Raw genomic sequence first — 268,526 nt, 5'->3', positions numbered from 1 at the left:
TTTTCGAGTATTTTAGGTGTGGAGAATATGTCAAAATCAGTTAACTGACTTTTATTCCTTTCAAAAATTACGATTTCAGTGTTATTTTAAGATTTTTTTTAGTTTTTTGACCATTTAGAGACTATAACTTCGAAAATTGAGTTTTCATGAAAAAATGTTGTAGAGAAAAGTTGTTTGTATTTTCCTAATCTAAAATAATATAAAGTTAAAAATTCTGAATTTTAAAAAATTGAGTTTTTAAAATTTTGAAACTACCGTAGGTTTTGTAGTTTTCAACGAAAATGGCTCGTTAACGAACTTAACCTTCATTTTTACACCAACTTTAAGTGTGTTAATTTAAAAACGATCAGATAAGATTTTTAAAAGTTATTGTGTCAACAACATTTTGGTCTACAGACGGACATACATACATACAGACAGACAGACAGACAGACACACAGACAGACGGACTCGCCGGACCATGTTTTTCGGGTTCAGGGGACCTCAAAACGTAAAGATTTCATAAAATTATCAAAAGTCAATTTTCGACCAAAACTAATACTTTCTCATGTGATGAGAATGTAATAAAAATTAGTTTTTTGGAAATAACTCGAAAAGTTTAGGGTTTAGCAAAAAGTTGTCAACAGCAAAGTTGTAGATGATGCAAAACCGAGAAAAAAAGTCTCTGGTAGCAAAATCGCATATGCAATAATGTCGGAGATAATGGAGTCGGAATATTGAATTTTTTTCAAAAAAGCGCACAAAAAATATAAATAGAGAGTGGTTTTTTCCGAAAATTACGACTTTTTTGTGTACAATTATGTTTTTCGAGTATTTTAGGGTGAGAATATGTCAAAATCAGTTAACTGACTTTTATTCCTTTCAAAAAAATTCGATTTTCAGTGTTATTTTAAGATTTTTTTAGTTTTTTTGACCATTTAAGAGACTATAACTTCGAAAATTGAGTTTTCATGAAAAAATGTTGTAGAGAAAAGTTGTTTGTATTTTCCTAATCTAAAATAATATAAAGTTAAAAATTCTGAAATTTGAAAAAATTGAGTTTTCAAAATTTTGAAACTACCGTAGTTTTTGTAGTTTTCAACGAAAATGGCTCGTTAACGAACTTAACCTTCATTTTTACACCAACTTTAAGTGTGTTAAATTTAAAAACGATCAGATAAGATTTTTAAAAGTTATTGTGTCAACAACATTTTGGTCTACAGACGGACATACATACATACAGACAGACAGACAGACAGACACACAGACAGACACACAGACAGACGGACTCGCCGGACCATGTTTTTCGGGTTCAGGGGACCTCAAAACGTAAAGATTTCATAAAATTAGTCAAAAGTCAATTTTCGACCAAAACTAATACTTTCTCATGTGATGAGAATGTAATAAAAATTAGTTTTTTGGAAATAACTCGAAAAGTTTAGGGTTTAGCAAAAAGTTGTCAACAGCAAAGTTGTAGATGATGCAAAACCGAGAAAAAAAGTCTCTGGTAGCAAAATCGCATATGCAATAATGTCGGAGATAATGGAGTCGGAATATTGAATTTTTTTCAAAAAAGCGCACAAAAAATATAAATAGAGAGTGGTTTTTCCGAAAACTTACGACTTTTTTGTGTACAATTATGTTTTTCGAGTATTTTAGGGTGAGAATATGTCAAAATCAGTTAACTGACTTTTATTCCTTTCAAAAAATTCGATTTTCAGTGTTATTTTAAGATTTTTTTAGTTTTTTTGACCATTTAAGAGACTATAACTTCGAAAATTGAGTTTTCATGAAAAAATGTTGTAGAGAAAAGTTGTTTGTATTTTCCTAATCTAAAATAATATAAAGTTAAAAATTCTGAAATTTGAAAAAATTGAGTTTTCAAAATTTTGAAACTACCGTAGTTTTTGTAGTTTTCAACGAAAATGGCTCGTTAACGAACTTAACCTTCATTTTTACACCAACTTTAAGTGTGTTAAATTTAAAAACGATCAGATAAGATTTTTAAAAGTTATTGTGTCAACAACATTTTGGTCTACAGACGGACATACATACATACAGACAGACAGACGACAGACACACAGACGACAGACTCGCCGGACCATGTTTTTCGGGTTCAGGGGACCTCAAAACGTAAAGATTTCATAAAATTATCAAAAGTCAATTTTCGACCAAAACTAATACTTTCTCATGTGATGAGAATGTAATAAAAATTAGTTTTTTGGAAATAACTCGAAAAGTTTAGGGTTTAGCAAAAAGTTGTCAACAGCAAAGTTGTAGATGATGCAAAACCGAGAAAAAAAGTCGCTGGTAGCAAAATCGCATATGCAATAATGTCGGAGATAATGGAGTCGGAATATTGAATTTTTTTCAAAAAAGCGTACAAAAAATATAAATAGAGAGTGGTTTTTCCGAAAACTACGACTTTTTTGTGTACAATTATGTTTTTCGAGTATTTTAGGGTGAGAATATGTCAAAATCAGTTAACTGACTTTTATTCCTTTCAAAAAATTCGATTTTCAGTGTTATTTTAAGATTTTTTTAGTTTTTTTGACCATTTAAGAGACTATAACTTCGAAAATTGAGTTTTCATGAAAAAATGTTGTAGAGAAAAGTTGTTTGTATTTTCCTAATCTAAAATAATATAAAGTTAAAAATTCTGAAATTTGAAAAAATTGAGTTTTCAAAATTTTGAAACTACCGTAGTTTTTGTAGTTTTCAACGAAAATGGCTCGTTAACGAACTTAACCTTCATTTTTACACCAACTTTAAGTGTGTTAAATTTAAAAACGATCAGATAAGATTTTTAAAAGTTATTGTGTCAACAACATTTTGGTCTACAGACGGACATACATACATACAGACAGACAGACAGACAGACACACAGACAGACGGACTCGCCGGACCATGTTTTTCGGGTTCAGGGGACCTCAAAACGTAAAGATTTCATAAAATTATCAAAAGTCAATTTTCGACCAAAACTAATACTTTCTCATGTGATGAGAATGTAATAAAAATTAGTTTTTTGGAAATAACTCGAAAAGTTTAGGGTTTAGCAAAAAGTTGTCAACAGCAAAGTTGTAGATGATGCAAAACCGAGAAAAAAAGTCTCTAGTAGCAAAATCGCATATGCAATAATGTCGGAGATAATGGAGTCGGAATATTGAATTTTTTTCAAAAAAGCGCACAAAAAATATAAATAGAGAGTGGTTTTTCCGAAAACTACGACTTTTTTGTGTGCAATTATGTTTTTCGAGTATTTTAGGGTGAGAATATGTCAAAATCAGTTAACTGACTTTTATTCCTTTCAAAAAATTCGATTTTCAGTGTTATTTTAAGATTTTTTTAGTTTTTTTGACCATTTAAGAGACTATAACTTCGAAAATTGAGTTTTCATGAAAAAATGTTGTAGAGAAAAGTTGTTTGTATTTTCCTAATCTAAAATAATATAAAGTTAAAAATTCTGAAATTTGAAAAAATTGAGTTTTCAAAATTTTGAAACTACCGTAGTTTTTGTAGTTTTCAACGAAAATGGCTCGTTAACGAACTTAACCTTCATTTTTACACCAACTTTAAGTGTGTTAAATTTAAAAACGATCAGATAAGATTTTTAAAAGTTATTGTGTCAACAACATTTTGGTCTACAGACGGACATACATACATACATACAGACAGACAGACAGACAGACAGACAGACAGACAGACAGACACACAGACAGACGGACTCGCCGGACCATGTTTTTCGGGTTCAGGGGACCTCAAAACGTAAAGATTTCATAAAATTGTCAAAAGTCAATTTTCGACCAAAACTAATACTTTCTCATGTGATGAGAATGTAATAAAAATTAGTTTTTTGGAAATAACTCGAAAAGTTTAGGGTTTAGCAAAAAGTTGTCAACAGCAAAGTTGTAGATGATGCAAAACCGAGAAAAAAAGTCTCTGGTAGCAAAATCGCATATGCAATAATGTCGGAGATAATGGAGTCGGAATATTGAATTTTTTTCAAAAAAGCGCACAAAAAATATAAATAGAGAGTGGTTTTTCCGAAAACTACGACTTTTTTGTGTACAATTATGTTTTTCGAGTATTTTAGGGTGAGAATATGTCAAAATCAGTTAACTGACTTTTATTCCTTTCAAAAAATTCGATTTTCAGTGTTATTTTAAGATTTTTTTAGTTTTTTTTGACCATTTAAGAGACTATAACTTCGAAAATTGAGTTTTCATGAAAAAATGTTGTAGAGAAAAGTTGTTTGTATTTTCCTAATCTAAAATAATATAAAGTTAAAAATTCTGAAATTTGAAAAAATTGAGTTTTCAAAATTTTGAAACTACCGTAGTTTTTGTAGTTTTCAACGAAAATGGCTCGTTAACGAACTTAACCTTCATTTTTACACCAACTTTAAGTGTGTTAAATTTAAAAACGATCAGATAAGATTTTTAAAAGTTATTGTGTCAACAACATTTTGGTCTACAGACGGAACATACATACATACAGACAGACAGACTGACAGACACACAGACATGACGGACTCGCCGGACCATGTTTTTCGGGTTCAGGGGACCTCAAAACGTAAAGATTTCATAAAATTATCAAAAGTCAATTTTCGACCAAAACTAATACTTTCTCATGTGATGAGAATGTAATAAAAATTAGTTTTTTGGAAATAACTTGAAAAGTTTAGGGTTTAGCAAAAAGTTGTCAACAGCAAAGTTGTAGATGATGCAAAACCGAGAAAAAAAGTCGCTGGTAGCAAAATCGCATATGCAATAATGTCGGAGATAATGGAGTCGGAATATTGAATTTTTTTCAAAAAAGCGTACAAAAAATATAAATAGAGAGTGGTTTTTCCGAAAACTACGACTTTTTTGTGTGCAATTATGTTTTTCGAGTATTTTAGGGTGAGAATATGTCAAAATCAGTTAACTGACTTTTATTCCTTTCAAAAAATTCGATTTTCAGTGTTATTTTAAGATTTTTTTAGTTTTTTTGACCATTTAAGAGACTATAACTTCGAAAATTGAGTTTTCATGAAAAAATGTTGTAGAGAAAAGTTGTTTGTATTTTCCTAATCTAAAATAATATAAAGTTAAAAATTCTGAAATTTGAAAAAATTGAGTTTTCAAAATTTTGAAACTACCGTAGTTTTTGTAGTTTTCAACGAAAATGGCTCGTTAACGAACTTAACCTTCATTTTTACACCAACTTTAAGTGTGTTAAATTTAAAAACGATCAGATAAGATTTTTAAAAGTTATTGTGTCAACAACATTTTGGTCTACAGACGGACATACATACATACAGACAGACAGACAGACAGACAGACACACAGACAGACGGACTCGCGGGACCATGTTTTTCGGGTTCAGGGGACCTCAAAACGTAAAGATTTCATAAAATTATCAAAAGTCAATTTTCGACCAAAACTAATACTTTCTCATGTGATGAGAATGTAATAAAAATTAGTTTTTTGGAAATAACTCGAAAAGTTTAGGGTTTAGCAAAAAGTTGTCAACAGCAAAGTTGTAGATGATGCAAAACCGAGAAAAAAAGTCTCTAGGTAGCAAAATCGCATATGCAATAATGTCGGAGATAATGGAGTCGGAATATTGAATTTTTTTCAAAAAAGCGCACAAAAAATATAAATAGAGAGTGGTTTTTCCGAAAACTTACGACTTTTTTGTGTAGCAATTATGTTTTTCGAGTATTTTAGGGTGAGAATATGTCAAAATCAGTTAACTGACTTTTATTCCTTTCAAAAAATTCGATTTTCAGTGTTATTTTAAGATTTTTTTAGTTTTTTTGACCATTTAAGAGACTATAACTTCGAAAATTGAGTTTTCATGAAAAAATGTTGTAGAGAAAAGTTGTTTGTATTTTCCTAATCTAAAATAATATAAAGTTAAAAATTCTGAAATTTGAAAAAATTGAGTTTTCAAAATTTTGAAACTACCGTAGTTTTTGTAGTTTTCAACGAAAATGGCTCGTTAACGAACTTAACCTTCATTTTTACACCAACTTTAAGTGTGTTAAATTTAAAAACGATCAGATAAGATTTTTAAAAGTTATTGTGTCAACAACATTTTGGTCTACAGACGGACATACATACATACAGACAGACAGACAGACAGACAGACAGACGGACTCGCCGGACCATGTTTTTCGGGTTCAGGGGACCTCAAAACGTAAAGATTTCATAAAATTGTCAAAAGTCAATTTTCGACCAAAACTAATACTTTCTCATGTGATGAGAATGTAATAAAAATTAGTTTTTTGGAAATAACTCGAAAAGTTTAGGGTTTAGCAAAAAGTTGTCAACAGCAAAGTTGTAGATGATGCAAAACCGAGAAAAAAAGTTGCTGGTAGCAAAATCGCATATGCAATAATGTCGGAGATAATGGAGTCGGAATATTGAATTTTTTTCAAAAAAGCGTACAAAAAATATAAATAGAGAGTGGTTTTTCCGAAAACTACGACTTTTTTGTGTACAATTATGTTTTTCGAGTATTTTAGGGTGAGAATATGTCAAAATCAGTTAACTGACTTTTATTCCTTTCAAAAAATTCGATTTTCAGTGTTATTTTAAGATTTTTTTAGTTTTTTTGACCATTTAAGAGACTATAACTTCGAAAATTGAGTTTTCATGAAAAAATGTTGTAGAGAAAAGTTGTTTGTATTTTCCTAATCTAAAATAATATAAAGTTAAAAATTCTGAAATTTGAAAAAATTGAGTTTTCAAAATTTTGAAACTACCGTAGTTTTTGTAGTTTTCAACGAAAATGGCTCGTTTACGAACTTAACCTTCATTTTTACACCAACTTTAAGTGTGTTAAATTTAAAAACGATCAGATAAGATTTTTAAAAGTTATTGTGTCAACAACATTTTGGTCTACAGACGGACATACATACATACAGACAGACAGACAGACAGACAGACAGACGGACTCGCCGGACCATGTTTTTCGGGTTCAGGGGACCTCAAAATGTAAAGATTTCATAAAATTATCAAAAGTCAATTTTCGACCAAAACTAATACTTTCTCATGTGATGAGAATGTAATAAAAATTAGTTTTTTGGAAATAACTCGAAAAGTTTAGGGTTTAGCAAAAAGTTGTCAACAGCAAAGTTGTAGATGATGCAAAACCGAGAAAAAAAGTCTCTGGTAGCAAAATCGCATATGCAATAATGTCGGAGATAATGGAGTCGGAATATTGAATTTTTTTCAAAAAAGCGCACAAAAAATATAAATAGAGAGTGGTTTTTCCGAAAACTACGACTTTTTTGTGTGCAATTATGTTTTTCGAGTATTTTAGGGTGAGAATATGTCAAAATCAGTTAACTGACTTTTATTCCTTTCAAAAAATTCGATTTTCAGTGTTATTTTAAGATTTTTTTAGTTTTTTTGACCATTTAAGAGACTATAACTTCGAAAATTGAGTTTTCATGAAAAAATGTTGTAGAGAAAAGTTGTTTGTATTTTCCTAATCTAAAATAATATAAAGTTAAAAATTCTGAAATTTGAAAAAATTGAGTTTTCAAAATTTTGAAACTACCTGTAGTTTTTGTAGTTTTCAACGAAAATGGCTCGTTAACGAACTTAACCTTCATTTTTACACCAACTTTAAGTGTGTTAAATTTAAAAACGATCAGATAAGATTTTTAAAAGTTATTGTGTCAACAACATTTTGGTCTACAGACGGACATACATACATACAGACAGACAGACAGACAGACAGACACACAGACAGACGGACTCGCCGGACCATGTTTTTCGGGTTCAGGGGACCTCAAAACGTAAAGATTTCATAAAATTGTCAAAAGTCAATTTTCGACCAAAACTAATACTTTCTCATGTGATGAGAATGTAATAAAAATTAGTTTTTTGGAAATAACTCGAAAAGTTTAGGGTTTAGCAAAAAGTTGTCAACAGCAAAGTTGTAGATGATGCAAAACCGAGAAAAAAAGTCTCTGGTAGCAAAATCGCATATGCAATAATGTCGGAGATAATGGAGTCGGAATATTGAATTTTTTTCAAAAAAGCGCACAAAAAATATAAATAGAGAGTGGTTTTTCTGAAAACTACGACTTTTTTGTGTGCAATTATGTTTTTCGAGTATTTTAGGGTGAGAATATGTCAAAATCAGTTAACTGACTTTTATTCCTTTCAAAAAATTCGATTTTCAGTGTTATTTTAAGATTTTTTTAGTTTTTTTGACCATTTAAGAGACTATAACTTCGAAAATTGAGTTTTCATGAAAAAATGTTGTAGAGAAAAGTTGTTTGTATTTTCCTAATCTAAAATAATATAAAGTTAAAAATTCTGAAATTTGAAAAAATTGAGTTTTCAAAATTTTGAAACTACCGTAGTTTTTGTAGTTTTCAACGAAAATGGCTCGTTAACGAACTTAACCTTCATTTTTACACCAACTTTAAGTGTGTTAAATTTAAAAACGATCAGATAAGATTTTTAAAAGTTATTGTGTCAACAACATTTTGGTCTACAGACGGACATACATACATACAGACAGACAGACAGACAGACAGACAGACAGACAGACACACAGACAGACGGACTCGCCGGACCATGTTTTTCGGGTTCAGGGGACCTTAAAACGTAAAGATTTCATAAAATTGTCAAAAGTCAATTTTCGACCAAAACTATTACTTTCTCATGTGATGAGAATGTAATAAAAATTAGTTTTTTGGAAATAACTTGAAAAGTTTAGGGTTTAGCAAAAAGTTGTCAACAGCAAAGTTGTAGATGATGCAAAACCGAGAAAAAAAGTCTCTGGTAGCAAAATCGCATATGCAATAATGTCGGAGATAATGGAGTCGGAATATTGAATTTTTTTCAAAAAAGCGCACAAAAAATATAAATAGAGAGTGGTTTTTCCAAAAACTACGACTTTTTTGTGTGCAATTATGTTTTTTGAGTATTTTAGGGTGAGAATATGTCAAAATCAGTTAACTGACTTTTATTCCTTTCAAAAAATTCGATTTTCAGTGTTATTTTAAGATTTTTTTAGTTTTTTTGACCATTTAAGAGACTATAACTTCGAAAATTGAGTTTTCATGAAAAAATGTTGTAGAGAAAAGTTGTTTGTATTTTCCTAATCTAAAATAATATAAAATTAAAAATTCTGAAATTTGAAAAAATTGAGTTTTCAAAATTTTGAAACTACCGTAGTTTTTGTAGTTTTCAACGAAAATGGCTCGTTAACGAACTTAACCTTCATTTTTACACCAACTTTAAGTGTGTTAAATTTAAAAACGATCAGATAAGATTTTTAAAAGTTATTGTGTCAAAAACATTTTGGTCTACAGACGGACATACATACATACAGACAGACAGACAGACAGACAGACACACAGACAGACGGACTCGCCGGACCATGTTTTTCGGGTTCAGGGGACCTCAAAACGTAAAGATTTCATAAAATTGTCAAAAGTCAATTTTCGACCAAAACTAATACTTTCTCATGTGATGAGAATGTAATAAAAATTAGTTTTTTGGAAATAACTCGAAATGTTTAGGGTTTAGCAAAAAGTTGTCAACAGCAAAGTTGTAGATGATGCAAAACCGAGAAAAAAAGTCTTTGGTAGCAAAATCGCATATGCAATAATGTCGGAGATAATGGAGTCGGAATATTGAATTTTTTTCAAAAAAGCGCACAAAAAATATAAATAGAGAGTGGTTTTTCCGAAAACTACGACTTTTTTGTGTGCAATTATGTTTTTCGAGTATTTTAGGGTGAGAATATGTCAAAATCAGTTAACTGACTTTTATTCCTTTCAAAAAATTCGATTTTCAGTGTTATTTTAAGATTTTTTTAGTTTTTTTGACCATTTAAGAGACTATAACTTCGAAAATTGAGTTTTCATGAAAAAATGTTGTCGAGAAAAGTTGTTTGTATTTTCCTAATCTAAAATAATATAAAGTTAAAAATTCTAAAATTTGAAAAAATTGAGTTTTCAAAATTTTGAAACTACCGTAGTTTTTGTAGTTTTTAACGAAAATGGCTCGTTAACGAACTTAACCTTCATTTTTACACCAACTTTAAGTGTGTTAAATTTAAAAACGATCAGATAAGATTTTTAAAAGTTATTGTGTCAACAACATTTTGGTCTACAGACGGACATACATACATACAGACAGACAGACAGACAGACGGACTCGCCGGACCATGTTTTTCGGGTTCAGGGGACCTCAAAACGTAAAGATTTCATAAAATTGTCAAAAGTCAATTTTCGACCAAAACTAATACTTTCTCATGTGATGAGAATGTAATAAAAATTAGTTTTTTGGAAATAACTCGAAAAGTTTAGGGTTTAGCAAAAAGTTGTCAACAGCAAAGTTGTAGATGATGCAAAACCGAGAAAAAAAGTCTCTGGTAGCAAAATCGCATATGCAATAATGTCGGAGATAATGGAGTCGGAATATTGAATTTTTTTCAAGAAAGCGCACAAAAAATATAAATAGAGAGTGGTTTTTCCGAAAACTACGACTTTTTTGTGTGCAATTATGTTTTTCGAGTATTTTAGGGTGAGAATATGTCAAAATCAGTTAACTGACTTTTATTCCATTCAAAAAATTCGATTTTCAGTGTTATTTTAAGATTTTTTTAGTTTTTTTGACCATTTAAGAGACTATAACTTCGAAAATTGAGTTTTCATGAAAAAATGTTGTAGAGAAAAGTTGTTTGTATTTTCCTAATCTAAAATAATATAAAGTTAAAAATTCTGAAATTTGAAAAAATTGAGTTTTCAAAATTTTGAAACTACCGTAGTTTTTGTAGTTTTTAACGAAAATGGCTCGTTAACGAACTTAACCTTCATTTTTACACCAACTTTAAGTGTGTTAAATTTAAAAACGATCAGATAAGATTTTTAAAAGTTATTGTGTCAACAACATTTTGGTCTACAGACGGACATACATACATACAGACAGACAGACAGACAGACAAACAGACAGACGGACTCGCCGGACCATGTTTTTCGGGTTCAGGGGACCTCAAAACGTAAAGATTTCATAAAATTGTCAAAAGTCAATTTTCGACCAAAACTAATACTTTCTCATGTGATGAGAATGTAAAAATACATAAACTAATTTATTTTTCACTATTTTATAGGATGTGAAATTTCTTCTCTTTCAAATTTTTTCGACGAATTTAATTAAAATTATATTTTGTATACCTATTATTGTTAGAAATAGAAAGAATTTAAAATTAAATTTAATATTTTCTTTTTTTAAGTCTGTTAGGTTCTTATAATTATTAGTTTTTTAAATAAAGGTAAATTATACTTTTTATTTATTAGTAGGTTGGCGAGTTGACCGAGAAAAGTCCTGATTTTAAATATATCATCCGTAAAATCAGTAAATATTGGTCATTAAACTGTAAATTTTTTCACTATTCTAAAAATTCGATAATTCATTCAAAGAATAAATTTTATAGCATTTAATTTTATCTTTGTAAGATTAAAAGATTTTGACAATAGATTTAAAATTAATCAGATAGATATAGTAAATTTTTCAGAGGAAAGTAAATAAAAAGAGTAATAAAATTTCTCCGTAATTAAAAAAAACTGTTAAAATTTAATAAAAATGTAATTGGGAAATATACAAAACATTAACCAGGAGTTAGCAATTATAATAAATATCGTTACCGTTCTTTAGAAAATTAAACTCATCTTAAATTATTTCACAAATTATATAAATTTAAATTTTTTGCAATAATAATAATTTATTAAAAAAAGAATTTACGAATTTATCGTTGAAACTGAGAGATAAACAAATAATTTGAAAATTTGTTAGGTTAGACTGGGATTAAATCACAGAAACAGCGGAACATAAAACAAGCAAAGATTGTGTTGGCCCCTGGTGTTGGCAATCGACGTTCTGACGTCACATCAGCGCGCTTACATTAACGCGCTGAAAGTATAGTTTAAGCTATTGTGGACCTTCCATTATTTTAATATTTCAGCAATCGTCCTTCTCTTATTGTTTGTTTTCCTCCTTTGTATTCGTTGAGATGAAAATAATCTCAATTTAATATTTATTTTCTTTTGCACAATAATTAGGGACTACGCCCTTTGATTCACAAATAAATAACAAAAATATCAAGTCTATACGACTAAAAAAATATATCGTTTAGGTAATTTTGCTTTTTTTCTTTTTATTGATTGACAATTAGGTGGGGAAATCCTCAATGCAGTTTATTCTGGCAGCTTGCAGAATTTGGTACTTGCAAAATTAATAAAATTGAACCACAATGGACTTTTCGCAGGTTTACTCGTATTTTGGTCGGTGAAATATTTTGTCTTGACTAAATTTTGAGTTGACTTTTTTCCATTTCATATCCATGCTGATATTCTTCTCATATCATTTTTATTTTATTTACATACTGCTGCTGAGGTTTTGTGAAATTCCGGAAACTGAGTTGACTTCCTCTTTTCTTCGTTAATCATCGGAGAGTTTTCTGTTGTCGAAATCTTCTTATGATTTTATCCGTCCTTTAACTTGTATTTCCGTAGCGAAATTGTGTTTCTGAGAAATCCATACGGATACTTCGTTTTTCGGTCTTGTTCACTAGTCTTCATTTTGCAGTAATATCTTGCTGGTAGTCATACAGGTCCACACTCCGTTTTAACTTCGATTTTCTGTATTTCTTCTTGACTGTTGATTTTGGTCCAAGTTCAGAAGTCTTCATTCTACTGTGCTTTACCATGAAGTGTGTATAGGAATTTTCAAATGTGACTGCGCTTAGTAATTCCTTTCTAGTCTTCGATGGTATTCTCTTGTGCAATTTTAATAACTGAGTGGAGTGAATGTGGAGAACTGAGGATAATGAAATGAAATGTTTATTTTTCTTGGTTTACGGAAATGGAAATTAAATTAAAAGTGATAAGTGCGAGAAAGATGGAAATTTCGTTCAGGAAGGTTAATTCAGATTATTCTTGTTGCAACAATCTCTAGTTAAATTATTCGGTTTACCACACCTTGAACAGAATAAAAGTGGTCTGCTTCTGCAATTTCTCCGTACATGACCTGGTTTGCCACAGCGCCAACAGTGTTTGGAACTGTCATAGGTTTTTTCTTCTGTGATGCTCACGACGTCGGATTTTTTAGCTGTCTTCAACGGTGAAGTTATAGGGTAGCTTGTCTTGAAGAACATCTCCTTCAACTGTGACTGGGCTCCTAAATCTAGCTGACTAAAAGTGTCCTTCATCTCCTCAAAAGGTGTCCCAAGGATTAAATCAAGAAAAATGCGCTTTAGTTGCAGTTCCGAGATCTGATGCTTCTGCTGTAGTTCTTTTACTTTCACCAAAATGTCGAATAGTTGAATCGTTGGAAACCATTGTTCTGATCCCACCATCAAATAATAAACTTCGTTGTTGGTAAGTTGTCATTCCCTCTTCTTCTTTCTTGCTTAACAATGATCCGTGTTGCACGAGTGGTAATGAATGAATAAAAAAAAATTCGCGGAGAGATTAGATTAGAACAGCAGAGCGTTTTATCCCTACTCTACTCTATTGTCATGTGATACTTCGCGGCGATCGAGTGAACTAATAATCTCTAATCGAAATCACAGCATAATTATTATTAATAACAAAATAATAAACGAGAGAGAGAAAGGAAAAAAAATAATTGTTTTTATAATTCCTTTTTTTTAACTACGGGAAAAAAATTTACTTTGTTCTGTACTTTTCTAGGGGGAAAAAATATTTTCCATTTTTTTTGTAGTACTTTACTAAGAAAAAAATGTAGTCCCTGTTCGGGCGCCATGTAATGATATGATTTTTATTTCCTACGAAATTCGCTCGCCGGATGGAGTCTGGGTACCTATCGTAGTTTCTTTAATTAATAATTACTAAATATTGGGTTGAGCATTACGTAATTATTATTTCTGCTGTGAATTCGAGGAGAGGTGTAGTCAGTAACGAGTCTCAATTAAAACCTTCGAAAGTGAATATATTGTAAATCAAAAGAAAATATTTAACAAACAATAAAAATAAGAAATATAAGAAAACAATAAATATAAATATAAAGATAGTGAAACATACAATAGTATGAAAAGTAACTTAACATTTGTTTCTTGTCGAAAGAAATACTTTAGTTAACATTAGAAATTCATTTAAACAAATAATACTAATTCTTATAATTATCGGTTCTCGCGGAGTTAAGTCAATACTTTGATCGCATTAGATTTTAGTTACAAGTAATACGCGCTTCAGTTTGCATTTCCGATGCAGGTATTTAATTCATATTCGCGAGACAGTTCTAGAATAGGTTTCCATGTTACGCGAGTCCGACGATACCTATGGCGCGCGCACTTCTAAGAATTAACCAAGCAGCACCTAAGGGTTAATTCAAATTCCGGATGCTGCCGAAATCCTTGCCGTATGCGGTAACGAGTGAATATGAATTACGAGGAACGGAAATTAATTAAACTAGGCGTACTTGTCAACTTTCCACGAGAGCACCCCTGGTAAGTTGCATAGTACCTGGTAAAAGAAAGTTCGTTCGACCTAAGAGCACCTGGGTAGAACGAACATTTCCTTTGACGGCATTTTACTCACCAGAAGAGCACCTCTGTCTGAGTCTAATGCCCAAAGTGAGTTCGTACCTGTTAGGCAAGAAGAGCACTTTGAGCCAAGTCGGTAGACGAACTGACGATCTGGGATCGTGCAGCGAGGTATATCGGTTCGCTCTGCCGCGACGGGAAGAGAGCGAGTGGTGGGGGGAGCGGAGGCAGGCGACGCAAGTTTCGTGCGCGGTCGCTACTCTCTCGTAGCTCTCACGCTGAACGCGACTACGATGGCTGTGTGTGTGACGTATTCTATTTCTCTATATAATAATACATAGCCCATCGTTACACATGTAACATCAAAAGATAATTTTTTCTCTAAAAGGTCAATATTGCACCTAAAAGCGCTAATCTTCTCCTTAATATCCATTTTGAAAATTTAAAAAATCTTCCTTTGTGTCTCAGTAATCGTTCATTGAATATTCTGAGTTTGTCGAATTCTTCGAAAACTGAGTAGAAACAGACAAAACTTTGATAATAAAGAAGAATATAACTACAGACATCTAAATTTTAAATAGTTCTGAGGATTTTCGACATAACTGAATACGAATTCGATGTCAGATATACAAAATTCAAAATTATTAAAATTGCACTTTATATTCGTAATCAGCGACCCCAAAACCCCCAGAGTAAGTAATTCTATGCGATTTTGTCGATTTTCAAAAATTTTTATCTGCCATATTAGATCCGCCATTTTGAATTTTTAAAATTGCACTTCACATTAGTAAGGGACCATCCATAAACCACGTAGCCTGCTTTGGGGGAGAGGGGGTTCGGTAATGTGCTACGTTAGACCACTTGGAGGGAGGGAAGGTTTTGAGTCTGAGCAACGTAGCTTTGTATTTTTATTTGACATACATTTTTTTGAAATTACGCGGGCAGCTCGAAAGTCAATTTGAAAGATATATGTGGGCGTCCAAATGAAAAGGGCCCTTTTTGGCACTATTGCACGGAAAAAATTCCGGGACATTAGAAGCGCCGAGGACAGTGTCAACAGCAGTACATTTCATTTTGCACGTCTGAGGTGCCATTTCGAGATATCAGACGTACATAATGCACGTCAGATACGCTAAACTGGCACAGATGGCGTGCAAAATAAATGTAGAAGAAAATTTGACACAACCTGTACATCTAACGTGCCGATACTTTTTCCGTGTGGAGTTATCTATATGGACGTATTCCTGGCAAAATTTGGAAAATTTTGAGTGGTCTTAGAACTTTTTTGGTTAAAAATTCGCTGAGTTACGGAATTTAAAAGTTTAGAACGCCAAAAACCTCATTTCGAAAAGAACGGTTACCTTGAAGATAAAAAACCAACAGGTTTTAAATTTTTAAAACCATCCCCCCTCTTAATTTTGAAAATACGAAAAACTTTTTTTTCTAAAAAGGATAGTTTTTCTATTAAAGAACCATTTTAATACAAGATTAATGATTAGGTACAATTTTATTGTTTCATTTGAAGATAAAGAATAGATATTAAACTTATTTAAAAATTTTTGACAGTTTCTATTATAAAAAAATTAACGTAATATCCAAATTTTCATTTCGACAATTACGAAAAAAAGACTCTAACATCAATATCTCTGGTTCTTCTGGAAAGTTATTCAGATAAGAATTGTTTACAGTCCAGGACACCTTAAAGATGAAAAATCAAGAAGTTTAAAATTTTTTGCACACCTCCATTTTTAAAATACGGATTACTTTTGCAAATGACCGCCAAAATGGGACCTTTTCATTTTTCTAAAGAACCAATGAAATCAAACAGTTAAATTATCGATAAATTAATGAAAACCGCATGATTCGACTTATTAAAACATGTAGATTGATAATAAAATTTTTTTTAAAATTAAGATTTTGCTCCAAAATTACTAAATTGCGATTATCTCGAAAACTAGAACCGACAATATAGGCCCTTTTCATGTGGACGTCCAAATATATTGATAAAAATATATAGTTATGAAAAAATATATATCTATATTAATAAAATCAGACTTCTGTCTGTACAATGCTCCAAGCTTGAAAATTTTTATATATTTTTTTGTTTTGAGACATGAGAATTCGAAAAATGTAAAAAAAAAATTTCTGTCTGTCTGTCTGTCCTTCTGTCTGTCTGTCTGTCTGTATGCAAAACTTTGTTCGCGCATCACTTCAAAACGGTTTAACCGATTAAAGTGAAACTTGGCAGTCTATTAGGCATTAACGTAACTTAAAATCATAGCCTTATCCGATTAAAAAATATTAACTTGAACGAAAGTTACGACATTTTTTCAAAAAATTCGAAAAATCAAAAAAATGAAAAATTTTTATTTTTTATAAAATGGATGCAAAACTATCCTTAGCTAACTTTTTTAGATAAATGCAACCCATTTCTATACTAAAATTTCAAAAAAAGACGTATTTTGAAATTTTTTTCGTTTTTTCTGATCAAATTTTTTCTACCAAAATGGTGATTCTTGATTTTTAAACAAGCTTTTTATGGAAAGTTATTAAACTTTTTTTATTTAAAGACCAGTATTTAAAGCAAAAAATTTGCCTCATTGGACCAAAAAAATTGTTTCAATATTCAGTTTTTAAAATCAAGAAAGTTATGCAGAAGTTAACAAAAAAATGTTCATATGAATTAAATGATATTTTAAATTAAATTAAAATTAAATTAAAATTAAATTAAAATTAAATTAAAATTAAATTAAAATTAAATTAAAATTAAATTAAAATTAAATTAAAATTAAATTGATATTTTCTAATTAATTAATTAATTTGTTTTCTTGGTAATTTTAATTTCAATTTTATCATAAAAATAGAAAAAATAGGAATTTTAAATCTAAAATTTAAAAGTTTAAATATTTTTACCCATAAAAATTGAAAATATTAATATCTAATTTTTTTGATTTTACCTACTTATTACTTTTAAATAAGATGTTTTTTGTTTTTACAAATTATGATCCAAGATAATTTAGTAACACTGGAATGAAAATGTTTTATATCTTTTATCAAATTTAATTAACAAGAATTTTTTTAGTTTTACTAAGCTCCTGGAAAATAATCCCGAGTAAAAATTTTGACAGGGGCCTGGCCGGGTCCAGACCTGGGTGAAACAAGGAACCCGGCCGGCGCCATGGCGCAAAGCCTGATTTGACGAGCTGCCAGGTCGGGTCCTGGTTTCATGCGGGGTCAGGGCCCTCACTGCAAAAACAAGTGTCTCATTTTGAGACGTTTTGTCCCATATTTGAAACACATAAGATATCTTAGTCCACATATTTGAAACAGATATGTGTCTCATTTTAAGACGTTTCAAAGTGTCTTACACATTTAGCAATGCATTTTGAGACACGAAATGTGTTTCGAGTATCCGTCTCACACTAAGAAGACGTTTTACGTGTCTTATACGCATTGAGTTACCTTTAATGTCTTAAAATGAGACACGAGATGAAATTAAATGTCTCAATATAAAACAGATTTTGTATCTCAATGGTTTAAACACTTAAAGCAACTCATTTTAAGACACGAGTGAGATACCAGTTTTTGCAGTGCTGTTAGGGCAATTTCTGCACGGGATTTAAAAACTTGCCAAAAACAATACTAATAGTGGTTACCTCCACGTGGTGCTTCTCGGAAAAAAAGCTAATAAATGGTTTTTTATAAGCTCCAAGTGTGAAATTCCAAGACTGCAAAACGGGCCCGTCAACACTGAAAAAATTACATTCTAATTTTAAGAAAAACTTCTTAAATATGCGCCAAGAATATTCCCCACTTAAATTAAGTGGGAAACATTCTTACAATACTAATTTTCTTCTTATTGTAAGAATATTTCCCACATAATCTAAGTGGGGGAATATTCTTGGCGCATATTTAAGAAGATTTTCTTAAAATTAGAATGTAATTTTTTCAGTGAATGTCTGCAGAAAACTGGCAAAAATTACTTGGGCCTATATACTAGCATACAAAACGTCTCATTGCTGGTAACGGGACTTAGCACGGACCAATAGTGGTACATTATTGTCAGATTATTAGGATAAACTTTTCTATCTATGATGGCAAGTTGTAATTGAAAGTATTGGATAAAACTGAATTCTGGGATTTTTGGGAAATCCGTGACAAAAAAATAAAAATCACTACTTTCCTCGCCTTGAATCCTTTTGCAATTTTTTTAAATGACTTCTGATTATTAAGAGAAAAAAATGCTTGCGAGGCGAGGAAACAATAATTTAGTTGAATTTCCAGGAATTTCGGGAAATCCGTGATCCTTTCGTAATTTTTTTAAAGGGCTGTTAATATTAAAATAAGCAATTAGCTAAAGTAAAAATTTTCGTAGAATAAACGTTGGTAATTTCAGTTTCAGAATATTGGGACGTTGCTCGGCTCAGTAATGGCACATTAATAGCAAAAATTTTGTATCTGCTATGATGGCAAAATACAATTGCCAATATTGGGACGTACCTCGCCATAATAATATCACAATATCGATAAATAGTGTAGCTTATAAAACCATTAAGCTTTCTTGACTTCACGTCAGAGTAGCAAAGTGAAATAAAAGACGTATAAATATGATAAATTAATTAGTTAATTAATAAAAAATGTAATAATTTATATTAGTTTTTGTATTTTGCCAATTCTGGGTAAGTAATGGCAGTCAATATTGGGCCATTAACGTCTGCCGACGTCCAACCGTAATTAACACCACAAGAGTCGTCCCAATAATATCGCCCAAGACTAGGTGACAACTTTGCCAGTACTGGGCCGTTATTAAGCCATGATGTTTTTCACACTTAAAGCGATTTTAAAAATTCTAAACATTATCTTTTTACTTTCCTTAAAATTTCGTTTTCTTCTTCATTAATTAATATTAATAATCATCAAGAAAATTAGTTTAAATGTAGTTGGTTAAATACTAATCAATACTCAATATGGAAAACTTTAAAAATACTAAGAAACACGTCGAAAACGGGTATCGTAGCTATTAATATATAGGTAGGAATAACAATAACTAATAACCCGTCGAAGACGGGTATCGCAGCTAGTATATATATATGGTCAAAATCGCGGACTGTTACGTTACACTTTTAAGCACTTTTTAATGGAAATTTTCCTAAAAGCGCATGAAATTGACCTTAATTAATATTTATTATTCATGCATCTAAAATTTGGCATTCGTAGTGACATTTTTTATTAATATAAATTTTTCTGTACATACTTTTATTTAAGAGTTATGAACGTCTTAAATGGACTGTTACGTTACATAATTTTGGAAGTAGGTTTGCCAGTTGATCGATACTTTCGAAAAAGTCTGCTCTTCTGATTGACTATTTTTATTGAGTAGCGCATAATTTTGTAGCTTTGTGTTGGAAGTAATAAAGAAAACTTGAGTTATGTCAAAAAAAATATTCTTTACTTTTCTGGAAGCAAAATTGTTCGGACTGTTACGTTACATGAAAAGACTGTTACGTTACATGTGCGATCTTCGATTGCGAAAAAACTAAAGTTGGTTATGAAAAATGTCCTGAATTGTTTAATTATGCATTAAGTAATATAAATTCGGTTTTCTTATAATTAGATACATAAAATTCTTTAATTAGTACACGAATTAACACGAAAATAAAAAATACAACAATATTTAAAATATTTCTAAATACTAATTAAACTTTCTGACAAATAAAACACAAAGTGTAAAACAATTAAAGTTACAAAATGTATCCTTGTTTAGATGTGTTGAAACTGGTAATCACTCCATTAATTACTTGAATTTCGTGAGCTGACGCTATGTCACGGACACTTTTTGCTATATTAAACAGAGCAGATGTATTCATAATCTCATTTGTGTCCAAAAAATCACAATCTGTAACCTCTTCGATGGTGATTTTTGATTCTGTACAATTAAATGCAGAAACAAAATCTGAAGCACACTTTACAATGCATTTACGAGATAAAATTTGCTTTCTAACAATCATTTTAGTAGTAGCGCCAATTCCATCGATACAACCTTTCCCATGGGAAGTCGCAAAATAGTTCCAGTAGATTTTTATTTCGAATTCACTTTCGAAAAAAGGAATAATTGCAGCAATAAGCTTATTTTTAAATTGTGATGAAGGCCCGTCGCTCCAAATTTTTAATATTTTTACCGAGTTTGGCAATCCTGTTAGCAGTATGTACAAGTAGGTAACAATTGTCTCTTTTGTGTGTGTTAAGTTGTTAGAAACGAAAACCTTCGATTGAACTTCTTCATTGTGATAAAAGGGAGTAGTGAACAAAGTTAGCTGTTTTTGATTCCAATGAGCACTTTGCACTTCGTCTTGTCCCACACAGACAAAATTTTCAGCGAAATCAATTTGCAACATTGCCTCTTCAACAAATTCATTGCTTGATGCTCTTGGCCGATCGTATTTGTTAAAGATGTCCGACTGTTCGCGTTTAATGTAGCTATGGCGCAAAAATTGAGACGATAACTTCGATATGTGTAAAAGCAAGTCCTCCAGTGTGCCAGATTCCTCATATTTCTCTATACGTTTTGAAGAATCATTTTTTCGCCAAAACATCCATTTTACGGGAGTGATTAGTATGCCACTCCATTAACAGATTCCTTCAGTAGCTCAATCGATATTCCCTTACAGTTTTTGCAATTCGAAAACCAACAATCTATGTCGTTATCTTTGCACAAAAATTGCTGAACAAATCCATCATCATATGTAGGCACTGACGGAGCGAATTTCGTCGGCTTGGCGGAAAACTGTACCATTTCAAGAATGCGTTATAAACTATACCATTTCAAAAGTTTGCTATAAAACATACCATTTCGATGAAGATCTATAAAAGCGTTGCACTAAAGAATTTCTAATGATTAACAAGCAATTAATTTAAATTATTAGAAATTTTTAATTAATACATTGAAAAGATGAACAAGAGTATATTTAAGATACCGCTTTTTAAAAATGCATAACCTTATTTTATGTCCAGCAGCAGTGTTGACAAACTTGGAAAAAAAGCAAAAAACTTTTTTTCTCGAAATGGTATGTTTTAAAAACATTTACCGAAATGGTACAGTTTATAACGAATTCCTGAAATGGTACAGTTTTCCACCAAGCCGACGATTTATTAAGAGCAGTAACACTCTCAATAAAGTTAGCATGATAAGAACACATGCACATGTCATGAGGTAGATCCTTATTTAATTTAACGTGATTTGGTCTATGTTCTCCAAAGAAGGTGAGGCCACAACCATCTATCAGAAATAATAAAATAAGTTATTAAAACAACTTAAAAAAAATAAAAAGTCTAAAATATTGTTAAATTAAAATTTTTAAAAAATAAATAATTATATTATATATTAAACAATATAATATTATATTTATATTTTATTAAATATTAAAATATTTTGTTATTTATTATATTGTTTATTAAATCATAAATAAATTTAAATACATTTCCCTTTGGTTTTTGCTTCGTCGTTAAAAATTAAGAAGGCTTCTTTAATTGATAAAAGCATATGTCTAGTTGATAGAAGGTTTCTTTCTCCAGTTTCCACATTATGGTACTGCTTAACATCTTTCATTTTCGGCGAAACTCTAGAAATATCATCACGTTCATAAAATACCTTAATTTCTTCGATAAGCTCAGAATTTATAAAAGCGTTTTTTCCAGACGAAGGTACAATATTGTTTATTAACTCGTTTTTCTCGGTTTCTTTCATATTCATAATGATTTTGGCCAAAACTACTGTTTTCCGTTCATCAGCAACAGGCAGTGCTCTCATGGTTTTTTTCACTGCTTTACCAAGCGATTGTGTGGATCTATAAGGATTATTTTTTTCACCTATATTGCTTATATTTGCAGAAGCATTTTCCTTAGCATTTTTTTGGATCGAATTCAATTTCAAATTTTTTCTATATTTTTTTACTCTTTGACAATTCTCTATACCACGTCTTTTGCGGAGTTTATTTAATTGCGAAATCGGCATATTATTTTCCACCTCTTTCATCTTCTTGCGCCGCTCCCTCTGATCAGCTGCTCGTTTCTTTTTAAAATCTTCAAATTTTTCTGAGATTTTTAATTTCTCAATAAAATTTTTGTTTTTTTGAGCCTTGCTCAACTTTACCTATACATAAAAAGGTTTTTGAGGTTAGAAAATCAACATAATAATATAATATTTAATTATCAATAAAAAAAGACTGTTACATTACAAATAATTTTAGTCTTAAAACTAAGGCATAGATTAATATATTTCTAATTTTATGTTTTATTTCAAAAGTAGGATAAAATTGATCGAAGAAAAGTTAATACTACTTTTTGTTAATGCTATAGATTTCACGTAAAAAAACTTGTAATAATTTCGGACTGTTACATTACATTAAAAATTGCAGTCGAATTCTTTTTATTTACAAAGGCAATCAACACTTTTTTTTGAAAATATCTTACTCAGTTCACTTCAGTATAACCTAATTCTACTCGACAATATTAATAATTAAATAAAAATGACTTGATTACTTTTGCAAATGACCGCCAAAATGGGCCCTTTTCGTTTTTCTAAAGAACCAATGAAATCAAACAGTTAAATTATCGATAAATTAATAAAAACCGCATGATTCGACTTATCAAAACATGTAGATTGATAATAAAAAATTTTTTTAAATTAAGATTTTGCTCCAAAATTACTAAATTGCGATTATCTCGAAAACTAGAACCGACAATATAGGCCCTTTTCATGTGGACGTCCAAATATATTGATAAAAATATATAGTGATGAAATATATATATATATATAATATATAATATATATAATATATATATATATAAATATATATATATATATATAATATATATATATATATATATATATATATATATATATATATATATATATATATATATATATATATATATATATATATATATATATGACCTGGACAGTGAAAAAGGACCTTACGTGCGAAAACAAGTTTTCGAGAAAACAGCAGTTAATGTTTAACTCAGAAAAACCCTTGTAACTTTTTTAAATATTAATATTTTTTAATCAATTTAGGCTTATTTTCTTCACCGTGGATCACAGTATCAAAATAAAAAACATACAAGTAGTAAACAATTTTTTTAAATAATTGTTTATATAAATTAATAACAAACTCTCCAAACATAGAAAAAATAATCTAAGTTTTCTAACTAGCAACAATAAGTATAAATAAGTGACACATGTTTGTAAGGGTTTTCGAGGCCGCTAATTACGAATATGATGTTAAATTGACAATTTGACAGTTGACAGCTGTCAACTTCTCTAAAAAGTAATCGTTTTTTGTAAAAAGACAGTAATAACGTTTTTGAGGTCGCTGATTACGAATATAATATCAAATTTGAATTTCAACTGTTGACAGTTGTCAAGGAAACTGTCAACTTTTCTAAATAATAAAAAATTATCGTGTTTGTTATTTTAATTTGTATAATAACAATAAATCAGTTTTTTCGTACTTTTACTCTTGTTTCTTTTGACTTTAAAATTTTTTTTTAAAACTGCTAATCAACCTATGACTTTTTGGTTTTCACCATCTTAAAGAGTGTTTCAAACCCTATCCGAATCAACAAAAAAGTAAATACATGATTTTTTGACACGTAAGGTCTCTTTTCATAGACCAGGTCACATATATTGATTAAAATTAAAAATTAATCTTGTATCAAACTCTTACTTGTAAAAAAAAATAAACTGTGATTTAAAAACATTTAATATTGTTCACTATGTTTCAATATGATTTTATTGATTATTTTTAGAAAAGAGATTTTAATATTCAAAAAAAGAAAAAAGTTACGTTCCATTAGGTAGGGGGGAGGGGGTTCGGTAATATGCTACGTTAAGCTACGTGGGGGAGGGGAAGGGTCGAAAAGTTCAAAAATCGGAGCTACGTGGTTTATGTATGGTCCCTAATCAGCGACCCCAAAAACCCCCGAGTTAGTAATTCCATGCAATTTTATTGATTTTCAAATATTTTCATCTGCCATATTGGATCCGCTATTTTGAATTAAAATTAAACTTCATATTCGTAATCTGCAACCCCTAAAACCGCCAAAAAGTTATTTTCAGGTGATTTAAATCAAGTTTTAAATATTGATGATGCATTTGCTATTTATCAAGTATTTTTCTTTGATTTTTCTGCCATTTTGGATCCGCTATCTTGAATTTTTAAGTTGTCAAGTACGCAGTTCGAAAGTACAACTATTTTATCCACCTATAGCATACATGAGACCCGCCAAAAAAATTCTTATTGATGTGAAAAGCGTGTTTAAAAAAAAAGATCCTACGATTATTTCGGTATTTTTTCTATTTTGGGCGCCATATTGGTTTCCCTGATTGTCGAAATGCTTTTTTGACCCCGGATTCTGAAAGAGCGGACTTCAATACCCCCTAATACTGAAAGGTTTATAAAAATCTGATCATTTAGGATAAAAATTCTTACCTTGAACTTCAGTCAAAAATTTTGGACATTTGGGCGTTAATGGGTTAAAGTGAAATTTTTGAATAATTGAGGAGCCGGATGAAACATCTGCCGCTACGGCCCGTCGTAAAGGACAATACCAGTCAGTGAGCAGTGAGCGCCTCTGGGCGCTCACGCTAATATATATATACATATATATATATATATATATATATATATATATATTATTATAATATTATAATTATTATTATATATATTATTATTATTATTCCGTGCTTGGTTGGAACTTTTGTTCTAATTGGAACTTTTGTTCTACCTGGGGCGCATTAGAGCTGTTCTTTTGCGCGGGGTTGCTGGTCCTCTATCGGACGCGTGCCAGGTGGCGGATAGGTTAGCTTCCTAGAAATAGGTGGTATCGAGGAAATCAAATACTCGACGCGGACCAAAACCAGCAAACAAGAAACATCCATCATGAGCGATTGTAAAAACGAGGAAGAGTACCTGCGGGGTAATGCTACGGCTAAATCCCTCACTGGTTCCGATCGTCAAGCGCTTTCGAGCGTGAGGGCGGTGGCCAGTGGCCCAAGGATGCAGGAGGGCAACAACGCGTTGGTAGTGCCACAGATCATTGTGGACAGGTCGGAGAGACGAGGGAGTACGAGCAGCGTGACGAGTCAAGCCAGCTGCATTTCTGTCTTCAGTAATGCCTCGGCAAAGGACATTGCAAGCTGCAACCAAGATCGAGATGAATGCATTAAGCTGCGGGAGGAAGAGGCAACATGCATTCTAGCAATGGAGGAAGAGGTTAACAAGATGATGAAGTCCTGCGAGGTCCAGAAGAATGTCAATATGACAATCAAGGACGGACTCAAAAGCATGAAATCGCTCATACAGGAGACCAAGGAGAAGCACGTAGCAGCTACGAAAAAGGATGAGAGTCTCTACCAGGGATTGACTTGGTCGGAAGAGGCCAGACAGGATCGTAGAGTTAGACAAGATCGCTGTAACGCGATCGTGTTGAGAAACGTCGTCTTGGATGCTCAGAAGCGAAAGAGAAGTGATCCTGAGCTTGCGAAGGATCCAAAAAGGAAAAGGGAGGAGGGACCTCCTAAAAGATCCAAAGGCAAGGAGATGAAAACGGCACCAAAGACAACTTTAGATAAGAAGGGAAGAGCCACAATGGTCGTCAAAGTGGCTGAAGGAACTACCTTTGCCGAGGTGCTGGCGAAGGTTCGAAAAGAGGCTGACTTGGAGGCCAGCCAGACAAGGGTTGTGGGAGCTGTACCCACTAAAAAGGGAGACCTCCTTATTAAAATTGGGGGGTCTTCGAACAGGAAGTTGTTTACCGAGGAGGTGACAAAGGTGATCGGCGATCTAGGTAAGGTGCAGATGGCGGATCGGCAGACTGTGCTGGAGATCCGCGACATGGACACCCTTACCGAACAGGAGGATGTCAAAGAAGCCCTGGACAAACTATCTACGGTGCCAGCAGGAAGCAGATGGTCCTTGGACCAAATAAGCGAGGTATGAAACTCGCTGTCGTGGTCACCACCCAGAAGGATGCTACCAGACTGGAGAAGATAGGGCACATTAAAATCGGTTTTGTGTCCTGCAGAATAAGTAGAAGAGTTATGGTCACAAGGTGCCACAGGTGCTTTGGTTATGGCCATATAGGTCGAGACTGCCAAGCAGTAGATAGGTCAGCTGCGTGCTTCAAGTGCGGAGAAGCCGGCCATAAGGTAGCAGATTGTAAGAAGAGCCCATGCTGCTTCTTATGCAAGGCGAAGTTCGGCGAAAAGGAGAACATCCAACACGTCGCTGGATCAGGTCGGTGCAAGGTCTTCAGGACTGCCTTAGAGGAAGCTAAGAAGACCCTGTCAAGAACAAGGAGAAAATAATGGCAAGAAGAATAGCGGCACGGAAGAGTCGCGCTAGCGACTAAATGGGACCATCCATCTGCAAAGTCTGAAGCCGAAAGGTAGTTCCGTAGGTGGATAGAAGGTTCGAAACCCAGGGGAATCAAGAAGAGGTTTTAGTCGGTATTGTGACTGCCGTAAAAGCAGGCATGTGAGGTTTCTTTTTTTTCCTTGCATTTTGTGCGAGTCCGACATACCCCAGGTAAGTGGGATCTTCCTGGGCATGCGTTAATGCATTTTCTCTTCTCCCCCGTGAAAAAAAATTATTATCATTATTATTATTATTAATATTTATTATTATTATTATTATTATTATTATTATTATTATTTTTTTTTTTGCTTAGGGAATTTTGGGAAATCTGCCTACAGATACCTTGGACTCCGCACTCCAAGGTTATGTGGGGTTGGTGTGATAAAACAAAAGGAAATAAAAAAAATTGAAAAATAAATATATCAAATAGTAAATTTAATAAACTGGCGACCTACTGCCAGCCCGACCCACTAAAACCCGTAACCCTTCTTCTGGAGCCCTTTACCCTCCCTCGGAACTGTCGTAAGACTTTAGCCTTCGAGGGTGGCGCTCCAACTCTGTCGCTAATGCGACCTTCTGCTTTTTTCTGCGGTTATCCTGCGTTAATAGTTAAAAATTTAAAACTATTTCAATATAAAGCGGAATTAACAGCACAACAATAATTAAAAATAACAAATGTGTAATTAAGTGTAAAAAGTCAGAAGATAAAATTATAAACGGATATATAAAAAAAAGAAAAAAATAAACGCGTATAAAAAATTGAAAACATAAAACTGTACAAAGATGAATAAAAAAAAACACAAACAATTAAAAAATGTATAAAGACAAATAAATCACAAAATAAATTAATAAAAAACAAACGAACAAAATTAAAAGCTGTTTAAATTACGCTTTTTGGCGGCCGTCGAGATCCTTCCTCGACATAACCGAGATTATGAAGTTCTCGACTTGCCGCCAATTCTCTTCCGACTGGGTCATCAGCGATACCATGTTCTCCGGTGTAACTTGACTGTTTACACCTTCGAACATGGCCCGCCTCTCCAAGTCCCAATTCTTGCATGAGAAGAGGGTGTGCTCCGCGTTGTCCTCAGGGAACTGGCAAAATGCACACACCTCGCTCTCGCGTAATTTAAAGCGACACAGGTACGAGTTAAAACACCCGTGACCTGTGAGCGCCTGAGTCATATAATAGGAAACCTGACCGTGTTTCCTATTTATCCAGGTGGCGAGTGCCGGGATAAGGCGATAAGTCCATCGACCTTTTTCCTCACTATCCCATCTTTCTTGCCATCTTTCTATGAGCCTGTGCCTCGCTTCTTTGCGGATCAGGCCCTTGCTTGGTCTTATTTCCTCATCCAAGGAACTTCTTTCTTTAGAAAAGAGAAACATTTCTTCCCTTTCCCTCGCCAAAAGATCTGCTAAGGGACACTTGCAAGGACCTGCACAGCACTCGTAGATACCGTCTTATATGCAGAGATGATACGCGTTGTTATCGATCTCTGCGCCGACAGTATCTTTTCACAGATGGTCACACATCTTTTGCACCTCAGGGATGGGGCCCACGCTGGTGCTGCATAGAGCATTTTAGCGTGGGCGACACTTGCCACCAGTCTCCGTTTGTGTTCACGGGGTCCGCCTACATTTGGCATTAACCGTGAAAGATTAGCCGCACACTCGATTGCCTTATTTGACGCCGTAGCCATGTAGTGGTGGAAGTTTAACCTTCCATTCAACTCCACACCAATATATTTAATTTGCTTACTCCACTGGACCTCGAATCCGTCTATCATGATTCGTGGGAGCTCATAACCACGTCTGTCTGTGACCAGCAGTGCCTCGGTCTTTTCCAGGGCCATTTCAAAACCTCTGGTATCCAGCCAGCTTTTTGCTAGTCGCAGACATTCGTTCACCAATGTCCCAAGAGCCTCCTCACTCTCAGCAGTGCACACGAACAACGCGTCGTCCGCAAAGCCGATGATCATCGCACCTTCGGGCAGATCCATTCGCAGAAAATCATCGTAAGATACATTCCATACAAATGGACCCACCCTCGAGCCTTGAGGATCCCCACGCTGCATCTCTTCCCTGAGAATGCAGGTGTCTCCCTCATATATAACCCACCTGTCGCTAAGATAATTATCCATTATCCGCAACAAGTAGGGCGGCATGTTTTTCTTTTTCATCGACTCGATGAGATCTTTCCATCTTGCGGAATTAAACGCGTTGCGTATGTCAATTGCTACCAACGCGCAGAAGCTCTTCTTTTTTCCGGGTCCCAACTTGTTTTTTCCTGCTTTGGCTATGTCCACAACTGCCTGGATGGCATCAACTGTGGACTTGCCTTTACGGAAACCAAATTGGTGATCCGATAGACTATTCTCTCAGGTCAAGTGGCTTTGCATTCTCTGCAGAACCATATCCTCTAGAAGTTTACCCATCGTATCTAGCAGGCATATAGGCCTGTATGATGAGACTTTATCTAGAGGTTTTTCACCTTTCCTCAGGAGGACTAACCTCTGTCGCTTCCAGTCGCGGAAGATCTCTCCTCTTTCAAGGCAAAGATTGAAGCATCGAAGCAGAATCTGGGGTGAAGTGTCGATTACCAACTTTAGGATCTCGTTACTTATCCCATCGATTCCAGGCGCCTTGCCTGTTTTCAATTTTTTGCCTGCTTTTTGCAGTTTACTAAGTGTGAAGAGTTCTTCCTCTTCGACTTTGCAAAAACTCCAGTCCCTTCTAAGGTATGGTTCTGCAGGAGGAAACAAAGAACTTATTATCTTTCTGACCCAATCGGGATTGTCCAGGCCGGGGGTCTTTTGCCTCGTCACTATTTTCTTAGTCACGATTTTAAAAGCCAGACCCCATGGGTCCTTATCGACTTCCTCGATTAGGTCCTTCCAGGTACGGCTTCGCGACTTGCGGATCTCTTTCTTGAGGTCCTTTTTCGCCTCCTTGAAAGCCTCTTTCAGCAAGGGATCTCCCTTAGATCGGGTATATGTCCTTCTTGCTTTGAGGCATTCCTTTCTCAAGGAGGCTAGCTCCTCTGACCACCAGTGCAAGGATTTTCTTACGGGAGTGGCGCCTTTGCGTGGCATTGACGCATTGCAAGCGGTGACTATCATGTTCCTCACCGCTCGCACCTCCCCATCCAGACTGCTCGACCTCTTCACCCAGCCCAAGTCCTCAATTAAAAGGGCTTCTCTTAGGGACCGGCCGAACTTTTCCTTGTCGAGTCTCTTCATATTCCACGAGGAGGTTTTGCGACTAGGAGCATCCTGTCTTTTTCCTCCTCGTTTGTCTCCCATCGAGACTGAGAACTCAATGTACTGGTGGTCACTTGCGGTATATTCCTCAGAGACCCGCCAGTCGGTTATGCGGCTAAATAGTTTAGACGATGCGATTGTTAGATCTATAATTGATCCGATCGCACCTCGTCTAAAAGTCCATGTATTGCCTCGGTTTACTGCCAATAAGTCGTTTCTGGAGATAATTTCTCCAATACGAATTCCTCTCTTGTCGAGTCTCGTCTCACCCCACTCTGGCGACTTTGCGTTAAAATCACCAGTGATGATGACATCCAGCCTGGATTCTGTGAGGCTCGCTTCTAGGTCTTCGATATTGGCTTCGAAGTTTGTCAGTGGGTCGTTGGGTGAGAAGTAGCAGCTATACATACGTATATTAGCCACCTCTATCCACACGAACCCACTGCTCGTCTCCAGAAACTTGTCAACCCGCAATTTTGGGTTGCACAGCTTTATGGCAGCTCTCTTCGCCTTATCCTGATACCAAGGGGCGAAGTCGCTTCCTTGATACTGCTCACTGCAGAACAGGATATTGACCTCATTTTCCCTTGCTGTTTGCATTATGAGCAACTGTGCATCCTTACTTGTATGCAGGTTGACCTGCAAAAATTTTAAGGATTTGCCCTTTTAATCTTTTGCAGTTCTTCTCTGTAAACCGGGCAGGCTTTCTTTCCGGAATCGTGATCCGTCTCTGGCTTCCCCAGGTCCAAGCACGTAAGGCATTTCGGCTTAACTTTACAGCTCTTCGCGAGGTGTCCCTCTCCGCCGCATCTCCGACGGTTTTTACTTCTGTCGGGGCCTTTGCAGGTTCGGGTTGAGTGTCCGTATGCTAGGCACTTTTGGCACCTAGCTACTTCAACATGCTCGCGAATTGGAGCATTTATCCAGCCGATTTTTGTTTTACCAAGCTTTAGCAGAGTGTTACTTTCTGCCTCTGTCAGACGTACCAGAGCAACCTTAATTCCTCTGTAGCGCGGCAAAAGTCGACACTCCATCTTCAGGTCGGGTTTACCCAGCTTTTCTCTTAGTGCTGCAGTTACCTCATCCTCTGAGGTGGCTTCGTCCAAATCCTTAATCTCTAGAGACCTTTTGTTTACTAGAGGTGTGACCTCAGCTTTACCATGCAGGGCCGAAGACAGTGCATCTGCAAATTTTAAGGTCTCTCCGCCCTTTTTCACTATCACGAGAACCTCCTGTTTAAAATCCGTCAACTAGAACTCGAGAAAAAAATTTGTTAATTTAGCAGTACTAAAATATTCAATTGTTAATAACTTTTACAAAAAATTTTTTTTTTGGTTAATATTTTTAGGGGTTCTTCTTAACAATATTAAGAGTAAAAAAACTATTTTGGTTCAAAAAGAAAATTTTTTAGTTTTAGGTGATCCGTTTGAGAAATTCTGACCCGTATACTTTAACTCACATATGCTCCTTCTTGCCCATTTTGATTTTAACAAGAAAAAAAAGTAAAAAAAATTTGTCGTAAATATTTTGTATGACTAAACAATTTTATTTTTTTTAAAGACATAATCTTAAACATACTCTACCGTCCACGAGTATTAGGACGATTACAAAGGAGATACAAAAAAAACTTAAATACGGTTAGAAAGCTGATTTAATTCTCCGTAAAAAAGCCTTCTTTAAAGTCCTTTCGTTAATTATTTTTTAAGTTGCAGAGTGAGAAAGAAATAAAAAAAATTATCAAATTTTCTCATTTTTGTCTCTTGACTTCAACTTTTTCAAAAATCTAGAAAAATTTAGATAAAATTTTTCAAAAAACACAGAAATCTTCGTTAGAATTTTAGCTTTAAAATAAGCCTTTAAAAATTAAAAAAGGTTAATCCATCTTCGATATATCATTAAAAATGTGAAGCCGTGTTTCGACCGATTGGTGCATTGAAATTCAACTGTGACGACTCGATTCTGGCTTCGCGCGGCAGCGAATGAGAGAAAACAGGGCGAATTTATGCTGGAGAATAATAAATAATGATGTTTCACGAGTAATATAATGAAACTCAAAAGTTCATCGTCCTTGTCTTCTCTCTCATTCGCTGCCGCGCGAAGCCAGAATCGAGTCGTCACAGTTGAATTTCAATGCACCAATCGGTCGAAACACGGCTTCACATTTTTAATGATATATCGAAGACGGATTAACCTTTTTTAATTTCCGAAGGCTTATTTTAACATAGAGATATTATAAATAGAGTGGGGAAGGTATAGGCGGCAGCGTGTGGGGGAAGTGTCCTGCCATAAACAGAATGGGTTGGAGGGAGAAAGAAGATTTAACACCAGTATCTGTCCTTCAAAGAGCTCCAGCGCAAGAGAGACACCTACTGGTGTTAAGTCTTCTTTGTCTTTCTATCAAGCGGACGCATACATGCAAACCATCCCCACTCTATTTATACTATCTCTATGTATTTTAAAGCTGAAATTCTAACTAAGATTTCTGTGTTTTTAGAAAAATTTTATCTAAATTTTTCTAGATTTTTGAAAAAGTTGAAGTCAAGAGACAAAAATGAGATAATTTTTTTTATTTCTTTCTCACTCTACAATTTAAAAAATAATTAACGAAATGACTTCACACAGAAAAAAACCCGACTCACTTTTGTTGCAACGCAGGAAAGTCGGTCAGGTCAGGAAGTCAGGAAGTCGGTCTCGAAATGAGTAATCGGCAACTTCAAGTGACTCAAAATAGAAAAAATGTCAGGTTCTAGTTTTTGTGTGTGTGTTATGTTGGCAACAACTATAGAAAATGTCTGCTGCGCGTTGCGCCGTTAAGGCCTAAGCACAATAGGTTCGCGAAAGTCGTTCGCGAACGCAAAGCATGGGATAGACAAGGACACAAATATATCTCTCATTTTCAGAATGAGTCGAAGGGGTATCATTTTTGTTGCACTTCAAAATGAGTATCATAATTATGATACTCATTTTGAGTAAAGTTTTTTTCTTTGCAAAGACGGCTTATTTTACGCAGAATTTAATCAGCTTTCTAACCGTATTTAAGTTTTTTTGTATCTCCTTTAATTTCCGAGATATGATTGAAAAAGTGATGGCATGTTTTTTCATAGAGTCAAATGTAATCGCCCTGATATCTTGGACGGTATTATTGTAAATGCAATTTTTCAAGATTGATTTTTGTTTAAAATAGCTTAGATTAAGCTTGTTTACTGTGTTTTTTTTATTTTATTAAATATAAATGAGATGTTTTAAAGAGGTAGATTTAGAGGGCTCGAAAGTTTTACCTGCAACGCGTTAAACTCGTTTTACGCTTTTTGTTGTGAAAACTATATTAATCGAATTTAAGTATAGAAATTCCTTTTCAGACGCGAACCAACTTGTTACTCAGGGGTTTTCGGGGTCGCTGATTACTAATGCTATATCAGATTTAAAAAATTCAAAATGGCGGATCCAATATGGCGAGCGCCATTTTAAAAAATTTACCAGATTTATTTCAAACTTGTTACTTGGGGTTTATTGATGTCATAGATTAAAAATGTAATATCGGTTCTAAAAATGGCGGATCTAATATAAGAACTAGTCATTTTTTGATGTCATTATTGATGTTGTAGATTAAAAATGTAATATCGGTTTTGAAAATGGCGAATCCAATATAAGAACAAACAAAAAAAATATAAAAAAACAAAAAAAATAAAGGAGTGTAAAATCCGACCGCATTCCTCCCCGTGGTACACTCTGGGGCCGTATGTAAGGTAACTGCAGGGGGAAAATGTGGTATTTTTTATCGTTTAAAAAGTTTTTCGTAATCAGCGAAAACCCGCTATTTTGAATTTTCAAAATCTGATATCGGATTCGTAATCAGCGACCCCGAAAACCCCCGAGTAAATAGTTTCAAGTGAATCCGATGAATTTTTGAAAATGTCCGCCATATTGGATCCGCCATTTTGAATTTATAAGATCTGATATCAAATTCGTAATCAGCGACCCCGAAAACCTCCGAGTAAAAAGTTTCAAATGAATCCGATGAATTTTTAAAAATGTCGTCCGACATATTGGATCCGCCATTTTGAATTTTCAAAATCTGATATCGGATTCGTAATCAGCAGGTTCAAATACAATAGTATGCTCGTTTGCGCAAATTTTAGTTTTTTAAAAAGTTGTCGCCATTTTGAGCCTACTTATGAGATTTTGGCCTTGAGCCTGAGGGTCAAGTCCCATGGCCAGGAAGGAAGAGTAAGGCCGCAGTCCCATGGCAGCGTTTTGCGTTGCGTTGTAATGAGAGAGAATGCAGCAAACGTATATTTGCGTCTTTTTCTCTCCCATTACGACGCAACGCAAAACGCTGTCATGGGACTCCACCCTAAGAGGAGACCGAACTCATCTGTGCAGATAGCGCTTTGAAAATGTCTGAGAAATATGCACGAAAAGTGCCAGGTTCGATGCGTTCTAGTCGACCACCAAATAAGTTGATCATGCGCATAAGCTGTGTTGTGTCTCTGTTTCTCGTAAAAATTGTGCGAGTGAGATGTAATATCTAATGTTTACATTTAGCCGGTCTTAGTGAGATACATATATATAATACATTTCGTTTTAAAAATTATTTATTTATTTTATTTAAAAAAATGTCGTGATCACTTTCCAGTAATTACTAACCTTGGAGTCCGCATTCCTATTTCCCATTTCTTTTTTCATAAATACAATCTTCGTAAAATAGACTGGTCTATATTTTCCTCTAGTCTAAAAGAATCTCTCATTTCAAAAGCAAATGATCTTTCTTCTCATATTCAAGACCCCCTCTTTCGATATAACACTTTTATTCAATGCATATATAATGCAGTTTATCTGCGTCTCCACCTACTTATCATTGTAACAACAACTCATCAAAATCTAATCATTCAAAGAAAACCAAACCATTTGTCCCAACTCCCTGGTGGAATAATGTCTGTGAAGAAGTCTGGAGAGTAGTTAAGGCCTTCAAAAATAGATACACTCAACCTGCATTAGCTTCCTGTTCAGCTGACTCAGTCACCATATAGAAATTACTTGACCTAACCGATGAAATGTGCCCACCAACTGTTTTTCATGACTATTTTCCGGATAATTTTAGTTCTAATTCACAACTTGAGTCTCCTTTTAATAGCACAGAATTAAACATAGCTATCTCTTCTCTAAAACTAAAAACCTCTCCCGGATTAGATAAAATCAACAACAGTATAATTCATAATTTCCCCACAGAAGCGAGAACAATACTATTAGGTATTTTTAATCACATCTTCTCTTCTTGTGTTTTTCCCACTTCTTGGAACGAATTTTTAATATTTTACTTACCAAAATCAACACCAGGCAAATTTCGTCCTATTGCCCGCATCTTGTATGCTCAAATTGTTGGAAAAACTTATTTTCAATAGACTTCAGCTGGCATCTTGAATATAATTTCATTTTATCTCCTACCCAATATTGTTTTAATTCTGTAAAAATAAATCTTGTTCAGACAATTAAGCTCTTATTGCAACCGAAATTTTTACAGGCTTCGCTGAAGGAGAAGTTACTACAGGTCTATTCCTTCGCCTGAAAGGTGCATTTTTAATTTTTAAATAAAAAAATTTAAAAAATCTTTTTTTTTAATTTTTTGTTTATTTACTCCTCTTTGAGAAAAAATGTTTTTTGGAGTGGAGAAAACCTATTAAGATTCCTTATAAATTCACCTTTAATTTCTTAAAAAATAATTTATGGAGACTCAACTGGGTCCGGAGATATTGAAGTTTTTGTAAAAAAAGCGTCGCCGCGCCATAGCAGCATACTGCACAAGTCGCGTAGTACGTTACTGTAGTCTTGCATTGCTACTTCAACTATGCCTATTATTTACAAACACTTCAATATCTCCGGACCCAGTTGAGTCTCCATCAATTTTTTTATGAATTTAAAGGTGAATTCATAAGGAATCCAACTATGTTAATAACATTTTTCTCAGAAAGGAATAAATAAACAAACAATTTAAAAAAAAAAATTTTATTTAAAAATTATTTTTTGTTGACTTAATGCAAATTAACAATTAATACATTTGATTAATACATTTGAATATTCGAGTCATCCAGATAAAGGGAAGTGCGATTTGGCGCCACCTATAATTTGTTATCGATTTCCGTTTTTTTTCACACACTTTTAAGTTCGATAGCGTCACGCGTCTGGTACGCATCATTATCTCTCTCATTATCTAAACGCATCTTGTATTACTTATTTGCTCATTAAATTATAAAGTGAAATATAAATTCGTTGGAAATTTATTTAAACCCTCTGGTCGCCAGTTATTCGTGTTAACATTTTTTTTATTAACTTTATTTGCATTTTAAAGTACATACTTTTACCCGAAAAATGTGTAAATTTCATAAAAATCCATAAACAATATTCCGAGATATTCAAAATTTTATCAGATCAATATTAAAATTCAAAATGTTGTATCTTCAACAATTGAGGTTCCCAATTCAAGAACCGGTCGGACGCTCGGAAGACACGCGCTAGTACCAGTCGGGTAGCAGTGAGTGGCCCAGAGGCGCTCACTGCTCACTGACTGGCAGTTGCGCGTGTCGTCCGAGCGTCCGACTGGTTCTTGAATTGGGAGCCTCAATTTTGAATTTTTTTTGAAAAAATTTGGGGGAAAGAAGAACTATAATTACATAGAACTATAATCCCACGAAGTTTTTGCGAAAATTGGCATACCCTTTGCAAATCGTGATATTTCTGACGAGAAATATATGCCTCAATTATTAAGGGAGAGTGGTCCTAAGTTGGCCGCCTATCAAATTGGTCGAAAATAGTAACAAAATGAAATTTAATCACTTCGGCAAGTATATATTAGTGTTCAGAGATCGTTTTGCTATAATTTTGTGGTATTCAGAATAATATGGAATGGCTTTTGTAGTCTTAATACAATAAATAGTAAAAAGTTGCATTTTGGACATATCAGAAATAGCGGTTCTAAGTTGGCCACCACTTTTTTCCGCTTGAGTATAAGGGAGAAATGTATATTCTTTTCAATTACGCAGAAATTTTACAAATTTGATATATTTAGGAGAATAAAAACGCATTATTTAACTATTTTTGATTAGAAAATGAAGCATTGTTTTATTTTATTTATTTGCAGTGGTGGATGGTTGCGGAGACTGGCGTATTTGTAGTATGTCTTTTCTATTGTTTTGTGTCTTTGTTTAATTCCTACGTTACACTTTCACGGTCTCTCTCGTGATAAAAAATACAAAAAGAAGCAAAACATAAATAAAAACAAGCAAGAATAATAGGTGGCGAACTTAGAACCATTGTCGATTTTTACAAGTTTCAAACTATTACTCTAATAAAAAAAATTTAATTAAAAAATTAACAGAACCTCTTATTACAACATTAAATAAAGGAACTAGCGCACATACTGATTTAGAAAATTTTAATTATTTATCTCTTGTAGCTGCTCTCAAAAAAACGAGAAAAATTAAATTTTTTTTGTCGTAAACAATATTATTGTCCTCACAATGCGTAGAAGAATCTTAGATTATAATTAGGTCCATAAATTATATCATGGTTTATCAATATACACTACCGGTCAAAATTGAGAGACCACCCATTTTCAGGTGATTGAAAAACATTTTAAAACATAAAATGTATGGAAACTAAAATACTTTTCTTTTCCTTTTTTCAAAGATGATAAAATTTTGAAAAGAACAAGATCTTTTAGAAGTCATTTGGTCAATATTTTATTTAGAAATTTTTAAAAAATCGTCATTTTCAATGTTTTACAAAAATTTGAATAACTTCTAAAATGAACGCTTTTTAATAATAATAATAATAATAATTAATAAATTACTTACAGGCATTAACGTGTAATTTTCTTCTTAGAAAATGCAGGCCGTCAAACTTGAACTAAAAAAATATAAAAAATTTGGAACAATTTTTCTGTACTAAAAACTATTTTAGAAAATATATAAAACATTATATGGTGTAGATTTTTCAATGAAATTTAATTAAAAAAATACGTTTGAATTTTAAAAATTATTTTTCTGTTAATAAGAATGTTTCAAATTTTTTATATTTTTTTAATTAAAGTTTAACGGCCTGCATTTTTTAAGAAAAAAATTACACGTTAATGCCTATAAGTAATTCTTATAGCGTAGCAAATGACCTTTAAAATAAGCCTAAGATCATTAAAAAGCGTTCATTATTTTAGAAGTTATTCAAATTTTTTGTAAAACATTGAAAATGCCGATTTTTTAAAAATATCTAAATAAATGATTGGCCAAACGACTTCTGAAATATCTTGTTCTGTTCAAAATTTTATCATCTCTAAAAAAATGAACAGAAAAAATGTTAATTTTAATAAATTTTATGTTTTAAAACGATTTTCATTCGCCTGAAAATGGGTGGTCTCTCAATTTTGACCGGTAGTGTATCACACCACGAAATTATAGATTCGTCAAGTAAACCATCTCTGAGAAACGCAGGGTAGCCAACTTAGGACCATTCTCCCCTACATATTATTTATTTGCTTACAACTTATTTCAATTGTTTTATTTTTGTTTTGTTTAATGTAATTTATTCGGTTCACTTTTCCTTTCCCTTTCATCAATCTTATTTTCCCCAATTATCACTTCAGACCTAATTTCCATTTCTGTAACACTCCCATCTTTTTGCATGTCAGACAATTTCTGGATAAGAATTTCAACACCTTCGCTCAAAAGGTGAGACTCTATTTCTTCTTCCTTGGAGTTATAGTACAGTCAATCTAGCTTGAAAAAGCCATTTTTTTGGAAAAAATACCTTACTCGAGATTATTTCATAAATCGTTAGTGACACATGTGACTATCTTAAAACCAAAAAGTTGGGACACCCCCCCTTGGGGAGAGGGGAGAAACTCAAAATTTATTTGGATTTGATTTTGTACGAAAACCGTAAGTCGTACAGAAAAATTTCTTGAATAAAAGTTGTAGAGAACAAATTTCTCTACATTTTATCTCATTAGGCTTCTACTGTACAACTTAATGTGCGAAAGCTAGAGGGCGCCAAAATTGCAAAGAATCAGTTTCTCTTTTTCGTATCAAAAAACCATTTTCGCGTTTTGGTCTAAAAAGAAAAGTTGTAGAGCTTAAAAAAACCTACAAAATTCATATACATAATCTTTTTCTACGTTGCACTCTTTCAGAGGTACAGTCTACTTATTAATTGTTACGTCTAGGTAATCCATATAACACAGGACCACAACATTTTTTAAAGGAAATATTGACTGGACCATGTTTTTTATATGGTTTTTGAGTCGCTGAATTCGAATCCGAACTCAGTCGAATTTTTTAAAAATTTATCAGATTTACTTGAAACTTGTTACTCGGAGGTTTTTGGGGTCGCTGAATACGTATTTCGCCTTAGTTTTTTAAAATTCAAAATGGCGGATCCAATATGGCTAACGAATTTTTTAAAATTTTATCAGATTTTGAATTTTTGAAAACTAAAGTGAAATTCCTATTTAGCAACCCCAAAAATCCCCAAGTAACAAGTTTCAGGCAAATTGATTTTTTGATTGTTTAACATTATATAATCTTTTTCAAGTGCGTTAAAGTTGTTTTTTAATAGATTCTTCTGCTTAGTTTTATTTTGCTGCCTCTTAAAGGAAGCCTTATAGTAATGTCGATTTCCGAATTTTTTATAATCAATTACTTTTACAAATTTTCAAGTGTAGTATATAATTCGTCGAGAGGAACAAATGTCCGGATGTATGTGTGTGTATGTCACCGAATATTGTGGACAAATTTTCTCTTACACGTTTTGACGGATTTTGATAAAATTTGGTAGGTATATTACGGTCATGAATACAAAAAATCAGACAGAAGTATTTTCAAAAATATCTAAAAGCAAAATTTTTTAGCAATTTTTAAATTTTTGTAAAAAATTTATTTTTGTATTTTTTAAAATAACTTTTTTCTTTAATAAAATTTTCATTAATTCTTGTCAAAATTGCATTCCTGACATGAGAACGAATTGATTCATGTATATAAAGTATATATTTTATTAATATTTATAGAATTAATCAATATTTTTATTTTTGACAAAAAATTGAAATTTTGTATTTTTTGAAATTTTATATTAACACTTTAAAATAATTTTTCTAAAATAAAAAATTAAACAATTGGTAGGGTAGTTGCACCAGTGAAAGAACTGACAGCAGTAAAAGAACAAATTGATTATTTATTACGATATTTCACAAATTATAACTTTTAGCACTATAAAAAATATATTTTTTAGTTCCTTATTTCTTCAAAATATAGTTTATGATAAAAAAATAGATTCAATGTGCAAGTTATTTCTGAAAATAATTTTTTAATGTTTTGGTGGGTTATGAATATGACAAATGAATGAAGCATAAACAGAAAAAAGGTTACAAGTTTCAGGTACAATTAAATAATATTTCTGGTTGCGTAATTAGGAAAATATTAATAATAGTAAGTTGTAAAATTGTTTCAGAATATTTGTAGCGTTTTTCATATAATTTTTGTTATTTTTAATAGACACTGTATTAATATAAATTTGATTTGATCTTTCACTGGAAAATACAACTGTTCTTTTACTGGTCAACATTCTTTCACTGGTAAAATGGCCATTTTTCAATATTTGATTAAAATTTGATATTTTATATTATATTTACAAAATTTGTATCATAAGCTTCAAATTCTTTAGAAATATTGATATTCATTGCATATGTTTAAAAGGAAATACAAGAATATCAATTAAAAATTAAAAATATCGAAAAGTATACATTTCCTTAAATGTTCTTTCACTGGTGCCACTACCCTATATATTAAATTGAAGAAGCTAAATGATCATGAAATTAACAACTTGTATATCTTTTGTTTACAGTCAGTTTTTTGCAAATTTAATCAGTTTGTGAGGAAACTTGACGTGATGGCGGAAAACTAAGTTCGGATTCGAATTCAGCGACCCAAAAAACATAAAAAAACATGGTCCAGTCAATATTTCCTTTAAAAAAATTTTGTGGTCCTATGTTATATGGATTACCTATAATTAAAAAATTGTATTGACTACCAAAAATAAAATATATAAAATTGACAGTAAAAATATAAATTTTTATAACTGCATTTTATTACATCTAATAATAAGTTTAGTTGCATTCATAATAAACGAATTATAATTTTTATGACGCAATTAAGTAACGATAAAAAAAGGCTCTATTCTCAAATTTAAAAAAAATATATTTAAGTATATTTAAATTATTTATAAATTACTTTTATATTACATGTTTGGTAGTTTCTTATAAAATTTTATTATTTTTGTTCATTTTCTTATTTCAAAAAAGATTTACTGTCAATCATTATCAGACATGAGTAATTATTTTTTATTACATATGTTATGTCATGTTCTCTTTATATTTTATGCTTTCAAAAATAGTTAAACAATTTATATATAAGCTCAACAAATTTAGTATTCGTTTCTACAGGATATGGTTTAGAGTAAACTGGACACTCATAGGAGTTTTTATCATCAAAATGCTTCGATTCGGAATAATATTGTAAATTTTCATTTTTTAATTTATCTAATTTTCAAAACAAATTTTGTATTTTATCCTTAATTTTAATAAACTAAATGCTCGTTTTATTATAAATAAATTAATTTGAATTATTATAAATTTTTTGAATTTAAAATATTTAACTTGCTTCTCAAATTAATTTTTTAAAAAGGAGAAAATTTTAATTAATTCTAACAGAATTTAATTTATTTCCATAGACTTAATATTTTTGTTATTGTAAGTGCGGAAGACGTTAAAAATAATATAATTGATTTGAATAAGGAAGGAAATGAGTCAATAAATTTTATAAATAATTCCGATGTGTGTCATTCTGCAGAATGTTACCAAATTGGTGAGTAGAAAAATTATTTTATTTACATACTAAGTATATTCCGTTTAATGTTATTATTTATTCATTTATTTTTTTATTTCATTTTTGTTTCAAATTTTTTCCTTTTTTTAATTCTGTGACTTCATACTTTTATGAATTCATTTTATAATTTAAAAAGTGATGTTAGAATATTTATAGACAATAAGTATTAAATTAACAAATTGTTATTTTTTAGTTTAAATTTAAATTACGTTACACAATATATTTATATAATTAAAATTATATAATAATAATTATTAAATTAATTATTAAATAATTATTAATTATTATTATTAATAATTAAAAAAATTAATATTTGTTTGTTAAACGGTTTTTTATATTTATAGGTAAATCGATAAATAATATTAAATAACGGTGAACTTTTTTTATTTTTACATTCTCATCAAAAATAAGGTCTCGGATTTGTGCGATTTTGAGCAATGTCTAATTTTTGTAAATCTTCACGTTTCATGACCCCCTAATTCCAAAAAGTGGTTTTTAGAGAAGTCTGTCTGTAGCAAAATTTGTCGCCACGATAACTCGAGTAAATTTTTATGAATCGACTTGAAATTTGGTAAACATTTTTAGTCCATAAAAATGAAGCCTGAGTTTATTGGACAGCCCATTTTGTTAAAAAACAACAAAAATACAAAGTGTTGTATTTTTGACAATTTTCAAAAAATATTTTTTTCTAATTTTTTTCTTAAATTTTGTGCAAAAACAAACAACTTTTCCTTTAGACACTTTTCCGTACAACAAAAAACAAAAAAGTTATGGACTTTTTAACTTTTTTCAGAATTTACTTTGCAATGCTTTTTTTAACATTTTGTCAGCTATGTATCAAGTAGAAAAATTATCTTAGGGGGGCCGTATTAATGAAAATCAGTCCATAGTAATACACCTCTGTTAATATTAAAATCGACAATTAAGTTAGGTAGAAATACAAAATTTAGAACAAAAAAGAATTCGAAATTTCCGAAAATTTTGCCTTTTTTCAAAATTTTCATTTAACTGACAAGTTTTTTCTAAGTCTATCTCGATTGTCAGTGACATTTCGCTTTTTTCGGGTTTATGGAATAGTCATACTTATATATTAGCTACCGTAAAACCCTTAAGGAGGTTGTTTACAGGTATGCAGACCTTTAGAAATAATATTGAATTGACATCAAAGAATTTTTTAATATTATTGTTATTTGTATCTTCTGGAAGAACAAATATCAATTTTCAAGAAAAAAATTTTTAACTTACAAAAATTGTTTATTTTGACATTTTGCATATGATCAAAATTTTCTTCATATCAAAAGGTTAAACTTTTTCAAAACTAATTCGATTTAAGTCAATGATGGCTTATTTTCTTCAGAAAATGATTCTCTATAACTTGACCGCTCAGATTTATAAACAAATACACCGTTTGGAAAATATGCTTATTTGTTTAAATTGTATATGTTTTTGTCCGACATATTTGATCCGCTATTTTGAATTTTGGAAAACTAATATCAGATTAGTAATCAGCGAGCCCGAAAACCCCTGAGTAAATAGTTTCAAGTGAATCCGACAGTTTTTTTAAAATGTCTGCCATATTGGATCCGCCATTTTGAATTTTGAAAAACTAATATCAGATTAGTAAACAGTGACCCCGAAAACCCCCGAGTAAGGATTTCCAAGAGAATCCGACTGATTTTTGAAAATATTGTTCACCATATTGGATACGCCATTTTGAATTTTGGAAAACTAATATCAGATTCATAATCAGCGACCCCGATAACCCCCGAGTAAATAGTTTCAGGTCAGATTTCTGCAAGAAATTGCACATCGAACAATAAATTTAAAATTTTCTTAAATTTTGTAGGTTTTAGGCGCCATTTTGAAAAACCGAAAGTTTATATTCAAAAGGTAGACATATATTTTGAAAGTGTAACAATCGAGTGCACGATTTTTGGAAATATTAGCTGTTAGAAAAATTGTTTTGACCTTTAAATTTAAGAATTTTTAATAAAAACACAGAAATCTTCGTTAGAATTTCAGCTTTAAAATAAGCCTTCAAAAATTAAAAAAAGTTAATCCGTCTTCGATATATCATTAAAAATGTGAAGCCGTGTTTCGACCGATTGGTGCATTGAAATTCAACTTTGACGATTTTTTAGCATTTCAATGTCAAAACATATTTACAAAATTAATAAAAATTTAATTTTCAATTATTTATAATTGTATTTCATTGCAGCTAATGATATTTGGCAGAGTGTAAATCATTCTGTCAACCCTTGTGATAATTTTCACGAGTATGCTTGCGGAAGATTTGCGTCTTCAAATCCAATTCCAAAAGAAGAATCAGCATGGAGTACCATTCAAAAATTAAGAAGAACTGTCAAACTACGAATGTTAGGTAAAAATTTCATAATTATTAAAAAATGTGTGCAGTAAAGTTTAATAGAAAAGAATTTTTTAATTAATTCATTAAAAATGAAAACCGTATGAGAGGCTAGTCGATTAAAGAAATTTTTGAAATTTTTTTTAATTTCAAAAACTTCTTGAGTTTTAATTATTTCTAAAAATTACAATTGTAATTCTTCCAAAATTAAATTAATTTTTAGAACTTTTAGGTAAACTTCCTCTCAAAATTAAATATTTTTAATAACCTTCCAAAAGTTCTTCGTTCGAAAGTTAGACAATGTTTGGTTTTGGTAAGACCTCACTAGTTTACCCTATTAAAAGAAGTGCTCCAACTAGAGAAACTAGTGCACGGAGAATAAAGTTATAGCTGATGCAGCTAATTCTCAGCTAATCCATCAAATTTTAATTAATGAAAAAATTCCTAGAATTATTCTAGTACTACCCAGATAACACGTAAGCTAATGCAATCTTGCTAAGCTTACAGCTCAATATTACCGCAAGCTTTTCTGAGATAACAAAATAACCACTGCATAGCAAGCTTTCCATGAAATGTTGTTGTAATTGCATTGCTACAAGATTGTAAGGAATGATTGATGCAACCTTACTACTCAAGGTTTCTGCAAGCTTGCCATGAAACATTTCTACAAACATGTAAGAAATGTTTCTGCAAGTGTGTTGCAAGGTCGTTAGAAGCTTTCAGCAAGCTTGCTGCAATTTTTATAAAACTGAGTTTCAAATTAATAAAAAAAAATTTAGTTTTTTATTTTTTCAATTTCAAGTTTATTTTGACGTCCACTTAACTTAAATTTTGCCTTTAACCTGTAAATCAATTTATAGGCTTCAGGTTAAAGGCAAGATTTTTTTGTTTGATAGTTGGTTATTTAAACCGACAGATTAGCTCGGTCGGATAGATGCCTCGCCTGGCGGACGTTTTATAGAACCAAGGGTAGGGTAGTATAGTCGAGGTTGGACCACTGTCTAGGACCTACCTTGACTGTAAGGGCCAAGCTGGACTACAAAATTTTTTTTTTAAATCTTTATAACTTTTTCAATTTAAAACCAATCAATTTACTTTGTACAGAAATAATGTTCTTATTAAACAGGACATTCCAACAGTATACTGCAATTGTCCAAATTCATTTTAAAAAAAAGGTATAAACAAAAGTCAAAAGGTGGGCCGACCTCGACTACATTCCCCTACTTTGTTCGTGCCGATTTGGCCTAGGATTTTTCCGGCACGTGAGATAATCTGAGCGGGAGGTATAATGACGTGCACTGACGATTATTGTCCAGTACACACCATTAGAACTCGGCTGTCGATAAACCGGTTGTACTCGGAGAGGTCTTCTACAGTTTCCCTCTCCACTGTCGAGAAAACCCATTAAACGGGTGGTCCAGGCAAATGCGAGTACTCCTAATTTTCAAGTCGCTCTGTAGGGGCAAACATTTAGTATTAAGTAATAAGAATGTTTGTAAGAAAAATTTCTATGATTGTAAAAATACTTGTATAGCCAAGATTCTAGGCTGAAGACGGGTGTATAGACAAATAAATAAATAAAAAAAATAGTTTGTTGTTTAGCTTACACAGTGCAACACATAAAATGTGCACTAAGTTTCGACTTCAGTTTCTGAAAGTACTTATCGAAACTAGCAAAAAACTATTTCAGTTTTGCTAGATTAGCTCGGATTTAAATTTTATCGACATTTAAATTTTTTTTTGAATTTTCACATTTTTCAGTTTTCTGATACGGGCGGGTAGGAACACTGGCTATTAAAAGTTTATTAAAAAAATTCTTAATGGTTAAAATTTGAAAAGCAATAATCCCTTTTTAATTACAGAGAAAGAAAAAAACATTTGGTCGAAAATTGTTCCAGTTATGAATTTTTTTTTGACTTTTTTACATTTTTCGGTTTTCCGAAACGGGCGGGTGAGAAAGCTGGCTATTAAAAGATTGTAAAAAAAATTCACAGTGGTCACCATTTGAAGAGCAATAATTCCTCTTTAATTTCTGACATTGAAAAAAAATTTGGTCAAAAATTGTTCGAGTTATGAATTTCTTTCGTACTTTTTCAAATTTTTCTGGTTTTTGATCCGGGCCACAGTGGTTTATAATCGAAAAACGGGGTTCAAAATAGCGTAGAGAACGTAAATCTTAACAGATTTTTATTCTTTTTTTCCAAACACTCGTCATTAAATTCCTAAGAGATCGCTCGAGGCAGATTTTTTGAAAAAAGCTTCAATTTTTTTTTATTTATTTATAAACATTGAAGAAAAACACTTTTTTCATAAAAATAGTGCTCGTTTGTGATATAATATGTGCATTCATCGCTTATAGAAATAAATTAATATAAAATCATCAAAGAAATATTATCCAATTGAGCAAATAGAAAAAAATTTTTTTTGTATTTGTTATATAAACAATTTAGAGACTAAAAACTTGATTTTTTGAAATTTACTATATTTTATAGTTTAAAAGTTATATTTATGAGACAAAAGAGTATTTTATGATACCTGTAATTAAGATATTGAAAAAAAATTATTTGTTAATTAATTTAATTATTAATTAAACATTTTTAATGAACAAATAAATAACAGAAATGTTTCTTATAGCAAATTTTTTATTTTTCATGCAGTTGACTAGTAAAACCTTTCATTCTTTCAACATATTCCATTATAATGTTTAAACAATGAAATAATACCGTAGAATTATTTAAACAATTTTAATTAACAAATACCTAATATTGTTAAATTTTACAAAGAAGTAATCTTTTTTTACACAAAATCATTTTAATATTATCAACTTACATTTAAAAGTAGTAGAATAAAAATATAACAATTCAATCATCGATTATTTAAACAATCTTAATTAACAAATTCTAAAAAAATGTTAATTGCAATATTTCAACTTTTTAAGAAAAGTACGTTTTTTATGATTGTAAGAAAATGAAACGGCCTTATAATTTAATGTCATATCTATTTTATTTAAACTTATGCATTAGTTAATTGTTTACATCTTTATTTTTTTATTCATTTGATAAAACTTTAATTAACAAATGTGTCATTTTGTTAATTTCTTCTATACAGATCTCTTTCTCTAAAACTTATAATAGTAATATTAAAACTAATAACTAATAATAATTAAACATACGTAATTACATTTCTGTTATTTATTTGTTTATTAAAAATGTTTAATTAATTAATAAATTAATTAACAAATAATTTTTTTTCAATATCTTAATTACAGGTATCATAAAATATTCTTTTGTTTCACAAACCCGGGTAGCAAAATCCAAGTCGCTACCAAAGTACAGATCTGATGCAGACGTGTTATTCTAGATCTGTAACGGATCTGGAATTTTACATGGTCCAAAGCAGAAGCAGACTTGGTAACCAATTAAACAGCTCTATCTATATGCAGGTACCAAAAGTACTAAACCAATTGCACAAATAATGAAAAGTCGGTAAGGTGAAACCGATTGAGCCCTTGAACAGGTAGGAAAACAAGGATAGCGACGTACAGAAGTATATTAAGAGAAACCCGAAATTTTAACTTTGTATTGCTATAAATTTCTCTTTACTATTTTAATGATCACTAGAACCAAAAGGACGCGCGTTGCGCGCCCACTTCTGGTCCTTTCCCACAACAAAAACCTTAATATAACCTTAAATTAAATCTTAATTAAATAAAAACATATGTTTATATTTTAAAAATTATTTCTCTGTTAATAAGATTGTTTAAAAGTTTTTTAATTTTTTAAATGTAAGTTTGACAAATTGAATTTTCTAAAAAAAATTACACGTTAATGCCTATAAAAAATTCTCATTCTGGAGAAAATCACCTTTAAAATAAGCATAACATCATTAAAAAGCATTCAGTATTTTAGAAGTTATTAAAATTTTTGTAAAACATTGAAAATTATCATTTTTTAAAAATGTCTAAATAAAATATTAATCAAATGACTTCTAAAAGATCTTGATCAATTCAAAATTTAAACATCTTTTAAAACTTAAAAGATACAAAAATTTTAGTTTCCGTACATGATACATTTTAAAATGTTTTTCATTCTCCTGAAAATGGGTATGGTCTCTAAATTTTAACTGGTAGTGTATATTATATTTTTATTAGAGTTTTTCTTATATTTAATATTGAAATAATATTTATATATATATATATATATATACTACAAAACTAATTGTGTTCGTAATATGGAAATTACAAAGTAAAAACGCTACAGATATTTTCCATCAGTTTATTATATTTTTACTTATATTATGGCCAAAATAAATGAAACCGGACACTTGAAAAATTATGGCAAAACTCCAAGGATTCATTTAAAGAAAGAAAAATCAGTAACCTTCTATATTATAGAAATTGTGTAGATTTTTCTGCCAAAATACAGGCGAAAATTTTTTTATCACGTCAAGTTTTTGAAAAAAATGGGGTTGAAACCCCTAAAAACAGCGTTTTTGGCACTTTTTGAAAAATTGTGGGGCAAAATCCTGACGTGATAAAAATTTCGCTATTATCAGAAATTAAAGCTTAATTCATGCCCTTTCAAATGAGCCCTCAGCCGATTAATATCCTTCAACCCTTAAAGCAGGGGGTGTGTTTTTGTCCAGGGGTGCAAAAACTTTAAAATACATATGCAAAAAAAATTATTTAAGGGATTTTTTAGGGGTTGTGAATTGAGAAAAATTTTGAAGCTATAGGTTTAAGTACACGGCTACCCCTAAAAAACCCTTAAATAATTTTCTTTGTATATGTATTTTAAAGTTTTTGCACCCCTGGACAAAAACACACCCCCTGCTTTAAGGGTTGAAGGATATTAATCGGCTGAGGGCTCATTTGAAAGGGCATGAATTAAGCTTTAATTTCTGATAATAGCGAAATTTTTATCACGTCAGGTTTTTCTTCCACAATTTTTCAAAAAGTGCCAAAAACGCTGTTTTAGGGGTTTCAACCCCATTTTTTTTCAAAAACTTGACGTGATGGAGCATTTTGGACTTTATATTCGTGTCCAGGGCAAAATTTGCCTTCGGAAACACTTTGTCGCTTTCATTATCCCGAAATGATGCAGGCCTGTGTACTTAGAGTTTTGCACATCAATACATGGTAATTTAATTTTCCCAAAATATTCAGAACATTCTTGAATTTGCAATTGTTTATAAGAATTGTTAATAACAATTTTAGATTTTAATTTTTTAACAATCTTTTTATTTTATCATTAAAGTAGGTATAGACATTAAGCTTTATTTAAAAGAAATTACTTTATTATCATTATTTGTTTCAAAGTAATAATAACATGAAAATAAAATGATCCAGAACTTCAACACCAAATTACTTTATTAATAAATTTTTTTTTTAAATTGTTTCACTTATTTTGATCTCTGATAAATGATTTATTACCATTTATTAAATCAATTTTAATTAATTGTACACTATCTGCGAAAATTGTGTAAATACTACATGTTAGTGCTACACAGGAAATGAAAAGTGCTGTTTTAACCTGAATTTGTGTTAAAATAACACGCAACAAATTTTACCCTCGTAGGGTAAAAATGTAGGGGAAACTGGGGCGAAAAGTTAAATTTTGCATAAATGATTTTTTTTAGACAATATAATCCGCTTAGATGCAAATATTTATATATCAATATTGTAGGGCAACTTGTCCCCTACAACTTTCAATAAAAAAGTTTCTGATATTTTCTCATACAATACATGTTTTGTCCTTTCTTGAAAATTTTGTTTTTTTTACTTTTCGCCCCATGCTGGGGCGAAATGTTGAATTCTATTTCTAGCCTACTAAAACTATTTTCTGATAGGTGTTAAGTAGTAGATAAGTTAAAGTATTCATAAACAAGTTATTTAGTTAATAAAAGATCTGTGTTTATTGCACAAAAGCTTTAGAACAGTTATAAAGTTAAAAAAAAATTTAAAAAAAAAAAAAATTTTGGTTTATTTTACGTGAACGGTCTTGTTTTTTGACAGAGTACTTCCCTAATGTCAAATAAGTCATTTTTAAACAAATAAGCCCAAAAAATCAAAAACAAAAGAAATTTAACAACATGTAAAAATACATTTACCTTTTCGCCCCACCATCTAATTTTGAACTGAAATCAAAAATTTTCTTTTTCTGTTTAAGCAACATAAACTTTTGTATAATAAAAAACTGGGTACTTGTTTAAGATTTATTAAAAAAATATTAAACCATGTAAAGTATTCCTGAAATTATATTAATTTTTTAATAAAACAAGGCAAACTCAAGGACGAGATCAAGCATTTTTTAAATGATTCTAGAAACTTATTTAAATTTCTTTACAAGAAAAAGAATAGTTATTTTCGTATCAAGGGCGCAAAATAGGTGATTGCGACGATGGCGAAAGGAAGGGACCGAGGGGACACAATTTCGCGCCCGAGGCGAAGCCGAGGGAACGAAAGTGTCCCCGAGGTCCCGAAATTTCGCCATCGTCGTAATCACCTTTGCGCCCATGATGCTAACATAATTTTTTGTCCTAACTGCACGGAAAGTATGTCATTGAGGGCACGAACGATTAAACGCTTATATTAGTTAAAAATTAAACTCTCTATAAATGTTAACTCTTTGAAGTCTATAATGATACAAGTTTTAATATAGAAATAAGAAAACAATGTATTCTGGAAATATAGTAATTGCCAATTTTTATAACCTAAATGTGAACAAAACCAAATGTGTCTTAATTTTTTTTAGAGAAAATCGAAAAAAAATTGCACATTTTTCTAGAAAAAATAAAACAAGTTGAAAATGTTTGCATTTTTATAGTCAACATAAAAAGAAACTCGAAAATATCACATTTTAATGCCCGCTTCCCCTACCCCTGGGTTGTAATGAGTCACTTTGCGCCCGCTCTAAGTGCTCGAAATGACATACTTTCCGTGCAGGTAGGACAAAAAAATTATTTTATATCATTAAAAAGTAGTATTTTACACAATTTTTAAAAACTTACCTCCTTATCCTTATTTTTAATCACAAAAATTTTTTTCGTCTTATTTTTTTTAATTTTGAAAAGAAAAAAAAACATGTTCTTCACTTTGGACTTTTATTTTTCTGTATTATATACTGCAAAAATGTGTTAATAAACTGTAACTACACTGTAAAAAAAGGGAGTTAAATTTTAACTCCCCAGGGGATTCTATAAAAGTCGCACCCATTGGGGAGTTAATGCCAGGGGAGTTAAATAAAGAGAGTTAAAACTTTACACCCAAATGCTAACTCCCCAAGGAAAAAATAACTCGCGCGGGTTTTGAATGAAGGGAGTTAGAAATTAACTTTCTTTTGGAGTTGATTTTTAACTCGAAAAATTTCACTCCCAACTCCCGAGTCCGTTAACTCCCTTAATTTTTTACAGTGTATATATATACTTACTTCAAGTATAAAATAGAGTACCAATGATAAAAAATAAAAAACTGGTAGTCTAAAATAGACTACCAGTAACGCTCCTGTATATAATTTGCTTGAATCTCACTCGCACTCATGCTTACTACTAATTCATAGTTTCTCTCTCTCTCTCTCTCTGCTCACTGGTCACTTAATAGACTGCCTACTGGTTGAAAGAAACCCTTCAAACAATAGACCAGGTACTCGAGCAGACCTTTCGTTTCTCTTTAAATTATATATATATATATATATATATATATATATATATATATATATATATATATATATATATATATATATATATATATATTTCAAATATCTTACTGTCTCCTTCTTTCTAGATACTAAATACCATTATCGGTCTCTGTTTATAACGCAGAAAATCTAACGCTATTGCTTTCTTCCTCTTTCGAAAGTAAATAACATTAGAATGTCTCTCTTTACCTAATTTGCATATCTACTGATTTCATATAAGGATTCTCTATATTTGAATTAGTTAAAAATAACTAATTTTCAGAGAAGCATATCTGATTGTCAGTTAAAAATAACTGATATTTTAGAACACTTATTTAACTGATTCAATTATAATTAAATGAGATTTATTAATTAAGCTTAATGAGATTAATTAGTGAGTAGCTCATAATATTAATTTTTTAATTATGTTCTATAATATACCGAATATTTATTCATAATAATAATAATTTGTAATACACTGAAAGATTGATGAAATTTGACCAATTTTTCACAGGAAAAAAAAAGTCTGACTCCGTTTACACCTTAAATTCAGCCCATGTATTTCACATAAGTCTGTCCTTGTTTAACGGGGGTGACTCCGTTTACATCTTAAATTCAGCCTCAAAAATAGGCTGAAAGTAAAACTTTTTTTTAGTGTGTTTAGTTGTTTTTTACTGATAACCATTAATTTTGTCATTGACAATAAGTTAATTTTAACTGATTGCAGAAGTAAAATGTCTGTCATTTATTGTTAGTTAACCCAGTGATTTTTAACTGATTCAAATTTAGAGAGCACATTTAAAATATAATTGTTCTTGTCGCTTCACGAATATTTATATTTTATATTTTGTGACCCTTATAATGCAAAGCATTTCCTTCTGCATGCTTTTTAAAATTATTTTATTAAACAGTTGGTTATTTAATGTATCTATTGGACTGAATTCAGATTTATAATTATTTAACCTAATATTAGAAAATATTTACTCGGAAACAAATCCCTGTATTTACAATGAATTCTATAATTATTATTCTACACAAGTAATTTATGCTTACAAATTAAAAACCGAGAAATCTGAAAATGTACTATATAAACAACTTTTGGGAATTACCCAAACGTAGCATGAGCGCGTAAAGTAACCCTGAACCGCAGGGGTTCTAACTATCTTCTCTTTCGGGTTTCAGTAAGTGAAAGAGAGAGAAAGAGAGTCTATTTGCTCTGCTTTTTGAATGCAATTTTTCTCTAAGCCCAGATTCTCAGACCTCCGAGATGGTCGAGCGGTTAAAGTGTTTTATCTTGTGTCCCCTACGTCATCAAAACCTGCGTTGCGATATATAGTTAGGTGCTCGAATCCCAGCGTTTAGGAATTTTCTTAATATAATTATAAGCTACGACTTTAATAAAAAAAAATGAAATACTGTTTTTAGGAGTGTGTATTTAAGTAGTTCTTCCAGCTTAAAATGAAAAAAAATTGAAAAAAATATAAAATAAACAAGTTAAAACATTTAAATTTAACTTAAATTTTGCTTTTTGTAATTTATTTTAAAACAATCTTATTCATTTGAAAAATGCCTATTTTATTAATTGCAAAAGATAAAAATATTATTATTGTATTTAAGTTAAATATATTTTAAACTAAAAACACAAATTTTACAAAAAGCAAAGCTGTTATAATAAACAGCAAAGCAATGACCAGAAAAAAGCAAGAACCCACGCTAGGTACTGTCGAACGCCTTGTTAGCATACGAACAACAGAGAAAATCAAATCTGGTTATATACACGTTTCAGACATGTTCCGCGTACCAAACCTGCTTTGGCACAGACTTGGTTACCAGATCTGGCCTAGATCTAACCAGATCAGTTCCAAACCTGATCCAGATTTCAATTGTTACCCGGGAATATAACTTTTAAACTATAAATTATAGTAAATTTCAAAAAATCAAGTTTTTAGTTTCTAAATTGTTTATAACAAATACAAATTTTTTTTTTTTTATTCGCTCAATTGGATAATGTTTCTTTGATGATTTTATATTAATTTATTTCTATAAGCGATGAATGCACATATTATATCACAAACGAGCATTAGTTTTATGAAAAAAGTGTTTTTCTTTCAATGTTTATAAATAAATAAAAAAAAATTTAAGCTTTTTTTAAAAAATCTGCCTCAAGCGATCTCTTAGGAATTTAATGACGAGTGTTTAGAAAAAAAAGAATAAAAATCGGTTAAGATTTACGTGCACTACGCTATTTTGAACCCCGTTTTTCGATTATAAACCACTGTGCGGGTGTGTGAGAACGCTGGTTATTAAATTTTTCTTTTTTAAAATCGCAATGGTCACATTTTGCAGAGCAATAATTCCTCTTTGATTTCTGTCAAAAGAAAAAAAAATTGGTCAAAATTGTTCCAATTATCGATTTTTTTTATTTTTTTCTAAACCAAATACACTAACCGAGTCGAAATTTAAGCCCTACTTTCACCCTGAATTTTCAGGGTCTATTAGGTGTTAGGTGTAGTAAAGTAGGGTCTAATTCTAATACAATTAGACCCTACTTTGACTCCCAAAACAGGCGGAAATTTGCCAATCTTCCATTTGGAGAATCAAAGGAGGGTCTACTTCTAAGAAATCTATACCGTACTTTTAAACCTCGTAGACCCTATTTTCATACTCCTAGACCTTACAATTAGAAAAAGAAAAATTTGAAGATTTGCTCAGATTCAAATGAAGCACTTGGGATGAGTAAAAGTGGAATTTTATGTGTTTTATAGCGTCTATATACACGAAGTGAGTAGATAAGCAGGGCCGGTTCTATATACAGATTCCTGCACCGACATGTTACCGACACTTTTAGCCCAGATTCAAACCACTTAGCCAAGACTCAAACCCTTGGGTGGGGGGTAAGATCTTGATGATTAGGCGGAAATGACGTCATACACATTCCTGCACCGACATGTTACCGACACTTTTAGCCCAGACTCAAACCATTTGGGGGAGGGTGTGATTCAGACCATGATGCTGAGATGCATATGACGTCACACTTCCTAGAATTTTTGCTTGTGTAATTTGATATCTTGTTGATTAGATTCTTATCTAAGGAATTTTTACCATTTACTTGTTGTTTATAATGTCTTTGATTTATTGCTTCCGGTTTGGGATTTATCTAAGGAATTTTCCCCACGTGTAATTTGATACCTATTTATTTCTTGGAATTATAGTTTTTATTTAAGCTATTGTTTTACATGTAATTTGATATCTTGTTTATTAGATTCTTATCTAAGGAATTCTTCCCATGTACTTGTTGTTTATGATATCTTTGATTTATTGCTTCCGGTCAACATTTTCGGTACTTTTCATAAGAATGCTTTTGATCTTACCGCAATTCTAAGAAAACTATAATTAACTTCAAGGTTAAATAGGTCATATCTTGTGTATATAAAGAGAGCAATTTTTCTAAACGAAATCATTCCTGCAGTTTAAGTTGGCTGATGAACATATCATTAGCAAAGCATAGTGAAATTCAAGTGCGAATTAAACAAATTAATACAAAAAATTGATAAAGTTAAAAGTTGAATTGAAGAAAGGTCACAGTTAAATATTTTAGTGAAAAAATTTGAAAATTTAAATTTAAGTGATAAAAATGAATTTCGATAAATTAAACAAGGCAAGCAAAGTCTTTGTCACCAAGACAACAAAGGAATTAACCATCGATGCATTCTATAAAGTAACAGACATTCGAAAAATTGATACGAAATTTGGTCCGAAAATTGTTGCTGAAATAAGTAATGAATTTAACATTTTCCTACCACCAAGAATGCTAAAAATATTTGAAGAGGATGCAAATCTTTTCAACAGTCTGAAAGCAGAAGCTGTAAGAGGTGGTGTATATTTGAGAAATCGTGGAGGACCTTACAATCAAATAGAGTTTGTTCCTGAGGGAGTTGACCAGTAGAAGACAAAAAAATGTCATATTTACCATGTGGAGAAATGTTATTATCTAAAATTTACAACTTAAATCCATCATTTACTAAGCAAGTTGTCGTTGGAGCAGAACTGGACACAAATGGGAAAATAATACCAAAAATTCAACTAAGAAGCAGCCATCCACGAGTATCATTGTCTTTGAAGCTTCAAGAATGGCGTCTATTGTGTGATGCAGTAAAACATATCATACGATTTTTCAACGGATATTGTGATGCAACAGTGCTGGATTGTGAAACGTTTACAATACGTTTTAGTGTTACATATCGTTTAATATCAATTGAGCGTTCAGATCAATCATTTACATTTAGTGAAACTTCATTTGCAATATTTAATGAACTTATTCCTTGTGTTGAACAAAAATATGTAGAACTATCAAAATTCAATTTGCAGTATAGTAAAGATATAATTGTAAAGTTTATTGCAGAATTAATCTTTAAAAATAATGTAAAGTCTAAAAAACATGCCACAGAGTTTATTAAAAAACATTACAGTAGAATACTTAAAAAAATGATGGGAAGAACTAATGTTTTAAATTTAGAGACATTATTGCTGAAACTTGTCACATTTCACTGTAAACAAATATCAAATGAAGCTATTCAACAAATGTCAAATATTCAATGTATAAATGGTAAATTATTGTAAAGAGAGGATAAATAAATACAAGAATGCATACAATTCAATTTATTTTTATTTTAACCTTCCTTAAATACATTATAATTCAGATTCGTTTATCCAACTGTTATGAGAGTTATCAAAACCTAACCATTTTACAAATACATTAGATCCTCGTTTTTTTAATACTTTTTCAACTAAATATACATCTGGATATTTAACTTTAGAAAGTTCTTGCTCGTAAAAACATCCACTTATTAGATTTTCCTGATAATCCTTCAAGATATATGTTATTGGATTAGTATTTTTTACATCGCTTATAGTAAATATTTCCGTAGTCCAATTTGGCGTATAACCTTTTTCAAAAACATGCTTAACTTTACTTATACGTACTCTATCTCCAACTTTAAATTTCTTATTATATTTCCTGTTTACTGCAACTTTTTTAAATACATCAAACAACAAATTATTTTCATTTTGAGCATTTACATCTTTCGGTTTCATTCTTATTGTCCGATGTTTACTATTATTATACGCATTTACTAAATCACTTAGTATGTCTATCCATTTGTAATTACCGCGTAAACTAAATTGCATCCACATTTTATTCTTCAAAGTACGATTAAATCGCTCACAAATTGACGCTTTCAAATTACTATGAGTAGAATACAAGTTAATGTTATAACTTTTAATAAGATTTTCAAAATGTGAATTATAAAACTCTTTTCCTTTATCTACTTGCAAATTTTTTGGTATACGTTTTTTAAATAAAATAGATTTCATTGCCGCAGTCACATCTTCACCTTTTTTGGACTTTACTGGAACAGCCCAAGCAAACTTTGAAAATGTATCAATGACGGTTAACAGGTACTTGTAACCTTTATTTTCTCTAGCATAAGGTTGCATTTCAACAAGATCAGCTTGCCAAGTCTCGTCAATACCTCGAATGTTAACATTTCTTCGCTTATAATTTTTTCTCGCTGGTTTATGTAACTCTTTCACCAACTGTAGTTTTTGATCCTCCATTGTTAATTACCTTCAAGTGTGCGCAGTCTGCTGTCTAATTGTAAAATAATCTCTTTGCTGGTAGACATCATCTCTATATTTCTTTCAATACTGATTCTTAGATTTTCAAAATATTTTTTTATCAAATCTTCTATCTCTGCAATCTTTACAACATTGTCATTTATATCATTTCTCACAGAACCGATTACATCATAGATCGCGTTCGTTTTAGATTCAATAACTTTGTTTACAGTATTCAAGTTTACTGCATCACTGTTGCTCTCAGCATCAGCTACGTTACAAAGTTTCTTATTTTCAATATTAAAATCTCCTTCACCAGTCAACTTAAAACCAAGTCCTGGTGGACCTCAATTTGAAGTTTCTGTGCTTTTAAACTGACGTCCGAATATGTCGATACTCATCATGAAAATGATAAAAATTTCTACAACTGTTAATTAATAAACAATTCCAGCTTCTCTCAACTCTTCAATAATTGATATAATCTCATTATTATGACTGGGATTTCCAGCTGCTTGAGATGCCAAGAGCAATCTTAAACGATCAACCAATCCATTAGGATCATCCCAATAAACATAATCAATTTTTTCATCTTCTTGTTGAGTCATATATTCTGGAATTAAACCTTCACCAGAATGTACTGCTATATAGTTGAGATATTTTTAACTCTTTTTATCACTAACAGCGCCATCTGCTTTGTAATATTTTTTATGAGCATTAGTTGATATTACAATATTTTTATAATTTTCCCGATCAACTACACTTAAAACAGCTTCTTCTGGAACTTTTTTGAATAAAAGCTCAAGTAAACCTTTCGTTGCAGGATATGTTTTATTACCTACACTAATATTATTTTGTTCAAAATTTATTCCTGAATTACCAATCATTAATTGCCCTTTAGATAATTTACGAACTCCATATGAAGGATCTAAATCTTTTCCCTTTTCATCCAACATTTGAAGATATAAAATAGCACCATCTTTCTCTGATTTATCTCCATCTCCATTATCATCTCCATCATCATCATAATCATCATCATCATCATAATCATCACCGTTATCGTCATCATCAGCAGCTGTTGCAAATGATAAGTCATCTCTTAAAAATTAATCATTCTCTCTCTTAACTTCTTGATCTTCTTCAAACTCTAAAGGAAGGTCTCCCTCTCTTTCAATTTTTACTGGTCGAATTTGTTTGACAATTTCAATGTCGTCAACTAATTTCTGAATTGGTGTCACTATAGGTTTAAAGGTATTATTTAAAGTCTGTTCAATTTCTTCCTTGCCCAATTTCATCAGTCTATGCTTTCGTCGAATAGCATCACTGGCTTTTGCAATTTGACCAAGAATATCTTTTTGCTTTCGCAAATGTTTCAAGTGTGTAGAAGACATGTTGATAGACCAATGTCTTGAATGAAACTGTTTACAAAGAATATCATTTCTCTAATTTTATAAAACAATCAAAACATTTTCTATATCTACCTTCATTAATATCACGATCTTTATCAATCACTATAAAATCATGCTTATTTTTCCAACAAGAGTTGCAAAGTTTTTTAAATTCCATAAATGTCATATCAGTATTTACATGATCATCATAAATATGTCTAAGATTCATTTCATCTTGTTTGAGGGTCAAAATAAGTGAAACCGGCCACTTGAAAAATTTTTATCTCTAATTTTCAAGTTATCTATGATTTTTAGTAGATATATGAGTACACTTTTTCCCCCTAAAATATTTTTCAAAAAAAAAATTTATTTTTGAAGTAATTAGGTATTGAAGTTTTAGGTCATTTTATTTTCATTTTATTATTACTTTGAAACAAATAAAGATAATTAAGTAATTTTTTTCTTAAATTAAAGCTTAAAGTCTATACTTTAAAGATGAAATAAAGCGATTGCTAAAAAATGAAAATTTATAATTGTTATTAACAATTCTTTTAAACAATTACAAATTGAAGAATGTTCTCAATGTTTTTGAAAGATTAAATTACGATATATTGATGCGCAAAACTATAAGGATTCATTTAAAAAAAGGAAAAATGAGTAACCTCCAATATTATAGAAATTGTGTAGATTTTGCTGACAAAATGCAAGCAAAAATTGACTCAAGTTCCTGGAAAAAGATAAAATTGGAAACGAATAAATAAGATCTTCTTTTGTTTTGTTAGAAACTTCACGCTTTCAAGCGGATTTTTAAGATTAAAAATCGATTTTGGCCTGCATTTTGGCAGAGAAATCTACACAATTTCTATAATACTGGAGGTTACTCATTTTTCTTTTTTTTAAATGAATCCTTATAGTTTTGCGCATCAATATATCGTAATTTAATCTTTCAAAAACATTGAGAGCATTCTTCAATTTGCAATTGTTTAAAAGAATTGTTAATAACAATTATAAATTTTCATTTTTTAGCAATCGCTTTATTTCATCTTTAAAGTATAGACTTTAAGCTTTAATTTAAAAAAAAATTACTTAATTATCTTTATTTGTTTCAAAGTAATAATAAAATGAAAAATAAAATGACCTAAAACTTCAATACCTAATTACTTCAAAAATAAATTTTTTTTTTGAAAAATATTTTAGGGGGAAAAAGTGTACTCATATATCTACTAAAAATCATAGATAACTTGAAAATTGGAGATAAAAATTTTTCAAGTGGCCGGTTTCACTTATTTTGACCCTTGAATAAAACTAGTAAATTAACATTGTCACGTATTAAATGTTTTGGAATGCGCGCATATGTTTGACATAAATAAAAGCAATCCACAGCTTTGTGTCTTCCCATAGCAAAAAAGGCCTTAATATTATCTTGTTTTTCACATGCTACGTCATCAAATATAAATATTGAGTTTGGTAACGCATTGTTTGGTTCTACAACATTCACATGTTCATTAAATGGAAAGTAGCCAACACCCTCTACTGGTTGCAAAATGTTTTCTAAAAATTTGTATTTTGGTTGATATAACGATTTTGAGTACACATAAACATTTTCAAATCGTAATCTATTGGGATGTATTAGAAGAGCAAGTAAAGCATTTGTCTTTCCACAATTTGACGGTCCACAAAATATTGCTCGCACACTATTTGGCAATAAATTACCATGACGATTATCTGTTTTTTTATTACAATCTTGAACAAGAGTGTCAAAATTGTAAACTGGTAATTTAATCGATTGTGCTTCGAACTCCATTCTTACGATAACTGAGGTTAAAACTATAAATACAAGGTTTTTAATAGTTTCAATGTCAGTTTACTGTAGTCGCTTGTAACGTTTGCATGCAAGTCCAATAATAAGGTCCATGCTACTTTACAGCATCTGATTGCTAGGTCTAGTTTTTTAGGAGAGGTTTGCGATTTGGTGTCGATCGTCAACTCTTTCATGCTTTGGGCAAGGTCCACGTTTCCTACTGTCGGAGGCAATTGGGATAATTGACTATTACTGTCATAATTTTTTTGTTAGATCATTAAAGGTTGACTGTTTGTAGTCAAATGACAAAAAACTATAAATACATTGGTTATATAGATTTCCCCTTTAGTCTTGAAAAAGTTTTGTTCCCGAAAAGAATATAAATATGGGTGTAAATAAAAAACAAATTAGTTTAAAGAAAACTTCGAAAAGAGTAAGACGAGGTAGAGGTATTTTAAATAAAATTATCAATAAATTACCTTTTGAACTTCATATACCTGGCTATCAATACTGTGGTCCAGGAACAAAATTGGCGAAAAGATTAGCGCAAGGTGATCCAGGAATCAACCCTCTCGACGCTGCTTGTAAACAGCACGATATTTCTTATTCAAAAAATAGGAAAAGTGTAGAAGCGAGAAACGCAGCTGATAGAGTACTTGCCGACAAAGCTTGGCATCGTGTTTGCTCCTGACGCAAATTATAGTGAAAGAGCTGCAGCTTACGCAATAACAAATGCAATGAAGGTCAAATCAAAATTGGGCATGGGAATCAAGTCAAAAGAAAATATGAAGAAAAAGAGGGAAAATAAAAAATCAACGTTGAGAAAGATTGTAACCGGAGCGAAAAAATCTATGAAATTAGATACAAATGCACAGTCTACTATTAAATCAGCACTTGAGGGTGCACGTTTGGCAGTTAAAATTGCTGGTGGCAGGCGAAAAATTAATAAACCTCGAGTTTTACCGATACCTGCTAAAGTGGGAGGAATTTTACCTTTTCTTATTCCTTTGTTTGCGGGTTTAAGTGCAACAGGGGCTCTAGCAGGGGGAGCAGCTGGCATAGCAAAAGCTGTAAATGATGCAAATTCTGCAAAACGTCAACTAGAGGAAAGCAAGCGACATAATCAAACAATGGAATCTATTGCCTTAGGAAAAGGTCTCTTTCTAAAACCATATAAAGCAGGACTAGGCCTTCATCTAAAACCATACAAAGTAGGACAAGGATGCAAGTCAAAAAACTTGAAGTAAAGCTACCTCACCGTGCGCTAACAGATTTAGATTTACTAAAATTTGCAAAGAGTTTAAAAATTCCATATTTTCGAGGAGTTTTTATGCGAAATGAACTACCTATGCGTGGTCCTAAAGAAAATGAATTTGCAATTATTAATCTAGATGATAAAAATTGTCCTGGTACACATTGGTGTGCATATAAAAAGAATAAAGATAAAATCATATATTTTAATAGCTTTGGTAATCTTCGACCACCTGCGGATCTTGTTAAATATTTTGGTGTTGGTAGCATAAAATATAATCATAAACGATATCAAAACTATAATACATATGTATGCTGACATTTATGTCTTAAATTTTTATGTAATCAATTGAATATTCTTGATTTGTATACTTTGCATATAAATAAATGATATTCTTGGTTTAAATGTCAGTTATTAATTTGACCTCATCATGGACGATTCACTTATTTTAACGTTGTCTGGAAATTCATCCATCTTAGAATCTCAATTTTTTCCACCAATAGAGTTGTCTAATTTAAAAAATTATGCTCTTGGTCTTGTTGAATTTTTAACTTTTAATTCTATTCCTAATATAGATGCTGGGAAAAATAAATTTTACGTAGGAAATGAAGAAATTATTATACCCACAGGAAGTTATGAAGTTAGTGATATTGATCAAGTTTTGCATTTAATTTTAAAAAATAAAGGAATTAATTTTAGAATCAAACCAAACAATAATACATTGAAATGTACAGTTTATTGTGATGAAGAAATTAATTTTAAACCAAATGATTCTATAGGTAGTTTGTTAGGATTTTCTCCTTGCAAATTAAAAGCTCAAGAATACCATGAGTCTGATCAACCAGTATCAATCATTAAAATAAATTCCTTAAGAGTAGAATGTAATATAACAACGGGAGCATACATTAATGGTGAAAAAGTGCATACAATTCATGAATTTTTTCCTATTGTTCCACCAGGATATAAAATAGTGGAAGTACCAAATCACGTCATTTACTTGCCAGTCGCTGTCAAGACAATAGACTATATTCAGTTGCGAATTGTAGACCAAGACGGAAATTACCAATTACTCCTAAGCATATTTGGAGTGTAAAAACTTCAAGTCAATTAGAGAAACCTAGATTTATTGTATTAGGGTTTCAGAGAAACAGAAAAAATAATACAGTTCAAAACTCTAGTTGTTTCGATCACTGTGATTTATCTGATGTAAAATTATTTTGTGCAACACCTGTAAGGAAAGTAATACTTTGCATGCCTGTAAAGTAGGCGCAAAACAGTACTTTGCTGCACTAGTGCGGCAAAGAGCTTACTTTGCTGCACTAGTGCGGCAAAGTGCTTATTTTGCTGCACTAGTGCGGCAAAGTGCTTACTTTGCTGCACTTGTGCGGCAAAGTTCTTAAACTTTTGGGTTTTTTGGTGATATACATAGGTATTTGTTTTCTATTTGTAGAATACCTGTTTATTACAGTAATATACGCGTAGAAAACCACGTATATTACGTGCGGTAACATACGTTCCAAACCCTGCTAAACAGTACGTATGTTGGCGTCAACTAGCGTTTCCAAACAGCTTTTTTTATCAAAACCAAAAGGTGTTGCACAAAGTACTGTGTGCAACACGTACGAAAGAAGATTTTCCGAGTTCGTGCAAATTGCCGCCCTCGCTTCGCTCGGGATAGCAAACTTTGCACTCGTCGGAAAACAGCTTCTTTCTGTACTTGTTGCACAATATACTATTTAAATTCACAATGTTATCCTTATGGTAACATGAATCTCAATATTGGTAGAAATCAGTACTCTACTTTATACGAAATGTTTACAAATTTTCAAGCATCTTATTATAGTAAAGAGTCTCAACCAATTTTATCAAAAAAAGAATTTTTACAATATGCTCCTTTAGTTGTAGTAGATTGTTCAAAACAAAATGAGTCTTTAAAAAGTGGACCAGTTGATATCCGCTTAGAATTTGAATCAAAAGAAAATTTTCCCGCCAATACTTCAGCTTATTGCTTAGTTTTACATGACCGCATCGTTGAATATAAACCAATCAGTGGAATTGTCAAAAAAATTGTTTAACTTTAAGCTTATATATATTTAACTCTTTACGCGTAATGAGATTAGTTGATTTAAAAATGCAGTACTTGATGGATGTGCAAGGATTCAAATTGCCAATTAATGAATTTGTTTTAAAAGAATTAGCTATAGTTTCTGTAAATAATGATTCAATACCAATAAATATGGTTTTCCAACCTCCTTGTCAATGGAATTGCGTCACAAACAAATATAAATGTATCAATCATTGGTTAGAAAATAATTTCCATGGTATTCGTTGGAATGCTGGTGATGTACCGTACGTTTATTTAAAAGAAATTTTAGAAAATGTGTTTAAAGAAGCAAAGACAATTTATGTTAAAGGTTTAGAGAAGAAAAAGTGGTTAAAAATCTTAATCGATGAAAAATATTGTATTGAAATTATCGACATGAATGATTTAAATTGTCCTTCATTAAAAAAGTTAAACATTGAAACATGTATTGGAACTTGTTCAAAACATTTAATCAACAATAAAACTTTTACTTGTGCTCTTCAGAATGTTATAAACTTAAAAACATGGTTCTGCAGAAACTGTAATATTTAAGTATTTTAGTTTAAAATGAGTATTCAATTTTTTTCCTCAATAAAATTACAAAATACACAGGTCAACAAAAAAAGACTTACTTTTTTTTATGAGATAGCGGAATGGTTTCCTATGTATTTTTGGACGCTGAACACGATCCCGACTTCCAAATTTGCCCATCACGTCAGGATTTTGAGAAAAGTGGGGGTAAAGACCCCAAAAACGCTTTTTTGAGGATTTTCAACATTTCTTTTCTCTTTAACCTGACGTGCTAGAGACTTCCACAAGGTCTTAAATTAAAGCTTGTAATGTGCACTACAAGACCAATATCCATAAAATAAAAAAAAATTGAAATTTTTTTCAAAAAATGGGGTTGAAGACACCAAAAATTTGTGTTTTTGGATTGCTTTAATAGACTTCTTGCAATCGCTTGGATTCGCTTGAAAATGGGTACTTGGGGTTTTTGGGGTCGCTGATTACGAATCCAATATTTGTTTGCAAAAATTTAAAACTGCGAAACCAAGATGGCAGATGTAAGAATTAAGAATTGCTTGGATTCGCTTGAAAATTGTTATTTCAGGGTTTTTGGGGTCGCTGATTACGAATCCGCCATTTTTAATTTTTGCAAACTAATATCGGATTCGTAATCAGCGACCCCAAAAACCCCAAGTAACCATTTTCATGCGAATCCAAGCAATTGCAAAAAGTCTATTAAAGCAATCCAAAAACACAAATTTTTGGTGTCTTCAATCCCATTTTTTGAAAAAAATTTTAATTTTTTTTTATTTTATGGATATTGGTCTTTTAGTGCACATTACAAGCTTTAATTTAAGACCTTGTGGAAGTCTCTAGCACGTCAGGTTAAAGAGAAAATAAATGTTGAAATTCCTCAAAAAAGCGTTTTTGGGGTCTTTACCCCCACTTTTCTCAAAATCCTGACGTGATGGGCAATTTTGGAAGTCGGGATCGTTTTCAGCGTCCAAAAATACATAGGAAACTATTCCGCTATCTCATAAAAAAAAGTAAGTCTTTTTTTGTTGACCTGTGATATCAATTGGACTGTAATTATTATTCCTAACCTAACCCTATTATTTTCAGGTATAAGAAACAACAACATTTATTTTGATTACATTTGTTTATTATAATAAATTACAATATTTTTAAGTATAATTTATTGTAAAAATTGTACAAAGTAAACAATAGAGAACTAATACAAACTAACATTTTATACATCAATTTCATCTATTTCCATTGGCTCTTGATGTTGGTAACCCCAAGGAAGGGTGTCAGTTTTTCCTGGTATCAAAATTCTTTTATCATCCTGCCAACTTAAAGCAATTTTATTTTGTTTTAAAGTAAATACATCATGTTTTTTGCTGCGTATAAAGTGCTGAGATCGGATCAGGTTTTCATTTTCATTGAGAGTATGCTCAAAATCATCGAATCTTATTCTTTTTAAAGTTGAATATTTTATTCCTTTTGCTTTCTTTTTAGCTTCCTCATCACCCCATAACTTGAATGCATATAGTTTTAATCTTAAACCTATAAATTCGTCTACAATTTTACCGTTATTTTCGTCTTTCATAAGACCCAGGATTTGTTTTATTCATCTCAATAATAACCATATCTTTATCGAATATGGTGCAACTATGAAAGTTTGGTTGAGCAATCAAATTTTTCGCGCAATACCTTCCCTCCCACTTTGTTATTAATCTAACATCTTTGTGTTTTCTAACATTTTCCATTGTCTTGTCAAATACGGAATTGTTCATTAGCTTGTAAAAATTCTTCTCAAATTCATTACTCGATTTTTTTCTAAGCTCGGTATTTAAATCAATGTAGGGTTTTAACCACTGCTTTTGCTTAAATTTTAAAACTCTATGTATTTTAGTTAATTTCATTCCCAAAGATTAATATAGCTTTAAATTTCTATAGTGAATTGTATAGTTCTTCTTTGGTAATAAATTTGGAATTAATTTAGGAATTGTACATTTTCGGAGAGGAGGTATGAAATGTTCAGGGCATAACGGCAAGTCTTTATGTGAATCATGAAGTTGAGTTGGATAATCTAAATCTACTTCAAGAATATATCCTTCAGGAGAATCATCTGGAATATTTAGGAAAAAGTCATTACTATAATTTTCTAACCATTGAAAATCTGTATATGGCAAGCTCTCGCTCATAGAAGCACCATACTGATTATTTATATCGAAATACATAATGTAAGATTCTGGTATTAGGGGATTAAAATCTTTTTCCATAAATCTATTATTAGCTTTCGCGTATCTGTTGGAGCATTGTGAAACACCACCTCTTATTCCCTTTTCAATAAAAAGCAACATTTCCACATCTGTCAACAATTCAAGTTTTATGTCTGTGTACTTGAGCATAGCGTCAAATGCCAGTCCTGGGGCAGTATAGTAATGTAACGCGTCCAAGTTATAAGTTGTAAAACAAGTTTTTCTAAAATTTTCAAAAATGTCGGCAAGTAGTAGAACGTCAGTCTGTAAATACAAGTCAGAGTATTCTCCTATTGTTTTTAAAGTAAACGTTTTCCATACGTTACAAGCATGTTCATAGTCTTCGTCTGAAATATGAGCGTCATTTAATTTAGAGTAGAAAGAGTCTTTTACTGGCAATTGACCTTCTTCCAATTTTTCCCAGCTACTAACATATTCGTAAGGAAATATTCCTTTTCTTGTTAATAAATTAAACTCGTCCATATTTTTACTATACTTTTTAGTAATTTTTTTCTCATCATTTTCAAGATAGGAGGATAATTTGTCTAAACTACTTGGCATAAATCTAAATGAATCAAGAAATCTTAATACTACTTTTGTACCTTTGACATACTTTGAAAATGAAATGTACTTTTCCTTGTTTATTGGTAACAGTTTTATTTCACCCTCAAAAGACGTTGCTAAAGCTTTAATAATGAAATGTGCATCATATCCTGACAAGTTGTGAAAAATTATGGGAACAACATGTGAATCTTTATAATTTACATTGCAACCTTGATGTGCCGGACCACGATATTTTCCCGTGAAATGACAATGATCGCGGTGTTTCATGTCATCTTTTTTAAAAGGTTTTTCACAAATATGACAAACTGTTGCAGTATTAAATTGAATTTGTTGTAAAATAGTTAAATTTTCCATTGAAATAATATTTGTAAAATAAGTATTTGCTTTTTCAGCTAATTGTTTTAATTCTGTCATGAACCAATCAACACAATCTGGACCTCGATATGATTTAAATTCTGAAAGAGATTCATCAAAATTGCAATGTACATAGAAAGCAAAACTTGTTGGGATATGTTTTTGGTATGTTGATGTGTTTGTGTGTGTACTTGCTATAGGTTCTAAGAGACTTTCAGTGTCAGCATACACGACAAAGGGAACACTTTCTTTATTTCTATAGTTTTTAAATTTTAAAATTTTATCCTCTTCTTTAGGCAAAATTACTCGACACTTGTTTATTTTATCACAATCCAATTTATGATTATTAAATGATTTTTCATATTTAAAATGGCATAAACACCTATCACAAAGTAACGTTCTATGACTGTTTTTTGAGATCTGTGAATTCACTAATCGAGATAAATTATTGATTAATGCAAAATGATAAACTTTGTTATTTTGAAAATCATCATCATCTAAATCAATTTCAGTATTTTCAATCATTAACAAGTGATAAGTAGGTTCATTTGATTTGTTTTTACTTAAATAAAGTGGAACGATCTCATTCTTTTTATTACTTTTATCAATTCCATAAACATTAATACTCAGGTTGTTTAATTTTTCAAATTTTGGTATATCGTTCAGAGAAATGGGGAATTCAAAATCATCAAACTTTAAATCAGTATCTTTAAAGTGAGGATATGAACTTGTAAGATTCTGGTTCGTTTCAGCTGGATATCGTTGTGCAATGATAGACCATAAAAAACAGTATTCATCAAAATTTTTAACATTAATCACAGCTCTTTTATCAATTATAAACTTTGGCATTCTTATAAAAGTTGAGTACCCAGCCGCAAGAGGGACATATTTATTTATATTAACACTTAAATTTATAATTTCATTTAAAGACCAACCTGACTTTTTTTGTTGAAAATCATCAATCTGAACTAGAAGCTTTTCACGAATTTTATGATCAAACCATTCGTTAAAATTTGTTGACTCTAAAATTTTTGAATTCTTTGTATTGAAATACTTAATATCTTCAATTTCCCTACCCTCATCTAGAGCACTAAAATTTGCCGCAAGAATAACATTAACTTTCATGTTTCCCTTCTTTTTAAACGCATTTTTTAATCGAGAAATAATCATTTTTTTGCATCACTAAGAAAACTGTCTATATTTTTATGTTTTAAATTAATAACTACACCTGTTCTAATTCGATTCTCAAAAGCATTCTCTAATTCTTCCCACCTGATCCATCTTTCATCCTTTTTAAATAAACCAGTTCCTGTTCTTCTTAGTTTCTTAAAATTTCTGCTATTTGCTTTCAATAGTCCAATAGTTGACAAAATCTTTCTTTTCTCTCCACATGACACGGATCTATTTCTTAACAATTTATTCAGCAATCTAATGTTTTTTACACTATTATTTATCCAAAAATTTAATTCCTCCGTTGTAGTTTTTTTACGTAATGTTTTAAAAGCATCGTTCATAATTTTCACAAACTTTTTACAATAACTACAGCTTTTATCAGTTCCCATAACTTTAATTGCTGTGTTTAATTTATCGAAATTCATTTTTATCACTTAAATTTAAATTTTTTTGCTAAAATGATTAACTCCGATCAGACTATAATTAAACTTTTAACTTTATCAATTTTTTGTATTAATTTGTTTAATTCGCACTTGAATTTCACTATGCTTTGCTAATGATATGTTCATCAGCCAACTTAAACTGCAGGAATGATTTCGTTTAGAAAAATTGCTCTCTTTATATACACAAGATATGACCTATTTAACCTTGAAGTTAATTATAGTTTTCTTAGAATTGCGGTAAGATCAAAAGCATTCTTATGAAAAGTACCGAAAATGTTGACCGGAAGCAATAAATCAAAGATATCATAAACAACAAGTACATGGGAAGAATTCCTTAGATAAGAATCTAATAAACAAGATATCAAATTACATGTAAAACAATAGCTTAAATAAAAACTATAATTCCAAGAAATAAATAGGTATCAAATTACACGTGGGGAAAATTCCTTAGATAAATCCCAAACCGGAAGCAATAAATCAAAGACATTATAAACAACAAGTAAATGGTAAAAATTCCTTAGATAAGAATCTAATCAACAAGATATCAAATTACACAAGCAAAAATTCTAGGAAGTGTGACGTCATATGCATCTCAGCATCATGGTCTGAATCACACCCTCCCCCGTAATGTCATATCCGCCTCAGAATCATGGTCTGAATCACACCCTCCCCCAAATGGGTTGAGTCTGGGCTAAAAGTGTCGGTAACATGTCGGTGCAGGAATGTGTATGACGTCATTTCCGCCTAATCATCAAGATCTTACCCCCCACCCAAGGGTTTGAGTCTTGGCTAAGTTGTTTGAATCTGGGCTAAAAGTGTCGGTAACATGTCGGTGCAGGAATCTGTATATAGAACCGGCCCTGCTTATCTACTGAAGTGTATATAGACGCTATAGAACACATCAGTATTTATCAATTTGGAGTACTTTTTGAATTTGCAGTGTTTCAAGTAATGCATTAAAAAATAATTTTAAATTTTCTTTTAGAATGTAGGGTCTAGGAGTATGAAAGTAGAGTCTACGAGGTTTAAAAGTACCCCGAGTCGAAATTTAGACCCTACTTAGCCTCTGAAAATGTAGCGGTCATTTAGGTTTAGCAGTCGTAAAGTAGGGTCTGATTTCAATACAATTTTTTAAAATTAGACCCTCCTTTGACTCCCAAAACAGGCTGAAATTTGCCAATCTTCCATTTGGAGAAGTAAAGGAGGGTCTAATTCCAAGAAACCTATACCTTACTTTTAAACCTCGTAGACCCTACTTTCATACTCCTAGACCCTAGAACTAGAAAAAGAAAATTTTGAATAGTTGCTCAGATTCAATTAAAGCACTTGGGATGAGTATTGAGTATTGAGTATTATTACTTGGTATCAGTATTTATCAATTTGGAGTACTTTTTGCATTTGCAGTGTTTCAAGTAATGCATTAAAAAATAATTCAAAATTTTCTTTTAGAATGTAGGGTCTAGGAGTATGAAAGTAGGGTCTACGAGGTTTAAAAGTAAGGTATAGGTTTCTTCGAATTAGACCCTCCTTTACTTCTCCAAATGGAAGATTGGCAAATTTCCGCCTGTTTTGGGAGTCAAAGTAGGGTCTAATTGTATTAGAATTAGACCCTACTTTACTACACCTAACACTTAATAGACCCTGAAAATTTAGGGTGAAAGTTGGGCTTAAATTTCTACTCGGGACGGTATAGGTTTCTTAGAAGTAAACCCTCCTTTGCTGCTCCAAATGGAAGATTGTCAAATTTCCGCCTGTTTTGGGAGTCAAAGTAGGGTCTAATTGTATTAGAATTAGACCCTACTTTACTACTCCTAACACTCAATAGACCCTGAAAATTCAGGGTGAAAGTAGGGCTTAAATTTCGACTCGGGGATACAAAAAACTTAAATACAGTTAGAAAGTTGATTAAATTTTGCGTAAAATAAGCCGAATTGAAGTCATTTCGTTAACTATTTTTTGAGTTGTAGAGTGAGAAAGAAATAAAAAAAATTACCAAATTTTTTCATTTTTGTATCTTGACTTAAACTTTTTCAAAAATCTAAAAAAATGTTGATAAAAGTTTTTTAAAAACACAGAAATCTTCGTTAGAATTTCAGCTTTAAAATAAGCCTTCGAAAATTAAAAAAGATTAATCCGTTTTCGATATATCATTAAAATTGTGAAGCCGTGTTTCGACCGATTGGTGCATTGAAATTCAACTCTGACAACTCGATTCTGGCTTCGCGCGGCTGCGAATGAGAGAGAAAGCAGAGACGAATTTATGCGGGGGAACGATAAACTTTCGAGTTTCTTTATATCACTTGTAAAACATCATTATTTATTATTTCCCCGCATAAATCCGTGCCTGTTTTCTCTCCCATTCGCAGCCACACGAAGCTAGAATCGAGTCGTCATAGTTGAATTTCAATGCAGCAATCGGTCGAAACTCTGCTTCACATATTTAATGATATATCGAAGACGGATGAACCTTTTTTAATTTTCGAAGACTTACTTTAAAGCTGAAATTCTAACGAAGATTTCTGTGTTTTTAGAAAAATTTTATCTAAATTTTTCTAGATTTTTGAAAAAGTTGAAGTCAAGAGACAAAAATGAGAAAATTTGATAATTTTTTTTATTTCTTTCTCACTCTACAACTCAAAAAATAATTAACGAAATGACTTCAAAGGCAAAGGCGGCTTATTTTACGCAGAATTTAATCAGCTTTCTAACCGTATTTAAGTTTTTTTGTACCTCCTTTTATTTTCGAGATATGATTGAAAAAGTGATAACATGTTTTTTCATAGAGTCGAATGTAATCGTCCTGATACTTTTGGACGGTAGTGTATTTCGAATCAAATTTATTTCTTGGGTATAAATTAAATAAGGTTTATTGCTCTTTAAAATGTGCCCATTACAAATTCTTTTTATAAATTTTTAATAGTTAGTATTCCCACTTCCGTTCTCAGAAAACCGAAAATTCAAAAAAAGTAAAATATTCATAACTTGAACAATTTTTGACCAAATTTATTTTCTTGGGCAGAAATTAATGATAGATTAATGCTCTTAAAATGGTGATCATTCGAAATTTTTTTTTAAATTTTAATAGCCAGCGTTCCCACTCGCCCGTATCAAAAGCCGAAAAATGTGAAAAAGTAAGAAAAAAATCCATAATTGGAACAATTTTAGACCAATTTTTTTTTCTTTTGACAGAAATAAAAGAGGAATTATTGCTCTGCAAAATGTGACCATTGTGATTTTAAAAAAGAAAAATTTAATAACCAGCGTTCTCACCCGCCCGGATCAAAAACAAGAAAAATTTGAAAAAGTACGAAAGAAATTCATAACTCGAACAATTTTCGACCAAACTTTTTTTTTCAATGTCAGAAATTAGAGAGGAGTTACTGCTCTTCAAATGGTAACCATTGCGAATTTTTTATAAACTTGTAATAGCCAGCGTTTCTACCCGCTTTATCAAAAAACCGAAAAATGTGAAAAAGTAAAAAAAAAAATCATAACTAATTCATAACAATTTTTGACAAAATTTTTTTTTCTTCATCAGAAATTAAAGAGGGATTATTGCTTTTCAAATTATGACTATTGCGAATTTTGTGTAATAAACTTTTAATAGCCAGTGTTCCCACCAACTCGTTTTAGAAAAACCGAAAAATTTGAAAAATTACAAAAAAATTTATAACTCGGAACAATTTTCAACCAAAATATTTTCCAATGTCAGAAATTAAAGAGGAATTATTGCTCTTCAAATGGTAACTTCAAATGGTAGTGTTCCTACCCGCCCGTATCAGAAAACTGAGAAATGTGAAAATTCAAAAAAAAAATTCAAATGTCGATAAAATTCAAATCCGAGCTAATCTAGCAAAACTAAAATAGGTTTTTGCTAGTTTCGATAAGTACTTTCAGGAACAGAAGTCAAAACTTAGTGCACATTCGATGACCTCAAAAATGTTGCACTGTGTTATCGGTTAGGGTCTTTGGTTAGCGTCCGTCGAATTCGGGTTCAATTCCCAACACCTTTGAATTTATTTCGAAAAATTTCTCATCAATGTTAAGTTCCAAAATGAAACAAGGAAGGCATAACAATAAAAATGGACGTCAAAAAGATCTTTTAATTAAAAAAATAAAAGTAATATTTTTAAATTTGAAACTCACTTTTAAAAAATTACGGCAAGCTTGCTGCAAGCTTGTAACAACCTGGCAACACACTTGCAGCAACATTCCTAATAAGCATAAGCTATCTTTTATGACAAGCTTGCAGAAACCTTGCGTAGTAAGCTTGTAGCAATCTTTCCTTTCAATCTTGTAGCAATATTTCATGGAAAGATTGTAGAAACCTTTCACACACCGAAAAAAATCTCGATGGTATTATTAACTATGACCCTATAGTTAATCTTAACCTAGTAAAAGTAATAAGGATTCCTAATCATTATGGTTAGGATCACTGAGTTGATTCAACAAATCCAAGCCTGGCAAAAACAACCCTGCAAATCCTGGTCAAATTGACTAGGATATTTTGTAATTTTGCCTATTTCCATAATGCGCATGCATCTGCTTCTGTTTTGATAGTGTTTACCTCTATCTTTCGCGTCATTTATCGTGATTTCGTAAAACAATTGTTTATCATTACTCGCGTCTATTTTTTGAACATAAAATTGAGTTTTTACATATATCAAAATTGCTGGTTTCTCGGAACCTCTGGAAATATAGATAGTCTATGTTTTAGAAATTAAACTATTCAATTATATTAGTCAATTCTTTCAGACATTTTTGGTTAGGTTTTAATATAAATCGTCGAAAGTTTTACGCACGTGGTGACAACATTTTTAGTATTTTAATCGCGCAGTGTGTTTGAAAATTCACATTTGCAATAATTTGTGTACTTAAATTTATTTTCATTTAAATGGCATAAATAATTAAAAATTAATAGTTTTTGCCAAGTGTATAAAATTGTGTATTTGAAATGTATAAAACATCATCTGATTAAATATTGTATTTTGACTCGAAAATCTAGTGTCTATTAAATAGTGACAATAATATTAAGTCGTGTTTAGTGTAGTGGTTAGCGTTCCGGGTTTCAAAGTGCGTATTCGTTAGGTTCAGGTGTTCGCGTCAAATATTTATTTCATAAATCCTCTATTATATTAAGTTGAAGAACAACCGACCGACCGACCGACCCTAGCCGTATATATATGTATATATCTTTTAAAAACAATATTAACACATGTATACATATTCACAAATCACGTATGCGCAGTAGTGTTCTATCAATGTCAGACATGCGCAGTAGTGTTGTGTCAATGTTACGCATGTGCAGTAGTGTTCTGTCAATGTTATGCATGCGCAGTAGTGTTCTATCAATGTCACGCATGCGCAGTAGTGTTCTGTCAATGTCACGCATGCGCAGTAGTGTTCTATCAATGTCAGGCATGCGCAGTAGTGTTCTATCAATGTAACGCATGCGCAGTAATGTTTTATCAATGTCAGGCATGCGCAGTAGTGTTCTATCAATGTCAGGCATGCGCAGTAGTGTTCTATCAATGTCAGGCATACACAGTAGTGTTCTGTCAATGTTACGCATGCGCAGTAGTGTTCTATCAATGTCAGGCATGCGCAGTAGTGTTCTGTCAATGTTACGCATGCGCAGTAGTGTTCTATCAATATTAGGCATGCGCAGTAGTGTTCTATCAATGTTACGCATGCGCAATTGTGTTCTATCAAATCACACATGCGCAGTAGTGTTCTGTCAGTTTTACGCATGCGCAGTAGTGTTCTATCAATCCATTCTTCCACTCTATGATATTCAGTTGAAGAACGACCGACCGACATTACACAAAGTTATTTATTTTAAGTTCTAGTAAGGATAGAAAGTTAGTTAAGATCTTATTTCAAAGCTAATATTTTCTACTTTCATAATATCAAAATAATAAATTTGAAAAAAACATATTCTTCATTATTGTTTAAATGCAATTACCAATAAACAATTTTTTTAAATGTATGATAATTTAAAAACATATTTTTCTCATGTTTGTACGTCATGTAAATCTCAGGGACCGATTCTAAAACGAAACTAAATTAAAAATTTACGTTTAATTTAGTTTCATGTCAACTAAAAATAAATTATAATTCTATTGAAGTCTCCTCATACTACTGTATATCTATTATTAAAGTTATAATTCTATTATTTCTTTAAATATTTTATTGTTAGCTGTGATTTTTTAATTAGAACTAGGTAATTAAGTTTCTCAGATATTTTTTTTGATCTGTACTAAAATAAATTCAAGTGTTTAAAAATCTAATTTATTTTTTTTTAGTTTAGTTTGCAGTCGACATGAAACTAAATCTAATTTGTTAATTTAGTTTCGGGTCGACACGAAACTAAACCAACAAACTGAATTTAGTTTCGATTCAACACGAAACTAAACTCAGTTTGTTAATTTAATAGTTTTGTGCCAACTCAGAAACTAATTAGGATAAAACACATTTATCCAGCATAATTTGTTAATAACAATTTTATAAACAAAATACGACCTGGAGAAGAAAATAACACATTTAAAACTTTCTTAATTTTCTACACAGAATCGATTTACGTTAAGAATTTTCGATAATTTTTAAATTTTTATTAATTGGTTTAAACAATTATTGTTAAATAATTGTAAATTAACAAAAACAGGTACATTTTTTTCAATTTTTTACTCAAAATGCATTTGTTTATGCTTGGGATAAAACATCCTATACTCAGCATAATTTGTTTATTTTTAATTTGTTTAAACAATTGGAAATTAAAAACAAAAAACAGGTCTAACTTTTTTTCAATTTTCTTATGAATCCAATTGTTACTTTTTAAATAAAACGTCTGGTTTCTTCATGGGACTTAATGGGTTTTAAATTAAATTTTATATTTGTTACAATTCTATATTAAAACTTTAGTTCTAAATTTTACTTGCTAAACTTTTATTTCACTAATTGTTTGGACATTTGCAAAAACTTTTACTTGGCGGATCTTTTTACATCAAAGATGTTTTTATTGGGATCAAAATACTTTTTGCATCATTAATAAAATTTTAGGGTATTTATGAAACTGTTTAGTACTTCAGGCTCTACGTTTGTCTAAATGTCAAAGAATCCAATTTTGTTTAGAAAAAATTCAAATATTTCAAAAAATACTTAATGTATTGGAATTTCCTGGAACATATATCGGGATTTTAACCCAATTTATTAAAATCTATAGAGTATTCAACAGCATGTGATTGTTAGGCTTCAATGGTAATTTTTCCAACCACTTTTCTCTTCAAATATTTATAAATTGAGCTGAAATTTTGTACAAAAGTCTAAAATACAATAAAGAAGGTCAGTGATGTGCAAAAGTATTACTATTTTTAAAATCAATTATTACAAATTACTTTAAAATTATCAGTTGTCACGGTCACTTCTAATCAATTTCTCGCCTTTACCGATTTCAAAGTGTTTTATTATAATTTATTTTTTAATTATTAAAACTTTTGCACATTACTGCCCTTCTTTATTATATTTTTGACTTTCTTACAAAATTTTCAGCTCAATTTATTAAATATTTAAAGAGAAATGTGGTCAAAAAAATTACCATTGAATGTCTAACAGTCACATGCTGTTAGCAAATCCGTTAAGGAGTTTAGTCTATACGTTTGCCTAACTGTCAAAAAATCCAATTATTTCAAAAAATATTTAATGTATTGACATTTCCTGAAATATATTATCGATATTTTAAACCAATTAATAATATTCCAAAATATTTTGCAAATCCGTTAAGAAATTTAGTTTTCTTTGCTTTAATTCTATAAGATTTTAACCCAATCCTTATTAATAAAATCAGACTTTTGTCTGTACATTGCATAGAATTCAAAATTTCTATTATATTCCTTCTTTTTACACTCTAAGGAATGCGAAAATACTATTAAGAAAATTATGTGTGTATGTGTATATGTGTGTATGTGTGTATGTGTGTATGTGTGTATGTATGTCCGCAAATTTTCGACCGCGTATCACGGAAAAACGGTTCGATCGTTTGAAGTGAAACTTGGCAGTCTTTTAGGCATTAGCCTAACTTAAAATCCTAGCGATAGTAGATTAAAAAATATTAATATGGACGAAAGTTATGCCATTTTTTCAAAAATTCGAAAATTCGAAATTTTTAGTTTTTTCATATACTTTAGTGAATTGTACTTAAACTTGGTACAGGGTTAATTTTAGTGTTTCTTATTAAGATTCAATCGTCAGAATAATAAAATTTTGAATAACAAATAAAAAGTGTTAGATTTAAATATTGAAAAATTAAAAATTAAAAGTTTAAAAATTGAAATTTTTTTGTAATTAATTCTTATACGGTTGTATTTCTTAGGTCAACAATAAAAATTTGTTGTTGAAATTATAAGTTTACTTTCTTAAAAGCATTCTATTAGGTCAGAATATTAACAATATCCATATAGTTAATATGAGACTTTTGTCAGTATATTGCACAGAATTCAAAATTGCTATTATATTATATTAATTAATGATCAAAAAATGAAAAACTCAAATTTCATTCTGATGACTAAATTGTAATAAAAAATACTAAAATTAACCCTGTATCAAATTTAAGTAAAATTGATGACAATAATTATTTAAAAAGATTAATTTTGAATTTTAAAAATTTTGAAAATATATAGCACTAGCTGTCGTACCCGTCTTCGACGGGTTTTAGTTTCTACCAATACATTTAACAATGTTTCTACCAATCTGGAAAATCAAAAATACCCGGGAATTTAATTTCACCAGAAAATTAATAATTAGTTACCATTAGCTATTTCGGTAGTATGATTATACTATTTGAATAGTCTCCACCCTTTAGCAAAAAATCAAAAATTATCAAAAATTCGAGAAACCGAATTTCTTAAAATTTAACATTTTTTTCTTCTCTTTTATATCATTAAGCTTCATTATTTTTGTACTCTTCAAAAATACTTTACTTATATTTAATAGTCTCCACCCTTTGGTAAAAAATCTAAAATTATGGAAAATTAGCAAAAATTCAAAAAACCGAATTTCTTAAAATTCAACATTTTTTCTTCTCTTTTATGGCTTTTGGCTTTATTATTTTTGGGCTCTTCAAAAATACTTTACCTAATTTGTTATCTCCACCCTTTGGTAAAAAATCTAAAATTATGGAAAAATAGCGAAAATGCAAAAAAATGAATTTCTTAAAATTCAACATTTTTCCTTCTTTTTATGGCATTTAGCTTTATTATTTTTGTGCTCTTAAAAAATACTTTACTTATTCAATAGTCTCCACCCTTCGGTAAAAAATCTAAAATTATGGAAAATTAGCAAAAATTCAAAAAACCGAATTTCTTAAAATTCAACATTTTTCCTTCTTTTTTATGGCATTTAGCTTAATTATTTTTGTTTAATGTAGCAAATTTCTTACTTTACATACTGATCTTTAAATAAAAAACTTTAATAATTTTTCCTGAAAAGCTTGCTTAAAGATTAAAAATCACTATTTTCTTAGAAAAAAGTTGATCTAAAAAAACGAAAAAAAATTTCAAAATACGTCTTTTTTAAAAATTTTATTGTAGAAATGGGTTGTATTTATCTAAAAAAGTTAGCTAAGGATAGTTTTGCATTCATTTTACAAAAGATAAAAAATTTGCATTTTTTTGATTTTTTGAATTTTTTGGAAAAATGTCATAACTTTCGTTCAAGTTAATATTTTTTAATCGGATAAGGCTATTATTGTAAGTTACGTTAATACCTAATAGACTGCCAAATTTCACTTTAATTGGTTGAACCGTATTCAATTGATGCGCGAACAAAGTTTTGAATACAGACAGAGACAGACAGACAGAAATTTTTTTTTACATTTTTAGAATTCTAATGTCTCAAAACGAAAAAATATATAAAAATTTTCAAGTTTGGAGCAATGTACAGATAGTAATCTGATTTTATTAATATAGATAATGTTCGTTCACATTAATAACTTTTAGTTTACTATAGCTACACTAAAAAAAGTTATATGATTCAAGTAATTATAATTATTTGAAAAATAATATCTTATTTAAAAAGTTTTTATTTCGATCTAATAAGAATTTATTTCGTTTAAATAATTTTATTTAGTTAAATCAAATAAATCTTAATTGGATTAATTAAATAAATACTTGACTCTAATAAATGAATTTATTTAACACAAATAATTTCTAAATTTTATATTTTTTCATGGATTGCTTCTAAACTTTCTATAGTTGAGTATTACATGTTATTTATTAACATTTTAGCATAATTTTGCAAAAAATAATACTTTATAACTAAAATGGAAATATAAAAATATGGATAGCTTTTAAACTTTATATAATTGAATATTACATGTTATTTAGTCACATTTTAGCATAATTTTTCAAAAATACTTTCTTATAACGAAGATGTAAGTATAAAAATGTTTTGAATATCAAAAAATTGAAAAAATTATAATTGATACCAATTGCTATGAAGCTTAATTCAGTAGTATTTGTGGGCTCTCTGATTTAACTTTTAGAGATATCTTGATCAATGTAAAGACAAAAGTTAAACACGGTGTTTATTTTGGTTTAAAACAATTTCCGGCTTTGTCCAAATTTTTCCTGGTTTATTCGACGGGTTTTTTTTTAATAATACATTTAACAGGGTGTCTACCAACCAGAAAAGACGTAAAATATCAGGGAATTTAATGTAACAGAGAAAAACTGGATCTACTTGCTATACAATTAGTTCGAATTAGACTGTACTATAACTCAAAAAACTGGAGGAAATTTTAGATTGATTTTAATACATTATATTGATTAAAGTACTACAAATTGAGAAATATTGTTTTCTTCATTTGAATTAGTTAAAAATAACTAATTTGATAATAAAAAGTCGGTCACTGTTTCAAATGGTATTATTTTCCTAATGAAATAGACAATAGTAACTAACTATTATTTTTTCCCTGTCAAATCAAATTCCCGGCTATTTTCCGGTTTTCTAGGTTGGTAGATACACTGTTAAGTGTATTATCAGAAACTACAACCCGTCGAAGACGGGTACGACAGCTAGTTAATAATAATATTCCAGACTATTTTACATATCCGTTTAGAAGTTTACACCGAAAAAAAATATTCTTGTTTTGAGAAGACAATTCCTCTTCTAAAATCCTCTTACAATTTATTCTTGAATTAAGAATATTACTCTTCATTGGAGACTATTCCTCTATAAGAAGAATTACTCTTAAGTGGAAAATAATCCTCTTAAAATAAGAGGACGTTTTTGAGCCATATACAAGAGGAAAATATTAATTGAAATAAGAGAAATCTTCTTAAGACAGAAATATTTTTTTGAGTGTAGGCTCTACATTTGTCAAAATTTTAAAAAAATCGAATTGTTTTCGGAAAAATCTAAATATTTCAAAAAATACGAAATGTTTTAAAATTGCCTGAAATATATATCGAGATTTTAAACCAATTAATAATATTCCAAAATATTTACAAATCCGTTTAGAAGTTTAGTTTTCTTTGCTTCAGTTCTATAAAAGTATCCAAAATATTGAATAAACTTATCATAATTCTTTCTTTTATCATTCTTTATCCAACAAAAAAATAGAGCAAAATCAGTGAAGATTTACTCGAGTTATTCGATTTTATCGATAAACAGTTGATATTTGGGTGATTCTACAAACGAAGGACGAAAATCAAGAAAATTTGGACACAACATTTTTTTCTCATTTAAGTTCTGAAAAGTATTTTAACTTCAAGTTAATGGTACTAATAAAGACATTCATAAGTGGCCAGACAAAATATTAAAAATTACAAAAGTTATGGTTATTTATAAACAATTTATCCAGAGAATTAAAATCGTGTCAAGAAAATTCACATTAACATAAAAATTAATGAATGGATTTTTATAAAATTGGTTACTCGGGGGTTTACGGGTTGCTGATTAAGAATCCAATGTCAGTTTTTCAAAATTCAAAATGGCGGATACAATATGGCGCACGACTTTTGAAAACACTTATCGTATTCGTCTAAAAATCGTTACCCGGGGGTTTTTGAGGTCGCTGATTAAGAATCTAATTACAGTCGAGCCTCCGAACTGTACGCTGTCGCCAAAGTGTACGCTGGCTTTAGTTTTTAAGTGCTCCACAGTGTAAGGTGGCGCTACTAAATTCAGTGCCGTATATTTGAAAATGTTGCCTTTTAAGGAAGAATCTGACGGACAGTCAAATCAAAAATTATTCCAATGTCATAATTTCGTAATTTAAAAAAACAAATTAAATTTTAAATTCGTCTTGTTGGAAAGGCGAAGAATTTAATTTTGAATATTTAAAACAATTAAAAGTTTCATTTGAATAAAAATTACAATTTTCTGTCAATAAGAAACATTTGTTAAATTTTAGGTTATGTTACTTAAATCATTCATTATTGACAAAAAATTATCATTTTTATTTAAATATATATGTAAAATGTTCAAAATTTAGAAAATTAAATTCCTTACGCTTTTACCAAAAGGAATTTAAAATTTAATTTGACTTTTTTTTAAAATACGAAATTATGACATTAGACTAACTTTTGTTCCGATTGTTTATCAAATTCTTCCTTAAAATTAAAAATTTTACTGATTTAATCAAATTATTTTCTTTTCCATAATTTAGATAAATCAGTGGACTTCTTTTAATTTCATGAGGCGATACATTTTGGTTAAAAAATGTTAATTTTTCTGACATTTATAATTTTAAGAATAATATATATTTTTATGATTTTAATTAATTTTAAATCTAATAGTATATTAAGCAACAAGAGGAGAAAGGCAGCCATTTCTTTACGGTGATTTTTGTGACACGAGTGGAGGTCGAGGGCGCCGTAGGCGCCCCGAGACCGGAACGAGTGTCACAAAAATCATTGTAAAGAAATTGGCTGCCTTTATTCTATCGTGTTACTTACGATATTTTTTATTCCTAATGCACAAAAGCGGCGATTTCAGATAGCAGACGACAGGGAGTAAAAGTCATTCACTTGTTCGATTTGTATGAAAATGGCGGCCGATTTATCCCTTGGGCAAGAAAAATGCATGTGAACAGCTAATTTTCTTGCCCTTGGGAGAACACGGCCGCCATTTTCATACGGTCGAAGAAATGAATGACTTTCCTCCCTGTCGGCTGCTATCAGAAAGCGCCGTTTTTGTGCATGTGGGATAAAAAATTATGTATATTATAGTCCCAGACGATAAATGAGGAGCAACAAGTTTTCAAAACTTGATAAATTCCTATTTTCTTATTATTTCGAGAAATCGAAATAAATGACTTTCCTGACATAACCACTCAGTTAATTTCAAAATAAAAAATTTGTAATATTTAATATTTGTAACAATGTTTTTATATTTAATACGTTCTGTTTTTAATCAAACTTTCACATAATTGAATGTTGGAATGTTGCTGCAAGTGTGTTGCCAGGTTGTTACAAGCTTGCAGCAAGCTTGCCGTAATTTTTTAAAAGTGAGTTTCAAATTTAAAAATATTACTTTTATTTTTTTAATTAAAAGATCTTTTTGACGTCCATTTTTATTGTTATGCCTTCCTTGTTTCATTTTGGAACTTAACATTGATGAGAAATTTTTCGAAATAAATTCAAAGGTGTTGGGAATTGAACCCGAATTCGACGGACGCTAACCAAAGACCCAAACCGATAACACAGTGCAACATTTTTGAGGTCATCGAATGTGCACTAAGTTTTGACTTCTGTTCCTGAAAGTACTTATCGAAACTAGCAAAAACCTATTTTAGTTTTGCTAGATTAGCTCGGATTTGAATTTTATCGACATTTGAATTTTCACATTTCTCAGTTTTCTGATACGGGCGGGTAGGAACACTGGCTATTAAAAGTTTATTAAAAAAATTCGCAATGGTTACAATTTGAAAAGCAATAATCCCTTTTTAATTACAGAGAAAGAAAAAAAATTTGGTTGAAAATTGTTTCACTTATGAATTTTTTTTTACTTTATTACATTTTTCGGTTTTCTGAAACGGGCGGGTGAGAAAGATGGCTATTAAAAGATTTAAAAAAAAATCCCCGGTGGTTACCATTTGAAGAGCAATTTTAATTAATTCCAAGGTATATAAATGTAAAATAAAATATAAATATGTTTAACAAAATAATTAATTACTAGCTACATATACCTCACTCGCTAACGCTCGTTCGGTTGTAATTAAACTTATTTGTTATTACTTATTTCTTTGTTTTTATTTATTTGTGCTAAGTAAATATTTACTGGATATAAATATTTTAATTTATAGTATCAAATATATAGGTATTTGTAGCAAATTCGAATTATTTGAGTCAAATAATTGGATCTAATAAATATTACTTTAAATCAGTTGTAGGAAAATTACTTGATTCAATAATGCATAGTTTGTAATTAAAATAAATATTTATTTGCATCAATAAAATATTGTTTTTAAAATAACTAAATACAGTCGGACCGCAGAACTGTACGGTACCCCAGAAATAACCCCTCCACTTGATTTCAAACTGTACGCTGACGAACTCATCCCCACTATTTAATTTTCAGGACTGTACACTTATATATTTAAGGAGCAAGTTTTCAAAAGTTGATAAATATAATTTTTTTAAAATCGAGATAAACATAAATTTAATAATTTAAATATCTCACAAATCGTCATGTCCCTGTTAAATTTAAAAAAAAATTTATTAACAGCGAATTTTCAATTTAAAAACTTTTTGACATAACCAAGTTGACTTTTAATTTTTATGTTTGTTATTAGAACTAATTACCAAAACCTTAAAGTTACTTTATTATGTAAAAGTTTGATTAAAAACAGAACGTATTAAATATAAAAACATTGTTACAAATATTAAATATTACAAATTTTTTATTTTGAAATTAACTGAGTGGTTATGTCAGGAAAGTCATTTATTTCGATTTCTCGAAATAATAAGAAAATAGGAATTTATCAAGTTTTGAAAACTTGTTGCTCCTCATTTATCGTCTGGGACTATAATATACATAATTTTTTATCCCACATGCACAAAAACGGCGCTTTCTGATAGCAGCCGACAGGGAGGAAAGTCATTCATTTCTTCGACCGTATGAAAATGGCGGCCGTGTTCTCCCAAGGGCAAGAAAATTAGCTGTTCACATGCATTTTTCTTGCCCAAGGGATAAATCGGCCGCCATTTTCATACAAATCGAACAAGTGAATGACTTTTACTCCCTGTCGTCTGCTATCTGAAATCGCCGCTTTTGTGCATTAGGAATAAAAAATATCGTAAGTAACACGATAGAATAAAGGCAGCCAATTTCTTTACAATGATTTTTGTGACACTCGTTCCGGTCTCGGGGCGCCTACGGCGCCCTCGACCTCCACTCGTGTCACAAAAATCACCGTAAAGAAATGGCTGCCTTTCTCCTCTTGTTGCTTAATATACTATTAGATTTAAAATTAATTAAAATCATAAAAATATATATTATTCTTAAAATTATAAATGTTAGAAAAATTAACATTTTTTAACCAAAATGTATCGCCTCATGAAATTAAAAGAAGTCCACTGATTTATCTAAATTATGGAAAAGAAAATAATTTGATTAAATCAGTAAAATTTTTAATTTTAAGGAAGAATTTGATAAACAATCGGAACAAAAGTTAGTCTAATGTCATAATTTCGTATTTTAAAAAAAAGTCAAATTAAATTTTAAATTCCTTTTGGTAAAAGCGTAAGGAATTTAATTTTCTAAATTTTGAACATTTTACATATATATTTAAATAAAAATGATAATTTTTTTGTCAATAATGAATGATTTAAGTAACATAACCTAAAATTTAACAAATGTTTCTTATTGACAGAAAATTGTAATTTTTATTCAAATGAAACTTTTAATTGTTTTAAATATTCAAAATTAAATTCTTCGCCTTTCCAACAAGACGAATTTAAAATTTAATTTGTTTTTTTAAATTACGAAATTATGACATTGGAATAATTTTTGATTTGACTGTCCGTCAGATTCTTCCTTAAAAGGCAACATTTTCAAATATACGGCACTGAATTTAGTAGCGCCACCTTACACTGTGGAGCACTTAAAAACTAAAGCCAGCGTACACTTTGGCGACAGCGTACAGTTCGGAGGCTCGACTGTAATTAGATTCTTAATCAGCGACCTCAAAAACCCCCGGGTAACGATTTTTAGACGAATACGATAAGTGTTTTCAAAAGTCGTGCGCCATATTGTATCCGCCATTTTGAATTTTGAAAAACTGACATTGGATTCTTAATCAGCAACCCGTTAACCCCCGAGTAACCAATTTTATAAAAATCCATTCATTAATTTTTATGTTAATGTGAATTTTCTTGACACGATTTTAATTCTCTGGATAAATTGTTTATAAATAACCATAACTTTTGTAATTTTTAATATTTTGTCTGGCCACTTATGAATGTCTTTATTAGTACCATTAACTTGAAGTTAAAATACTTTTCAGAACTTAAATGAGAAAAAAATGTTGTGTCCAAATTTTCTTGATTTTCGTCCTTCGTTTGTAGAATCACCCAAATATCAACTGTTTATCGATAAAATCGAATAACTCGAGTAAATCTTCACTGATTTTGCTCTATTTTTTTGTTGGATAAAGAATGATAAAAGAAAGAATTATGATAAGTTTATTCAATATTTTGGATACTTTTATAGAACTGAAGCAAAGAAAACTAAACTTCTAAACGGATTTGTAAATATTTTGGAATATTATTAATTGGTTTAAAATCTCGATATATATTTCAGGCAATTTTAAAACATTTCGTATTTTTTGAAATATTTAGATTTTTCCGAAAACAATTCGATTTTTTTAAAATTTTGACAAATGTAGAGCCTACACTCAAAAAAATATTTCTGTCTTAAGAAGATTTCTCTTATTTCAATTAATATTTTCCTCTTGTATATGGCTCAAAAACGTCCTCTTATTTTAAGAGGATTATTTTCCACTTAAGAGTAATTCTTCTTATAGAGGAATAGTCTCCAATGAAGAGTAATATTCTTAATTCAAGAATAAATTGTAAGAGGATTTTAGAAGAGGAATTGTCTTCTCAAAACAAGAATATTTTTTTTCGGTGTAAACTTCTAAACGGATATGTAAAATAGTCTGGAATATTATTATTAATTGGGTTAAAATCTTATAGAATTAAAGCAAAGAAAACTAAATTTCTTAACGGATTTGCAAAATATTTTGGAATATTATTAATTGGTTTAAAATATCGATAATATATTTCAGGAAATGTCAATACATTAAATATTTTTTGAAATAATTGGATTTTTTGACAGTTAGGCAAACGTATAGACTAAACTCCTTAACGGATTTGCTAACAGCATGTGACTGTTAGACATTCAATGGTAATTTTTTTGACCACATTTCTCTTTAAATATTTAATAAATTGAGCTGAAAATTTTGTAAGAAAGTCAAAAATATAATAAAGAAGGGCAGTAATGTGCAAAAGTTTTAATAATTAAAAAATAAATTATAATAAAACACTTTGAAATCGGTAAAGGCGAGAAATTGATTAGAAGTGACCGTGACAACTGATAATTTTAAAGTAATTTGTAATAATTGATTTTAAAAATAGTAATACTTTTGCACATCACTGACCTTCTTTATTGTATTTTAGACTTTTGTACAAAATTTCAGCTCAATTTATAAATATTTGAAGAGAAAAGTGGTTGGAAAAATTACCATTGAAGCCTAACAATCACATGCTGTTGAATACTCTATAGATTTTAATAAATTGGGTTAAAATCCCGATATATGTTCCAGGAAATTCCAATACATTAAGTATTTTTTGAAATATTTGAATTTTTTCTAAACAAAATTGGATTCTTTGACATTTAGACAAACGTAGAGCCTGAAGTACTAAACAGTTTCATAAATACCCTAAAATTTTATTAATGATGCAAAAAGTATTTTGATCCCAATAAAAACATCTTTGATGTAAAAAGATCCGCCAAGTAAAAGTTTTTGCAAATGTCCAAACAATTAGTGAAATAAAAGTTTAGCAAGTAAAATTTAGAACTAAAGTTTTAATATAGAATTGTAACAAATATAAAATTTAATTTAAAACCCATTAAGTCCCATGAAGAAACCAGACGTTTTATTTAAAAGTAACAATTGGATTCATAAGAAAATTGAAAAAAAGTTAGACCTGTTTTTTGTTTTTAATTTCCAATTGTTTAAACAAATTAAAAATAAACAAATTATGCTGAGTATAGGATGTTTTATCCCAAGCATAAACAAATGCATTTTGAGTAAAAAATTGAAAAAAATGTACCTGTTTTTGTTAATTTACAATTATTTAACAATAATTGTTTAAACCAATTAATAAAAATTTAAAAATTATCGAAAATTCTTAACGTAAATCGATTCTGTGTAGAAAATTAAGAAAGTTTTAAATGTGTTATTTTCTTCTCCAGGTCGTATTTTGTTTATAAAATTGTTATTAACAAATTATGCTGGATAAATGTGTTTTATCCTAATTAGTTTCTGAGTTGGCACAAAACTATTAAATTAACAAACTGAGTTTAGTTTCGTGTTGAATCGAAACTAAATTCAGTTTGTTGGTTTAGTTTCGTGTCGACCCGAAACTAAATTAACAAATTAGATTTAGTTTCATGTCGACTGCAAACTAAACTAAAAAAAAATAAATTAGATTTTTAAACACTTGAATTTATTTTAGTACAGATCAAAAAAAATATCTGAGAAACTTAATTACCTAGTTCTAATTAAAAAATCACAGCTAACAATAAAATATTTAAAGAAATAATAGAATTATAACTTTAATAATAGATATACAGTAGTATGAGGAGACTTCAATAGAATTATAATTTATTTTTAGTTGACATGAAACTAAATTAAACGTAAATTTTTAATTTAGTTTCGTTTTAGAATCGGTCCCTGAGATTTACATGACGTACAAACATGAGAAAAATATGTTTTTAAATTATCATACATTTAAAAAAATTGTTTATTGGTAATTGCATTTAAACAATAATGAAGAATATGTTTTTTTCAAATTTATTATTTTGATATTATGAAAGTAGAAAATATTAGCTTTGAAATAAGATCTTAACTAACTTTCTATCCTTACTAGAACTTAAAATAAATAACTTTGTGTAATGTCGGTCGGTCGTTCTTCAACTGAATATCATAGAGTGGAAGAATGGATTGATAGAACACTACTGCGCATGCGTAAAACTGACAGAACACTACTGCGCATGTGTGATTTGATAGAACACAATTGCGCATGCGTAACATTGATAGAACACTACTGCGCATGCCTAATATTGATAGAACACTACTGCGCATGCGTAACATTGACAGAACACTACTGCGCATGCCTGACATTGATAGAACATTACTGCGCATGCGTAACATTGACAGAACACTACTGTGTATGCCTGACATTGATAGAACACTACTGCGCATGCCTGACATTGGTCGGTCGTTCTTCAACTGAATATCATAGAGTGGAAGAATGGATTGATAGAACACTACTGCGCATGCGTAAAACTGACAGAACACTACTGCGCATGCGTGACATTGATAGAACACTACTGCGCATGCATAACATTGACAGAACACTACTGCACATGCGTAACATTGACACAACACTACTGCGCATGTCTGACATTGATAGAACACTACTGCGCATGCGTAACATTGACAGAACACTACTGCGCATGCGTAACATTGACACAACACTACTGCGCATGCCTGACATTGATAGAACACTACTGCGCATACGTGATTTGTGAATATGTATACATGTGTTAATATTGTTTTTAAAAGATATATACATATATATACGGCTAGGGTCGGTCGGTCGTTCTTCAACTTAATATAATAGAGGATTTTTTAAATTATATTTACTTTTTTTCTTTTACTGTAAAACCCGTGCAGAAAATGCCCCACTTTGCTCTATTTAAAACAGGGTTCTGGTTGGGGCCTGGACAGTTTTCCCTATTAATTTTTTTTTTAATAAAGTTTTTAGAATTCCTTTTTGTTGTAGAAGCTATTATCAATGAAAGGCAATCATTATTTTAGTTATTTAATAATTTTTTTATTTTAGGGGTTTGACTAGAATTCCTAGCCAGAACCCCAGGTAAGATGTTCATTAGATTTTAGATAGGGTACTGATCAGGGCCTTGACAGTTTTCCTTGTTTAAATAAAGTTTAAAAATATTAAATCTCTAAAATTACATCTAATAAAAAATAATGAACAATTGAAGAATACAATTAAAGAGAGTAATTATACTATCGTTTTAATAATTTTTTTATTTTGTGGGTTTGACCAGAATTTCTGGCCAAAACCCCAAGTGAGGTGTTCACTAGATATTAAATAGGGCTCTGATCAGGGCCTCGACAGTTTTCCTCGTTTGAATAAAGTGTAAATGAATTAAGTTTTTTAAATTAGTTCCCATAATAAAATTATAAACAATTGAAGAAATTAATTAAACGGAGTAATTATACTACATTTTTAAGAATTTTTTTATCTTATGGGTTTGACCAGAAATTCTGGCCAAAACCCTAAGTGGGGTGTTCACTAGATATTAAATATGGCTCTGATCAGGGCCTCGACAGTTTTCCTCGTTTTAAAAGCATGTAAATAAATTTAATTTTTTAAAATTAACTTTTTTAATACAGTTATTTAAGTTAAAAAAGCGTGTTCTTTTAAAACACTTTATAAAATAATTATGGTAATACCGTCAACCGGGGCTATTTTGTGCACCAAATAGCTTTTTTTTTATTCAAAGATTTATTTAAATTCAGAATTAAGAGAATAAAGAAAATCAACTTTTGATATATGTTGTGGACATCCTTTTGAAGGTTTCCTATAAATTTTGCAAAGAAAAAAATTTTTTTGTCTTAGTTATAGTCATTGAAAGTCGTGAACACAATAACTCCCGGGATGGGGCTATTTTGTGCATCGAACTTTGTTTTTCTATAATGTTGCGTAAACAATTTTTTTAATCGTTTCTGCTTCATGAAATCTTTTGTGTATATATTTGAGAGTAAATTAAAAAAAGAATGACCTAGTAAAATTTTTTTGTAGATATATTATACAAAAAATATAAAATAAAGCACTAAAATTTTGCTAAAATCTGGATTTACTAAAAATAACAATCTTTTTTTAAATTGTATATTACACAGATAGTAAATAAAATTTTTTTCTTTTTTAATATATATTTTATAATAATATACTAATATAATTATAAAATGATCGTTTAAACACTTATAAATAACTTTAAAACATCATTTTAATAGGAGCTTTTTTAATGGTTTTGAATGATATTTTTAAAAAACTTGAAATAAATATTTTTAAGGTTAAATAGATCACAATTTAATATCTAATATGATTTTCAAGTTATTTTAAGAGAAACGAGAAAATAGTTTTAAAACTAATTTGAAAAACTTATAAATATTAATTAATGTTCATTTTTTGAGGTTACGTTGTGCACCGGTAGAGCTTTTAATCGTTTTAATGATTTTAATTAACGTATTTACAGTTTTTTGACAGAAAAGTAAGACAAAAATGTATAAAAATGATAAACAGAATCTTCTTTACTTACTAAATAAAATATTTATGAAAAATATTTTATTTTTTTAAGTGCACAAAATAGCCCCATGGAATCCTAGTTTTTCAGTTTTTTCCACTTTTCTCTTAAAATAATGAATAAAAAGTTAGCGCATTACGTATGTATCATCACAACACAATTGAAAACAAATATCTAACACAGTTTATGAGACACACTAAAACTCTAGAAGATCTGGTATAATTTTTCCGAACTTTCAAAATTTTTTAAACAAATTTTCCGTTTTTAGGAATTTTTTTCTCTTAATTGCCAAAGAATTAAATAATAACATTTAGTGCTCTCTATTGTCATGTAATCAAACTTTCATTTTACAAAATAGCAGATTAAAATAATTCATTTTAATAATTTTTTCAATTAAAAAACTCGCGTGCACAAAATAGCCCCCGGATGCACAAAATAGCCCCAGTTGACGGTATATTTAGAAAACGAAAATACATATAATTTTTTTTTCTTTAAGTACAATATTATAATAAAGTTTATTTATTAATAATAACAACTAAATTATAAATAACGAATAATAATAGTTATTAAATAATTAATTATTATACATTTATTTACAAATAAAAATTATGAATTTAAAAAATAATAATTAATAAACAATTATTAACAAATTATACTTAATGAATTTTAATAATTATTAATTTATAGGATGAATTTATCATTTGGTTTGTATATATATTATATTATTTTAATAATAATAATTATTTTATATTATATTAGCTTAAAGTGAGAAAATGATTCAGAGAGATTGTTAAATTTAACACCTTCAATATTTAATAACTATTTTTTAAACATAATTAATAAATTTGAATAAAATATTTATTAAATAAATATTAATTATTACTTATACATTTGAAAACAAAAATTATAACCTTTATTAATATTATAAAATTAAGGAGGCAGAAAGGAGCGACAACCTCTAAAAGAAAAATGAATTAATCATAAAACCAAAAATTATATTTTTCAAAAATTTTTAAGTTTTTCTATTCTTGAAATTATATTATTTTTATCATTTTCACTTTTAAATTAGTCAAAATGACTATAATACCTCATTATGTTATGTATAAATATGTTGTGTTCATTATGTTTCTAATATAATAATATTTTTAATTACAGTAATTTTATTGTAATTTCTTTTGAATAAAATTAACCTTTCAAAATAGGGCAATTTTAAGAAAAACTGACGAGGCCCTGACCAGTTTTTCCCTAAGTAGGGCATTGGTCGGGAACACCGTCACACACTAATCGGGCACTGGTCAGTTTCTCTACCCAGAGCCACACCAGAGATCGGGAAAACTGTCCAGTACCCTATCAGGCCCACATTTTAATTTCTGCACGGGAATAAGCATTCGATTAAGAATTTCAAATAATTATAATACCCGGTCTAAATCTAATAATATTATCCTAGTCAATTTGACTATTTTTCCTGGTTCTAATCTAATCTAATCTAACACCGAGATCGAGCTGGATTTTCCTCAAGAGGGGAAAGTAAGCACCTAGGTTATAGAACCCATTGTACCAGACTCCAGTTCGCTCGTTTATAGCAACTTCTTAGAGTCCTGTTCTTCTCCAGAAGTACAGTATCTCTTCTATCGATAGGTTGCTCACCTACTTAGGGTCAATAATTGCTTGACCCCAGCTAGATAGCCTGATTCTAGCTAACGCTGGGCATTCAGATAATATGTGAGTCGAAGTTTCGTTACTTTCCCCACACAGTCTGCACATAGGTGAAACTTGTCTGCCTATTTTATGCTGATGGTAGTTCAATAGTCCATGACCCGTAAGTAGACGAACTACGGTTCTAACTCTGATCTTATCGAGTTTTAGGAGATCGCTCGCTCGCCTCTTGCTGAGTGCTAACCCCAACAGAGTTTTCGCTTGCCTTCCCACCCCAACGTTCGCCCAATACTTCTCATGTTCCTTTTCACCCCATCTTTCTATGGCTCCCTTAACCAAGCATGACATTATTGCCACTGCTGGTTCAGGACCTATAAATTTCGTCTCGGAACCGGTTTTCGCCAAGACGTCTACTCTTTCATTACCCTTGATTCCCGAGTGACCCGGTACCCAAATCAATGAAAGTCTATTTGCTGAACCCAACTCATCTAGTACGCTGCGGCATTCCCAGACGAGTTTTTATTCTATTGTGGGATTTTTCAGAGCCCCTAAGGCCGCTTGACTATTCACACAAATACTAATCCTCTTGCCCTTTGTTCCATTTCGAATGGATATTTGGGCGCAAGTTAAAATCGCACAGACCTCCGCCTGCCAGACCGTGGCATGTTGTCCTAATGACTCAGCCACTTTAATGCAGCCAGTGTTCCGATAAATTCCGAAGCCTGCACCGCAGTCCATCTTGGAGCCACCTGTATACCAGACTTCGTCCCCAAGTGGAAAACCTTTCTTCCAGTCCATTCTGGAAGGTGTAATGATCTTAAAGCGGGGTTTAAATTTCACCCTCTTGATCATTCTATCTTGCACCATACTTAATTCTGGTATTGATAGAATTGAGCGTGGAAGCTTGGTGTGTATACCACCAACCTTCCACCTTCCCTGCGCAGTTAACCTGCTCATAGTAAGAGCCGCCTTTTTCACCGCGGCAATATGCAGAGGTACCTCGGCGAGCATGAATCCCAACGCAGCTGTTGGCGTGGTCCTCATTGCCCCCGTAATACCCCTGAAAATCATTGCTTGCAGTTGGCCTAGTTTCTCTTTAACCGTTATCAGTTGAGTCCTAGACCACCAGACAACCACCGCGTGAAGAAACCTTGGTTTTAAGATCATCTGATAGAGCCAGTTGACCATATTAGGCCTTAGTCCCCATGATGACCCTATCGCCCTTCTACACGCCCAAAACGCGGTACAAAACCTGCTATACTGATATTCGAAATGTTCCCTCCAAACCAGCTTTTTATCCAGGATTACTCCCAGATACTTAGCCGATTCAGAAAAGGAAATCTCTTTTCCATAAAATATCGGTTTCTTCAAACTCGGTACCTTATATTTTCTTGTGAAAACTACTATATTCGTTTTCTCAGGGTTTACAGAAAGTCCAGTCAGATTGCACCAATCCTTGACAATCTTAAGCGCACGTTCCGTAAGTTCTAAGAGGGTCTCAATTGAGTGCCCTCTTATAATTATAAGGAAATCATCCGCATAACTTTGCGTATAATATCCCTGGCTATTGAGGTTTCTAATTAACTCATCTGCCACTAAGCACCACAATAAAGGAGAGAGAACTCCTCCTTGTGGGCACCCTTTTGAGACAAGGCCGGTTACCTTGGCCTCACCATACTCTGCCTCCAGGGCCCTTTCGCGAAGCATGCTGTCGATCCACTTAACTAGCGGCTCGGGCACGCCTCGCATCCTGGCTGCCCTGCAGATAGTTTTGCTAGAGGTGTTAGGGAAGGCACCTTCGATATCAAGAAAGGTACCAACCGCATAACCACCACTGCTAATTTGTCCCTCTATTCTACCTACTGCCGAATGGAGGGCTGTTTCTACTGAGAAGCCTGCTCTATATGCATGCTGTCCCTGATGTAGGGGAAAATCTCTAAGACATTCCTGTCTAATAAACTTATCCACCAGTTTCTCTAACGTCTTTAATATAAAGGAAGTTAGGCTGATTGGCCTGAAGTCCTTCGCCGCAGTATACCCTGACCGACCGGCCTTCGGAATAAACACAACCCTCGTCTTTTTCCAAGACTCCGGTGTATAACCAAGAGCTATACATGCTCTCATAATTTTACACAGAGGTACTCTAATACAATCCAATCCCTTTTGCAAAAGAACCGGATATATACCGTCCCCCCCTGAAGCCTTAAATGGTTTGAAAGTGCTTATTGCCCAATCAATCCCTTCCGGAGTTACAACCCTGGCTGCTAGTTTCCAGTGTTTCCGATATCCTCGGTTCCTACCTGGTCCTATGCCCTGGCTGTTCTCCAAACCTTCTCTAAAGTCCGGGAAGTTTACTTCCATCAGGTGCTTTAGACACTCCCTTTTATCCTGGGCATACTGCCCATTAGGAAGCTTAATAGTAGTTAATTTTGCCATTGGGTCTCGAGCTAGTACTTTATGAAGTCTTGAAGCTTCTGGTACCGTCTCGATTCCCTCGCAAAAACTTCTCCAGCTGACACCCCTTGCCCTATCTACTTCTTTCTTATAAGAATCGCGAGCGGTATGATATTCATCCCATGCTCGCTGATGCCTACGTTTCTTGGCTTTATTAAAAAGCTTTCTTACAGTTTTCCTATGTTCCTCCAAACGGGGGGTCCACCATTTACCGCCCCCATTGAAGCCCATTTTCTTAACTACACAGTTCCTTTCAAAGGAACAGATAATAGAATCTCGCAGATATTCCGCTGCAAGCTCTAACTCCTCCATCGTTCCATAGGAAGTGGGGAAGCATGCCATGGAGGCCTTGAGGTCTTCACTATATGAAGCCCAGTCGGTACTCCTAGGATTACGTCCCCACTCCTGTTCCCGATCCTTCGATTCCAATCTAAACGTAATAAGCCTGTGGTCCGAGAGGGAATCTTCATCAGACACCCTCCAGTCCCTCACGCCATCGCAAAAAGACTTGGAACAGATCGTAATATCCAACACCTCTTTTCTGTTAACAGTAACGAAAGTCGGCTCATTACCCTGATTTAAAATATCTAAATCTGTATCTAACAGAAAATCTAAAAGTCTTCTGCCTCTATCGTTAATGTCAGTGCTGCCCCATACGACATGGTGCGCATTGGCATCACAACCTATTATTAATGGGAGACCTTGCCGTTGACAGTAATCTACCAACTTCTCCACCTCTACAGGTGGTGCGGGGTCATCCCCCGATCCCGGAAAATATGCGGAAGCTACTACAACCTCCCTTTTATTTCCGTTCTTTTCTAGGTACTTAGCCTTAACAACAACTAAGTCCCTGGTAGTTAATTCCAATAGAGGGAAAGCATCTAGACCTTTATAGATCAGACAAGCCCTTGGAACTGGTTCCTGTGGTGAACTAACTAGCACCCCACCGCCACTTAGACCTCTAATCTTACCCTTGTAAACCCAAGGTTCTTGAACAAAGGCTATAGCTGCCTGCATCCTTGCAAAGTTCTTGGCTAGAATCGCCGAAGCGCCCTTACAATGATGCAAGTTAATCTGCATACAGTGGATCCCGGAAGCAGCCATATTTGAGACTGACTCACGGTCCCCTCTGTCGCGTCCACACCTTGATCGCCAGCATCGTGATCCTCCAAAAGGGCTCTTCGACGCTCACGTGTGTGGTTTTATTAATTTCTGTAGTATCCATTATGGTCCCACGAGAAAAGATGAAAGAAAGGTCGATCCTTAAAGAGCCTCTATTTAAGGACAAGGCTAAATTACGTCTGAAAGTTCGCCTGGTATCTCAGAGTCTCGTTCAAGATACCTCCATTCGAGCCCCACCCCGGGGACGGGTCGTCCAGAAGACGGGCCCTTCCTGTAACACAACCGTTCCCGAGCTTTACGGTTTACGGTTAATTGTGCCCAGCGATGGTCGTCCCCCGTCCAACCCCCTCCCCACGGAAGAACCCGACGGATTTGTTAACCCTAGTATCATTCATCCATGGACACGAGTTCATCACGGATTGGGTGGCAGAGACTCGCGCCTCAATCGCCATGGCACAGCCAACGTAACCATGGAAGGGTTTCTTCTTGGTCGGACTTCCACCAGTAGGAAGTCTTCGGAATGGACCCGCGGTTAAGCCTCTGTCCATCCCGTCTCTCTCGATATCCCTCTAAATCCCCGTGCCCTGAGACACTGCCCAGCGAAACACAGAAGATTCGGTTTCTGTAGCGGCCGACCCATTTTGAAGGGTTCGCCCCCTCAGTCCCCACGAGAGATGTCGAGAAGTAGCCTCCCACTGGGTAAAAGCCCCTCGTGCGCCTCCCACCAACGGCAAGGTCTTGAAACCCCTAGGGAGGGTTTTTCCTGGTTACATCGATTAATTTTCCTGGTCACTTTAACTATGCTTGAATTTTATTACACGGAAAGAAAAAGTCCGTCAACCATTAATGGATTAGTATATTACTTTGAGACGGGACTCTTTTTCCGTTGATGGTTACTTAACTTTACTTAACAATTGAAAAACGAGTCATGGATTGATTAGAATGCCAGTATGTGACCAATTGTTTTAGATTTAATGCTGAATTGTTATCAATGGATGTTTGAATGTTTACGAATCATTAGTAAAGTTTGTGAAACGTTAGTTGACTCGTATTCTAAATCGGTGCTCTTCACTAGCGCATTGTTGCGCAGTGTACCGATGCGCATTTTCTCCGGTTTCTCTATAGTCCATGTGTTTTTGCTGTCTGCTATACATATCCCAATATACTATTATGTGTAATGTGAATATTTAACTTAACTAATAATTTGCAGTTGAATTGCGTCTAGAAATTGACCTCGATGAAAATGTACTTTCTTTTATATTTCTCGCTAATTAAAAAGTAGTTATTAGTGCAAAATCATTTCTCACAAGTTGTGAAAAATTTTGTTATTTGCCCTGTAAAAAAAAAAGTATTGGGAGGTACGGGATTCCGCATTGCGAGTGCCAACCTGCCAATGCGGTATTCGCGAATTACCGCATTGGGTGTCGTGGTGAATACGGAAATCAAGGGGTCCCAATGCGGTGCCAGTTTTAAGCTTTAAAAAAACGAAAATACATGACAGGAGGAAATAATTAGTGTCAGTGGAGAAATATGCGAGTTAAAGGAATGAGAAAATAATAATAGTGAGTGTGAAAATGAAATTTTAAGAAAAAAAGGTAAGTTGAACTGTCAAATATGGGCCCAATGCGGCATAGGCTGATTTCAATGCGCCACAGCAAAAGCAACTTTGACTGGTTTGAATGGCGTGAAATAGGTAAACAAACATTTTCTAACACATTTGTCTCCGTACACAGACACTTTTCACTAAATCTGCCAACGTACAATTGGTAAGCATCTTCTAAATTACAATAATCGAAAATATTGTTTAGATTCATGCAGAAACGTGGTTATAAAATAAAAAATTGGAAAGTAATGTAGTGCAAATCATATGTCAGCTGGGCCACTGTGTTCGCTCGATTCGCTCTGCTTGCTTCTGCCCTCTACTGGCAACTTGCACTATGTACCGATTGTGTACCGCATTGAAAGCAGCCTACGCCGCATTGGACTCATATTTGACAGTTCAACTTACCTTTTTTTCTTAAAGTTTCATTTTTACACTCACTATTATTATTTTCTCATTCCTTTAACTCGCATATTTCTGCACTGACACTAATTATTTCCTCCTGTCACGTATTTTCGTTTTTTTTAAAGCTTAAAACTTGCACCGCATTGGGACCCCTTGATTTCCGTATTCACCAGGACACCTAATGCGGTAATTCGCGAATACCGCATTGGCAGGTTGGCACTTGCAATACGGAATCCCGTACATCCCAATACTTTTTTTTACAGGGTGGTATATAAGAACAGTTCGCTTCTAAACTTAAAGTGTTGTAAGTGTGCGTTTCTACGTGTAGTTATTATAAGTGCAAAAATGTGTTGGTCTAAAGCGTCTAAGAGTGTAAATAAAATATGGGAACTGTGCAACGAAAAAAATGTGTTCATTCTGTACCAAATAGTGTCTAAAATTAGGGATAATTCTGAAAGAAGTTGAATTTTTTGAATGCTTTTGATAGTCATAGGAAATTTAATAGACAGTTTTCTAAATTTTAGTGAACGAGTTTTATATATTGATGACAGTTTTCTAAATTTTAGCAAGCAACTCGTCATTGATTGTGACTCAAAGTATGTTATCCATTCAATGATTTTGTGTCCCGTCTCAAAGTAATATTCTAGTCTATTAATGATTGACGGACTTTTTCTTTCCGTGTACTTTGACTCGGATTCTATAGTGGGTTCCTCTTGTAACTAGGAAACCTAGTCAATTCCTGGTATACGGGTCCTAGGCATTTTTTTCAGTACAGCAAGATTACAACAACCTTTGACGGAAATCATGCTATACAGCGGACATTTTGTTATCTCAGACAAGCTTGCGGCAATCTTGAGCTGCAAGCTTAGGTAGATTGCATCTAAACCTTGCCGTAAAATTACATGTTATCTGTGTAGTATGCCCGAGTCGAAATTTAAGCCCTACTTTTACCCTAAATTTTCAGGGTCTGTTGAGTGTTAGGAGTAGTAAAGTAGGGTCTAATTCTAATACAATTAGACCCTACTTTGACTCCCAAAACAGGTGGAAATTTGCCAATCTTCCATTTGGAGAAGCAAAGGAGGGTCTACTTCTAAGAAACCTATAGCGTACTTTTAAACCTCGTAGACCCTATTTTCATATTCCTAGACCTTACAATTAGAAAAAGAAAAATTTGAAGATTTGCTCAGATTCAAATGAAGCACTTGGGATGAGTAAAAGTGGAATTTTATGTGTTTTATAGCGTCTATATACACGAAGTGTATATAGACGCTATAGAACACATCAGTATTTATCAATTTGGAGTACTTTTTGAATTTGCAGTGTTTCAAGTAATGCATTAAAAAATAATTTTAAATTTTCTTTTAGAATGTAGGGTCTAGGAGTATGAAAGTAGAGTCTACGAGGTTTAAAAGTACCCCGAGTCGAAATTTAGACCCTACTTAGCCTCTGAAAATGTAGGGGTTATTTAGGTTTAGCAGTCGTAAAGTAGGGTCTGATGTCAATACAATTTTTTAAAATTAGACCCTCCTTTGACTCCCAAAACAGGCTGAAATTTGCCAATCTTCCATTTGGAGAAGTAAAGGAGGGTCTAATTCCAAGAAACCTATACCTTACTTTTAAACTTCGTAGACCCTACTTTCATACTCCTAGACCCTAGAACTAGAAAAAGAAAATTTTGAATAGTTGCTAAGATTCAATTAAAGCACTTGGGATGAGTATTGAGTATTGAGTATTATTACTTGGTATCAGTATTTATCAATTTGGAGTACTTTTTGCATTTGCAGTGTTTCAAGTAATGCATTAAAAAATAATTCAAAATTTTCTTTTAGAATGTAGGGTCTAGGAGTATGAAAGTAGGGTCTACGAGGTTTAAAAGTAAGGTATAGGTTTCTTCGAATTAGACCCTCCTTTACTTCTCCAAATGGAAGATTGGCAAATTTCCGCCTGTTTTGGGAGTCAAAGTAGGGTCTAATTGTATTAGAATTAGACCCTACTTTACTACACCTAACACTTAATAGACCCTGAAAATTCAGGGTGAAAGTAGGGCTTAAATTTTGACTCGGGTGGCAACAGAGTCTTTTAAGTTTTAACCAAAAGTCACCTGCTTAGTTTTATAAAGTAGGTACGTGAAAAAACAATTTACTATGTTCTAGATCTGTGTATGAACATTGTTATGTAACTGTACTAAACTTCTGTTGAAGTTGAGTTTTGGAAGATAATTGTAATCATAATTAAGAAAATTTCTTTAACAATGTTACGTAACATTTTTATAATACCAAAGTCACAAATGATCTAGAACTATAGTTCCAACCTAGTTCTAGAAATGTACTAGAATCTTTAAGAATGTATTGAACTAAGAAAATCAAATAAACTTTAGCTACTTGCCTTATATAAATAATAAAACAGAGTTAATTAATTTAAAATGTTTGCAGTGTAAAGGTTGAGTCCCATGTTAGGTTAGCGCTGTGAGTTATACTTACAGCGCCCTTAGCGCGAACGTCGAAAGCTCCATAAATCATATTGTAATAGATCAACAGTACACAGTCGAGTCGATCAATAAACGTGAAATCGAAAGGTTCTAGAGGACAGGATTGGCATAATGCCCTCAATAAGGTTTTCACTCGAAAACGTATTGGCAGAAACTCACCGCCAATGCTATTTGCTCACTGCCAATTCTGCCTTTTTTACTGGGCAATGCAGTTTGACGAATTCAGGAAAATTGCAACGTGGCTCCAATTCGTATTCGCCTTTTTCTAGGAGCATATCTACAATGAAAGAAAATCTTTAGTTTTATTTGATATCCTCATATAAACATTTAAAATAAAATGTATTAATTTAGGAAAAATGTGTCAGTTTTTGAATTATTATTTCAGTACTTAAGAAAATATATTATGAATGTATCATTCTATAATATTTAAAGGAATAAAAATTAGTATATATTTATTTTAAATATTGAGCATTTGAATATGAAAGTACAGAATACAAAAAATTATCACAGTTATTTTCATTTTCTCTTGTAGAAATGACTAAGAGTAGTATTTTTCTTTGGAATATTTGATATATTTTATATGAAAAGTATGGCGCACTTCCCCGATCATTTCCGAGTAGAACCGAAGTTGCCTTGTATGACTTTCATGTTTCGTGCGGTCGGCAAAGGATTATATTGAGTCATGTCCATTTTTGAAAATTTTTGAATAATCACTGCTTTTGATTCAACAAGTGTCGTGGAATAAAAATCACTAATTGTTAAAAAATTGTCAAAAAATGGACATGACTTAGTATAATTCTCAGCCGACCATAAGTTTGGTGCACTTCGTCAAACTTTGTATTTTTTTAAAAATTTGACTTGCGACTACGTATTCCTATAGTTTTTAGTACGCCGAACGCGAAACTGATGCCAAAAATAACTTTTGACAGCTGGGTCAGAATTTCTCAAACGGATCACCTAAAACTAAAAAATTTTCTTTTTCAACCAAAATAGTTTTTTTTACTCTTAATATGGTTAAGAAGAATCCCTGAAAATATTAAGCCAAAAAAAAAATTTTTGTAAAAGTTATTAACAATTGAATTTTTTAGTACTGCTAAATTAACAAATTTTTTTCTCGAGTTCTAGTTGACGGATTTTAAAATTAAAATATGAGTTTTTTTCTTCTTGAATTGCACTATTTGAATATATTTTTTGTTTTTGAATTTTTTTATTTTTTATAATTTTTTATATAATTTGTTTATAAAATGTTAATAAACAAATATGTTCTTCACGTCCTAACAAAAAAATTAAAATTGTATTCTATTCCTTAAATGTCTCCGAGTGTAAAACCGTTTCGAAAAAAATGAGCGTCAATTAGAAAAAAAGTTATTAATTAAAAACTGCAGCTATGTAGGGCTTTATATGACGTTAAACTCGCCCCGCGCGCATTGGCATTTTTTTCAAAATTGTCTGTAACCTACAAATTTTATCGGATTTTCATGGGCTTGGTCTTAAATTAAAGGGGATAAAAATTCTAAGAGATCCCACTAAACCAATTTTTTAATTTTAAATTGTTTATATTTTTTTTGTTACTCAAAGTTAACAATTTACAATATTTTTAGAAAAAATCATGTTTACTTTTTTATTTTTTCATTGGAGATGATTGGAATCAATTTTAATTAGTCCAGCATGACCACCAGACAAATAATAATTTATAATACAATTTATTTAAATTGTTGCAAACAATGTTAATTAACAAATAGATAACTTTGGTTTTTTTATAAACAAAAATTTTTTTTTCAGATATATTTATATTTATTTAAGTAATCTATGTCGATTTTGATAAAAAATTATTTCAAATTTAATAATTACTATTGTTATTAACAATCATAAGGACAATAATCTAGTTATCCATAATCAAGTAGAGCTTTACATGACTTTAAACTCGTTAAAATACGAAAAATAATTTTTCTTTTTGCAGAAATAAGCAATTTATTTGTTTGAAAAATAAATAATTTGTTTACAACAAATGTAATTGTTTATGCTAAGAAATTTTTAAAGTTTTTGAAACAATATATATATTATATAGACATTTTATGTTTAAAAAATGCCTAAAATGTTTACAAATGTCAAAGAAACTAGATTATTGTTCATATGATTGTTAATAACAATAGTAATAATTGAATTCAAAATAAATTTTTACCAAAATCGACATAGATTACTAAAATAAATATAAATATATCTGAAAAAAAATTTTGTTTATAAAAAAACCAAAGTTATCTATTTGTTAATTAACATTGTTTGCAACAATTTAAATAAATTGTATTATACATTATTATTTGTCTGGTGGTCATGCTGGACTAATTAAAATTGATTCCAATCATCTCCAATGAAAAAATAAAAAAGTAAACATGATTTTTTCTAAAAATATTGTAAATTGTTAACTTTGAGTAACAAAAAAAATATAAACAATTTAAAATTAAAAAATTGGTTTAGTGGGATCTCTTAGAATTTTTATCCCCTTTAATTTAAGACCAAGCCCATGAAAATCCGATAAAATTTGTAGGTTACAGACAATTTTGAAAAAAATGCCAATGCGCGCGGGGCGAGTTTAACGTCATATAAAGCCCTACATAGCTGCAGTTTTTAATTAATAACTTTTTTTCTAATTGACGCTCATTTTTTTCGAAACGGTTTTACACTCGGAGACATTTAAGGAATAGAATACAATTTTAATTTTTTTGTTAGGACGTGAAGAACATATTTGTTTATTAACATTTTATAAACAAATTATATAAAAAATTATAAAAAATAAAAAAATTCAAAAACAAAAAATATATTCAAATAGTGCAATTCAAGAAGAAAAAAACTCATATTTTAATTTTAAAATCCGTCAACTAGAACTCGAGAAAAAAATTTGTTAATTTAGCAGTACTAAAAAATTCAATTGTTAATAACTTTTACAAAAATTTTTTTTTTGGCTTAATATTTTCAGGGATTTTTCTTAACCATATTAAGAGTAAAAAAAACTATTTTGGTTTAAAAAGAAAATTTTTTAGTTTTAAGTGATCCGTTTGAGAAATTCTGACCTAGCTACCGGTTGTCAAAATACTGTCAAATTTTGAAAATTAAGAATTTTAACGACTTTTACATTAACTTCTCAAGTATAAAGGTTTCTTGTAAAAATTTATGTTGATGTCTAGCAATTCAATACACTTTGACAGTTGACAGCTAACAAAAAGTATGTCAACTTTTATAAAATCAAGTTTTAACTGAGATTTAAATAATTTATCACAAAAAACGGTTGTGTGGGTAAATTTAGTTCATATAAGTATATCCACATAAATAATATTTATGTATATTATACTACAGTCATTTACTTATTTATGTAAAAGATTTTTATTTAATAAAGTTGTTTTAAAAGAATTTTTTATAAAAATATTATATAATATTGAAATTTTATTTAAAATTTTTAAAAAGGTTAAATAATAGGTATGCAGCATTTATTAAATATAATGCGTATAAGTTTTTTATATAATTAATCTGAATTATTTATCTAAAAAGATGCTTTATGTAGTATAATACTTGGGCTTCCTTTTCTAGTACCGTTTTGGTGTGCACGCGAGTATTTGAAAGGGGGATAGGAAAGAATGGAAAAATGATGACGTGTGAGGATTGCATGGATTTGTTAGAATTAGTATGGATGTTAACCCTTAAACCGCACACTGCCGAATCCATCCTTAAACCGCACACTGGGTGTGCGACACCCGGGGACTTTTAAGTTTGTTCTCCAAGCTGGAATAGGATATTATCTTTTGGAAAAATTATCTTATATAGCTCAGTACATCTATTTTGAAGGAAAATAGGTTTCATAATGATTTATTTAATTTTAATAATTGAAAAAGAGTTTTTTAAAACTACTGAAATTACCTTAAACCAAAAACTGGGTGTCAAACAAGCAAAAATTTTTCGCCGACAACTTCATAAAGCTATCAAATACACAAAGACACTTGGGAGACTAATGTCCCTAACGGAACATAAACTTAAGTACTAAATGTATCGTCCAATAACGACACATGCTAAATTTTTACGAATTTAACCGAAATATTAGAGTAAAAAGCTAGAATATGGGTGTCGCACACCCAGGGTGCGGTTTAAGGGTTAAAGGATGCGATGAATGAAGGAGCTAAGAGAGTGAAAGGAAATTTGATGAATATCTATGAGGATGGGGAACCAAAGGACAAACAGATAGTGGAAATTTAAGAGAGGTTGGAGAAATAGCAGGAAATATGGAATGAATGGGATGGTAAGTGGAAAAAGGAAAATAAAAGCATGTGGGAAAGAATGAATGGATTGGAAAAATGTATAAAGGAAGTGAATGAGGGGATAGAGAAAGTTGAGGGAAGTGAATATGAGAGGTTAAAGTGGAAAATGGGAGATTTGTCAAGGCGAGTGGATGTAGTAGAAAATGAAAAAAGGAAAAAGAATGTAGTGATCAGAGGTATGAATGTAGGTGTGTTGGAGTGAATGTCTCAGATAAATTGGTACAAGCGTTAGGAAAGGGTGAATATGGGGTATCAAAGTTATGGTTGGTGGAGTTGGGTAGTGAGGAAGAGAAAATGGATGTGATGAGGGTGAAAGGAAGACTGAAAGGAAGTGTAATAAGAATAGATGAGGATAGAAGTTAGAGAGAGAGAGGAGAATGATATGGCTATTGAGCGAAAGAGCATGGACGGAGAGAGTGAATGGGAAACAGGTAAGAATGGGTAAAGATTGTATTTGAGTGGATGGGGTAAAGTATGTTGTGAGGGAGGCTACGAGTGGAGTGATGGAAGCGTGTAAAGTGTGATAGATAGGGATAGGCTGAGAATGAGGTGAGAAGATTTTGCTTGGATGGATGGATGGGTAAAAGTGAATGACTGGAGGGTGTAAAAGAGAGGTGAGAAAGGAGTAGAAGGTTTTTGAAAAAGGGTGGGTGAATTGGGTCGAAGCCAGCATGGGCATAGAAGGAACTGGAAACGAAAGCCCGGCACTGAAGAAAGGTTAAGAGCGTAAGGTTGAGAGTGTGGAGAGAGTTGCGTTTAGGTTAAGTTGTATGTAGAGAATGTTTAGCTGTAAGGATTTTTGTAAATATAGGTTAAGATTACTATGTATGTACATGGGAGTCTCGAACCCTACCTATTGTAGGGAGAGTAAATAAACTATAATAATGTAGTATAATACTTGAACACTAGTTTGTCTAATTGAAAATCGATAAGGTCCTGGCCATTTTTGTCTAGTCTAAATTATCCTGACTAGAATTTGATAGGCTTCTACTGAGTTTTTTTAGTCTGAATTATACTACATTTTCCTTACAAATTAATATTATTTGAATCAAATACATTTTTTCAATGTAATAATTTTAAGGCAATTAAAATTTCACAGGACCACAAAGGGAAATTTAGGTGTACATGTTTTAAGTGAAGGTGACCTTTATGTTTTTAATGTCGCTGATTACGATGCCGGTGTTCGCATGAACCTATCACGTCAGCATCAAAATTAACTCAATGTCAAAAACCTTAATTCGAAATATTTAATTTTTCCAACACCGGACCAAGATGACCTTCAATTGACCTTTAAATGTTGATTCATAAAAACGGTCAAAACCTATTCGTATGCAAAATTTTCCGCTCTTTCTGAATCCGGTGTCAAAAAAAGGTATGTGACATCGAATTGACCTTGATGCTGACGTGTTGGGGTCATACTGACACCGGCATCGTAATCAGCGACCCCAAAAACATAAAGGTCACCTTCACTTAGAACATGTTCACCTTAATTTCTCTTTATGGTCCTGCACGGAGAGAAGGGCGTAGTAGATTTGACTGACATGGCAGTTAAATCTACTAAACAGAAATTTTAGTTTTGGACTGACGGTACAGACATTGCCATCTACTGCACTGTTCAGTAAGATAGTAAGATACACTAAGCAAACAGTAGATTCTACTAAACAGAGAGCTGTAGTAGTGTATTATACTAAACATTTAGTTGGCGCCACTATCGGCGTAGTGTGTTTTTAATAAAAAAATATAAATATCTGTTTAATTTATTGCTTATGAGATATGTAAATTAATATCTGAATTTATTTTTCTATACACAGAAATAGTAATGGATGGATATAATAATTCAACAGATATTTTGCCAGTAAAGCAAATGAAAAAATTTTACAAATCTTGTACTAGTTACTGTAAGTAGGAAAATATTTTGTTGAAATTAGCTTTTAATATAAAATTTTTTCTTTATTTGAAAAAATTATATTTCTTTTCCCTACAATTTTATAGGGAAGGTCGGTCGAAGGGGTTTGAAGCATATAAAAGCATTTTTGGCTCAAATTGGCGGATGGCCATTGATAATGGAAAGAGAAGAATGGTCCTCCATGAAAATATCATGGCAGGATATTAATCAATTTTATTCGCGATTATTATTTTTATCTTCATTTTATCGCATTAATGTTAAGAGCGAATCAAAAAATTCAAACGATTATACTGCAGATGTGGAAAATTCTTTTAAAATTATAAAGGTAAATTACAAAATATAAAATATTTTCTATATAACATTCTTTGCAATTAGAATGATTTTATTATTTCACAATCTTATTATTTTTATTTCATGTTTTTCTTAGATTCATCCTCCTACTGTACCTTTAAAATCAATGGCTCGTTATAGTGGAAAAATTTTTAACAAAAACTTTACTGATATGTACGACAATGGAAAATATGAAATTTATATTTTCAGAATTGCTAACATGTTAGCATTTAGTAGAAGTGCTCATATCAGTAGAAAACAGTTGCACGAAGATGTTAATAATATGATTGAATTGGAAAAAAAAATTTTAAATGTAAGAATTTCCAAATATCTATCCCTATTATATAAAAATATTTCGCCGCTGCGGCAGTGTCAGGATTTTCTAAGGGCCCCTCATGAGGGCCATAAACTAAGGGCCCCCCTAATAGTATATTTATTATAAAACCAATTCAAAATATAGATCAATTTGGACCTATTTTTTGACCTACAGGTAAAAGAAAGACTCATAAGGGCCCTCCAAAAAGTCATTACCTTAGGTCAAAATTTTGGTCAAATCTAACCTATTTTTTAACCTACACGTCAAAAAAAAGATCCCATTAGGGTTCTTCAAGGAGTTGTTCCCTTATACGTTAAGATTTAGGTGAAATTAGACAATTTTTTCTACCTGTAGGTTAAAAAATAAGTATGACCCAAATTTTGACTAAGGGTAATGACCCTTTGGATATATGAGGTCTCAAAAATTGCCACTTTTTCATGTATTAGAAAATATTAAAGGAGACACATAATTTACTATGAAAATGTAAAAAAATTATTGCAATTTATTAAGACTGATTTAATTTAATCGTTAGATACAATTAATGATAAGATATATTAAACGAAACTAAAAAGTTTAAATTTTATCAAATAATCTCTAAAAGTATTTGGGTTCAAAGGGAATTTTTTTCCAGTGTATCTATTTTTACTAATCAATTAGATATTGTCCAAGAATTGTAAATTTTTATTTTTCTCTAAGAAAGTTAGTTACATTTGAAAATCGTCAAAATAAACATAGTGCCAATTTTAATTGCTTGTTTTTTCAAACTGATAAAGAAAAATGGAAAAAAGTGCTAAGAAAAACTAATAGTTAATCACAGGTACTTTATATTTGGTTTGATTATATTCAGTTTAATGACTTATCCTTCTCTCATTTAGTGAATGAAATTTGCAAAATTAGGTTATTTGACAGGGGAACTTTAAAATAATTTTTCTTTTAATAATTGTTATCATTCATTGTTTCTATTACTTAAATTAAATCAATCTTAATAAACTCCAATAATTTTTTTACATTTTCATAGTAAATTTTGTGTTCTCTTTAATACTTTCAAAAAGATGATTAGTTTACAATAAATATTTAAAAATTCTTTTTGTTTAGTGATCCAAATACCTTTAAAATCATTTCTAAAAAATATTATAATTTTTTAAAATTAGTTGTCGACCACTTTAAACGAAATACACTATCGTCAGGACGATTACACACGACTCTATGGAAAAACATGCCATCACTTTTTCAATCATATCTCGGAAATAAAAGGAGATACAAAAACAACTTTAATACGGTTAGAAAGCTGATTAAATTTTGCGTAAAATAAGTCGTATATGAAGTCATTTCGTTAACTATTTTTTTAGTTGTAGAGTGAGAAAGAAATAAAAAAAATTATCAAATTTTCTCATTTTTGTCTCATGACTTCAACTTTTTAAAAAATCTATAAAAATTTAGATAAAATTTTTCTAAAGACACAGAAATCTTCGTTAGAATTTCATCTTTAAAATAAGCTTTCGAAAATTAAAAAAGGTTAATCCGTCTTCGATATATCATTAAAAATGTGAAGCCGTGTTTCGACCGATTGGTGGATTGAAATTCAACTGTGACAACTCGATTCTAGCTGCGAGCGGCAGCGAATGAGAGAAAAAGCAGGGACGAATTCATGTGGGGAACGATGAACTTTTGAGTTTCTTTATATTACTCGTGAAACATCATTATTTATTATTCTCCAGCATAAATTCGCCCTGTTTTCTCTCATTCGCAGCCGCGCGAAGCTAGAATCGAATCGTCACAGTTGAATTTCAATGCACTGATCGGTCGCAACACGGCTTCACACTTTTAATGATAAATCAAAGACGGATTAATCTTTTTTAATTTTCGATGGCTTATTTTAAAGATGAAATTCTAACAAAGATTTCTGTGTTTTTAAATAAAAAAAAAATAATAATAAAAAAAAATATAATAAAAAAAAAATTTTTAATATAAAATAATAATAATAAATAATAATAATAATAATATTTTTTTTTCTGTGTTTTTTTTTAGATTTTTGAAAAAGTTGAAGTCAAGAGACAAAAAAGAGAAAATTTGATAATTTTCATTTTTCTTTCTCACTCTACAACTTAAAAAATAGTTAACGAAATTACTTCATAGACGGCTTATTTTACGTTAAATTTAATGAGATTTCTAACCGTATTTAAGTTTTTTGTATCTCCTTTTATTTTCGAGATATGATTGAAAAAGTGATGGCATGTTTTTCCATCGAGTCGTGTGTAGTCGTCCTAATACTCGTGGAGGATAGTGTATATTGGATATTATATAAACATTTATTATAGCAAATTTTATCAAATTACAATAAACTGTATAGGGAACAATAATATGTAGATTAGGCCTATAGGGAATACACCATTTTTTTAAAAAAGCTCCAAAAACTGGGTGGTGCGGAATTGAGTAAAAATTTTTATAATTAACTGTAATTAACAAAAAAACAAGGATGCAAATAAAAATATATGCATTTAAAATTGCCATCCTGAATGTTTTAAGTCTTTCTTACATTAATATTTAGTAACTGTCAGACGCTACCACATTCGGCGCGTGGGAACGACCGTGCAATGCAAAATTCAAAAATTATTTTCTCGCGAATATCAAAAATCACATCTCTGAAATTTTCAGAGATTTCTAAGGACATTTTAAGCTTTTATTTCACATTTTTTCGAGAAAAATTTTTTGGGACGTTTGGTAAAAAAAAATTATTTAAAATTTATTGTTTAAATAAATTAATTAAAAAAATTAATTATTTATTTACCAATAAAATTTTAATATTCAATAGATTCCCTACAATTTTTATATTAAAAATTTTTTTGTTACTATAATAGATTTCGAAATAAAAATTGTTGAAAAAAGTGACGTAAAAGTTTAAATAACAATATCTTGCAAAATAATCGAAATTTTGCAAAACTATTTTCTCAACTTATGTATGTCCCCTAAGACAACAAAATGTCAAATTATGAAGAAAATCTGAGATTCAAAGTTTGCCCTGTGCATGGAACACCCCTTTAGTCTCTTGGGGACCTATGATTCTACTACTACCTGGGGATATACGAATCTTTGGGACCTCAAAGGATCTTTTGCTTGTGACAAGAAAAGTTTCTATCTTCTCTGTAACCATTTGTAGGACGTTGAGATCTAACCAGAGCTTTGCTCGCCTCAAGCTTTCGTTGATCCTTATTTCTAGAATCCGAGGAGTCCGCGCGCCACATACGACAATAACGTCTACCATTATCGTATCTTCAGGTAACTCCATTCTAAGAAAGTCATCGTGCATGACATTTCATATGAATGAACCTACCTTTGATCATTGGGGAGCTCCCGGAGCTCCGCATGTCATTTCATGTTTGAGATGACATGCATCGCTTTTGTATTCAACCCATCTGTCGCTGAGATAGTTGTCTATCATTCGTAATAGATAGGTTGCTACCACTCTACGACGCATCGCCTCTACGGAATTGTCCCACTTGGCGGAGTTAAATGCATTACGTATGTCGATGAAGACAAGCGCGCAGAGTCCCTTCTTCTTGTCCTTCTTTGACTTTCTTCTCCTGGTTAACAACAGTGAGTACTGCGTCAACTGTTGACCGGCCTTTACGAAAGCCAAATTGATTCTCGGATAGGCTGTTTTCGCCTATCAGAATTTCCTGAAATCTGGCTCTTTGCAGAGCCATTTCCTCTAGAAGTTTACCTATAGTAAACAATAATCAAATTGGTCTGAACGATGTGACTTTATCTCCTTTCCTGAGATGGACCGACTTCTCAAAGCCAGGAGTTTGATGCCTTGTGAGTAATTTTTTAGTGACAATCTTAAAGATCAAACTCCATGGATCTTCTTCATATACCCCGATCAAATTTCTCCAGCAATGGCGTTGGCTACTTTTCACGGCCTGCTTAAAAAGTACACCTGGCTTTATGACATGTTTCCCGCAACTCAAGGTTTTTCCCTTAGAATAAGTAAATTTCCTCCTAGCTGAGTGTCATTCTTTCTTAAGGCAGGCCAGTTCTTCACTCCACCAGTACACAGAGCCCTTGCCGTAAACTGGGGCTATTAGGAACAGATTTTAACTTTAAAGTCTTGCAACATTTTTGTGTATTGAAATATTGCCTTAATTTTTTGTTTCTTTTCTTGATCTTGGCGAGCACATTAAAGGGTTAAATAATTGTCTTGATCAAAGCTGGAATTTGAGCAAAAAAACGAAAAAGACGCATTTTTTTGAAATTACAAAATGGGGCTATTAGAAACAAGGCGTTAAAACCATTGGAAACCGTATTTAAACTTAAAGAAGTTATTTTTTATTGCTGGAAAGTACACACACAATTTACAACAAATGTAAAAACGCAACTAAAAGAGCGAATGTGTATTTTAGTTGCTGGTATCATCAGTTGAGGTCGATGATGGAATCACTGGTCGTTTTTTGCGACTTGGCGGTCTTAACACTCTTTTACAATTTCGAACCATCTTTGTACACTAAAAACAAAATTAGGTGCTAAAAAACAAAAGAAATTACGAAAAACGTACGTTTTGACAACACACTAACAATTCGGTAGAAATAATCGTGTTCCTTATATACCCGCCGTTTTTGAATTTTGGTTTTTGTTTCTAAAATATTACTGTAAATACAAAATAAACATATTTATTACTTAGTGAACTTAATAAAGTTTTCCATAAGAAATCCCATTAATAAAAAACAATCGCTTTGAGAAGTTAAAAATGAAACAACTTACCTCAGCAATAAAATGTTTTCCACGTTTGAAACCTTACTAAAACACATTAAGTCACTTACAAGCTACTACTGTTCACAAAATAATTAATAGTCACAATTATTGCATTGAAAAGTATTGCCAGTCACCGCAGCAACAATTTTTCAAAAGTAAGTAACACAATTTATCGATAAACGGCGCCGATAGCATCAACTCCACCCGAAAACATAATTTTGTTCCTAATAGCCCCAGTTTACGGTACCAGTTTTCTTTTTTGCTGGCGAGGCATAGATTGGTTGCAAGCTGGTACAATCACTTGCCTCGCCTCTTGCACTATACCCTTTAAAGAAGCTGGTTTCCTCACCCAGTTTGATTTGCGAATAAGTCGCGATTCTTCTAGGGATTCCGCCAACTTCTTCCTGTTCAGTCTCCTGAGGTTCGAAGAGGCGCCTTTGCTACCATTTTTTAACTCGACGCGTCCTTCAGGATTTTCCTCGGAGACCAAAAATTCTATGTACTGATTGTCATTTAATGTTTCCTCATATAGTATAGTATCCTCCATTCTCTTATTCTGCGGGCAAGATCCTCCTAAACGTGAACTCGTGGCCTCAGGTTAACACCACCAGCCCATTCGTGGTCATCAGGTCAGAAACCAAGATCCCTCTCCTGTCCAGACGGGTATCTCCCCATTCCAGCGTATTACTATTGAAATATCTCGCAATGAGGACATTTCAGTCCAAAGCTCTCAGGCTTTTTTAAAGAGAGCGGATCTTGGAATCGAACTTTCCAAGTGGATCGTTTGGGTAATTGCCTGAAGAAATCTTACCTCTTCTGCTTCAGTTTTTTTAGTTCCTCCCTATAGACAAGGAAGGACCCGCTTCCTAGAGAGTGATTTGTCTCCTTTATCCCTTTTTCCTCACAAGTTGTGCAATAAAATTTAAAATTTTTTCCTGCATCAACAAAGAGTCCGGCCTTTTTATCTGCCGGTCCTCTGGGGATGTTAGGGCGCCTTTCTTCGTGATCTTGGTAGAAGAGGGTGCCTTATGTTCTTTTTTTGTTTCGGAGTGGTCAATGGTGTTTTAGGACGTATCATTTGACATACATTTCGGTACATTGTAACGCGATATTAATTAAACGAATAATTTGCATCTATCGGTTATGAATTTCTCAATTACTGCTTTTTACACTTTATCTCTATGGGGGGGAAATGTTGAGATAACGGGTGATGCGACGACGTTGAGACGAAAACCATTCAGCCAAAAGGAAAGAACTTACCTCGCTGAAAGAACGGTTCCAATCCTGTAGAAATTCGGCCGCCAATAATACCTCTAGACAATACAATTCACACCAAAAATAATCAACTACACGATTTACCAAACTCTCGAATTTATTAGCACTTTTGTAAGGTAATATTTAAGTTATTCAACAATAATATATAATATGAATACTAATTTAAACACTTATTTCCATTCAACCCGTGAAATACACACTTTCGATACTCTGGATCTCGTTACACTGACAAAGACCTCTCAAAACGCCGGCCGGCAAGTTCCTGCTCCCTCTCCTCCTCCGTCGCCGTCTGGGACCGGAATCACCTGTACGGAAAACTCGGAAAAAACAATGAAACCGCCAATCGTTCGAAAATCATTCTCTCTGAATTATACTCTCAAATTATAACGATAGCAACGCTGGGGAAAATACCCGTTCAAATTAAACGTTAGTAACGAAACACTTCGTTACAACTTATTAGGTGGCTCCATTGAGTTTTGGAGCCTATCTGATGATGACCAGAGAGCGAGACCCGCACTACTGACTCCAGCAAAGATTCCCTTCGCTTCAGCCATGAATTGTCTTACAGGTGTATTTTTCCTGAATGAATTCTCTATAGCCAAAAGTGTTTTTTCAGAGCTTAATTTTGAAGTCTCTGTTCCGCTATGATACCAAGCATGATCTATCATACTTCGGCCCATATCTGAATTGAAGGACCACATTGTTTTACTCCATTTGTATCAGGAGCTGTAAATGTGCTTTTCCATTCTTCACTTGTGGAAGGAAACTGATGCACCTCTGCTTCAACCTTTATTTATTGAGGAGTCTCAACCGGAATAACAAAAGACTCTATCTCTCCTGTTTCCATTTCCTCAATTACGTTTTCGTCCTCTGATTCTCCATAAATTCGTTGCTACCAGTGCATCGTCTGTAGAGAAGCGGGTCGGTATAGTTGATAACAGATAGATGTACCCTCGAACGTATCCTGCCCCAGTTTCCTGAGGCCCAACCACTGTTTAGCCGGTCTCGGAATGCACGGACGGACCGGAATAACATGGAGCAATATGGATTCCGATCACCATATTCATCACAGACTACCTGATCAGGGTCCCAAAGGGGCTGGCTACTAATTCCTAACCTCAGCTGACATATCGGCAGAGCGAACTCACATCAACCCCTAGGCCCCGCTCACCGAAAACAAGTGAACTAGGCTTCGGGGTACTTCCAGTGGGCCGAGAAAGGATAACGATCATATGGGTGTGATAAGTGTATTTTGACTATGTGTACTGTGATAAGTGTATAGGTATTGTACTTGTGTGTAATTCTCATATGTATGAGAATGGTGTTAATGTGTTGTTTATTGTGTCTGACAGACTAGAACGACCATGGATGTCTCACGCCTTTCATTCATATCTCCCATTCACGGGGATAGTGCGTTTATAGCACCCCCCACATCCATAAAAAAGGAAGAAACCTTCTCAAAGTGTTTCTCTTTCATTCCACATACACTTTCGTACATCAGTTCCTATTCTATTGAGATAAACTGGATACCGCTAGGGCTGGCCTATGAGACAGACTTCCCGGATCCATAGCATCATCAATAGAAAAGGGACAGCCCATTCGTGGAAGCAGCCGTTTATAGGCTACTCTGGTTTAGCATTTAGGGTAGGGGCCGTTTATAGGTAAAATTATTCGAAAACTTCAATAACTTCTTTTTCAAATAAATGAATTAAAATTTTTGAAGATTTTAATTGGAAACCTTTTCAAAATGTAATTATTTCTAAAAAATCTACGCTTTAATGCTTCTAATATTCAATTATTATTCAAAATTTCACAAAATGTCAATTATCTAAATATAAAAATAAATAATTAAATTTTTTCAATCATTTATAAATTCTCCTTTCAATTTTTTAATGTATTTTTAATTTAATTTTTTCTATAAATCCATTATTTTCAATAATTAATTAAATATGTATATATATTAAAAATATAACTAATTTTAGAAGAATTTAAATTATTAAAAGTTTTCAAAGAACGAAATTTTTTTAAAGTTTTAATTAAATTCATTCAAAACTGAAATTTTATATAAGGGTATAGCGGAATAGAAATGGAAAATTTGCCTTTGCTCCGGGTATTTTTGGGCAAAAATTAAAAAAAATTTATAAATTTTTTTTCTCGTTTTCGAGAAAAATCTATTTTTTTATTTTGCTTTCCCCCTCCACAACTCCTGTAAAAATAGATTTTAAAAAAAAAATATTTGGTGGAAATTTAGATCTCATTAGTACCAACTTTAAGTAAAATTTTTAGCTTTTTTGGAACAAAGGCAAATTTTCCATTCTTATCCCGTTTAGCCTTTCAAATTGAAACCTTTTGAAGTTTATCTATTTATAAATATTGTAAACATAACTCTTTTAGAATTCCACTAATTTTGAAATACTTAAGTAAAATTGTTTATTAGATAATTTATCAGTAATAATTTGATTATAGTACTTAAAGAATAAATGTATTTTAAGAGAAATTATTGTTAGAAATAGAGAAAATTGATGGTTTTGTATTAGAATTCGTGTTAATTTGATAACTCCGACCACAGGTTCACGAGGTCAAAAAGACACTTACTATGTGATTTACTATAGTTACGTAGTAACACAATTTCACGTAAGGCGTACACGTACACATACCACATTTAACAACGCTACAAATCAGTTCTGTAATCGTTTACCATTCGATCCACACTGAGAGCAGATCTAACATTCGGAAGCAAAGTACAGACAAGTTTTGTAACGGCTGCAGATAAAATTAAGGGGATTGTTGGATACAATTTTAAAGTTGATTTTCAAAAACAATTATTTTCTTCAAAAAATAAAAAAAAAAATTTATTTTGAACTTTTCAAAAAAAATTTGTGGTTCTATTCAAGTGGTTTACAAGATTTTTTTTCTTGTTTGACTCTTTTAAGTGTCGCAGTTTATAAGCATTCATTAGTCCGGATAATGGGATCTCTACTGCATACTTACATCTTTTTTCATCTCTTTTTCTTATAATTATTTAATTCAATTTTTCTTCTTTCATGTACAAAGATACCTCACACGCACGATTCTGAACAACCTCAATACATAAAAATTGATCAACTTCAGGAAATTTACATCAACAAAGTAAAAACACCGGAAAAGTCGAAGGTAAATGGAATTCATATATTTTTCTTCTAAAACATTGAAAGTCATTAAACTTTTTTAATTTTTTCAATAAATCAAAATTTCAATAAACCATTTTTTGTAAAAACAACTCTATAGATCTAATATCAAAATAAATTATTTTAAAACTTTGTTTAACCCCTTCGCAGTCAAGACCAAAATCTCATAACTGGGCTTAAAATGTTGACAACTTTTTAGAAAACTAAAATTTGCGCAAACGAGCATACTATTGTATTTGAACTCGCTGATTACGAATTCGATATCAAATTTTGAAAATTCAAAATGGCGGATCCAATATGTCGGATGACATTTTTAAAAATTCATCGAATTTACTTGAAACTTTTTACTCGGGTTTTTCGGGGTCGCTGATTACGAATCCGATATCAGATTTTAAAATCTAAAAATGGCGGATCCAATATGGTGGACAACATTTTCTAAAATTCATCGGATTCATTTGAAACTCGTTACTAGAGGGTTTTCGCTGATTACGAAAAACTTTTTAAACGATAAAAAATACCAAATTTTCCCCCCGCAGTCAGCTGGTAAGTATACTACGTTACTTACGACCCCAGAGTGTACTACGGGGAGGAATGCGTTCAGATTTTACACTCCTTTATTTTTTTTTTTTTTTTTATATTTTTTTTGTTTGTTCTTATATTGGATTCGCCATTTTCAAAACCGATATTCCATTTCTAATCTACGACATCAATAATTACATCAAAAAATGACTAGTTCTTATATTAGATCCGCCATTTTTAGAACCGATATTACATTTTTATTCTGCGACATCAATAAACCTCAAGTAAAGTAAATCTGATAAATTTTTTAAAATGGCGCCCGCCATATTGGATCCGACAATTTAAATTTTTAAAATCTGATATCGGATTCGTAATCAGAGACTCCGAAAACCCCTGAGTAATTAGTGTAAAGTGAATCCGATGAATTTTTAATAAATGTCGTCCGCCATATTGGATTCGCCATTTTGAGATTTTAAAATCTGATATCGGATTCGTAATCAAAGACCCCGAAAACCTCTGAGTAATAAGTTTCAAGTGAATCCGATGAATTTTTGAAAATGTCTGCCATATTGGATCCGACATTTTGAATTTATAAAATCTAATATCGGATTCGTAATCAGCGACCCCGAAAACCCCTAATTAACAAGTTTCAAGTAAATCCGATGAATTTTTGAAAATCTCGTCCGCCATATTGGATCCGCCATTTTTAATTTTCAAAATCTGATATCGGATTCATAATCAGCGACCTCGAAAACCCCCGAATATCAATTTGTGGACGAATCTGTGTGTTTTTGTAGTCAAAAATCTGCTTGCGTATATACACGTCATCGACTGCCAAGGGGTAATCTATCTTTTGGCCAAATGAAAATACTTTTTAATATTTTTTGGACCAACGACCAAATTCATATAAGAAATAATTTGAATTCCAATTAAAAATTTAACATTTTTCGGGGCGCATTATTATTCCATGAAGCAATTTTTCTATAATTTTTTATATACAGAATTTATTATAAGTCAGAAGTTTGTTAATTTTTATGATAATATTCATTTAAACCAATTTCCACAGTAGATACAACATATTTTCATAATCAAAATTTTATTTGACATAATTTACTTTACGTTGAATTTTAATTTATCGAAATTTCCATTTATTAGAATTTTTATAAAACAGAATGTCATTTACTCACTGAATTTTAATTAGTAAAAATGTTTACTACACTGAAAAAAAATGTAATTGAATAAAGTACACGGAGAAAATAGAATGATAATTAAAGTTACGCTGAGGAGTGTAAAACTTTAGAAAGTTGACACTCCTCTGGTTAAGTTATAAAAAGAAGAGTGTTAAGTTTTACACTCCTCAGTGTAACTTTAATTATCCTTTTTCTCCGTGTAAATGCATTTAATTGACATATAATTTACTTGAATCAATACCATATTTATTTGAAGAGAGAAATTTATTTTCTTGTGACAAGTAATTATTAGCATTGAGCATAGTTCTTGAATTAATAATTAAGTATTTGGCGGACATAAATATGTTATTATTCAAAAAAAAAAAATTTACTTATACGAAGTATCAAAAAGTATTAAATCAAGACCATGAAACTTAAATAGAAGTTGAATGTAAGGGAAGTTGACAATTTTTCCGAATCAATTTCTCACTTTAAGCATCTTTTAATTTCATGTATGACAGTACCACTGTCCTAGAAAAATATTTTCGGAATCAATTAATAATTTCAAAATTATCACAGAACTCGGAAAAAACGGGAGCATGGTTGAATACAAGAAGACTACCCAGCAAACACGTTCTATAAGTATTCCATAACACCCACGTGAAAAAGTTCCCGGGAATTAAATCGAGAAATTTCCGGGAGTTACTCCTGAGAAATTCTCGGGAATTTGCCGGGAGTGAAAAAAAAACGAATAAAAAAATTGTTTCTTTCGTTTTTTTCACTCTCGAGAAATTCCCGGGAATTTCTCTGTCCAATTCCCGGGAACTTTTTCACTTGGGCAGTGAGGTCACACTGATATAGAATATCTGTTCCTAACTAGTTGCAGATCTGTTATATTGATTGTAACAGAGCTCTAGAACATAGTTACAAGTTAGTTATAGAATAGTTCTGTATTATGCTTATGTCACAGTTCTATAACAATGTGATGTAAGAGTTATATAACTCCAATGTCACAAATTTTTTGTAACTGCTGTTCCAATCTTGTTCTATAAAACTGTGTAGGAACATTGTTATGTAACTGTCCTAAACTTCTGTTGCAGTTCAGTTCTCGAATATGATTGTAATTACAATTAAGGATATTTCTGTAACAATGTTACGTGTCAATTCTATAATACCAAAGTCACAAATGATCTACTAGAACCGTCGTTTTAACCTCCCTGGCGGATCGTGAAAACCGAACTGTGACCGAGTTCAGTCACGATTCGGTCACGACTCGGTTAGAGGTGGAAAATGTAAAGATAAACACTAAAATAGTTCTAAAAAACTATTGAAATAAATAAACTAATAATTCTAGATTCCATTTATGCATAATTTGAGGTAAATACTTAATTATTTATTAAGATATTAATGTTTTAAAAGAGCGAAAGAAGTTCCAATCTACGATGTATGTAGGTGTGTAACATCATGTAATAAAATGTTGATATGTAGCCGCGCATTCTGCACGACAGATGTCGTGAGCGAGATTTGTCTGTATCACGCAACTCAATCTTTAGGCGCGAAACTTTAGAATTTTCAAATCTTTAGAGTTGTTGGATTCGTTTCACAATGAAGGGTATAGAAACCCAACCCATCGATGAGATCCTCTTGTTTTGAAATCCGGCGGCAACTTTCAAATAAAAATTTATCTACGAATTCAATATTAAATTTCGAAGAAATGCAGACGTAGTATGACGGGTTGTCAATATACAGGGGCCCAAATATATTTGCTCTCACTGCGCACGGTGATTTTCAATTAATAATTACTTTCATTACAATTAGTCGATTTAAATTTATTATAGGTGTTTTTCAAAGAATTTTCTACCAGCTTTTCAAAAATGCTATTAGTTTTTAAAAATAAAAAAAATTAACCTATTTTTTTAAAATTTTAAGAATATTTTTGTGTTTTTCTCTCCATGCGCCCATTTTGATTTTTTTTAAATACAATATATCGAATGCTTGACTTTTTTCCAACAAAAATATGTAAAACCGAAAATGGGATTAAAAGAATTGATATTTTTTAGAACGTGTTTTATGCGCATGCGTACGCTATACGTCAAATAGCCCTAGCGTTATAAAGCGTTTAACAGTATTTATTTAAGTTAGAATTGCTAATTGAAAGTAAAATATTAATATGTTACGTAATTATTTTCTACTAGCTGTCGTACCCGTCTTCGACGGGTTTTAGTTTCTACCAATACATTTAAGTTTCTACCAATCTGGAAAATCAGGAAATAGCTAGGGAATTTAATTTGACCGGAAAAAAATAATAATTAGTTACCATTATAGCTATTTTAGTAGGAAAATATTACTATTTGAATCAGTGATTGACTTTTTGTTATCAAATTAGTTATTTTAACCAATTCAAATGCAGAGAACAATATTTATCAATTTGTAGTACTTTAATTAATGTATTAAAAAAATTAAATTTTCCATACAGTTTTTGGAGTTATAGTAGAGTCTAATTGGAACTAATTGTATCGCAAGTAGACCCTACGTTACGACTGCTAAAACCTAACATAAGACCTAAATTTTAGGCTGAAAGTAGGGCTTAAATTTTGACTCGGGTCTGTTTTCATAAATATTATACATCAATAAAAATTGAAGTAAAAAGCAATTTTTTAAAAGCGAATTAATATAATGAAACTTTTTCTTAATTTGATAGGAAAATTCCCGGTTCGGCATATTCCCAGCTTTTTACAGTTTTTCCCGTTTGGTAGATACCCAGTTAAATGTATTAGTATAAACAGAAAACTGTACGACAGCAAGTAATACAATCTATATTTATATGAACTTAAGAAACAGTATTTTCATAAAATAAGTAAATTTTTATAGCCATTTGTAGATTTATTTATGGATAAAATCAAGTAAATTTAAATTTGACAAAAAAGAGATAAACCGTGAAAAGTTTGGACAAAGCAGGGAATTTTGTTAAACAAAAATAGACACCGTGTTAACTTTTGTCTTTACATTGCTCAAAACATCTCTTAAAGTTAAATCTAGAGTTAAAATGAAAAAACGTTTTAACATGTAAGTTTTTGCCTAGTGGCATAATATGCTTGTATTGTATCACAGGTGACTTACAATTCTTGACATCCTGCGAAATCATTTTAATCATAAAAAATTTCCATTTTCAATATTTCTGAACTTCTTGAAAATATTAGATTGATTTGATAAATAATTTTGAATTGCACTATTTTGACATCAAAATATTAATCAGAGACTCCAAAAATACTACTGAATTATACTTCATATAGTAATTAGTATCGATTTTTTGATATATTGAAAATTTTTTTATATTTCTTGTAGGATAGTATTTTTTGCAAAATTATGATAAAATCTGACTAAATAACATATAATATTCATTTTTAGAAAGTTTAAAAGCTATCCATTAAAAATTGTGAAATTTTCCATTTTTCAAGTTTTTGAAAATATTTTTATATTTACATCTTAGTTGTAGAATAGTATTTTTTGAAAAATTATGCTAAAATGTGACCAAATAACATGTAATACTCAAATATAGAAAGTTTAAAAGCAATCCATAAAAAAATGTAAAATTTTGAAATTTTCGATTTTTTGAAAACATTTTTATACTTACATATTAGTTATAGGACTTTATTTTTTGCAAAGTTATGCTATAATGTGACTAAATAACATATAATACTCAAGTATATAAACTTCAAAAGCAATCCATGAAAAATAAAAAATTTTGAAATTTTCGATTTTTTGAATTTTTTGAAAAAATTGAATATCTCCCGTTCTAATTAATATTTTTTAAATCTGTAAATTTATAAACCTTCCTTGGGTCAATACCTAATAACCTACCAAGTTGGACTTAAATCGATTCACATGTTTTTGTGTGATTGGGGTACAAAGTTTTTGTGACAGACAAACATACATACATACATACATACATACATTAAATTTTTTAAGAACATTTTTGGAATCTCTGATGTCCATAATAACTAATCATGTTAACATTTTGAAGTTTTAAGCAATGTACAGACAGACATCTGATTTTATTAATAAGGATTGCTAAAACAGATGACTAAAAAATTTTCACTTCCTGATTAAGATTTATTATTTACAGTAACAACTAGATACGCCCACATGACTTGAAACTGTAAAGTGACGTCGCGAGACGTCATCAACTGTCAATGTCGTACTCTTAAGTAGCCATACTTGTTCTCATTCTTTACATGGGCCACATACAAAATTTGTGCGTGGACGTTCCTGAGGAGGTAAATAGTGGGGTGTGTTACAGTTTCAAGTCCAGGAGTAGAGTTAATTTCAGTCATTGCTACAGTTTCGAGACCTGACTGTTTTTCAAATTGCAGATTTGAGTTTTTGATCGAAAAAAGTTCTTGTTATAAGCGGATTCCTCTTATTTCAATGCATATTTTTCTCTTGTATATGGCTAAAAAATAATCCTCTTATTGTAAGAGGATTAATCTCCACTTAAGAATATTCCTCTTAAAAAAACGGAGAATACTCATCAATTAAGAGGAATATTCTTGAATCAAATGGAGTTTTGAAAGAGGAATTTTCCTCTCAAAATAAGAATATTTTTTTTTCAATGTGGAGTTTTTGACCGTTAATATGTCTTTATATTCATGGTACATGCGTGTGTCGCTACTACCAGATTTGTGTTTTACGGTCAAGTAAATGCAATATTGTTACGTATCCAGCTAATATGGATGTATATGAAGTTACTTAAAGAATCTTGATAATTGAAGCTCAAAAGCAGTGAAAGAGAACTCAAGCTACAGCGACCGACGGAAACACAGTGGGTCCACTCAATGAATTTAGTTGGAGTGCAGAAAAATGGTTACTATTACCTCCTCCAAACGTCGCTAGCGTCACTTAGCAGCAATTTCAAATGTATTCTCCTGTCAAATACTTTGTTATTTTCATTCATGCAATTTTGTTATGAATTTTAAAATTGTATAAATTAAATATAATAATTAAAAATTAATTCCTGGAATATACTAATTAAAGTGTTCAACATTTGTGATTTGATTTATTTTTTATAAATTAATGTTTATGTATAAAAAGAAATGCAATAAAGGTAAGTATATCGAATAGTTAAAATTAAAAAAACGTTTCATTACAATGAGAACAATTTTATCTAAATTTACAACTAGTATTAAAAAACTCTAAAATAATTTATGATTCACTATAATTGTGTATTAGAAAATTCAGTAGTTTTCACACACATTCTTTCTGTTAATTTATTTATTTGAATTAAATTATTAAATAATTGAGAAATATTTTAAATTAAATTACTTTATATAGTAAATGTAAATTATTAATTAACCTTTATATTTTAGATTAATAAATACTATAAAAAATGGTTATTTTAAATTTTAATGTGTTTTATTTTCTATTTATATTTCAAAAGGTTGCTGAAAATGAGTTGCATAGTTCCAGGGTGTAAATCCAACAGCAAAACACAAAAACACAAATTTCCTATAAATTTGTCAATTGGTGACCAATGGTTAAAAGCAATTAATAATCAAAAGCTTAATTTAATGACCTATGAAGACATTCGCAAAAGGCAGTACCGGGTTTGCTATAAGCATTTTTCGAAAGATAGTTGGATAACGACGTTTGTAAGACCTCGCTTAAAAGACCAAGCTGTACCAACGTTACATCTTCCTCAAAATATTGAAAATCAAAGACCTTCATGTAAAATGTCAATTGATTATTCTCCCGTTGAGACATGCCAATCAACTGAAGTCGAATTTTTATCCACACTGAAAGATCCTGGACGATCGGAACAAACAAATTTAGAAACACCCACAAATCCTGAACCATTGAAAAAGTTGAAATCTTATGCCCGCAAGGTCAAAGCTATTAATTCAACTTTATATGAACAACGTGCATTAAGCCAAGAAATGAATGTATCTTTAAATGACGTGGAAGCAGTAATTCCTGTAAAGGCATGCCCCTGTAAATAATGATGTAGAAAAATCCAATTGTACAATAAACAATGAAGTTAATGAAGTTTCACTGGAACCATCTACATCTAAATTTACAGAAAAATCATTATATGATGAAAAAGTAATTTCTGATGAGAGTCCACCGATAAAATCAAATTGTAGTAATGAAGTTTCTAATTCATTCCAAATCGAACAACCTTCTTCCAAATTAAAAACTTCAAAAGTTGTTAAAAATCGAACATGGAAGAAAAGATTAATTCAAAAACAAAGCGACTTAGCAGATTTGTCACCGAGGGCTAACAAAATATACCTTGAAGTCTTAAGTTTAAGATAATAGATCATAATCCTTTTAATAATAATTTTATTTTTAATTTAAAAAAATTTTAAAATTTTGGAATACTTTTATCATTTACTTCTTATAGGTTCTCCACAAAATATCTAAGATTAACAGGGAAGAGGGGGTTCACCTATTTTTTAAAAATATTTTTTAAAATTGAAATTTAGAAAAAATAGCTTACATAATTTAAAGTCTGTATTTTTTAAATATTATTTAGTTAATATTAATTTACTTTTATTAATTAAAATAATTAATTATATTAATAATAATAATAATAATAATAATAATAATAATAATAATAATAATAATAATTTTTTTTTTTTTTTTTTTTTTTGCGTGGGAAGTGGAAAATCTGCTATAACCTTGGAGGCCTACTTCCAAGTCAGATACCTGGAGCCCGTACTCCTAGGTTATGTGGGGATGACCGCTCTTGTTCTGGCCGACCCACTAAAAACCACTCCCTTTTGAGACATATCTCCCCTGGCGGAACTGCCGTCAAGCTTAACATCGCCAGTGGAGGTCCCCTTACCTACTTCCAGATCCAAAATCCTTAACTAAGCGCTAGCGGAAGAGGGAGGAGGTCCAGTTAAGGTCTCCTCCGTCTTCCGCGAGCGCCCAGCTGAGCTGCAGGAATTCTCCGATGGTGTTGTGACATCCTTCTGTCCTTTTCCTTTGTCTGCATGACTTTGATGACAAAGGACTCTACCTCACGCCATGAGTCTGCACTCTGTAACATAATTTGAACCATGTTCTCGACCGTGACTTCAGTGCCCACGGCCGAAAACATGGCTTCCCTAAGTCCACGCCAGTGCCCGCAGGAAAAAAGCGTGTGCTCCGCGTCGTCAATGTGCTCTGCTTCGTCGTCACCCGAACCGTTGCAGTACACACATTTCGCGTCTGCTTCTATTTTAAACCGATAGAAGTACTGTCCGAAACAACCATGACCCGACATCGCTTGTGTAAGGTAGTAGCCTACTTCACCGTGTTGTCTTTCCAACCATGTGGCGAGGTGGGGAATCAGGCGATGAGTCCATCTACCTTTTAATTCCCCATCCCATCTCTCCTGCCAACTCAGAACGAGTCTTTTTCTTGACTCTAAGCGGATTAAAGCTTTGAGTCTTTCTCTACGCTCAGGGTTGCCTACTAGATCTTTGGAGAGCTGGAAATTCTCCTGCCTTTCCATCGCCAACAAATCCATTGGCGGTAATCTAGCAAGCACCCGAAGAGCGCAATCAGACACCGTTCTGAAGGCTGACGTTATTCTCCTTGCTGGCTCTCTCTGGGCCGAGAGAAGTCTGTCAGAGATGCTGTGGATCTTAAGGGCTGAGGCCCATACAGGGGCAGCATAAAGCTGCTTTGATTGAACCACAGTCGCCACTAGTCTTCGTTTATTTTCCCTGGGGCCACCGATATTGGGCATCATCCTCGAGAGGTTTCCCATGCATTCGGTGGCTTTGAGTGTTGAGATGTTAATATGTTGGCCAAAACTTAAACGTTTGTCCAACCACACTCCCAGGTACTTAAGCTTATTTCCCCATGCGACTTCAGTTCCTCCCATTTCAATTTTCGGGGCTTCATAAACTCTCCTGTCTGTGACGAGCAGAGCTTCGGTCTTTTCGAGGGCCATTTTCAGAGCATGCCGATATAGCCAAAATTCAGCTCGCCGCAGACTATCTTCAAGTTTTATTTTTAGCAGTCTCAAATCCTCGTCATAACATATCAAAAGCACGTCGTCCGCGAACCCGGATATAGACGTATCTTCGGGTAAGCCCAACCTCAGAAAACCGTCGTACATAACGTTCCAGATGGTTGGTCCCACCTTTGATCCTTGGGGAGCTCCGCATGTCATTTTCTCTTTGATATGACATGCATCGCTCTCGTAGACAACCCATCTGTCGCTAAGATAGTTGTCTATCATTCGCAACAGATACGTTGGTACCCCTTTACATCTCATTGCTTTAATACAAATGTCCCATTTCGCGGAATTGAACGCGTTACGGATATCGATTGAAACGAGTGCGCAAAAACCCTTCTTACGTCCCTCTTTGACTCTTTTCGCTTTTTCGAAAACTGCTAAGATCGCGTCTACTGTCGACCGGCCTTTCCTAAAACCGAATTGATTCTCTGATAGGCTATTTTCGCCTACCAGGATTCCCTGAAGTCGCTCTAGAATCATTCCCTCTAGAAGTTTACCCATCGTGTCCAATAAACAAATTGGTCTAAACGATGAGACTTTATCTAGAGGTTTATCCCCTTTTCTCAGGAGGACCAACCTCTGTGTTTTCCAGTCACTGAAAAACTCTCCACTCTCGAGACATGTATTAAAGACGTCGAGAAGCAACTCTGGATACACAGCGATTACCTCTTTGAGGATCTCGTTGGGTATTCCGTCGATGCCTGGCGCTTTGCCGTTCCTTAACGTCTTTGCCACCTTTTTAAGCTCCTCCAGCGTGAAGAGCTCCTCCCTTTGCACTACACAAGAGGAAAAGTCCTCCCTAGGGCCAGATTCCACATGGGGAAACAGCGCCTTAATAATCTTTCGGACCCAGATTGGATTGTCAAGACCAGGGGTTCTTTGCCTCGAAACTAATTTCTTAGTGACGACTTTGTAGGCCAAGCCCCATGGGTCCTTCTCCGCTTCTCCAATCAGGTCCTTCCAACACGATTTTTTGCTACTCCTTATAGCCCGCTTAAAAATCTGCCTGGCTTCTTGCCACTCTTCTTGCAGCAGAAGGTCTCCCTTAGATTGGGTATATTTCCTTCTTGCTGCATGGCATTCTCTCCTTAAGCGAGCTAGTTCGTCATTCCACCAGTACAGAGCTCCCTTCCTAGTTCTTTTTTGTTGCCGGCGAGGCATTGAGTAGTTGCACGCTGCAATAATTACTCGCCTCGCCTCACGCACTTTATCACCCACTGAAGTTGGCTTCGTCATCCAGCCTAACTCGTGTATAGCCCGAGCATCGGCTAGTGACTCCACCAACTTCTCCCTATTTAGCCGTCTGAGATTCCAGGAGGGACTCTTGTGACCAATATGGGGCCTAATGTTCCCTCTCGGATTTTTCTCAGCGACTATAAACTCTATGTACTGGTGGTCACTCATAGTCGTTTCGTCCAGCACCTTCCACCGCGCGAATCTACGGGCCACGCGGGGCGACGCAATTGTCAAATCAATGATGGACCCTGATACCCCGCGTCTGAACGTGAACTCTCGTCCCCGGTTCATCACCACCAAGTCGTTTGCTGCAACCATGTCCGACACCAAGGTTCCCCTCTTGTCTAAACGGGTCTCCCCCCATTCCGGCGACTTACTATTAAAGTCTCCCGCAATGAGGACATCCCCGCCGAAAGCTTTAATGCTTTCTTCAAGAGCCTGAACCTCGGCCTCGAACTTTTTGAGGGGATCATTTGGAGAGAAGTAGCAGCTGTAAACACGTACCTCGGCCACCTCTATCCAAACGAACCCCCTATCGGTCTCCAGAAAGTCACCGATGGCGATGTCCGGGTTACATATTTGAATACCTGATCTCTTTGATGCATCCTCAAACCAGACAGAGGATTCTGGCTTCCTATACTGCTCACTGAAAAGCAGTATATCAGCTCCCCTCTCTCTGGCAGTCTGCATCAAGAGATCTTGCGCGACTTTTCCCTTCCTGAGATTAACCTGGAGAAACCTAAGCTCTGGACTTTAGATCTGTTAGTATCTTCCAGTACACCGGGCAGGCCCTGCTCCCTGAAGGATGTTTTGTGTCTTCCATCCCACGATCGGAACAGTCAATGCACTGGGCTACCCCTTTGCATTGACTCTTCCTGTGGTCGAGACCGCCGCACCTCCAGCAAGCCTCCTTTCGGTCCGGCCCACTGCATCCTCCAGCCAGATGGCCGTAACAGAGGCATCTAAAGCACCTCTCTACTTCCACTCTGGCATGGACTCTGCAGTTGACCCACCCTATCTTTACTCGCCTGGCCTTCAATAACGACTCCGCTTCCGTTTCCGGGAGCCGCAGAATGGCCTTCTTCGTGCTACCATACCGAGCGAAAAGCTGACACGGAACTTCTAAGTCTGGTCTGCCAAGTGCACCCCGGACCGCCAATACAACATCTTCTTGGACTATGGTTTCGTCAAGGTCCAAAATTTCTATCGACCTCATCGAAACCACAGTCCTTACTTCTGCCTCGCCCTGAAGAGCAGCGGTCAAGGCTCTGCCGAAACCCAAGACGCCCTGTCCCTTTTTGAGTACCAGAAGGAGATCGTTCCTTTTGGTCCTCCGAATCGACAGTATCTCCGTCTGCGTATCCTCAGGCCTAACCGCCGCCTTCATTTTGCTCATAATGTTTGGATCTTTCGTAGATATCACGATCGCATCCGTCATTTTTTCTCTCTTTTTACGTGGAGGTCGATCAGTCTCTTTGATCGACTCCCCCGTCTTTTCTTCCAACTTCTCTGCATCCCCCTTCTTTTTTTTCTTTTTCTTCTTTTTCTTGACCTCTTTCCAGGTTTCATTTTCCTGGAGAGAGTTCAATTTTTCATTTTCTTCGGTAGCAGGCTTGCTGTCCCCCGGGTCCAGCTCGCCTGTTTTGCCCTTCTTTTTCTCCACTTTCTCTGGTGGTGTCCCAGAGGCATCTCTCTTTTTTCCTTTTCTTTCAGAGTTCGGAGTCGCCAAGGGTATTGTCCCCTGGCGGCCTCGAGCTCTCTTCTGGCTGAGGGAATCCACTATCTCTAAATTATGAGAAAAGCAGGCCCCCTCCTCCATCATATCTTTTAAGATGCCTCTGAGGCTATCACTATGGTGATATGCCTCTCTGGCACTGATTTTCACCTCCCTGGAGTTGTTCTTGAGCATCCCTTCCTTCACTATTTCTAGTGATTTGAAGAGTTGCTCAACCACCACAGACTGCTTCTCCATAAGTCCAAGAATGACTTGCCATTCTTCGACGATCGGTGAAGCAGTCCGCGACACCAGAGTCTCCTTTTCCTTTTCAATGATGGACTCAGAGGAAACTACGCTCTCCGTCTCCATCATCACTTTTCCGTCACCGTTATGGTCAGAAGGACCAGTGTGCTGTTGGCCCCCTCCAAAATCCGTGGGCCTTGCGTCGACCATCGGGGCTTTCACCCGATCGGAATCGACGGCAGGATTAGCCTCTGTCGAGGTACCTGCTTGGAGGATAACGTTCGTTACATCACACATTTCATTAAAAACGTCGTTCGGTATTCGGTATGGGTGTGATACTTAACAGTGTAAGTGTATATGTGTCGTGTTATGTAAGTGGGTGTACCCATATCAGTGTGAGAAAGAAGAGTAATTATGTATATGTTGTTTGAGGAGCTTCGGAGGCCGGGATCAGCCGGAGATCCCCTTACATACTTTGCGACCAGGAGAATAACGCGTTTATAGCGCATCCCACACTCATACTCAGGAAGAAGCCTCTCCGGAGGGTTCCCCTATCACATCACCAACATGAAAGGCGCCGTTTATAGGCTTAAACCTTTCAGATTCATACATCAGCTTCTGCTATCCCGCAAGCTGAATCCCCCCAATCTGCGTCGCGAGTACATGAATTAACATGGTCCGACGTGCCGGCAGGGATGGCGAGCGTGGATAACAGGAGTTGCCCATTCGTGGAAGATGCCGTTTATAGACTATGTCTTCCCAATCACCAAGACAAAACAGAACAAAAATTTCATACTGAACTCACCGGTTCAGATTCTTCCTGCCCATTCAGAGGGGTAATGTGTTTATAACAGTACCCTCCATTAATACCATTCCCTAACATGCTGATATCCAGATGGTCCCCACCTCAAAAGCTCTCCAAACTACCCTCCTCCTCCTCCAAACAACTCAGCACACGTACACACACTTTATGTAAAATAATACACAAATGGGTGCAGATGAGCAGAGAAGATGGAGTCCCGGGCTTGGGACCGGTTCAAAGCGGAGTTAATAATAATAATAATAATAATAATAATAATAATAATAATAATAATAATAATAATAATAATAATAATAATAATAATAATAATAATAATAATAATAATAATAATAATATCCTTGCACTGGTGGTCAGAAAAACTGTCCTCCTTGAGAAAGGAATGCCTCAAAGCAAGAAGGACATATACCCGTTCTAAGGGAGATCCCTTGCTGAAAGAGGCTTTCAAGGAGGCGAAAAAGGACCTCAAGAAAGAGATCCGCAAGTCGCGACGCCGTAGCTGGAAGGACCTAATCGAGGAGGTCGATAAGGACCCATGGGGTCTGGCTTTTAAAATCGTAACTAAGAAATTAGTGACGAGGCAAAAGACCCCCGGCCTGGACAATCCCGATTGGGTCAGAAAGATAATAAGTTCTTTGTTTCCTCCTGCAGAACCATACCTTAGAAGGGACTGGAGTTTTTGCAAAGTCGAAGAGGAAGAACTCTTCACACTTAGTGAACTGAAAAAAGCAGGCAAAAGATTAAAAACAGGCAAGGCGCCTGGAATCGATGGGATAAGTAACGAGATCCTAAAGTTGGTAATCGACACTTCACCCCAGATTCTGCTTCGATGCTTCAATCTTTGCCTTGAGAGAGGAGAGTTCTTCCGCGACTGGAAGCGACAGAGGTTAGTCCTCCTAAGGAAAGGTGAAAAACCTCTAGATAAGGTTTCATCGTACAGGCCTATATGCCTGCTAGATACGATGGGTAAACTTCTAGAGGATATGGTTCTCCAGAGAATGCAGGGCCACTTGACCGAAGAGAATCGTCTATCCGATTACTCGAGGGTGGGTCCATTTGTATGGAATGTATCTTACGATGATTTTCTGCGAATGGATCTGCCCGAAGGTGCGATGATCATCGGCTTTGCGGACGACGCGTTGTTCGTGTGCACTGCCGAGAGTGAGGAGGCTCTTGGGACATTGGTGAACGAATGTCTGCGACTAGCAAAAAGCTGGCTGGATACCAGAGGTCTTGAAATGGCCCTGGAAAAGACCGAGGCACTGCTAGTCACAGACAGACGTGGTTATGAGCTCCCACGAATCGTGATAGACGGATTAGAGGTCAAGTGGAGTAAACAAATTAAATACCTTGGTGTGGAGTTGGATGGAAGGTTAAACTTCCACCACCACATGGCTACGGCGTCGAATAAGGCGATCGAGTGTGCGGCTAATCTTTCACGGTTAATGCCAAATGTTGGCGGACCCCGTGAACAAAAAAGAAGACTGGTGGCGAGTGTCGCCCACGCTAAAATGCTCTATGCAGCACCAGCGTGGGCCCCATCCCTGAGGAGTAAAAGATGTGTTACTATCTGTGAAAAGATACTGTCGGCGCAGAGATCGATAACAACGCGTATCATCTCTGCATATAAGACGGTATCTACGAGTGCTGTGCAGGTCCTTGCAAGTGTCCCGCCAGCAGATCTCTTGGCGAGGGAAAGGGAAGAAATGTTTCTCTTTTCTAAAGAAAGCAGTTCCTGGGATGAGGAATTAAGACCAAGCAAGGGCCTGATCCGCAAAGAAGCGAGGCACAGGCTCATAGAAAGATGGCAGGAAAGATGGGATGGTGAGGGAAAAGGTCGATGGACCTATCGCCTTATCCCGGCACTCGCCACCTGGATAAATAGGAAACACGGTCAGGTTTCCTATTATTTGACTCAGGCGCTCACAGGTCACGGGTGTTTTAACTCGTACCTGTGTCGCTTTAAATTACGCGAGAACGAGGTGTGTGCATATTGCCAGTTCCCTGAGGACAACGCGGAGCACACCCTCTTCTCATGCAAAAAATGGGACTTGGAGAGGCGGGCCATGTTCGAAGGTGTAAACAGTCAAGTTACACCGGAGAATATGGTATCGCTGATGACCCAGTCGGAAGAGAATTGGCGGCAAGTCGAGAACTTCATAATCTCGGTTATGTCGAGGAAGGATCTCGACGGCCGCCAAAAAGCGTAATTTAAACAGCTTTTAATTTGTTTGTTTGTTTTTTATTAATTTATTTTGTGATTTATTTGTCCCTATACATTTTTTTTAATTTGTTTTGTTTTTTTTATTCATCTTTGTACAATTTTATGTTTTCAATATTTTATACGCGTTTATTTTTATTTTTTTTTTATATAACCGTTTATAATTTTATTTTTTGACTTTTTAAACTTCTTAAAATTTTTGTTTTTTATTGTTGTTGTGCTGTTAATTCCGCTTTTATATTGAAATAGTTTTAAATTTTTTAACTATTGACGCAGGAGAACCGCAGACACAGAACAAAGTCGCAGCAGCGATAGAGTTGGAGCGCCTCCCTCGAAGGCTAAAGTCTTACGACAGTTCCGAGGGAGGGTAAAGGGCTCCAAAAGAAGGGTTACGGGTTTTAGTGGGTCGGGCTGGTAGTAGGTCGCCAGTTTATTAAATTTATTATAACATTTATTTATTTATCCTTTTTTTTAAATTCCCTTTTTTTTATTTTACCAACCCCACATAACCTTGGAGTGCGGAATCCAAGGTATCTGTAAACAGATTTCCCAAAATTCCCTAAGCAAAAAAAAAAAAAAAAATAATAATAATAATAATAATAATAATAATAATAATAATAATAATAATAATAATAATAATAATAATAATAATAATAATAATAATAATAATAATAATAATAATAATAATAATAATAATAATAATAATAATAATAATAATAATAATAATAATAATAATAATAATAATAATAATAATAATAATAATAATAATAATAATAATAATAATAATAATAGAAAGAAAAATAATTAAAAATTTTTCTTCTCTATGTAGACTTCAGAATAAAGCAAAAGAGGTGTCCAAATATATTGCGTTTTATAAAAAACTTCAGGATTTATCTAGTTCACAAAGAACATTAGTCGAAATGCAAATTCGCAATGCAAACAAAGAATCAAAAGGCAGGAGATTCACTGAAGAAGAAAAACTCTTAGCCTTATCGATATATAAACGGTCACCCTCAGCATACAGATTAATGAACTCTCTATTCATATTGCCTTTTGTAACAACTGTGAAAAGACATGTATCAAAAATTGAATTGGACACAGGAATTAATACTAATATCCGAGATCTTTTAAATCAGGCTGCAGATAATATGAAGGATGTAAAGGAAAAAGTATCACTTTTGATGTGGGATGAGGCACATTTGAAAGCACACCAGCGCTTGCTATGTGTAAAATCATGATACCTCGGATTAGCGTTGAAAAACATGATACCTCGGTTTTGATTTGAAAAACATGACATATCGTCGTTTGGTTTGAAGAACATGACACGCCGAAAACAAAAAATTTTTATTCAAATTTTGGTTGGTACCACTGACCGCGAAATTTAAAATGTGTCAAATATTTGACACTTTTATGAAATAAATAATTTCGCTTTATAATATGTCAGGTCGAAGGAGTATTAGGTAAAATAATTTTTTATAACAACAGTTACAATTCATAAAAATATCAATTCGAGAAATGCAAATTAGCGAAACAACAATTACCAAAAATAACAACTCATAACAAAACAATTTCGCAAAAATTAACAATTAGCAGAAGCATCTATCAATTCTTCAGACTGTTAATGCGAAGAAAGCAAGTTTGCAAAAATAATAGTGAAAAAAATTAATATTTTGCAAAAATGACAATTTTCAAAATAACAATTGTCGAAAATAACAATTCTGTGACTTCCAATTCGCTATAAATCAAACTCTTTAAATTTAAACTTGAAATTCCACATAGAACTGAATGTATCCCCGATTCAAATTAAACTTAGCTTGATGATTTTTAATTTGACATGTCAAGTAGAATGTAGTATTCGAGAATCCAAATTGAACCAAGTAGATACTTAAACTCAATTTTTATATTTGGAATTGCAAGCTGATACTTTTAGTATGTGCGAACTAGGAAATGCAAGTAGAAATTATAAGATTAGAAATCCATGTTAAAACAAGTCGAAACAAAAATTGAAGAGGACAATCCAGAATAAATCCATTTCAATTTTATATTGGATATTCGTTTCAGTTACATAAATCGGATTTCGAAGTTAAAACCAGTAGACACCAGTAGATCCATGTTCAATTTCTACTAGTCTCAACTGGTTCTTTAATATAGGGAATTAAAATAAATTTCATGTCGTGAAATATTTAAAATTATATGAGTAAAGTGCAAGATTTTACTTTGGTTTAAATCTCTTATCATATATTTTTTAAAAATGTAATATAACAAATCATTTTAAATTTCTCGGTCAGTGGTACCAAACAAAATTTCAATAAAAAATTTTTGTTTCGACGTGTCATGTTCTTCAAACCAAACGACGATATGTAATGTTTTTCAAATCAAATCCGAGGTATCATGTTTTTCAACGCTAATCCGAGGAATCATGATTTTACACCCAGCAAGCGACCTGTCGTATGATTACAAAAAAGATAAAATTATCGGATTCGAAGATTTTGGAAATAAAAGGACATGTAAATTTGCTGATCATGTGCTAGTATTCATGGTTAGAGGGTTATTAAAAAAACTTCCTCTTTCGTATTACTTTTGCAATTCCCAAACAACCTATGCACAATTTATATCATGTAGGGGAGCGTGGGGGAATTAGAGCTCCTTAAGGAAAATTATTAAAAAAAACCAACTTATCTTTATAATAATACATTGTTTTCATCATTTTCTACTCATTTCGTTATTTATCTTTAATTACACAGCCCCACAAAAAAAAGTGTCGTGCGCGGCAGACCAGACTAGTCATTTCCTATGTATTTTGACGCGCTGAACACGAATCCGAAGTCCGTTTTGCTCCATCACGTCAGAATTTTTTTCTAACCTCAAAAAATCTGTCGGATTTTGAGAGGTACACTGTAAAAAAGACCAATGTTGAATTACAATCGGGTCGTTAATTTTAAATTTTCCAGTTTGTAATTTTACTACGGTACACGTAATAATTTAACACCCATATAGTATTTTCACAATTAAAAAGTAAAATTATTACGCTTATCGTTGTAAATGTGTCACGCGTTAGTAAATGTACATCCCGAATGTTTAATCATTTCGTGATACATTGGAAACTTTTCGCTTCACGTATAACGTTGTATGTTAGCAACCCAACCGTAAAAATATTTTCGTGTGTTAAGTAACTTACAGCTGATAGTTTTACCGACAGTATGTAGAATTATGTAGCTGTCTGTAAGTATACATTCGAATATGATATTTTTTGCCCGAATGTTTTTCTACACTGCGTGACGATGAAGTGGCATATAAGAAACTATGCGCATAGGCAAACGTTAATATTTTAATTTTAATTTATTAAAATTTCGACAATTTTAAGAATTTAAAGATTAAAGGAAATTTGTAAAGGTAAGTTCAAATTCTTAACATTTTTCATTTCTTAAATTTGAAAGATTTCTTTTTAATTTTTCATATATATCAAAGTTAATAAGGTAATGTCTTTTAACCTAAAAAGAGACACGTTTTTAATGATTTTTTATACTTAAAAAATTTTATTCAACTGTGTGAATTTTCTGTATGAAAATAATTTTCAAACATAAAAAAATTTTTCAGAATATCTTCATGGACTCTATATTGCTTAAGCAGCTCGTATTTTTTTAAAATTAAAGTGGAAAAAGTATTTGTTTTTCCTGTTCTGTTGGGGAATTCGTTAACTTTGTACAAATGACAAAAAAGCTACAAATGTGATTTGTATATTATAAATATTTAATATATTTATTTATTTCTTACATTTTTCCTTTATTTCCTTTTTATAATTTAACCTTTATGTAATACAAAATAAATATAAAAAAAGAATAATTTTAAAATGCAGCGAAATTATTATGTAAAATTACCGACGAGTGGTCGATTTACAATTTGATGCGAAATCACATAAGAGAGGTTATGTTACGAACGGTAAGTAAGTTAACATTCGGGCTGTAATAGTACTACGTCATACGTGAAGCGAAAAGTTTCCAACGTTACACGTTGTAAATTTACATTGGGCTTTTTTACAGTGTAGGCTATTTTTTCTTAAATTAATGGATTTACATCAAACTTGGTAACTAGGGGTTTTTTTGGGTCGCTGATGACAAATTTGAAGTTAGAATTTTCAAAATTCAAAATGGCGGCTCCAATATGGCGGACGAATTTTTTAAAAGTTAATGGATATACTTCAAACTTGGTAACTAGGGGTTTTTTTAGTCGCTGATGACGAATTTGAAGTTAGATTTTCAAAATTCAAAATGGCGGATCCAATATGGCGGACGAATTTTTTAAAAATTGATAGATTTGCTTCAAATTTGGTATCTAAGGGTTTTTTGGGTCGCTGATTACGAATTTGAAGTTAGATTTTCAAAATTTAAAATGTTGGCTCCAATATGGGGGACGAATTTTTTAACTATTGATGGATTTACTTCGAAGTTGGTATCTAGGGGTTTTTTGGGTCACTGATTACGAATCTATAGTCAGACTTTCACATTTTGAACCCCCTGCACGGAAAAAATGTCCGAGCACCGCTTGTCTTACTTCCAGTGCAGTTGATGCAGAGGTTGTCCGATGGAAGTGCGTTTGCTGTCTCTAAAAAGGGCCGTATATGATACCTTTTCAAAGTGTAAGATTTCTACTGTAATTAAGGACCATTGGTGCACATATAGAGATAAACAGTGCACAGAAATTTTTTCCGTGTGGCTGCTCCGAAAGATTTTTTGGTAGAGTGTTGTGTAGCGGGAACTGTAATTTTTTGTTTTGTAATGAACTACTCTCAAGAACTGACAGTTGGGTCTCATTGCATCATAGAGATCAATTCGGCAAATGCACAAAACTTTTTTCATTGAGGTAATAATGTGACAATAAGATGTAAAAGTTCAATAATAAATTTTTAAGCAACGAGATAAAAAGGAACTTTAATATCCTCTATCCTTCACTATCTTATTCCTTAAAAATACATTGTTTACCTTGTACGCTTTGCACTTTTATTGTGTTTCAGCACAATACTAATCCTGCTGCTTCGATAAATGTAGTAGGCGATGACAACTGCCCCGAAAGGGGATGTGTAGAATGATTCGCTTTCTGTTTATCGAAGTAACGAAGCCAGCGTAGGCGCGCTGTCCTGCAGGGGGACGTTAGGGTGTGAGGATGATGCCGTAGTGTGTCCGACGACGAGTTGACTTTGTCCTCGTCAAAGTCGGAAAGCTCTCATACTTAGGCCTGGGGAGGTATGAGGGTTATCACCCCTAGGACGGCGGACTCACCTGCGATCGGGCCAGGATCCCTAACGTGCAGGTTTTCACATAAATCATGGCTTCTCAAAATCAAAACAATAATAAAACTCCAAACGCTTCAAAACTTAATTTTGCAGTAACAACATCGGAACACTTATGCGACAGCAATGCAGATGCATTTTGTTACATATGTGGACAATTCGATGTCCCCAAAAATCGTAAATCAATAAATGAAAATATCAAACAGATCTACAAAGATTATTTTGATCTTGAGATAACCAATCAGGATAAAAATTTTGTTCCACACAAAATTTGCAGTTCCTGTTACACAATGTTAACTCGTTGGAATCATAAAAAAGAGGATAAACTAAAGTTTATAAAGCCAACTTCTTCTCCCAAAACCTTGGAAATTGACAGTTCAACTGAAGATGTTCTAGATTTTGAAAATAAAGACATGAGAACCGATGATGAGGACGACTATTACCTTCCGTATGATGAACAGGAGATAAAGATTCGACAAACGTTTAACCAAGAAGAGCTTAGCAATCTCATTAGAGATTTAAAATTGCCGAAGGATTGTGCAGAACACCTAGCATCAGTGTTGAAGAAGAAAAACTTGTTATCAAAAGGCACAACAGCTAGCCCTTATCGAGACAGAGAAAAAGAATTCCGACAATATTTTACAAAAGATGAAAATCCGTCGTTGGTATATTGCTCAGATGTTGTCGGACTCATGAATAAATCAAAAACAAATATATACAAAGATGAAAATTGGAGACTATTTATTGGCTCTTCGAAAAGAAGTTTAAAAGTAGTACTACTACATAATACTAATATTTATGCTCCAATTCCAATAGCGCATTCAACCGAAATGAAAGAAAACTATGAATATATGAAACTAGTTTTGGATAAAATTAGATACCGAGAACACAACTGGCAAATTTGTGGAGATTTTAAGCATACTACTTGGACAACAATCAGGTTTTACAAAAACACCATGTTTCCTGTGTTTGTGGGACAGTAGAGATCGAGCAAATCACTACATTAAAAAACAATGGCCAAAAAGAAATTCTTTCGAACCAGGTTTAAAAAATATAATAGAAAATCCCCTAATCGACCCTTAAAAGTTGATAATTTCATCCTTACACACGAAACTAGGAGGAATGAAACAATTTGTCAAAGCCTTAGATAAAGAAGGAAACTGTATTAAATACCTGGAACAAAAGTTTCCAGAAAAATCTGATGCGAAACTAAAAGAAGGGGTTTTCGACGGACCACAAATTCGCAAATTGTTAAAAGATGAGCAATTTATCACCAAGATGAATAAAAAGGAGAAAGCCGCATGGCTTAGTTTCAAAGCAGTTGTCGAAAATTTTCTAGGTAATCACAAGAGTGAAAATTGGGAGCAAATAGTTAGTGATATGATTAAAAATTTTGGTAAGTTAGGATGCTTAATGAGCATAAAGATGCATTACTTAGACTCGCATAGGGATCGATTGCCTGAAAATTTGGGAGATTACAGTGAAGAACAAGGAGAACGATTCCATCAAGATCTTAAAGAATTTGAGCGTCGTTATCAAGGAAGATGGGATGTAAATATGATGTCCGACTACTGTTGGATGCTGAAAAGGGATATTGTACCTGGAGGCACCAATTTGAAATGAAAACCATTACACAGATCCTTTGAGGACAAAAGAGTGCGCTACCATAAAAGGACGTGAATACCTTACTTATGTATATAAGAATTTCCATTTCGAGTTTTGAAAATCTAACTTCAGATTCGTAATCAGCGACCCAAAAAACCCCTAGTTACCAAGTTTGAAGTAAATCCATTAACTTTTAAAAAATTCGTCCGCCATATTGGATCCGCCACTTTGAATTTTGAAAATCTAACTTCAAATTCGTCATCAGCGACCCAAAAAACCCCTAGTTACCAAGTTTGAAGTAAATCCATTCCCAGTAAACGAAAACTAATTGAAATGAATTAAAAAGAATTTACAAAGAGCTTTCGTGAATCCCGCTTTGTGACAAATACGAATTGGAGCCATGATGCAATTTTCCTGAATTCGTGAAACTGTATTGAACTTCCGAACCTTCTATCCGTACCAATTCACTGGACAAGTTTTGAGCCTTTAATTTTTTTCAATTCGTTAGCACGAATTCAATGCATTCCTTGGCCATTTCTTTCGAATGCGAATTCGTTTGGACAAATTGGTACATATTGAATTAAATTCAATTAAATATACAAAGAGCTTGAGTGAATCCCGCTTTGTGACAAATACGAATTGGAGCCTACCAAAAATGTTAATTCGTTTCAATTCATTTGAATTAGTTTTTTTTTACTGGGATTAACTTTTAAAAAATTCGTCCGCCATATTGGAGCCGCCATTTTGAATTTTGAAAATCTAACTTCAAATTTGTCATCAGCGACCCAAAAAACCCCTAGTTACCAAGTTTGAAGCAAATCCATTAATTTAAGAAAAAATAGCCTACCTCTCAAAATCCGACAGATTTTTTGAGGTTAGAAAAAAATCCTGACGTGATGGAGCAAAACGGACTTCGGATTCGTGTTCAGCGCGTCAAAATACATAGGAAATGACTAGTCTGGTCTGCCGCGCACGACACTTTTTTTTGTGGGGCTGTGTTATGTTTAATTAGAAACTTAAAAAGAGAAAGTAAATTGAAAAAAAAAATTTCAAAAAAAAAATACATTTTTTGCCATCACCCAATTTGTATTGGGAGCTTTCACTTGAAATTTAAAAAACTTTTATTTTTTAGGAATATTTTTTGTTTTCTAATAGAAAAAAGTGTTAATACTTACAATAAAGCCAAAACTTTAGACTTAGAATAATTTTTTTCCTAAATTATAAATAAATAAAAAATTTTTGAAAAAAAATTAAATTTTTCATTTTTTCCACCAAAAATTATTTTTTAATTAAAAATTTGTTCATAAGGTGATATCTTTTACAATTTTCAAAGAAATAACGAAAGCCGTAACATAGTAACGAAAATTCTTTGGGCTGACACTAATTCTCCCATTACCCCACAAAATTCTTACAGGACAAAATTTGAATAAAAAAATAAAAACATTAACAAATTTTATTATTATCTCGATTTTTATACAAGTATACATATCCACACATATTCACCTATAATATAATGAAAAAACAGAACTAAATAATACGATTGTAACTACTGATGGTGATGTTTAGAAATATTTTGCATTTTACAACAAAAACTCAAAAAATACATTTTCCCTTGTCTTTACTAAAAATTTGTCAAGAATGTGATCATTTGTTTTGGAATGATATAAACAAAGGTTGTAGAAGATTTTCTAGACATTGCAGCGAATTTGAAGGCTTTTAAGTACGTGAAATTTAAAAGCTCCCATTACCCGCAAGCTCCCATTACCCCACGCTCCCCTATTAAACAAAACGTTACCCTATTGAAAGATGCAGGATTAGAACTCGTTGTTACTGTCTGCGATCAAGGAACCTCTAACGTTAAGGCAATTAAAGAGTTGCGAATTAAATACGTGGGAAATTGCCTGCGTAATGCAGTTGAACTTTGTAAATAAAAAATATTATAATATTCCTTTTTACAACATTACAATATTACAAAGTTTTAGAGATTTTTCTATGTTTACTTCAAATTTTATTTAAGAAGCCGTGTAGAAATTAACATATTTTGCCCTTAGTAGGGAAAATGAAATGCACCGCTCGATTATGGGCAGATTAGCACGACGAGTAATTTTTGCTTTCCTGACTAGGACCTCATATGGTGATCGCAATAATTTGCTTACTAAAGATTTAGAAGTGAATTATAAAGAGGCTGAAAAGAAATTGATTCCTGAAAGGCAGTTTGTTCAGTGGAAGCATTTTGATCCAGGCCTATGAAGTGGACGTAAAGAGTGACAAAATGTATCGCAATATTCCCAAAGTAACAATTCAGCATGTCAAAATTGGAGTAATACGAAAAATGAAGGTCTTAGTTTGTAGACAAGTCCTTAGTCGCTCTATGGCAAAATGGTTGGAAACAACAGCAAAATTCAATAGTTTGTCTTTTTCGAAAATTCTGCAAAAATTTTGGTTTTTTTTATACCTTCCGTAATTTATAAAAAAAATATACATTCTAATAAATAATAAAATAAAAAATATAAATAAATAATAACTAATAAACAAATAAAATAAGAAATATTATTAAATAATAACTACTAATAAATAAATAACAAAATAAAAATTTAAACAAATAATAAAGAACATACAATTAAATATTAATAACTAATAAATAAATTAAATAAATAATATAAAAATAAGTATTTTCTTATTTTTTTTAATTACTATCTGAACATGTTACTGGTAAAATTTCCAATTTTTTGGCAACTGCCTAATCTTGCTGGACGAAATTTTCGCAAATTTCATTTCGCAAGGTTGAGTAGTTACAGTAAAATTAGAAATTTTACCAATGCGAGGTTTCGATATGTTTTTATTAATTAATTGTTCTATGTTTTTTTAGGACCAATCAATACATCTAACGGACCGATGGAAATAGAAAAATGTGCCATTCACACTGCTAAATATGCAGACTTTTCTGATCAAAGATTTGATTCATTTAATGCAACGAAGAGTAACAACGATCCTATTGTTAAAGAGAAACCCTTGCTCCAAGTAGTGACTGATGCGAGTCCTCATTTAGAATTATGGATTAACAGTTTGCGTAAAATGCGTAATATGCGTTATGTTTCTAAATAAGATAAGATTCCTCAATCAGATCCACCTTCATTCGTCAATTGGATGTATAATCTGGAAGGTTTCCCAGAATTATGAAAAATATTAAAAACAAAGGGTTTCAAATTTATGAAAACTGGCCATATTAATCAGGACCCCATTGAAAACTTTCTCGGAAGTCTTAGAAGTAATGGATGTCGAAATAATACTCCAACTTGTTTCCAAACAGAGGGATCTTATAAGGCCTTACTGATTTCAAATCTTACCTCGAAACATTCCATTGGCGCCAATTGCTTAAATGATAATGCTACACCATTAGCATCTTTAGGTAGATTCATGCAACACGCAAATTTAAACACGGAAGCTAGTGGTAATCGTTCCTCAGAATTAGATGATGCATTTCATCCACGAGAAACATGTCAAGAGATTTGGTCACCTTTACGAATTGCAACAAGAGTTAAATCAGCTGCAGAACTAGCTAGATCCATACTTGTTTCATTAAAGGATACTATAAATTGCACTGAATGCAAAAACGTTTTCTTTTGTGACAATAGAAGAAATTAATTTTTTTGTCTTCTGGAAAAAAGCAATATGGAATCAATTAATGTTACAGCTGCAGAGTACTTTGAACGTGGATTTACTAAAGCTGTAAACATACTAAACAATATTTTGCCTAGGATTGCGTGGACACATAATTTACGAGAGGTTCTTTTTCAATATTTAAACCTAAAATTGATTTCGAATGGATCACTTGTCAAAATCATCGCTCATTAATTGCCAAAAGATTTAGTGAATGTATCGTCTTGAACTGTATTCTTCGATGGTGTATAAATGGTATCTTATCGGGTCGAACACTTGCAAGCAAAGGAAGTCGTGTAGAAAACTTTGCTCACGAGCATTACGTAGCTTTCAGAAGATTTAAAGAAGCAGTTCAAAATCAGTTCGTAAAAAATAAATTTAAATTAATACAATTTTATTTAATGTAACCAAATCTCTTAATAATAATAATATATTACCTTTCAGGAAAAGACCTACGGTTTAGTGTTTCTTAAATAAGAAAGAAAAAATACCGAATGTGGGAGTAAGTAATCCTCTCCATTTCGCGTAATTATTAGACTAATTTATTCAATTGATTAAATTAATATAAATGTTTATTAGTTATTAATTTGTTAATAATTAGTTATTAACTAATTAATAACTAATTATTATTTAGTTATTATTTTCTTTAATTTTTTGAATCTCTTCAGGAATCGATTGTTTTGAATTTAATTACTTGAAATAATTTTAATCTTTTAAACTTTACAACAAACGGATTTTATTCATTATCTATCTCATCTATAATATTTTGAAAGGCAGTACACACAAAGTCCAGGGTATTCGCTTATTTGTTATTAATGTTATATTTTAAATTATTTATTATTTCACATTATTTATTTTCAATTATTGTAATGAAAATAATGATAGAAATTTTTTATTATTGTTCCGTAAAATAATTTTTACCGGAAAATTTGCTATTTAAGAAATGTAAAAATTATGAAAGTACCTACCAAAAATTAATTAGCAATTAATCCATTTAATTATATTTCATAAACTTAATTTTGTTGATATTGTAAATGTATTAAATTTCTTATTATTGTGTTTAATAATTAATGTTTGCATAATGTTATATAAATACTTTTTTATATTTATATGATATTTATTGTGTCTGCATGAAAAGTGATAAACTAATATCTTTATTAAACATTAATATAATTTTGTAACACATGTATTACCGATAGTTGAAAAGTTATAAATAAATGTTATATTTTTCAGAAATAATACTGCATTCCTGTCATTTTTTACAAACTTTTTAATAAATTAAAACACATTTTTTACTAGTTAATAGTTTTTGAATTTTAATATGTTGCCCGGTTATGTAACTGGTGACATTAGTACACGGAGAGAAAAATCAAGCGTTTTTAGTATGGAGACTTCCTATGGTAATTTTGTATGAACGCCCTGCTTAAGAGGCGTGTCCTTATACCTCAGTTGCATGAAACATATACTAAAATAGCATGGATCTCTTGCAATCGTAGTATACTGACGTCCCATGCGTTTAAAGGTAGAACTTTTATGCTGATAACGTAGAAATTGATACAAATACAGCAGAAATTTTACGCCTATTGCGCATGTGCATTCTTTTACTAAATAAGGTTAACTGTCCATACTAAAAACGCTTGATTTTTCTCTCCGTGTACCAATACCTCATCCAGGTGGCGGCTTTCAGTCAAGTTTGTTACGAGCACAAATGTAAATTACTCGCGCAAACGCGATTACTGCTCGGTGATTCGTTGAGTTCAGAATTTGGTTAAATCCTTGATAGGAACCGGGAAATTTCAAATAATAAGCATGAATATTCCGTTAAAACGGAGGGAAAAAGCTCACAAGTAGAATAAATCATTCAATAATTAATAACATTAATTATTGAAGGAAATCAGTCCTCTTGAGAGTAAACCCAAATAATTTATTTAATAAAAGTTCAAGAGTACAAATTATGACTAAGGAAACTTAGAAGCAACCTTTCTAGTCAATAGTCAACTTAAGTCTAACTTGTAGTTATAGTCTAGCGGACTTGTATTCCGCTGTTAGTCCATGTTGGAGGAAATGCGCATGTTCTAAGTGACGCGCATCCCCCACTATACAGTAGTATAGTATAGTATAGTAGTATCGCCACTATATAGTAGGTACATTTATGCACTTCACTAATACTAATACTGAATCATACGTCATACTTGTCGGTGTTGGTACATACACATTCATCATAACATTATGATTCTAATAATTATCATATGATAATTATTTCTATATATATATATATATATATATATCAAGAAGGCTAGAGACAGGAGGTGAAACTTCGGTAGTGGGGATGAGTCAAGAACCTTTCTTTAACCAGGCGTATTTCGTTTCGAAAAGTCGCCGGCGCGGTGCTTCTGCACATCACTCACACATTCAAATTCTTGTATACCATATGTTTTACATATGTGTATGATATGATTTTAATTTGAGGTTAACTTTAAAGTGCAATCAGTGCAATCGAGACACAATTGACAATGTGTGTCATAACGGATATATAGAAATAATGTGAGTGATTATTAAATTAAGTGTTATTCAAATAAGTTAAAAATTCCGAAAACGTGCTGTGTGAAAAGTTGTAGTAACAAGAAGAAAGATAAACACAACACTATGACTATTACTTTTTGTTGACTTTTAATACACTTCATGCTACAGTTTACACATTTTTTTGTTTTTAAAACGTTTTTTTAATAACTGTAACATGTTTGAAAATATAAACACTTATATTTCATATTGTATTTGTATAGAATATATTTTTCCGTGTTTACGTGTGTTAGATTGCGCAGAAGTCCGTCTGGTCTACTGCGGCGAAAACTTTTTTGAAAGTAAACGCCTGACCATACATCAGCTGAGCGACTCAGCATTGCCATACCCCCACTACTGAAGTTTTACCTCCTGTCTCTAGTCTTCTTGATATATATATGTATATATATATATATATATGGGCAATTCCACGTGAGATTCAAGTCGACCTCTTAAAATCGGCCAAAATATTTTTTTTCTATTCTGTATCGAAAAAAACAGATACGTATTTTTTTATTTATGTTTAATTGTCCAAATTTTCGAGTTATGAATTTTCGAAAATTTTGACTTTTAATTGTAGACCTATATTCAATAGCTGATAAGTCCGAAAATATTGAGTTTAGGAAAAAGTTGTCAAAGAATGAAAGTTTTAGTTTTCTTTCGACTTTTAAGAAATGTAAACAAAAAATTTTTTAAAAAATTTTTTTTATAAACAAATTAATTTTTTTTAACTTTGGGCCGGATTTTTTTTTTTTTATTTTCTTGTACCTTATAATATAGAGAAGATTTTCCAAAAAGTCCCGAAATGGGCCTGATGTGTTAAATGAGTTTTAAAATATTTTCAAAAATCACTTGCAAGCATCACAGTGGGATTTTTTTTACATTTAACTTTTTAAAACTGTTTACAGCGTAGACCCTTTTATTTAAAACAAAGAACACTCAAATATATTAAAAATTATACGCTGTAGACAGTTTTAGAAAGTAGAAATTTTTAAAAAAATTTTTTGTTTATATTTCTTAAAAGTCGAAAGAAAACTAAAACTTTCATTCTTTGACAACTTTTTCCTAAACTCAATATTTTCGGACTTATAAGCTACTGAATATAGGTCTACAATTAAAAGTCAAAATTTTCGAAAATTCATAACTCGAAAATTTGGACAATTAAACATAAATAAAAAAATACGTATCTGTTTTTTTCGATACAGAATAGAAAAAAAATATTTTTGGCCGATTTTAAGAGGTCGACTTAAATCTCACGTGGAATTGCCCAAATATATATATATATATATATACATGCATACATTCTAATAATAATATTTATATTTATAATAATTATATTTACACTTGAACATGACACATACGTGTTACAAATATAGTAAATATTAAATAGAATTATACATAGTCGATGGTCATGATAGTTATAACAAATTAATTGTTTAACTACAAAGCTTGAAAGTAGTTTATTTACAAGTCTTAATTCATTATTAATTATATTATAATAATTGATTAGATGTTAGATTGATAAAAATACTGTAATATGCAAATTACAATTATTTATAAAAAAGTAGTGGAATGATTAACATTTCTAAAAAGTATTGAAAACTGGCTTTTTCCAGTACTTGATTTTATCCTGAGAAAAAGGATAAAATGTACGTTGGTCAACCGATGTGTTTTATGGTTTTACCTCCAAAGAGGGTCTAATTCAGAATTGAAAGACAGTTTTTTATGACATCTTTGGGGTTATCTCTCTTAGTTTATGGTTGACAATTGTGTTTGAGTTTTAAGGGTATATTGTCTTCAGAGTGACAATACACAAACTCATATTGCTGGAAATGTGTTTAAAACCTTACTATTTTTTGTAGCGATATTTTCAAAGACATACTGTGTCTGCGAAACAAATGTATTTTATCTTTTGTTATATTTCGGCTATTGATAGAGAGATATTTGAAAAATACAATATTTTAGGAACATATTTACTAAATTGAACGCAGAAAGTTCTTCTCAATCTATGGACAGAATATTATTTTAAATATAAAATTAATATTATATTTTCCCGCGACTTCGGCTGCGGTTACACCTCTGCAGGCAGCCTGCCTGCCTGTAGGTTGTCATGGTAACGTACAAGAGTAAGAGAGTCAGTGACTTCAAACTTCTCCCTTACTCTCGTTGCTCCTGCCTGCGCAGGCAGCACGGAGTAATAATAAGGAGACTGCTCTCCAGCGTATCCCCTAGTCAAACTGGTGCCAGATTTCTGCCTTGGTTCACTGAGTAGTAATGACTTTTAAAAAATAACGCGCATGTGCAGTTTGCAACTATCTTCGTCACTCTTGAAAGAACGATGAGAGAGATCATTATTTTGACGTGCGAGTTGGAAAGTGTGGTTATGTTTTACTGTTGACAATATATATTATACTATTAAATAATATTAATAAATTGTAATATAGGAAATGTGTGAGTAGATATTAATTATATTAGCATTATAGCGATTATAGCATTATATTATATTGTATTCATTCACTTTATCATACAAAGAAAAGAATTACTCCGGTTCGACAAAAATAATCTTTTTATTAATATCTACTCACACCTATATTACAATTTATTAATATTATAATATATTGTACTTACTCTTCTCTTTGCAGTTTGTTAATTAATATTTTTTCTTATTTAAATGTTGATTTTCCCGTATAGTTACTGTTGTCAACAATAAAACATAACCACACTTTCTAACTCGCACGTCAAAATAATGATCTCTCTCATCGTTCTTTCAAGAGTGACGAAGATAGTTGCAAACTGCGCATGCGCTTTATTTTTGAGAAGTCTTTACTACTCAGTGAACCAAGGCAGACATTTGGCACGGTATCTCACTGGTAGTACAGTCTCCTTATTATTACTCCGTGGCAGGCAGGCAGCCTGCAGGGGTGTAACCGCAGCCTTAAGTATCCCAACTAAATTCATTGAGTGGACCACCCCTCTGACACGGTAATGTAATTCCAATACAAAAAGTATGGTGAGAGGTGACTGAGACCACTAGGGGCGCTAGTAGAAAATGAGGCCTAGGTACATGAATGTGATTGGTTGTTTAAAATTTCTATGATTATGGACAACTTAAATAACCAATCACATTCATGTACCAGGCCTCATTTTCTACTAGCGCCCCTAGTGGTCGTCAGTCACGTTTAGCTTACTTTTCAACTGCTCGTGTCAGTGGGGTGGAGTGGACCCACCGTGGACGGAAACAAAACATCAACTTGACCGTAACGTGCAAAATCTAGTAGAAGCAATACACGCATGCGCCATGAATATAAAGCCAGATAAACGGTCAAAAACTCCAATTAAAAAACAATGCCATTATTTAAAGAAATTAAGGTATGTGATCATCCCCTAATCGCTTTTATATAGATTTTTAAAAAATTTAACCATACATTTTTATTATCATTCTTGAAATATTTGCAAAATTGTAAGAATTTTCACAGCAGGGATCCAGAGATATTAACTATCAAAGTTGCGTTTTTTGCATGTAAGAAAGTATAGTGCCTTAAATAGTATTATGAGGCTACAAACTAACAATTGTAACTTAAATAAATACTGTTAAACGCTTTATAACGCTGGGGCTACTTGACGTATAGCGTACGCATGCGCATAAAACACGTTCTAAAAAAATATTAATTCTTTCAAACCGATTTTCGGTTTTACATATTTTTGTTGGAAAAAAGTCAAGCTTTCGATATATTGTATTTTTAAAAAAATCAAAATGGAAGCATGGAGAGAAAAACACAAAAATATTTTAAAATATTCTTAAAATTTAAAAAAAATAGGTTAATTTTTTTTATTTTTAAAAACTAATTAGTATTTTTAAAAAGCTGGTAAAAATGGTTTAAAAAACACCTATAACAAATTAAAATCAACTAATTGTAATGAAAGTTATGATTAACTAGTACAACTTCTGCGCGCGCCCATTAATTGTTTTTTAACTATAAAAGATTATGCTTCTTTTAAACAAAAACGCTTTAAATGAGCACTTCAATTTTTTTTAATATGTCAATCATTTAGAAATGAATCCCACAAATTCCACAATACATTTAAGTAATTTTCATATGCTTTAATATCTTAAAAATGTTCATATAAAATATTTCGAATATCCAGTAGTGCGAAGAATTTTAATATCCTACAGATATCGTAGGATATCTTAGATATCCCCTATAAACGATAGATTTAATGTTTTATAGGAATTTTCAATTGAAAAGCTTATAGAATAGTTTATTTAAATTAAGGGATCTTAGAAAATTATCAACATGCGGTTAGATTCAATTTTGATAAATCAAAAGTGACCATTTTAACGATTTTAGGGTATTTTTTAAGGTTAGGGCGAAACCAGGACCCATTGGCCAAATTCTGAGGGCGGATTCGGATTCAGCGCATCGAAATACATCGGAATATATATGTCTCGACCCCAGATCAAGACACTTTATTTTTTTTGTGTGGCTGAGTAACATTAACATGTCCACCCCAATGTGATATTTTAAGTTATTGTAGTTACATTACATGGTAATATTACTGTAATATTGCAGTAATGTGAAAGTATTATCGCAAAGAAAGATAAAAACAATTCTTCTTATATGAAAGGTGATCTTTTTTCGTATTATTACGGTGACATTACTGTAACACTACTGTAATAATATCTAGTATATATTTTATATATAAAAATTATTTTTCTATTGTAAAAGTAACTTAAAATTTTTTATACAATTTACTTGCATTTTCTAAAGAAACGCTTCTAGATAAGGTCTCGTAAAAATATCAATTCTATGAAAAATTCGATACAAATAAGCCTATGAAACAAATGTTACTTTTTTGGGACATATAGAAAAGTTAGACAAATCAAAAGTGATTCATTCGGACGAAACGAACCGTTAGACGAACGAAATTTTTGTTTTGCAGTTCACTTGACAACTAAACTGTCATTTTGAATTGTTTGACAAAACGAACTTCTATGTCAGAAACACTCAGATCCAAAAATGTTTCTGATGTCGTAATTTGAATAAACATTATTAAATTTTTCTATAATTTATAATTATAAACTACATTTTAATTCAGTAGTACATTCAAGTTTATTAATGTATTAATAAAAATAAATATTTTATTAGGTATTAATTAATCCATTTTTTAATTAATTTTTTATAATTACCTACTATTAAATGAATCGAAGATAATATTACTTCAAATAAAGAATCCTTTTATAATTTAATACAATAAAAATTAACAAATGTATTACTTATTATTAATTATAAATACTCATATTAAATAATGTAACAATTAATTACTTATAAGAAACTTTATAATAACAAAATTGATTAAATTACATATATTTTGGAAATAATTTGAAAAATGGTTTTAAAAATTTTATAAATCAAACCTATTTTATTTTTTAGTTTGTAATATTTAATTTCTGAAAATATCCTATTGAACTCAAATAATTAAAATAAAGAAAAAAAAATTGTAATTAAAGTAATCTGTTTTTAAAATAAATAAATTTAAATATCGCTGCCCTGCAAGGGTTCTGCGAATAGAATGTGGTATAGTGTTCCCGAACTGACTTTTTGTGCTGAACACGAATCACACTGTAAAAAGAAAGGTACTAATTCAGTACCAATTTTTGGTACTAAATCGAGATTTGGTTCTATTTTAATACCGAAAATCAACTCTAATTTAGAACACTGAAAAAAAAGTTCTGGTTAGGGTATATTTAACACGATATTCTACTTAAAACAACCAGAATTCTGGTTAAATTAACTAGAATCCTGGTTAACCTAACCATAAAAAATCTAGTTAGGGCATATTTAACACGAAATTGTAGTTAAAAACAGGTTTTCTGGTAATTCCAACCAAAACTTTTTTTTGAGTGAAGCTTTTATTTACAGTGCAGGGCTTGAAAACTTCCCATCGCGTCACGTTTTAGAGAAAATTGGGATTGAAACCCCTAAAAACTGCGTTTTTGGCCATTTCTAAAAAATTATACAGCTAAATCCTGACGTGCTACAAACTTCGCTAATATCAAACCATGCCCTTTCACATGAGCGCTATGACGATTTGATCGCATGCACCCTTAAAGCAAGGGGTGTGTTTATATGTAGGGGTGCAAGAAAAAAATGTTAATAGAACAAAAATATTTAAAACTCCGTCTATTTCAATGAAACGTTTAAGCGGGGTTGTTGGGGTTGCTGAGTACGAATAAAAAGTTAGATTTCAAAAATTCAAGTGTATTAGTTTAATTCAATACGAAAGTAAATAAAAATTTAAAAAAATTTATGAATTTTGTTGTTCGAGAAAAATCGGAGAAGCTTTATATGCAGTAAAGAAATGACGTTCGAAGTAAATGTTATAAAGAATACTAAAACTGTGTATTTGTTAAGATCATTTAGCTACAGGATTTATAATACTCTGCTTTCCAGAGTACACTACGGGGAGGCGATCTAAATTACACTCCATTTGTTGTAATTTTTTTAGTATTTTTGTTCTTTTATATTTTTTTGTATTTCTAAAAGTACTTTTGTGTTTTATTAAAAAAAATGATGTCTTAAGAAAATTTGAAAAAACAACGAAACGAAAGTGAGCTAATGCAGAAATCATTGAGTTTCAAAGAAGCTTGGTTTTAGATTTTTGTTTTTTAAGCTTGTGACTGAAAGTCGCGTTTTAAGGACCAACAGTAATCAGCTAGCATATTCGTATTCCATCTTCCCTGATACCATTTTTTCATTTCTTTTATATCCTGATGGAACCTTTCCCCTTGTTCTTCACTTACACTTTCAAGATTTACATTGGGAAATAAATCTGAATATAATTTATTTATAAGCTTTCTCTCGCTGACATCTTACATTTAAACTAAATTGTCTAAATCCAAAGAACCAAAACATCATATATTCAATTAACTTCCTTTTTATTCGAAAGAAAGAAAGATGAAGTTTTTCTTAATACAATTTAATTAAAAATATCCATTTCCAGTTTTCTCTTATTTGTTTATTTACAATTTTTTCATTTTTCTTTATTTTTAATTTATTTGTATTCAATATCTATTTCCAATTTCTATTTTAGTGTTATTTAACATCTAATTCTAATTATTACAATTTTAAATTGCAGAATGTTAATGAATTTTCATTATAAATATCTGTAGACAATTTTGTATCATAGAAAAAATATATAAGAACTGTACAAAGAGAAAATTTTATATTGTTTAAATAACTGATTTCAATGTCTTTTGTACTAAAAATATTTGTTTGCTCTATCTATATAAATTGTAAAAAAATGTATTAATTTATTATGTGGAAATAACTTACAGTTCACTGATTGTTTGATAAAAAAACTCAATATTCATTAACTTATTTTTAAACGACGAAAAATATAGAAAATGAATGGAAAATTTCTGTTCTGTATCCACTACTGAAATTGAAAGAATGTTACTTTTCAAAACTGTACTCTTTATAAACTTATCATTCAATTTACATAAAAAAATTGTTTAATATTCTTTAAACATTGAAGAATAAGGTTTTACAATTGCCAGTGATGTGACGTAGATCGGCCCATTAATGGAACATGAGTGGCACTTTAATGGCAAAAATTTTGTATCTTTGATGGCAAATTACAATTGCCAGTATTGGGCCAAGCACCGCCTCAATACTGGAAATTGTAATTTGACATCAAAGATACAAAATTTTTGCCATTAAAGTGCCACTTATGTTCCATTAATGGGCTGATCTACGTCACATCACTGGCAATTGTCTTTTGTTATTAAAGATTGATCAACTTTGCCGTGAATGTACTATTATTGGGCTGAGAGCCGGCCCAATCTTAGAAAATTTGAAAATCTGACCATCGACGCCATCATGGGCCCAGCAATGGGACGTTTTGAACACCAGTAATGGCCCAGTAATTACTGCCAATTCTCGGCAGACATTATTGGGCGCCAACCCCCTAACTATTTTTAATATTTATTTTAATTTTTAAAATCATGTTATCTTAATATGATGGCATAGTAATGAGTTAGAGTAAATTATAACAGGAGATATTAAAAAAGATAACTAATAGAGAATTCTACTTTACGGAAGTGATTATAGTGTCAACTTTTTCAAGTTTGACACTCCTCATAGTAAATTTGACAATTCTTTTTTCTCAGTGTCAAAAGTATTATTGTGCCCCTTTTTACCTGCAGTTGACATAAATGTTGACGTAATGTAAGGGCCATTAGGGGCTGTCCATAAATTACGTAAGTCATTTTTTGGGTAAATTTGACCCCCTTCCTCCCTCGGAAGATATTTTACATACATTAGCGCCATTTTTCCTATTGTTCGCAAGATCTTGCTGACCCCCCTCCCCCCTAAATGTCTTACGTAATTTATGGACGGACTAAAGATTTCAACGTAAAATAATAGACGTTTGTGGGCTTCATTTTTACCCGTAGGTCAAAACTGACCTTAAAATTGACCTAAATTTTGAGAAAACAGTAGATCAGAAGGAATTTTCTTGTCAATTTTTGACGTGTAGGTCAAAACTGACCTTAAAATTGAGCTAAATTTTAAGAAAATATCAGATCAGAGGGAGATTTCTGGTCAAATTTTAACTTGTAGGAAAAAACTGCCATTAAAATTAAAGTACATTTTGAGGACAGAAAAATAATTTTAATAGAATTTAAAAAAAAATATGTCAATTTATAACATCTTTTATTGATTGAAACTTAATATTGAAATTTAGGTCAAACTTCTTTTAACCAATAGGTCGAAAATTCCGTCAAACTTTAATATAAAGGTACGACTTTTTAAAAAATCCTAATTAATTTGCTTTTTTCATGTATAGGCTAAAGAATATGGCAAATTTGACCTAAATTTTAAGGAAAGGTCAGGTCAGAGGAAGTTTTTTCGACAATTTTTGCGGTGTAAATGAAAACTGACCTTAAAATTGACCTAATTTTTGAGGGCAGAGGGAATAGTTCGTCAATTTTTTCCGTTAAGGTCAAAACTGCCCTTAAAATTGACCTACATTTTGAAGGTAAAGGGAATTGTTTGTCAATTTTTTACCTGTAGGTTAAAACTGCCCTTCAAATTAACCTTAATTTTGAGAGCAGAGGGAATTGTTTGTTAATTTTTTACCTGTAGATTAAAACTGCCCTTAAAATTGACCTACATTTTGAGGTCAGAGGGAATTATTTGTGAATTTTTGACGTTTAGGTCAAAACTGCCCTTAAAATTGACCTACATTTTGAGGGCAGAGGGAATTGTTTGTCAATTTTTTACCTGTAGGTTAAATCTGCCCTTAAAATTGACATAAATTTTACGGGCAGAGTAAAACGCAATTTTTAACGCTTAGGTCAAAACTGCCCTTAAAATTGAACTAAATTTTGAAAGCAGAGCGATAAGTTTGTCAATTTTTAACTTTAAGTCATAACTACTCTTAAAATTGACTTAAATTTTGAGGGCAGAGGGGTTAGTTTCTTAGTTTTTTACGTGTTTCCTTCGCACTCTATCCAGGCTTAGGACTGGCAGCATTGCTGGCGTGTTTAAAAATGTGAGTTGGCATTAACTTTTATATGAGAAATTAATAAATGAATAGAAGCAACAAAGTATCTTGTCGGTTAAGTTAGAAAAGAAAAGCAGCAAAAAGTGCCTTGTCGGTTAAGTAAGGAATAGATACAATGAGGTGCAAAGTACAAACAATGATAACAGTTATTTACTGATGGGCAAAAATTTTTTAGATACTTGTTGAACATAATCAAATGGCGTAATTAAATTATTATGCAAAAGCAACATTTTATTGGTCATAAACTGTTCTTTAATTATAGTCTTTTTGCATTTTCTCCCCCTGCTTCTCATTTTTACATAGACTTCGCATTGCACACCTTATTAAATGTCAATAAAATTAAAAATGTTTGGATTAGATTTATAAAAAAACGAATTAAATTTTGAATGAAAGCATTCACAGCCATTTGTAGTTCGAGTTATACTATTTGAAAATTCAGCCCAAATTTCTGGAGGAAAATCAGAATTGGAATCAATATACGTTAATAAAACATAGTCGCAAAATTTCTCTACTCTTTCGTCGTCAGGAATAATTGCCATTAAATCTTCAACAAAAAAATTCTCTACATTTTTAGAATCTAAAAATGGCAAACCAAAAAAATAATTTTAAAAATTTTCAATTTCAGAATTTTCTGTGGAATAGTCTCTCGATAAATTTAATTCTTGAATTTTCTTCCAAAAATTTTGGGTTAAATGGAAACGGCAGCCTTTTATGCTAATTGTTTGAAAACATAAGCGAATGGCATTGTGAATTGCTTTCTCGAAATCTACAAACACTGTTGATGGAGAAAATCGCAATTTTAATTTAAAACATTCTGCTATCAAAATATTAAACGCCTTTTGATATGATGTTGTCATTTTGTCAGGCAGGAGGAAAAATGCTAGAGGAATATAAATATTTTCATGATGTCCGTGAACAATAAAAAGTTGTTTAAACATTTTTGGACAACTACAAAATGTACCGTCAACAAAAATTGAATTTAAAGTACATAAAAAAGTTAAATTTTGTTTAGTTGAAAATAAAACAATGTTATTAATCTTGTCATTGTATAATAAAAAATTTTCTAAATTATTTGTTTTAATGTCAGTTGTGTTCAGAGTGTCGTGTAAAGAGTCTATTGTCTCTGGTAATTTTGGAAAAGCTTTCCTTCGCGCATAATTCATATTATTTCTTATTTTACGAACGTCGTCAATCGTTAATGTCTGTATGTCACCTTTTTTCAATTCTTTGTGCAAAATTTTTGATGGTCGATCTGAAGGATCGTCAACAGCTTTCCGCTTTAAACAATTACTCAATATCTGTCTAGAAAAAATTTTCTCACTGTCCGGATTATGATTATGATCAATATGTTTTTCAATAATTTTATGTTCAGAATTAATTTTTATATATGCTCTACAATTTTTTTTGGAACAAGCCCACCTTTTAACATCATTTTTTAAAGTTTTTTGTAAAGAAAACTTAAAACCTTTAATCACAATTAAAGGCTTACCTTTCTCTCCCATTACAACATTAACTTTATCCATATTTATGAAGAAAATGACACACAAATGAAAGAACCAGGATACACAACACAACATAAACACAAGCACGTTAATTGCCAACTGATTTTGAAACGAATAATTTCTTTCAATGCTTAGATTTCGGAAAGAGGAAAATATGGGGGGATCTATTTGCCAGTGGTTCTCAGCTCATACGCAAATCTCGACCGGCACGCAATTCGATCGACCCCCTCTAGCCCCTGGGATGCAATTCCACTTATACCTGAAATCATTGGGACGCAATTCAACATTTACCTACCAGCCCTTGGGACGCAATTCGACCGTCCGCACGCAATTCGGGTTCAGCCCTGATTTCATATAAGGAAATAAGGAATTGAAAATCACCGTGCGCAGTGAGAGCAAATATATTCGGGCCCATGTATGTTGACAACCCGTCATACTACGTCTGCCATTTTTACATATTTTATAAAGCTCCACTAACACTACAAATTAAAAGTAATTTCACAAAAATCGAGGGCTATAAAATTTTTGGCGGTATCACTTGGCCAATTTTTACCCGTATGCGCGTTTATAATTAAAAATGAATTAAAAATAAAAAGACCTTTTGTGTTTCTTTTAAGAAATCTCTCACTATCAACAATCATACATCGTACTTACAACAATCGTTTAATTAAATTCCCATTCTTAATCTAAAATTTCTAAAAGTTTGTTATATTTATTTAAAGTTGATTAATCTATACACTTATATAAAAATAGTTGTCGTTGCAAAAATGTTTATGATTCATAAAAAATTACATTTGTCAAGTTTGTTTTACTAACAATGTTAAGTTACATATTGATGAAAAAGAAATTATTTAATATTAGAATTAAATTAATTAAGGATGTTAGATGTTAATTCAAAAGTTCATCAATTTAAAGTTGATGTAGTAGTCATCAAGCTTCAATTTAATAATCGCTTGGATAGGTTGCAATTCTCTTCTTTAACATTTTATAGTTTTTACGTGACTCTTTTTTAGTAAAAAGGACTAAGTTCAACTTTATGACCCAGATGTTTAGGCATTTGTTCGTAAAAAGGGTCGATCCCAGATTGACCGGGCAGTATCCGAGATAGTCCTGTGAGGGGAAGCAGCTTATCCCCACCATGCGGCACACCAAGTCGAAACTGAGTCCCGAGCAACCCTCACAGCGGGGGTTTATGACTTTTTCTATAAAAATACAAATTTGTTAAATAGTAACAGTTTTAATTTTTCATTGACATATTTAAATTCCTTACTTTCTCACGATTTCATACATATGTTGTTTACCAAAAAAAAGTTAAAATTAAAAAATTAAGTTAAATGGTATATGCTTCAAATAATGCAATTATTGGGTCAAATAGCATTAAATTGATTTAGATAAAACCTAAGTGATACAGTAAATATTTATTTGATAATAGGTAAGGTTTTTGGTAGAGTTAACTTCATTCTATGTATCTGAAAAAAATAACAAATTTTTTTAATTTTAACTTTTTTTTGATAAACAACATATGTATGAAATCGTGAGAAAGTAAGGAATTAAAATATGTCAATGAAAAATTAAAAATGTTACTATTTAACAAATTTATATTTTTATAGAAAAGTCATTAACAGTTTTCCTTAATGAGGGTTTGAGGGACCAAGCGCCCCCGCTGCGAGGGTTGCTCGGGACTCAGTTTCGACTTGGTGTGCCGCATGGTGGGGGAAGGCTACTTCCCCTCACGGGACTAACTTGGACATCGCCCATTGCTATGTTATTTTTAGTTTTATTACTTTTACTGCAGGGTTTGGGTTTTTACTCTATTTATTGCCTTCTAGTTCGATTTCAATTTCTATACACAGTCATAAAGGAATTTGCAACCCACCGATTTCATACCATTCCTTTTAACTAGACTAAAATAACAAAATCGAGAGATGAGATAAAAAATTGGTTTTGCCCATTTCTACTTGCACATGTTCTCCTTTTTCTCTGTTTAAGTTTCTGTGGGAAAAAACAAAAAAGAGAAGGAACATATTTTGTAATATTTTATTTAATATTAATTCCTACAGTCAAATTGTTCAACGCGTAATTGTTTGCCAATCAAAATATAACAAATCATTTTATTATTATTTTGTTTCTATATTCTTTATTTAAATTTTTACCGCGCTTTAATTCCCGTCGATAGTGCTGTTTTAACGGCATACATTTTTTTGTTTTAATATAAATACGAAAAGTTTGAGCCTAATTTTATTAGTCTTTATTTTTCCTTTAGAGAATGAGACTAAATGTTATATTTTTTAAAATTTGAAAATACTCTACATTTATTATAATGAGGGCAACCAATAGCAAAATTGCTTTTAGAAAACAGAAGGACTTTGAATCTAAGTTTTATTTGCCGAAAGTTTCTATTTTCTATTTAAGGGTTGAGACTAAGTGATATATTTTCAAAAATTAATTATTCTCGCCATTTTTCAATGGAGAAACGAATAAGAAAATAGCATTCTTGAAATAGGAGGAGTATTAATCTCATTTTTATTGGCCAAAAATCTTAATGTCTTTTTATAGGGGTTGAGACTATTAATTGATATATTTTTACAAAATAAAATATTCTCGCCATTTTTCAATAGAGAAACGAATAAGAAAATAGCATGTTTGAAATAGGAGTAGGAGTTTCAATTTCATTTTTATTGGTCAAAAGTCTTTATGTTTTTTAGGGGTTGAGACTAAGTGATATATTTTTAAAAATTAAATATTCTCACCATTTTTCAATGGAGAAACGAATAAGAAAATAGCATTCTTGAAATAGGAGGAGTTTTAGGCGAGACCAAAGTGAGTTGTAATAAAGCCGATTTCTCGAAAGCTTTGACCTTTTAAAAATTTTGAAAAGCGTGAATTTATTACATTTTTGATTCACTATTTGATGCAAATTTACTTGATCACCTGAGAAAAGGTAATAAGATGTATGTATTTAATATGTGTGCAAAAAAATTGCTAAAAGTAAGTTTTCGGCCAAAATTTTGACACTTTATTATTCGACACATGGGTAAGAATTCCTGAAGTGGCCCCCAATTTTCTTTAGGGTAAGGAACGTAAATGATACCTAGTGTTTTTCATAGTCCATGACGGCACTAAGAAACCCCTAAAACGATTTTTCAAAATTTTAATTTTTTTAAAAGTTATAAACAATTAAAGTTTTTTGCACTTTTTTTTAAAAATTGAATATCTTGAAAAGTTCTGGACCGATTTCAATAAAATTTATATTTTCAGAAAGCTTAGGAAACGTACTTTCCATAAATATATGAAATATAAATAAAAAGTGTAATTTGTTTAAACAAATTATATTTTTTATTGTTAATTTTATAAATAAACAATGTTCTCGGTCGATTTTACCAATTTTTTTTATAGAATCATGAAGAGGGACTTTTCATGATTGTATAGCAAAAATAAAAAATTAGGATTCTCTAAAAGTTTAGAAGATTCAGTATTTTTAGTCCCGCCGCGCGCGAGCCGTCCGAGTTGATCACGCTCTCAGCGCAGCGCGTCTCTCGCGCCTACAGACTACCCCAACCCAAGAAAAATTTCTAACTACAATAGTTAATTAAAAAATTAGTTACTTATTTTATAATACGTATATTATTATAATTTTTATAATAATAATAATAATAATAATAATAATAATAATAATAATAATAATAATAATAATAATTTATATTAAATTTATAATATATAAAATTATAAATAATTTAATTTAATAATAATAATAATAATAATAATAATAATAATATTATTATTATTATTATTATTATTATTATTATTATTATTATTATTATTATTATTATTATTATTATTATTATTATTATTATTATTATTATTATTATTATTATTTATTAATTAATAATTCTGCATTACAAAATAAAAAAGTCTATAACCCTAAAGCAAATGTTAGTTATAGACTTTTTTATTTGTAAAGTTGAATTGTAAGTCTATCTATTGTATTTATAAATAGTATTAGTTTATGTTTTTAAGGGCATGTGGAATCAGCAGTTTTCCTGTGGTCAGTTTACCGGTATGCAGTTTAAACTTGGACGGTTTTTAAATTTATTTTAATGATTTTATTTTTTAAATCTGCTTGTATACAGTTTTCCCTTGTGCACTTGAACGTGTGCAGTTCTCCTGTATACATTTGAATTTTGGGCAATCGATACCGCCCCAATAAATTTATATTTTGCTATTTAAACATTCATTTTTTTCAATGACAATTTTTATTCGATTGTCTTTTCTTTTCGAAAACTATCAAAAAAATGAAACTTTGAATAAAAAAATATAAATTTATTCATTTTTTTAAATGTTAATTTGTGTTCTTTTTTTTTCTCGAAAAATATCAAACTTTTTATTCAATGAAAAATAATACCTATTTAAAAACAAATTTTTGTATTAATTGGACTAGAGATCCAAGTCTCAATAAATAAAATATTATTTTTCTTATATTTTGTCAAGATTTATTTAATATTTTTTAAGAAAACCGGTGGGAATATTATTACATGTATTAATTGAAGTTGGCTGATTTCACATGCCCTTAAAAACATAAACTAATACTATTTATGAATACAATAGATAGACTTACAATTCAACTTTACAAATAAAAAAGTCTATAACTAACATTTGCTTTAGGGTTATAGACTTTTTATTTTGTAATGCAGGATTATTAATTAATTAATAATAATAATAATAATTATTATTATTATTATTATTATTATTATTACACTGAGAGAACATTATACTTAATTCAAATAGAAAAATAATTTTAAATGATTTTGTTTAATTGAAATTAGTTTGTAAGGTTAATCCCAATATATAAAAAATATCTACTGCTTTGATTCAAAAATATTATTTGTTTGAATAATTATGTTTAATTCAAACATATTTTCTGTTTTGATTTAAACAAAAATTATGTTTAAAAATTTTGTGTTTGATTCAAACTTAAAATTTTATTATAAATAATTTAAAATCAACCTTAACTTATGTTTGAATTGAATATATTGTTTCTTTAAATGAACCAAAAAATATGTTTGAATTAAACTTAAATATGTTTGACTGTATAGCAAAGATATTTTAAGTTTGATTTAAACAAAATTTGTTTGAACCAAATAATTCGTTTTCTGAGTGTATTATTATTATTATAAAAATTATAATAATATACGTATTATAAAATAAGTAACTATTTTTTTAATTAACTATTGTAGTTAGAAATTTTTCTTGGGTTGGGGTAGTCTGTAGGCGCGAGAGACGCGCTGCGCTGAGAGCGTGATCAACTCGGACGGCTCGCGCGCGGCGGGACTAAAAATACTGAATCTTCTAAACTTTTAGAGAATCCTAATTTTTTATTTTTGCTATACAATCATGAAAAGTCTCTCTTCATGATTCTATAAAAAAAATTGGTAAAATCGACCGAGAACATTGTTTATTTATAAAATTAACAATAAAAAATATAATTTGTTTAAACAAATTACACTTTTTATTTATATTTCATATATTTATGGAAAGTACGTTTCCTAAGCTTTCTGAAAATATAAATTTTATTGAAATCGGTCCAGAACTTTTCAAGATATTCAATTTTTAAAAAAAAGTGCAAAAAACTTTAATTGTTTATAACTTTTAAAAAAATTAAAATTTTGAAAAATCGTTTTAGGGGTTTCTTAGTGCCGTCATGGACTATGAAAAACACTAGGTATCATTTACGTTCCTTACCCTAAAGAAAATTGGGGGCCACTTCAGGAATTCTTACCCACATATTAGATTTTTGTTATTCTAATATTTACCTTAATAACTGTTGGATATCCTCTAGTTTCATGAAATGGTTTTGTTTTTTGTGTCAGTCTCAAAATTTAAGATAAAATAGTATATTGTGCAACAAGTACAGAAAGAAGCTGTTTTCCGACGAGTGCAAAGTTTGCTGTCCCGAGCGAAGCGAGGGCAGCAATTTGCACAAAGTCGGAAAAACTTCTTTCGTACGTGTTGCACACAGTACTTTGTGCAACACCTTTTGGTTTTGATAAAAAAAGCTGTTTGGAAACGCTAGTTGACGCCAACATACGTACTGTTTAGCAGGGTTTGGAACGTATGTTACCGCACGTAATATACGTGGTTTTTTACGCGTATATTACTGTAATAAACAGGTAACCTATGCACAATTGAGCCCCTGGATTCTATAACAGCCCCTACGCTCGAACAGGCCGCCTGTATGCCAGTCAGATTAACCAAAAGTGGAGAAAAGTAAAATTAATCATTTTAATTTTTTAAAAACACTATGGTATAGAAAATAAAAATGCCAATCTTTTATTCCTTTGTATTTTTTTGTAAATTAAGAATTTTAAATAATAAAGACAAAAAACTAGAAAATTTTTTTTATGAAATTTAATGAACTTTTAAAACATAACTCGTCATATATTGGACAAATCTTAACAAAGTTGTAGTTTCAATTCTATCCACTTTCCAACTTTCAAATCAAAAAGTTATCCAGGGAATTTTCAATCTATGAAAACTTCTCGCGACAAAGTTTTTCCTTTATTATTAAGGAAGTTTTTCCCAAACTTTGGAATCAATCTAATGAAAAGTAAAGAATTAACAAAAGAAATAGAAGAATTGTATTTTTCACCATAGTGTATCAGCAGACATGGCGTAACATAGCATAGGAGATTCTTCAGGGGCGTCCTCATTATATAAAGTTCTTGTTCCAAAAGCAAACGGAGATATTTAAAAGTTTTTTTAATAATTATTTATTATCATTAATTAATGTATTATTTATTAATACACTTTATTAAATATATATTGTATATATTATTGTTTATTATTATACTTTATTTAGAATTACATATTAAATATTACCGCCTTTTCAATTGTCGGTAGAATTATACAATAGATACGCTCCTGAATCATTTATACACCTACCTACTGTCATGGCTGCTATACTATGGTGAAAAATACAATTTTTCTATTTCTTTTGTAAATTCTTTACTTTTCATTAGATTGATTCCAAAGTTTGGGAAAGACTTCCTTAATAATAAAGGAAAAACTTTATCGCGAGAAGTTTTCACAGATTGAAAATTCCCTGGATAACTTTTTGATTTGAAAGTTGGAAAGTGGATAGAATTGAAACTGCAACTTTGTTATCATTTATTGTTAAACAATATTAATATTCTTTAATTGTTTTAGGCTTATCGGCTTCAGTAGGACTTAATTTGTTTACATACCAAATTTGAAACAAATTGATTAAGATTTGTCCTATATTTGACGAGTTATGTTTTAAAAGTTCATTAAATTTCATAAAAAAAAAATTTTTTCCCACATGCACAAAAATGGCGCTTTCTGATAGCAGACGACAGGGCGGAAAGTCATTCATTTCTTTGACCGTATGAAAATGGCGGCGGTGTTCTCCCAAGAACAAGACAAGCAAGAAAATTAGTTGTTCACATGCATTTTTCTTGCCCATAGGAGAAAACGGCCGCCATTTTCATACAAGTCGAACAAGTGAATGACTTTTACTCCCTGTCATCTGCTATCTGAAATTGACGCTTTTGTGCATTAGCCCTTTGCGTCACAGTGGGTCTCTCAGCGACCCACCTTTTCCTTCTCAGTTTTCAGTATTTCTATGGCATATTTATTAATAAATTTAGGGTTTTTTTTCCGGGCATGTTCCTCATACCTAAACAAGTCTAAGAAAACTGTTGATTCACAATTTGTTAATAATAAAAATATTATAAACAAATAAATAACAAAAAAAAAGCTTCTTTTTCAGAAAAAATTCATTTTCTACTTATCCTTACTAATTTTTGAGATAATAATTTTTTTTCTTTACAAATTAGATCCTAAACTATATTTACAATTACTTTTTTGAATTTTTTTTTATAATTTTTAATAATAAATAATTTTTTGTAATATTTTATAAAATAAAAGTATTTTAGATGAAATTTCAAACCTATTTTCATAAAACTCGTTACTCGGGGGTTTATGGTGTCGCTGAATACGAATCTAGCATCAGATTTTTAAAATTCAAAATGGCGGATCCAATATGGCGGACGCGACAATTAAAAATAAACTGAATTTGCTTGAAACTAGTTACTCAGGGGTTTTTGGGGTCTCTGAATACGAATCTGGCATCAGATTTTTAAAATTCAAAATGGCGGATCCAATATGGCGGACGCGAAAATTAAAAATAAACTGAATATGCTTGAAACTGGTTACTCAAGGGTTTTTGGGATCGCTGAATACGAATCTGGCATCAGAGTTTCAAAATTGAAAATGGCGGATCCGATATGGCGGACGCGAAAATAAAAAATAAATAGAATTTGCTTATAACTCGTTTTTTTGGGGGTTTTTGGGGTCGCTGAATACGAATCTGGCATGAGTATTAATAAATTTATTAATAAACTTAGAAGATTCAAAACGTTCGGATAAAATTAAAGAGTAAAAACAAAAGTGAATGAATCCTGACAATCCACAGTCAGGTAACTCGTTTAACGTAAAATCCTCTTCATAATATTTCTGTCTATAAAAAAAAGAATTAATTTTTTGATACTGAATATAATGTACCATTTTTGACAATCCGATTGAACAAACTGTAGATATTAGTAAAGAATTGCTAACCGATAAGTAACTGAAAATGTCAAACTTAATGCAGGATGTGATGTAAAAAAACACATACAATAATACTGCTTCTACTCAACAAAATACCTTCTTTCAACGTAAAAGCTATATTAACCTGTTGAGAGAATCGTTAGTAATAGTTTCTCAAATGTCGTTTGTTTGAATGAAGTTGATACTTACCTTTGGAGGGAATCGTTCGTGTTAGTCTGTCGTTTGTCATTTGTTTGTCTGACGTCGGTACTTACCTGTGGAGATAATCGTTCGTGTAAGTCTGTTAATTGTGATTTGTCCGATTGTAGCCGATACTCACCTGTGGAGGAAATCGTTTGTGTTAATTGTGTCGATTTTTATTTGTTTGATTAAAGTCGGTACTTACCTGTGGAGAGAATCGTTCGTGTAAGTCTGTCGTTTGTCATTTGTTTGTTTGTCCGCCATATTGGATCCGCCATTTTAAATTTTAAAAATCTGATGCCAGATTCGTATTCAGCGACCCCAAAACCCCCGAGTAACGAGTTCCAAGCAAATTTTGTTCATTTTTTATTTTCGCGTCCGGCATATTGGATCCGCCATTTTGAAAATCTGATGCCAGATTCGTATTCAGCGACCCCAAAAACCCCCGAGTACCGAGTTCTAAGCAAATTCTGTTCATTTTTTATTTTCGCGTCCGCCATATTGGATCCGCCATTTTGAATTTTGAAAATCTGATGCCAGATTCGTATTCAGCGACCCCAAAAACCCCCGAGTAACGAGTTCTAAGCAAATTCTGTTCATTTTTTATTTTCGCGTCTGCCATATTGGATCCGCCATTTTGAATTTTGAAAATCTGATGCCAGATTCGTATTCAGCGACCCCAAAAACCCCCGAGTAACGAGTTCCAAGCAAATTCTGTTCATTTTTTATTTTCGCGTCCGCCATATTGGATCCGCCATCTTGAATTTTGAAAATCTGATGCCAGATTCGTATTCAGCGACCCCAAAAAACCCCGAGTAACGAGTTCCAAGCAAATTCTGTTCAATTTTTATTTTTTCGCGTCCGCCATATTGGATCCGCCATTTTGAATTTTGAAAATCTGATGCCAGATTCGTATTCAGCGACCACAAAAACCCCCGAGTAACCAGTTTCAATATTTTTCAATGAAATGAAAAATGTATGACTCAAAGGGTTAGGAATAAAAAATATCGTAAGTAACACAAGAATAAAGGCAGCCAATTTCTTTACGATGATTTTTGTGACACTTGTTTCGGTCTCGGGGCGTCTACGCACAGTGGGACCAAACTGCAATTTACAGTTCATAATAGTCTAGAGCCTTCATTTTTTAACCGATTTTACTGAACTTTGTTTTAAATGAAAGATTGTTAAATTTGGAAGAGATTTGTCGAGGCCGAATTTTAAATTTCAATTTGTTACGAATTCAATGTTGGTCTTTTAAAATTCAAAATGGCGGATCCAATATGGCGGTTCCTTTTTTAAATCGATTCAATTTTGCTAAAAATAGTTACTCGGGGGTCCTTGTGGTCGCTGATTACGAATCCAATGTTAGCTTTTCAAAATTCAAAATGGCGGATCCAATATGGCGGATGCTTTTTTTTAAATCGATTCAATTTGGCTAAAAATCGTTACTCAGGGGTATTTGGGGTCGCTGATTACGAATCTAATGTTGGTTTTTTAATATTCAAAATGGCGGATCCAATATGGCGGATGCTTTTTTTAAATCTATTCAATTTGGCTAAAAATCGTTACTCGGGGGTTTTTGGGGTCGCTGATTACGAATCTGTAATTAGTTTTTCAAAATTTTTAATGAATTATATAATGTGTAAGGCGCTTTTCTGAAAAATTGGTTAGATGTACTTAAAACTTGTTACTCGGAGAGGTTTTTTGGGTTTTTTTTAAGTATAATTAATATTTTTAATGTATCAAAATCTTTTACATTAATAATAATTCACAAATGGAATAAGCTCTTATAATGAAAAACGAATCGTTCTCTCTTATAGGTGAAAAATCTTCAAGCCATCTCGCGGCAAAGATGAGAAGTTCATACTTTTACCGCGAAATTTAAATCACTAATAAGACTAACAATCTGTGCTAAAAACCCTTACACTATGCAGAATTTTTTAAAAAAATTGAAAAATACGATGATGTTAAAAAATTGTTTAAAGCAATAATATTTTCTAAATTTGCTAAAAAATGTATTATATATTGATGGATACATACTTTAAAGTGTACAAAATAATCACAATTTGTAAAAAATGATTACCTTTTTTAATTATTCAGTATCAAAATATGTATAAATAAATAAAATTGTCAAAACAAGACTATAAAAATCTTCAGTCAATTTTATAACCTTTATTTAAAAACGTATATAATTCAATTTAAAAATTAACGTATAAAACATAATTTAAATTTGATTTTTATCATATTATCAACGCCATTTTGTATTCTTAAAAATCTTACGTCATATTTGTAATCAGCGATCCAAAAACACCCCGAGTAACGATTTTTAGACAAATTGAATCGATTAAAAAAAAGCATACGCCATATTGGATCCGCCATTTTGAATATTAAAAAACCAACATCGGATTCGTAATCAGCGACCCCAAAAACCCCCGAGTAACGATTTTTAGCCAAATTGAATCGAATTAAAAAAAGCATCCGCCATAATTGGATCCGCCATTTTGAATTTTAAAAAACCAACATTGGCTTCGTAATCAGCAACCCCAAAAACCCTTAAGTATACAATTTCATCAAAATCTATCAAAGTGTTTGTCCACATTAACAATTTGTTGTAAACTTAATTATTTGTTAATATAAATTGTTTATAACATTCGAATATTTACATGCACAAATTGTTTACAATTTACAGAGTACTGTAGTTGTGTTTCTAAAAAGTTTTTAGCAAGTGCCATTTGATTATAGAGGCTGGAGATAACTTTTTCTTAAGAATAGATGCTTTTGTTAAACTTTGCAATAAAAAAATAAATATAAACAAATTGAAATTTAAAATTCGGCTTCGACAAATCTCTTCCAAATTTAATAATCTTTCATTTAAAACAAAGTTCAGTAAAATCGGTTGAAAAATGAAGGCTCTAGACTATTATGAACAGTAAATTGCAGTTTGGTCCCACTGTGCTACGGCGCGGCGCCCTTGACCTCCACTCGTGTCACAAAAATTACCGTAAAGAAATGGCTGCCTTTATCCTCTTGTTGCTTGATATACTAGTCTATAGTTTTTTGTCTTTATTATTTAAAATTCTTAATTTATAAAAAAAATGCAAAGGAAAAAAAAGTGAGAATTTTTATTTTCTATACCATAGTGTTTTTAAAAAATTAAAATGAATAATTTTACTTTTTTCCACTTTTGGTTAACCTGACTGGCGGTCAGGTCAGGAACCGCCTGTATAGGCAGCCCGTTCGAGCGTAGGGGCTGTTATAGAATCCAGGGGCTCAATTTTTCGCACCTAGGCGAATTGTAACAGGCTGTTTTAACTCACCTAGGTTTACGCAAATTTGTGCGTGATCGAATAGAGACTGATTGGATTTTTGCTGAAGTATATTGTTTTATATTATGGCTTTAAAAGTATTTAGAATTTTACAAATTTTTGTGTAAATCACTTTCATATTTTCCAAAGGAAAAAATATTAATAAAAACATTTTTCGAGTTGCTCTTTCATATACAAAAGGCAAAAATAATTTCTACTTATAGGTTTTTTTGTTATTATTGACCTTGTTACTCATTTTTAATTTAGTACCCGTGTAGAAATTTATCGTGGAAGAATATAAGAAACTGCTTAGTTGCGCTAGATTCTGTCTATGAACTTGAAGGGAAATCAGGGCAGAAGCGAACTAGGAATGTGACGCTAGAAACATCTAGATTTTATACAGACCGACTGTCTAGTCTCTTTCCAATAAAATAGAACGTTCCTAGACAAATCAACAATATTAAAATATACTGTTCCTATAAAGGTTAAATATTTATATACGTTAATAATAATGAACATATATGTATATTCAAAAAATCTTTATTATTACAAATAAATTACAAAATTGTTTCTTACATATCACAATTTTTCATTCCAGTTAGATTATTATATTTCACATGTTATTGTTGAGTTGATCATCAAAATTTTCAGAGTTGATATCTGAAACTAACGTATCAAAAATAACTTTTTCCTTATCTTTTTATGACCCTTCCAATCTTCGGAATTCGTTAATAATATTCCTAGAGTTCAATAAGAAAATTCATAAGTAAATTTCTTTACAAATTACACTGATTAACAAACTTTTTTTAACATTTTCTGCACCACACACACTGACACGCACAGCTATCGCGATAAGCTGATTAATTGGTGCCAACTGCCGCATGCACAGTAACACTGTCGTCTGCTACTACCACTGCTACCAACTTATAATATTGTTAAAAAATATTCATGTTTGTAAGAAAATGTCAAAAATAATAAAATTAATAAAAGCTTAGGTTCTTTTTTGAATCTAAAAACAGGTAATCCATATAAACAATTAAAATTTCTTTACTATTCCCTCGAAGTCTTGATCTCAATGAGAAAAAATATCATTTTTATAATCTATAATCTGTCTCTAAATTAAAGAATAAATTATTCAAATATAGTTGGGTCAAAATAAGTGAAACCGGCCACTTGAAAAATTTTTGTCCCCGAATTTAAAGTTATCTATGGTTTTTGATAGATATATGAGTAAACTTTTACCCGCTAAAATATTTTTCAAAAATTTTATTTATTTTGAAAGTTATCAGGTGTTAAACTTTTAGGTTAGTTTTTATTCTTTTCATTATTACTCCGAAACGAATGAAGATAATTTCAATTTTTTTTTTGGAAATTAAAGCTAAAAGTCTGTAGTTTAAAGTGCAACTGAAAAAATTGCTGTATAATAAAAATTTCTAATTGTTATTAACAATTATTTTAAACAATTGCGATTTAAAGTATGTTCTCAATGTCGGAAAAAAATCAAACTATACTCATGTGATGCGCAAAACTCTAACGAGTAAATTAAAAAAAAAAAGTGAGTAACCTCTAAAATTACAGAAGTTATGCATATTTTTCTGACGACGCGCAGGAATTAACTGATTCGCAAACTCTCGAGCGCGCGGGAATACGCCCGCGCACGCTCCCGCCGCACTGCTCACACTTGTGTTTTCAAACAATTTATGTTTACAGAGAAGGAAAATTAATTAAAATATTATTTTCTTACTGAATAATTTATTAATATTTTTACTTTTGGAGTAATTATATACATAAAAACCATTTTGTATGTACTCATAAACTGCTTTGCAGTTGTTATGCTTTGATAAAAAACTTTTTTCGTGGGTCTGATATTCTTGAATCGTACAAAAATCGAAATTGATATTGTTTGTGTAGAATTTCATCAAAAAATTTTTTAAATAATTGGATTTCTAAATAAAATAATTGAATCATTTGTCACTTCTACAAAATTCAATTTTTATTAGTATTTTAACTAAAATTTCTTCTATAAATCCGCTATTTTTAATAATTTATTATTTCTTAATAATAAATAATAATTAAATTTTTGCCTGGAATTGTAGGTAATAAAATTATTTTTTAATATAATAGAATTCTCTTAGAAAATTTTATTAAAATAGTAGATTTTGAAAATCATTGAATTGAGGGAAACTTCTGAAAATAACTTATATTCGGAGAAGAATTTTATTATTTATAAAGTTTATTGAAATGTTGACGATAATTTAAAAAAAATTTTTATCATAATTGAATTTTTGCAATCATTTGTAAGTTCATCTATTTATGAAAATTGTAAACGCACTCTCTAAATCTGAATTAGTAGAAAGTTACTAATGAAATGGCGAAAAGTCGTCCACCAAATGATTTAGTAATATATTACTAACAAATAGTGAATTTTACTAATTGATTAGTAGATTTCTACTAACAATTAGTAGAACTGTTTTATTAATAGTCGATAAAACAGTTTTACTAATTCATTTAGTGAAATGAGTGACTTTTAATTAGTGAATTTCTACTAAAACATTAGTAAAATTTTACTAAGAATTAGTAATATTCTACTAATTGAAAAGGGGAAAAGTCGTCCATGAAAATTACTAAAAATTAGTCAAATTTTACTATTCCTTAGTAGAATTCTACTAATTTAGATTTAGAGAGCAACTCTTTTCAAAATTCAAATAATTTTGAAATATTTTTAAACTAACTTTTACTACTTTTATAGTAAAATATTTCTGATAATTTTTACTACTTTCGGAGTAAATTTATTCCGAAAGTAGTAAAAGTTATCAGAAATGTTTTACTATAAAAGTAGTAAAAGTTACTTTATATTTTTCTTCGTGTACAATTATAATCGAATTCCTCGAAAAATGTAATTATTCTTAAACATTTTATTAAAACTCGTTCAAAGAATTCAATTATTTAAAAATTTGTTAATAACATTCTTTATGGGAATACAATTTTAAGAAATAATAAATTATTAAAAATAGCGGATTTATAGAAGAAAATTTAGTTAAAATACTAATAAAAATTGAATTTTGTAGAAGTGACAAATGATTCAATTATTTTATTTAGAAATCCAATTATTTAAAAAATTTTTTGATGAAATTCTACACAAACAATATCAATTTCGATTTTTGTACGATTCAAGAATATCAGACCCACGAAAAAAGTTTTTTATCATAGCATAAAAACTGCAAAGCAGTTTATGAGTACATACAAAATGGTTTTTATGTATATGTGGACGTCCACATGAAAAGGGCCCATATTGTCGGTTCCAGTTTTCGAGATAATCGCAATTTAGTAATTTTGGAGCAAAATCTTAATTTTTTTTTATTTTTTATTATCAATCTACATGTTTTGACAAGTCGAATCATGCGGTTTTCATTAATTTATCGATAATTTAACTGTTTGATTTCATTGGTTCTTTAGAAAAATGAAAAGGGCCCATTTTGTCGGTCATTTGCAAAAGTAAACCGAATTTTAAAAATGGAGGTGTAGAAAAATTTAAAACCTCATCTTTAAATTTTTCATCTCTAAGGTGTCCTGGACTGTAAACAATTCTTTTCTGAATAACTTCCGAGAAGAACCAGATATATTGAAGTTAGAATCTTTTCTTTGTAATTTTCGAAATGAAAATTTGGATATTGCGTCAATTTTTTCATAATAGAGACTGTCAAAAAATTTTTAATAAGTGTAATATCTATTCTTTTCCTTTAAATGACACAATAAAATTGTACCTAATCATTAATCTTGTAAAAAATGCTTTTTTAATAGAAAAATTCTCTTTTTTAGAAAAGGGCCCATATTGTCGATTTTTAGTACTTAAGTTCGAAATTTTTGAAAATTAAGAGGGGGGATAGTTTTAAAAATTAAAACCTGTTGGTTTTTTATCTTCAAGGTGCCCTGAACTGAAACAATTCTTATCTGAATAACTTCCAAGAAGAACCAGAGATACAACAATTAGTTGGTATCGCAAACTTTAATTCCGTTTTTCTCGAAATGAGGTTTTTGGCGTTCTAAACTTTGAAATTCCGTAACTCAGCGAATTTTTAACCAAAAAAGTTCTAAGACCACTCAAAATTTTCCAAATTTTGTCAGGAATACGCCCATATAGATAACTCCAATAGTTCTAAAATGGGCCCTTTTCATGTGGACGTCCACATATAATTACTCCAAAAGTAAAAATATTAATAAATTATTCAGTAAGAAAATAATATTTTAATTAATTTTCCTTCTCTGTAAACATAAATTGTTTGAAAACACAAGTGTGAGCAGTGCGGCGGGAGCGTGCGCGGGCGTATTCCCGCGCGCTCGAGAGTTTGCGAATCAGTTAATTCCCGCGCGTCGTCAGAAAAATATGCATAACTTCTGTAATTTTAGAGGTTACTCACTTTTTTTTTTTTCATTTACTCGTTAGAGTTTTGCGCATCACATGAGTATAGTTTGATTTTTTTCCGACATTGAGAACATACTTTAAATCGCAATTGTTTAAAATAATTGTTAATAACAATTAGAAATTTTTATTATACAGCAATTTTTTCAGTTGCACTTTAAACTACAGACTTTTAGCTTTAATTTCCAAAAAAAAAATTGAAATTATCTTCATTCGTTTCGGAGTAATAATGAAAAGAATAAAAACTAACCTAAAAGTTTAACACCTGATAACTTTCAAAATAAATAAAATTTTTGAAAAATATTTTAGCGGGTAAAAGTTTACTCATATATCTATCAAAAACCATAGATAACTTTAAATTCGGGGACAAAAATTTTTCAAGTGGCCGGTTTCACTTATTTTGACCCAGTTCTAAAACTTTTCATTAAGTGCGACTATTATTATTTTAACAATTTAATTTTTTATTTTAAATAACATTCAAACAATGTTAGTTTTAATTTATTACAATTTACAGAAAATTAGTTAGACCGAGAATCGACAAGAAAATGTGTTACAAGGATTTATATTTCTTAAAAGTTCGTTTGAAAATAACAACAATATGTATATTACATACGCAATAAAGGTAGAAGATTTGGTCTTCTAGCTACACTGAAAAAAAAGTGTTGTTGAATCAAATATCTCCATGCTATTGAATTCCCCGTCATTGATTCAATGACACATTTATTAATCGAAAAGTATATTGCTTAAAATGAAAAAATGAAACTGTTTAAATTAAAAGTACGGTACTGTAGAATTAATGATATTGTGCAAATTGTTTCTGTAGTTCATCTATACATAGCAACAGAATAATTTATTGCTTCTTTGACATTATTCATTTGAAGCATCTAATAGATAAATTTGAAAAAAATGCATGTAAATTTAAATCAAATGAAAAATTGTTTGCTCTAAAGAAGCGCGCTCTGAAAACGAAAGCATATGCTTTCGTTTCAATGAGTGGTGCTATTGCGGACTGCCTATAGCATATGCTATAAAAATAAGAACACTATGTTTTGAGACATTGACAGGTACTAAATTTATTGAAATACTTACCCACATATATTTATATGTTTATTAAACCTGTCGTTTTTGAGATTCCAATATAAAAAAGTATTATTTAAATTCTTTTAATTAATTAATGACTAGTTAAATATAAATTCCCTATATAAATTCCCTTATATACGCGAAAAATCTCGAGCACGGTATTTAACCACAAAGTAAGTGCCCAACGTTGAGAAGCGGATGTATTACATTGCAGCGCGGCGGTTCTCGTCTATCACGGAAGTTAAGCGTCGTTGGTCGCGGTTACTAAATGGATGGGTGACCGCTTGGGAATAGCCGTATTTTTCTGACTAAAAAAGATAAGTGTGTTTGAATGTGTATGTGTGTGTGTGTGTGTGTGTTTAGCCGTTGGAAAAAATGAAAATAATAATAAAGATGTATATGTTAGTGTGAAAAATTGAAAAAAAGATGTGTATAAAAAGTGTTGTGTTAAAGGTGTGAGAATTAATTATAGTATATAAAAAACATGTGAACAAAAATTCCCTTTTTTCAATTTATCGTTGGTATATATTTAACCACATAAAAGAATTGAATTAACAGTATGGTGTTATTCAATCGATAGCAACAACTAAAAAAATTAAGAGTACAAATTTTTGAATCATAAAAATGATGCTTTTAAATTTAAAAGTTATAGTCATTGACTCAAAAGCATATACTGTTAAATTAAAAAATGTTGTTTATTGATTCAAAAGGATTCACCTTCGAATTAACATAGTATGCTGTCAATTTAAGAAATATGCTTTTGTTTCAAAGAAAGTGATACTATCGAATCATTAGAATCGGTGCTTTCAAAACAACAGCATATACGTTAGGCAGCCCGTTATGACACTATTCAATGAATCAAACCCATATGTCATTGATTCAACAGCATTTTTTTCTCCGTGTAGTTACTATAACGAATTTAATGACACCTACTAGACGGACCTGTTCTATTTCTTATGTCGGTAACCTAGACAGTATCACGATAGACAGTCTCCTAGACAGTCCCCATATCTAGAGAAATGAAGGGAAATCTGTATAAAAACTGTACATTAACTTTACGGGATCAGGACAGTTATTTGAGAATAAAATTTCACGACAAAAACTGTCTATCTGCAGGCTAACACTAGGAAGGTCACGACAAATTTCTACACGGGTTTTCGGTTTAATTTGATTTATATTGATCTCATAAATTTTCTTACTCTAATTACTCCTTAATTATTAAAAAATTCGCAGACAAAATTTTATTATTCTTAAATTTCTATAAAATATCTCTCTATATTTTAAAAATATTTCGCCGCCTGATTCAGTGTTTTGAAGTCAAAGATCAAAAGTCAAAGATTAAAGATCATAGGTCATAGGTCGAGAGACGAACTTAACCTCAAAATTAGGTCAAGGATTATAGATCAAGAGACGAACATAACCTCAAAACCAGGTCAAGATCATAGGTCACAGGGAAAACATAACCTTAAATTTAGGTCAAAATGATAGATCAGAAAGCAAACAAAACCTCAAAATTAGGTCAGAATGGTAGGTCAGAGAGTAAACATAACCTCAAAATTATGTCAAAATGATAGGTCTCAAAGCAAACATAACCTCAAAATTAAGTATAAATGATAGGTTAGAGCAAACATAACCTCAAAATTTGGTCAGAATGATGGGTTAGAGAGCAAATATATCCTCAATATATTCAAAAGACAGAAGACAAACATAACCATAAAATTAGGTCAAAATGATAAGTTATAAAGCAAACATAACCTCAAAATTAGGTAGAAATGATAGGTTAGAGCAAACATAACCTCAAAATTAGGTTATATGTCAGACGGTAAACATTTATTTATTTATTTGAATGAAGTTCCTAGACTGCTACGTAGTTTATGAACGTTCCCTTTGCAGTTTATAATTCAGTTCATCCGTAATATCATCATAAACAGTACAGCAATAATCAAAGAAGGGAAGGATAAGAGATTTAACTAATAATAATCGGGTAGATGTAGTGATAGATTCTTTGTTCGTGTTTAAATGTTGTAGAACCATATATACTTTACGTGATATTCCATTAATATGATCTTGCCAAGATAGTCTGCGATCCAACATTAGTCCAAGATCTTTAACTGTGTCACTAAAATCTATCTTGGATCTACCTACTGAGAGAGGATGTAGTGTGGAAAGAAATTCGTTAGAAGGAGTACCTGATGAAGAGAAAACCATGGCCTTAGTCTTGTCTGGGTTTAATGATAGTCCATTTTTGTTCGACCAATCTATGACATAGTTAATATCTTCTTGTATCATTTGAATAAGTTGTGGAAGTGATGACTGAGGTCCAGACAAATATAATTTAAAATCATCAGCGTACTTATGATATTTACAGTACCGGAGCCCTTCACCAAGATCTAGTATAAACATATTAAAAAGTAAAGAGGAAAGAGAGGCCCCTTGAGGGACACCACACTTTAGCCTATCCCAATCTGAGAGGTCACCACCGCCATCAACCACACTTTGATATCTAAAACCCAGATAAGAATAAAACCAACTGCAAACTGAGTCAGAAAATTTGAACGATCAAAGTTTGTGTAGCAATAGTTCATGATTAACAGAGGGAAATGCCTTTGAAAAATCAAAAAATATTGCAATCGTTACATTCTGTTAGTCTATAGCTAGCTTGATGTCCATTGTGAACTTTAATAATGCGGTACAAGTACTGTGTTTAGAACGAAATCCTGATTGTAAAGATTCCAATAGATTTTGATTTGTCAAAAAGGTTGTCATTTGATTACATGCAATTTGTTCAAGCGGTTTGGAAAGGGCACAAAGAATGGAGATAGGTCTGAAGTCGGAAGCTTTTTTTGGATTTGATACTTTAGGAATAGGACGAACTGAACTCATTTTCCATATTTCTCGAAAGGTCCTCGTTTGTAAAGAATAATTATATATATGCAAAAGGACAGTAAATATGACTGGAAGAGCCAGTTTAACCATTTTAACCCATTAAGGACCAGACGGACGAAAAATGTCAATTGACTTTGAGGACCTCGTTTTTTATTAAAATGCGTATAAAAAAATTGGCACATACCATTTTTTAGTAAAATTTACTTCTTTTTCAGATTCAGTAACGAGTTTTAGGCGATTTCAGTGACTTGAAAAAGTTGGAGCACTATGTTTCATATGTGAGCCATTTTTTAGTTTTAGCCGCCTTATTAGCGTCCGCCATTTTGAAAAAAATTGATCGCTTTAAAGGTTTTGTAGCTCAGGGTCCATGGACGCGATATTTGGAGCTTTTGAGAGTATTTATCTACTTTTTTTCGGTGAAAATACGTCTGAAATGAAATTTTTTTCTCGAAAAATCGTGTTTTTCTGGAAAAAATTGTTTATAACTTTTTAACAATTTGGTATAAACAAATTTTAACAGTAGAATCTGAAAGAGGGGTAAATTTTACATTAAAAACTGTATGTGCCATTTTTTTATATGCATTTTAATAAAAAACGAGGTCCTCAAAGTCAATTGGAATTTTTCGTCCGTCTGGTCCTTAATGGGATAAGCAAACATACAAAAGGATAGTAATTTGTCCCAATCGTCGTAGTTTTCAGAATATTGTTTTAGAAAATCTACAAGAACTATGTGGCTTCTTTCTAAGCTGCCGTTTGTTTGAGGTCTGTATCCTGAAGTTGTAACTTGTTGAACTCCAAAGATTTTAGATAGTTTTCTCATGAGTTTACTTATAAATCCTTCTCCTTTATCAGTTAGAATTGTTTTAGGGGCTCCATATTTGAAGTATAATTCTGTAGCTACAGCATGTGCTATTGTTGTAGTTGAAACATCGGGGATTGATACTGCAATACAATATTTTGATAAATGGTCTTGCATGGTAAGTATGTGTCAATTACCATCAGGAGTCGTAGGAAGTTTTCCTACTGTATCCAAAGAAACTTTATCAAAGGCGTCTAGTGGAGTGTCCGTAATTAGCATTGGTTCTCTTGTTTTTACTCGAACAAGTTTTTGTTCTTGGCAAGTTGGACATTTTCTCATGAATTCAGTTACTTGATCTTTGAGACCGGTCCAAAAGAACTTTCGACGTATTCTTCGATAGGTTTTTGTCATTCCTTTATGTCCTCTTATTTTACTGTTATGGTATTCTTTGATTATTTCCTCTCGAATTTCTTCTTTTGGAATTGTAACTTGACCATAACATATAGTGACTTTTATGGCGCTATTTTGGAAGATTGTATCTATTATTTGTAAAAATTCTCCTTTCATTAATTCGTCAGTTAGGTCATTTCTTCTGGAAATTCTAATTTCCTTTAAATTTTCGTTTTGAAGAATGATTTTTAGTTTTTGTAATATATCAAGGACATCCTTTTTTATTAATGGATCAAAATGATTGTGTTTCACTATTAAGGTGTAAATATTATACTGTCCTCGAGGAGTAATTAGTATTTGTTCCTTTTGAGGGTTTTTTAATTTTATTTCTTGAGGATCAATTGCTCCGATGTCAATGAGTAATTTTTTATAGGAGTTATAAATTCGCAATCGGCAGACAGAAAATGAGCGTAATTATTTCGATAATAGGTTATATTTTCTCTACAACTGTTTACGTTCAATGTTAAAGATTCTTTTATTTCGTCTTTTATTTGTGTAATTTCTGGTGGAATGCTATTAATAGATGTTTCTAATTTTGACCTAATTGTTGTTTGGTCTCTCAGTGGTTCGTTATTTGATGATTGATTTTCTTCATCTGCTTCTTCAGATTCAGATGTTTCTTCTTGTATTATGGGATGTTTGAAGGGTGTCGATATTGCAAGAGGTTGATTAAAGCTTAAGGGTGTTATTGATCTTCTAGTTTGATCTGCAAAAGTTACATTTTTTCCTTTATTAACATCCGCCGTGATTTGTTTCTTTTTACTTATATTATTATTTTCAATAATTTGGATCATATTGGTTAATTCTTATATGTCTTTATGAGCACCTTTTAGAATTTCGTTTAACTTTTCACTCAATTTGTCGCTTTTACGAGCTTCTATTAAGCTAGAAATTGCATCAGGAACACCGTTAATGAAGGCTTCTAAAGCACAATCGTCTAAAGGTTCTAGCATGTTCTTCATTTTTGTTTCTCCGTATGAACTAAATAATGCAGCCTTTGCTCCGGCTACTAGAAGTGTTAATCTATCGTAAAATTCGCTTATACTCTCACCTCGGGTCATACGAATCGTGGATATCTCATAAAGGTACCATACATAAGATTTTTTAGGGGCATATCTTTGTTTGAAATGTTTAACAAGGTCTTCAAGGGTTTCAAAAGTTTTACCATAAGTGCTATCACGTGCAGCACCTCTTAATTTAGATAATACCAAATTAACATATTGTTTATCACAATTAACAGGGATAGAAGATTCTCCATTTTTTAGATCTTCGAGAAAATCTCTTAAGGGCATGTTTTTACCAGCATAAAGAGGAATATGCATAGTTCCTTGTTGTAGTGCAAAGCATTCCGCCATGGTAGTAACCATGAGGTCATTATTAACAGATTCATCATCGTCAGGCATTTTGCTTATTTGATTACCATTTTTCATAAACGGTTAATGAATTTATTTTAATAAAATTCGTTAATAATGTCGAAATTAAAAGGTATTCCCAAAATACCGGTTATATCTGTGAACCCTGTATAATTAATGGAATGAAATTCTAGAACTGTATGATTAACGCAAACCTTAGTTTTCCCTGAGGTTTTTATTGTACCTTCCCTTAGTGAAAGAGTTTTAGTATAATCAATACCCAAGTAAGAATTTAATTCCTTATTTTTAATCAAATTTATTGGTAATGATGAGTCAATAATGAATTTCGCTTCGAATTCTTTAAAGAATCTTGATTTTAATAAAATAAGTGGATATAAATTATTGTATCTTTCTATAAAATAGAAATATAAACTCATGAGGGGTTAGGTGTGGATGGCGCTTAAAGGATTAAGCTTAATAAGTGTAGTTGTTTCCGCGGTATGGGCGTCTGACTTGACGCGGCTCGAACTACTGCGAGTACACCGCGCGCGAAGTCAATGAGTAGTTAAAATCAATGATATATGTTTTCGCGCTATATTTAAATTTGAATACTACTTATTATTTTGCCTTTTATTAATTTTTAAAGCTTTGATTAATATTATTTACAATGATAGTTAATAAAAACGAGTTTTTATTATGATTTTTAAAATTGTAGTTAGTTATAATTAGTAGGATTCACGTGTCCTATTTTTGATTTTCTTTAATCAAACTTAATGCTGATGGACTTTGAGCTATTGCCTCAAGGCTTTTAAGGATTATATTTCTTTTTGTGTCTTTAGTCCAGCTCTCGTCTTGATACAATAATTCGTCTTGAAAGTAATTAAATTGACAAAATTGATCAAGACTGGGAGCTCCTAAAACTGCAATAATATTAGAATCACTCTGATAATTCACCACTTCGAATTTAATTGGGACTTCGCCAATTATTTCTTTTTCATCAGTATATAAGTTTATTATTTTTATGGGTAAATTTACTTCACCAATAGTTTGAATTTCGTTATTAAAAAGTGAATAAGTTAAATTTTTATTAATATTAACGAAAGTCTCTAATTCTGACTGCTTGATTAAATTTTTAGGTATTGTAGGATCAAGAATATAATTTTTATTTTGAGAAATAATATGATTAGAATTAAATTCACCAATTGGATAATTACAAGGTGTTTCAGTGTACCTATGTATGTATTTGCCTGAATTTATTTTTCTAATGATTTTATTATTTGGCGTATTAAACTTTTCTATTAAATATACTTAATGTTGTTGGATTGAACAAAACACATGGAAAATAATGATTTTTACTATTTACTTGAATTTATTTTTCGACAATTAGATTTTTAATGTGTTTCTATATCTATATATATACGTTAGCCGTGGGCCGCCAGTCCGACTTCAACTAGTTTGTACTACTGTGAGATCGTCGCCTAAAGGCGAGATACAGTAGTTTAAGTAAATGCAATTTCTTGTCCAAGGGAGACTCGCGCTTAATTTGAATTATTTAAATTAAGCACTGTCTTATGAAAACCACAAAAAAGTGATTAAAATTATTAATGTTGCAATAAAAACACTTACATAAACAAAACACATGATTGAATAACTTTTATCTTATAATTTTTGGCTTTATTTATATTAATTTAAGTCTTTTTAACAAAGATTTTCCTATAATTCCAGAAAATTTAGAATCTATGTCTGTATTGATAGTGTAAAATTGAAATTCTCTGTTTAGTATTAACAACTTTATGGTTCCAGCGTATAGAGATTTTTTATTACTGAGTTTTGAGTATTCAATAAAGTTGGAATACTTTATTATGTTTTTGTTGATAAGGTTAAAATTTGATGAAGAATCACATAAAAATAATGCTGATTTATTCTTAAAATTGTTAGAATAAATGATAATAGTTTTATTTTGATGATTAATTGTTAAATTTGGCATAAATGTTTGTTTACTCTTACAAAAAAACTCGTTTTTTAATGTTTTTTGCTCATCTATTGTAAGTTCTAGATCGATTTTCTCAAGATAAAATGACAGTTTTTCCGTAAATTTATTACCTACAATTCCCGAAATTGGCAATTTTAGTCCCGTATTTACGATATGAAATTTAATCTCTTCACATACAATAGGAATGATGATACTTTTGGAGTTATAATTTTTTGATTGAATAAAAGGAACTTGCTTAGTTTTTTCTATTAGATTATAATCTGCTGTGTAATCAATGATAAAATCTGCTGATATGTTTTGTAAATAATCCGAATAAATTGTTACTATGTTATTCTTTTGGTTAAAGAGTAACATGAATAATTAATTTTAGGACAATGAATGTTAATGATAACTCATTTTATTTTCATTATTGTGTACAAGAGTAAAAAATTTTGTTCTTATAGTTTAATTTTTGTTATTTTTTACTGATTCAGTAATGTTTAAAAGTGCTTCAAAGAAGTCTGAAAATTCTTGTTGTGAATTTAAAGTTTTCACTTCTAGTAATTTTTCCACCGTTTCTAAAGACTTTTCCTGGTGTATCTTTTGAACCTTTCTTCCTCCTCTATTTCTAGGCTTTTTGAAGACTGGGTCCTCGTTTTGCATGATAGGTTAAACTGAAAGAAAAGACATTTTGTCTTTAATCTAGTTCAACCTGTTGTTTTTATGATTAGTTAAAAAGAAAATCAATTATTAAAGTGAAACAAAGGAGATTCCCGCCGAACGGCGTAGAATTTCAGCGTATTAAGGTCGAAATTCGCCGAAAGGCGTAAAATAACCTCGATTATGTTTCAACTTAATTAATTCTCAATTGGCACCTTTAAATTAACAAATTCGCTGGAAAGGCGTAAAATGTTACTTTCAAAGATTAACAGTTGTGTGTAATGAAATCGTTTTAATAACAAGTTTACGAGAGTAAAATTGCAAGGTCGAAATTCGCCGAAAAGGCGTAAAATCAACCTTCTAAAACGATTAATGTATAATAATTAATGTGTTATATGTTTGTATATAATGAATGTAGTGTGATTGTATAATGGTATGAATTTTGTCAATCTAATATTTTATTCAAAGTGTAATTAAATTTTAACTTGCACAACGTGAATGGAAAGAAAATGCTTCGTATAACTCCTAACCGCGAGCAGAAACAACAATTCTAAGTGTTAATATTTAATTACTTGCACAATAACCGAGTACAATTTTATCCGCAATTGCCGATTAAAGAAAGAATAATTTATTAGTTGATGATAAAATGGATTTTAAGGGGTGAATTTGATGAAATTCGAATATTTTTGGAATATTTAATATTTATTAACAAAGTAGCAAATCCCACCGCTGCCAACAAATCAGCTGTTACGACCCGAGCTAAGGTTTAGGTTAGTTTACTAAATAATTAGTAGAATGGAGACAAGTTGCTGATTAGTCAAGTTGGTAAGACTTGACATTTTTTTCTAGTGTGGATTCGTTTTGACTTTATAAGAACTATGGGTTCTCGTTAAATAAACATATGCATATTCCTTTTTATGTGATTGTTTATTTATAATATTTAGTTTAAACAATTACAGTTACTTACAATTTTGAGGTTTCGTTATTGATGAGATTACGATGATGTGACTGCAACCAGGCTTGCGTCACCGTAGTACTAGTAGTATGTAGTTATAAGTTTTTCAGTTCGTATTTTAGCACTTTAAGCACTAAAACGACTATTTTAATAGCTCTATTCATAAACTCTAAGTGTTCTTTCTGACACTGTACCTTGATACCAAAAGAAAACTTGTCTTCTTAGTAATCGGAAAGAACTTGCACTAATTTCATTAAAATAGAAAGAGAATAGTAAAATTGAACTATTATACGATGGAAGTAAAGACATAAGTTAAGAATAGTGCAAGTTATTTCCTTACAGAAAACAAATATTCTTTTGATGTTTAACACTGATTCTACAACTCAATATTACAATCGAAGGGCCGACTCACGACACTATTCGGGCAGAAACTCACCGGAGTATTTGACATTTGACTGTAGAAAACAGGGGTTTATATACTAGATAATAGTCTACTTGACTGGGGATGAGACGGTTAAAAGGCACTTATCCGTGCTAAAATGTATAAAGCACGTACTCTTGCTCAAATGTATAAAGCACGTACCCTTGCTAAAATGTATAAAACACGTATGAGTTAGATCATTTTTCTTATATGTCAATTGTTCGATCTTAAGTAATGTGACACTCGCTTTTTGCAACAATTTACTACAATTTTTATATAATTAGTCATCTTTTCATACATTCATTCTTATAATTTTAAATCTAAGACTCTAGTGTCTGAATTAAGAACTTTCTTGTGCTCGCACTACTTATCATCGTTTATGATAAGCAAGCGACAACCGATTAGTTACCACGAGTGCAGATAAATGAACCGACTGCCGCCCACCTATCACACAAGTCTAGATCACGGTCGATTTTAATTTCAATTGTCGTAGATGATAACTCTTTTAAGCAAGTTTACTATTTTATCGTGCAGGGTTTTTGCGCTAGTTATATGTGTACACTGGGGTAAAAAAGTTTCAGTACATTTGTACTGATTACTGTTAAGTGCTCGCTTCACTTAAAGTTCAAATATTTCTGTAAAAATAGATGTAAGAGCTATCAAAGTAGGATCATTTTAAAGTTCAATAAATTTAGAGTCAAATAGGATAAGATATAACCAATTTAGTAGTGTAAATATTAAAAATATAATTCTTTAAAGTTAGAGATTTTTTGTGAAAATTGCGATTTTGAAATCTGAAATTCAAGCGTACGCCAATTGAAGAAAATTTTTTTTTAAGTTTTCATAGTTGCACAATAAAAAGTACAAATTTAATTGTTTAATTCTAGACCAAAATCATTCACATATTTATTAAGTATTTTCTTCAAATTCTATAAAAATAATATCTCTTGCTGTAAATTTTTCGAAGAATATAATTTGCAAATTCGTCGTTTTCATTCACTTGTTCTATCAAATAACCACACTTTTAAAAAATATTGAACCTCTTCATCTTAGAAAATTTAAGATATTTACATGAAATTTATCCCTCTTTTTATAGTTTTATAAATTTTAACTCTACCATTATTCCTTATTTTCTTTCCAGGTGACTATTTTTTATTTTACAATAACAAAAAGGTGCATATTTTTTAAAAGTGTGGTTAATTGATAAAACAAGTGAATGGAAACGACGAATTTGCAATTAATATTCTTTGAAAAATTTCGAGAGCAAGGGAAGTTATTTTTCTAGAATTTAAAAAAAATACTTAATATATGTGAATTATTTTGGTCTAGAATTAAAGAATGGAATTTATACTTGATATTGTGCAACTATCAAATCTTAAAAACTTTTTTTTTTCAATTGGCGTGCGCTTGAATTCCAGATTTCAAAATCGCAATTTTCACAAAAAATCTCTAACTTTAAAGGATTATATTTTCAAAATTTACACTATTCAATTGGTTATATCTTAGCCTATTTGACTCTAAATTTATTGAACTTTAAAATGATCCTAGTTTGATAGCTCTAACATCTATTTTTCAGGAATATTTGAATTTGAAGTGAAGTGAGCATTTAAAAGTAATCAGTACAAATGTACTGAAACTTTTTGACCCCAGTGTATAAATTACATACAATACATATATGACAACATACACATAGATTTTGACGCAATGTAACAATCGTTATGGACCTTTTTTTTATCTATATGTCAAAAATTAGATTAAACTTTGACATATATTTTGACCCATTTTAACCTGTTGTTAAAAAAGACGTTAAATTTTAAATAGATTTTGACGTATCATAGATACGTTTGTTGTCCTTTATTGTCCCTTTTTAAGTTGTAGTTAAATAAAAGTCAAATTACACATAGATTGTGACGTAACTAAATAAGAGAGTAAAAATAAAACGTCAAAATTAGGTCAAAATGATAGGTGTAAGAGCAAACACAATTTTAAAATTACTTTACATTGTTAGGTCAGATGGCAACCTTCACCTAATCATTAAGTCTGCGCGCGGAAATTGTTTGACAAATTTTGACCTCTAGGTCAAAACTGCCCTCAAACTTGACCTAAATTTTAGCGAGAATTCTTTGTCAAATTTTGATGCGTAGGTCAAAACTGCCCTCAAAATTGACCTAAATTTTGAGGGTAGCGGAAATTGTTTGTCAAATGTTAACGTCTAGGTCAAAACTGCCCTCAAAATTGACCTAAATTTTGAGGGTAGCGGAAATTGTTTGTCAAATGTTGACGTCTAGGTCAAAACTGCTCTTAAAATTGACCTAAATTTTTAGGGTAGCGGAAATTGTTTGTCAAATGTTGACGTCTAGGTCAAAAATGCCCTCAAAATTGACCTAAATTTTTAGGGTAGCGGGAATTCTTTGTCAAATTTTGATGCGTAGGTCAAAACTGTCCACAAAATTGACCTGAATTTTGAGGGTAGCGGATATTTTTGGTCAAATTTTGCTGTTTAGGTCAAAACTGCCCTCAAAATTGACCTAAATTTTGAGGGTAGCGGGAATTTTTTGTCAAATTTTGATGCGTAGGTCACAACTGCCCTCAAAATTGACCTAAATTTTGAGGGTAGCGGTTTTTTTTTGTCAAATTTGGACGTCTAGGTCAAAAATGCCCTCAAAATTGACCTAAATTTTGAGGGTAGCGGGAATTCTTTGTCAAATTTTGATGCGTAGGTCACAACTGTCCTCAAAATTGACCTAAATTTGGAGGGTAGCGGATATTTTTTGTCAAATTTTGATGCGTAGGTCACAACTGTCCTCAAAATTGACCTAAATTTGGAGGGTAGCGGATATTTTTTGTCAAATGTTGACGTCTAGGTCAAAACTGCCCTCAAAATTGACCTAAATTTTGAAGGTAGCGGGACCTGAAACTATGAAAAAGACTATTAAAAAGACCTAGTTCTACAATTATCACTTGCTACAAATATTGAGGGTGCTCGAACAAATGCTGATTTAGAAATGAGACTCTTAGAACCCCCTCTTTGACAAATCCACTCTTCCGACGCGCAGTCGCGTTACGAGACTGAACGAAGTTATCCGAGTCGAGTCTACGCATGCGCGCTCTTCATATAAAGAATTACTCGATTCGCGAACTAGGTCTTCGCTTTATGTAAACGAATAAAATGTTACTTTTCCATTATATATTACTTTTTTATTTTTCTATTTCTCTGATTTATTTTAACTACTTTTTGATGATTAAAACAGGTCTTTTAATTTAATGTAGGACTTGTTGAACAAATCAGAGTAGTTAAAAAGTAGTCAAATAATCTACTAGGAACTGTTTTTTAATTTACATTAATTTGTTTATTTTATTTTACGCAGACAAATTATTTGTTTATTTATTGATAACTTATTATTTATGAAATTCATAAAATATTACTAATTCATTTAAAGAAGAAAGAATTTAATTCGATTGAAATTTACGAGTTTTATTTTTTATTTAATTATTTATAATTTAATTATTTATTATTTAAATATTATTCATTTATTATTTATTTATTAATAAAATGTTACTAATTGATTTAAAAAAGAAAGAATTCAATTTGTTTGAAATTTACGCGAGTATTAGGTAATTTTGACCGTTACCTTGTACACAGAGCCTTTGCTTCAGTGCGCTTTTTGGCCCTGCGCGAAAGACAAAACATACAATATCTCCGAAAGTTTAAGAGTCTGCATCGATTTCTTTATGTCAAAATACTCGTGAAATCCTAAGGAATCAAAATATCGCTATTAGAAAAAAATTAAAGATACGCTTATAATAAGTTATCCCGGAAAAAATCATTAAAATCTATCCATATGTCTCTGAGATATTGCGTTTTCAAAATTTCAAAAAAAAAAATTTAAAAACCCTGAACAACCACAAATTTTCAAAATTTTCGAAAATCTTTTTTGGAATTTTTATTCGCATGTATTCCCCTACAATTTCTCAAAGTTTCACAAAAATCGGAGAACTGAGGGACAAATTTGATTTGTTAGGTATGATTTGACCCATATATATATATATATATATATTAATAAAATCAGACTTCTGTCTGTACAATGCTCCAAGCTTGAAAATTTTTATATATTTTTTCGTTTTGAGACATGGGAATTCGAAAAATGTAAAAAAAAAATTTCTGTCTGTCTGTCTGTCTGTCTGTCTGTATGCAAAACTTTGTTCGCGCATCACTTCAAAACGGTTTAACCGATTAAAGTGAAACTTGGCAGTCTATTAGGTATTAACGTAACTTAAAATCATAGCCTTATCCGATTAAAAAATATTAACTTAAACGAAAGTTACGACATTTTTTCAAAAAATTCGAAAAATCAAAAAAATGAAAAATTTTTATTTTTTATAAAATGGATGAAAAACTATCCTTAGTTAACTTTTTAGATAAATACAACCCATTTCTATACTAAAATTTCAAAAAAAGACGTATTTTGAAAATTTTTTCGATTTTTCTGATCAAATTTTTTCTACAAAAATGATGACTTTTGATTTTTAAACAAGCTTTTTATGGAAAGTTATTAATAGTATATTACGATACTAGGCCAGAAAGTTGGATTTATCATATATCACGCTCGCTAGGTTATCCAAATTTCTGGCCGTGTGTCGTATACAATTTTTCTGTATCCCCAGCCGAAAGTACGTTAAATAATTATTGTTTGAATAATAAAATAGCTGAATAAGTTGCCCGCCCGACTTTTGCAAAGTCGAGGCGAAGCCGAGACTTAGCTGGTCGGGGCGGGCATGAAAAAAAATTATAAGTAAAAAATAATTGGAAGTAAAATTTAAAAAATAGTAAACAAGAAATTTTCTTTTACAAATAAATATTTAATAATATACAAAATATAATAATAATTAATAAAAGAAAATAAGAAATTTCATGCATTATTTTGATGACTGTCAGTTGTTTTCAAAACGTGAGCTCTGTAAGTAACGTGTTTGTGTGGTTGCTATGCTAACATGTACGTGTGTTGAAATTCTTGTAACCAATCAGAGCGCTCGTTGGGTCTGTCGAGCCGGCCACAAAAGTCGCTATTCCCGGAGCCAAATCAGACCGGGAAGACAGTACTTTCGGCAAAGGGGTACAGAAAACTTTTTTTATTTAAAGACCAGTATTTAAAGCAAGAAATTTGCCTCATTGGACCAAAAAAATTGTTTCAATATTCAGTTTTTAAAATCAAGAAAGTTATACAGAAGTTAACAAAAAAATGTTCATATAAATTAAATGTATCACTGCTACTCAAAGGGTTAAATATTAATTAATTCTTGCATTAAGTTGGTATTGATATTTTCTAATTAGTTAATTAATTTGTTTTCTTGGTAATTTTAATTTCAATTTTATCATAAAAATAGAAAAAAATAGGAATTTTAAATATAAAATTTAAAAGTTTAAATATTTTTACCCATAAAAATTGAAAATATTAATATCTAATTTTTTTGATTTTACCTACTTATTACTTCTAAATAAGATGTTTTTTGTTTTTACAAATTATGATCCAAGATAATTTAGTAATACTGAAATGAAAATGTTTCATATCTTTTATCAAATTTAATTAACAAGAATTTTTTTAGTTTTACTAAGCTCCTGGAAAATAATCCCGAGTAGAAATTTTGACAGGGGCCTGGCCGGGTCCAGACCGGAGTGAAACAGGGAACCCGCCCAGCGCCATGACGAAAAGCCCGATTGGACGAGCTACCAGGCCGGGGCCCGGTCGGGTTCCCGGTTTCATGCGGGGTCAGGGCCCTGTTAGGGCAATTTCTGCACGGGATTTAAAAACTTGCCAAAAACAACCAATAGTGGTCACCTCCACGTGGTGCTTCTCGGAAAAAAGATAATAAATGGTTTTTTATAAGCTCCAAATGCGAAATTCTAAGACTGCAAAACGGGCCCGTCAGCACTGAAAAAATTACATTCTAATTTTAAGAAATACTTCTTAAATATGCGCCAAGAATATTCCCCACTTAAATTAAGTAGGAAATATTCTTACAATACTAATTTTCTTCTTATTGTAAGAATATTTCCCACATAATCTAAGTGGGGAATATAAGAATATTAAGATTTTAATATTAAGATTTTCTTAAAATTAAAATGTAATTTTTTCAGTGAATGTCTGCAGAAAACTGGCAAAAACTACTGGGCCTATACTGGCATTCAAAACGTCTCATTGCTGGTAACGGGACTTAGCACGGACCAATAGTGGCACATTATTATCAGACTATTAGGCTAAACTTTTCTATTTATGATGGCAAGTTGTAATTAAAAGTATTGGATAAAACTGAATTCTCGGATTTTTGGAAAATCCGTGACAAAAAAATAAAAATCACAACTTTCCTCGCCTCGAATCCTCTTGCAATTTTTTTAAATGGTTTGTGATTATTAAGAGAAAAAAATGCTTGCGAGGCGAGGAAACAATAATTTAGTTGAATTTCCAGGAATTTCGGGAAATCCGTGGTCCTTTTGTAATTTTTTTAAAAGGGTGTTAATATTAAAATAAGCAATTAGCTAAAGTAAAAATTTTCGTCGAATAAACGTTGGTATTTTCAGTTTCAGAATATTGGGACGTTGATCGGCTCAGTAATGGCACATTAATAGTAAAAATTTTGTATCTGCAATGATGGCAAAATATAATTGCCAATATTGGGACGTAGTTAATTAATAAAAAATGGAATAATTTATATTAGTTTTTGTATTTTGCCAATACTGGGAAAGTAATGGCAGTGAATATTGGGCCATTAACGTCTGCCGACGTCAAACCGTAATTAACACCACAAGAGTAGTCCCAATAATATCGACCAAGACTAGGTGACAACTTTGCCAGTACTGGGCCGTTATTAAGCCATGATGGTTTTCACATTTGGGCGATTTTAAAAATTCTAAACATTATCTTTTTTCTTTCCTTAAAATTTCGTTTTCTTCTTCATTAATTAATATTAATAATCATCAAGAAAATTAGTTTCAATGTAGTTGGTTAAATACCAATCAATACTCAATATGGAAAACTATAAAAATACTAAGAAACACGTCAAAGACGGGTATCGCAGCTATTAATATATAAGTAGGAATAACAATAACTAATAATATCGCAGCTAGTATATATATATATACAACTATATATATTGTTTATATGTCTTGTGTTAGATTTTTATTATATTTATATTAACTACTTATATATATGCATACATATACCCTGACAGATTTGGATTTACTATATGTCCACTTTTAAAGTGGACAAATGGTAGACAAATGGTAGACATACGGTAAAAGTAGAAATAAATTATTTAGAAAGTGTTTGATAGCAAAAGAAAGTGTTGAATATGTAAAATGGATGTTTAGAGAATAGATTTGAGCAAATATTGCAATAAATAAATCTCTAAATAATTAATAATTACTTGAAATTCCTGACAGATTCGATACACATAAATGTATAGGTGGTTAGACTTTAAATAGTAGAAAAAGTTCATCAAAAAAACTAAAAATGTTAGAAAAAGCTCTTATAATTAATAAATTAACTATTCTATAGTCGATTTATCCATTATTTAAGTTGAGTTAAATCGTAAATTGTTCAATTATTAATGATTAATATGCGAACTGTGAGACCTGTCAATGTATTGGTAACATGCGTGATACTTGTAGCAGACTACGAATCACTACGATCCTATTCTGAACGGCGGAACGAAAGGAACTGATTTGGATAAACGCGCGAAGTTTCAAAATGATGTGTAAATATAGTAAACATTGAAAAAATTTGCTTTCTTTGATTTAAGAGATATTACTAATAAAATATATCTTTTACCTTTAGAAAACGTTTTTTTACAACAATGTGATCAAAAATTAGAAATTTATCAAAACTTTTTCGATTATTAAAATAAATGAATTTATTTAAATAAATATTATTTAAAGCTAAAAAAATCAGTATTTTACTTAGAAAAATAAATTTGAATAAAATTTTTTTAAACAATTTCATGTAAAAAATAAAAAACCTAAACAATTAATTTTGATTGAAAATCAATTATTATTATATTTAGTAGAATACAAAAAATAATTCCTCCTACTTTAAGAAAGCAATTTTTTTATTCGTTGGTTCAATAGCACAAAAAGGGAGTGAATATTTAATTTTTAAAAAGTTACATTTAGTCTTAACTCCTTAAGAAAAAAAGACTTCTGGCCAATAAAAATAAACACCTCCTATTTTCAAAGTGCAATTTTTTATTTGTTGGTTGAGTTAAAGAAAATGGAGAAAGTGATTAATGTTTGAAAAATAAGACATATTACTATATGTGTTATAGAATGAAAAGAAAAAATGAATGGTTTAGACCAATAAAAATAATAAACAAACTCCTCCCATTTTCAAAATCAATTTTTCTATCTGTTGGTTGAGTTAAACAAAATGGAGAAAAAATTATATTTAAATTTATAATTCCAACCCCCAAAAGAAAAAATGGATGTTCTAGACCAATTAAAATAAAATTATAACTCCTCCTTCTTAAAGAAAAATATTTCTTATTTGTGGCTTCAATAGAACAAAATGGAGAAAATAATAATATTTAAAAAAGATAAAATTTAGATCCGACCCCCCAAAGATAAGATGGATGCTTAAGACGAATTAAATTAAAATTTAAACTCCTCCCTCTTAATAAAACCTATTTTTACTTGTGTGTTCAATAGAACAAAATAGAGAAAATATCAAACTTAAAAAAATATAAGTCTGAACCCCTCACGAAAAAACTGCTATTAGCCAATAAAAAAATCAAACTCCTACATTTTTATTCATTGGTTCAGTTAAAGAATATGGAGAAAAAATTATTATTTAACTTTAAAAACTTAGTTCAATATTTTCTCCATTTGCTTCTATCGAAGAACCCTCCGTCTTTAGAAAGGAGGAGTTTAAATTTTATTTCAATTGGTCTAAAACATCCATTTTTTCTTTTAGGGGTTGGAAATTATATGTTTTATTTCTTAAATATTAATTTTTTCTCCATTTCGTTTAGCTCAACCAACAAATAGAAAAAAGCTTTGTTTAAGAAGGAAGAGTTTATAAATTTTATTTTACTTGGTCTAGAACATCCATTTTTTTGGGGGGGGGGGTGGAATTATGTTTTATTTAAAATACTGATTTTTCTTAGCTTTAAATAATATTTATTTAAATAAATTCATTTATTTTAATAATCGAAAAAGTTTTGCTAAATTTCTAATTTTTGATCACATTGTTGTAAAAAAACGTTTTCTAAAGGTAAAAGATATATTTTGTTAGTAATATCTCTTAAATCAAAGAAAGCAATTTTTTCAATGTTTACTTTATTTACACATCATTTTGAAACTTCGCGCGTTTATCCAAATCAGTTCCTTTCGTTCCGCCGTTCAGAATAGGATCGTAGTGATTCGTAGTCTGCTACAAGTATCACGCATGTTACCAATACATTGACAGGTCTCACAGTTCGCATATTAATCATTAATAATTGAACAATTTACGATTTAATTCAACTTAAGTAATGGATAAATCCACTGTAGAATAGTTAATTTATTAATTATAAGAGCTTTTTCTAACATTTTTAGTTTTTTGATGAACTTTTTCTACTATTTAAAGTCTAACCACCTATACATTTATGTGTAGGTTATCGAATTACTGTGCTTGTGCAGTGATTGCTATTGAATCTTGATGACCTCATGGAGACCGGCTAGATGCACTCTCGGAGCACCATCCTCTCGTCGGCAATATATTTTACCTCCTGCTACCCAAAGATATTTTATTTTATTGTTTTTCCTTAAGGGAAGCGCTGCCGAATAAATTTTTCGATTTAATGAGGATAAAGTTTCACCTATGTAGATAGGAGATTTTTCTTTTAGTGTCCAGCCGATGTTTGTAGTGGAAAAATCAGGTATGCGTTTACGCTGCTCGATAATCTTATCCCTTAATTCTTGTCTGCATAATTTAACCCGAATAACAGGTGGGTGTTGGATATTATCACGAACAATATCTTTTTTAAAACGAAAGATATTAGAGATGTCATGTTTGGTGATAGTAATATCTAATGCTTCAGAAATTTTGCAAAAAAGCGAAGTAAGATCTTCATTTGTTTTAATTGGGATACCATAAATTTCCAAAGAAGATTGAAGATTGAATTGTTCATGTGTATATATATCACGTTCGAGGAGTAAAACTTTACATTCCAATTCTTTATTTCTATTTTTAACTGCTTGGAGTTCTGTAGTTTGATTAGTTGCATCAATTTCCAAATGTGTAATTTTGTTAGAATTCTCAGCAATATTGTCTTTCATACTCTGTATAGTATTATTAAGTTTTTCATTAAATTCAAATTTTTTAGTCTGAAAATGTTTAAACATATTTTCAAACTTATCATGAAAACAATTTAATGCTGCTTGCTGCCCCTGCTCGACTGCTACACGTATTGCTTCGCTGACTGCGGGAGAGAGAACAGATGTATTCCCTGCTAAGGAGCAACTGTTATCTTTAGTGCATGACGGTTGAGTATTAGGGTCACAGATGTCACTGTTTTTCACTTCACTTTTGCATTTTTTGCAAATAAATGCACTTGCATTTCTCTTTGTTTTGTCCAAATCATTGCCAGAGATAGCACATTTAAAGTGAGCCAATCTGCCGCATTTTTCACATGCCACTCCATCCTTATCACTTCTGTTTATCACAAGAAAACACTCCGGACAGGCAGGCATTGTACAATAGGACTTTTTATACAACTAGTATTAAAAGTCAGAAAAAGCATAAAAGCTACCAATTTCCACACATAAACACACCGTTAGATAATACACTAATGTTTGTACAACAATTGATACTATTTTGTCAAGTAAATTCGTAAAGAACAACAATAAATAATTTATATGTACCAGAGGCAATTAAAAACACGTGCAATCAGTATGATCGATAAAACAGTTTTATGTCAGACAGTAAACATTACTCCAAAGATAAGAGAGCAGAAATAAAACGTCAAAATTTAGTCAAAATGATAGGTGGGAGACCAAACATAACCTTAAAATTTCCTTGCAGTGTTAGGTCAGATGGCAAACTTCACCTCAACATTAAGTCTGCATTTAGTTACTTCAAAATCTATGTGTAGTTTTACGTATCTTCTTACCTACAAGTTAAAAAGGGACAATACCGACTTTTATGATACATCAAAATCTATGTTAACTTTGACGTCTTCTTAACCTACAGGTTAAAAAGCGTTAAAATAAATGTCAAAATAAACCTAATTTTTGACAGACACGTCAAGAAACTGGCCCTAACGATTATTACATTACGTCAGAATCTTTTTGACCTACAGTTTAAAAAGGGTAAAAATATATGTCAAAATATATGCTCATCGAGCATGGGGATAGACAGTATAGGCAGGGACACAGCTGGGCGCACAGAAACATTAGCTGCCGGGTAACATTTTAACAAAAAGTCATACCAAGCGTCTAGGTTAATACAACAATTATTTCGTTGCCTAGGACGCATTGCATTAACAGCCTTCCAAAAGCCAGACGAATTACTACAGTTCTCAATATCCCTGATACGAGCATTCACACACTCCGCTCTCTTAATCCTTTCAATTGTGGCTAGTTCCCTTTTCGCATTCAGAAAAGATGCTTTCGCGCTTGTAGAAAAATAGCTTTTTTAAAATCCTTTAATGGCGTTTTCATGATATATCTAGTAGATTTACATTCTCTATCGATCCATGGTTTTTGCTTTTTGTAAAAATGATCGGATACGTTTTTCTGCATTCCTAAATTAAGCGCTACAACTTTAATTGTTGTTGTAAAAAATTTATTCATTTCATCGACCCCCGAGTCCACCTCCGCCACCTCTTCCCTCCAAGCCATGGACTCAGCAAAAAAGATGACTTTTCAGCGTGCCAAGTCCAAATAGGAATAGTGGAACGCCTCCTCAAATCAGGTTGCTGGGTCTTAAGAAAAGATAAAGAAACCAGAAAATGATCAGAAAGAGTCGGGATTTTCAAAACTCAAAGGTCAGTGAAATGACTGAGAGCGTTGATATTACACCAAATTAAACCGATTACACTATTAACTTAAGGACCAAAGAAAGTAAAATTAGCCAGCGAGTCAGAGCGCGCACGCCCGTTTAATAAAATAAATTCGCTAGTCTCCATAACATCTACAAGACTTTTGCCCCTAGAATTTGCGAAAACATCTGAAGAATGTCTTTCCGAGAAAAAAGAACAAGAGAATTGAAAGTATGCGGGGTCCAATTGGTTAAGATTTGAAACTCTAGAATTAAAATCGACTCTCACAACGACGGGAGAGTTTGGAAACATACATTAACATATCAAGAGTAGACGACAAATTTTCAATAAATAGATTAACCCTCCATCCGTCGCATGGTGAGAATTTCCCTCACCCAGTTTCTTTTTTTATTTATAACTTTTAAAATACAAAAAATTATAATTTCATATTCTCAGTACCTTTTACGGCACTCTTCTTCTTTACATTAAAACAATTTTGGTGTTTTTTATATTTTAATTTCTTTGTTATTGAATTTGAAAGCAGCAAATGTCGGGGATTTTTGACGCGAAGTGAGGGAACTTCTCACCATGCGACTGACCGCGTATACTCGATTTCATTTGTCATGAATTTTTTTATTAAATAATTAACAGGAAATAAAAGTTAATTTTACTGCCAATAGGTTGTTTAGAAATTCTAATGAACATTAAAAAAAAATTTGGCATTTTAGAACAAGTTTGGACTAATTTATGAGGGTGAGAATTTCCCTCACCTGCGACGGATCGCGTTACAAAAAAAGGTGCGACGGATGGAGGGTTAAAATTACTACCGGGGGCTTCGTATATTAGAACTAGAATGAATTGAGATGTTTGAGAGATTACTTCAACAAACAAAAAATTGCTTTGAGAAAAGATAACATTAACCTCATAATATTTGCTATTAAAGGCGATACAAAGGCCACTCTCAGCTCTACCATGAATAAAGTCTCTAACCATTCCCTAAAAATACCCGATTTTTACCAAACTTGGTTTTTAGATGATTTTTGTGTCGTACAATGTAAATATAATATTCAAATTGAGAAATTCAATATTGTGGACTTAATATTATGGAATAAGCACTCAAAAAGTGTTTGGATTTTTCCCAAACTTAGTATTTTATTGCTTTTTAGAGATATTTTTTAAACTTAGAATTAATATTAATTGTAAAGTGTGAAAGTAAGTATTGACTAATTGAAGTAAGCAAAAATTCCAAAGTGTTCTAAAAACAGTATAAAAATCGAATATTCTTTGGGAATTTAGTCCGCCATATTGCAACCGCCATGTTGAATTTCTCAATTTGAATGTTATATTTACATTCTACGACCCAAAAAACATCTGAAAAACAAGTTTGGTAAAAATCGATTATTTTTTGAGATTTTAGTCCTCCATATTGTATTCGACATTTTGAAAGTTAAAGTTTCATTCATATTTTAATGTAACAATCTTAGAAGCAGATTACTATTAACGAATTTTGTAGAGTCTCACAAATTTGTTTGCTCTGTATACTTCAATTTGTCGTTTTCTTCAAATTGCTAACTTCTCGAATGTTTCCTGGCCCAGGAAAATTAGAAAAAAGCTTCTCTATAATTTTTTCCTATTTTGTATCTATCTAGTTTTATTATGGTTCAACGATTACTTATTTTGGTCTACTTTATCAAGAAATATTAGATTTTTACAAAAAAATGCAAAAGTCCCACTGTGGGCCGGTTGTTTTTATCAACCGGACATTTTTTATCAACTACTACGCCGGTGAAGGTGTTAGTCTGTTTTTTCCACCGGGCTGGTACCATGCCGGTCGTAAGCATCGGCTGAACTCCGGCATTTCTGCCTGGGTAGCGGGCCGGTAAAAATATTATCACCGGCAAATCTCATTCGTCGGTATAAAAACAGGACCAAATGATAGTACCAGGAAGGTACTGGGCCGGTAAAAATACACAGGACCACAAAAGGAAATTGAGGTGGACATGTTCTAAGCATAGGTGACCTTTATGTTTTTGGGGTCGATAATTACGATGCCGGTGTCCATATGACCCTATCACGTCAGTATCAAGGTCAAACAGCTTATTTTGCAATATTTAATTTTTTTACCCCGGATTCGGAAAGAGTGGCAAATCTTACGTCCGAATACATTTTTATCATTTTTATGAACCAACCTTTCGAGGTAAACTGATGGTCATCTAGAAGGTCAAATTTTGATTTTATTCTCTTGTCCGGAAAGTTAGCTAGGAATGGATTTTAAAACAAATTGCTTTTTATGTTTTTGATGTCATTAATTACGATACAGGTGTCCATATCACTCCATTACCTCAGCGTCAAGGTCAAATCAAGGCCAAAAACATTAATTCGAAATATTTAATTTTTCCAACACCGGAGGAAAATGAGCTTCAATTGACCTTGAAAGGTTGGTTCATTGAAATGGTCAAAATGTATTCGGAAGTAAAATTTTCCGCTCTTTCCGAATCCGGGGTCAAATGAGGTGTTTGACCTTGAGTTGACCTTGATGCTGACGTGATGGGGTCATACGGACACCGGCATCGTAATCAGCGACCCCAAAAACAAAAAGGCCACCTATGCTTAGAACATGTCCACCTAAATTTCCCTTTGTGGTCCTGTGTAATGAATACACAAAAAACGGTTTTTTGCCCCTAAAGTTAAATTTTGGGGGTGTTTGGGAAATTTCAAACATACTACTTTTTTCAGTTTTTCAAGACGAACAAGTTAGGAGAAGTCCGATTTAAAGTGTCATTTTACTGTCACACAGTGTAATTAATTTAATTGAAAAATAAAGTCGAGGGCATTTCATGAAATCCACGAGGGCACCACATGGTAAATCCATATGGAATTAATGAGGATTTTCCATGAGAGCACCCATGAGGGAAAGCATGTCACGCCTTCGAGGGCTCCACGTGGATTGCCTTTACGGTTTCCATATGGGAATAGGGCAATCCACGAGGGCACCATTTTTCTGCACGGGATGTATTAAAATATTTTGTTTATATTTATAATCTTCTATTTTACAAAATGTTCGTTGGCATACCCGAAAATAAAGATTTTTTATTGAATACTTTAACATAACTGGAAAGTGAAAAGTATTTGTTATTTAATTGTGTATGTACCTATAAATAAGTTTCGAAACTTATTTAACAACATACAATGAAATAGTCCCATAAAAAATTTAATACATTTTTACAATAATGACAAATTAGACATTTTACTTACATTGAATTTGAATTAATTAAAAACGTCTTAAATATTGCGGAAAATTAACTTAAAGTTAACAATTTTAAAAATAACTTTAAATAATCCTTGAACACATCGAGGAACGCAGTGAGGATCCTAGGAACTGGCCGGTTCTTCAATACGTTCCTCATAGCATGAGCGAGTTTGACGGGTGGCGTATAGAAGCTTTCGTATCCCTTCTTTCACTCCCTGCCTATTCTTATAAAATTTCAAATTTACCGACATTTTAATTTATACTTAGTACTATTTATACTATAGTTCATGACAGAATGTAATAGATTCTCCTTTACGTTACCAACGTATTCTAAAGTGTGTATCACACTTTAGATCGAACAAGAAGAAGAGAGGAAGGGAGATTTAACACTAGTAACTTCCAATGAGCTCCAGTGCAAGAGAGACGCCTGATAGTGTTAATATTGTTTCTTCTTTCTATCAAATAGACGCCTCTATACAGACCATCCCCACTCTATTTATATTACCTTTATGCAATTCTCTCTAAAGTTGAGTCTCCAATGTGAGAGAAGGTGCGCATCGATGTTCATAGCTATAGATATACCACATCATACTTTAGTATACCTATAGCTATGAACATCGATGCGCACCTTGTCTTATTGGAGACTCAACTTAAAGCTTCAGTTACACCTCTGCAGGTAGCCTGCCTGCCATGCATGTTGTCATGGTAACATACAAGAGTAAGACTGTCCGTGAATTCAAAGGGCCTAGCGGAGTAAGCATGCAAAATCTGCCACCGCTCAAAAAAATTTGAAATTCTTGTTACATGTTGGCAGCATTAAGATACAATTTTTCACCAAATATTTTTTCAAAAAATGTATTTTTGTAGAAGTTATGGAGGGGGAAAAGAAAATCAAAAAATTTTTCTGGAAAACCACTGGATCGATTTTAATAAAATTTATACGTGTTTTATAAATTAATAAGAGAAATTTCAAAAAGTTTTGACCACCAAAATAACTCAAACAATTTTTTTTTTAATTTTCAAAAAATAGTATATTACATTATAAGGGCAGAAAGTTCGAAATTCCTGCACTGCGCGAAATGATGCCCGAGGCGAAGCCGAGGGCATTATCGCGTAGTTTAGGGCTTTCGAATTTCTGCTTGTGTAATGTATACTATTTTTCTTTATATACGGTCGAAAGTACGCTGGGTAATTTATTTTTTAAGAAAATTGCAATCGAGTTTTATTTGACAGCCGGCCATCTTTATTTACTTTTGCTCCTTGCTTCAACGCCTCTAGCGGACACTCGTGAAGCTCTGGTTTTTTCTCTGTCTCTCTCTTGCAAACAATATTCGCCTGCCCCGACATTTGATGCACGAGCGAGGCGAGTGCTTCTGGTCGGGGGCAGGCACGGAAAAAATGGGAAAGATAAATTAATATTATATTTTCAAAAGAATTTTTCTGGTGGTACAAAATTAATTCTATGTTTCTAAAATTCTAAACATTCTAATGAAAACACTTTCATTATTTCTTCAAATTATTACCTACAATTTTATAATAACATTTTGGCACGTATTGAAAAAGAAATTACAAAATTATTAGTTATTTTATTTTTGTTTTTAATGTTTATTAAAATAATTTTTGAATATAATTATATCAGCAAAAGATTTCGTTCATTTTAATATTCAGAGCTTGTGGATAATAAATTTATAAAGTATAAAAAGTTTTCTTGATAATTTTTTTTCTCATTTTATATTGCGATAACAATTACTCGTTAAATTGTCATTGAACTCGAAATTTTCTTATTTTCCGACAGTGGTGTTTTTACCGACAGAGAATTCTTTTACTCCCGCTGTAATAGAGGTTGGGTATGAAAATCAACCAAAGCACAAATGTTTGACTTTCTGCTGCGAAATCGCAGCGGGAAATACGTACTTTCGACCGAGGTATGAAGAAAAAAAATTTGTTCTTATTTTGGAGATATTACTTTCGAATTTTCACAGAAAATTCTGCTAAATGTGTACTTTTAAGAAATATTTTTGTTGATTTTTAGGGTTCCGTACACCTACGGTGTATCGGCGGAACCCTATTGGTGAGACTCTGTTGTCCGTAGCCAAATCGTGTCCCCCCCCCTAGCAGCTAAACTATTTGACCTAAAGAGCTCAAATTTGGTCCAGATATGTATTTTCACTCGTAGATTACAGGAAAAATATAGCGAATGTGATTGGACGTGATGGGCATAGCGTTGTCAAGGAAATAACAAGATTTTTGGCCAAAAATGCATAAAAAGTGACCATTCCCCCCCCCCTTAACTTCTAAACTATTCGACATGGAGAGCTGAAATTTTGCATGCTGGTGTATTTTTACTCGAATATTACAGGAAAAATATAGAGAACTTGATATGTAATGATGGCCATAGCGTTGTCAAGGAAAAACTAAAAAATTAAAAAAAAATTTGTTTTCCCTAACTTTTACATTATTTGACCTAATGAGCTGGAAATTGGGATCCTGGTGTATTATTACAGTCTGACAACAAAAAATTTATTTAAGAAACTTTTTAAGAAAAAATTTAAAAAAAAATTTTTTTTTTCAAAAAAAAAAATTTTTTAAAAATTTTTTTTAGTTTAAACACGTGGCATTAAATATTTTAAGAAAGAGTGAAATTTTAAGACGATAAATGAGAGATTGTTTTCTGACTTTAATTTCTTAACTAAAAATAAAAAAAAATTGGACAAGTGCGAGTTGTACTCGCACTGCAATGGCGGGTTCCGTACACAAATATTAAAACAATACTTGCAACATTTATCGGTAATTAGTAGAATGAAAATAAACAATTAAAAAAATATATTAAAATCATTTGATAAGAAGAAATAACTAAAAAAAATTAAAGTATTGTATATCTAATATTGTAAACAATAATAAGCAGAGGAACAAAATTTTCAAAATTATAGTTCCTCTGCTTATTATTGTTTACAATATTAGATATATACAATACTTTAATTTTTTTAGTTATTCTTTTTTATCAAATGATTTTAATATATTTTTTTAATTGTTTATTTTAATTCTACCAATTACCGATAAATGTTGCAAGTATTGTTTTAATATTTGTGTACGGAACCCGCCATTGCAGTGCGAGTACAACTCGCACTTGTCCAATTTTTTTTAATTGGGTACCACATAGTGGAAAAAATTAAAATCCTAGGTGGCGCATCATTCCGACTGAAGCACAATGTATTCAGTAATGTATCCTCCACCATAATGAATCTTCAATTTAACATTTTTGAAAACTAACATTAAATTCGTCATCAGAGACCCCGAAAACCCCCGAGTGACAAGTTTCAAGCCAAAATGGTGAGTTTTTGCAAAAATCGTCCGTCGTATTGGATCCGACATTTTTAATTTTGAAAATCTAACATTACATTCGTAATGAGTGACCCCAGAAATACATAATTACTAAATTTCAAGCAAATTTAAAAAAAACAGTTACTGGATACATTGTGCTTCAGCTGGAATGATGCGCCACCTAGGATTTTAATTTTTTTCACTATGTGGTACCCAATTAAAAAAATCAACAAAAATATTTCTTAAAAGTACACATTTACTTGTTGCTCCTGCTTCTCTAACTCATTCTTCCGCTCACGATTACGATTGCGGTTCCGGTTAAGTTTCAATTCTGCGTTGGCCTAAAAGCGGCGAAAATGGTGTCAAAACTTGAATGCGATTTGCTTAGACTGTAAAGAGATTTATAAAATCAAAACATACTATTCTTGATTATTAAGATTAAAGAAGACGCAAATGATAAAAAAAATTTTTTAAGTCTTTAACAATTTTTCTAAGTTTAAAACTTGACAATTATCATTAGTTTTTTTACTAATGGCGTTAAAATTTCCACCCTTAGAAGTAAAATTTCTATATGTATATGAAATTTGCTCCAAAAAGAAAATTAAAAACTAAGAATTTGCAGAAAAGAAATTTCGGTTCAAGAAAGCTTCTGACATAAAATTCTGTCTTCCACAAATTATAGGAAAATTGCTTTATGGAATAATAATGCGTCTCCATTTTTCATGTTATGTTATTTTAAAAATAATCTAATTATTTTAATGTTAGAATTTTGCACTGAATGAGAATTATAATTATGAAAGAAGAATTCGACTACATCAGCTATTGGATAATTTATCTGAGCGAAAAGGTATCCTACACTGTTAAAAATGATCGTATAGTTTTAATATAGAAATTTAGTTCTCAGTGGCTGTTTTTGGCACTCACCCAGGGTTAACCCCTAGTTAACTATTATCCAATCATCAAAAACATTCTGTTGGTCTAACTAATCACCATTAACCCGGAGTTAACTTGGGCGAGTGCCAAAGACAGCCATTGTGATCATTTGGTCGTGAGGTCCAAAGCGCCAAGTTTAATCTAGATTATAGAGTAAGAATCCCAGTCCATACAAATTTTTCATTTTTTCATATTTTTAAATTTAATATACATGTATCTTTAATTTAAGTGCATAATGCATAATGCACTGTGCGATGGATATTTGCTTTATACACAAGTATATTAAATTTAATACAGACTTTTCTAACAGTGTACCTATCGCAAACATATTGCTGCTAAACAGTTAGATATATTATTATCCAAGAAGTAGTTGTCTCCTAAAATTTATTGGTTTGCGCTCCAGAATTCAAGGAGTTTGATACATTATCTGACTATTTTTCGACGTGTATATCTTCAACACTTAATTAAATTTTGCCTTATTTTAAAATGAGACTTTATTTTGACTGCGTAAAAAAAATAATTTAGGATTTAAAGAAATACAAATTTCTGTTATTCATTAAAATATAAAAACTATTTTAAAAATATTTTTTCTATTAATCCAATAATTATAACAATAGATTAATTGGAAAAAAATAATAACCGATTATTTTAATGAGGCAAAAGTACAACTCAATGGAGACGAATTATTTCAAATTGCAAATAAACAACATTTTGAAACATTGGTAGAAATTTTAGAAAACACTGATCAGCGAACTCTTGGTAAGTTTAAAAATTAATCTATTTCTATTTAAATTAAATAAAAAATAGTTAATCTTTATTTTTTAATGGAAATTAACGAATTTGAGGGACTGATAGTAAAAATGGGTTAAATAATTATTATTATAGGAAGCAGACTGACGGATTAGCTCAGTCGAATAACACAGCCCCACAAAAAAAAGTGCCGTGCGCGGCAGACCAGACTAGTCATTTCCTATGTATTTTGACGCGCTGAACACGAATCCGAAGTCCGTTTTGCTCCATCACGTCAGGATTTTTTTCTAACCTCAAAAAATCTGTCGGATTTTGAGAGGTAGGCTATTTTTTCTTAAATTAATGGATTTACTTCAAACTTGGTAACTAGGGGTTTTTTGGGTCGCTGATGACAAATTTGAAGTTAGATTTTCAAAATTCAAAATGGCGGCTCCAATATGGCGGACGAATTTTTTTAAAGTTAATGGATTTACTTCAAACTTGGTAACTAGGGGTTTTTTGGGTCGCTGATGACGAATTTGAAGTTAGATTTTCAAAATTCAAAATGGCAGATCCAATATGGCGGACGAATTTTTTTAAAAGTTAATGGATTTACTTCAAACTTGGTAACTAGGGGTTTTTTTGGTCGCTGATTACGAATCTGAAGTTAGATTTTCAAAACTCGAAATGGAAATTCTTATATACATAAGTAAGGTATTCACGTCCTTTTATGGTAGCGCACTCTTTTGTCCTCAAAGGATCTATGTAATGGTTTTCGTTTCAAATTGGTGCCTCCAGGTACAATATCCCTTTTCAGCATCCAACAGTAGTCGGACATCTATATTTACATCCCATCTTCCTTGATAACGACGCTCAAATTCTTTAAAATCTTGATGGAATCGTTCTCCTTGTTCTTCACTGTAATCTCCCAAATTTTCAGGGAATCGATCCCGATGCGAGTCTAAGTAATGCATCTTTATGCTCATTAAGCATCCTAACTTACCAAAATTTTTAATTATATCACTAACTATTTGCTCCCAATTTTCACTCTTGTAATTACCCAGAAAATTTTCGACAACTGCTTTGAAACTAAGCCATGTGGCTTTCTCCTTTTTATTCATCTTGGTGATAAATTGCTCATCTTTTAACAATTTGCGAATTTGTGGTCCGTCAAAAACCCCTTCTTTTAGTTTCGCATCAGATTTTTCTGGAAACTTTTGTTCCAGGTATTTAAAACAGTTTCCTTCTTTATCTAAGGCTTTGACAAATTGTTTCATTCCTCCTAGTTTCGTGTGTAAGGATGGAATTATCACCTTTGAAGGGTCGATTAGGGGATTTTCTATTATATTTTTTGAACCTGGTTCGAAAGAATTTCTTTTTGGCCATTGTTTTTTAAAGTAGTGATTTGCTCGATCTCTACTGTCCCACAAATACAGGAAACATGGTGTTTTTGTAAAACCTGATTGTTGTCCAAGTAGTATGCTTAAAATCTTGAAATCTCCACAAATTTGCCAGTTGTGTTCTCGGTATCTAATTTTATCTAAAACTAGTTTCATATATTCATAGTTTTCTTTCATTTCCGTTGAATGCGCTATTGGAATTGGAGCATAAATATTAGTATTATGTAGTAGTACTACTTTTAAACTTCTTTTTGAAGAGTCAATAAATAGTCTCCAATTTTAATCTTTGTATATATTTATTTTTAATTTATTCATGAGTCCGACAACATCTGAGCAATATACCAACGACGGATTTTTATCTTTTGTAAAATATTGTCGGAATTCTTTTCTCTGTCTCGATAAAAGCTAGCTGTTGTGCCTTTTGATAACAAGTTTTTCTTCTTCAACACTGATGCTAGGTGTTCTGCACAATCCTTCGGCAATTTTAAATCTCTAATGAGATTGCTAAGTTCTTCTTGGTTAAACGTTTGTCGAATATTTATCTCCTGTTCATCATACGGAAGGTAATAGTCGTCCTCATCATCGGTTCTCATGTCTTTATTTTCAAAATCTAGAACATCTTCAGTTGAACTGTCAATTTCCAAGGTTTTGGGAGAAGAAGGTGGATTGCATGAAATTTCTGGTTTTTTTACAGTGGGGACATTAGCATACAATATGTTCTTTTTATTTTTGTTATTATATCCTTGCACATTGGTGTTGCAAAAATAACAATCTTTTTGTTTTAATGGTTTTTCCCACAAAGTTGGCTTTATAAACTTTAGTTTATCCTCTTTTTTATGATTCCAACGAGTTAACATTGTGTAACAGGAACTGCAAATTTTGTGTGGAACAATATTTTTATCCTGATTGGTTATCTCAAGATCAAAATAATCTTTGTAGATCTGTTTGATATTTTCATTTATTGATTTACGATTTTTGGGGACATCGAATTGTCCACATATGTAACAAAATGCATCTGCATTGCTGTCGCATAAGTGTTCCGACGTTGTTACTGCAAAATTAAGTTTTGAAGCGTTTGGAGTTTTATTATTGTTTTGATTTTGAGAAGCCATGATTTATGTGAAAACCTGCACGTTAGGGATCCTGGCCCGATCGCAGGTGAGTCCGCCGTTCTAGGGGTGATAACCCTCATACCTCCCCAGGCCTAAGTATGAGAGCTTTCCGACTTTGACGAGGACAAAGTCACCTCGTCGTCGGACACACTACGGCATCATCCTCACACCCTAACGTCCCCCTGCAGGGCAGCGCGCCTACGCTGGCTTCGTTACTTTGATAAACAGGAAGCGAATCATTCTACATATCCCCTTTCGGGGCAGTTGTCATCGCCTACTACATTTTTTGAAGCAGCAGGATTAGTATTGTGCTGAAACACAATAAAAGTGCAAAGCGTACAAGGTAAACAATGTATTTTTAAGGAATAAGATAGTGAAGGATAGAGGATATTAAAGTTCCTTTTTATCTCGTTGCTTAAAAATTTATTATTTAACTTTTACATCTTATTGTCACATTATTACCTCAATGAAAAAAGTTTTGTGCATTTGCCGAATTAATCTCTATGATGCAATGAGACCCAACTGTCAGTTCTTGAGAGTAGTTCATTACAAAACAAAAAATTACAGTTCCCGCTACACAACACTCTACCAAAAAATCTTTCGGAGCAGCCACACGGAAAAAATTTCTGTGCACTGTTTATCTCTATATGTGCACCAATGGTCCTTAATTAGTCAATAGTAAATTAATTGGTTTTTAATTTACAGTACAAATCTTACACTTTGAAAAGGGATCATATACGGCCCTTTTTAGAGACAGCAAACGCACTTCCATCGGACAACCTCTGCATCAACTGCACTGGAAGTGAGACAAGCGGTGCACGGGCATTTTTTTCGTGCAGGGGGTTCAAAATGTGAAAGTCTGACTATAGATTCGTAATCAGTGACCCAAAAAACCCCTAGATACCAACTTCGAAGTAAATCCATCAATAATTAAAAAATTCGTCCCCCATATTGGAGCCAACATTTTAAATTTTGAAAATCTAACTTCAAATTCGTAATCAGCGACTCAAAAAACTCCTAGTTACCAAGTTTGAAGTAAATCCATTAACTTTTAAAAAAATTCGTCCGCCATATTGGAGCCGCCATTTTGAATTTTGAAAATCTAACTTCAAATTTGTCATCAGCGACCCAAAAAAACCCCTAGTTACCAAGTTTGAAGTAAATCCATTAATTTAAGAAAAAATAGCCTACCTCTCAAAATCCGACAGATTTTTTGAGGTTAGAAAAAAATCCTGACGTGATGGAGCAAAACGGACTTCGGATTCGTGCTCAGCGCGTCAAAATACATGGGAAATGACTAGTCTGGTCTGCCGCGCACGACACTTTTTTTTGTGGGGCTGTGTAATGCCTCGGCTCGGCTAACGCGGTAAGCCAAGGGTATATGGTTCGTGCCCGTTAGCCTCGGATTTTTTCCGTCACGTGATATAATCTAAGCGGGAGATTTGAACGTCGAGGACCTAGTAGTGTAACATTTGAGACTTCGAATTTACACATACAAGACTCGGCGTCGATAAATCGGCTGTACTCAGTTAAGGTTCTCCGTAGTTTTCCTTAACCCTCCGTCACACACCTTAGGAATAATTACACCATTACACACGTTTAAGGGGTATCCCTCACCACATTGTAAAATAAGCGGCATTACAACGTAAACGAAGGAATCAACAAAAATTTAGTTTTAACACAAATTTACAAATATATGGGCAAATCCACGAAACTGTTAACTTTTATGATACTCGAATCAAACACTTAAAAGTCCGTATTATTTTAGATTGAAACTTATTGTATAATCATATTTTCCTAAATTATATACTAAGCAACATTTACGTACAGTATTAGAACAAAATATTAATTTGTCAATTAATTTTATGAGTTTAAAATTGAAAAAACGCTTAAATTTCATTTGAAACTCTCAGAAAAGTAAACATTTTTAACGTTTTTATTTTTGCGGCGTGTGAAATATTAATTTAGCTACAAGGAAAATATCTAAAAGACGTATTTTTTCCAACTTTTTTCACTATCCCATTAGCGTGCTACGACTGTAAGAAAATATATGAAGGTTTGATTGAATGATGACACTTTTTAAGAAAATTTAATTAAACGTCTTCTTATGAAAATACCTAGAGCGGCGTAGAATAAAAATAAAAGTTCAATAAGTTTCTAAATAGACAATAAAAAATCGAACATTTTAAGACCTTTTTAATTAGTGTGCCTATATTTGTATTCCTGTAGAAACAATTTAAAGATGTTATTACAAATCGTGATTTTATTTAAATTTATACATTTTTGAAAGGCACAACTACAATTTTACTTTAAACAAGTCCATGTATAGTGTGATCGAAGCATTGCCTTACAGATATTCAAAAAAAAGTATGCCGCTCAAGGATTTTGAAAACTATCAATTTTAATAAGTTAAGAATATGCTTAAAATTTCAGAAGTTGAATTCTTAAAAATTGAAAAGTTCAATTAATCATTTTAAATTTAAATTTGAATTTAACAGTTTAAATTGCTAATTAGTTCTGAAAACCTCAGAGCAAACTAAATAATAATAAGATTCCATTCAATAAGAATGTAAGAATGGATAGACAGACAGACATACATCACAAGACCAGATTTAGTATGCTTGAGGTGTCCCTGGGACTAGTTAATTATATTAGTAATTGGTTTTCAAAAAATTAGTGATTGCGAAAATGAGTTTCCGAAAGCAGGTACAGCAATAGGTCGTTTCACGTGATTTTAGATTCCAATACGCAGACAAATTCAGTGTCGGATTCAGGGGGGCACGGGTGCTTGCTCCCCCAAGAGTCAAATATTCCTATAAGATAGAAAGAGATAACATTATATTGATTTTTTTTAATGGATGGCCCCCCCAAAAAAACCTTGTCTGGATCAGCCACTGGACAAATTTGACCGTCGATTATTGTCCGGTACACACCATTAGAACTCGACTGTCGATAAACCGGTTGTACTCAGGAGAGGTTTTCTACAGTTTCCCTCTTCTCTGGCGAGAAAACCCATTGACGGGTGGTCCAGGCGAATGCGAGTAGGGTAGAGCGGGGTTAGTTGATCATAGGGGTAAGTTGAGCAACCGAAATATCTCAGGCTCTATAAATTGGCCGCTAATTTTTTCAATGCCAGAAAGAAGCAGGCGCAGGAGGGGACATAACTGCGCAAGTGCCTGCTTCTTTCTGGCATTGAAAAATTAGCGGCCAATTTATAGAGCCTGAGATATTTCGGTTACTCAACTTACCCCTATGCTCAACTAGCCCCGCTCTACCCTACTCCTAATAAAGTCGGCTGTAGACGCAAAATAAGGTTAATATATAGAAAAAATTTCATAAGTAGAATGGTTATGCTTAATCCAAAATAGTATTTCTCGGGGACTCTTGTCGAAGCGCGTAAGGCCACACTGAAAAAAAAATTCGGCAGAATGTGCTTTTTACTCAGTCAATTTTTGCCTAAGAACAAAAGCAATACACGTAAAGCAATTGTTTCTTTAAAAAAAGGCAATTTTTGCCTTTAAAAAAGGTAAAAATTGCCTAAGTTAAAATTTTTGCCTTTTTTAAAAGCAAAAATTGCCTTTTTTTAAAAGAAACAATTGCTTTACGTGTATTGCTTTTGTTCTTAGGCAAAAATTGCCTGAGTAAAAAGCACATTCTGCCGAATTTTTTTTTCAGTGCAATAAGGCAGGAGTATAAACAATAAAAAAAATAAAAAAAAAATTTTAATTTAAACTTTAAATTAGTAATCAGCAACCCCAAAGACCCCCCAGTAACGAGTTTCAATCAAATCCAACTATTTAAATTTGTCATCCGTCATAATGGAGCCGCCATTTTGAATTTTGAAAAACCGACTTCAGATTGTCCAGCGGCGACCCCAAAAACCTCCGAGTAAAAAGTTTCAACTAATTTAATTGATGGGAAGGTCTTACACATTTTTTGTTCACTTTATAATATTTCAGTTCCGGAAGGGAACTGAAATAATTTTCAGTTAATAATAAGTGTTAAACATTGGGGGCATGGGTTAAAAATGAATCGCGCATACGAATTTGTGATGCTAAAACATTCTTGAACACGTATGCAAAGTGACATCTATGTGCATACAAATTAATAAAAAAAAAATTTTTCTTAAAAGTCAAAAGTTTTATTGATTTGCCCATATAGTAAATTATTCCAAATCATAAAATTAATAATATTATTTTACGGTATCAAAAATAAAAATTAATTACACGAATGCATATCTTCGAAGGAATTCCACTTTACATGTAAAAATAATGTAACATTAACAAATGAGCAAAAAAATCATTAAATAATTTATATTTATAAACTAATTTTGTCATTAACCACCAGTGGAACAAAAAATGTTTTAAAAACTTAATTTTTTTACTTAAAATTTCCTCATTGTTTTAATATTTATTAGCTTCGAAGCCTCATAATTGCAGATTAATTATGTTTAAACTAAATGCTTTTTTAGAAATGTGTTGAGGAGGGAACCGTCGAAAAGTATAGAAACTGATTTTATTTTGCAATGAGAAAAACAAAAGTTATTTAAAAATACTGAAACCGAAGAGGGAATCCCTCCCTTGGTGTCTGACGGAGGGTTAACCTAAGATAATATACCCATATCCGGCAAGGGTTCTGGTGGCATGCTGTGTGACGAATCAACTCGAGATTAATAAATTAACTAAAATGCGAAAGAATAAGAAACGTGGGTAAGACTCGGTTGATCAGCACAATATCGGTGAAACTTCCGTGATGTTGGAACGAGATGATTTCCATGAAAATACTTGACAAACTTGTCGACGAGCAATTCCTTCTCAGGTTCAATCATGGATCATAAGGAGGAGAATTGACAGAACTTACCAGTTCGACGACGCACAGTGGTGCAAACCTGCAAATTGAGTTTCGAAAAGGTCTACAAGCCTTATTTTTTAACCGATTTTATTATTTTTTTTTAAATGAAAGCTTACAAAATTGCAAAGAGCTTAGTCGAGCCTGATTTTGAAATTTTTATTTGTTTATATTAATTTGTTTATTGCAAAGTTAACCAAAAGGAAGAATTTTTCAAATAATTTGTTCTCCCATTCATGAAATCAAATATTTAATATTCAAAACTAGTAAAAATTAATGTTAGTGTACTCCTTGAATAAAACAAAAATTAAACAGGTGAAATTTTTACAATTATAAACAAATTAAGTTAACAAACATTGACAGCTATAACAAATTGTAAAAAAAGACAATTTCTTTAATGGATTTTGATAAAATTCGTTACTCGGGGGTTTTTGGGGTCGCTGATTACAAATCGGACGTTAGTTTTTTAAAATTCAAAATGGCGGATCCAATATGGCGGACGTCAAAGATAAAAATTCATCAGATTTACTTGAAATTCGTTACTCGGGGGTTTTTGGGGTCGCTGATTACGAGTTGGATGTTCGTTTTTAAAAACTCAAAATGGCGGATCCAATATGGCGGACGTCGAAGTTAAAAATTCACCTGATTCACTTGAAATTTGTTACTCGGGGGTTTTTTGGGTCGCTGATTACAAATTGGATGTTAGTTTTTAACAATTTAAATAGCGGACGTCAAAAATACAAATTTATCTAATTTACTGTAAAATCATTACTCCAGATTTCCTACTTACCAAGGCTAATGAACATTAATTTTTTGGTGTTTGAAACAATGTATTAGCTCTGAAAAGGGCAGATTAAATGCTGATTTTTTGTTTTTCTTTATGTAATAAACACAGTTCATACAAACTTCGAATTACATATTTTCAACATTAAGGGAGTTTGTACATCTACACAATCAATTCATGAAAAAATAATTTATCAGAAATTGTAGATGAAATGATTATGCAATTATTACAATAACATTTAAAACAACAGTCGTCCACGCGAAGTTTCGATGCCAACGTTGGCATTCTCTTTCGGCATAAATAAACATTTCTCTAATTCGACATTAAAGCTAAATTAACTGTTAATAGAAAATATGCTTCTTGAATAGGATGCATGTTCTTATGTTACTGGATTCGTAATCAGCGACCCAAAAAACCCCCAAGTAACGATTTTTAAGTTAATCTGATAAATTTATAACTTTGACGTCCGCCATATTGGATCCGCCATTTTGAATTTTTAAAAACGAACATCTGATTCGTAATCAACGACCTCAAAAACCCCCGAGTAACGATTTCTAAGTAAATCTGATGAATTTCTAACTTTGACGTCTGCCATATTGGATCCGCCATTTTGAATTTTTAAAAACGAACATCTGACTCGTAATCAGCGACCCCAAAAACCCCCGAGTAACGAATTTCAAGTGAATCTGATGAATTTTTATCTTTGACGTCCGCCATAGTGGATTCGCCATTTTGAATTTTAAAAAACTAACAACCTTTTGGTTAACTTTGCAATAAACAAATTAATAAAAACAAATAGAAATTTTAAAATCAGGCTCGACAAAGCTTTTTACAATTTTGTAAGCTTTCATTTTAAAAAAAATAATAAATTCGGTTAAAAAATAAGGCCTGTAGACCTTTTTGAAACTCAATTTGCAGGTTTGCATACTGTGCGACGTTCTGGTCCTCGAATTTGTAATCCGCTGATAAATCCCAATCGATTATCAGTCACACACTAAACGTAATGAAAGAAACAATGAGTACACTAAATAAACAATATTAATTTGATAGTTGTACAAAATTGAAAATCGCTGAACGCGGAGAAGCAGAAATTAGTATGCGATGTACGCGGGAGATCGCTTCGCTCTGGCGTCTTTTTCAATTTTTCCGGCAAACGCAAAAACGTGCGTTTGTCGTCTGCTAATTGGGCGGACACACACACCATCTATCAATCACGTGACATTATCCGCGGTAATTTCAAAATAAGGAGTTGCTAGCAACGCCAATTAATATTTTTTTGATGAATTAATGGCTTGAGCCGTTACAACTCTCCCCTTCTGAATTGGCGTTACTAGCAGCTTAAATGTTTGGCTAATTTTTCCCCTGGTAGTAATAGATCTGAACCATTTGTCTCTATAACAAAACTTAAATGAAAAATGATAATTAAAAAAGAAAACAAAATTAAATTGAAATTAGATAGAGACAGAAAAAATTGCTCTTGACTGTTTGTCTCAACTAGTCTGTGTTTTTTCAAAGAACCGATTAAACAAAAAAATAAAAGGGAATTTTTTTTTATTAAACGCTGTACAAATTATTTTAAACAAAAGAACGAAAAGTAAAGAGAATATAAAAAAAACAGATTTATCGATTAATTTTCGCGATGGTAAACGTAGAATTAGGAGTTGATTAATCCTTTTTTAAATCAATTCCATTTTGACTGCCGTGATTGTCCGGTTATCGATGGGGGGTACCACGTTTGGTTCTCCGGCCTGACAGCTTTCCTTCATAGTTTGAGTTAGAGGCTTTCCTCTTCGTCGCTCATAGGTACGTGATGATGATTCCGCGGATCTCGAAGATGTTGCCGTAGTTTTTCTTATGGCTCCTGTGCCAACAAGAGATGGTAATTCGATTTTTTGGACCTCATCCTTCTGGGGCAGACTGTTGTAGCTTACGGGGTAATATTCTGTCATCCTCTTTCGACAATCGTAGTAATTAACATCGGGTAGATTTCGTGGTCGCCAGCAGTGTTTGCACCTTTGCGCTTCAGTCACCTGGTAGTGATCCAGTCACCCTGGACCATTTGGTAGTGCGGCCAAGGACAATCTTCAGAACTAAATCCTACTACTGCACAACGTTGACAGTAACTTCATGTGTATTCTTTCTTGCAAAGCCGGTAACTGTGGCCTGCATTGCCGAAGTTTAAACACCCTTCCGGCGCTTTCGGGCGTAGCCTTGGTTCGCGGTGCTCTACCTGAGCATGATAAATTTCGCTCATCGTTTTCGTGAACAAGTCTTTATATTGTTTGTTCAGTTGTTTTTACGAGTTGAAATCGCGGAGAAGGCTATGATAGTCGTAGGAGTCCAAATCTGCTTTCATATTTCTGATTTCGGCCTGTTGATCGGTGAGGCTTCTTTCTGCTTCGGTAAGTGCCCTGGATTTCTCGTGTACTCTTTCAGCGGTCTCGAGAAGCTTGCGGTAAACCTCGGCGATGTCTCCGTAGACATTAACTGGAATGTGGCGTTGTTGTTGCGTGATTCCAAGTTGGTTGTTGAGTGATTCGATTAATTCATCTCGCTCTTCCAATTGATGAATTAGAGCTTGCATCTTGGAATTGGATTTCTCAAAATCCTTTCTTCTCACAGCAATCAAACCGGATGCCTCTATATCTTGGTGCCAATTTTGAACTGTAATTTCGAGCGGCATTGGACAAGATGTTATTGGGGTAAAACACAAGGTCTCCTATGTCAAAACCGAAGTCAGCCTTTCTATTTCTATTACAGGTCGCGCTTTGTCTCTTGGCTGCCTTAGACATTGTTGCTTCTATCTTAACGCGGAGTGACTCCATATGTTTGACGTGGTCTAACCAATCGTTAGTATTTTCTGTCGAGTCTATGTCAACGACGTTAATGTCAGGGAGTTGTTTACCAGTACGTCTCAATTCGCGGGCAAAATTAAAAAAGGCAGGAGAAACTCCTTAAGACGAATGTGTAGCGTTATTGTAGGAGAATTGGATCTTTTCCAAGAACGTGTCCCATTCGCAGTGATCTGTGCCTAAAAGGTTGTCGATTATTGTCTTTAAGTTGCGGTTAACGCGTTCTACGGGGTCCGATTGCGGATGGTACACTGGCGTAGTGTACTGCTCGGATCCGATTTTACGCATGAAGTTCATGACATTGCGGTTGACAAATTCCGTGCCGTTGTCGGTTATAAAGGTTCTCGGGGTTCCCCACCAATTGACAAGAGTGTTCAAAGCTCTGCCAATTTTAGGTCCATCGGCTTTGGACAGAGGAAAATAATCTATATACCGTGTGTACGTGTCTTCACAGACAAGTACATAACGTTTACCGGATTTTGACCTCGGAAGAGATAATAATAATGTCGAGAGATATGGTTTCTCATGGTTCTCTTAATTTCCGCGGATACATTAGGCCTTGAGTTGGGGGTATTTTTAGGTTTACACTTTAGGCATACCTCGCATTTGTTAATGTAGCGTTTTACATATTTGCTCATGCCGGGCCAATAATAGAGGTTGATAATCGCATGATATGTTTTATCTGTACCCTGATGTGCTGATTGAGGGGAGTCGTGGTATTCTTTTAATACTGGGATAATTTCATCCTCTTTTAATACCTTTTTCCATGCGTTATTATCGCCAATACTCTCCTTAATTTGATTAGGCTTAAAATAGTACAGTATATCGTCGGAATCAAAACGATAACGTTCGAAGCGTGTGGTGTTATCGCGTACGCGTTTTACCATATTTTCGTACCATGATTGATTAAGAAAATTATTTAGTCCTAACAGAGGCGCGTCCTCAGATGCATCTTCGTAAAGACGAGAGAGCGTGTCTGGGGCTTCGTTTAGGATACCCTTACGGTGTTCGATTTTAACTTAATTAGCTGATAATTCTAAGGCCCATCGCGCGAGCCTACCGCGAGATCAAGCTCGACTGATCTGTTAGTTCCGTAAACTCTGTGGCTTCTAGGTAGCAACGGAGTTTTCTGATCTCGAAAATTACTGCCAAGCATTCCTTTTCAGTAGTGGTGTAATTTAATTCCGCACCCCTTAAATGTCTGCTTAGACAGGTAATAAGGGGTCGTTCACAAACTACGTCACGCTTTTTCGGACTGATTTTACCCCCTCCGCCCCTTCGTGACATTTTTTACATACAAAAAATTTTTTTTCCACACTTCGTCACACACAGCTTGACACCCCTCCACCCCTAGGAGTGTGACGTAGTTTATGAACGACCCCTGAGGTTTTCGCAGTCTCCGTCTTTTTGGGTTAAAATCGTACCGATACCGGTGTCAATTGCGTCTGTATAAAGAAGATAAGGGAGTTCGGATCGCGGAGCCACGAGAGTTAAAGCATTTCTTAAGGATTCTTTGACTTCGTTAAAAGATTTATCATGTTCCGCGGTCCAATTCCAGGGTACTTCGGGGCTGGCTAATTTGTTGAGCGGGCCCTGTATTCTAGCGATGTTGCGTATGCGCCTATGGTACCAATCAACCAATCCGTTAAATTGTCTTAACTCTTTCCGATTCCGCGGAGTTGGCCGTTCGAAAATCGGTTAGATTCGCCTAGGATTTGGTTTAAGACCGCCCCTATATAAAAGAAATCTTAAGTATTTCACTGAGGGTTTAGAAAAGTGAGATTTTTCTCTATTAATTGAGAGCCCTGCTTCCTGTAATATATTGAATACAATATCCAACAGCAGGATATGTTCTTCGAATGTCCGCGAGATGAGTATCCAATCATCTAAATATGCATGGACTTGATCGTAGAGTCTTTCCGGGAGACTCCGCGATTGTTATCGCGTATATATTTTACTAACTTTTCTTTAAGACGATCGGTTAGCGCCTGAAAGGTTGCCGGCGCGTTAGTGAGACCGAAGGGCATTCGTACCCATTCGAATTGTCCGCGACCGGGTACTACAAAGGCAGTGTATTCCCGTGAATCTGGATCGGAGTCACTAGTGTAGTCTATACCGGTACATGCTTTATTAAGCGTTAGTACTTCTGAGAGGTACACGTTGAATCTGGGATCGCATTACTGCAGCTTGGGGTTGATTGCTGGGCGGTTGTAACGCGGTTTGCTAAATTTTCGCCAGGAAGAATTACTCTCTCCTGGCGTCTTGGTCGTTTTTTGACTGAGACGGATTGGACTGATTTTGTCCGAATGCGGGTTGTTCAGGGTTGTAATAACCAAACCACAGTGGTAGAGCCGGATGCGGTGGTGCTTGCGGAGTTGGGAAGTACATAGGCGGGAATTATTGCAAATTTGGATAATAATTATAATTGTTATTAAATCCGCGTCAAAAACCACGCCAACAGTTTCCACGGCCGGGGTTGCTATTTTGTTTTCCGCCTTGGTGGCTTTTTTGTTGACTATCGTCTTTCCGCGGTTTGTCGCCGCGGTCCCGTTCTTTGCGCGTAGGGTAGGCGGGCCTGGGCAGGGGCCGCGGTGGTAGAATTTTTACCTGTTTTGTTAATAAATTTAAAGTTTTGGAGTTTTAATTTTTGTTCAAGGCTATTTATTTGTTGTTTATAAATATCTCGTTTGTTAGTTTCAGTATTATTTTTATTTTGTATTTTATTGTTTTTCGTTTGTTTTGTTTCGGTACCTGGTTTTACTTCCGGTTTCGCAGTACTTTGCGGTTCTCCGTTGGTTGGCGGCGTTTAAGTTTCAATAGCGTTCAACTGATTTTTTCCGCGTGACTTATGCGATTTTCTTGAATCAATTTCGCGTAATTTATTCGTTAATTGCATTGTTGCAAATTCCTCTTCATATTTTTTTGATTTTTTCGATTAGTTCGTCATAGGAAGAAAAGCTTTCGCGGTCGAATTGTAATATATTAATTCAGAGTGGAGGGCAGAATAAATTTTATCTAATTGATTTTTTGTTTAAATTTTTTCTTGTCATTTATTATAAAGTGCGCTTATTCGGATTACAAACTCGATTTCGGTTTCATTTTCCTGTTGGACCGCGCGTTGAATTTTGTTGTTGATCTGTTCATCATCGTTGGTGTCAACGAATGTTTTTCTAAATTTTAAGGAAAATTCGGCCCATGTTTGCCAAGTGGTTCGCAATTTTGCAAACCAGGTATTCGCGTTGTCCGAAAGGATTTTAGATAACGTCGTTAGGGCGTCATTGGAGTTAATTGCGGAAGCAGTTAACTTTCGTTCGAATTCGTCGGCGTCTAATTTGCCGGGGAATGTGAGTTCCCACGATTTGACGATTTTGTATAAATTAGGTGTTAAGTTCCTCGGTGTTAGTTGCGGTGGGGCAATGGGTTGGCAAGATGGTACTTGTTGAGGTTGCATAATCGGATTATTAAACGATGTAGAGGTTTACCTTAAGAAATTTGGTAAACCGTCGAACCGTAGTGTGCGAGACGGAATAGTCGTTCCTAGAGAAGGAGTAGCGAAATTTGGAAGTGAGGTAGTTGTGACTGCAGAGTTATTGTTTAATGTCGCGCTTCTCGTTGTACAAGTGGCTGTCACCGTTGTTGTAGTACGGGTAGGGGTTGTGGAATAAATTCTAGTTTGTTGTCCCCGGTGGTGTCAAGTGGGTGCTCGATGGACTCCCAGCGTGAGTCATGCCATGGTGATTGCACTTGTTTTGTTTAAAGATCAGAATTTTTTTTGTGAGATTGTTTATTGCTATCGTGGTTTCTTTGCGGAGTGTATTTATTGATTGGGAAGTTTTATTTTCTAGTAATTTTAATTCGCGTTGGTTTTTAGTGTAGTATAGTTTTAACTGTTGTTTCGATTCTTGTAAGTGAGAGTCGATCATTTTTTCTATATGGGATTTAAATTAGTTATTTGAGTCTGTTTGTTGTAGAATTAAAGATTCGAGTTGTAAATAAGTTTGTTTAAATTGATTGGTAGTAATTGGTGTTGTATGTAATTGAGGGCTCGGATTGAAGAACCGACGCGGCGCTTTGTGGCTAGAGTTTTTGGAATTGTTCCGGTGCCTAGGTCAGAAATGGGGTAGATAGTGTTTTGTTGAAAAGATTCAACGTTTTCTAATACGGTTTTCGTGGTATTAGTATTATCACCGTCGTTTTCCATACTACTTGAAAAGTCGATTCTTGTTTGGGAAGGTGTGGTGATCTACGTAATTTGTTTTTTGCAGTAAACGCTTCTGTTTGGGAGCGTGTTGTTATTTTATCTTTGTTTTTTTCTCGTCGTTACCCGACATTACTTTATAATTAAGAGGGAGGAAAAAAAAATTGTGGAATTGATTGTTAATTTAAATAAGAATAGAAAATATATATATATATATGGGCAAATCCATAAAACTTTTGACTTTTAAGAAAAAAAATTTTTTTTATTAATTTGTATGTATACATAGATGTCACTTTGCATACGTGTTCAAGAATCTTTTAGCACCACAAATTCGTATGCGTGATTCATTTTTAACCCATGCCCCCAATGTTTAACACTTATTATTAACCCCTTCCGGAACTGAAATATTATAAAGTGAACAAAAAATGTGTAAGACCTTCCCATCAATTAAATCAGTTGAAACTTTTTACTCGGAAGTTTTTGGGGTCGCCGCTGGACAATCTGTAGTCGGTTTTTCAAAATTTAAAATAACGGCTCCATTATGACGGATGACAAATTTAAATAGTTGGATTTGATTTAAACTCGTTACCCACATAGCACAGTTTTTTCCGGGAAGTTTCCAGGAAGTTTCCCACGTTAAGTTCGGAAATTTGACGTGTTAAATTCCTGGAAACTTCCAGGAAACTTGATATGTCTCAAGATTTAAAGTTTCCACTGTTAACTTCCAGGAAATTATAAATGGAATTTTCCTGGAAAAAGGACTGGAAATTTTTTGAAAAATTTAAGGAAGTTTTTTTGGAAGTTTCTCTAAAATTATTTCTGTTAATTTCACAATTGTTCAGTAAATGTTTTTAGAAAATTTCCCCTAAAATAGAAACGAAAGTTTCTTGTATAATTTATTCGTTAATTTTACATTAATTATTATTTAAAATAATAATAAATATTTAATACCTATACAAAATGGGTTTTTTCATAAAAATAAAATTAAAAAAATTACTTAATTAACTTATTTATACTTTTCCCGCAGTTGTTTCTACTATTTTTGTTTTTGGAAACCTTATATTAAAGAAGACAAACTTGAAAATAAATTCGGGGGAACGGGGGATCGAACGCGGGTTTTGACGGACGCAACGCAACTACCTAACCAACTACGCTAAACTAACATGTGTGTAGAGGAAAAAAAATCTTTCTCTTAAGGTACACTTGTACATCTTAATGGTTGGTAAATATGAATGGCGGGATAATTTAAAAATTTTATTCTCACAATTCAAATATTTTTTATATATAATTGTTAGAATTTCATTTTTGTGGAGATTAATAATTTTAAATAGTGCTTATTACTGATTATTTTATACATATGAGAATAATTAAACAAGTAATACAAGCAGTTTTATACGTTAAATTAAGATATATTAAATACAAGTTTTTCTTTACCAGCATTAATTCTTTTCATTGAAATAGTCTGCCTATTGAAATTGAAATAAATATTAAATGCATTTATTTTCAATAAATGCATTCAATATTATTATTATTTTAATAATAATTAATAATTGTAATAATAGAAATTAAAAAAATAATATATCATAATAATATTATTATATAATTCACTCGCGCTAACGTTTGTTCGGTTGTATTTAAAGTTACTTGTTTTTATTTATTAATTTGTTTTTATTATATTTTAAGATAAGTAAATATTTACTGGGCTTTTTTACAACAAATTTCGCTTGACTGATCTTTAAGTAATTCTTATTCTGTAGAAAATGACCTTTAAAATAAGCTCAAGAGCATTAAAAAGTGTTCATAATTTTAGAAATTATTCAAATTTATGAAAAACGTTGAAAATGACGATTTTTTAAGAATAAAATATTAAATAAATAATTTAATTCTTAAAACAAAATAATTGGTTCCCACCCATTCGCCCGACTTCATCCGCCCGACTCCTATCGCCCGTATATTTCTTAGCCCGTCTGGACATTAACCCGTTTTTTTTTGCCCGACTCGTAATGCCCGATTCCAAGCGCCCGACAATATATTTTTCCCGATTGTTAATTTCATGGTAACAGCGATCGTCTTTTCATAAGTGAATATCTTCACATATAAACAAACAAACTTCAGTCATTCGATTCAAAATTCGTAGTGCAGTCATTATCAAAATTTGTCGTTTTTTTCTCCAAAATTTTTTGTGAAAATGGATTTAGATGTTTCCGGACCTCGAATTGTCAACAACCATTTAATCTATAAAGGTTTCGTATATGTAAGATCGAAGAAAGGACCAAATGGGAAAATGAATTGGGCGTGTAGAAAGTTACGTCGCGGCGAATGTGCAGCTCGAGTTGTAACCATTCCAGGCGAAGATGGATTGAATGTTTTAAAAGAATCCGAACACAGACACCCTGCCGATCCAGAGGAGGCTAAAGCCGAAATCGTAGAAAACAACCTCAAACGAAAAGCGGAAGAACATCCTGAGCTTCCACCGGCACAGGTTAGAAAAAAAATTTCCCTACTATTTATTCATTTTTCCATTTAATAAATTATTATTATTATTATTATTATTATTATTATTATTATTATTATTATTATTATTATTATTATTATTATTATTATTATTATTATTATTATTATTCTTTCTTCCAGATTTTGCGTACAGAGCTCAGTCAGCTTGGCCCAGAAGTACTGAGCAAACTTCCCGAGAGAACTAATCTGAAAAAAACCTTAAGACGTTGTCGACGAAAAGATTTGCCCCCGAATCCCCAATCTTTGGAAGAATTGCGGGAACTCCCAGACCGATTTCGAAATACACTCGCCGGTGAAATTTTTCTACTGTATGAATCGACAACCGATGAAGAGTTTGATGCTGATTCTGGGACAGTGTTAGTGTTTGGTACAAGAAGGAATTTAGAGTTGCTGGCCAATATTTTTCCTGGTACCTTGATGGAACCTTCTCTGTTAGTCCCAACATTTTCACACAGGTTAGATTTTAATTTACGTAAAATAATAATAAATATAATATATAATTATACTATTTGCTAATATATGTCCTTAGGTCTTCACGGTTATTGGAATAATTATGAGGCCGGGTCGACACGCCAATGACGACAGTGTACATGTCCCTTTTCCACTCGTGTATGCATTATTATCTTCGAAAACATCTACACAATATGAAGTGGTTTTAAAGGCAATCATAGCAGCAGCTGAAGATTTTGGCATCCGTCACTGTAGGCCTCAACGAATCGTAACAGATTTTGAAATGGCAATTATAAATGCGAGTACTGCAGTGTTTCCAGACACTTCTATCGTTTGCTGCTTTTTCCATTTGGGACAATCGATTTACCGACGAATTCAGAATGAGGGATTGCAAGCAGCATATCAAAATACGGAAGACAATACTATAAGGAAATATTGTCACATGATGCTTGCTTTAGCCATTGTCCCGGTCCAAGACGTCATTACAGCTTACCAATTGCTATTGAACGATGCGCCAGACCAATTTCTTGTAATGTGCAAATATTTTGATGAAAATTATATCAGAGGTCGTCCACGTCGAGGTCGTGCGAGAGCTGTTCCGCCAAGGTACCCTATCGCATTATGGAACCAATACGAGGCCACCCTTCAAGGTTTGCATCGAACAAACAATGTCAGCGAAGGGTGGCACAATCGATTCCGGATGGTCATTGGAAAGAAGCATCCCGATTTATAATCCTGTCTTGTCGAATTTCAAAAGGAACAGCAAGATACAGAGGCGTGTATTACGGAAATGAACATGGGAAAATCTGTGAAAGCAGCCCCTAAAAAAAGTTGGATTGCCGTACAAGAGCGTATGAGACGCATTGCTGAGGATTATGAATACTACAAAACCGAAGACCAAATTTTAAAATACCTGGAAAATATGTCTTACAATATAAGAATTTCTTAAAATAAAATTCGTATCCTTCAAAGTAAAGTCGGGCTTTCAAAATCGGGCAAAATGTATCGGGCCCTTGGAATCGGGCACTTTTTTTTCTGCCAAATGTCAATCGGGCGAATAAGCAGTCGGGCGGGTACAGTCGGGCGAATGACCCCCAATCAAATAATTTATTAATCAAAAAAAAAATTTTATTCATAAAAAAAGTTCATTATTTATGAAATTAATTGAATTATTGAAAAGAAATTTATAAAAAATTTGTTAATAATTGAATTGCTGTGAAATATTTATTATTTATAAAAATAATTAAATGTTTGAGTACAATTTTATACAAATTTTTTCTAAATATTTGAATTCTTTTGGGTCTATTAAAATAGTAGATATTGAAAATCATTGATGTGAGCAAAATTTTTGAATGTAATTGATATAATGCTGGTAAAGAAAAACTTGTATTTAATATATCTTAATTTAACGTATAAAACTGCTTGTATTACTTGTTTAATTATTCTCATATGTATAAAATAATCAGTAATAAGCACTATTTAAAATTATTAATCTCCATAAAAATGAAATTCTAACAATTATATATAAGAAATATTTGAATTGTGAGAATAAAATTTTTAAATTATCCCGCCATTCATATTTACCAACCATTAAGATTACTTGTACAGTAGGATTCAAGAATGCCTTCTTCCTAGTTTGAACGTGTCGCACTCATATGTTTCCATGGGAACATATGAGTGCGACAAGTTTATACTAGGAAGGCATTCTTGAATCCTACTGTACCTTAAGAGAAAATTTTTTTTTTCCTCTACACACATGTTAGTTTAGCGTAGTTGGTTAGGTAGTTGCGTTGCATCCGTCAAAACCCGCGTTCGATCCCCCGTTCCCCCAAATTTATTTTCATGTTTGTCTTCTTTAATATAAGGTTTCCAAAAACAAAAATAGTAGAAACAACTGCGGGAAAAGTATAAATAAGTTAATTAAGTAATTTTTTTAATTTTATTTTTATGAAAAAACCCCATTTTGTATAAGTATTAAATATTTATTATTATTTTAAATAATAATTAATGTAAAATTAACGAATAAATTATACAAGAAACTTTCGTTTCTATTTTAGGGGAAATTTTCTAAAAACATTTACTGAACAATTGTGAAATTAACAGAAATAATTTTAGAGAAACTTCCAAAAAAACTTCCTTAAATTTTTCAGAAAATTTCCAGTCCTTTTTCCAGGAAAATTCCATTTATAATTTCCTGGAAGTTAACAGTGGAAACTTTAAATCTTGAGACATATCAAGTTTCCTGGAAGTTTCCAGGAACTTAACACGTCAAATTTCCGAACTTAACGTGGGAAACTTCCTGGAAAAAACTGTGCTATGTGGGTAGCGAGTTTAAATCAAATCCAACTATTTAAATTTGTCATCCGTCATAATGGAGCCGCCATTTTGAATTTTGAAAAACCGACTTCAGATTGTCCAGCGGCGACCCCAAAAACCTCCGAGTAAAAAGTTTCAACTGATTTAATTGATGGGAAGGTCTTACACATTTTTTGTTCACTTTGTAATATTTTTATAGATTTGCCCATATATATATATATATATATATATATATATATATATATTAATTTTTTTTACGAAGTAAAACATTTTCTTCCATCAATTGAATTTCGCGTTGAATTTTTTCTATTCTTATTTAAATTAACAATCAATTCCACAACTTTTTTTCCTCCCTCTTAATAATAAAGTAATGTCGGGTAACGACGAGAAAAAAACAAAGATAAAATAACAACACGCTCCCAAACAGAAGCGTTTACTGCAAAAAAAAAATTACGTAGATCACCACACCTTCCCAAACAAGACTCTTGGGGGAGCAAGCACCCGTGCCCCCCTGAATCCGCCACTGAATTTGTCTGCGTATTGGAATCTAAAATCACGTGAAACGACCTATCGCTGTACCTGCTTTCGGAAACTCATTTTCGCAATCACTAATTTTTTGAAAACCAATTACTAATATAATTAACTAGTCTTAGGGACACCTCAAGCATACTAAATCTGGTCTTGTGATGCATGTCTGTCTGTCTATCCATTCTTACATTCTTATTGAATGGAATCTTATTATTATTTAGTTTGCTCTGAGGTTTTCGGAACTAATCAGCAATTTAAACTTTTAAATTCAAATTTAAATTTAAAATGATTAATTGAACTTTTTGATTTTTAAGAATTCAACTTCTGAAATTTTAAGCATATTCTTAACTTAATAAAATTGATAGTTTTTAAAATCCTTGAGCGGCATACTTTTTTTTAATATCTGCACGGAGAGAAAAAACAAGGCTTTTCCCTGTGACTTCAATTCATGCCTTTTTCAGGTAGGAGTTTCACCGGATTTCCCGATGAACTTCTTGCGTTTAGCGGTTAGGCCATGCCTTAGCCCCTATTGGCCTTAGCTCGTTGCAAGAATCTCACCGGGAAAACCCGTGAGCGTCCTGCATTTTTACTGTGATAATTTTCACGCGTTAAATGCATATTTTTTCATGGGGAAAAGCCTTGTTTTTTCTCTCCGTGTGTAAGGAAATGCTTCGATCACACTATACGTGGACTTGTTTAAAGTAAAATTGTAGTTGTGCCTTTCAAAAATGTAGAAATTTAAATAAAATCACGATTTGTAATAACATCTTTAAATTTTTCTACAGGAATACAAATATAGGCACACTAATTAAAAAGGTCTTAAAATGTTCGATTTTTTATTGTTTATTTAGAAACTTATTGAACTTTTATTTTTATTCTACGCCGCTCTAGGTATTTTCATAAGAAGACGTTTAATTAAATTTTCTTAAAAAGTGTCATCATTCGATCAAACCTTCATATATTTTCTTACAGTCGTAGCACACTAATGGGATAGTGAAAAAAGTTTGAAAACATACGTCTTTTAGCTATTTTCCTTGTAGCTGAATTAATATTTCACACGCCGCAAAAATAAAAACGTTAAATATGTATACTTTTCTGAGAGTTTCAAATTAAATTTAAGCGTTTTTTCAATTTTAAACTCATAAAATTTATTGACAAATTAATATTTTGTTCTAATACTGTACATAAATGTTGCTTAGTATATAATTTAGGAAAATATGATTAAACAATAAGTTTCAATCTAAAATAATACGGACTTTTAAGTGTTCGATTCGAGTATCATAAAAGTTAACAGTTTCCCGTGTAGAAATTTCGCTGGGGCCCTGATCAGGGCCGGATAGGGCAGACCTATTAGGGAATGAAACGCCGCGCCTGATGTGGCCCTGATCAGTAAATCCACATTTTCTTGTCGCCCCGATCTGGCCCTGATCGGACGCGGCGTTTCATTCCTTACTATGGCCCTACACGGAGAGAAATCTGCTGCTAATATTACTCGAAAGAGCACATTACCTTAATTGCTTAACGTTTCTTTTATATTTTTAGCATGGATTCATATACTTATTGTAAAAATACTTTCAATGCAATAAGCATAATAGACAGTAGCTAATTTTGCACGAAATCTTTATTATAAATACAAAGAGAACGTGCTATAAAAGTATTAGATTCTTCTTATAAGAATCGCTCGAACTCCTACTGATTTTCAGGTGGACTTTATACAACACAATCTTACCTGTGTATACGCACATATAACTCACACACACATATATTTCTCTCTCTCTATATTTGATATTTCTCTGTCCTGTAAAACATTATACATTATATGTAGTATTTAATACTTGTTGCTGTTATAAAAAGATAATATTTATTTAATAGTAAGTATATTAGTTAAAAATTATTGCATTTTTATTCGTGTTTGAATGTATAAGCAACATGTGAAAATTGTTAGGTTATGTTATTGCAAACGTCACCGCGTTGTACGCGTTCCGTTCCTCGAAATCATCCAGAGAAATATATATGTGTGTGAGTTATATGTGCGTATACGCAGGTAAGATTGTGTTGTATAAAGTCCGCCTGAAAATCAGTCGGAGTTCGAGCGATTCTTATAAGAAGAATCTAATACTTTTTTAGCACGTTCTCTTTATATTTATAATAAAGTGTAGTAGGGTAATTTCTACACGGGTTCGTGGATTTTCCCATATATACATATAATATATGTATTATATGGGTCATTTCATTTAAATTGTCATTTTCAACATCAACAAAAGTTGAAGTAGCAAGTTCCGATTCTGTAATTGAAACCAATTTTTTTAAACAGTTACACGTATTACATTAACGAAATTCATAGTGGTCACGCAATCAAAGTGATATATTTCACATGGGAGACGCTTTTCGTCAGAAATCGTCAAATTTTTCAAAGTTGTTTTTCCTGCAAATTTTCTATTCAATGATGATTAATTTGTTAGAGACAAGTATTGTTTCGTTATTCTTATAATTATAAAACTCAAACGAACCATAAAAATTCACTATAAGGTCACATTTGATAAAAAAAATTCTTTTAAATTCAGCAAAATACAGAGAAAATCGAGATAAAATGAAAAAATTACATTTTCATTTCGCTAGAAAACTAAGAAATTTTAGTTAATATATTATTTTATAACTCTGCTCTGACAGTCAATGCATCGGGAAAGTGAAAAAAAATTGTTTTATGCCTATTAATTTACCATTTTAGAATTGCTCAAAGGTAGAAGTTGGACTAAACGTTTGGGACACTCATGACATTCGTTAGGAAAAAATATTTAACCCATTTCAATTAAATTGTTATATTCATTCTTCAATAAAGTTTAAGTAGTGAAAATTTTTTTATACATATTTTTGTGCATTTTTATTTTTATGTAAAGCAAGAATCTAAACTGAACTTTAGGGACACATAAACTAAGGAAGAAATAGTATCACATATATTTTTGAATAATTATTTTTAATAGACGCAATTATTATTTAAAAAAATACATAACTATATTAAAACATTTTATTTTTTTAATATAACGCTTATTTGCTAATTTAAATAATACTTTGCAACATTACAATTGTAACTAAAAAACCACTTTTTTAATACTTTTTCTATTACATTATCTTCTGCAATAGAATAAAAACCTTTTAGCTTTTTTAATATTAATTAACTAAAATATCACTTTTTAATACTGAAATAAAAAAAAGCATTTGGCTTTTTTTATAACTTAACCCTAGAAGGAGTACGTTAATTTACTCACCCTCTAAGGCGTAACTGGGGTGTCCCGACACCCTACGCTTTAAACTTGTTTTATAAGGTTTCTATTTGACGTAAAAAAAATTATTTATAATGAATTGATTGGTTTTTTTAGTAAGGAATACAATAATATTAATATTTTAATAAATTAAAAAAATTTTGAAAAAACCATAAAAACCCAAAAAATTGCAAAATTGACTTTTCTCACAAAAAACGTTGTAGTTTCTTGAAAATTTGACTTATTTAAAAACTATTTTAGATTTTTAAAGTTAAATAGATACAGTTTTAGGGGAAAAAATTAGTTTTTGTATTACTTCCAAAAAACATAATTATTTGAACATCTGAAGTGAAAGAAATTAAAGACAATGAACTATAAAATGGATTTAAACAATTAATATTTATTAAAAATGGTGTTATAAATTTAAAACTTTACAAACTTAATATATCTGAATATATTAACATTAAAATTAATAACTTAAGAAATGATTCTGTAAATTAATATTTAATCAAAGTTTTAATTAACAATTTTTAATACCTCTAATATATGTTGAAATATTATTAACAATATAGAATTTATAATTTAAATTTGACTGTCATATACTACATTTTTCTGTATTAGAATTTAATTTCTGTCTGTAGAGAGCACAGAAATTTTTAATAAAGCTTAACTCAAATTTCATAAGTTGTTACAAATAGGGTAAGTGTGCCAATTATGGCGCGGTTCTGGTTTAGCCGTCTTTGAAATAGAAAATTCAAAAATTATAATGAAAGAAGTAAATTTATGGCTTATTAAACTAAAAGCCCGTGTCATATAGATAATAAAACTTTTATAAAAACTTTATAAAAATTAATTATTTAAACAAAATTAAAGCAATAAGAATTAGGATTAAAAACGTCAATTATGGCGCGGTTGAGTCAATTTCGGCGGGGAAAATAACGTGTATTTAGAGGTTGTGTTGCGCGCCATAACTGGAGCACGCACATTCAATGAAAATGTGCCAATTATGGCGGGGCACAATTTTTGTACTTAAATAATTAAACCAATAATAGTTCAAATGTGTTTTTTTTCGTACAATTATATCGAGTAAGGTCGAAAATAACTTTTTCTATCATTTTCAAATAACTATATTATTCTAAAATAGTAAATAATTCTATTTTTTACAAAGTCGCCATAATTGGAGCACCCGCCACAATTGACACACTTACCCTACAGAATGTTTATTTTTCATAAAAATATAATTTTTGTATAAAAATGTTTCTTTTTTATAAAATACAACTTTTTCATGCATAACCTATCAACTTATACTTTATCAGATGATTTTAACTGATTAAAAACGATTTTTTTTAAATATTTGAATTTACTTATCTTGATAATTTTTCTAACGTTAGGGAGTAACTAGGGTGTCCAGACACCCAGACGTATTTTAACAGGAGATAGAGCTCTTCCTAGAGCACGATTTTTGGCGGCACATACAGGTGTCAAAAGATAGAGGTTCAAACTAAATTATCAACGGGTTTTGAGCGTAAAAAAATTATTGGTTAAGTCATAGGAATACTTTGAATTTTGCTTGGGGTGTCCAAATACCCCAGTTACTCCTCCTAGGGTTAAAAATCACTTTTTTAATACTTTTTCTTTTGCATTATATCCCTTTAAGGACCAAATGTACAAAAATTTTATCCGAACTTTGGGAGCAATTTTTATTATGAAAACGGATTGCTAAAAATTTTTCAATAGACATTTCTTAAAGCTCAGGAACCGCTCTTTCGAATGCTGCAATAACAAATATTGAAAATTTATAAATAAACAAATTACATACAGTTATTTAAAAAAAACACAATTTTTTAAAGATTTTTTTTGAAAATCAAGTTTTTTTATTATTTATGGCGATGGAATACGTCTTAAAGGTAAAAATATCGCGTCAAAAATGTCTAACCTAAAATGTTGTAAAATAAAAATTAGAAAAAACAAAATGGCGGATCAAAAATGGCGTTCAAAGTTGACTTTTTAATAAATAATATACAGCAAGTGCACATTTTTTTAAAAACCTCACAGATTCGCTTGAAACTGGTTACTCGGGGATTTTTGGGGTCGCTGATTACAAATATGATAATAGTTTTTAAAAATTCAAAATGGCGAATCCAATATGGCGGACACTTTTTTCAAAATTTCATCGGATTCGCTTAAAACTGGTTACTCGGGGGTTTTTAAGATCGCTGATTACGAATATGATAATAGTTTTCATAAATTCAAAATGGCGAATCCAATATGGCGGACATTTTTCAAAACCTCACAGATTCGCTTGAAACTAGTTACTCGGGGGTTTTTGGGGTCGCTGATTACAAATATGATAATAGTTTTTAAAAGTTCAAAATGGCGAATCCAATATGGCGGACACTTTTCAAAACTTCATCGGATTCGTTTGAAAATAATTACTCGGGGGTTCTTGGGATCTCTAATTACGAATATGATAGTAGTTTTCAAAAAATAAAAATTTCGGAGCATATACATTAATTTTTGTAATGTTTTACAGTAGTAACTTCAGAATTGCGTTAACTTTATTTTGTTGTAAAATATTTTAATTTTTATTAATTAATTATTTAATAATTCGAAAAAAGCGTCATTTTTTCGTTTTAGATATTGAAAGTACACATCTTAAGGTTTTTTTTGGTACAAGAAAAATAAAAAAAGTATCCTTCTTAAAAGAAAATTCAAAAAAAAATTTATACCAAAAAAATATAGGTATATATTACTTGGTGGTTAATTAGTCATACATATTACTAACTACTGTGAAAATATTAGCCCGATCCAACAACTTGCAATTTTGACTTTGGTACACTCGATAAAATTTGCCCCTTAAACATAATTAGTCTTTAATTATGAGGCTTCAAAGACAGACAAAACTCGATAATAACAAAGAACAGTTACTATTAGTAATATTATTATTAAGTTTAATATTACTATTATATTTTACACAAATTATTTAAAACCAAGAAGGATTTAAATTTTTATAATTTCTAACCTGCATAATGTACATGCTCCGAGATTTTATTTTTTAAAATCTACTATCATATTCATAATCAGAGACCCCAAGAAGCCCTCCTAATCAGTTCCAAGTGAATCCGATGAACTTTTAGAAAAAGTATCCGCTATTTTGAATTAGCCATTTTGAATTTTTGAAAACTACTATCATATTCGTAATTAGAGACACCAAGAACCCCCGAGTAACCAGTTTCAAGCGATTGATTGCAATCCAGTCACCTATCAGTAGAGATTTATTTTTTGATTTCTTGATTGGCTGTTCCTTCAGCGGTGCATCTAAACTTCTGTTCTGGCGGGACAAAGCTGTATTTGTTTCAGATTTCGATGGTTGTTTTTTCATACCTTTATTTTCTTCATTGGCGAAAAGTGGACAATAAATTGAAACTTCTAAATCACATTTGTTACACGGAGATAAATCTTCACAGTGAACGCAGCTGCGCTTTCTTAAATACAAATTCTTCTCGTTATCAGATCTCCAAATAACCTGATGAATTTTAAAAGTACCAGTAGCAGCTTTCAATTTACCAGCATTAGAAACAACTTCCTCGACTGCGTCGATTTCGTCAGATTTTATTTCCAAGAGATCAATTTTTACTTCTTTCACAGCATTTATAAAACTCTTCGCCTTAGTAATGTCAAATCCTTGTCCAACTTTACTATCGGCTTCTGATTTTAAAGTTGCTCCAAATCCATCTATAGGTCCTTTCCCATGACCACTTTCAAAATAGTCCCAAATAACTTTTTCAAAACCAAATTTTTTAGCAAAAATGCAGAGCAGCGCAAAATTTTTTTTATTTCGGTATTGTCCAGTAGGACTGTCTGTAAATATATGCAACGTTTTTATGCCTAAATCTTGAAACTTTTGAAACAATGGTTTCAGGTGAGCAAAAATTGCTGGCGCAGTATGTCGAACATCTTCAGAAATTGTACAAAACTTTCCAACATCAATTTTTTGAGAAACGGGATCCAAGATATAATATGCATTTGTGTGAATTGTTAGCAATGCTCGTGATTCGCCAAAATGTAAAGCCTGAACCTCTATGTGGCATTCAGTTGCGTAGTTTTCAGAAAAATCGGAGTGTAAAACAGCAGTTCTGCTATCAAGATTTAATTCTACTTTTTTACAAAACTCCTGTTGATTAGAAATGTTAAACAAATGTTAAAGAAAGTCTAGGATTTCACTGTTAGTGATTGCTAGAATATTTTCCATGATTTTTTTCCATGACTGTGAATGAATACTTTTGACCCTTTTTATTAACTCTTTCCTCTTCTTTTCGAGTCCATTTGTAATAATAAGATAATTCATTAGGATCATAATCGATGGTACGCAATTTTTTTTTCCTGACATTCAAGGCAAGAGCCAAGCATACAATTTTCAGAACGTTCGCTATTACAAGTAAGATTTGACATTAATTCACTTAAGTTTTTGGACTCAATTATCTTCAACTCACGTAGCTTATCCAGTTTAAGTTGCATGTTCAGATAATTTTGACATGCACAAGTATCTCTAGCACTGCATTTTAAGTAAACGACAAAAAATGGTTTCAATTTTAAAAAAGTGTTAAACGATATTTTCTTTTCACGATTTGCACAAATTTTCTGTGTAAATTAACTAATGTGTCATTAAGGTATCGTTTTAATCACTTTTCTTTCTTGAGCGACAAAAAATCATTTTTATTAGGCGATTGGGTGGTATTTTCATCATCACAAAGGAAATTAAAAATTTCTTCTTTAAGAGATTCGACCTTATCTACATTTCTAACTTGTTTGCTTGGAATTAAGCCAGATTTATTTTTGTTGTGTCGATAGCGTCTTAAGAATACAAGCTTCGACAGATGACCCATTGATTGATATTTTTTTATCACGTTTCCTGCAACAGTTCTAGAGATCGTAGTTTTTTCAAGCTCTGTACCTAAATCATAAATCAATTTAATCTGATTTTGCAGAGCAAATGAAAACCGTAATTCACGTTTAATAGCTTCTTTTCCACTTTTAATCACTCTTGCAGTTTTTTTCCGGGTGACTGTAATCCACTACTCTTTGAAGTTTCTTGTAACCTTTGGTATCTCTTTCTGTATTTATTTGTGCTACGTTGTAAATTTATTATTTCATTTGACAACTTTTGATTTTTTTCTTCCAAATTCTCAATTTTTTTTTAATAAATTTCTGTTTTTTCTTGCTCTTTTTGCCCCAATTTCTTTATTTGATGATTTTATTTTTGTTTGTAGATTAGTTTCATTTACTTCACATTGATTTGAGTTTAACGAAAATTTTACATTTTTTCTATGTTCACTCTGCCATTTCCCCCATTGTTTTCTTTGAATCTGTTGGTTTTTTTGTCATGTTGCAAATTGATCTTAAACCCTTTTCTTTCCTATTGGAATTATTCTTCTTCTGACTTATCAAAAATTTTGAATATAAATTCGGATCATTATATTTTCCTCCGTTGTTCCCTTTTCCTTTCCTTTTCAAGTTTCCTTCTTTCTTACTCTGATTTTTTTCGAGTTAACTTTTTTTTTTTCCGACAGAAGGTTTTTTAGTAGGTTTTACTTTTTCCTCACTGGCCTTACCACTTGTGATTAAATGATTTATTTTTAATTTTTTTTTCATGATAGCGATTTCTTTCTCGACATCGTTTTTCTTTTTTCAGATCTTCCTCAATTTTTTTGCGCTTTTTAAAAGCCTCTTCTCTATCGGCTTTCAACTTCCTTTTCAATTTATTTAATTTATCGTTATTGCCCTAAAAAGAAACAAACAAAATATTCATAACTGATTAAAACTTAAAAACAGTATATTTATGAAAACTACTATACAAATTTGTAGGACACTCATGACAAGGACACTCATGACATTTTGCTCGTTTTTGCTTATTTCTATTTATAGGTTATGTTTATATCGACAATTCTTGTCTGATTCGAAAGAGAATCCAAAACTATTATTAATTTCATTCTCACATTGAATATAAAATATTAACTTACCAGTTTTTAAGACGGGACACTCATGACAGTTATTTAATTACATAAAAGTTTTTTGTTTTCTGCCACAACGTACAACTCTCAGATTTGAAAACAAGGCATTTAATTTTTTTTCAGTTACTTCTTCGTTATCTTCTGCTGCGGATTCGTCGGTAAAACAGTTCTTTTACTCACATGATAAACCTTAAGACACGCATAAATACACAATTTTGAATTCAAAGTAAAATAATGTAAAAGTGTGGGACACGTCATTTTCATTTTTTTTAATAGAGTAAACAATTAAATAAAGTTATTAGCAGATAATTTCTCTTACGTATGGAAGTTATAGTTAACTACAAAATTTTGTTTTACTTGTGATGAATTAAAATTACGAAAATACGTTGACTTAAAAACTAATAATTCCTATAAATTTCGAATTTTGAAAATTTTACTTCATATTCGTAATCAAGGACCTAAAAACCCCCGAGTAACAAATTTCAAGCGAATTTAATTAATTTAAAAAAAATAAGTCCGCCATTTTGAATTTTGAAAATATGAGAAATCCGACATCAGATTCTTAATCAGCGACCCTGAAAACCCCCTAAAGTGTTCTTGGTTATTAAATTCATTGACTAGAAAAATGTATGCTTGAAAGGGTTAAGTTGATTCCCCCATAAGACTATTAAAAAATTGATTTTTATGAATTACATTTAAGAAACTTCTTTAAATATCAAGTTTATATTAGTGGCATTTCAGGAGAAATTTACTACTTTTCGGAGTACCCTCACCGATTTCTTTCAAACTTGGTAGTATTACATATGTTGGTCTAAAGTTTCAGAAAATCAATTTTTTAAGTAAAATCAATTGTTTATTTAAAAGTTACAACAATTGCTCAAAATCGTTCAAATGCCCATATCTTTTAAGTGGTTCAAGATAATTGAGTTTACTTTTTTGCTAAAAATTCATAAAGACGAGACGCTTCAAAAATGTTATTAACATTTTTTTCTTATTTTGTTAATTAAAAAAGTTATTTAAATAAATAATATTAACTTTTGATCAGGAATTCAAAATTAAATGACTTACGAACCAAACAATTCCTTGTTTTTCACACTTTTATATTCCGAAGAAAAAAAGTTGCTAGAGTTTTTCAATAACTTATAATTTAAACAATGATTCGCTTGTTTACAATTATTTTGCAAATAAATGATTATCTGTTCTCTCTTGCGCGCGACTACTGCTACGTCACGTCCGTCCACCCCACTGACACGAGCAGTTAAAAAGTAAGCTAAACGTGACTGACGACCACTAGGGGCGCTAGTAGAAAATGAGGCCTAGGTATGTGATTGGTTGTTTGAAATTTCTATGATTATGGACAACCTAAATAACCAGTCACATTCATGTATGTAGACTCATTTTCTACTAGCGCCCCTAGTGGTCCCAGTCACCTCTCACCATACTTCGCTTGCTGGGTGTAAAATCATGATACCTCGGATTAGCGTTGAAAAACATGATACCACGGATTTGATTTGAAAAACATGACATATCGTCGTTTGGTTTGAAGAACATGACACGTCGAAACAAAAATTTTTTATTGAAATTTTGTTTGGTACCACTGACCGCGAAATTTAAAATGATTTGTTATATTACATTTTTAAAAAATATATGATAAGAGATTAAAATCAAAGTAAAATCTTGCACTTTACTCATACACGGAAAAAAAAGTTCACGAATCTCTCGTGAACTAGTATATCACTTTTGGATGGGACACAAAATTTCAAAATTTTCATTCACTTTTGATTAGAAATGGCGAACGTCAACGAAAAACTGAAACAAAGTTAATGAATTTTTGATGAACTGTTAATGAAGAGTAGTTCGTCAAAAGTAGAGGTACAAGTTGACGAAAAAATCGTGAACTCGCGAGTTTCAGTAGTATGCGCAGTTCGTAATGCGCATCAAATATGGCTGATCAAGCATTCATCATTCAGTCGGTGTCATCGGTGTTTACATTCGGGCAAATTCTTTGATGAAAGTTATTATTTAGAATCAGTGTTTTTTATTACTTAGTGAATATTTTTGTTTGCTAATTTCCTTTGTGAAACAAATAATTCATAAAATGAATTAAAAGTTAAGATAAGGGACTTTTTCTACTTTGCACGGTCCTGAGTTTTACAGCAGACAAAGCTAATCGTTTCGTTTGTCGAAGGACAGTGTATCTAGATTTAGCCGTGGCGGTTAGTTGTTAGAAACATTATGTTATAGGGTATAGGTACTAGGTTCGAATCCCATGAAGCGAATTACGAATTTTAATGGCGATAAAATTGTGTATTCTGTGTAGTTGGGTGCGTAATAGGCGTCAAGTTATCAAATTAAGGGGCCATCCATAAACCACGTAGCCTCTTGAGGGGGAGGGGGGGTCAATCAATTGACTACGACAAGAGGAAAAAATGGCGCTAATACATGTAATAGCGTACTACATGGGGGAGGGGGGGGTCAAAATTCCCAAAAAATGGGGCTACGTGGTTTATGGACGGCCCTAAGTGAAATACTATAAAAAAGTAGTGTCTAAAAATTATTTTTTCTTGTTTTTAGCATTTTTTAAAAGTTCACGAATTTTTCGTTAACTTTGACGAAAAGTTCGGAAACCGTACTATGTTTCTAGTGAAGGAGTTGATAAAATTTTGACGAACTGTGTTTGTTGATTTTCAAGAATTTTGTGTCCCATCCAAAAGTGATATACTAGTTCACGAGAGATTCGTGAACTTTTTTTTTCCGTGTATAATTTTAAATATTTCACGACATGAAATTTATTTTAATTCCCTATATTAAAGAACCAGTTGAGACTAGTAGAAATTGAACATGGATCTACTGGTGTCTACTGGTTTTAACTTCGAAATCCGATTTATGTAACTGAAATGAATATCCAATATAAAATTGAAATGGATTTATTCTGGATTGTCCTCTTCAATTTTTGTTTCGACTTGTTTTAACATGGATTTCTAATCTTATAATTTCTACTTGCATTTCCAAGTTCGCACATACTAAAAGTATCAGCTTGCAATTCCAAATACAAAAATTAAGTTTAAGTATCTACTTGGTTCAATTTGGATTCTCGAATACTACATTCTACTTGACATGTCAAATTAAAAATCATCAAGCTAAGTTTAATTTGAATCGGGGATACATTCAGTTCTATGTGGAATTTCAAGTCTAAATTTAAAGAGTTTGATTTATAGCGAATTGGAAGTCACAGAATTGTTATTTTCGCCAATTGTTATTTTGTAAATTGTCATTTTTGCAAATTTCCATTCTTACAAAATATTAATTTTTTCACTGTTATTTTTGCAAACTTGCTTTCTTCGCATTAACAGTCTAAAGAATTGATAGATGCTTCTGCTAATTGTTAATTTTTGCGAAATTGTTTTGTTATGAGTTGTTATTTTTGGTAATTGTTGTTTCGCTAACTTGCATTTCTCGAATTGATATTTTTATGAATTGTAACTGTTGTTATAAAAAATTATTTTACCTTATTCTCCTTCGACCTGACATATTATGAAGCGAAATTATTTATTTCATATAAGTTTCAAATATTTGACACATTTTAAATTTCGCGGTCAGTGGTACCAACCAAAATTTGAATAAAAATTTTTTGTTTTCGACGTGTCATGTTCTTCAAACCAAACGACGATATGTCATGTTTTTCAAATCAAAACCGAGGTATCATGTTTTTCAACGCTAATCCGAGGTATCATGATTTTACACCCAGCAAGCGACTTTTGCACTTTACCGTTTCAGAGGGGTGCGTCCGTCTGACTCAGAATATATTTTTGATAAGCGTAGAAAAATTGAGGTTATGTTTAATCAAAACAACGCATTTCAATCTTTTTAAAGTTTTTAGCAGTCATGGAAAAAAAGTTAAATCAGGTGTAACGTGGCGTTACGAATTCTCCCGCGTCTGTTGCAAATCAGGCGATTGAACCCGGAAACGGCCGAAGGGCCTCGAGGGCGTCAATCGCCAGATTCGCGGACAGACGCGACACTTGTGATTTAGCTCTCGTTTTTGTGACAACGTGCATCCTTCCCTGTTAATCGCCTTGACTGTCGGCTAGTGAATACTGTGAGATTACGCTACGGATATCGACGTAAGTTAAATAAATGTGTAATTAAGTAATTCCGTTGTCAAATTAATATCCTTCCCTCCCCTTTTTCCCTTGAAATAATTAGCCATTCGGGCAGCTAATTATACAGGATATTGATATCCTGATATCCTAAAACTTTAAAAAGATTGAAATGCGTTGTTTTGATTAAACATAACCTCAATTTTTTCACGCTTGTCAAATATATTATATGCAGACGGACGTGACGTAGCAGTAGTCACGCGCAGGAAAGAACAGATGATCATTTAGTTGCAAAATAATTATAAACAAGCGAATCATTTTTTAAATTATAAGTTATTGAAAAACTCTAGCAACTTTTTTTCTTCGGAATATAAAAGTGTGAAAAACAAGGAATTGTTTGGTTCGTAAGTCATTTAATTTTGAATTCCTGATCAAAAGTTAATATTATTTATTTAAATAACTTTTTTAATTAACAAAATAAGAAAAAAATGTTAATAACATTTTTGAAGCGTCTCGTCTTTATGAATTTTTAGCAAAAAAGTAAACTCAATTATCTTGAACCGCTTAAAAGATATGGGCATTTGAACGATTTTGAGCAATTGTTGTAACTTTTAAATAAACAATTGATTTTACTTAAAAAATTGATTTTCTGAAACTTTAGACCAACAAATGTAATACTACCAAGTTTGAAAGAAATCGGTGAGGGTACTCCGAAAAGTAGTAAATTTCTTCTGGAATGCCACATTAATTATATAATAAATTAAGAGGCATAATGAAAATTCAATTATTTTTGGTTTTAAAAAGTTAATTTAAGAAATCTATAATATCAAAATAAAAAAATGCTAAATTTTAAGGAAATTGAGGGCTCGGATCGAAGAACCGACGCTTGTAAACGCACAAAACATTGCGAAGCGTCGGTTCTTCGATCCGAGCCCTCAATTATACATTAGGAATTTTAGCCCAAGTACACATTTACTTAAATTCGAATTAATTCATTAATTAGAAAATTCCGATTTCGAAAAACAGCTTAAATTTTGTTTACGAGTAAAAACAGAATAGAATGATATGCCGTTTTTGTTCTAAACTTCAAGTGGTTCGTTTTTTTCGTGATTAGTTATAAACTTCTTTTTTCTCTGAAACATAATCAACTCATTTTTTCTCCGAACTTTCTTTTAATTCGTTTTTACTATCAGCCCCTGATTTAATAAACAAAATATTTCATTTCCAGCAAATTATATGCATTGGCATTTTGTATCATATCTTCTCCCTTATACAACATTGTTCATGGAAGCTCTAAGAATTAATATGTTAAAGCATAAAGATGGAATCGAAAATAGACCAAGGTCATTATAAAAATAAATTCTGAACTTTCAAATTTTTTAAGAAATTAAGAAAAATTTGTTTGAATTACTTTTCAGGTGGCAAAATTGTATAAGAAATTTAGAAATGCCTCGAGTTCTTGCTTATGAGTACGCTAAAAAATATATGAATATTGATAGCAAGGACAAGGTAATATTTAATACAATTTATATTAAAATTTTTTATTTTTTTCTCCCTGAATTTTTCTTGATCTCAATTTAAAAAAATCAAGAAGAATTCAATTTTAAAAAGAATTATTTTTAAAAGCAAAAAATTGATTCAAACTTTACAGGGGTATAGAAAAAGAATTTTAATTATAACAAATGATACACATAATCTATATATCTATGAAGGTGTTTACACCGTGTGGTATAAAGCTGTGTAGTAAAAGGCTTTCTTCTTCTTCTTCTTTTTCTTCTTCTTCTTCTTCTTCTTTAGCCATAGAGTGTAGAAAACACTATATGGTGACGTTGGCAACGTACTAGCCATTTAAGGCTTTGTACATACAGCCATGATCTGTGTCCAAGGATGGGTATGCAACTGTCTGAAACAAATTAAAAAAAAAAAAAAAGTAGTAAAAAAAGTAAAAGGCTTTGCCTTGACCACGTGTTTGCGCAGGCGCGAATATATGCTCGTGGAGAATATTTCCGTTTATGCGTGCAGAGAATAAATTTATACCACACGGTGTAAACACCTTCTAGATATATCAATACTAATCAAAATTAGGTAGTATTGATTTGAGTTATTTGAAGCAAAAAAGAGAAAGTAGATACATATAAAAAAGTTTTTTAAGGGACTATATTGTGAATATAATCTTAGGAAATATCGAAATTTTCATTTCTAAAAAAACGAAATTAAAAATTGTAATGCGAATTTCTCTGGTTCTTCTAGAAAGTTATTTAGATGAGAGTTGTTTTAAGTTTAGTATTTTTATTATAATTTATTATAATTATTATAATATTATATTATTTTAATTATTATAATATAATTATTATATATTATTATAAATATTATTTATATTTCTTTTAAAAATTAGTAAATAGCGATTATCTTGGAATCTAGAACCGACAAAGTGGTCCCTTTTTATGCTGACGTCGACATAGATTTTTATGAAAATCGTCTTTAAATTGTTAATAACAATATTAAATCTAATTTAAAATTTCAGGACGCATTTAGGGGAGACTAGGTGCAGTTGTTTCAATTTTGATAAAAACAGTTACTGTGATTAGAGTTTAAAAAATATCAGGCAAAGAAATATTTACTTTTGGCCTCTAAAAACCAATGTGCCTATTTTTTACATGTAAAGCTTGCATACAATTTTTAAACATATTGCAGTAAGTTCATACATAAAAACTAAACTTTTTTCTCTTTGGAACCCCATCTTTATAACTAACTGTTTCTGAGATATTCCTTTTGTAACAAGTGCACAGCGTAACAACCGCACCTATTCTCCCCTACTATATGAAATATTCAAAATAGTGACTTAACAACTTTTCCCCTTTTACTCTGCAATCCCAGCACCATAGAACCGCTGATTTATATTTATGCTTTAAATTTTACATCATAATTATATTGATTTGTACCCCCAAAAATGATTAACAACCCAGTAAGAAAGCAAAGATTAAGAAGCATTAAAAAATTCTATCCTTTTGAATACCATTTCTGTCCTATGCTTCTGAATTCCGCGACAGTAGTTGAAAAGTTTACAATTTCAATCCTTTCAAATGCTCATACAAATATAGTATAATAATATAATACTAATATTGTTGACATTGCATACAATATGTTCAATTACTTTCAAATAACTGCACTCATGACTTTATTTGCTATTTTAAAAAGGAATAATTATTAAATTATCAGTTAAGAGGGATAAAAGTGTTTAAAGGTCTCTGAAATTTTTAGGTTGTGATTTATTGTCTAACAGAATAACGGCCCTGACTCGTTTAAATGACGTAAAATTGGTAAACAATCAATTTTTCAGCAAGTTTTTCTTTGAACACAAACACTTTTTACAAAATTTTCCAATGTATGTATCTTGTAAATTACAAAAATCCAGAAGATTGCTTGAATGCATGCAGAAACGCGGTTCCAATGAAAAATTGAAAAGTGATGTAATGACAGGCTGTAATAATTTCGGATGGGATTGGAAAGCATTCAGAAAAAGATTTTGTCTTTGTTAACAATTACAAACAGAATTGAATAGCATTCATTTTTAGACGAAGCGTGGTCCTATCATGGTATAGAAAAGTATTGGATAATTTCTACTACACCATACAGAGTTTGAATTATTTCAATCCTTTTCAATTCCTCGCTTTTTACCGGGAAACTATAATACGTTCGAAGATTAAAATTATCTTTTTAAAAGTAATTTACTGTATTTTCCACGACAAAATAGTATTTACATATCATTCTTGGATAGTTTATCCATAATTTAATCGAATAAAAAAAAGAAAAAAAAATTGCTGAGAAAAAATGGTTTTTGTGATCGACGGACGTCTCATTTAAAAAGAAAAGAATATTTTGAGTCGGGATTTTTTGGAAAATATAGAGAAACGCTCTAGGACCCGCGCCCTTCTCGGAATTTTGCAAAATTTTAATAAATAATAATAATAGAACCAAAACGAAATACAGTGGAATTTTGATTTTGATATTGGAACCAAAACGAAATAGAATGGATTTTTGATTTTGATATTGGAATCAGAACTAAATAGAGTGGAATTTTGATTCTGATACACGGAGAAAAATGGAAAAATGATTTATGCAGTCAGTGTAGTACTCCTTTATAGAATAATATGTGACAGGTACACACTATAGTATTAGAAGTTTCATAGCTGAACAGTTTGGGACTCAACACAAGTTATCCCATTCATCAGCTTAAACAAGACTGTTTATATAGTCTAAGAGGGAATAAGAGTATAAAAAATTGGAATGAGAAATTACTTTCTCATGTAATTGTTAAAAGAACGCGGCAGTGTACAAAACACAAGTCAATAATAGAAGCGAATATTGAACAAATAGTACTCAGTCCAGTTCTTTCGAAAAATGAACGCCGTGCACATAAAGTAGATACCTACTCGAAAACCACAAGTTATTCTCTCTCTCTCTCTCTCTCTCTCTCTCTCTCTCTCTCTCTCTCTCTCTCTCTCTCTCTCTCTCTCTCACTAATGGTCGTTCACTTATCTTACCGTTTCACTTACTCTTACTACTCTCAACTATTATGCAGTGCAGTTAAGTTCATTAAATTATTAAATATTGCTGTGAGAATAATTAATTATACATTTCATTCTAGGTCAATTCACTATTTTGTACACGAAAAAAAAAGAATAATCAAATTTACCATGAGGACTGTCAAACTTAAAAAAGGTTTCAAGGTTATTAAGAAAAAATTAATGTTTCTTATTTATTTATTATTAAATTCTAATAACCGTATCAAATTTAAACTAGTTGACAATATTATTTATTCAATATTATGAATATTGTTGACATCCATACTTACATTAATTACAAAGTAAAATCCACGCATGATCTAATTTATTTCATTGGTAAGGGATGTTTCTTAAATAGGAAATTTCCGCCATCGATTGCGTAGCCGAGAGGCTTAATGTAAAAGCGTGCGATTTATAATTATGTGTATATTTAGTTGTATGGTTAGGTAGATGTTCAATTCCGTATGATTGTAAGATTTTCCGATGCATTTAGTTGTTAATTGTAAGTATGAAGATGTGGGAAGAATAAAACTTGTGAATTAAGGAATATGAATATATAAAGAGTGCATTTAACTCTTTGCCGTTCATATGTTACGAAATGTCGTCTAGAGTCCTTTTTGGGGGAACAGCCAATGAGAAGAGGAGTTTATGCTTGTGTTGATAAGTTAGTTATGTGTGAGTATGTAAGTGTCTAAACTTGCAGTATCGTACCTTCTCAAAATTGGAACCCATTTATATTTTACAATAAATTATATTTAATTATACTAATTGATCACTAAAAATACGATTTTTTGTGTAAAGTGTAAATGTATATTTGCAATTTATTACAATTTAAAAATGGTAAATTTGATTGTTAAAGACTTTTATCAAACATAAATATCCTATGTAAACATAACCTCAAAATCAAACTAACATTCGGCCCTGATATTTTCCACGTGATTCAACTGTCAAACTGCTTGTTTCTGAGGTGGGGAAAACTAATGTACGGCAAAGAGTTAACACATTTTTCTTTTTTTTAATGATTGGTTATTGTTTTTTTATATAAAATTGACGAAGTGAATACAAGGAAACAATCGTTTCGCGTCGCGTCGGACATTTATTTTGACAGATTCCGCGCCTGCGTTCCTTTATTGTGAAAATTTCGAAGTAGGGGACTGAGTCCAGTTTCTCTACTATGCACACTGCAGCGCGCCTTATAATCTTCGCCTGTGTTTCAATGCTCTTTACAGTGACATTTGGAACTAAGGCCCTCTAAACACTATACGCAACACTCTAAGATGCTTGATGGAAATGAATTAATGTACTTTTACTGGACTGAGTCCAGTTTTTTCAATATTGACTCCCAGTTTTTTAAACTCTATTTTTCTCAGTGTACCCATATCCGAATCAAAACAAAAGTATTTTTTAATTTTGTTTTGATTCCTTGACGGTCCCTGGTAATAATAATTGCCCAGAGGCACTCACTGCTCACTGACTGGCAGTTGCGCGTTCCTCCGAACGTCGGGCGAGTTATTCGATCCAAGGCCTCAATTGAAAAAATTGTTTAAGCATTCGCAAAAAGGGATTTTGAACGGTTTGGAAATTACGTCTCATCTTGAGAGGATAAAATATTTCGGGTTAATATTTGGAGTGGTGACAGAGAAAGGCCCACTGAGTAATAATTATTAAAGTAAAACAAACTGTGCACTCTTATTATTAAAAACTCAAAAGTAACACTCTTCTAACCAAAAAGAACACTCAAACGGATAAATTTCGCTTAATATTTTTAGAAAAACTCGACAGATAAATTTCGCTTAATATGTATAAAAACTACATATAATTGACCATTGGTCAAGTTACTTTATACTTTTTTTCTACATCTTTTTCGTGTTAAACAAAGATTATATTTTAATAATAAATAGTGTCTGTGATCAATTAATAATTTCCTTACAACTTATTAAATACAAAAATTCTTTAAAAATAAAACAACTGCAAATGTTGACTTGCGATGTTTAGTCACTATTTAGAAAATATTATAATTAGTTTATACGTTTATATTAGTAGACGCAATTTTTTAAAACTATACGAATATCGCATGCAATATTGTCAAAATATTGACTGAACATTACAAGTTAATATTTTTAGTATAATTTTCGCTAAAGGTTTGATATTCAATATTCCTTGGGCATGTCCAAGTTGTGAAACAAAAAGGTAAACAAACCAATCACTAAAATCGCAAGTTTGTAACAGCCTTTTCTCTAATTAAAATTAACATTTTTACACTTTATTTACGAAAATGGTAAATTTGAGTGTCAAAGTTTCCAATGAAATCATATTTGACCATGAGCATTTAAAAGCAATTAGTAAAATAACAAATTAAAATGACGACTAAAATAGCATTTTTGACGCGTCGCAAAAATTAAACTGTTTGAATATATCAACCGCACGGACGATGAAAAAGTCCCAGTCAGCGATTGGACGTTCGACATGTGGAAAGGGTAAAAACTTCTTTACCGTACTAAGAACGCATTGACAGAACCATGCGGAACTGCACATTTGGTTTTATAATAAAACTACTTTCTTTCTTATACTTTTAGTTATGCTAGGTGTAGTTACCTAATTGAACACTTCAGTTCACCATTTTCATAAAGAAAATATGAATTTATATTTATGTACGAAAATGAGAAGCACCAAAAATGCTATGTACACTATTTGGTCTTCTACTGTTGCTTATTTTCGTTAAAAAAATTGATTTACAAATTTTTTGACCAAACCAGTAGTAGAAACTAAATTTATGGTGTATATTTTTAGTCAGAAGTAAAAGTAAAGGAAAAATTACCCTTTCCACATGCTGAAGGTCCAATCGCTAACTGGGACTTCTTCATCGTCCGTGCGGTTGATATAGTTAAACAGCTTATTTTTCGCGACGCGTCAAAAATGCTATTTTAGTCGTCATTTTATTTTGTTATTTTAATAATTGTTTTTTATTGCTCATAGTCAAATATAATTTCATTGAAAACTTTGACACTATAATTTGCCACTTTCGTAAAGGAAGTGTAAAAATATTAATTTTAATGGGAGAAAAGGCAGTTACAAAATTGTGATTTTAGTGATTGGTTTGTTTACTTTTTTGTTTGTTTACATTTCACAACTTGGACATAACTTGGACAAGACATGTTTATAATTTAAGCCTTATTTAACTGTTTTACTATAAACTTATTTATATTAAAGTTAGAAGAAGTTAACAATCTTTCCGAATCAATTGCTCACATATAAATTTCTTGAATAAGCTCTTGAATTACATTATACACTTCCGTCCACGAGTATCAGGACGATTACACGCTACACTATAAAAAAACATGCCATCACTTTTTCAATCATATCTTCCCGAGTCGAAATTCAAGCCCTACTTTCACCCTGAATTTTCAGGGTCTGTTGAGTGTTAGAAGTAGTAAAGTAGGGTCTACTTCTAAGAAACCTATACAGTACTTTTAAACCTCGTAGACCCTATTTTCATACTCCTAGATCCTACAATTTCCTAAATTTCGTGTACAAAATTTATCTTTATTTTAATAAAAATAAAATTTTAATGTATATTTCTTTATTCCTAATATTTTATCTATAGTTTTATGAATAGATATAACGATTCTATAAACTTTTTGTTATTTAGTAAGAGGGTTTATTTATTATATGGCTAATATCACTCATAGCGCACTTGCGGAAATATATTAAAAACTTAAAAATCAATTTTTTACAAAACGGCTGGTCACCAGATTTTAATTCTTATCTCGTCTTACTCGTAGAACCCTCCAGAAACAGAATGTGTAAAAAAATTGCGGGTGGTATGAAAAAAAATTAAAATTTGTTTAAACTTACCGTGCCACAGAATCCTGGTTTTTCAGTCTTTTCTACTTTTCTCTTAAAATAATCAATAAAAAGTTAGCGCATATGTATATGTCATCACAACACAATTGACTCAGGGGATCTGGTATAATTTTTCAGAAATCTCACAGCACCGAAACTTTTCTAAAAATTTATTAAAGATTTACTTGCAAACTTGGAAGAATTCACTTGCAAAATTTAGTGAAATATGTTTAAAGATTTAAATGTCCCACTTCACGCTAAATATTTATTGAAGTGGGACATTTAAATCGGTCCACAATTTTCCCTAAACTTTGCAAGTAAATACTTAAAAATAAATACTTAAACTTTGAAGTTTGCAAGTAAATCTTTAATAAATTTTAAGTAAAGTTTCGGTGCTGTGTAATTCTAGACGGACATTTGACGATGACACAAATGTGTTGATTGATTTTAACATTCAAAATTTTTTTCACTTTTCCGTTTTTAAGAATTTTTTCTGTCAACTGACAAAGAATTACATAACAACATTTAGTGCCCCCTATTGTCATGTTGTCGAACTTTTGGTTAAAAAACATATTAAAATAATTCATTTTTAAGATTTTATTTATTAAAAACCTCGCGTGTACAAAATAGCCCCGGATGACGGTACTAAAAAACAGAATTTTTGTAGTAATTCTAGAAGTTTGATAATTTTTTAGCAATTTTAATATAACTTCCTGATTGAAATTTCCCTGATTTCCCTTACCAATCCAGTACAGAATACAAATAAAAATAATTTTTATTTAAGTATGATCTGATCAATGTGCATTAATGAAAGAAAAGAATTATTCCTGCAGGTTAAGAAAATATTTTTATCAATTCAAAAAGAAATGGTTAAGCACATTGAAAAAGCTGATTGGTTGAATGATGAGACAAAAAATAATCAATTAGAAAAAATTGAAAATATGAAAGTCAATATAGGTTTTCCTCAATGGATAACAAATGAAACATCATTAATCGAAATGTATCAAGGGGTATATAATAAAACTTTTTAAATTTTTTATCACATTTTCAAATTCATTCTTCTTTTTCAAAAAATCGATATTTTTATAATTCATATAGGGTAAGTGCAGGTATAGTCGGTCAGTACCGGTAGTCAGACACTTTCGTGTTTTTTGTTAAATGAATAATAAATGCATTGTGATAATTACTTTAACCCCTTGGCTGTCAACGAGATTTCCACTGTTTGGGCCAAAAGTGTGTTAAAAAAATTTTTAATGGATTTTTATAAAACTTGGTACTCTAAGGTTTCTGGGGTCGCTGATTACGAATCTGACATCAGTTTTTCGAAATTCAAAATGGCGGATCCAAGATGGCGGAATTTTTTCAAAATTCGTCGAATTTGCTTGAAACTTGTTACTCGGGGGTTTTAAGGGTCGCTGATTACGAATCTAACATTAGTTTTCTAAAATTCAAAATGGCGGATCCAATATGGCGGACAACGAAATAAAAAATTGATAAGATTGGCTTGAAACTGAATACTTGGGGATTTTCAGGGTCGCTGATTACGAATCTAAAATCAGTTTTTCAAAATTCAAAATATATGGTTCAATATGGCGGAAATTTTTTTTAAATTTATTGAATTTCTTTGAAACTGGTTAATCTGACATCAGTATGATAATTTTTGGTGAAATCAAATTTCGATAAATACCTTGAAAAAATAATGACAGATTCGTAATCAGCGACCCCAAAAACCCCTGAGTACTACGTTTCAAGTCAATCTGATCAATTTTTTATTTTTTTGTCCGTCTTAATTGCGCATATATGTGTTACGTCCGAAGATATAACATAATTTAAAAGTTGTTAATAATAAAATATTAACATATTGTTTGAACCAAGACAATAAAGTCTAATAGTTCGGGAATCTTTTGATCTTATTTTGATAGATTAAATTGTCTTAAAATTAGTGTGAAACATATGTATTAAGGAAGGAAGAAAAGAAGTTAACGAAAAGAGAATTGAAATGTATAGCCTACGCGCTTAGTAAAATAAGGTTAGCAACTATACATTATCAAAACCGCGAGTTTTTCCTATTCAAAAATTCGAATGTCATCATGAAACTCGAGTTTACAAGTTTCTATTTCTGACGAAAAAATGTAAAGAGTAGAAGAGAGTAGAATTTGTAAGAAAATGGATGTAAACAAGTGAATTAATTACATTTACATTGATTTATTAAACTTACTTTTATTTATTGTAGTTTTTAACTCAGTAAACAAAACAGGCAGCAAAGAATTTTCCTCGTCGATTCCTTGATAATTTCTTCCAAAATTTGTTGGTGGAGATCAGGAAATAGTTTTTTTTTACTAGTTTAATTTTTAAAACTTGTTTAAAAGTTTTAGTCTTTGTGAAATTTATTTTTAATTATTGAAACACTTGTTAAACTTTGTAATTTGATAAGAACTTGTCAAATACTTGTTAAACTTTGAAAACTGTTCAAAAACTTGTTTAACTTTGAAAACTGTTCAAAAACTTGTTTAACTTTGAAAACTGTTCAAAAACTTTCTTTTGTGAAAACTTGTAGAACTTTAAGAGAATGTTAAAGGTAAAGATGCAAAATTGAGAGAGAGTGTCTTTTTTTTTAGAGTTCAAATTTTTATAGTATTATCCCCTCTGAAGTTTTTCAAATTGGGGGTTAAATTTTCTAGTGGAAGAGTATGGGCATGGCAAAATTCTGTTTCGTCAAATAGAAAAGAAGAAGGCGTAAAAACTCATTAGTGTGGGTCCTACGATTGGGAACCTTAGTTTCGTCCCTTAGAAAGTTGCCAAAATTTTCGTGGGCGTTTGAATTTGAAAATTTTTAGAGAGGGGCTAAAGTTTCGAGTTTTCACAAAAGATGGAGACTCTGTTAGGTTTTCCGAAAAATTCATAGTTTAAAATTTTCAACCTTTTTTTTAGAAATTATCAAGGAATTTTACATTAAGTATAATATTCTTATTTAATTTCTATAATACGCTTTTTGAATAACAATTCGAAATTAGTTTACTTAAAGTAACTTATTAATAATTCGTAAACATGGAACATTAAAACGTTTATTATTAATTTATTGCTAAAAAAAAATTATTAAAACTAAATAAATTGTATTAAATTAAATTACTTAAGTTTTAGTAGGCATTTATATTTTTTTTTATTAATTAAATGATTAATTTTGTTAAATTTAATAATTTAGAGTTTATTTTTAATTTTAATAATTTTTAGATTTTCGTAGTTTTATAAATTAGTTAATAGTTAGTTAAAAACTTAATTTCTAAATAGCATATTGTTTAAACAAGTAAATAATTGAATTTTTAATAATTTTAATAATTAATAATTTTTATTTATCTCTTAATTTAATTTTCATAAAGGTAAATTGTTGGAATAGATTTAAATATATCTTTTTTTTATATTAAATTTATTAAAAACAACTGTTCAAACAAATCAATAATTTATTATTGATTGAAAGGGAATTTTTCAATTATTTAAATGTTTAATTTTAAACTAAAGTTTTTACTTATGACTAAAAAAGAAAAAGAAAGGAAACAAATAAAATTGTATTAAATTGAATAAATGTCCTAAAAAAAAATAAAATAAAAAAATGGTTTAAAGATTAATAATATTCTATTTAATAAATTACAATAATTTTTAAATAAAACTAAGAAAAACGCAAAATTGGTCTATTTGATTTTTACGTAATGGAAAAGAGAAATTCGTTCAACAAACGAATTTTGGGTTTTTCCCTTTTGCCGCCGCTCGATCATTATCGCGCCGGGATCGTCTACGCAAATTTAGACCAAAAAGGGCCTTACTCTCTTGTATTGTTCACAATATCTTAAATGTAATTTTAAGATATATTGAGAGGCAAATATTGATTTTTCTATTTTCGAAAGTTTCAAAGATGAGACTGGCCAGAAAAATCTCATTTAAGAAAAATCAATATTTGAGAGTTTATAATTAAAAGAAAATCTACTATTTTATCTTATTTGATATATATATATGTATACAAAACTTAAAGTAAAAAAAAAATGCCGAAAAAAAAGAAAGAAAAACACAAAAAAAATAGGCAGAAAATACATTCTGACGTCACATATGCGTCAGCGACAGTCAACGGGTTAAAGAATATTATACTGGAAAAATGTGTGAAGTTTATATTTTATTAAAAAAGAGTTATTTTACATTATAATCAAAGAAGAAATATTTTACTAATTATTTTAAAAATTATAATGTCCGACTATGGATGCAAACCATTTTCGAGTAGCGCAATGAGTAACTCAAAGTTTTGTTGATATTAATCATATATATTAAAACTTATAGGATTTAAATATTATAAGTATTATTAACATCTAATAAGCTTTAATTTAATTTTTCAACAGGAAGCAATTAAAAAATTATCTTTTTTACTTTATGAATCCAAAATATCTGACAAATGTACAACTATAGAAAAAAGTGTCCGACTACTGAAGCTTTCGTAATTTTTCATTAAAATGCTTATATTTTATTAAATACTTAAGTATTTGTAGTATTTGTTATAAAAAAACAGTAGCTATTTGCTATTTCAAGAAAACAAGCATAATATGAGATCGTATGTATCCTTAGGTGTCCGACTACTAGTGCATTTACTCTATTATATTATTCTTGTTACAAATAAATTATTTTATTTTAGCTTGTAATTGGAAACCAGTACATGGAAAATATTATAAGTATAAAGAGACTTAATGCTAAAAGAGCTTTACAATATCTCAGGAGTTCTTTGGAAATTAAAGAGTAAAGTATATTTTTGTAAAAAAAAATTTTTAAACCTTGGACTTTAAAAATGTTATTAATAAAAATTAAATAATATAATTTCTCAGCTCTTTCTTTATCAATTTTTAATTTATCTAATGTTCTGAAATAATTCATTTGATTTAAATAATATTAAATGACTGTTAAATAAATATTTCTTGTTTTGTAAAAATTAAATTTTATTTGAGTCATATGAATTATGCTTCCCAGCGAGGAATGCGAAAGGTCTAACCGACATCTATTCTACATCTAAGAACTTGAGGGGAGTCTATATAGGTCTAAATACATAATGTTAACTTTCATGAATGTCAGAAATTGTTGCAGAAAATAATCTAATAAGGTACCAGTGCCAGTTTATTCGACGTATTTTCGAGTACTTAGATATCGAATAGATTGTCTAAATCGTCCATTGTACATCGAATGGTGTGTTAAATGGCGTTCTCTAGCACACCATACAGTCAACACTATAACATATAGCATATACCATACACTGAGAGACCTTTGGGACTGTAGCGAAACAACGTATGTGACAGCAGCTCCACTATGGTTTTGTTGCGCTGCGGTAAAATTTTGGGCGCGTGACAGTCCCAAATGTTGGCGAGCAGCTCACCGAAGTAGTGGGAATGTCGCCTTTGGTTTGCAGCTGAACAACTTTTGGACTGTCACGCGCCCAAGATTTTACCGCAGCAACCCAAAAGTATAGTCCTGTAGCGTTCCTCCAAAATGGTCAGTAGCAGCCTATCGAAAGTCTGCTGCTGACCCAAAGGTCTCTCAGTGTATAACACACCATACCATCAATTGTGTTCTAGCAATAATTGAGTGCGGTCTATTCGAAGTCTGCGCGATAGACGTCTAATAAACAATTTTGACACCTAGAACATATGGGCAATTCCACGTGAGATTTAAGTCGACCTCTTAAAATCGGCCAAAATATTTTTTTTCTATTCTGTATCGAAAAAAACAGATACATATTTTTTTATTTATGTTTAATTGTCCAAATTTTCGAGTTATGAATTTTCGAAAATTTTGACTTTTAATTGTAGACCTATATTCAGTAGCTTATAAGTCCGAAAATATTGAGTTTAGGAAAAAGTTGTCAAAGAATGAAAGTTTTAGTTTTCTTTCGACTTTTAAGAAATATAAACAAAAAATTTTTTTAAAAATTTTTTATTGAAAAAAAAATTTTTTTTTATAAACAAATTAATTTTTTTTAACTTTGGGCCGGATTATTTTTTATTTTTTTTTATTTTTTTGTACCTTATAATATAGAGAAGATTTTCCAACAAGTCCCGAAATGGGCCTGATGTGTTAAATGAGTTTTAAAATATTTTCAAAAATCAATTGCAAGCATCACAGTGGGATTTTTTTACAATTAACTTTCTAAAACTGTCTACAGCGTATAATTTTTAATATATTTGAGTGTTCTTTGTTTTAAATAAAAGGGTCTACGCTGTAAACAGTTTTAAAAAGTTAAATGTAAAAAAAATCCCACTGTGATGCTTGCAAGTGATTTTTGAAAATATTTTAAAACTCATTTAACACATCAGGCCCATTTCAGGACTTTTTGGAAAATCTTCTCTATATTATAAAGTACAAGAAAATAAAAAAAAAAAATCCGGCCCAAAGTTAGAAAAAATTAATTTGTTTATAAAAAAAATTTTTTTTTTAATAAAAAATTTTTAAAAAAATTTTTTGTTTACATTTCTTAAAAGTCGAAAGAAAACTAAAACTTTCATTCTTTGACAACTTTTTCCTAAACTCAATATTTTCGGACTTATCAGCTATTGAATATAGGTCTACAATTAAAAGTCAAAATTTTCGAAAATTCATAACTCGAAGATTTGGACAATTAAACATAAATAAAAAAATACGTATCTGTTTTTTTTCGATACAGAATAGAAAAAAAATATTTTTGGCCGATTTTAAGAGGTCGACTTAAATCTCACGTGGAATTGCCCATATATATGTCTATAGACGTCTTTTGGCATCCCATTTCGACGTCTATGTAGATCTCGATTTAGACTCCATAAAGACGTTTTAGACGTCGATTAGATCTTTCCTTTCTATATGTTTGATGTAAATAAAAATAATTTGATTCAAAGAAATTATATGCCATTTCATGCCCCATTTAACATCGCTGTAATAAATTAGTAGACTAACAGTAAGTAAAAATGACATTGCGATTTCTGTTTGTATTGAATTCTTAATTGGTGATTAATTGGATTCACCCTAAACGTATTTTTATCTTTTTGATAACACAGGCACAAAAAAAGTGTTTTGGCCGATACACCACACTATTATATTTCCATGTATTTTTGCCTGCTGAATCCGAAGTCAGAATTCACAGATTTGCTCAAAATTTTGAGGTAATCTCAAAAAATTAGGGTAAACCAGACAGTAGTCGGACACTTTTTAATTTTGAATAGGTAGCTATAAAACCGTATAAGATAAAAATATTTTGAAAGTTGCTAATCATTTCTAAGGTGATTATAAACAAATCTAAACGTTTGTAATAGAAAAAAAATTTTGGACGATTTTTAAAAGCTTTTTTAAGTGGCCGATTACTGTCGGGCTCTTTCTTGTTTATTTACAGTACCGGCCAAAATTGTCAGTCCACCTATTTTTGAAGGAATGAAAAAAAATTTTTAACATAAAATTTATGAAAACTCAAAATTTTTTTGGTTTATATTTTAAAATACGATAAAATTTTGAAAAGAATAAGACCTCACAGAAGTCATTTGGCCAAAATTTGTAGAAGATATTCTTAAAAATCGTCATTTTCAATGTTTTACAAAAATTTGAATAACTTCTAAAATAATGAACGCTTTTTAATAATCTTAGGCTTTTTTTAAAGGTCATTTTCTAAGGAATAAGAATTACTTATATGCATTAACCTGTAATTTTTTATTTTAAATAAGCATGACGTCAAAGTTGGACAAAAAAATTGGAAAAATTTGAAATAAATTTTTTGTACTAAAAACTATTCTAGAACATATATAAAACATGATATGGTGTAGATTTTTCAAGAAAATTTAATAAAAAAATATGTTTGAATTTAAATAATTATTTTTCTTTTAATAATATTATTTCAAATTTTTCCAATTTTTTTGTCCAACTTTGACGTCATGCTTATTCCAAATAAAAAATTATAGGTTAATGCCTATAAGTAATTCTTATTCCGTAGAAAATGACCTTTAAAAAAAGCCTAAGATTATTAAAAAGCGTTCATTATTTTAGAAGTTATTCAAATTTTTGTAAAACATTAAAAATGACGATTTTTAAGAATATCTTCTACAAATTTTGTCCAAATAACTTCTGTGAGGTCTTATTCTTTTAAAATTTTATAGTCTTTCAAAATATAAACCAAAAAAAATTTTAGTTTTCATGAATTTTATTTTAAAAAATTTTTTTCATTCCTTTAAAAATGGGTGGACTGACAATTTCGGACGGTACTGTAGGTACTAATTTTTTAACGATTAAAATTTTTTTTTCCATAAACATGATTGGTTTAATAGTTTTGTGTGATCGTAAGGAACAACATCACATAAATATTTATAGTTATTATTTATAATAATATGTAAATAACAATTTTTGTTATTAACTTTTATTATGATTATTACTATTACTATTAATTATTATTATTAATTATCATGATTATTATTATTATTAATTATTAAGATTATTATTAATTATTATTCTACATATTATTATTGAAAATAGGTTACGGTGACGTAACACCTCCCCCTTCGAAAATTTGGAAATTGGGAAATGAAATTGAACAATTTCCAAATTCAACTTAATTTAAAAAACTTATTAAAATCGAAGTGTTATGTTAATTGTTACAATGTATTAGATTGATTCTTTATGAAATTACAATTAGTAAATTTAATTATTATACATAATTTTAAAATAGTTAGACATTTGAGATCTTCTTTTTATTATTGAAATCATATTTGTGATTTAATCGTATTAACATTATTTTCGCTAATTTTTTTAGTTTCTTTTTTGTTTTGTAATTTCTCAATGTTAATTTTAATGTAATTTTTGTCTTGTTCAACAGAACAAGTGGCAGTTGTTTAAAGATTTTTAGTTCATGCTTTTTCTGTTATCTAATAAATTTTTTTTTTACTTGTACTTATACAATATTTGACTCTTTACACATAATATTTAAAATTTGCACATGCAACTAAAAGAAAATTTTATTTGACTTGACTAAGTTGCTTATATAAAAATATGTTTAATTGTTTGTATTGATAGCAAGATATTGAGTTCTATATTTTGAATTTATAAAATGAAGGAATTGAATATAATTTGTATATATTATATTGATGTTTTGAGATAATAGGTATTGTAAATGAAAAATATAATTTCTTTTTAAAAATAAATTCTGTAATTATTGAATTTTTAAGTAAATCTGATAATGTAAAGAAGTTTTGAATGCAATTTTTAAGATTTTCTTGTGATATAGATTTTATTAATGTAGGATGCCATTGGTTATTGTTAGAATGTGTTATGATATTTATTAGAGTTTGTGTATTGTAAATATATTGATATATAGGTTTTCTTAATTCTTTTATCTATAATTTTACGAATGATTTATAAATTTTTTTTTTAAATTGACCTGGAAAATCATAAAACAAGTTTGTATAATTTTTTAATGTTCCATTAATATGAGTAATTTTAATAATATCATTAGAGAATTCTATCGGAAAAATGTCTATATCTTTTTGTATCCAAAATGACATTGGATCCAAATAGTTTGTTTTTTTAATAATTTCTTGAAAATTTTGTTTATTTTCGTCTGTATTACTGATATTATCAAGAATGTTTTCAATTTCTATTAGATTTTTTTTGCAATATAAATTCTTTACTTTTAATCTGCTCTGTTATATGATCATTGGAGCATTTATTTGTGCATTGTGTGGTTATTTCTTTAAACAAATTTGTTAATAACTTTCCAAATTCTAATATATTGTTTATATTTACATAACTAATCAGATGATTTTTGTTAGTTGGAAAGATGATGTCTTTAACTGATTCAAAAAAAAAATTTTGGGATTATTAGGTAGAAGTATTTGTGTATATGATTGTGATGGTTTGAGAAGTATGGTGTAAAACATAATATAAAAATAATAAACCTTATCCATATCATGCTGGTTTCTTGGTTATCTATAATAAGAAAAAAGAAAGAGACAGAAAAAAAATTAATTACTACTTCTGTCTTGCAGATTGGCATGCAAATGTAAGTGGTATGGTGTTAGATCGCTATAACAGAAAAATTTATATTAGTTTTGATTCTTTAAATTATTTTTTTTTGTTGAATATGGTTTAAAATGAAATAAGCTAAATTAATTATTTCATGCTTTTTTATAGTTTTGTTGTTTAGAATATTTTTTGTTATTATTTTTTTTTGTTATTATTTTTTGTTTCTAAATTATTTAATTCTGTTTAATTTCAAGTTAAAAATGTGAAAATTTGAAAAATGTTATAAATTTTTATTATTATTATAATTATTAATTTATTATTATTTATTTATTTTATTCTTTTAATTTTCAATTAGAGGAGTATAGTCGAGGTTGGACCACTGTCTCGGTAGGCCATTTGCGTTTTTTTGTCAAGTTCACTAGCGCCACCTACGTGCATGCTTGTCGAAGCATGTCTTAGTAAAACCTAACTTTTTGTTCAATTACATTTTCGGAGGATCGAAAATTGTGTTTTCTGTGACGTCGGTACAAAAAAAGCTTAAAAAAAGTTTTGTGCATAATGTGAAAAACTATTAATAAAAGATAAAAAAACAAATTGAATCGTCAAGGCAAGTATGCAGAAAATTTGTGGGACTCATGGTTGAAAGAAAAACAAAGTAAAAAATCGAATCCCAAAACGTATTTCTTTATGGTTACAACAATTCGGTAATGTTACTTACTGTCAAGGTCGGCCACTATGTGTTTAAAATGCGCAAAGATGAGGACGAGCTACTTCATTTGCAAAAACTGCAATTCTGTATAACTCATATATAATTGATCATCTTATTAATATTTTTATTTAATTTTATTTATATTTTAGTGCAAAATTTTTTTTTATTTATATTTATTTTTTTATATTGTTTATTTTTATTATTTTGTTATTTCATTAAGTTACAAACTGTAAACAATAAAGAATCAATTTTCCGTAACTCCAAACATGTTATTTTATTTTTTAACGATTAATGCCCTTTGAATTTTAAACATGGCCGACCTTGACTGTAAGGACCATCCTCGACTACAATTTTTTTTTTAAATTTTTATAACTTTTTCATTTTAAAGCAATCAATTTACTTTGTACAGAAAAGATGTTCCTATTAAACAGGACTTTCCAACCATATACTTCAATTGTCAAAATTCATTTTTAAAAAAAAGTTATAAACAAAAGTCAAAAAGGTGGCTGACCTCGAATATGTTTCCCTACTATTTAAAATTTTTTTTTTAAGTACAAAAAATGTAAAATTTGTAAAATTTGCAAAAATTTGATATTGTTATTGGTTTATTAATTATTATTAAATTATGTTTATTTAATTTTATATGAATTATTTGTTTAGAAATGCAAAAATATTATAAATTGTTATTATTATTATTCTTGTTTATTCACGTAAAATTCCTTCTTGTGTTTACCAATTTATGACAAAAAATTATTTGGGTGATTATTTAAACAAAACTATTCTCGTATTTGTCAATTTATGACGGTTGATTAATCTAAATTAATTAAAAGTGCTCTTTAATTTTTAATTCACGACGGTTGATATATCAAAATTAATTATATATGGATTTTTACTAATTCACGACGGTTAATGCTTCAAAAATAATTAATGATATATTCAAAAAAGTAATTAATTCACTACGTTTTATTTACCAAAAATAATTATTAAAATGTTTATTCAAACTAAACTACTATTGCATTTACCAGTTCACGACGGTTAATGCATCAAAAATAATTAAGATATTTACTCAAACTAAATGATTCTTGAATTTACCAATTTCACGACGGTTTATTTACCAAAAATAATTATTAAATATTTATTTAAACTAAACTACTCTTGCATTTACCAGTTCACGACGGTTTATTTACCAAAAATAATTACTATATTTATTCAAACTAAACTATTCCTGCATTTACCAATTCACAACGGCCGATGCACCAATAATAATTACGATATGTTACGATCCTAATTATTATATCCCTAGTGTTTTTCCGATTTTATTTTAAAATTAATTAAAATAGGGACGGGGTTTGGTAAAAACAAGAAAATATTTTAGTTGAACCGATATATATATATATATATATATATATATATATATATATATATATATATATATATATATATATGTATGTTACCGTCAAACCCCGAAATTAGTCAATACTAGTATTACCTAGTTAAAACTAGTTCTGACAGTGGCCTTTCGTCAATACTAATATTAACTAGTCAATACTAGAATTCACTAAATGCACTTTAGGGAAAACTAAAATTGACTGAGTTTCCATTTTTTTTACGGCTTTTCACTAGTTAAAACTAGAATTAACTAAAATCAATTATAAAATTATTTTTGAATTTTAAATTGTACAGTTGATGGCAAATATGATTACAAAAACTTATTGTTCTGGATTAATGAAAGCACTTGAATGAACGTAATGAGTCATCACCCTAATGAAAACAAATTTTAATTTGGAAGGAAAGACAGTAATTTAATTTATAATTACATTATTTAATTATTCTTTAGTCCGTTTATCGCCGTTGTCAAAGAAAAATCTATTTGTATCGTCCCGTTTGTTCTGTGTAGTTTTATCATGAGTAGTGTTGTTAATCGTCCACTTGAAAGTGTTAGTGCTTGGAAGGAGAGTTTTTTAAAAAAAATTATTAGTTCGGAATGTGAAAAAAAATTGGACAAGTGCGAGTTGTACTCGCACTGCAATGGCGGGTTCCGTACACAAATATTAAAACAATACTTGCAACATTTATCGGTAATTAGTAGAATTAAAATAAACAATTAAAAAAATATATTAAAATCATTTGATAAGAAGAAATAACTAAAAAAAATTAAAGTATTGTATATATCTAATATTGTAAACAATAATAAGCAGAGGAACTATAATTTTGAAAATTTTGTTCCTCTGCTTATTATTGTTTACAATATTAGATATACAATACTTTAATTTTTTTTAGTTATTTTTTTTATCAAATGATTTTAATATATTTTTTTAATTGTTTATTTTAATTCTATCAATTACCGATAAATGTTGCAAGTATTGTTTTAATATTTGTGTACGGAACCCGCCATTGCAGTGCGAGTACAACTCGCACTTGTCCAATTTTTTTTTTTTAGTTAAGAAATTAAAGTCAGAAAACAATCTCTCATTTATTCTCTTAAAATTTCACTCTCTTTCTTAAAATATATAATGCCACGTGTTTAAACTAAAAAAAATTAAAAAAAAATTTTTTTGATTTTTTTTTCAAAAAGTTTCTTAAATAATTTTTTTGTCGTTAGACTGTAATAATACACTAGGATACCAATTTTCAGCTCATTAGGTCAAATAATGTAAAAGTTAGAGAAAAAAAATTTTTTTTTAATTTTTTTTAGTTTTTCCTTGACAACGCTATGGCCATCATTACATATCAAGTTCTCTATATTTTTCCTGTAATATTCGAGTAAAAATACACCAGCATGCAAAATTTCAGCTCTCCATGTCGAATAGTTTAGAAGTTAAGGGGGGGGGGAATGGTCACTTTTTATGCATTTTTGGCCAAAAATCTTGTTATTTCCTTGACAACGCTATGACCATCACGTCCAATCACATTCGCTATATTTTTTCTGTAATCTACGAGTGAAAATACATATCTGGACCAAATTTGAGCTCTTTAGGTCAAATAGTTTAGCCGCTAGGGGGGGGGCACGATTTGGCTACGGACAACAGAGTCTCACCAATAGGGTTCCGCCGTTACACCGTAGGTGTACGGAACCCTAAAAAAGAGCCAGAATAACGTGATCACTTTTGAAAAATACAAAGAAATTTTGGCTGACGTAGAAGAGGCAAAACCAGCCAAAACAAAAACCGCTACTTAGTATAGAAGACTGAAACGTTTTAATGTTTCAGAAATTTGTGATGTTAAAAAACTTGTTACAAAGAAAGATCCAGTTAAGTACTACCTGCCCGCTGAAGAAATCTTCGACGTATTAGAAGCTGCTCACTTGGCTGTAGGGCACGGAGGTTGAGATCGTTTAAAGCAAGAAACTTCTAGAAAATATGCAAACGTAACGACGGAAGTAATCAACATCTTTTTGTCCATGTGTGAAACGTGTCAGCTTAAGAAGAGTAAAAAAAGGGTTTAGTTTCGAAGCCAATTCTTCACAGCGAGATGAATAGCCGGTGTCAAGTGGACCTGATAGATATGCAAGTTCAAGCTGATAGGGAGTACAGGTTTATCATGGTCTACCAGGATCATTTAACAAAATTCGTTTTGCTGAGGGCACTACAAACTAAAAGAGCTGAGGAAGTAGCACATCACCTGACTGACATTTTTTTGACATTTGGAGCTCCTTGTATTCTGCACTCTGACAACGGCAGGGAGTTCGTCAATTCCGTTATTAAAGAATTGGCAACACTTTGGCTGGAGTTGAAATTAGTAAACGGAAAGCCAAGACATAGCCAAAGTCAGGGTTCAGTGGAGCGAGCCAATCAGGACATCGAAAAGATGCTTGCTTCCTGGATGTTGGACAATAAGACGACGAAATGGTCAAACGGTCTAAGATATGTTCAATTTATGAAGAATAGAGCATTTCATTCCGGAATAAAACAATCGCCCTACCGAGCCATGTTCGGGATAGACCCAAGAGTAGGTCTTGCAACGTCCAATTTGACAAAAGATATTCTTGAAAATATAGAAGAGGAGGAAGATCTGCAGAGAGTTATCAATGACATGAATAAGATTGACGAGAATCTGATGGAGATCGAAACACAAAGCGAGATTGACGATAATCAGATTGATATTGATACACAAAATGAGATTGACGAGAATCAGATCGAGATCGAGACACAGAACGAGATTGAGAGCGAGGTGATGATCGAGACACAGAACGAGATTGACAGCGAGGTGATGATCGAGACACAGAACGAGATTGAGAGTGAGATCATCAACAATCGGAACGAGATCAAATCAGCGAGAAGAAAAGCTTTCGAAAATTTAAACAATCAGGCAAAAAAAATGAAGCGAGCCTCTAATGCCTCCCATCCTCCTGTTAAAGTTGGAGATAATGTTCTCATTCCAATCCCAGATGTCGATCGAGCAAAAGCTGATTTCAGAAATGTCATCGGAGTCGTTTTAGAGAAAAATGAAGATCTACACAAAATAGGAACGAAGAATGGAAAAGTCGATAAACTTTATTGCAGGTATTTAATTTTTAATTTAATTTTTAATTTTTAATTTAATTTAAATTTAATTTTAAAACAACTTTATTTTTCTAAAATATTTTATTATTTATTTTGCTACTTATTTTTGTTATACATATATTTTTTATTTAATTTGTGAATAATTTTGTGTTTACAGACATATATTATTATATATTAATTGACTATTTTTTCTAGGTCGGAATTCGATGTCTGGCAAGAGACATTTCTTTTGCCTAAGAGTGTACCAGATGTTAGAATCAGCTTAAGAACAGCAGCCAGAAAAGCAGCTATAACACCTCAAGGATTTACGCGTTGCTCTTGCAAAAAATCGTGCACATCAAACCGATGTCTATGTAAAAAAAAGGATATACATGCAATTCGAGATGTCACGATAGTTTCCTATGCGCCAATAAATAGTTATTTTTTATTTTTTATTAATTGATAAAATATATGTTTTAATTCTGTATTTATATTCATTTGTGTATATGTTTTTGTATCAAGTTCATTCAAGTGCTTTCATTAATCCAGAACAATAAGTTTTTGTAATCATATTTGCCATCAACTGTACAATTTAAAATTCAAAAATAATTTTATAATTGATTTTAGTTAATTCTAGTTTTAACTAGTGAAAAGCCGTAAAAAAAATGGAAACTCAGTCAATTTTAGTTTTCCCTAAAGTGCATTTAGTGAATTCTAGTATTGACTAGTTAATATTAGTATTGACGAAAGGCCACTGTCAGAACTAGTTTTAACTAGGTAATACTAGTATTGACTAATTTCGGGGTTTGACGGTAACATATATATATATATATATTATTATTATTATTATTATTATTATTATTATATTATATTATATTATATATATATATATATATATATATATATATATATATATATATATATATTGAAATAAGAAAATTGATGAAAAATAAGAGATGAACACGTGTTTTCTAATATGAGTCTATAAGTGGTTTGTACCTTGAACAATGGGTGATCCTGGTCGTTTGAGGTATAATGGCACTAGTCAAATAATGGGCGACTAAGTGGTTGTAGTATTGTGTGACCTTAGACAGGAACTATAACAGCAATTTGACTTCCAGATTGACTTTCCAAAATGCACTTTTGAAAATATACGTAGAGTAAAGGATCACCACTAAGACTGGGTTTATAGAGCACTGTGTCGTGAAGAACCACTTGTTGTAGATAAAATTTTTAGACTGACTTGTGCAGAGCACCACTTCTCAATTTGAGACTTATAATATTGACGACTACATTTTCTTGACTGCTTGTTTCTAGACTGCTTTCTTAGACTGAACTTTTTTTAGACTGAAGATCGTTTGATGGTCTGGTCCTTCTTATACCCAAATTTCCCTGTGTATTTTTAGAAACTGTATATTTTGCCATGTATTTGAAGAATCGTTTCACTTTGCCATGCATTTGAAGAATCGTTTCACTTTGCCATGCATTTGAAGAATCGTTTCATTTTTCCATGCATTTGAGAAACCCTTTGTTATAGGAACACTTGTGGTGACTCACTATTAGATTGCACGTGTACATTCCCTATTACTCATGTTATTTTATAATTTTGTTATTAATTGTTTATAATTTGTTATTTATAATTATAATTGTTTAACTTTGTTATTAGTTAATTATAATTGTTTAAATTTGTTATTATTTATTATTACAATTCTGTCGTTGTTACAATTCTATTATTTAATATTTATTATTACAATTTATTATTGTTTATTATTATTTCTTAAAGTTTGTTGTTAAAATTGTTATATTTAACTATTTATTACATTTTGTTATTATTTGCTAATATTTATTTTTACAATTTATTATTGATTATTATTGTTTATTATTAATATTTATAGTTATTATTTATAATAATATGTAAATAACAATTTTTGTTATTAACTTTTATTATGATTATTACTATTATTATTAATTATTATTATTATTAATTATCATGATTATTATTATTATTAATTATTAAGATTATTATTAATTATTATTCTACATATTATTATTGAAAATAGGTTACGGTGACGTAACAAATCGAAAAAATTAATGTATTAAAGAATAAGAAATTTTTTTTGTAAGCATGATTGGTATACTAGTTTTGTAGGAACATTAGAAACAATTACACTTTAAAGAAATTTTAAAGAAATTTTAAAGAAATTTTAATTGTAATTTTAATTGTAATTTTTAAACAGTATCTATTCATTACAATAACTTCGAAACATTACATTTTGTTTTAATATGCGGTGAGGGGCAGAATGGGGTACCTAAGTGTGGGGCATGCCGGAATAAGCTACGCCGTTTCATTAAAACTATTTAAAAACATTATATTATGCATATTTAAAGGTTTTCTGCAGAAGAATTGATATTTTTGTTTCGAGACATTTATACTATCGATGTTTCACTATCGATATATAAATATTTTGCAATATCGATGTTTTTTGTTAAATTTTAATAAATATGACTTGTTTTTTCATAGTCATAAAGAATCCTACTTTTTGTTTGTATTTATAATCTCATACAACAAGAATTAAATGAATTTTGAAAAAATATTCCATGTTTTGTATAGTTATTTAATACCACCCCATTTTGTCCCACGGGTGGGGCAAAATGGGATTTTAGCACTTTCTCAGAAAATACGATATAAAATCTTTCAAAATTTTTTTTCTCCGCTATTATCATAATTTCCTCAAAGCTAAGTGTACAAAGAAGAATTCTGAAGTTTAGCTGAATCGGTTTATTCGTTTGGTTCTCTGTAAACAGCCAATTTCAAAAAGGTACCCCATTTTGCCCCACTCTCCCCTATTAGGGGAAAGGTGTACGAGATGATCCCCTGGGGGAAGATGATCCTTTTAAATTTTGGAGAGCCTATTAGCGTAGTCTTTTAGGCAAATACGGTAATAAGTTGTCAATGACATAGCTATGAATTAGTCAAACTGTCATGACAACACGCGTCATTAAAAAAATTCTATTGTAAAAAATAAAAATTTCATACTTTTGATCTAAGGAAAGCTTAACTTTGTACTTAGATAACTTTTGTTGTAGCAGCTGAAATTCCATTTTTCTTGTGCTCACAGCTTCAGTATATCTTCAATTAAGTGTTCTGATTGGTATTATGGAATAACAGAGCTCGTAGGTTAAGTTACGAACAAATTACAAAATAATGGCATTTGGGGCAAGATGATCCCTCAATGGGTGTACAAGATGATCCCCCATGATTCCCATGTATTTCGTCTCACCTCAAAGTGAATTTTCTAGTATTAATAAAAAATTCAATTTTTCTCTCTTCTTATATGTTTTTATTATCAAAACTAACTTATTTAAAACAAAAAGTTGAAATCTACATCTATTTTATTAATTTTCTTGTTGTAGACAATGCCTCGTAATTATAAAATGGAAAAATGAATCTTGGTGAGTGTTCAAAGGCATTTATAACCTAAATAAAGCATATTTAATATTAATATATGTTATTTCTTCAATTTAGTCTCCTTTTCCAATAATTGGGGTAAGATAAACCTACAGATCATCTTGCCCATGCCAGGGGGATCATCTTGGACACCCCGGTGTCCAAGATGATCCTTTTGTAAGGTTATAGAAAAATTAAATTTACTTGTAAAATATTAATTAGCTGCATACATTTCTAATCCGAAAAGTTAGATGGATTAATTATCTACTAGTTCGTACAAAACAAACTCAAAAATGCTGATTTTTCTTTGAATAATGGTCATTCTCCCTTAGGAGGATCATCTCGTACACCTTTTCCCTACCATCTAATTTTTCACTCTGATTCCGAAGTCAGGATATGTTTAAAGTGGCTCAAAATTTTGAGTGCAATTCTGACTTCGAATTTATGATGCGAGTGAAAAAATATATGGAAATACACTAGTGTAGTGTCATAGCAGAAAATTTCTATTTTTGTATTTTAACCCATTAACGCCCAAATGACCAAAATTTTTACTTGGACTTAAATACGCGATTTGAAGTATTTATAGACAATGAATTTTAGCAGCAATGAGATGTAGGGGGTTTTGGGGGTTGCTCTTTCAGATTCTGGGGTCAAAATATCGATTCGATCAACACAAAATCTAATATGCTATTTTGAAAAAAAACACCAAAAAATAAGTTCATTTTTATTAAATATTTTTTTTCAGATCAAAAAAATTTTTTTAAACCTTTCTTAAGTATGCTTTTGGTGGGTAAAATAGTTGTACTTTCAAAAAATAAAATAGAGAAATTCTGATTTCAAAAATTATAATAACGCTTTTAAATAATCACGCACGTTTTCAATTCATTTCATTTCAATCTGTAGATGTGCTCCTAGAAAAAGGCAAAGTTTAGAGTTGTTCACGGTCAAGTTTCAGATGATAATTATTTTAATATTTTCTTTATTTCTAAAGGCACATTATTTTACAATACGAAAATTTATTCGTCTGATGAAGACGAATAAGTACTGTTGTAAGAAATTCTAATTGATCAAACGCCACAAAAGTTATTATAGAAAGTTTCTAGAAATTGTATTATTCAAAAATAATGAGTAACACTATTTAACTGTACTACAATTTCTTTGTAATTAGGAGCACATATTTTTTTAGCCTTCAATACATTCTACAGAAAGTTAAGTATAATTCACCATCGTTTAGAATTGTTTCGTTGTATGTCAAAATAGTTATGCCTAATGTAAGGATAGAAAAAAGTCCCTTGAGTAACACTGCAAATTTCATGTTCTAAATTAATTTAATCTGTTTTATTATTAATATAAGGGAAGAAGGTTAAAATTTATTTAATTTTCTTAATTCAGTAAATTCTCAGAGCTTTTATAAAGTAGTAAAAATATGAAAATAATTAATACAATACTTTAAAAATAGAAAAATTTGTCAGTAACATGAAATCGACCGGTTCTGTAGATTTACCCATTTACTTTTTCAGAATTTTGATTCCGTCGATTTCAAAATTTTTTTAGATCTGAAAAAAAATATTTTTAAAAAAATGTACTTATTTTTTGGGTTTTTTTTCAAAATAATAATAATTCGGTTTTAAGTTTATCTCAAAATTTTGAGTGTAACTAAAAAAAAAACTGTTTTGAAAATCTTGACTTCGGATTCGGATTCAGCACACGGAAAAAAATTAATCTCTAAACTTGAAATAATATTAATTTGAAGTCCAATGAAATATAAGTGTATCTAAATTAAACATTATAGTCACAATTACTGTGATAAGTTGTGTTTGATTCTGTCAAACTTTATACCAGAAAACGCCATAAATTCACATCTCTGATTTAGAGATTTGTTAATTTCGCAACTTTTTTTATATGAATTAGGTACATTGTGTTTTAAGTTAATCAGTGACAAAAAAGATTTAAACCATTTTAATTAATTAAGTATTAATTTTATTTTCAAATATCAAAATAAAAGCGAAGGTCTGTGAAGGAAGGTCTGTGAAATTTTAAGGTTACAATTATCGTCCGACAAAATACGGCACTGACTGATTTAAATGACGTGAAATAGGTAAATAAACATTTTTCAACCACTTTTTCTCTAAACACAGACACTTTTTACAAAATAGGCCAACATACAATGGGTAAGAATCTTCTTAATAACCTGAATTCAAAAGATTGTTTAAATTCATGCAGAAACGCGGTTGTCAAGCGGTTGTAAAATGTAAAATTGGAAATGATTGGAAAGTAATGTAATGACAGACAACAAGAAGCGGATTACTGCCAGTCGCCAGAAGAGGGCAGAAGCATGCAGAGAGCACAATGGTCCAGCTGTTATATTCTTAGCATTACATCACTTTCCAATTTTACATTTTACAACCGCGTTTCTGCATGAATTTAAACCATCTTTTGAATTTAGGTAATTAAGAAGATTCCTACTCGTTGTATGTTGGCCTATTTTGTAAAAAGTGTCTGTGTTTAGAGAAAAAGTGGTTGAAAAATGTTTATTTACCTATTTCACGTCATTTAAATCAGTCAGTGTCGTATTTTGTCGGGCGATAATTGTAACCTACAAATTTTACAGACCTTCCAACGCCGTTAAAACAAAAAAATGAAATAAAAATATAAAATTCGTATTGTGTTTTAAAA

The 268,526-nt window shown here is 31.3% G+C and overlaps 2 protein-coding genes across 2 annotated transcripts; both read left to right on the top strand.

The window, feature by feature from the left end:
• The first annotated feature begins 26,494 nt into the window (after positions 1 to 26,494).
• On the top strand, positions 26,495 to 251,993 carry LOC122506067 (membrane metallo-endopeptidase-like 1). The gene is made up of 12 exons (XM_043618046.1): positions 26,495 to 26,667; positions 41,948 to 42,081; positions 44,321 to 44,482; positions 107,041 to 107,127; positions 107,222 to 107,460; positions 107,563 to 107,778; positions 116,860 to 116,958; positions 204,324 to 204,465; positions 240,037 to 240,151; positions 240,227 to 240,317; positions 248,050 to 248,226; positions 251,889 to 251,993. Exons 1-12 carry the CDS (start codon positions 26,495 to 26,497, stop codon positions 251,991 to 251,993), a joined length of 1,740 nt encoding a protein of 579 aa, XP_043473981.1.
• Positions 251,994 to 261,392: 9,399 nt separating this feature from the next.
• LOC122506066 (KRAB-A domain-containing protein 2-like) lies at positions 261,393 to 262,959 on the top strand. Its single transcript, XM_043618045.1, has 3 exons — positions 261,393 to 262,423; positions 262,619 to 262,776; positions 262,925 to 262,959. Exons 1-3 carry the CDS (start codon positions 261,393 to 261,395, stop codon positions 262,957 to 262,959), a joined length of 1,224 nt encoding a protein of 407 aa, XP_043473980.1.
• Positions 262,960 to 268,526: the final 5,567 nt, after the last annotated feature.

This window comes from Leptopilina heterotoma, unplaced genomic scaffold, assembly GCF_015476425.1.
Source record: "Leptopilina heterotoma isolate Lh14 unplaced genomic scaffold, ASM1547642v1 Lhet_391, whole genome shotgun sequence".
In the NCBI taxonomy this organism is placed as follows: domain Eukaryota; kingdom Metazoa; phylum Arthropoda; class Insecta; order Hymenoptera; family Figitidae; genus Leptopilina; species Leptopilina heterotoma.
The sequence above is the reverse complement of the archived record's forward strand: the minus strand, read 5'-3'. Positions and strand labels throughout refer to the sequence as shown.

Bases quoted from the DNA above. Each gene is read 5' to 3' on its own strand.
- LOC122506067 (XM_043618046.1), top strand. From the start codon at position 26,495: ATGAAACTCGCTGTCGTGGTCACCACCCAGAAGGATGCTACCAGACTG. The intron at 107,128-107,221 runs GTAAGTAGGAAA...ACAATTTTATAG, and splicing joins CAAATCTTGTACTAGTTACT to GGAAGGTCGGTCGAAGGGGT. The intron at 248,227-251,888 runs GTATATAATAAA...ATTTTATTTTAG, and splicing joins TAATCGAAATGTATCAAGGG to CTTGTAATTGGAAACCAGTA.
- LOC122506066 (XM_043618045.1), top strand. From the start codon at position 261,393: ATGAATAGCCGGTGTCAAGTGGACCTGATAGATATGCAAGTTCAAGCT. The intron at 262,424-262,618 runs GTATTTAATTTT...TATTTTTTCTAG, and splicing joins GTCGATAAACTTTATTGCAG to GTCGGAATTCGATGTCTGGC. The intron at 262,777-262,924 runs GTAAAAAAAAGG...TTTTGTATCAAG, and splicing joins CACATCAAACCGATGTCTAT to TTCATTCAAGTGCTTTCATT.